At 45.5% G+C, this 265,351-nt stretch overlaps 6 protein-coding genes and 1 long non-coding RNA gene across 16 annotated transcripts; 2 read left to right on the top strand and 5 right to left on the bottom strand.

The window, feature by feature from the left end:
• The first annotated feature begins 2,346 nt into the window (after positions 1-2,346).
• Positions 2,347-4,481, top strand: LOC147194000 (uncharacterized). Its single transcript, XR_015102986.1, has 3 exons — positions 2,347-2,436; positions 3,311-3,685; positions 4,390-4,481. It is a non-coding gene; the product is annotated as an uncharacterized LOC147194000 (long non-coding RNA).
• Positions 4,482-6,449: 1,968 nt separating this feature from the next.
• On the bottom strand, positions 6,450-11,253 carry LOC147193999 (ubiquitin carboxyl-terminal hydrolase 2-like). Its single transcript, XM_086131931.1, has 12 exons — positions 10,926-11,253; positions 10,001-10,048; positions 9,780-9,906; positions 9,166-9,277; positions 8,952-9,062; positions 8,077-8,141; positions 7,901-8,004; positions 7,731-7,811; positions 7,563-7,641; positions 7,283-7,390; positions 7,092-7,212; positions 6,450-6,928 (listed from the first exon to the last, which is right to left on the bottom strand). The coding sequence occupies exons 1-12, from the start codon at positions 11,079-11,081 to the stop codon at positions 6,838-6,840; spliced, it is 1,203 nt and encodes a 400-aa protein (XP_085988057.1). The 5' UTR covers positions 11,082-11,253; the 3' UTR covers positions 6,450-6,837.
• Positions 11,254-13,346: 2,093 nt separating this feature from the next.
• Positions 13,347-30,963, bottom strand: tecta (tectorin alpha). 2 transcript variants are annotated; one of them, XM_086131157.1, is made up of 24 exons: positions 28,697-30,963; positions 26,671-26,735; positions 26,444-26,583; positions 26,056-26,343; positions 25,420-25,557; positions 25,071-25,236; positions 24,507-24,919; positions 23,629-24,199; positions 22,843-23,453; positions 21,573-22,143; positions 20,464-21,092; positions 19,660-20,296; positions 19,331-19,530; positions 18,654-19,034; positions 18,297-18,583; positions 17,866-18,146; positions 17,667-17,777; positions 17,183-17,388; positions 16,850-17,013; positions 16,528-16,776; positions 16,121-16,283; positions 15,953-16,037; positions 15,758-15,877; positions 13,347-14,976 (listed from the first exon to the last, which is right to left on the bottom strand). In XM_086131157.1, the coding sequence occupies exons 1-24, from the start codon at positions 28,726-28,728 to the stop codon at positions 14,894-14,896; spliced, it is 6,591 nt and encodes a 2,196-aa protein (XP_085987283.1). In that variant the 5' UTR covers positions 28,729-30,963; the 3' UTR covers positions 13,347-14,893. The 2 variants fall into 2 exon arrangements, 1 of the variants encoding a protein (XP_085987283.1); XR_015103077.1 differs by lacking the exons at positions 13,347-14,976; positions 15,758-15,877; positions 15,953-16,037; ... (1 more) ...; positions 16,528-16,776; positions 16,850-17,013 and having other exon boundaries at positions 17,347-17,388; positions 17,667-17,774.
• Positions 30,964-31,238: 275 nt separating this feature from the next.
• Positions 31,239-38,958, bottom strand: LOC147193997 (tubulin-specific chaperone cofactor E-like protein). 5 transcript variants are annotated; one of them, XM_086131720.1, is made up of 10 exons: positions 38,882-38,958; positions 37,447-37,499; positions 36,627-36,775; positions 36,419-36,558; positions 35,998-36,179; positions 35,659-35,915; positions 35,443-35,569; positions 34,678-34,794; positions 32,805-33,151; positions 31,239-32,155 (listed from the first exon to the last, which is right to left on the bottom strand). In XM_086131720.1, exons 3-9 carry the CDS (start codon positions 36,763-36,765, stop codon positions 32,806-32,808), a joined length of 1,308 nt encoding a protein of 435 aa, XP_085987846.1. In that variant the 5' UTR covers positions 36,766-36,775; positions 37,447-37,499; positions 38,882-38,958; the 3' UTR covers positions 31,239-32,155; position 32,805. The 5 variants fall into 5 exon arrangements, with proteins under 5 accessions (XP_085987846.1, XP_085987844.1, XP_085987845.1 ...); XM_086131718.1 differs by having other exon boundaries at positions 31,239-32,335; positions 32,839-33,151; XM_086131719.1 differs by having other exon boundaries at positions 32,839-33,151.
• A 1,232-nt stretch (positions 38,959-40,190) lies between these two features.
• plekhb1 (pleckstrin homology domain containing B1) lies at positions 40,191-41,993 on the top strand. 2 transcript variants are annotated; one of them, XM_086131855.1, is made up of 6 exons: positions 40,191-40,364; positions 40,445-40,597; positions 40,675-40,777; positions 41,068-41,107; positions 41,187-41,277; positions 41,362-41,993. In XM_086131855.1, the coding sequence occupies exons 1-6, from the start codon at positions 40,328-40,330 to the stop codon at positions 41,493-41,495; spliced, it is 558 nt and encodes a 185-aa protein (XP_085987981.1). In that variant the 5' UTR covers positions 40,191-40,327; the 3' UTR covers positions 41,496-41,993. The 2 variants fall into 2 exon arrangements, with proteins under 2 accessions (XP_085987981.1, XP_085987980.1); XM_086131854.1 differs by lacking the exon at positions 40,191-40,364 and having other exon boundaries at positions 40,384-40,597.
• On the bottom strand, positions 41,627-44,684 carry sc5d (sterol-C5-desaturase). The gene is made up of 5 exons (XM_086131853.1): positions 44,622-44,684; positions 44,203-44,420; positions 43,579-43,711; positions 43,404-43,504; positions 41,627-42,940 (listed from the first exon to the last, which is right to left on the bottom strand). Exons 2-5 carry the CDS (start codon positions 44,410-44,412, stop codon positions 42,500-42,502), a joined length of 885 nt encoding a protein of 294 aa, XP_085987979.1. The 5' UTR covers positions 44,413-44,420; positions 44,622-44,684; the 3' UTR covers positions 41,627-42,499.
• Positions 44,685-65,187: 20,503 nt separating this feature from the next.
• Positions 65,188-264,914, bottom strand: cadm1a (cell adhesion molecule 1a). 4 transcript variants are annotated; one of them, XM_086131790.1, is made up of 12 exons: positions 264,806-264,914; positions 117,117-117,134; positions 106,679-106,825; positions 99,842-99,994; positions 99,062-99,199; positions 95,365-95,523; positions 92,469-92,565; positions 89,926-90,098; positions 84,819-84,917; positions 78,171-78,203; positions 66,854-66,982; positions 65,188-65,355 (listed from the first exon to the last, which is right to left on the bottom strand). In XM_086131790.1, the coding sequence occupies exons 1-12, from the start codon at positions 264,876-264,878 to the stop codon at positions 65,237-65,239; spliced, it is 1,338 nt and encodes a 445-aa protein (XP_085987916.1). In that variant the 5' UTR covers positions 264,879-264,914; the 3' UTR covers positions 65,188-65,236. The 4 variants fall into 4 exon arrangements, with proteins under 4 accessions (XP_085987916.1, XP_085987912.1, XP_085987914.1 ...); XM_086131786.1 differs by lacking the exon at positions 78,171-78,203; XM_086131788.1 differs by lacking the exon at positions 84,819-84,917.
• Positions 264,915-265,351: the final 437 nt, after the last annotated feature.

Raw genomic sequence — 265,351 nt, 5'->3', positions numbered from 1 at the left:
ATACATAAAAGAAAAATAATTAAATGGATGGATGGGCGTAGAAAGAGATCACCTTTACATTTGCATTTTTGCATACAGAGGTTGCAGAGTTTTATTCACTCCTGTCACGCTGACTCCAAGGTCAGTGTGAAGCTGTTAGAAGATTTCTGAAGTTTCCAACGACCAGTATAGGGATCTGGAAAGATCTGGGCCCTCGTAATGAATCATGAGGGTCCCCCTGAATTGGGGGGCTTAGGGTGTAAAAATATCACTCATGTTTGCTCGAGCTAAGTTTGATTGTAAACAAACAATGTCAGTTTTCTAAAAGCCAATAGTTGATTTGTTGGCGAGTAACACACATCAATATGCCCGTACGATTTAGTCGCCTTTCTCACTTCACTTTACTTGATTTTAGTGCTGGCTCTCATCCCTTTCCACATTTCCTCTGAGATGCATTCTTTGGTGGATGGACGTCTGTCTACCAGCTCCACATTGGGACGAAGTTGCTCCTGAAAAAAACAAAACAATGGATAAGCAAAGATGTCTTTTTATTAAATGATGGACACCCAAAAAATAATGGCTACAATCAACACTGAAAGCAGGTTTCAAATGCATGCTTTAAATAACCAAAACAAAATAAACCCGAAATGTGAAAAATGTTCAGAATGATCGAAACACAACCAAGTGAGAACCAACAAGTCAAGGAAATCGCGCACTTTCATGGCTATATGATAACAATTTGGACAGCTTGGTTAAAAATTGATCAAAGTTGGCAGCATAGTGCATCGTTTTAACTCCCACCATTGCTATTATTGCCGTCCCTCAGTTGCAACTTCCTCCTCAACAGAGATACCTGAATAAATTGCATTTCCTTATTGCCGTTGTTGTTATTGCATCATCGATGCTTGTGTTCGAATACCACCTCAAAATGAACGTTGTCATTTTTAAGTGTGACAGTTTTCGATTTTCACTGGATCGATGAGCTTGTGAAGGGGTACCTAATGAAGTGTCCACCAAGTGCACAGTCAGTTTCATTTCATCCGAAAAGAATTTTACGACATTTTTATAGCTGATGGGGCAGGAAGTCAATCCTATATAATAAAGTTCAACTTATATGTACGTTTATCAGCATTACTTGAAAGGAAAACTCCGATCTATCTTTGATGACTTTACATGGGTCTCAAAGTTGTGGCCCGGGGGCCATTTTGTGGACCAAAGGATGATATTTGGTCTATCATTGCAAAAGATAGTCATTGTGAAATTTTGCATTGTAAACTCTTAGCAAATTGTATCCAGATCCTCACATCAGAACAATGTCAGCTTTACAGATGTCATGTCACACCAAATGAGCCCATGGCATAGTCGTGAGTATTACAAAATATCAACATTGCAATACTTCACATGAACTCTTACGATGTGGTGTCTATACACCAGGATCAGGTCGCTATAAAATGTCAGCTTTACACATACCCCGTCCTCACAACTGGGGGCATTTCACGGTATTGGATGGCACCGAATATCAACCGCACAATATTTTGCAATGTTAAGATAATATAGCACTGTGTTGGGAGATTATCATGAAAGGTGGCTAAATATCGTTACATCAGCGATTCCCATTGGCATCGCGAACATGAGTTCATGTTTTCTTGTTTGGAGGTGAAAAAAGTTTACTGACGTGCTGAAATGATAACATTGATTTCATTGACTTCATTTTTTTTTTTAATAATGAATCACCAAAACTACAGGCAATAAATGACGTTTACAAGCCATGTTGCGCACTCGCTCTGATGAGGAAGCCATAAAAAATCCAGATATAGCACTTGTAGTGGACAATGTATTTGCAATGTGTGTGTGTTCGTGTGTGTGTGTGGGTGGGTGTGCGTGTGTGTACGAGAGACGTAACAGCGAATGAAGAAGGGAGGATCCTGGATGGTGGCAGTGGATAAAAAGAGCCTCGCAACCACGGACATCCTGGTGTCAACTCCAAGAGTCCTAGGTGAGTTAAGCTTCCATTGGGGATGTTTTTTTTTTGGGGGGTGGGGGCTGCAATTTGCTATAACTTGGGTTCTACATCAGAAGGGTTAGGGGTTTATAATTTTGTAAAATCCGCAAATGAAAATACTGTATCAAAGAGCGTGAGAATAGATATGAACGATCATTTTAAGGTTTTGGGTGTCTACATTAGATCGATACATTTCCAGGGTTACCTGGATAGTGGTTGTTTTGGTATTATTATATTATCGAGCATGCTGAGGAGTAATTCCGAGATTTTTCAAACACCAAGGTCAGAAATCCCGCCTAGAACATGCTTGTTTTTGCCCAGATTAAACATGTACTTTGTTGTTGGTGAACACTCTTTTTTTCAGACTTCTCCTTGGTTTACTTTTCCTGAAACATTAACTGTGAACAAGATGAAATTGGATCTTCTTGCCCTGACCCTATGCCTCCTTGGTACAGGTACGACGTTACGAAATTTTTATAGATCTCAAGAAAACTGCCGGATCTTCAGATCCCAGAAATTTCCTATAGTTGTTTGATACTGTTACCAAAAAAAAAAGGGAAAGGTTGGTAGCGGTTTCCTCAAGCCGCGTCATAAAAAGCCAAAGGTTATCATGCTGTAAATATTAAGAGTGTTTGTCAAAACGGGATCGTCCTTGTTAAGAGCACAGTACTAGTCAAAGATTAAACCGATTATCATTACCTGCAGTGAGTGTGGTCCAGGGCGTGTGTGAGATTAATTCCTCCCTCATTCAAATCCCACCTGACAATTGGGTATTTTCATTATCGTAGAAGGTTGCAGACATGCAAAAAAAAAATAAACACTGCATACAGCGTGTATGGGGCCCATACTCCTTTTGTCTGCAGGTGCTTTGCAAGCACACGGTACTCATAAGAGTGGGGTGCCACAGGAGTTATACACAAGTACTCCACACTTGTATTTATCCAAGCCCGAAGAGAGAAGTACCTCTCACTTTGGTCTACTGCGTGTGGTGTTGATGGAAATCAGTCATTTCGCCCTTAACATTGAACTTAATTTAATCAACAAATAGACTCAGTGTGGGACACAGGCACACTTCCATTGATAGATGCATCATGATCTATGTTCCTCGCGCAAAATAAAAACATCATAATTCACACTTACACCACACTCACTGGATATGCACTGATCTCCCGTGTGTTATACATACACTCCACCCATACTTTGCTCCAGGTTCACTGTGACCTTGCGTTTTGGCTGTGAGCTACCAAACCGAGTATCAAAATCTTATGGCGAGTTGTGAGTGACGCTTAAGGGCCGTGTGTACGCTTAACCTTCTTTTTGCATTAACAGCCATGCTGTGCAGAGGGCAGACAAGCGCAATTTCCCCACATTCAACCACGGTGACACCCACTCCTGCCCCGGGTACACCTGTTCCTTCCTCAACTTCAGCAACTACACCTCATCCAGGCTCGACCACGCCGAATCCAGGTTCAACTACACCCGGTCCAGGAACCGTCACACCTGATCCAGGCATGACAACCAGTACCGCGGCATCCACCACAGTAGCAACTGGCTCATCTCCATCACCGAATCCAACTACCCCAGCAAAAGAGACCACTCCCATCACTGGGGGTCAAGGTGGTGGTGGAGGTGGGTCTGAGGGGCTTTCAGACGGCGCCATTGCAGGCATCACAATTGGTTCTATTGCCGGCGTGGCCGCTATCGGTGAGTCTAGTTTGAACCACACCTCTTTCTTTGTTTCCTCAAGGACACAGGAGTCATTAACATTTGTGACGTTGTCGGTTCACCCAAGGTAAATCCTGAACGTCCCCAGGTTTATTGTGTACGATACCTACAGACCAGCAGGGGACACTCTGAAGCCATCTTGCACTTCAACCTCCTACTTTAGTAATATGTACTGTACCTTTTGGAGTAAATACACATAATATCCCAGTGCCTGTATTTTGGTCTTTTGAGGATGTACTGGTAGCGTAGAATTTCACGTTACGGTATGTCCACTTGACATCCATGAACTAGTCTGAGATTCCGTTTTATGGTCCCGATTTCCACATTTTTTTTAACCAAACCAAGTCTTAATTACGCATCCGTATTGTAGTGATTCATACTGTGGCCTTTTACATGATAATCCTGGCTCAATGCTCCATCGCCTAATCCAATGATATCTCCAGAGCTGGTCTGAAGGCACAAAATTCACGTCCATTTGGCAGGGGACACTCCGGATCGACCTCCTATCTTGACCACTTAGTTTAGTCGCCAGCATTTAACCAGTTTCAAAATCCATTTCTCGGATCAGATTTGCAGGCTAAATAGGTAGAACATGTTCCTGATTCCTTGTTAAAATTTACCAAACTGATAAAAATTATGGTTGTAACAATACCACAATGTCATAAAAGATGTTCTCCTTTTAGGTGGCGGTATCTTTGGAGTACTCAAGTACACTGGGAGAGTGTGAGAAGCAAGACGGCTTCTATGAGGAATCAGCATAACATATTTTTAAAATAAATTATTTCAGTTTTGGCGGGATATGTTCGAGACATTTCTGTGCACTTGGATTTAAATTGAAAGGGCTAATTATACATGAACATGTTTTGGGTAAATAAATATTCCTGAAAATCGTGTTTGCCTCATATTATTAAGCATGACATTTTGTCTGCTATTCTTAAACACGAACCCGGGCTAGCAGGTTAAAGTCCAGGTGTACGTTCTGTTACAACTTCCCTGTGTACACAAAGAACTGCTTCATTTCATGATGTGACCACACTATGGTTATGCTGTACTGTAGTCAAATACAGTACAGTATAAACACGCATATCGAAAGCATATTAGACTCACTGTTTGCAATAACTAAATGGAGGTCCGTTTACCTTTGGGACAGTTGTTGGCAAAAGTGCTAGACTCACTGTATCAAAAATAAAAAGCAAAATTGTACCTTAAGATGAAGCTGTACAATGTTCAACAAATATGCTAGTTTGATGCAACGTGTCTGTGCTATTATGTTAGCTTTGACTGATTTAGGGCAATTTTGTTACACCCCCCTCCCCCCAAAAAAAGAACATTGAAAAAAAAATTTTTTTACCAACGAACAGAAAGAATTATCGACAGATTCATGATTACCGGTATTAAAATTATCGTTAGTTGCACCCCGGGCGCATTTTTCTTAAAGAGCCATCTTTTGATGATTTTTCCTCAGCTAACTAGCTCACCTTGTGAGTTATTCAAATATTATTATTTTTATAATACGGTATATGGCTCTGTTTTTGAACTGATTAGCCTTTATCAAACATTTAAAAAAATTAAAAACAAGTTCATAAATTGACATTAAGATCGATATAATTTAGCTTCCATCAAATTCACTTAAAGAACCCCTTTTTCCTCAGTTAACTGGCTAATCGCTAACCAGCTACTATCTACCTAGCTCACTGGCCTCAGTGACTGGAGTAGTTATTCACTAAAGTGGCATTATTAGTCGTACTACCCTGATCATCATTTATGGCTGTGTGTTGGTAAAACCATCAATACATATTTTAAAAAATAGCTGTAAGATAAACCCGGTAGTCTTGGGAGAATAAACTAATAATTTAGTCAACAATTTCAGTATTCCCTGTTCGTCAAACTACCTTCCGAGAGACCTCGAGGTGTCAGTGCTCCAGGCCTTAGCCACCTGTGTCAGGGTCTAGAATGGACTTTACTCCACATCGAGTCCTTGTAGATTTTATGGTCACGAAGGCCATTAGCCCGTGTGTAAACACAACTGCACTTACGTCGCTATGTGATAAAACGACTGTTCGCAACGCCTAAGCCCATTTGGTGTGGATATGGAAGAAGAATACATAAAAGTTCGTACCAGAGAGGGTCGACTTGCTCCCACTTCCTCGGTCTCGGTGCGTTTTCCTATTGGGATAGAAATACATAAATTAGTTCATGCCTAAGTGCGTTGACAACACTCCCGTTTCCTTGTTGTAGGCGCACTCGAGCCGAAAACGTGGCCAATTACAAGATCAGTTGATTCCTGTTGTCTTGTTCTCGGCGCACTCAGTCATTCACAACTCTGACTTTAGTCACGACTATATATAAATATAAATATAGATATATATATACACACACACACGCCGACACAATACAATGGTTATATTGTGCCAGTATTCTTACAACGACGATTTGATTTCAAAAACAACAAAAGAAGAAAGCAACCTCCTAAAACAACTTTTCGCTGGCTTATTTTTTCATTGTTTTTCTATTTAATCATTGGCAATCTTTTTTAATGACAAAACATTCAGTAGATATGAAAAAAATGGACAAAATATTTTCAATATTATTATTCAATATTATATCAAATCAATTTCTTGCAATATTACCTTAAAAAAGCCCACAAAATTGTGTGATGATTTGGATGTTTTTTTCAAAAATGAAGATGATGTATTCTTTAAGCAACTATCGGTACTTCTCAGCAATGAAAAGCAAAGCCATGTAAGTTTGCAATGAAGTTTAATGGTTAATACAAACAAACACGCACACAAATTCAACACCTGTTTTTTTTTCTTTTCCTGTTGAGCCGCTTATGGCTTTACAAAAAACTGGTACCTCACCTCGTACATAAATTACAACACGGTAGCCAAGTTTGACACCTTTTTTTTTTTGTCTCTCCAAATGGTGATGTCGTCCATGTTTATAAAGTGCATAGAAAAAAAAAGTGCTCCAAAAAAAAACTAAACAAACCCCACCCCCAGTCATTGTTCATGGATTTCAGTTCATCCCATGACCTGTTTGTCACAGCCTGAGCCACAAGATGGCGCCAACATCCAGTGGTTAACCCTCACGTCTCACTGGGTTACTTTTTTACTGTAACCTGAGGGCGCCTAAAGGTGAAACGTCTGATTTTTGCAGAGCTCGTAGAAGAGGATGTAGGCGTTGCTGCTGCGCACCTGGCTACAGGACATGTGGCTCACCCTACACACACGCACACACACAAATATAAATAAAATGTATTATTATTATTATTAAATACAACGATAACAAAAACAGACCACTGTGGTTACAACGCCACAATTCTGATGAGATTGCGTGAACAAGCCACAAAAAAAAACAAAAAAAAAAAAACCCCAGGACCAACCTGGAGTCATTGAAGCTGTACCACTCGCCGACGGTTGCGTTCTTGCAATAGGCCGTGTAATGGCCGCCCAGCGTGTTGCCCCAGTGGTTGGAGACAGCGTAAAGGTTGTACGTGGCGCGCTCTGCAGGGGGACACGTACAATCAAACACAAGGAGTAGCCGGAAAGTTCTGCGGGAGGCCGTGGGACGCACCGCTGCCCTCGGAGGCGAATTCCCGGAGGTCCAGGTCTTTGAGGGGGAAATTGACGTACGTGGACAGCTTGCTGGCTCGAATGTTGGACTCGGAGAAACGCTTCAGGTCTGGAAGGGGGGTTGCGAGTCAAGGAGGTCGTGCCGGGGTATAGCGTGTAACACACGGTCCTCATTGGGACGAAGCGCAACCTTTGTTGAAATGAAGCTACTCAACTCACTCTCACATAGCACTTCCTTAGCGCCAAGATGCAAGGCGGGTTTTAGTTTCTTTTAAGGATACGAAGCACAAGTATCTGAGGGAACTTCTGAATGCTGAATCGTTTGGTGCATTTCTGTCTGGTTTTGCATCTGTTGCAAGTCTGCGCGGGAGAAACACAACAATACAGTGAGGCCAGCCATTCGTCAGAAAAAAAAATACTAATAATAATATGAGACGCTGAGGTCTTACCGGCCTCTCGTCTCCGTCCAACACGTCCTCCTCGGTGAAGACCCTCAGGCAATCTTTCAGAGTCACCTCGCCGGAGATGATCTGCGGACGCAACGCAGGTGAGACAACACGACCGCAGGCGAGCTTATCCGTGCGTGACCATTTGAACATTTTTTTTTTGCAGTTCTGACCGGTGCGATTGGGATGGACAGGTCCCAGAAGGGCTCGAAGACGTTGGAGCGGAAACCGCATACGGTGCAGGTCAGGGAGCTTTTCAGCTGGCCGGCAAAGAGATCTACAACGGACAATGTTTTCCCCGCGTCAAGGATAAGCTAATTGCAAAAGCTGCCGCCAAACAAACACTCACCGACGACTTTGCTGTCTTCCCGCTGCAGATACGTACTCCACATCCGTTTGGCTTTGTCGTCATCACTGGGAAGAAGAAATTGAAATGTCAACTTGGAGTCTCGGGTGTCGATCAAGCACAGGAGGAGTTTTGTTTTGAAAATTGACAACAAGATTGCTTTTCCCCAATGAGTGTTCTAATAATTTTGGAATGTTCATTAGTCATCAGTCAGTTTTTATTTCGTTTTGCCCGTTTTCTTTTTTTTAACTCAGTTTTCAGTGCACCTATGTTGGTGCTTTTATTACAACTTATTTTTTGAAAGATAATTTTATAAATGTAAGGTACACTTTGAGTTACTTTTCATTTCTTTAATAGCACTCTTGCGCTTATTTGTTTTGAAAGAAATTTTTATTTTGTTTCATTTTGATTACCATGTGAACAAACGTGTTGATAACCTCGATAATACCGACGAGGTCATGTTTTTATTGCAGAAACTGGTTTCATCGGTATCTGGCCTGAGCAGAAGGCACAGAAATGGTCTTGAAGACCTCAAATAGAAATACAAAACGACACCCTGTGAAGTAAAAATTGCAATTACCGACGATTCACGCACTCAACCGATGGACCCACACATTTCACACGAGCAATCCTAAACTGAGATTTCAACCGGGAACCACAGACCGGTACGGCAGACAAAACAATTTCTAGGTCAGCATGCTGTCCTGGATAGTCTATTTTTATGTGAGTGCATAAAAAAAAAAATGCTGGAGAAGCAGGTCATTTTTAAGAAGGTTGACATTCAAGAAAGCGGTTGTAAAAATTCTGTTCTGGCTTTACGGTCATTGAGTGACTTATTGGGAGCAGAGGTGACCCAAGTCCATGACGCGCAGACTTACGAGAGGTGGTCAAAGTCCTCGACGGACGCCCTGGGGCACGCCATCGCTCGGTTCACCTCGTTGTGGAGCGCATCCAGCAGGAAACGCAGAAACTCCTGCGCGTCTTGCTGACTGCACAAGACAAAGAACAGCCAGGCCGGGGGTCAGCCGGTTGACTGCAGGATGCGAAACGTGGGGGGAAAAAAAAAAAAGTTGCGGCGAGGACGTGACTTACTTGCAACCGGCGAATTTGGGAGCGCAAATCTGCACCTGGCTGCGGAAATCGGAGGGGACGAATGTCTCGTTGTTGACCGATGTCCACAAGCTCTGAGTCAGCTTGGCAAACTCTAAGGGGGGAAAAAATGGGAGCAAAGCTTGACAAAAGACATTATTTGCCTTCAATGACTAACCAAAAACACTTTCAATAGCTTCTATCAAAGGCCGTCTAATCTCCTGTATCTCAAAGACAGGAACAAAAACTAGATCTGACCTACTATACTTGGACGCCCTAAAAATGACTCAAAGGCCTTATGCAACAAACATCATATATGCTTGCTCGACATAATGGCATGCTGCTTATAGATAAGACCGAGGTATCACAGAGAATCTTATCTTCCTAGCTGTACAGGAAACAAGGGCCTACTTAGCTAACGTTCAATGATAACATTGGGATGTTTTCTTACGATAGGCGAGGGTGAATGACATTTGACCTCGCTCTCGGAAAATGCAGTGAAACAATGCAATGTGCTCCCATGATAGGGTTGAGTGAATGACATGGGGCCTCGCTGTAATCCCTGTGGGTCTCCCAAAGAGCTCACAAAATGCCCGAAACTAACTTCAACATGTTACCTTCAACAAGGGCCGAATTGGTCCTGTTGCTGTTGTTGTTCAGGTCTGTTCGATGGACCTCTCTCAGGCAATAGTCCCTCAACTCGGGAGTGTTACTCAAACATTGGAGGATGGAGTTCATGAAACACTACAAACATACATATAGAAAAACAAACACGAGAAAAATGACACTCTTTCTGGAGGGTAGGGTGTACTGTGGAGGTGCATGCCGGGACACTTACAGTGTTTCCCAGGTTCTTCAGTCCCACCAGGCCTTGTGGACTCTGCTTCTGCTCCAACGGAAAGAGAGGGCATGAAGGTCATGGCTATTTGGCAGGGACTGGGTTAAAAACAAATCTGTTAAAGTTGAACAGTCATGGCAAGTATCTGCATAAATCGGGAATTTACAACATTCAATATTGGCTTTTAAATTACCCTTACTTCTCAGTTAATTTCCACTAATCCCCGTAAATCACGTGGAAATGTTCAAATATTACTTTTACATTGAAATAAACGGAAAGAAATTCAAACTTAAAGCTTTCCACAGTCGATTCTAAAAAATAATTACCAATAATATTTGATAATCAATTACTTGTCGTTTAATTATGAATTATTGCAACTCTCTTTAGCGGGTTAGCAAGAGCTAAATTAAGAGAGCTACGGCTCACTTCATTTATCATTTGAAAACCTGCCAACAAAGTAGTTTTTTTAGTAAGTAGTCCGCCTGCATGTCTGTCTGCGTGCTTAGGATGTAAACTCTACCTCTTTGAGATCGCTCCATATGCAAATCAAATTAAATGGAAACCCATAGTGTCCTATAAAAAGAAAATCTGCACGTGAAACAGTTTAGTGTACAAATGTGTCATTCTGAATCTACAGCTCCAGCATATGAGCAAGTGCTAAGATATGGGAGCTAAGGCGCAATTCATCTTGTTTCGAATTTAACTTTCTAAGATCAGAAGTTTGGACTTTTATCAAGGTACGGTCAAAGAAAATGTATAAGTTACATAACCACTTCGCTCCACAGACGTGACAAAATTAACAACGTCTTCGTGTATCGACATTGTTTATGTAGATAATAGTATTGGAAAAAAACAATAATGCAGAAAAAGATTCAAACCTTCGATAGAAGTGCTAACAAAATAAACGTTAACAACAAGCGCTCACCTTCGCCTGGTTGATGATGAGTCCCATGAAGGTGGACACCAGCTTGGAACGGGACAAGGACGGGGCCAAACTCCGCACGTTGGACTTGGACGCCGGCAAAGCGGCGGCCGGCTCCTCCGGTGCCGTCACCGTGTACGAGTATCGAGGGGACGGCATGGTGGATGCAGCTGCAACAGTCCCAAACAAAAAGCAAGGGGGAAACCGAAAAGCAAAAGTCCAGGGAATTTAGGGGTGCGTAAACGACGAAGAGTCCAGTGAAGTGAGGAGGGAGCCTTGTAAGAGTTGTCGTGCAAAGAGCCCACCCGCCGAATTGAGAGTAAACCGCCGACAAACTAGCGTGTAATTCGTTTTTACTGTGAACACGAACGCCTCTTGCTCCTCCCCTTCTTCTTCTTCTGAACTGAGGGACGGCGCAGTGCTGCCTTCGGAAGTCATAGGAAACCCGAGACATCTAATCATTATTTTTTCGTCCTATTTTTTTCATTGGTATAATTTATTCCAAAATAATCGCAACAAAAAGTGTGCACTGTAGTGCGTCTCCAAATGTTGTGTTGGGGGGGAAAAAACGTTTACTTTTACACCTGGAGCCACGCGGACCAAACACCGCGACATCAAAGCCGTCTTTCTCTTTCATTCTTTCATCAATATCAAACACATCACAACACAGCAACAAACCAATGAAAAGAGAAGGCAAACCATTCGAACAAGAACAAAGAGAGCATGCAAAAATACCCAATATTCATGCAGATTATTTAATGTTGTGATTTTTTTTTAGTAACAGTATTATTATTATTTTTAATCTGGAAAAAAAATCATTTTGGCGCTCCAGTTTAATAAAGTTGGAGATGCAGTACAAATTTATTGTTGGACAGCAACGTTTGTATATCAGAACTGCTTTGGAAGACAAATTAGTGGGTCATAAAATTAACTACCATAAATGTCAGTGGGTACTCTTACATAACAATGTGCAGTATGTGATGGATGTCATAACAGCCCAGATTGCATTTCTTGTCTTTTCGTTTGGCAGGTGAATGTAACTTTTGTTTGTTTGCCAGCAATATTTTATCTGACTGTTACACCCGCGCTGCAAGAAGGAGAGATACCGACGCTTGTTCCTACCGACTGCTGTCAGGCTGCTGAATAAAAATAATAACAATAATAATAATAATAATTAAATGATGTGAAAAACAATTGTAAATAGCACTGCGATTTATCCATTTTGTATTTATATTGCACTTAATTGAACGGTGTTTGTTTGTTTTTTCTTCTTTCTACCCACATTCTTGCTGCTGGAGGCTGTAAATTTCCCCAGTGTGGGACAAATAAAGGATATCTTAATCTTAATCTCTGAAAGATATTTCAGATTTAATTTTATCTTGACTTCTTTTTTTGTCTTCTGCAATCCTTGATGTAATTGAGTATTTCAGATTTTTGGTACAGTATACGTTTCCCACAAAAATTATTTGACAAAAGTCAAATAAATTATGAAAAGTTGTAATAACATGAGAAAACAAGTGGTCACACACAGTCACACAGCGAAAATGCATGAAGCGAAAGCCATTCCTTAACACCCACCCACCAATGTTATGTAACCACAGATACATAATCAGCTCAAGAATGACCAACAAAGGTCACTCCTTGAGTGCGGTGTTGGCAGGAGAATGTTTTGTTCTTCAAGGCAAATCCAGTAACTGTGTATAATTGGCACCTATTAGAAATGCATCGAGGGGTGGTTGGGAATTTAAAAAAATGAACCCAAAAGAATTCGTGAATAAGTGGAGATAGATTTCCAAAAAAAAAAAGTAACTTTACAAGGGGGAAGAAAATGCGACGTTAGGAGAAGAAAGTCAAAAATTTGTCAGAAAAAGGTTTTATCAGAATCAGAACAACGAGAAAATCACATCATTTCGAGCGGGGAAAAAAATTGTAACGTTATAGGAAAAAAATTGCAGTATTGAGTTGAAGTAATCGGAGTCTAATGACAAAAAAAAAGTAATTTTGAAGAACAAAATAACGTTACGATACTTTGCGAGGTGCACTGTAAATATTAGAAGATCTGGAAATAAATGGCAAAATATGACATTTTTCTGGGGTTTCATTTTGACATGTCCAAAACTTTTTTCGATGTTTCAAAAAAAACTTTCAAGATTCGGGATTTCTGGGAACCAAGTAACCCTTAAAAAAATTAAGAATCACAGCATGTGGCGGCTTGTTCCACTTACCCAGCCAACTGGGTAAGTGGAAATCCTCTCGACTTATGTAAGAGGCTTTGGTGAGATGATGACGCGACTCAATGGGTATGTTTGTTTTCTTACCGTTTATATCCAGACAAAAGAATTGGGGAAAGACATTTCACTTCAGGGCTTGTCTACATATTCAATGCCGGATGAGTTTGGTGGGGCATGACCAACAAGGCAACAATGTCGGTCGCACGGACGACGAGAACTTTTTATTCAAAAGTCACATAAAACATTTCTTTCATTGCTTCGTCACAAATGTACAGAACAAGTGAGAGATTTATTAGAAAGAAAAAAACACGTCATCATGAGAACACACAAAAAGTCGGAATATTACCAAAAAAATCAATATATATTAGATAACAAAATCATTAGCGTTGCTATGAGATTAAAGTCGGAATATTCTAAGGGCAAACATTTTACTAAAAATTTGATGAAAAATACTAAGAGAATTGAAACGACCCTTCAATGTTAAATTTTTAACCCCCACATCCCAAATATACAATCAACCGTCACGAAATATCGTGGGCGGTAACGAGACCAAAAAAAGCTAAAGATTTTGGGGAACAACGTCAAAATGTCAAATTAAAATCGTACTATCACGTTGTTATTGTTAAAATGAATAAAAGCTTGAGAAAGACTTTTTGCGTGAAAAGTTGTCATGAGAATAGTCAAAACATCTTAAAATAACGTGCACAATTTTGAGAAACAAAGTCACAATGTCATGAGAAGAGTCGGAATATTGCAAGAATAAAAATTTCGCGAATCGAGCAGCAATAGTCACGTGTCAACATTTTGAGAATTTTTTTTCGATGTTAGAATAAAGTTGTACAGTTATGATGAAAAAAAATGTTAAAACAATGAATTTGTATTCTACACTTACGTCTAGGACTTCGTGGGTCCTTAAAACAGTTTGGAATCAACGGACCAATCACGATTTTAAGATCACATTGAGGTGGTCATCATTTCTCAGTAAAAGCATGTCACCTTTCAAAATGAAAACACACCACCTCGTCCCGGTCGCTGAAAAGAACAAATGAAAAAAAAAGAAAAAAGCAGACCAGACGTCGTCACGTGTCGTGTTTAGACAACACGGCCAAAGTCACGCATGAGGGAATTTCCTGAGGTACAGCGCCGCGTTACTCGATTGACGTCTGTACAATCCCTCGACAAATCGGGGCTGGGGAACCTTTTTGCAATCGGGGGCTGAATGCGAGCTTGGAATATTACGACTTTTTGGTCACAGAAATGTAATTCTTTGTCGTATAACGACGGCTTTTCCCCATTCATAAATTGACAATATGTCTTCCTGTTCGAAATATTATTATGATAATTTTTTACGATTAGAACGTAATTCTTAGGGGGGAAAAAAACATTTTGTTACCTTTGTCAATTGCTGAAACATTTTCATATTTTTTCTCTTATTTTTTTCATATATTTTCTGCGTAACATTGAACATGTCTAGATGTTAACTCTGAAGGCTTTTCCCTGAAAATGAGAACTTGCAAAGCGTACCTTGCCACCAGAGGTTACCCCCGCCCGTGTTGGAAGGACATTTGAAGACTAAAATGTTCGTTCTTCACCACCACCTAGTGATGATGACAGAAAACACACCTTGGGACATCAAGTGCGACGACCCTTAGAAAGAGCGAAGGACAGAATAAGGTGGAAGTGACGAATCGAACCGACGGCCTTTTGCATGTTCAAGTCTCTTCTGTGCACGATTGTCCGTCAGCGAAAGAGAAGTAGGTACGCGGAAACGACGGCACTCAGCAGAGGTGGAGCGGGTGCGAGTGTGCAGCTGGAACTCAGAGCTAAAACACCAAAAAAAACAACAAAACATGAAGAAATGATGCTGCAGTTTTTCTTTCATTCATACTTTTTTGTTTGTGCAGTCATAAGACTGCCCCAACTTACAAGTTAAGAACCATCGCTTGGTGTATTTTTTGCTGAGTTGTGAGCAAAATCTGACAAGCGAGTTTCACAACATCCTGTCCCCATTAGTTCAAGAGTCAGAAAATCTTACAGTAGTACGACTACAGAAAACGCAGGCGAGCATTCTGTATGTACAAATAAGCTCTTTGGCGGCTGTCTCTTCAACATACTAGCACGTTAGCAAGTGCGAAGACCTGACCTAAGAGTCTTTGGGGATCTAGACAGACAACACAAAATAGTCACTGGCATAGATTCTTTATCCTCTGCGTGGTTGTGAAACTCTTGTTCGTGAAAAATGAAAAGTCCATGATACTGCCTCACCCACCAGAAGGAGCGGCACAATGTCAATGGACACTGAAGCATGAAATCATGATGCACAAACCGTTGAATTATTTACCTTTGTCGTTAAGGAAACAGAAAGCCGTATGGAAAATGAATGAATAAATGATTAAAAAACAAACAAACGTGTGCTATTATTCTTATTAAAAACATACAAGCATTTTTGCTCGTGTTTTCAGGAGGGGCTGGAACAAATTACTGACATTTCCATTCATTTCAATGGTGAAAATTGATTTGAGTTGACTGACATGATTTGAGTTCCAAGCATGGTCACGGATGGAATTATGCACTTAGGTCAAGGTGGCCCTGAAATTGACTTACTTCGACAGGTCTTCCCGTTAGCTTGCAACATCCCGGTGACGCAGCTGCACACGGGACCAATCGCCTTACTGGTGCACATCTGCTCACAGCCGCCGTTGTCCTCCTCGCACCAGTCCGACACTGAGACGATTTCGCCAACACGACACATTGTAAGCAGAAAGTGCACCGAAAATATGTACAAATAACGTGGCTTACCTTGTCTTCGAATGGGTCCGACACTGAGAATGTGATCTTTTAGTAACCCATCCTTGGACGACATCCTCCTCTTGGGCGGACAATTCTGCACATCCACACGTTCTTTTTAAACATGAGACAACTGGCGGTACGAGTGCTCGGGGGTCAAGGCGAAGGTGGTCCCCTCACCACTTTGCAGGCGTGCCTCTCAGCATCGCACAGCGAAACGTCGCAGTGCAGGTGCACCTGGTCATAGTCGCCGATGAACTTGAAGACGGTGACGTGGAAGCGGCAGGCGAGCGACACGCCGTTTTCCGCCATGCCGATGGTGTTGTCCTTGGCGTTGGGGCATCTGAGGAGGAAGGCAAAAAGGTTCAAACAAGCGGACGATGGCTTCATTTTAAGACTTAAAAATGACAATTCATCATGACAGTGACATCAGGTTAAAATTAAAATTGGGGGTGCTTTGCTACCCCTGGCGCTTAGTTGCGAAAAAGACAGTTGTTGATTGTATTTTGCCCTGATCGTTTTTTTCTTGTAGAATCATGATTTATTATGACTATTCTTTTAAATCCGACGAAACTTATTCTTCCTACCCTCGCTCGATGATGACGTAGCGGAGTCGGTCACTGCTGTTGCGCGACGGCGTGGCCCAGCACGTGCTGACCACCAGGATGAGCTGGTTTTCGTCCGCGCCCTCCACGAAGACGCCCACGTAGAGGACGTCCCTCGTGCTGAGGACCACCTCGCCCTCCCTGTAGGGCTGGCGGTATGAGGCACTCTTGTACAACGCCATCTTGGTGATGAAGTTGCCTGCTTGGGTGGCCAGGGTGAGGTTGATCACGCTGCGGAGTAGAGAGGGAACGTCATCCAAACCGTCCGCGTACGGCATCTGTGACTGCGAGCTAACTGGCTAACCTGAGGATGGGTTTGAGGACCGTCTCCAGCGAGATTTTCAGGTCCAGCTCGTAGGCGCAGGAGAACTCCACATTGACGGTTTTGTCCCGAGTGATGACGTTGCCCGTGTTGTTGACGCTCTCGATCCACACGGTGTTTTTGTACGTGATGTGAGTGCCGTTCGACTGTCGAAACAGATCCGAGTCAACTCATGACAATTGTCAACGCGTTGCCGTACAGAACAGAGCGACAAACGAACTGGCGGCAGTCAATGTTGTTGCTCTGGTCTGTTGGCTTGTCCCATTTTCGTCATTCAAGAATATTTGCTCCGAATCGGTGCGAACGCTGACTGACGTGCACAATGGAGCCGCAGTGTCCTTTGGTGTTGTTGATGCGGAACGAGATGTAGTCCTCTCCCTCCACGCCGGCGCATTGTCGGTCGTTGACGCGCACGTCGCCGCGCCGGAAGCCCAACTGGAAGAGCTTGCACTTGGAGATGGACACCTCCATCACGGCGGGCTTGCACGTCACCTCCGCCTCCATCACGTCGTCGTCGTCGCCTGACATACACGTGCGAGGCACAACGATCAGGCTATGGGACACTGCGCTGCATGAGACTCTTTGGTAAAAGCCCCACGGGTAGAGTTCTTTAAATGGTCAACTAAAAGCGAACGTGGATTCTGGGTTCGTACAAATATATATTTTTCAAAATCCCATCAAAATTGTGTATGTATATCAAGAAGAAAAAATCGGAATCCATTTTCTTTCTGCTTGCGCTCTTCAGGGTGACAGGCGAACCGGATGCTAGCTTAGCTGATTTCTAACAAGAGGTGACAACCTTCGGGGCTGGGGGGCAACTCAGGACATCCGCACAGGTCGCCACCATTCTCCAGCTCGCATGTGAAGTTTGTGCAGGTCTCTGTTGCGCAGGGGTCGTAGATCCATTCTGCTAAAAAACATGGTCCAACATGCAATGTTAGCCGCCACGCGTATCCAAACGTACGCACACACACACAGGCGCAGGCGAGGCTACTTACAGCAATTCTCTTGAGCGATCCACTCGGTGGTGAGGGCGCCCATGGAGCGGCAGGCCTCGGCGTAAGCGGCCAGCGAGCCGCACACTTGGGCGCCGCGCCGGTTGTAGCAGCCGTCCAGGTAGCAGGACCGGTAGAAGGGCCGCGGGTCCAGCAGGCCGTGGCACGGCTGGAAGAACCCCTTGGGCTCGGTCAGCTTCAGGCACGTGTCCTCACGCTGCAGCGCCAGCACGGCCGCGTTGTCGCACGACTGGGCCAGGGCCACGTACTGGGTCTCGTCGCACCTGATCCAAGACCATCCAACGACATATCTTTTATCACCAAATCTATTTTTACTTTCCACGAGTATCTGAACTTCTATCCAGGGACACAGCGTTGAGTACTTTTGCTACCTGTGGCTCCCACCAATGCTGCGAGTGCGCCTCCTCACCCACCTGTCCTGAATGCCATTAGTTTTCCAGCTCTGGGCGAGCTCCAGAGCGCTGCCGGCCGCCCTCCCCGTGGAGGTGATATAGTCGTCCGCGGGGTCACCGTTGAAATTGCCGCACAGGCCGCACAGCTTGTCCCGCAACCGCGCCCCCATGCTGACGCCCAGCGTGTTGAAGCGGTTGTAGCGCACCCGGATGTCCTGCGGCGAGTCGATGTCGATGAAGCCCTCCGACGCCGACAGCCGCGTCATCAGACCGGTCACGAAAGGCATCGACACCGGGGTGCCGTTCACCTGCGCCGGGATCAATGATTGTAAAGTCGTGCATCCGCATGAGGAAACCCGGCGCTCGGCTACCCCACACCTTGACCATGTTGCCCGAGACGAGGATCTTCTCCTCGTTGATGTAGAGGTAGACGTGGGAAATGGTGGTGAGGTTGGGCACGCTCCACTTGTCGAAGTTGGCGATGAGCTGGAACGAGAGGTCGGGCAGCTTGTGGCAGTTGGTGGACAGCACGAAGGAGCAAGAGGCGGGCAGGCGCAGCGAGGCGCCGTCAAAGGTCTTGAACACGCCCCCGCCCGACGCCACGCACTGCTGGGAGCGTCGCGCGAAGCAGCCGCGTACGCCGTGGCGCAGGCCGCACTCCTCGTCCGCCTTGCAGCGCCGCGGGTTGCACTGGACCAGGTTGCGGCCGATGCACTGGCAACGTTTGGAGCAATCGCCATTCCAGAACAGCTGTTTGGACTACAAAAGAAGACACAAACACATATTTTAAAAAATATTGTTCCAAATCAGAAAAAAAAAAATCTGTTTGGTTTCTGTACTTTCCTCTGCAAGTATCGTGAGATACGTTTTCGACAAGTCAGCAAGTGATGGCTTTTGCTTTTTGTGGCTATTCTATGCTAAACGCAAGCAGGTTAAATCATCCGTTCCTGTCACCATCAACTTGAGACTCAAGGTAATGCCGATCCAAATTCACTCCTGACTGCTGGGACGTCAACTACACATGCGATCGTACAACGGCGGGGTGCGACACTGACCTCGTAGTACTTCCCGTCAGTGTAGCAGCCGCAGTCTTGAGGCAGGATGCAACTTTTGCCGTTGAGAACAAAGCCCTGGTCACATTGGCAGCCCTCAACGCAATCCTGGCTGCAGTCCCTCTGGCTGCGGGCGGGAGCGCACTGGGGCGGGCAGACCGGCACGCAGCTGGAGTAATGGCTGTTCGGCGGACACCTCTGGACTGGGATCAGGCGAGTTGGACATTTAGTAACGTACACACCGATTTAAAGGTGAAATATTTGTCATATTTTTCACAATTTATCCTGCGGGTGAGAATATAAGCAAGAGGATTTTTGTTGGTAGTACTCACCACATGGCGCACCGCGCCTCCAGCCGGTAGTAGGTACCCCTTGCATTTGACAGGTGGTGGCGTAGGCCTGCAGCCAACCGCAGACGGTTTCCTGAGCGCCCCCATCCAAGCAGACGTCCCGCAGGCAGCTTTGGTAAAAGAACTCCGGCGCCACCTTGCCGTGACAACGTGCAAACGCACCCTGTCGATCCGCCGTCAGGGCGCACAGCCTCGCCGCCTCAGGCTCCGCAAAGACGTAGAGACCGTCTCGCAGACGGAGGCGGAGTTCCGTAGTGTGGTCGTCGTCGTCGTCGTCATCGGCCGAAGCAATCGCACCGTCGTCCGGCGGGGTTTTATCCGCGGGGCCGCACCTTGGGCATGAGTCGCCGCAGCCCACCTGGCAGAAAGCGTCCCTGTCGGCCCAGGTTGCGCCCCAATCGTCGACGCCGTGGGCGGCCGGCGCTGAAGGAAAGCCCCCGCAGAGGCCGCAGGATGCGTTGTAGAGGTGACGGGGTAAAGTCAACACAAGCAGGGTGTTCCAGTCGAAGGCCACCTTGAGACCAAAGTCCGTCTCCAGGACGAGCAGCGTGCCCAAAGTAAAGATGGTGACCTTTCCCGGGCCGAGCCTCACGGGAAGGGACAGGCGTTCCTCATTGACCTGAATAAACAAAGAACAAAGTGTCACTGTTGGGTTTAAAGTATTGACGATTGCTTGAGCAGTAATCAACTAATAATTGACTAGTCGACTAAGGATTCCACTCCCCAGCCTCTGCCGTTCAATATAAATAAAACTCAATTTCGCGTGATCTTTCACCATTGACTCACCATGGCGGTGTTCTTGTAACTTCGGGACACCTCGATCTCAAAGCCAAAGACCTCCAGCACGAAGCCTCTCACCCAAACCGCTTGGCCTGTTTCCCTGTCCTCATTAAGAGCTAATAATTTAAACGGAGGCAAGCTTCCATTCAAGCTTGCGCCGTCTCTGCCCCCGCAACGCGTGGTGGCCAAGCTCAGTCTACAAGAGCTCTGTAGCTCAAACGGGACGCCGCCGAATGGCAGGAAGTGCCCGTAACCGCCCGCCACGCAAAGGGCCTCGGTGCGAGGCCTGCAGTAGTACAATCCGTTGTCCTCCTGGCAGTACTCCTCGGGGAGGCAAGGTGCCGCAAGGCAGTACACGTCGTTGTCCGACCCATTGCAGTAGCAGCGCTCCAGGCAGTCCCGGTCCGTCCAGAAAGTGTGGTTGGCGGGCAGCCGGCGGTCGAGACCGGGGCCGGCACAGCCGCAGTCGCTGTGTGACACGCACAGGCCGTCCCGCAGGGCGAAGCCGTCCATGCAACGGCAGCCCTCGCCGCACGGCAACGGGCAGGGCACCTCCGGCTGGTCCAGCCCGGCGCACGTTAGGGGGCAAGCGCTGGCGCACTCGTCGAAATGGCTGTTGGCCGGGCAGGGAAGCGCTGGGAAGTGGTAGAAAGAAACCAATCATGCCATATGAGAATGCTGAGAGATGAGCCTTCACATTCCTAATTTTAGGCATGAAAACCGCAGATTCACAAGCGGTACATTTATACTCGATTTGCTGTGCCAGGGCAGCCCTGTTTGCCAAAAACCAAGTGTGCCATGGGATTTTAAGCCATTTCCTAAGAGAGGCTCAAAGGCACATTATGTTGTGGCGCGCAATTCACCACAGATGCATACATTCTCCTTTCTTTCATTTGTTTCCAAATCTTGATCGCATACGCTCTAACCACAAAATCACTGTGATGTCGCGGCATAGACTCAAAGCACTTTTCGTCTCGGTACCCCGTTCCAAAGAGTGCTTATCATTCAGTACCAGCCAATTCTAGACCAAGTCTGAAAAGACGTTTAAAAACGTCTTTGGGAATTAACAAGAACGTTCACGCTTAGCTTAGCTTAGCTGAAGCTTTTCTACTTACGGCAGTCGGTGGCCGTCCTCCAAGAAGTGAGGACCACCTGAGAATCCTGGCAGGCGGCGGCGTAAGCTTGCAGCGAGGAGCACAGCGCCGAGCGGTTGCCGTCCTTCACGCACATGTTGTACAAGCAGTTCCGGAAAAACGGCGACGGGTTGACGGCACCGTGACACGCCACGAAAGAGCTGTTCCCGGGGTCGTTGATGTTGCCGCACATCCTCGGACTCTGGTAGAGGCGCAGGTCCGTGCACGTACGGTACAAGTCGTCGCAGTCTCCGTTGCAGCTGATGTCATCAGCGATGGAACGCCAGCCATCCGAGAACTGCAAGGCTGACTCGGCCAGGCGTCCGTTGGGGAGGCGGAAGTCGTCGGCAGGATCGCCGTTGAAGACTCCGCACAGGCCGCAGGTGACGTTGTAAAATGCGATGGAGAGGGAGATGTTGATGGATCCGCTTTGTGTGTAGTGAAGGCGAAGATGAGGGCGGGATTCCACCACTGTGGCGTTGCCTGATGCTCTGTAGACCTTTATAGTTTGCGTCGGATGGACGTAGGGGAGGGCGATTGGTTCGCCGTTGACCTAGGACACCAAAATCAGATCATCAGGCAGAGAAGTACAGTTGAGAGCAGGGGTTCTCAAACTTTTTGGTCCAGGAAAGAACATTTTCCGCAGAATGCCAAATAACCCTTAAAAATGAACTGCCGCAGAAACCAAAATTGAAACACACTTAAAATGATCAAAACATACATTGCAAATGAATGCAGTGAAGCTCCTCAACTCACTTCAATATTGTTCATTTTGTAATCAAGATGCCATAGGATGGCACCTAATCTACTTTTTTAGAATATATTATTCTTGACTGCCCTGAGCACAGAAACAGCTTCGAATTCACTCCGTTTCCAACAAAATAAACATCAAGAAGTCTATTAAATTATAATTCAAGCTGTTGATGATGCACAGCTAGGAATTGAAAGCTATTGTAGGGCCTAAACTAAGCATCCTCCAAATCATAAAGAATCTAAATTAAAAAACATTCCATTGTGATTCACAATTTTTTGTTCACCGATTCGATTCGATCAATATTTCTTCCTAATGACTGAATATCGAATACAATAATCTACAATTCAGGAAACTTTCAAAAAAATGAAGAAAAAAAAAACATTTCAAGGGTGCCTCCAAATTTTGTACTGGCACTGTAGCTTCCCCCGCAAAATCTGCTGAAAGGCAAATTTGCCACGGCCAACGCGCGTCTATACACGGGGAAACGCTGCAACTCACCTTGACCGTTTCTAAATCCAGCCCTCCCAGATGAACCTCCAGGCTAGCAACCGTAACTACCACAGGTCTTTTCCAAGCAGGGCCTTTGTTCACCAGCCGTCTGCCTATCTTCACCTCCACCATTGAGCCATTAGCTGGCACAGCGCCACAGAGCCTCAGCAGGTAGTAGGAGCTGTCATCTGGGAACAGCAGGAAGGCGCCGTCAAAGGATGATGTCACAGCGTTCTGAGCGATTGAACACAGCCCCTCCCGCCGAGGGTAGCAACCCAGCGTGCCCACCTCCGCCGTGCACACCTCGCCCTCCTTGCAAGACTCGTTGAAGCAAGAGATTTGGCCCGCGGCCGCGCAGGTGCAGCGGAGGCTACATTCGCCTCCGTGACCGTCTGGGCCGGCCCAAAAAGTGTCATTGAGTGGGTAATAGAGGCCGTTGTGCTCACAGCCACAGTCGTCCAGCTGTACGCAATGGCTGCCGCTGAGGACGTAGTCTTGGTTGCACTGGCAGCCCTCGGTGCAAGGGTGGGCGCAGTACAAGGGTGCGGTGACATCCGAGCAGGAGGCTGGACAGGCGCTGGTGCACACTTGGTAGTGGCTAAACGGCGGGCATGTCAGCGCTGAGATCCGACACGGCACAGAAACAAAAGAATACATTAGCTGGAGAATGGAGCTTGTGTCGAGATTGCATGTCATCACTGAATCCCAAATGTTGTGGCGTTCAAAATCTTTGAAATGTGTCAAAGTGGTTTGAATTGACTAAGAAACGTGGACGGATGTCAATGTGGAACTCACCACAGAAAGTGCGAGACCTCCAGCGACGGACGGTGACGCCGAGTGCCTGACAGGCCAGAGCGTAGGCCTGGATGGCCTGGCAGAGTGTCGTGATGTTGTCCTTGTTGCTACACATATCGTAGACACAACTGAACACGAAGGCGGTGGGATCCACCACAGCTCTGCAGTCCCTGAACGGGCCGTCCGTTTTGTTTATGAGTCCGCAGTAGTCCGGGCCAAAGAAGAAGGCCTCCGTTTGCGCGTCGCACACGCTGCAGTTGTCCACGCAACCGTCAGTGCAATGCCAGTCAGCGCCCTCGGCTCGCCAGCCGCCGCCCAGCTCGGCCACGGTTTCCGCAAGGGTGCCGTCGGGAAGGACGGGATCATCGGCGGGGTCGTCGTTGTAGTTCCCGCAGAGGCCACACGTGTTGTTGAAGTAAGAGCTCGGCAGGGAGATGGAGGCGTAGTGCTGCCCATCGTACGTCACCAAGAGTCCAAAGTCTGTTTCTAAAGCGACAGCCAACCCGGACTGGTAGATTCTAACGGCACCGAGCTGAAGCTGAACCGGTAAAGTCTTCAACAAGTCATCCACCTAGAGAGACCAGATCAGAAGATTCTCAGTCACGGGATACGGTCAGCCTCAAACATGAGAAGAACAAATGACATCCAATTGCTTGTTGACTCGGAGGAGAAGTCAAGTTGGATTCATTTTTGGAGGAACATCTAATCAGCAGAAATTTGAAAGGCAATTTGAAAGCTTGGTTGTTGACCCCAAGAGGAAATCTGATTGCCTTCGATTCATTGTCAGAAGTTGGAACCAATAATCCAACTGCCCCAAATCGGAGGGCATATAGAGAAAAAAAACTAAAACAATTCCCACTCGATTATCATTTGCTCACCTCAACAGTTCCCAAAGTTCCTTTCAGCAACGTGACTCGGTGACCGTACACCTCCACGGTTACATCTCTCAGCCAGGAGACGGCAGACACGCCACGGTCCTCGTTTTTGGCCTGCACGCTGAAGAAGGGCAGCCCCGCCGCTTCCCAGCACGGCCGAGCCAGCAGGTAGGTACAGGTTCCTTGAAAGTGGTAGAGCAGACCGTCGAAGGTGTGGTAGTGCGGGTCGCCGAACACCACGCAGGTACTGGTGCGGGTGGGCTGGCAGTAGAAAGCTCCTTCCTGCTGCTCGCAGGTCTCCAGTTGGCCACACTGAGCGTCTTGGCAGAGCACCTCGTTGTCCACGTCCAGGCAGCGGCATCGCCGCGAGCAGCGATCCGACAGCCAGAAAACCTCCCCTCGTCTGTAAAAACGACCTAGAGAATTTGCGGGACGTAGATTTGGAGAGACTTAACAAACAAGACCACTCGATGTGCCTGTTAGCATCGCAGTCTTTGTTGGTATGTCTTGCCGCGCTGTCTGTTAACGTAGCAGACAATTCCATGCAACAACGAAGGCCGAACTTGCCATTGTAACTGCAGCCATTGGCGGGATCGATCAGCTCCGGGTCGACGCGGAAGACCCAGCGTCCGGGAATGTTCACATTGGTCGTCTGTTCAATGTTCACCACGTCGTTGCTCCGCGATACCGGCAGGTTCAAGAAGTGTCCAACTTCCCCGCCATTAAAACCTGACTGGAAAGGGGCGGACGACTGTGAGGCAGCCTTCGTCATCGGGTTGCGTACGGCGGATCCCCCGTTGATGACAAAGTTCAGATAGTACCGAGGTTCTGTCACTGTGATAGGAACAGAACTCTATCACGGTGACAGAACCTCGATGTCCGGACTGTCATAAAGCAAGGGCCCTCTGTACGGTACCTGAGCTGTGGTGCCACCTAGTCCGGTTAGCGGATCTCCGCCACTGGCCGTGCCTGTGCTCCAAGTGATTTCCTCATAGATGAACAAGGCGAAGGACACGGCACCATCTGAGATTAGCACAGTTTGGAATGTGTTCACCTTTTAATCAAACAAGAGGAGTGAAACAGTTTTACAAAAGAGAGAAACAGACCAAGCCACGTGCATCAACGAAAACCAACAAAATGGCATACGTGTCTAGAAATGATACAATTAGCAATCCGATCAGCAGTTTACCCCGAAACTTCCTGGACCTTTGAGAGTACTACACCTCAGTTAGGTCTTCTTTTGATATCGGTAAATCAGTCTAGAACATCACTTTGACATCAGTTTCTGCAGTCCTCGAAAGGTTTCTGGTTTCAGAGTCAAGTTCTTACAATTGTACCTCACGCATTACCCCTTCCAGTAGGGTCTTCCCTGATAAGTAACCGTCCCTTCCCGGATAAAGAACTCGGATCTAAATTTGGACCAACTTCTAACGGTCATACAAACATTCCTAGTTCTAGGCTGAAGTTCCTGTCGTCAAAATGAAGCTGATGGCAGCATTCAAGCATAACGTTCCACAAAAACAATTGTACAATGTCGGTTTTTGGCCATTACCGGGGTGGTCTGGCTCCCGCCGTAGAAGGTGACCTGATGCCACGTGGCGACGAAGGCCCAGGTGGCCGTGAAGTCGGGGATGTTCTTGAAATGCCGGCGGACGTCATGCGTTGCCCTCTCCAGTATCTGCGGCAGGGTGGTTTCCCTGTAGTAGATGTCTCCACGGATTCCGTTGTGCACATCCGCCCAGAGGGGGGCGATGAAGGACCGGCTGTCGCTCAGGGGGAACGCCTCTGGCGTGAACTGGCTCACATGCTCGCTGAATGATATCACGCCATTGTTGTTGACCTGAGTAGACAATTTGCGTGTCATTTTTTTTTAAGGTTAAAATCAACTTCCTTCAACCAGCTTTATATCAAACGGGAAACGGTCCGCGGTCGTGTCTTACGTAGATGGTGCGGTAGGCGGTCCTGAAGAAAATGAAGGGCACAAGCAGAGGAATCTCAGGGGAGCTCCCGTCATCCATCTTGGGGGTCTCCAGATCCATGTGGGCGGGTCCAAACGGATACAAGACATTCCGAGTAGCAACTAAAACGCAGCACAAAACAAAAAGTGATGGATGGATCTCAAGAGAGTGTGCCGATGTGCGGGACGTCGTGGTGTGAGATCTCGTACTTCTCGTGCAGGCGGCGACGCTGACGATCAAGAGCAGAAGGACCGCAATGTCTGGTGTCACCATCCTACAAAAACATGAAGAATGAAGATGGAATCCAGAATCAGAGACATTGGACAGAAGCACTGCCTTGATGGAACCAAAGAGATCTTCTTGGACCCCACCCTCGTCCCATCATAGACCGTCTTCGGTGTTGACCTCTGGCACCAGGCAAGTCGCACCACATTGTGGCCTGACCACCGGGACCATTAGTGCTCACACGCAATATTATGGAGCGAACACAAGTCGCATTCTTTATCATCATAAACCATGTTTTGGCCATTTGAGATCATGTCCTGGCTACTACTTCTTAAAGCGCAGGCTCCCAGGTCTCCCCCGAGGAGCACCTGAAAAGAAGCCATTATGCGTGCCGGGACAATGTGTCAGGATCACATTAGCCTTACGGTCCCCATGCGAGGAGGCACCGGTGGATTACAGGCTTGTTCGCCAACTCGACTGCCACAAGGCCGCCTTACAGCGTATTACCATTGAGGGGGCTGCGGTGTGAGGGGAGGGGGGGGGGGGGGCTAATAGCTTGGAGGGATGTGTTTGGCTTGCCAAGGTCATAGCAGTGTGGCAGCAGCTTGGCAAACTCCGCCTCCCATCGGCGCAGATACACTCTGACATTTTCCCACTATATTTGACTTTTGTGCAAGTGTGCAGCCCAAACTGAGGCTTACCGATGAGTATTTGGATGATTCAGAGGTGGCATGTGAAAAGGCCTGGAGGTCAGATGAGGTCAACTTTTTTTTTTTTTAAATCAATTCCACTCTCAGTGCTTATCAGACTAAGAGTGCAATGCCTGAAATATAATGTAAACTTTGAAGCATGGGGATGTAAACGTCATGCTTTGGGGGGCTGAGCTCATTGGAGATGGGTTGCATTTGGGTGTCCCTGCATGACAATCATGGGGGTGAAACACTGCCTTGCCCAAGGACAACCCCGAAGCATGAAAGATCTGGAGAATATTTGGAATGAGGTGGGGAGTGGGCAAAATTCCCTGTTGCAATGTATGCAAACCTGTCCAACTACAAAAAATGTTTCATCTCTGTCATCTGTATCTTCTATGAAAAGGTGAAACATACATTGAACAATTCATTAGGTACTCCGACACAGTTGTACAACCATCATGTTAGATGTTCCAACAATTGTGCATTCAAGAAGTTAATATTTCGAAACTGTTTCCATATGAGCTTGAAAGGCGTGATTGTGTGATATGGGCAAAATGTCATCTCGATATTTTTGCCAGGTATCTTTAACAGTACAATAATGTTATTACTTGTGACCTGTTGTAACTGTCATATGCTTGTGCAGGAGTTTTTTGCCTCACTCAAATTATCCTCAAATGAGGGTAGTTCGAGCGTGGTTTTTTTTTTCTCCCCCTCTCCCTCCCTTGTTTCTTTCTGACTTTCGGGTTGAGTGAACGCTGGCGCGTTTTGGCTGCCGCTGCTCAACCCGTATTGTTTTGTGTTTTTTGTTATTGTAAAGTGTCCTTGGGTGTCTTGAAAGGCGCTTATAAATAAAATCTATTATTATTATTATTATTATTATCATTGTTCGATTGACAATTGAAGGTCAATTATGAAAAACAATATACAGTGATCTTCTGGAATTTGTATTTCATCAGCAAAACAGTAATAATGCTGGCATATCAGTAAACCTATTATTTATTATAACATTTTTTCTCCCTTTTTGCTCTATTTGTTTATTTTTTATTTTTTACTTTAGTAACTTAATTTCAGTTGTTGAATTTTATTCATACTATATTCATTTTTCACTTCAAAAAATGTGTACAAATGATACGGAGTACTCGTCTAAAATACACTTAACATGTACAGTATACTGTCCCTATTTATGTGACTATTTTTTGCGTTGCTGGGCTACGGTTAATAATTGCGAATGAATGTGATAAGGGATTAAATGAATGAACGAATATGCAATCTGAAGTTTTGCAGATTTTAACGTTGTCGTCGCGTGAAGGGCACTCACCTGCCTTGACGAGATGGACGCGGAGCACTCATCTAATCCAACCTGGCAACCTCCACGCGGCGCAGTCCCATCCAGCGGACGAGCATCCGCGGGTCAAACAGGTGGACGGCGTCCGATTTCCAGCTTCCGCAAATCAAACACGAATCCTCTGAAAGCGGTTGGTCATATGTCGAAAGTGCGCAAGAGGCGACTTTCGCAGGACCGACTTCAATTTAAGTGGGGATCAGAGGGGAGGAGATGTGGGCTCGGGTGGGCGAGGGGAGGGACGGACGGGGCAGGAATGTCAGGAAGTGAAGGAGTGGAGGGAGGTGGAGATGTCGAATAATGATGGAGAGATGTTAACGTTTAAGAACGGAAAAGTCCAGTTTAGAGAAAACCATGATTGCAGTTTTAATTTTTATTTATTTTTTGGTCTGAAAAGAGAATTATTCGGGGACGTGTTTTAGGAAAACCGTTTGTTTTGGGTGATTTAGTGGGGAAAATTTAGTGAGCGTAAAACTGACTCGTTGCAGTTTTTTTTTTTCCGCATTAGTATCAAAAAGCCTTCGAGAAATACTTTTCACTGGACATTTCTGCAAACATCGCTGAAATCAATTATGATGAAGATGTTCTTTTTATCTCAGCCGCTAACGGAAGATCGCTTGAATTTGGACTTTTTACTTTGTTTCTTTTTTTAAACGGTAGCACCGTACGAAGAAACCGTCAATCAATCAAGCTCAAGTTACGGAATTCACACGAGTCACTCAGGGTACTACATCTCGCTTCCTTTTTAATTAGGAAAAGCGTCATGCGCGAGAATCCGCAAGACAGGCCGTCTCCGGAGATGCTCGCCCGATAGCAAGTGGATGAAATCTCAGGTGGGTATGCGTTGATGGGGTGTGGGAAAGGGGGTTCGCAGGGTGCTGAGTCGGGGCTTTGTTGCGGGAGGACAGTGGGGAGTAACTGGAGAGCAGGATTGGGCGGGGAGCAAGACGTGTGAAAGCCTCCAGGAGTGAGGCCAGGACCTGCGCTACCATTAAGACACACCGATGCTCCCTTAGCTGAGGCTTCTTTTATGAACCCCACTCAAGACGGGGCATAAATGGACGCATACTCATCGGTGAAAGGCGGAAGCACACAAAGGCAGAGGATATCAAGAGTTACCGATGACCGGGTGTCCGAGGAGAGGTTCCTGACTTGGATTGGTGTTTTCGGAAAGGCGTTGTGTGTGTGCGTGTGAATACAGTAGAAAAGATGCAAGTGTCGTGATAGGACCTCACGGTGAAGTTACTATTCATTGATGCAACAATTGGTTTAAAAAAAAACAGGCAGGGAGAAAGTGCTGTTTGTTTTGGGGGGGGGGGCACTGACGCAGAACTGGCAATTTCAAGACTTTGGCGGTAGGATCAGAGCCGTAACGGAGGTGGACGGCCATCTTTGGTCACTTTTCCACTTTGTCTGGTTTTACTCCATGCTGGTTGCCATGTTTGGTCTCAAATTTTGCGTCAGCTTTCCCTTAAATTCCTTCCCCAGCCTTTGCCTCACAACATGCTGGTCTTCTGGTGATGTGGAGAGATAAAAAGAAATCGGGAGGTTGGACAGCATTGTCTATATTGGCTCGAATACTCTGGAATGCTTCGCCAGCAGAAATTTGACCTGCCACTTGCAGAAACATTGAACATTATCTTTACTTAACACTCACACACACACACACACTTCAGCACTCTTGCTATGCCTCAACTCCTGAAATGTGGATTTTGGCCTGTTTTATTGCCACTTCTTCTTGCAAGTCAAATTCAAACTGTGAGGAGAGCCACGCCGGCACGACACTAAAGAAAAGAATGAAAAATTATCAGTACACTATACATCCACTTAAAAAATATGTTATAAGCTATTTAATTAAGTGCAACCACTTAAAGTCAAATTGAGCAAATTCAACAACAACTTGGGACAGATGGAAAGATACCACCAGGTTTCCAGCTGAAGTCGAAACAGTTTCTATTTATAGTTGACAACCAACAGAGGGTCGAGGGCTTGCTTTCAACTGGTTACCCGATGCAGTCCCGGTCAAGGTATACGCAGCATCACATCTTCTGGGGAACCCATCAAGCCTGACCTTCACAAAGCAGGTCCAGGACTGGATTACCCCCCCTCTGGTGTCACCCAATCCACGGATTGAGGAATGGGGCCACCCTGATCCCCGGTCGTTCCCCTTAGCCTTGGCCTTTTAGCGCTCTCATTCAAGATGCACTGAGTTTTCTTCCAGAAACTCAAACCTTCCTGCCCCCCCCACCCCCCATGTTTCCTTTCTTTGAAGCGCACAATATGCTCAGTTGAATCTCTCCCCACACCACCGCATTCCCTCCCACTTCATAGAGCACCTTAGCAGCCAACATATTTGCCACAAGTCTTCGACCAGATTCGAAGAAAATAAAAATGGCCAAAATCCAAAAACCTGAGCGATTTCTTAATGGGGCGAGCACCTGAAATATCTCCAGGACTCTACATCAGTTTGTCCCAAAGATGAGAAAAAAACAACAACAAAACAAAAAAACCACAGGTCTAGGATCGGTTCAGAATTTATTTCTTCAAGAGAAGCCAAAGCTAAATTATACATCGAGCTGTGAAAATGGCATCATGTTCATGATTGAGAAATGGAACACACAAAAATGAAGTCACCACTGACAACAAGATCCCAAAAATATAAATTAATACAACGGCATAGCACACGTGAAACCATTAGACATCGGCGGCTTACGATATTTGAAATCTTGCTTAAGTGAGGGTGTAACTTGTTCTTGTGAAAATTTACCGTAGTAAAAATTTCTTTTTGTTAACATTTCAGAACGGATCGGAAAGTAATTCAGTGAAAAGGCCCAATGTGGCAAATATATTTCAAATGCACGTGTGTGTGCGTGCGTGTGTCTGTATGTTTCTGGGCGATAATTCAAGCATGAGTACAAATTAAGATTTGTACAAAGTTGTAATAAATTCTCATGTGCACAGTGTTGAGCGACACATTTTATAAACAATTAAAAGCAATTCTCAGCATATAAAAAAAACAACAACACCGTATGGCAAACAATTCACGTTTCATCCCACAGTAGTGTTCATCAAATGCCAGCCAATAATGTCCACCAAACCTCACCGAAATTTTCAGTTTACTGCCACCTCGGAACATCTTCAAAAGTCGAGGTAACGTGAACTTTGTGTGTGAAATGAGTGTGTTGTCCGTACAAATACACCAAAATACCAAGAAGCTCCTCGCTGAAATAGAACGCAAAGTTTGCCAGAAAGTTTCTGGTCTTAACTCATTCACTCCCAAAGACGTTTTTAAACGTCTTTTCAGACTTGGTCCAGAATTGGCTGGGACTGAATGAGTTAAGAATTGAATTTCCCGCACGTTGGTGGGGATTCATTTTCTGTCTTTTGATTTGGAAGGCCAACGTGAGCCAGTGGGAGAGGTCGGGACCCCGCATCCTGTGAAAGAGCGGACAGTGGAGGTGTCAGGTTTGTTCGGGGTGATGGAAGAACGGTGGCATTCAGTCGGACGGGTGGTCGACGCCCCTCCCGCCAACCCGCTGGCGAGCCAGCCCGGTAGATACAGAGGAAGTGACCTGACACTACGACGGGTGTTTGGTTACCATCAAGTCTGGGACTCTGCAGGAAGGCAAGGATGCTCAATCGAGGGCCCAAATTTTTTTTTGTCGTAATTGTTTGATCAAGTGGCTGCCGTCACTTCAGCATAAACAAGGCGGACTCTTTTGCAATCAGTAGCTTTTAAGAATGACATATCGAAATTGTACGCACCTGAGCAAAAAACACGTTTGCAGTAAACAAGTAGAACAGCCATCTGAGCCAAAATTACAAGCAACTTTCTGGTAGCCCTGCCTGCCTCCATCTTTTATCCCGGTTAGTGCGCAAGTCTCGATGATCGAAACCGCTTCATTGAGGCAAAGCAACCAAAACTCTGTTTTTGGTAAACACGGTGCAACCCAGCCCTAACATTTTGTTGCATAAAATGACAAATTCAAGTCAAAGCTAATCCAGTTAAGTGTTCAGCGAGTTCTGTGAACCCCCACCCAAAAAAAAAAAAAAACCCCAAAAACAAAATACCCAAGAGTCCTACCTCAAAGATGTGAGGAGCTACAGCGGCTTTTCACCTTGGGGACTATGAGGATCTCGTCTCCATCACGAATGCTGTACGAGTGGAGGGCCCGGAAGCCGCACTTCAATTCCTCCGGTCCGAAGACCGCAGACATTTCCCGGTTGATGTAGAAGAGCCGGACCCCGTTGCTGGGCAGCTGAAGCAGCGCCCTCAGCTGCTTCTTGAGTTCGCCCACCGTCTGCTCCAGGCGGAGGCTGACCGCCTCCACCCTGTCGCCCCAGCGCACGTCCACCATTGTGCAGCGGGGGCTCAGGTCCACGTCGGCCAACGGCGCCAGTTGGCCGTACTTGGATACCAGCTCGTTATACCTGTGGAAATCAGACATGGCTTGACATTTTCCAAGTAGAAAAAAGCAACATCCTGGCGACTAATTAGTTTGGTTGGCTGCCGGCTTTATACATTCATGATAATTGATTTATGTGAACATGTTCGTCATATTAACCCTTTCATGCACCAATAATGATAACCCGTAACCTGATAACATGATAAGCTGTCCACTGCGGTGACCGCTGTCCCTGAAAGGGTTCATGAATCCTCACGTCAATTAGGGAAAGGTTAACTCTCTACACGCAACACTGTTTCTATTCATCTGCGCCTCCATCAGAGCAGCACCCACCCAGATCAGACTAATTCCTGATCCCTTTTGACTCAAGTGACGCAAGCATTAAGACACGTGGGAACAATTTTGATTTGTGAATTGACTGCAGATTTTGTCTCCTCGAAGGGTGAAGACAGAATCCATTGGTTTTTCCTGCGATGGATCAATTAGCTTGTTTGTTTGGTGTGAAAGGTTAAAAATGTCAACCTCGCGGCCCCTTCTTATCACTCACTGGAACACTCCAAAGTATTCTGTCTTTGCTGGTAGGTACCGTCTCCTTTCAGTCCCCTTTTCAGTCCCTCGACTTACTCCGGTGGAGACTCGCATTTCACTTTCAGTCTGGTCACTCCTCTTGCAACTAATCCTTCCTGTACGGCTCGCCGGGCTCTTTTCAAGCTACGCCTGTTTCTCAATGCCTTGCAATGTCACACAAGACATTCAAGCACTGCTGAACCCCCGATGGACAGATAAAGTCAACTTCTAAAAAAACAAAAAAACAATAATCAACAAATTTGGGGGTGTTTGGCTGAACCCACAGCCTAATGGAAATATTTCTGGCAAGTTTTTCAGTTAAAAACAAAACCGCGACACACTTTGGAGAGACTCTTGCTTTGCATTCGGCGATGACAGCGTGGTGGTTAAATTTGACTTCAGTTTCCTGAGAAATAAGCAAATGTTTTGCGTTATCTGGGCAACATGGTTGCTAAGTGGTCTAATTCATTGGCTGTGTCCCTCGCGATGGTACTGTGCTCCAGATTTAATTCCATAATTGATCCAACGGCACGAGACCGTCTGCCCGCAAATCCCACTGTCATGATCTACTGTGACAAAAAAATAAAAAATAAAAATCACCTCCATGGAGGTTTTCAAACTGACAAAGAAGTAGCGTGTATTTAAAATTCATATACTGAAGAAAAAAAAAATCTACTTGTGTATATCCGTTTTCCAATAAGAGAATTCCCAGGACAAAGAAGTCATTGAGCAGAGAGAGAGTGGAGGCATTGTCCCCTCCCCAAACCAAAGGTTAGTCCCAGCCACCCTCCTGTTCCCACTCCTAGTAAGGGACTACCCATTTGCTCACTAAATTAACCTTATTTTTTAGCGTTTTTTTTTTTTAAACTTCACATATGTAATCGCAGAGCACATCGGGCATGGGTTGCTCATTATGTTTCAACTTTCCGAGGTTGTTACGTTGCCTTCTCTGAAGCGCTAACACTTATGATGTGCTTTCCACACCTGTGCGGGCGCTCCTGCTCCGGACAGTCCTGGTAGTACCGGATGAAGACCCTCTCAGCAGCTTCCCTGTCGTTTTCGGACACCGCACCCCCATTCAGAACCAAGACATTTGGCAACCTGGGGGGGCGAAGGCAGTAATATGAAGATACGACAGTTTACAACACTGCGCGTAACGGCCCCTTTCCCGTACAGAAACTCAAGAACAAACAACTTAGAAATCCACCAAAACTTTCAATGTATCCCCAAAGACAACCCAACTTTAGAAAGAGGCATCAAGATCATCTGATCTCCCTTGAAGTCCACATTGACATGAAATATTATCAACGAGAGTCCCATCTATGGCCAGCAGATGGCAGGCTTTTAGTTTTCTTTTGGATGACATCACCGTGTACCAATGGAATGTGGAAATCGCAGACTTCTGACACAGCAAATCTACTACAAAGAGTGTCACAGAGAGAGAAAAGATGATGGCAATTATTTAAATTTAGAAGTCGAAGCCATGACATAATGTACACACATAATTTGCACGCGCACACGCTACTAAATACGACGACTACTACTAATAATAACTAATAATTTATTATCCTTGGAGTAATTTGACAAATGCGTGCAACAGACATGTCATTCACACACATGAAGAAGTGCTTGAAATTGGAAAAAAAAAATGGGTATGTCTCCTTCAGCGCAGAACCTCTGCATAAATCCAAAGGCTGGAACACACAGTGAACGAGTTCCCGGGGGTGCACCGCGTGTTTTCGGCCTTACTGTGCTAAAAGGAGGCTGCGGCGCTCTTGTGTGCTGTATGGCTGCAACAGCGGAATCCCCATCACTTTCAGTTCTTGGAGCTTGGGGAGGGAATTCAGCCTCTCGATGTCCTCCCACTTGCTCAATCCTGCGGGACAGAACAACGCGGTGATTTCGACTGACTTGTATCGGAAGAGGACCGTGAAAAATAATCCCACATAAAAATCGCAATCTGACCCGAGTTGTTGAGGTTGATGCAGCGCAAGTTGGGGAAGAGGCGCAGCAGCGCTTCCCGGGTGTCGCCCACGCACTCCACGTTGTTGTTGGCCAGCACCAGTTCGCTGAGGCTGGGGTAGATCTGTCCGAACTTGCGCACTTCCGCCCAGTCGCGCAAGTGGTTGTCGGTGATCTGCAGCAGCCGCAGGGAGGGGCAGGACGTGCGGGACCGGGACACCACGTGGTAGTCGTTCAGGCAAAGGAAGAGCTCCACCAGCCTGAGGACAAATCGGGAGCACGAATGGCAAACAGGTATTGCTTTCGGTGAATCTATGATGCGGTCACGGTCGTTGGCCTTACTCGGGCGTGTTTTGCGTGAGCGCGTGCACGGTTTCCCAGCTGACGTGCGTGTTGATGAGGACGAGCCGCCGCACCCGGGCGAACACCTCGGCCATGCGCGGCTCCAGCGTGGCGCCGCTCAGCGGGTTCATGCTCAGGTTGAGGAAGTCTAGGCGAGGGACGTTGGAAACGATGGCACAGATCTGGCAAACCCGTCATGTTATAAAAAAGAAGCATATTAAAAAAATAAAATAAGGCACTTAAAGTGAGACTGAATTGGCGAGATTAAATACAGAAATAGATTTTCAAATTTATGTTCTATTATAAATCAGGATGTATTGTATTGTATGTCACATGTTGTGATTTAAAATTTTACGTGTGTGGAAGAAAAACTAGATTAGGAAGTGTCGCTCAAAATAAGCGAAGTAGTAGCTTTGCCCACCTCGGCCCAGTCGTGGATCTCATTATAGGACAGGTCCAGCTCGACCACATGGGCACAGAAAGCGGCGATGTCGGATTTGTCGCCTGCCTTTTTGATGCCGCATTCGTTCAAAACTAGCACGCTGGGTAAGAACAGGCGACCTGCGGACAAGGAATGCCGGCAATAGGGTAAATACAACCGGCGAATCATATCGGCAAGCGCCGCTGACCTTTGGTGGGCGACCCAGGAGGCGAGGGCAACACCACGACGCCCACGCCTTGGCCGTACGGGAAGTTCTCCGTGTTGTACTTGTCGCTGATGACCTGCACAAAGGTGCGAGCCTCCTCTTCATCGTAGGACTGATCCATTGTCTTTGCCCTAAAAAAAAAAGGGTGACTCTCATTATCCATGATACCTCATTTAAGAGCGTTGTTAATGGTTCAACTTCTTTTTTTACAATTGCATGACAGCTGAGGAACAAAAGTGATGATTTTGATTTCCATTTATTTCCTCTGGGGAAAATTTCCTTTGAACATCCATTCGATCGGTGATGTAGCTCATATTACTTGAGGGGGCTTTGCGAGGGCCACCTTGTAGCAAGCAGAAGCGAGCTCACGTGGGCTCTAAAAATAGCTCATAGGCGTAATGGCGTAAGTGACAAGCAAACCGTAACATGAAGCGACACGAGCGGGCTGCGCTGATTCCGCCAGATGACCCTCCACGGCCCACTTGTCCATTTGCAGCCTCCAAGTAGGCAAAGACATTTTACGCACTTTTCCAGGAGTTTCAGGACTACTGCATAACAACTCCACAATCTTTGTTTGTGATGTAGTTTGTTTTAATTTTGGCATTAATCATCAGACAATCAGTGACAGTGCGATGACATCACTCAAACTAATTCTTTGTGTCTGTCCGGATGTGGACAGTCCCTCTCTCTAATCCACCCTGATCAGGACTATCGGTTTCAGACAAATTATCTCCTCTCGCCAGAATAGTTCTAGTTTGATGTTCCTGTTGGAAGAGTTTCTCACAGATCCACCAAACATTACCTTTGATGTGGGCAGAGCCGCTTTTCAACAGCGCGTCCGATCACATGCCCCTGCTGAGAAGAGACACGCAAAAATGAAGAAAAACAGCAGAGAATGAGAGCTGAGAATGGGAAAATACGTACAAGAGATGATCTTCAAGTTCAACTATAATATGACTCGGGGGGTTGTAATTGCATCTAAAGGCCACAAGACGGCGACCTTGCACTGAAACCACTTGCTTTAGAAGACATCTTTACATGGCATAAGAAGGCACGCTCAGTGACGGGAGTGCTTAAGTGTAAGTGTTTACATTGGTGTCCGGCGATTGGCTTGCAACCGGTTCAGGGTGTACCCCGCCTGCAGCCCGAAGACATGCCCCGCGACCCTTGTGTGTATACTGGACGACAGTTCGGTTTATGATGGACGACAGTGTAATCGCTGCGCAGCACAAGACGCACTCACCTACTCCCGTTTTTCATTTTATTTGCATACTTGAGAATGTTTTTTCATACAAATATTTACGGTAATTATGCCATCTTGGAGTTAAAAAAAGGAATTCAAACTAGTTTGCACAGCAGCCTAAGAATATATTGACAGACGGCACAAGAAGGCACGCTCAGTTACCACCGTTACTGTTACAGTATTCCTTTGTTTTATTACTGCGGCCGAGAATTGTTTTTTTACCCAAGTAATGAGTGGGAATCTGACATTTCAAAGCTAAGGAAGCGCCACATTAGAACATGTCACGGCAGATAAGGTATGCTTCAGTTACGTCTGTGGTCCCCCCCCCCCTTTATTGTTTCGTTTGTTATCCAGAAGAGCTTTTCAGACAAATATTAATTTTAAATATTCCCCATTAATACAAATAATCATTTTAATTATGACGTATCACTGGGATGTTGTAGGTTAATGAACGACGAACGCAGGCTCGACACACGTACACACCTGGGGTACGTCGACGCTGTCGTAAACCGAGGACCGCCTGTGTTTTTAACAACAAAGACAATTATTTTACAATTACATGTCTTTTCAAAGTCGCTGTTTATGCCGAAATGTAGAACGAGTTATGGCGTTTGAGAAAAAAGCCGAAATTCTTGCTCCCGTCGTCGAATACACTCGAGAAAGATCAAGGTCACGTTGAAAATGATAAATTCTGAACGGGGTTCGGACGAACTCCAATTTGAAGGGGTGATAATCCAACCCCAAGGTCTGTGCTGTGTTGATAAACATAGCAAAGAGATAGTACTCGTGGCTCATGTAATTTCTCAGGCAGTCAAACGACGGAAAGAAAATGTCTAGAGCTGTGTTACAAGTGCAGCGCTTGAAAATAACATCCCGTAGTGACATGTAGTGAAATAACTTCATCCTCAGCGTCCGACTCAACGAGGTCAATTTCTTAGCCTCGTACTATGAAAGCGACATGATTATTTTTACTGGACATTATTACTGCACTCACCGTGAACCTATCCGGAAGCCACTCGCTATGTTATGTTTGTGTTTTCTTTTCGCTGGTGGACTGTCAGTAGATGCCGGAAGTGACGTAGTTTAAATGGCTTTCAATTTGAAGGGGCTCCTCCTCGCGCAATTTTGGGAAAAAACGTAGTTATCGCATTGAAAGGGAAGTTTAGAAGCTTAAATGAGAATATATGAGAATATATACACTTGAATATGAAAACATTCAATACGTTGTTATTTTCACTGATTGCGTCTCATCCTAAAGACGCGCTCACCAGATATGTCGACGTTTGATCGGCTTCAAACTTCGCGTAATTTCGAAACAAAACAAAAAGTATGATGTTTACAGGCGATTATATAGATACATATATGAAATAAAAAAAACAATTTTAAATAATCGAAGACGGTGTTTTATTTTTATTGGCTGAGTTTCACTGTAAACCTACGTTGAAAATTATGTCATTTAATGGCGAATCACCTTCTCGCGTAAAATCGAAATAAAACAAAAAAATTGTACTTTGCAAACACTGCCGATAATAATAATTTGAAAACATTGTTTTCATGAAATGCAAATAGAGTTTTTATTTATTTATAGGCGGCGCGTCAGGGTAAACCGCGCCTACTTTGTCTGACGGAAATGACGAAATTTAAACAGTTTTAATCTCGCATGGCTCTTGCACAACTTCATAACAAAACAGAGGTCGTTCTTGCGCAAATACAATACAATGTACATAATATATATTTCAATCAAAATTTTGTCAAATTATTATTTAAGATATATTTAATAAACTGCATTTACCCTCACAGTTTTCTCAGCCCTGAAAGGGTGATATGAAAGACACGTTTTTTTTCCAGACATTGTACATATATTTTTCTTCTCTTTTGTTATGTTCATTCTCTATTGTGCTTGTATGTTGCTTTGCTGTTGTTTATCTCTCTGGCAGTGTCAATCAAAATTAAATATTTCCCCATAATCTTTTACCAAATGTTGTGGGCAGGGAAATCTTGAGTTAAAGGGCCTGCATGCATACTTGGTAAGGCTCATTTAACTGACGTGCACAGGGACGGTTCGCAATGGGCTAATCCTTATGCTGTTATGTCACGGTATATTGATTGTATTTAGTGACAACGATACACAATCAATAACATTTAAGAATCAACCTGACCAGTTGTCTAACCCAAATTGTCTCAATCCAAATTTGTGTGTGGGTCCAGAGAGAAAATTAATCCAGGTGAAATTGGAAGAAAAGAGGGCTGGGGAGGGTGGGTGTCCAAGCAAGTGCTCGCCTAATCCAGAATTATCTTGTGAGTCAGTCGTGACAGGACACAGAATAATCTGTCGCAAACTAAACAAGCAGAGGAACACGGCCTGTTACATCGTAGGAGACCAACTAAAAAACTTTTTGTTCCCGTTCCTCAACCTGTATTTGGACCAGAGGTGGCAAACATGGCACTTATGAGGTCAGGCTGGCTTTGGAGACAGAGTGAGTACAGTGGGTGTCGATGTCAACCGAACAAGCGTTACTTATTACTGGAGTGATCGAGCGCGTTTCCTTCTGTCTAGCGTCTGTGCTGAAGCGCTGGAAGTTGAACTGGTGTGACCTCTGGGTGGACGGCAGTCTTTGCTTCTACAAAAGCGACAGCCGGCGAGAGCTGGAGCACCGCGTCAACCTCAAACTCACATGCATAGATGTTCGCTGCGGCGTGGAATGCCGAGGTAGAGCATTATCATATCCTCATCCTTCATGGCAGCATGATGCTAAAAATGTTTTGGGGCGGGTTGTTTACTCACAGGGGTGACGCCTCCTGAGACGAACCCCAAGGAGAACGTCATTGTCGTGCAATTCAAGAACAGCTCGGCGTTGAACCTGTGCGCCAACAGCGAGGACGAGTCCATGTAGGTGTCGCAGAGTTCTCCGCAGAGCCCGTTTCACCTCTGTTGAACCAAAGCAGCAGCACCTACCAAAACACAAGCAAACTCACTCTTCCTGTTCCTGCCACAGTGGAGTACAACGATTAGTGTCCCATTAGACTGACGGATGTGGTGGCTCTGCAATGTTAGATCAACAAAATTGTCATTGAACAGGACAGCAAGAAGCTCCAAATATGAGGAAGAATGAAAACAGTCCAATTCGAAGTCGCCATCGGGGTCCATTATGTGTTCCTGTTTCTGTTCCTTTCTTTCAGTGCATGGAAACTGACCATGCTGGAGACCAGGAGGAACCCGGTAAGATCCATGTCCTATGGTTCTTTTTTTTTGGTGGGGCACATAAAAAAATCCTGAGACTGCATTTTCCCACCCGCAGGCGTTTATTTACGATCCCAACGACGATTCCTATCAGGCCATACCACTCAACCACTATCACACAATCTATGTGACGTCTGGAGCAGGATCAGGTACAGTCTCCTCTGTTGAATGAGTTCAGTCAGAATTTAAGAGATTGCCAATTAACACGATTATCATCGCCGTTTCCTCCTCAGGCACCCACCAGGTGATTGTTCAGAGGGATCCTTTCGACGGGGTGTTTGATCACCTGGCCATGGGACTACTGGCAGGGATGGCGGCGGGAGCGGCCATGCGATCTTTCCTTTGGGCACCCGTGTTTTTCTGCTGAGATTTAATGCTGCACCATCACCTGCTCTTTTGGTTGTTGTGCACTTAGGCTTGATCACACGTAGTCGCTGCCGCTGTGTGACTTTGTTTTTCTGGCTTGCGTTTAAAGTACAAAACATGAACCGCATGGACTAAAGTGCCAGTTTTTTATTTATTTATTAATTATGTTCAAAGTCCCAGCCCACCATCAGTTGTTTTTGCAATGTTATAAGGACCACAAAGAGCAGTGACCTCCGCCAAGGCTAACCTGATGAAAAAAAAAATACAGTAGTCTTTTTAACTCATTCCGCTGATAATAGTTTCATCGAATGACATAACATTGTGTGGAGATATCTGTCATACGAGGCTAAATGCAGTGTTTTAAAATGTGTTTTGGGTGTCATCCTGGCATAACTGAAGCCTTCGTACAGTGGTCATGTGAACAGCGGAGCTTGTGGTGGGCTAAAACTTTTGCATAGTACATCTTCATAACATAAGGATTAAAACTGTCGTCTGCTCACTTCTGTTTCCTATGCCAAAATCCACTTCAAAAAGGTAACAATAAGAATGGGAGAGGACACTAGGTATCAGTGTTGGCCCGGTGCCGACCTGATATCAAGGCATAAGGTATCGCTGGAGGCTGTCGATACTAGCCACCGATACTTCAGGCATAAAAAAAAAAAAAAATCTGACATTCAACAAGTCTTCCTTGGTAGTAGTTAGTGCGGTAATTCGCCACATTGGTGAATCAGGTGTCAGAAAGGTCTTTGTTCATATTTGTTTTTGTGATTCTGCTAAATGAAATTTTACATATCAAAAGAACTAAAAGTATCGGAACTCTGTATCATTGAGTGAATACTTGTACTTTTATCGGCCTGAAAAAAGGCTGTGGTATTGAACATCCCAAGTCACAACGAGTCACATCGCGCTCAGCAATTCCCTATTTAGCAAGTGCAAACTTAATGATTGTATGGTTTCCAGAGGATTACTGATTGTCTCTTGTGATTGTCTTCAGAAAAGCAATTGCTACTCCTCTTTGCGCGAGATGCCATTCTGTCCATTGACTTTGCCGCCGTCTAACTTTCCCTCTGCTCGAAGCCTGCGGATCAGGTCGTGGGGACCCTTTCCCATGAGGGCTGACGGATGTCGGTAGGAGCCCCCCAGGCGGTCCCACAGCGTGAAGTACTGGCCGTAGTTGTAGTCGAAGAACAGGTGGTGGTCGGTGTGATGCGCCGAGCCATTGATGAGACCCGTCATGGCACTGGGGACGCGGTAGTCGCCGTCGTGGATGGAGATGGTCCAGATGTTGACAAAAACATAGAGGACCAAGTACAGCACCTTGTGGAGCGGGAAGAGGAACGGGTAGATGTGGTAGGGGAGCCCCTGCATGAAGCCGTCAACTGGGTGGAAGGCGTGGCTGGCGAATGGCGTGGGGATCTTCCACACGTGATGTGGCTTGTGAAAGAGCTGTGCTCAAGGCAAGGCAGCAAAACGGTTGTGTGTCAGGATTTCCAAAGTTCCGTGAAAAGTGGCGGATTCACACAAAATATCTGACACGTTTCGCTAATTTATGGCTGGCCTGGTTTAAAACACAAACAGCTCACATGGGTGCGAACTAATTCATACATCGTCGCAAACATTAGCATTACCCCCCTCAATTTTGGCATTCGTTAAAATATTTAATCACTTAAGATGAACAGTTGAAGACACGTTCTTGATCGGGTGCACATTTGCTAACGGCTGCCTATCTATGGAGCTTCCACTTTGAGGAAAATGAACTGCGCCCCCAGCTGGTGAAATACATACATTATGCTTCCATTACAAACACTGTGATGCCAATCCCTTGCAACACTGCAACATTTCCGAGCATCAAACTTGGCACTATTATTAATCAAAACTGGTAAGTGGGAGCGGCTGAAATTATCCTCACCTTATAAATCAGCTTATGATGTAAGAAGCGATGAATCCAGTAAATGCACATGTCAGTGAAAAGCAGGAAAGAGATCATACTCAGGAAGACCCCAGTCCACCCTGCACGGGCACAAGAGCTGTCAGTGCCGATGGACATAAAGAGATTGAACCCGGAGGGCAAAATATGAACGTACCCAAAGGAGAGTCGTGGACATTGTCGTACACTTTGCTGTATCCTCGAACTTCGGCGAAGAACAAGGCGACGGTGGGGATGCTGATCCATGGCAGAGAGGTCAGTGCGTATTTGATCTCCCTGCGAACCTGATTCTGGGGGAGGAAATTGTTCATTTCCGTTTTAAGTTAAATGTGAAACGTCTATAAAGCGAGCAGCACTTCATCATCACCGTAGACAGTGCAGAATCAGAAATGGACCTCCGTGGGTGTCCATTTCTGTCCATAAAAGTCAATCATTTGACACCAGCAACTACGGAGGGTACAAAAGCAGAACCTGAGCGCTACTCACTGAACTGTTTGTGCCTGAATAAGGAAGGTTTGGGCATGTTCCCAAGCGCTATATTATCCCACTGACAAACCATTATATTCAGAGAATTCCAGTCTAGAATTACCTAAGCCTAATATTTTACTCCAAGGTAACTGGCTGTACAAAAAATGTCAACTACCATCTTCGTGACAAACTGTTCCAAAAGGGTTTGAACCTTATCCAGGGTCTTCAAGTATAGCTACCAGCCAATCACATAATAATAATAATAATAATGATAATATCAAATCAGATAAAAAACAAGTTAGGATGTAAATACCTCCAAGAAGTGGGGATGTTTCATGAGGTTATGGTCAAAGATGAAGTAGTAGCTGAGGGCCCCCAGGCCCAAATAGAGGACCACCGCCCCGAGGTTGGTCACCACCAGCAGGCTCAGGATCTGCCGCAGGGCGCCGTCCTCTGCCCACGAGGCTGGGTACACGTACGGCGTGAAGAAGTAGTGGTCGGCTACGTTTAACACGAGATCCATGGCTGAGCCTGTATTTACAAATGTTTATGAACGGTAAAAGTACAGTGCATGTTTAAATGCAGTGGTGGGTATCTAGTATTAACTCCAACTATTAAACTGGTGTTCTATATAACTGACAGTAAACACGTTACACGTGCACAAGTATGAGAAGCGCTCGAATTAATAATTTAGTGACATTAAATATTAGTTATTCCATGAATACACTGTACCTGGCGTGTGTTTCCCAACTCAGGACAGGAATAACATTCAAGGTACAGCGCTGTGCTTTAACCAGATAGTAACCAATCACTGAGGAGTGTTTCATGACGTCTTCGACGGGTTATCCAATGAACGCGCAGCATTTGGTCACATCAGCTCTGTTGTCTTCCGCCATTGGACAATTGAGCGATCTGCTCATTGCACAAGGCTTCCGCAATGCCTTCGATGGAATATGAGTTTAAACGCCCCACAAAATGTTATGGCATAAAGTCACCATAATCGCTTCACTTCGACACTGCTTTAGAGAGTACAAGAACAAGATCCTGGTGTTCATTTCACTGTCAAAAGCGCGGTTAAAAACGGGATATCGTCCACAAACAAGGCTCTAAACACGGAGCGCCGTCCACAAACAGCAGTTTGAGCTTGACCTCGTTTAAAATCTGAACATCTCCCACGGTAAATCATTAATTCCTCCATGGGGACATGTGTTTACGTCTTCTACTCAATTCGGCGTTATTGCACGTCTCGGAGTGGTTTCATTGTGAATTTATGGCATTTGCTCAATAGTATTCTCTCACACTATTTAAAAAAAACTATATCAAACAAGGATCCAGTAGATGTCGCCATTGCTCCATGTAGAAACATTGCTCAAGCAATAAAACAAATACAGTACAGTACAGGAGTCAGGTGACCATTGGGTCAAGCCATTAAACCCGGATGTCATCAGGATGATGTCATCACAAAGCCTATTAGCCATATGACTATGATTTAGAGCAATATCCCCTTTTCTGGGTGTCATCATGGCTAAACATGACTGTGGGCTAGAGTCATTTTGCCCTGCCGATATCATTGCCACAAATCATCGTAGTCATACGACCATGTACTAGAGCCGCAACTGCCAGGATCTTAACCAAAACTTAAATTAAGTGGGGACTATTAGCAGTGTGCCAGCGAACCAACCAAATGGAGAGGAAAATGGATTCCACGGACAATTACTCCCTAAAGCAAAATGTGCAACTCCTACAGTATCAGACTGAGAAGTTTCGACAGCTGTGGACTAAGGGGACTGAGTGTTTTGAAGAGCTCAAGCATTTCTACAACCAGCTCAATGAAGAGTGGCAAACCCAGTGGCTGAATAGGGAGGAGACCGTAGCATCCTACCTGAGGCACCTGGAGTTGGACTACATCAAATTGTTAGAAGAATATGCCAAACTATACAACACGCGCGAGGCCAACGAGAGGATTTTACTGAAAACCAACGCCGACTTACACAAGTGCAATTTAGATCTGAAGCAATACCAAGTGCAACTCAACGAAGTGTGGCAAACTCGCTGGGTTAAACGGGAGAAAAGCATCGCCTCCCAAGTCAGATATCTGGAGGCGGACAATCGAATACTGGTGATGGAAAAAGCCGAGCTGTCTCACCGGATGCAGGCCAATGAAAGGATGTTTTTGAAAACCAAGGCCGAACTGTACAAAACCAGCTTAGAGCTCGAGAAATTAAAAGCATCCAAAGACTCTCTCTCATTGGAAATGTCCCAAAAGGAGGTGAGCTGGAAACGAGAGAAAGATAAACTGCTGAAAGAACGACAAGAGTTTCTTGACCATATCAAGCAGTTTGAGCACCTGATCCTACGCGTGGTATGTGTACTTTTAGTACAGCATTCTTATTTAATGTACTTAAGAGTACAGGTCCCATGCCATCAAAATCCAAAATTGGTCTATGCAGTTTGTTGTTGGTATGCACTCGCTGTTGAAAATGCAAATGCAAAATGGTCCAATCCGATTGAGGTATTCAAGTACCGGCCCACCTCATGGAAACACCCAGTCAAGTAAAAAAAAAAAAGTGCAAAGCTAATAAAACAATGAACGCTTGATGCAGCGTTCTATCAATCAGAGCAAAGCTGTTTTCCATATTCAAATTAAGGAGAACAGGAATCCAATCAGAGTTAGGCTTATTTACATATTGATTATTAATGAGAAAGCCATCCATCTCACCTGCCAAGCATTTTGGAAAAACTGCATCCTGAGTATTTCCAAGACAAATTATCTTGCAAACATGATAAAAGGACATCAAACATTGTTAAAAACAAAAAAGGTGTGGGGCGGGATCTTTAAAATAAAAATAGATTAGCCCAAGATGAATAATTTCCAAACGTTTTCCACACTTAAGTAACCTATACGACTCATAGCGACAAAAACAAAGAAGAAAAAAAAAAGACTAGAGCAAGAATTAACCCCTCATTCAAACTCATATTAAATGGGATTCAGCACACGCCTGCCGGCATTTTAAGTGCCTCCAATTAACCCCAAATAATGTTCACATTTTCGACTGGGCTTTTACTGACACTTTTTGGAGTCACATTTTACGGCATAAGCCTTGAGGTGTGCACAGCAATTCCACAGCATGATCGGGATTGTTCAAAAAATATCAGCTAGGAGCTGGGTACAAAATAATTTCCATTAAATATAGCATGGAGCACAGTAAAGACACAGAGTAGGGACGAGATGGCACAACAGTTAGATGACCGAGAACTGAATGTCCCAACAAAACTGAAGACGAGACAAAAATCTGACCAGTGAGGCTGCAAAAAAGGTCGACAGCATCGTTGAAGGAACTGAAGGAATTTGTGGCAGGTACTGGCTGCTCAGTAGAAGTCATGGTGGAAGTTCCAAATACCAATTAGCGTGAGCACAAATTCTTCAGGCTTCTGCCAAAATAATAATAGTACTAAGAGATGTACCTCATTTTGGGGTTAGTCAGAGGCACTTAAAATGGTGGCCGGTCTGTTGACTATCAATTAACATGAATTTGAATGTGAATGGTGAATCGGAACACAGCCGCATCCCAATTACGAGAGTGCAAACATGTGCAACCACATCTTAGTTATTTTCCCTTCCCTCTTGAAAATATCTTCCAAAAAAGAAATGAGTTCTGCAGGTCATAGGCCCGCTTAATGATTTACCGAACAGGTGGTTGTAAACATTTTCTATCCACTGTAAGTATGAGATTCTCTGTCAACCACGACAGGTAAAGTGCCTGACTCTCTACTGTCCCTTCAGGAAATTGCCGTCGGAGCGATGGAGGAGTGGGCGAAGCTAAAACATGGGGACAACAGAGCCAACGTTGAGGAAAATGAGCGGATCGAGCAGCAGGAGAAAGCGAGGGAAGGAGGTGATGACAAGCTCGAAGCGAGTGACAACGGCAAGTGCGAGGCCGGTTCTGAAGAGGACAAGCGAGAGGGGAATGTTGAGGAGGAAGAAGAGAAAGATGAAGGAGGCGTGGAGGTAGCCGCGGGAACGGAGGGAGTGCAAGAGAGTGGCGAGGAGTTAGAGGAGAGTTGCACGGACGAAGAAACCGATGAGGAAGAAGAGAGCGAGGAGGAAGAGAGCGATGATGACGAGGAGGGCGATGATGAGGCGGCGAATGAAGGGGAGCAGGACTACGAAGAAGGCGAGGATGGAGAGTGGGAAGACTGCGACGACGACGACGAGTGGGAAGACTGCGACGACGACGAGGTGGAGGATTGTCGGGAGGGGGAGGGAGAGGACGAGCGGGAGCAGGAGGGAGACGAAGAGGGTGACCGGGAGGAACGGGATCAGGACGAAGACGGGGAAGAAGAAGATGACAGAGAGGAAGCGGAGGAGGAAGATCAAGAGGACGAAGGAGATGAGGGGGACCCAGATGAAAAGGCGGCAGAGGAAGTGGAGGAGTCCAAAGGTCAAGTGGAAAATAGTGACCAAAAGGAAAGGCAAGAAGATGATCAAGACAATAATGACGGCAAACCGTCTGAAGAGGAGGCGGGGGAAGCGGGTGCCATGGAAGAAAATGAAAGCCAGAGTCAGGAGAGAAACCAGGAGGGTGAAGAACTTGCCAAGGTGGAGGAGGGAACGCAGGGTGACAAGATGGAGGAAAGCCTCGGTGAGGGGCAGGAGAGGGAAGAGAGTGAAACTAAACAGGAGGGGGGTGAAGAGAGTGAGCCGAAGGAGCAGGAGGGTGAAGAGAGTGAGCCCAAGGAGCAGGGGGGTGAAGAGAGTGCTCGGGTGGAAGAGGGGGAGAAAGACGACGCAAACGTTACACAAGAGGGTGCCGCAACACAGGAGCTTCGCGAAGAGAGTGCCGAGGCGGAGGGGAGTGTCGCTGAGGAAAAAGAGAGTGACGGCAAAGCGGATGCGGAGGAAGACAGCAAAGAGAGTGAGGAGGGTGAGAGAGAGAGTGCAAAGGAAGAAGGGGGCGGGGTCACAGAGGAGACCAGAGACGGGGAGGAAGAGAGCGCCGCGGCAGGTGAGGGGAGTGTCGCCCACGAGGCTGAGGGGGAGGAAAGTGTCACGAGTGATGCGAAGGAGAGTGAGGCGGGTGAGGAAGAGAGTGTCAAAGTAGACGAGGAGAGTGTCACGGGGGGGCAAGAGAGTGTTGCCGAAGAGGGGGACGAGGAAGAAAACGGCTCCGACGTTGCCAAAGAGAGCGAGGAAGGTGCCAAGCGAGCCGAGGCGGAGAGTGATATAGCGCAGAGTGAAAAGGAAGTGGCCGAGGATGCGAGCCCCAAGGGGGAAGCTGAGGTGGGAGAGAGAGACCAAAAGGAAGAGGGTGTCAAAGAGGACGGCCAGAGTGTTGTCGAGGGCCAAGATGGCATGGCGGCCAAAGAGATTGACCAAAAGCGGGAGGCGGAGGAAAAGAGTGCCGAAGATGTTGCGCAAGAGAGTGAGAAGGTGGATGAAGGGAGTGACAAAAAGGAACAGGTGAAGGAAGAAGGTGACAAGACCCAAGAGAGTCTTGAGGGCAAAGGGAGCGACGCGAAGGACGAAGAGGAGAAAGAGAGCGCCGCGGGAGTCGGCGAAGCAAGCGCTACTCGGCACGCGGCCGAGGAAGCGAAGCAGGGCGCCTCCGCCGATGAGGAGGTGAGAGACGGCGGAGAGGAGATGAGCGGCAGGTCGGCAGAGGACGGGAAGGAAGCGGAGGGGCTGGCCGCGGAGGTGTCGGGGAAAGAGGGCGAGAGAAGGGAGAGCTACTTTGAAAAAATGATCAGCCGCCTGACCAAGAAAGACAAGGAGGAGAGGCGAGAGCGGGTGAGGCGCGAGGTGGAGCGCATCGAGCAGGAGAAGAGGGAACGGGCCAGGAAGGAGGAGGAGCGCAAAGAGGAGAAGAGGAGGAGAAAAGAAAGGAAGGAAGAGGAGGCCAGAGAGAGAGAGGAGAGGAAATCCAGGGAAAGTAAATAGAAGCGAGCGCCATGACAAGAAAAAGAATTCAGAAAAGCGCAAACCACTCAGGACCACTCAGTGTTACTGTACAAGTCGACTGAGATATATAAAGAACTTTTCGCGACTTACTTTACGCCCCTTTGAGATCGACGTTGCTGTCCCAGACCCGGATTCGACGAAACTTGGGAGCCTTCGTTTGGTGCTCTGTAATCATTTTCCAATCTGCCCGAGGGATGAAAAAGAAATCCTATTTGACAAAGAGCTAATGAACCCGTGAGGGCATTATCTTAGATAAGCAATTTCAAAGACAGATTGAGCAAGGATGGAAATTCAATTAAACAGAGCTGGCTGATTTCTCTATTTGGTGCGGTGGATTGAAGGAACCCTTTCAACTATCGACAAGTTACTTTCAACTCTCGGGGTTGCCGATGATCATTAGTCCGAGAAGCAGCAAACGGAATGATTGACAGGCAACAGCTGAAGACTTTCGGCTAATAAAGCGAGAGGCAAAGAACAATACGCGTATCCACATATCGCGTAATTCGCTCGATGTCTGAACCCAGGTGCCTTTGATTCAGTGTGGATTTTGATGACAGTGGTTTACATCACCATGGATCTAGAATTTGCTGGACTTGGTCCTCTGGGTCTTTGGGCCAAATCACAAATTCCACCACTCTGGCAGTCCACCGAAACCAGATCTGGGTATCCTAATTCCCATCTTCCATTCAATCATCGCCTACTGCTTATTAACCGAACAACAGTTTGTCATGATCCACAGCTAGAGTCAACCAAGGCATACCACCAGGCTCTGAACCTGGACCGCTCCTCTTCACAATGTACATGATATTGCTTTGCTGGAGTATCACCCAACACAGATTGACTCTTCACTTGTATGGCGATCATCAACAAGACCTTAAAACCCAAATAACCTTTCCAGACCTTGCCCGTCACTCGCTGACTTTAGCGCAGAAACATTGGAGAGGCTCAAATTAGTCCAGAACTCTTCTATCGGCATACCTTGTCCTCCCTCACCTGACCTAACACCTCCATTCCTATACTCGTGCAATGATCTAATGCCTGTCAGCCTCGCAACTTTGGAACTCTCTCATGAAATCTGCAATGAAGCTTCCCTGAACATAACAAAAATCTTGTTAGGCATCACAGAGCTGTCAACTGTTACAGATTGTCCACAGAAATCACAGAACGCTACCTCGTTATGCTCATAAAACGGCAAACCGGCTACCAATGTTAGCCGCTAACTACTAGAGGCTAACCCTGATCGCCGCTAGCTTTTAATAGATCCATATCAGCGCTGAGGAACAATGGCATTGATGGAAAGTAAAGCTTCATCACCAGATTAACAACTTTATTCATCATCGAATAACAAACACGTCTTCACCGTCATTACTGTCATAATACTTGTTGGAATATGCCAAACGGCCACGGCTCACTGACGCGTTGCTAATGTGAAGGGATATTCTGAATTATTATTTGGTTTTATTTTGATCCTTGACAACTTTTCTACATGAAAATGGCCAGTGGCACTAAAACATTGGGGGACAGCTGCCTTTATTTAAAAAAAAACCCCAAAACAAAACCAATATGTGCATTGTTGGAATGTCACTGCTAAGTAAATATTTTAATAAGTTTGTGATTGATTTATTTTTTCAAACAATATAGATTTAATTTGGTGACGTTAGCATAGCCATTAAATATGCAAGTTACACACACGCCATTTGAAATTCTTTTAGCCAATCAAGACTCCTGAATGCCTTTCAAGGTGGTAGGGTTAGCATACTCAGACGGGCAGCAGCCTCGTAGCATCTCTGGTGAGCACGATGGGATTTATTTGAAGTTTTTACACAGATAAAAATTGAACTATATTGTAGTGTCTTTGTTGGTGTTAAGATGATATATTGGAAGATCAAGGTAACTTGCTTTAGTAATGCTATTCATCCTCATACGTGAATGAGTGAGGAAGGCTACATTCTGTTCGGGCACCGCCATGGAAAGATACAGAAAGACAATGTCCAAAGAACTACAAAGAACCCGCTCAATTTATTTAACCAGAATTTGTATGCTGTATAAATGGACCCATATTAAAAGTTGTGTTTTGTTTTTAGGGAACTGAATAAACAATGCGTGCACATGAATCATACCATTATACAGGACGAGGGAGAACGCGGCAGCAAATCTCATGTTTGCCAAAGAACCTTGGGTTTCATCATGTGGCCACTCGAGCTGTTTGAACCCAAAATTAACCATCATCGCCTGGGGCGAGAACACATCGATCTTGAAATGTTGAAATCCAAAGCCCCGCGTGCGTCCGTGTGATATTTTGTTGCTTCCTGGATGCGCCTTGGCCTTTTATTTGTCCCGTGCCTCTTTGTCTATTCATGACATGAATAATGCTGCAGATGCTAATCAGACGGCAGACCCAAGAGCGGTCCCCAAAGCATCCCCCTGGAAAACCAATCATCCGCATGGCCTTGTTTGCAGCAACCAACCGTCCACTAGACAAGATTGCACTTGAGTGCACCCTCTCCGTTTTGCACAGTGGCGGACTAACCGCAGGCACTGATTAGAAGCATCCTCCCCGCTGATAGAAGCTTTGTGTCTTGATTTTAATGAACTGCTTCACATTAGTGAGGAACCTCTCTGGACCGTGTACACTTGCCTCTACTTGCCCTCTTGCAAGGTGAAAACCCCCCCCGCCAAGCTCCTGCGGGGGATAAAAATAAATAAATGAATCAGTCAACACTTACATCTGTAAACACCTGGCCAGGCACACTCTTGAGCCAAGACAAAAATATTGACAACATGTCTGCTAGCAGTCTTATTATCTTGCCCGAGGTTGCTGTGGGCAAACTAGCCAATGCTGGAGGCAAGCAACGGCGGCGGCGGAGGGGTTGCAAAAAACAAAAAACGCCGATGCTTGCATCGCTTGCAACCCTGACATGACTGCAATTCTGTGCCGTCATCCGCTGCAATAACTTCAGGGGTAAAAAAGTGCCACAGTGTTATCGACTGATTCCCCTCGCGTCGCCAGTGCGGCTACAATGGCCACACACCAGTTGCTCTGCGGAGGAAATGCACCAAAACATCGTAGGAAGCGGGTTAAAATGTCGCCATAAGAAGGAAGGCATCCATCCAAAAATTTGAAGTGATGCGGAGGATATCGCCGGCGCTTGCGAGGCAACGGATCTTGATGAAATGTTAGCTTCCTACATTTTGTTGTAACGGAGTTTTCACTATTTTTGTGGGGGGAGAAATCTCGGTCGCTATAATGAAGTTATAAAGGGGTTCGTTGTAAGCTAAATTGGCAAATGGAAAATGAATTACGTGAAATCGGGACTTTGAAACCTCACAGGGGTGAAAACGTAAATGGGGTACGTTGAAACAAGGCTCGGGATAAAATGTCAGAAAGTTAAACCCTCACCCCAAGAAAAAAAGAAAAGAAAAAGCAATTTGTGTTGCCGTTTATGGATCCAACAACACAGCAACAAGTGGCCTGGGAAACGTGACGTAATGAAGGAAAACAGTCCTAGCGATAGCATTTCAGTGGCGAGGTTTGATCACAAATTATTTTGTGCCACTGGAGCATCAACAGAAATGTAAAGAACGAAAAGGGAGTCGTTTTCCTGTGCGTAGCCTGGAAAAAGTAGTCATCGCGGTTGTATTTTGTCCTCGCGTAACAACACCATGAAACGAGAAAGTCAAACCGGCGAGAGGTCGGCGGGCTAAGAGTAGCGCGATAAACGCTATACGGCTAACATAGCGGACAGGCCAAAGGGACAGCTTCAGTTCAGAGCTTCTCTCTGCCTTATTGCCCTTTATGTCTTTCTGCCTCCGACTGCTTGTTGCAGTCCCAGTGCTGCACCGCGGTTCTTATCGCTGCGGCACAGTTGCGGCAGGCTTGCTGTAAAAAAAACAAAACAAAAAAAAAAACTCAAGACCACAATAAACAAAGCGGCCAGGCAAATAGAATAGTCTCGAATCATGTCACAAATTGTCCATTTTTTTTTTTTTTGGTATGAGGAAAACATACTGACGCATCACTGGCAAAGGAGATATCGACTGCTTTTTTTTTTTTTTTTTTTGTCTAATACACAACATGGGCGCAAGTATTGGGACACCGGGCCACAGAAAACTGCAAGAAAATTGGCAGCCAAAATGGCTTCCCGCATTCTTGGAAGACATTCTCAAATGAAGTCCCGTTAGCTTACCAACGTTGCGCTTCTTGCTCATCCCAAAGGTGTCTGATGGGCTTCTTCTTAGCTAGACTAATCCAAGCGTGTCTTTATGGACCATTTGGAATGGAAAAGGAGCTTCGAAAACATTGGAGGAAGACCAAAATGAAGAATTCCGGGGGGTGACAAAGGCTGTCTAGTCCAATCTGAGCTGAATTAACGACAGGTGTTTCCTTTTTTCGGTTGAGCTTTACATAAGCAAATACGCTGAGTAAAATAACTAACTCTTTGAACGCCCTCAACAGCAACTGTAAGGAGGAAAGCCATTGACATCAACTATTTTTTATTGATTTATTTACCGGTATTTAATGATAACGGGTGGAAAAAAAGTCTTGCCCAAGTCTAGTTTGATATATTAAGGTGAGAAAGTTACAAATGATTCCCAGCAGGTGGCAGCATTGGGTCTCCTTTGGATGAGATCATCGTGTATCAAAACAATGCAGAAGCTTATGAAAATTGCAATTTTGATAATTGATTAAATCTACTACGAAGAGTGCCACAAAAGAGAGATGATGGAGGGTATTTAAATTTAGAAGTAGAAGTGATCACGTAATGGATGCACGCACGCACGCACACACACACACACACACGCACGCACACACATACACGCACACACGCACACACACACACACACACACCACTAAATACTACTACTACTCAATAGCGTGCAAATAGTTTGTAAAGCTTATCACTTATATGGAAGAAAAGGACTGCTCAGGTGTCTGCGTTTTTTTTTTTTTTTGTAGGGGAGGTGGGGTCCAAAATTGGTGACTTGGGTGAATGAAACCAACCCACATTCTAGCGGTGATTACTAAAAAATGGAATAAGCTCGGAACACATTTTTTTTCTTGTGCTCTTTCATTTGGTCGGTTCTGTGTTTACACAGTCGTAAAAAAAAAATATTCTGTGAGCCTTGAAAGATCAATCAGAATGCTAAAAATTGGCTGCCATTCTTTCGGTACTCTTTTTTTTTTAATGGCCGCATATTAAAAGAGTTAATTACAAGGAAATACAGAATTTGGGAGAGGGTGCAAACACTTGGAACGCTGTATGTATGCTCAGTATGTTTCATTTATTTGGATGTTAAAGCAGGTCAAGTCTAATTTTTCTTTTGTTGCTTTTTATTCATTTATTAAGAAAGTTCAGTTTTGCTCGGGAGTTCAGGGACCGACAACATGAGAATCCACATCTTTGCGCGATAACCTTGAAGTGAAAACATCTAAATAAGCAACCCAACTGATATTTCTGAGAAAAATAAGCCCTCTCAGAAGAACCTCCATTTTTTTTTTTTTTTTTTTTTTTAAGGAACCAAAGCAGAAATGCCCCTGCGGGCAAAAAGGTGAGAGGCCAGCCTTTATCTGAAGCTGTTGGAATATTTTTTCCTCTTTGGTATCTCACACGTTGCATTCACCGCATCCCAACATCGTGAGCGTGAGGTGCACAGAGGTCCCCGCATGCAGGAAGAGAAAAAATGGCCTGATCGAAAGGTGGATCTTATTCAGCAGTGACCATGGACACTTTGCTTACAAACAATCTATCTGAGGCGCTTAAAAAAAAAAAAAAAAAAAGGTCGAAGTGCGGTTAAAGGGCTGTTTACCAATCAAAAATAAGACTGAAATTCAAATCAAAGTTTGACGAGATGACCTCGAGATAGCCGTCCATATGATGTCCTCTGATGCCATTCCTCCATTACTCTTCTCCTTGTTTTTTTTCCCTCTTTTTTTTCCTTCTGAGATTTGACTTGCACTTTAAAGCAAGACCTTCGTTTTCGCATCAGTGCACCCGTCAGTCTCCATCTGTCCAAACCGCGACGTCCGGTCATGCGGTCGTAGTTAAAGGACATCACGTTTAAGGTTGTCTTGCTTGCAGAAAATCTCCTTCTCGGATCTTAAAATTGCGCCATTTTAAAGGTGACATTTTGGATGGCGACCCTGTCTATTTACGGCTAGCTATTCACCAAATCACCTATTCACATTTTTTTTGTGGGTGGAACCTATCATCAGTTATTCGCAAAACAAACAAACAAAAAAAAAAACTATTTGTACGGTATTCTAATACCTTAGAATTCCACAAGATGCTGCTAGAGCAGTGGCTAAAAAAAAAAAAAAAAAAAAAAAAAAAAGAAAAAAAGAAAAACTGCCATTAACGCTTTCAATGCCGGCCAAAAATGACCTGCTGAATGAAAATATGTTTAGAATATGGTTTAGTTTCACCCAAATCTCTATTTTGGATCCCCCAAAATGCAGAAAACAAGCTTTTTGTGAAAAGATGCATTTTATGCTCAATCGGGATTTTTATGCTTAGAATTTTGTGACACGTCAAACTTCCGTTTGTGTGTATGTATCCATAATATTTTCATACGCGGTGATCATAGTTTTGAGTCTTTTTTTTTTTGATTTCCCATCTTAACCATCAAACCAGAGTTGGTTTCCTTCCCCCATTTCCATTAAAAAACTTCTACTAGACTGGAAGTAAAAGGTGGTGTGGTACCAAAGTGACCCGTTTTGAGGGGGCGGTCCTGTCTCATGACCACCCACCTAACTACTGCTCTATCAATGTCCAGTACAGCTTTTATTAGCATTGTGACCAGTGACGGAGCTTGGGTACTTGTTGAACTCCCCCCTCATGGACTAAAAAAAAACAAAAAAAAAACAACGCAAAGACCAATGAAATGTAAATAAAGCGATGGATGAATTGGACACGCCGCAGAATGTGATCGGGATGAATGGACTTGGATGTTCTTTCTCTGTCCCCAATCTCTTTTCATTTACCGCCGGCGGTTGGTGGATATGCTGTTCATCATTAATCAGCAAGACAAATGAATTCCCACCAGTGCGAGGCAAAAGGAAACCAGCGTCGAAGGAGAAAGGGAGGGGGCGGGGCCTATAAATCAAGCGCGCTTTGATTAATTCACCTTGCTATATAGAGGACGTGGCAAATAGGATCAATCAGCTTGAGATTTGGGATTCTCGCCACGTTGTCGCCGAGCCGCCGATGACGTGGCTCGTTCGTCGCCAAAAATGGTGATGAAAGGCCAATCTTTTTTTTTTTCCACACAAAAGCAAACAGTACATTTTCTGCGATGTTCCATGAAATGAAAGCTACGAATGGATTAAGAATATATTTTTTAAATGGCTTCCCTATTAAATGATAAAGAATAACCCGAAAAATGACCATTGTAGTTCACTACATTGCCATATGAGGGCACTCTACTTTGTAGGCAGCGAAGCAGAGTGAGTTTGATTTGTGCCTATTTACTTCCGAAACATTTTTTTTTCCATTCACAAGAAAAGCGCAAGGTGATACAGTGCACGTTGTGTCCACACAACAACGGAAAGCAATAAAGACGTTGGGAGCGAGGTGTACAGCATGTACGCTGAGGTTCACAGTGGAATGCATAATTTATATTTCCTCCGTAAGATCACGACTGTTTCATAAAAGACATATCCAACGTTCACAACCGATAGCTATGGAAGCAGTTGTGTAGTTGACAAGATGCAAATCTTTCAATCGGGGTACCAGAATCAAATGTAAATGTAAATCAGTAAAATGTAAGTCAGCTGTGGTCAAACGGGGTGAACGCAGCAGCTACGTTTAACGCTAGGTCATGGGGCGGAAGAAAACTCAAGAGGGCTGTCTGTAGTCAGACGGCCAGTTCACCATCATAAGAGATGAACAAGGTGAACCAAAAGCAGAAAGCAAAAAAAAGTGACAAAACTTCCCGACAGAGAAAGTTGGGACATGACATCAGCATGATCCTAATTTCACCGAGCGCCTTGCATTGTGCAGCACGTGAACCAACCAACCAAACAAACAAATGAATGTGAGCTTTGCATAAATGTAAATCACAGCTCGAGGAGTTAATAAGAAACTATGAGAATGAATATCAAAAGGCTGCATCTACATAATGGAACAACATCAAATATGGATTTGCGCATTAAGCATCCTTGTGTGGTTCAACTAAAGGCCACTCATTAATCTTGCGCTGGCCTGACAGGTTAGATTTGGCCTTTTAAATATAAATGAGCTGTTAAAGAAGTATTTCGCAGCCACGGGGAGATGGGTTTTTATTTATTTTTTTTCATTAGACCACTTTGTCTATGCAGGAGAGAAATGGCATTGTTTTCATTACGTCAAACGACTGTGGAGGGATGGTGCTTGGGGGCCCGGGAAGAAGCCTTGAAATTTTGGTCCTGGTGCGGATAAATGTAAGGATCCAGGAATGTTTTCATTCAAATTGCAATCTGTGTGTAGGAAATACTTTCACAGTGCATACAGAGCCCTCCCCCGCCCCCATCTTGGAATCCCCGATGCCGGTCCGAGCAAATAAACCAATGGGGGGGGAAACCCCAGGGCGGTGTACTGAGCCCCTTCCTGTTCACAAAATGTCGCCAAATTTGCAGACCGCACAGCGGTAGTGGGACACAAAACGATAAGACAAGAGGACAGAGACAAGTTACAACATCTGGTGCTATGTTGGTTTTGCATTCATGTAAAGAAGACTAAAAAGATGGTGGCGGACTGCAGGAGGAAAATAAATCCCTTGCCCACCTTGCATATTGGAGGAGCAGCAGTCGCTGGTCATTTTCTTGTCCTAAATCCTGAGTCAAAAATTTAAAAATCACTTTAGTTTTGGTACAAGTAGTTAAACCTGCACTTCTATTTCCATTTTCAACTTTTGTTGGGATTTTTTTTGCCGCTCAGACCTGAACAGAGGCGAGTGGTAGCACTTCAGTCGAGCCGGCCGGAGAGCAGCCCTGTCTTGAAACTCAGCGGCCCTACAGCAGACTGACCCGCTTTCAGAATGAGGATACATTTGACCCCAAGACGAAACGAGGCCAACGTGTGAAATTTGGCCTTGAGGCTTCCTCTCCCTGTTAAAGTTCCGCTCACCGACCACATCAGAAGGTCTTCCCGGAGGTTCCGTGCGCCGGATTCCCGGTGGCTAGTCGGGGTCAATGTATAGCCGGGCGCATAAATACACAATTTAGAGGCTTACGGGGGTTATAAAACATGTGGAGGCCTCGAATGTCGCAGAGACAAAGACGCCTGACGATTAATGACACCCTTCACTAACCACTGACCTTTCAGTTTTATTTAGACTACACAGCCGCTCTCAGTTATGAGTGACATCAAGTGACGATCGAAAAGAAATGAAATTTTTCCCTTTTTTCTGTCAGACACAAAAAACTTTTTTTTTTTTTTTGCTTTCTATCTGAAAATAGAAAATTCAGTATTTCCATATTTTCCCGGGGGCACACAGGCAGGAGGGAAAATAGCGCAAAAGCGGCTCGAGGAAAAGCACTAAGGATGAGTTCCGAGGCGATCTCCCCAATCACCGACTCTCCAAACGCTTGATTGCAGAGCAAAGACGAGTGTCATAATTGTGGCTGCAATCCTCATTGAAATATTGAGGCATTATGCAGCAGGTCTGCCCTTTCCCAATCAATAAATCATGCCCGGCGCTCGGGGGGGGGCACGTCCCAGAACCTTTTCGTTGACCCCCCCCCCTCATCCCGACGACCTCTGGCGGTGGTCCTAAATTGCTCAGACTTAAGCAGAATGTCAGGGACAATATTGTATTTATCTCATAGATGCGCTCATACACACACACTTGTCTGAAATGCTCTCATACACGCAGAAACACTCACTCAATGCTGAAACGTTCTCAGACACTACTAAAACAATCTCATACACATTACGAAAACCAAAAGACAAACACACAGAAATGCTCTTACACACAAGTGGAAAGCTCTCAGGTGGATGACAAAAATGCTCTCATATTACTAAATCACTCTCACACACACACTACAGAAATATATTTTTCTTATTACGTGTGTGCACGCACACACACACACACACACACACATAACTAATAATACTAATAGAATTTCATTCACGTGTATGACAAGTAATCGAAAATCACGTCCCAGATGAGCCCCCTCATTGACGACGACTTCACCAAGGACACGTGGACGTCACCGACGATCACATTGTGGCCCAACAAGTGCGATTTTTTTTTTTTTTTTAATGCCCGTTACACCAGCAATCAAATTGTACTGAATGGGATTTCTATCAGAGTTGTTGGAAGATATTGAGTAATGGCTCTTTAAGAGACCAACTGGCACGCGCTTTCAACCTGCAACCTGCAAGTTCATTTTCAATGACTGATAGCCGGCCCACCGGCTCTCCCGTTCTAATCAATAGCAGTATCACCTTTACTTATTTAAGATGTTGGCTCATTACGCGGCGGCACGGGCGCCACGAGGAGAGCCCGAGGTGAAAATGTAATTAAAAAGATAATATCTTCCTTCGCGCCACACGTCAGCGGAATACTTAATAGAACCGCGACGGACATTAAATAAGAATGGAGGAATACATTTTTATAAGGTCTAAAACTCACTTCTCGTCATCATTGACTGAGATGCGATCCATAATCGGTCTGCGGCATTTTATTTGATTTATTTATATTTTTTGGGGGAGTGAACCGTTCACAATCTTCACCACAAAATCGATTTGCAGAGTTTTGTGAGACTTTTGCAAAGCTTATTATTTTTTTAATATTAAAACATGGTAGTCATGACTGAATGCAGTTTTTCTTTTCCAAAAAAATTCAAACCATCGGTCTTGAAATTTGGTGCTTCTTTTCTCATCGTTTCATTAACACTCAAAGATGGAAGAACAATCAAAAACAACTCTAGTTGTTTCAGACATTGATATTTCTTTTTTTATTAAGACAAGAACTCTATTTTTTTTTTTTTTGTAAAAATGTCTATTTATGAACCAATACAAAATGTGAATGGGAATGTGGATCTCCTCTCCTACGTTAACACACATGAACATTTCCCAGGAACAGCAGAGAGACCAAAAATATCCAAAGAACCAAACAAAAACTAACAATGACCGATGACACGAATCCAAAGAACTTTCTTCTTTTTTTTTTGGAGCTTCCAAAGGCGGCGGTGTGTTCGTGGTGGACAGTTAATACGACAACTTTTCGGATCCCTGTACACTTTATGTCAACACAAAGGAGTACTTGCACAACTTTTACAGTGCACCAAATATTAATTAAGAAAAATACAGAAAGCATGTACAACACAGAGGCTAAATAGCGCACCAATTTGCCGTCAATTTCCATGTTGGACCTTTTTGTTTTGATGTCACTGAAAGTGAAGTCACACATGAACCTGAGGGCATTATTAAGAACAAACCCAAAAAAACCTGTCCTAGAAAAAAACCCTGACCTTTTCAACACAAATTTTTTTTTTTTTTGTAACTTGAATGGACATTTAGTAGAAAATACACTTCACATATTTATTCCGCTATTTTACCTACCACCGAATCCTTGAATTTAAATCCCATTTAATTTCACAGAGATGGAATGGAATACATTATTTCACATTAAAAAAAAAAAGTTCTAAAATTTGTGTTCATCTTGTCCTGATCCGAAAAAAAGCATGTCCTGGATTGTCCAAATTTTGGGGGTGTTTCCCTTTTAATCCAAAATGTACACAGCAAATCTTTGTCCATTTTGTCAGTTTTTTGTTTGTATCTGCAATATTTTAAATATCCACTATTTCAAAATTTAAATGATTTTTTTTTCTTTCTCAATTTCACCGCTTGTGGTAATTTTGATTTATTTCTTTTTCTTATCCAATGCCCTGCGTATGTTCACTTTTTTTCAGGAAAAAACAAAAACTCAATTAGGATGACCTCTTATGATTCGTCTTTTTTCGCAGTTGGCTTTTCAAATTTGATATTAGATGCGACAAGTTCTACTGCTTCTATAACATCAAGCTTTCCTAAATTTAGGATGACATACATTTTGGTCAGTTAGTCCCCCAAATTTATACTTACTGACCAATTTACCAATATCGTGGGCAGCCAGGTAACTCAACGTATGTACTTTGGATTCATTGTAAAAAATAATTAGCAGTATATATTTCATGGCAAAAAAGAAAAACCCAAAACGGAAAACAATTTGAATTTGTGCAAATCACATAATAACTCATCAACCTTGGTTTGGTGAAAAGTGTCGCGTAGGACAATTTTGGCCATTTATTGGGAAGTATATCTTGAAGTCTTGTTCCAAAAAGGCAAATCTGCTGCTCTGTGATTCTCAAAAAGCAACATTAAAAACGCTCATAATAATAATAATAATAATAATTGACCATGAAACATCACAATTTGAACCCTTTCCCGTTCCCGACCACGTAACGAACAACAGTGTCATCGACATATACAGTGTTAACGCAAAACTCCTTTGTGAGTGCAGAACTGAATCAATCAATCAAAAAATCGGATGGGTCTTGGATCTTATCTGCAACGCCCGTTCGGTTGCCCCCATTTATGGTTAACCCTTTCAGGGACAACCGTTACTACAGCGTGTTATCATCTTACAGGGTGCATGAAAGGATTCATCTATCTAGCGGAAAAACAAAAAAAAAAAAATGCCCCATAACTCTCGCTCAGGTTTGAAAGCTGTTGTAATTCAAGTGAATTATTTTTTTTTCTTTTATTCTTTTCACGCTGATGATATTAAAGCTGTTGGATGTAATGCGGATGGTTCACAATTTTGCGTTGCCAAACATGCCAGTAAAGTGTTGAATGTGTCCACACAGTGAGCAAGTACACTTTTACGAAGAGACGCGGACAACAACGCAAATTTTCGGGAATATTTTAGATTAAAAAAAAAAAAGTGTCTTTGTTAAATGAGTAAGATTACCCATTGTTTGATATACATGGCCAAAATTATGAATTTTATATATATTTTTTTAGGTGAGAGCCACTTCAAGGACTCCCGAAATAAGTAAAATTTTGTCAAAGGGTTCATCAAAAAAGTGAAAGTTGCCACGTGATTTATTCTTATTTTTTTTTTAATTCAATTGCTGTCCAAAGAAAGGAAAGTCTGTTGAAATTTCGTACTTTTTTTGCGGGAAATCTGAAATTCAAAGTTGTTTACGCTTTTATCGTGCTTTTCAGCCTGAAGGTAACAGATATGCTTAGACGACTGTATTAACATTGTCACATTGAAATGTGTCTTAAAAAAAAAAAAATGTCGACAAGATGTGATTGTGAAAATTGTGGCCAAATGACTCAACGATGAGAACAAATTGGTTGAATTGTAACGAAATGTTCAGAAATGGAACGGGAGCCATTCAGTTAAACTTGTTCGGCATGCTGCTTCCTGTGTGAACACATCAACATCGACAAACAAATGACGCTGTCCAAATGGGACCTACTGTACTACGCCGCAACCCCAAGACGTGAGCGCCTTCATGCAAAATTCCGACGCCGCCGACCGACCTCAGTCGTAAACGTCGGGTGACTTTTGGCGTTCCTCCGCGCCCCGCCTGCCGCCACTGAAAAAAAAAAAAAAATCTAACTCATTTTTGCTTTGGCCGGTGATACAAAAAAAAAAAATATTTTTTTAAAAAGTGAGAAGAAACACAGCACGTACATTCATGCAAGTTGAAAGTTAGAAAAAGAAATAAGAAAAAAAGCACACTAGGAATGGGTAATGTCCAAAAAATGATACATATATATACTTTTGTACGAACTGCCCTGTCACTAAGCCACACCCCCCGAATGCAGACTGGCCAATAAGAGCGCGGCACGTCAAAGCACAGCGGTCCAAGGTTTGCCTGGCCGTTGATTTTTCTTGAAATGAGACGTTTTGGAGTTATATGAACAGTCTTTTAAAGATTGAAGTTACCCAGAAAATTTTTTTGAAGGGCAAATGTTATGGCTATTCAATGTCTCAATCCAAAAATCATGTTCAGTCCTTAAAAAGACCTTGTCCATTGGTCCAGTAGTTGTTTCTCGATCGACGCTTCTGGCAGTTTCCTCGGACCCTTCAGAGACCGACGTTTTACTCGAGATATTTTTGCGACCACATTTCTACCGCGCATACGCGACAAACGGATGACGCTCGCGTCTTCGTCTTGGCGTGCGTTTGAAAACCACCTCGGAATTTTGGACTGAATCGAAACCATTTAGACCGGACAGATTGTTGATGCTAAGCTGCGTTTTCATCAGGGATGAGTTGCGACTTACCCTCAGTCCTAATGAAAACGACACACAATGGATGTCGGGGCGTTTGCCAAATCTTTCACATTTTCTTGCGGCGCCGGCGGGGAATTCAATTGTGGCCCGCCATCGTGACTCAATGAGAGCTTGCGAGGAAACGGCGGGTAAGCAAAAGGGAGATAATACAGCGCAGAGTGTGAAATCCAAATCATGACATGGCGGGCATTGTGCGGCGCTTAAAAACGGAGGTGACCAAATATGAAATTCTTAAAAAAATGTTTTCTGTTGTTGTTGTTGTTTTTTTTTTTTTGCTGCCTTCCTTTTGATTATACACTGAAGGTGGTCAGTTGTATTTGAGGAGTGAGGAGTTTGGGGGAGCGTTGGGGGGTGGGGGCATCTAAAGTCCACAATTGTTTCTTATAATTATGTACAATGATATGGTAAAGCATTCCATGCATTTTTTCCCCCCCCCAAAGGATGGGACATAATGGTCGGAGATATATCGGAGATATACACTGGATTGTTGCGATGAAGTGTCTCGACATGAAAGAGGAAGTGGCGGTGAGAGTTGTTTTGGGGGACTAGCGGGAGGGGCGGCTTTGTTGTTGTTGTTGGGGTTTTTTTTTTCCGTCCCCTCCGCGGCTATAAAAGCCGACGAAGAAGGGGAGGTTGTGAACTCGACGGGAAAAAAAATAAAATAAAATAAAAAAAATCCGAGCAAGGCACAGAATCTTCTGCAAACGGTCGGGACTCAACGACAACAACAAGAAAATAAACATGTTGTTAGGTAGGTGCTGAATGGTGAAGCTCTCTACGGTGATTTTCGGACCCACCCCCCATCCGCAACCCCCCCACCCCCCACCCCCTTGTCCGTGTCCTAAAAACCATTCTTCTTTTTGATTATACTTTTTTTTTTTTAAACACATAAAACATTCCAACCTACATCTGCGGACTAGACTAGACAAACGGCTTTTCTTCGCATCTCCCGCCCGCTAAAGGTGACCTTGAACCATTTCAGATCCCCTTCTAAAACCTGCAACCCCCACTCAACCCCCCCCCCCCCCCCCCCCGTTCCCTCCCCCACTCCCCGCCCCAGAAACAGCTGCGTCCCAAAGAGGACACAAAAGGTGTCGGGGGTCCTGCTTTGATTAGATGTAGTACTCCTTCTTTTCGTCGGAGTTGGTGTGGCCGCCCTCGGCGTTGATGATGGCCGTGTCGGCGTCGGCCGCGTCGTCCGCCCCTTTGGCTTCGTGCGTGAAGTAGGTACCTGAGGAAGACCAAGGAGGATATCACCGCTAGATAGAGAGCAGTATCAGTGTCATTGCTACTGAGCCATGTCTTCCATCTAGTGGTGAAATGTGATATTACAACTTAATACTACCGTAGAGATTGAATACTCAGGGTTCGGCATTCACATCAGAATCAGAATCACAATCGCCTTTATTGTCTTTGTATAGCATACAACAACATTTGGGTGCCACTCTTTAGTGCATTTCGAAAAAAATTAAATAAAATAGAATAAAATAAAAACAAAATAAAAACAAACACATGTTTGAAGATTTCCATTTTTTTTCTTTTTCCACACATTTTTCCCCAATTTTTTATAGAAACCTTATTCATTTCAGTGTTTTTTTTAAAAGAAATGTTTGTTAACAACAAACACGCTTACTTGTCATTAGATTATATGAGAGTCCTTGATGGATGGGGGGCGGGGGTGGTATCATTGTCAGGGGTTTCTGAACTGGAAACTTTGAGAACCTCTTGCCTAAGCGGTTTCTCGCACCTGGGCGAATCTAGGTCACCAAGATGTATGGCTGGTGTGAAGACTGCGCTAGCTAGCCGCTAGTCGCTAATGGGTTCAAAAGGTGGAGGGTCAGGTTAACATGACAATGGAAAAAAAAACAAAAAAAAAACCGAGTCAGTGGCGTTATAAAGCAGACCCTCTTACCACTCCCCATCAACACGAATGGTCAAAGGGTAGAATCAGCAACTTGAATTGGCATCGCTCCTCATTTTTACCGTTGTCGCAAAGCTGACAGGAGGAGAGTAAATCTCATCAATGAGCTTGCAAGTGGCCCGCCAGTTCATTTCCCGCTGACCTCCGCAAGGTCAATTTGGAGGCCCCCGGACGGGCTGTCGTGCGCCGATCTCGAAGAGGAGACGCGGTTCGAGGCGCAGGCTCGCCGGCGGGCCACGTGGCGGGAGATTAGCGTGATTAAGTGCCGCAGGATGTTGCGGCTCGCTTTAATCTTTGGTGTCATCCGAGCAGCAGGCTGTTATCCGGTTGGTGACGAGGAGGGCAAAGGGTTGGAAAATTTCCAGGAGGATCCCAGTAAATTTGAGAGAATTTTGGCTTTGTCGCAGTTCGGAATTCTTGAATTCACTTTTGTGGAGTTTTTTGTTTGTTTGTTTTGTTTTGTCAGCTTTTCTGTTGAAAGAAGAGCAGCAACTCCAGGATTGGAAAACTGGCAGCTCGACACTCTGAGTGGCAAACTTGATTAATTAAAAAAATAATAATTATATAAAAATAAAACATTTCAACGTGTTTTTTGTTTGGTGTTAACCAACCCAAACATTTCTTAAAAAAACAAACAAAACAAAACAAAAAAAACCCCCACTGATAATATGAATAAGGTTTCTCTGAAAAATTGGGGAAAAAAATGTGCGGGAAAAAAATAAAATAAAAAATGGAAATCTTCTGTATTCCCGTTCAAGACGGCGGAAGCAATCGCGTTTCTGCCACATGACGGCCCGCTATCCGTTACCTTTGTGTCTGGCAAAGTAGCGTCCCAAGACGATGAGTAGACAGAGCATGGCGAAGACCACCACGGCCACCACTCCCCCGATCACCGCGTGGTCCACCGTTCTGGGGGCTCCCTCGCCGGCTCGAGAATCTACAAGAAGAAAATGAGATTGCGTACGTTGCTTTGGACCGTGTCTATTTTTCAGGCGGGACAGTCGTCCAGACGATATGTGATGGTCAAGCAGACGAGAGTTGACGTCACGGAGAGGAGAGTTCTCATTTGTTACTAGCAGACACGCGCGACTGAAAGGCCGTCGCGACTCGCGGCCGAGCCCAGTCGACTTTTGGACGCCAGCCGGTCAATCACAGGACACATTTCGCCAATCATTCTGGTCGATTTTTTTCATGGCAAAATACACCACAGCGCTTTCATGGGTTATTAGGAAGCGCTTCCGTATAAGTGCCGTTTTTTTTTTTTCTTCTAGAGGTTTACTTTGCAGGCAAAGTCAGAAGCCAAAGGAGGAAAAAAAAAAAAAAAAAAAGAAAAGCGCATCAGGGATGCTTGCCATCGGTTCTTAGCAATCTGTTCACGTGGAGTGGCCCATCATCCATTAGCTGCAGTCGCTGGCGAAAACCTCCCCGCGCTCTTCGCCAGCCTCACACTAAGGGATTTGTCGGCTTCCAGGGAGCACACAAGGATCAGGCCACATTTTGACTAATGAATGCCAGAAGCGGAAGAGAGGAAAAAATAATAAATTGATGGACAACGTCGGCCAATATAGAGGAACAACGCAGGAGCGGGAGTGCCAGGCACACTTGACAAAATTCAACCCCCCCCACCCCCCGATTAATCCGACGACTTTAGATTTTGCTTCCAGTGCCGGTGCGGCAGCGTCAATTAAACCCCCCCTCCGGCAGAAATTCATCTGACATCCGATTGCTTTGGGGCCGCCAGCGACCTCTTGACGCTAACTTTGTTTTCCCCATTGCGATGTGAACGAGGTCCCAAAGGGAAGGAAACGGAAAGACGCAAAAGAAAGAGCACCATTGCGCTTTCTCGTCCTCGTCTTCCCAACTTGACCCGCCTCGTGTCTTAAATTTGCCGCAATCGAACGGTGGAACACCGTCGCTATAAATGTCGGATGGAATACGTCATCGCCTCTGTCTGCAAAATCATTTCATCTTAAAATCAAATGGCGAATCGATGATTTGAAGCTCACCCTGGAGGAAATGAAATCCATTTCCAGCACTTCCTATAGGGGGAGGGGGTGTCTTCCTATTCTCAACAAAGCAAATCCCGTCCAGCGTCGCTTCCGTCTCTGACGTACGCGAGCGCGTCGACGAGCGTGCCATTTGATCGTTCTCGGGACGTCAAAATAACGTTTGCCTGAATGTCACATTTCAAGATCTCTGTTTAATCTCCATGTTGGAAAACATCCGCTGTCATTTCCTGAAAGCGCTCGGACCCCTCACGCCCCCTCCCCGAAATCATACAACGCAATTTGCATGTCATATCAGTGAGCGTCACTTAGGAGCAATTACTGTCACTCGGCGGAAGACGGGACATCTCACACGGCGGAGTATGGGGGGGGGGGGGGGTCGTTTCCACATTGCCCAACCGATGACGGCGTTCGGGGATATGTACTTTTTGCTGTTCCTTAAATGTCTTTCTTTGGGGGGGGGGGCGCAGGATGACAAGAGTTTACCGTCCCAAATGAACCGTTTCTTTGAACAGCAGAGGAGGAAGAAAAGAAAATATGACATCACGTCCCCCTGCCGTGCCATTTGGACAATATAGGTGAACAGGACAGATGATCATTAAGATATTGATTTTCGACTTAAGGGATAATTGCAGTCAAGATACATCACTCCCATGTCCATTTTTTTTCCTCTTTGCTCAGTGTTAGGTGAGTGTTAAGCTCGGGTGGCAGCGTACTTTGCAGTTTGACGGATTGTGAAAAAAAAAAGTGCTTTCTTTGAGTCGGCGATCGGCACGACGCCTCCTACTTGAAGTTTACTTTTCAAACTAAACATGAAACAAAGACAGGTCAACGTTTCGTGTTCACATCTACGCAAGTCTTGAAGTATTTGACTTTTTTTTTCCACTTAGTACTCTAAAGAAGGGTCTGTAAATGCCCGGCACTGGATTAACTTCGTTTTATGAACGTCGGCTAGCTTAATGCTAGCGCATTATGCAAAGCGCCTTCGACCGGCTAAAGAAACTAGCATCGGTGTATTCATTACGTCACCTTTAAACACATGCTGACACAGGATACAGCCCTACTCGCTTGCATATATTTATCCCCTGCTAAAACAAATATTTTAACTCAGCTGGATGTTTTTTTTTTTCATGTTTAGTCACCAAATCTCTTTCTGTATTATGCTAGCTAGCTCCTAGTGGCCATCCCACGTACACCAGAATGATCAGTACAAAGTCCAGTGAAGAGTCTTGATGAGCAAACAGTTAATTCTTTACGTTTTATTCACCTGATGTCATGACAAACTCCTTCTGTTTCGATTTAATACGTGCCCGAAAGACAAAAGGATTACGGCAGGGATGTCCTCCAAACAAGGTGTCCACGGGGATAAACAGACGGAGCGGCAGGACCGCAGATCGCGAGTGCCAAGGTGGAGTATCTCATTTTTTCCCGCCGACGTGCTGACAGGAGCCTTGATTTGAGACGAAGGAGATCTCCTAATTGGATCTGCTAATCTGCTAATTAAGCACTGGCGATTTGGCTAGCGCGCCGTCGCCAGATAGAGGAGCAATCAGCGGCGAGTGGGCGGGGTGTCATAAGCGCACGTCGGCTTGTCAAGATCCACTCGCGCTCGCCCGCGACGCCTCTCGCCTAAAGAGAAAATGTAATTAAAGTCGCCACCAACCTATTCATTGAACCTATTTGAAAATGTCACCGCGAGCGTCTCCTTGTCAGGTGGCGCGCAACGCCGCTCTCGTATAGATTGACTTTTTTCCACGACGTTCGAGAGCGCTTTAATGATGAAAGAAAGACGATAGTCCTATCGAAACACTGACAAGAGTCGGGGGGAGGGGGGGGGCAAATTGAAGTAGAAAGTGAGACGATGAAGAACAATTGTTGAAGATTTTGGCGGAATCGGTCAAGTGCGGAATAAGGACAAACAGCGATTTTTTTTTGTGTGCGTGTGTGTTTTGGACATGGGAAAAAAAAGCCAACAACATGCATTTTGTTGGATGGCGACACAGAGTAGATGTGACCGTAAATTTGTCGTGTGCCCTCCACCTTTTTGTGATGAGAAGCTAAGCAAACATTCAAAGTCATTCCAGGAATAAACCAAACAGTCCATTAGCTCTCGAGGAACCGTGTATCTTTTCCCTAATGGACTCATTTATCATTTATCTAATCAGGGCCAGTCTTCATCCAAAATGTAATATAATTACGGGCTATAAGCGTTCTCGGGATATTGCGCTGTATCTAGGCCACGGCCAGCTCGATAAACACCTTCTAATAATGGCTTTTAGTGGTCTCGGGAGTGACTTATTCCGACGCGTGGAGGACTCACGGTGGCTCCCGAGGCCAAATGAGTTTGTGGCTCATTGCGGTGATGTGCATCAGTCCCGCTAATGGTAGTCGGGGGCGGGCTGCGCGGGGAGGGGCTTCTCTCGGGTATGATTATCAACCCCCGCAAAAGTGCAACCTAGCCTTTCATCCCGCTGTCACTGAGCTGGCTATAAGTCGGCTGCGACGATAATATCCATTACAGAGGCCCCCCTTGTGAGCGCAAAGTTACAGAAGCTAAATGTCACGTCGGAGTTTTGCGTCAGGAAGGGCATCCTGGGGGGGGGGGGGGGAACAAACAAAAACAACTGCGTCAAACATGTCGCACGGGGAAAATCTCATTGCGTGAGTGCAGTAGCAACTTTCCACCAACAGGGGGTGTTATACACCGTGAGTAAGGTACACATCGTCCAATGGAATGTGAACCGGAAATTTCTTTCGGGATGTCCTAGTTTCGGAGCAAATATTTTGTGATACTTTTGCTGGCAAGGCACTACGTAGACGTTGACTGAGGAGCTTCAATTCGATGAACCGAGTGCTTTGCCACCCTCTTGTGACATCCTGGTGCCAAGTATAAAGGTTGGACATTTTTATATAGGAGTAAACTGACAAATTGAACTTGTAGCTCGAGGTGCCGCTGTGTATTAAAAAAGACGAGTGAGTAAGGAAGTGATTCAGAGGTGGCTAAAAAAAAAACCCCACACAAAATAGGACATCCACAATGCAATTCTCCGCTTCCACACTCTGTAGAGTGACAAAACAAAGAGGCTGTGTTTTTTTGTGGCGTCCAGCGAAATGACATGAGGGGCTTTGCGTTAACATGCGTGCCCGGCAGACACTTGCTTTGCCCGAGTGCAGGAAGTGTGCCAACCCCACTAAATGAAAGCCCCCCCCCCATCCCTTCCCCCCCAAAAAAAGAGTGGCTGCATTCGAATGTTGCGACAAACAGCCCGTGGCAAGAGTCTGTGCTCGATCTCTCAGATGAGCTTTTTCATTAACTTTTCATGTCTTTTTCTTTCCCCCCCCCGCCCTGCCCATTTGAATGAATTAACAACTGCCCCAACCCGACTGCCAAACAACTTTTCATTTTACATCTCCCCACAAACCTAAACAGCCTTTTAAAACACGAGGCCTCCCGCGACACGCCCCCTTTTTAAGACCCACAACGCTGGCTTTGTCAAGCATCACCACGAATGAAAACATCTGGCCGCCGAGCACGAGGCGCTCAAAGCGTTTCACGTCGCCGCCTGGCAACCGCGGGCGCGGATCCGATGATAAATGAGCTCCTTTTGATTCGTGCGCCGGACAGCGGCTCCAAGTAATTTCCGAGGTAATGCGGCCTACTGGAGCGTTACGCGCCACCTGAGAGGACGGACGGAGGCGCGTAATGCCTCCGAAATTAGGCTTTCGGGAAGTCGGCGTAAACAAGCGGGAATCAAGAGGGGAGCTCTATCGTTAGCATCCTCGTGCGCGATTGCGTACGCAGGTAACATTTTGTTTCGTGACGCGTCACGAGACAAATGCGTTCGGGTAGTACATTGAGACATATTGTGTACGTACTCAGAGAGTGGCTGCGGCTTATTTGTTTACTCAACTGAAAAGTGGAGCAGCCATTTATTATTTATAGCTTAATAGGGAGTGGTTTAAGCTAATAGCGTGTCGAAAAAGAATTGGGGGTGGGGGGGGTGAGCGTCAGGAAGACACCATTGAACGGCATCGGTGAGATGATTGTTTTGCACCTCGTCGGGGGGAGAAACCAAAGCACCTTCGATGTCGCGCAAACAGTTGGCGAGAGCGCCCGCAGGTGTCTCATTTGCAGCAGGTAGCAGAAGCGGGGCGACAGATGGGCAGCATCGACAGCGGATGGCAAATTCGTAAGCGTCTGCTCGCTGAAAAGATAAAAAGTGACGATTGGCACCAAAATGATTCGTATGCAGTGCTTTAAAAAAAAAAAAAAAAAAGACTCTCAGCTACTGATGTGATTTTTAAAATTTATTTTCCCTTTCCAGTGGCGCCTTTATCAGTTTTTTTTATTCCATGACCATCCTCAAAACCCACACAAAAAAGTTATTCAATTATTGGAACATAGATAATAGAGTAAAATAGATATTTAAAAAAATATATATATATATACAAACTAAAACTATTAATTACCTTCACATTACGCTTTTGTCATTTGCTGTTAAGTTTGTTTGTTTGTTTGTTTGTTTGTTTGTTTATTGAACATAAAACATATATACAGTAATAATTTGACAGAAAATAAGGTAGATAAAAAAAGTAAAAAGAAAGAAATCAATCTTCATTCAACACAGTTATTATGTTCAAGGGAGTAGGAAGAAGTAAAAAACTTATCTAGTCCTACCCCGTTATGTGATTGTATCTAATAAATCATTTTTATATCAATCAGAAAAGTAAGAAGAAAGAAGTCTCCATTAAGGCTCATACTTTACCCTTAACCGTGATATTTTTACAACTTTTGGTTTGTATCGGGATTATATACTTCCACACCCTGACACTCTTGTGTCAATTTTCTCTTAAATTCATAATGGATATTTATATACCTTTCTCTATTTATCAACTTAGTTCTGATTTATCATTATATTTAATGTTTTGAATTTATCATTTTAACTCTGATTGATGTAGGTTGTTTGTACTATTTTTTTGAATTTGTTTTTTAACTCAGCAAGCGATTTACTCATTTTCAGGTCCGTTTCGAGATTATTCCACAGATTAACACCTTTGATAGATACACTTCTTTGCTTGATGTTTGTTCTTGTTTTGAGTTTTTTGAATAAGTTGGTACCTCTTAAATCATAGCTGCTTTCTCGAATTTCGAAAAACTTCTGAATGTTTTGGCAGAGCAGGTTATTGTGTGCTTTGTACATTAATTGGGCGATTTTAAAGTCAACCAGGTCATAAAATTTCATCGTATTTAATTTGATAAATAGTGGATTTGTGGGTTCCGTATATTTTGATCTATTAATAATTCGAATTGCTTTTTTTTGTAGGTTGAGAATAGGGAGTGTGTTTGTTTTGCAGGCATTTCCCCATATTTCCACACAGTAGGTCATATATGGTAATAATAATGAAGTGTACAATGTGTACAAAGATCTCTTATTTAGCACTTCCTTGGTTTTGTAGAGGATCCCTACGGTTTTGGCTATTTTTCTTTTTACGTTATCGATATGTGGCTTCCAACATAGTTTTGAGTCTATTACTAATCCGAGAAACTTGGTTTCATACGCTCTTTCTATCTCAATTGAGTTTACCATAATTTTAGCTTGGTGTTTGATTGGTCTTGTGCCAAAAACAATTAACTTCGATTTTTTCAGGTTAAGTGACAATTTATTTCTGTCGAACCAGTTTTTTAATTTGTTTAATTCGTTTTCTACGGTTGTCAGGAGCTGTTTCAGATTTATTCCAGAACAGTAGAAAGTTGTATCATCAGCAAATAGGACACATTTAAATTGTTTTGAGACCTTGCAGATATCATTTATATATAAGATGAATAGTTTTGGACCAAGCACTGACCCCTGAGGAACTCCGTGAGTGATTTTTAGTTGATTAGTTTTTTTATTGTTGAGTTGCACGTACTGATATCTGTTTTCTAAATAACTTTTTATCCATTTATAAGCTACACCTCTAATGCCATATCTTTCTAGTTTTTTCAATAATATACTGTGATCTATTGTGTCAAAAGCTTTTTTTAGATCTAGGAAAACCCCAACAGTAAATTCTTTGTTGTCTATATTAGTGGCTATTGCTTCCACAAACTCCATAACTGCCATTGAGGTGGTCCGCTTTTCCCTGAAGCCATATTGATTCTCACTTAACAGCGCATGCTTTTGTATAAAGCTATCAAGTCTGCGAGAAAATAGTTTTTCTAATATTTTTGAAAATTGTGGTAGTAGTGATATTGGTCTATAATTTGTAAACCGATGTCTTTCTCCACTTTTATAGATTGGAATAACTTTAGCAATTTTCATTTTTGATGGAAAGATACCAGCTTTGAATGACAGGTTGCATATGTGCGTGAAAGGTCGCACTACATATTCTATAATCTGCTTTATTATTGTCATGTCAATATTAAAGCAATCAGTTGACTTTTTATTTTTAAAAGTTTTTATAATATTTGATACTTCTTCTTGTTTTACAGCAGTAAGGAACATCGTGGAGGAGTTTTTTTCTACATATCTATCTATTTCAAACACGTTTGTTGGATCAGGAATTTGTTTTGCTAGGTTACTGCCGATGTTGACAAAATACTCATTAAATTCAGTTGCTATTTCTGCAGTTTTTTCCAAAATACTATTTTTGCCTTTGATAAAATACTCTGGATAATCCATTTTTTTAGGACTATTTCTGATTACTTGGTTAAGTATCTTCCATATTTCTTGTGTGTTACTTTTATTCTGCTCTAATAGTGCATGATAATGATCTCTTTTACTGGTTCTTATAATATTTACTAGTTTATTTTTATAGGTCTTATATTTTTTTTCTGCTTCTTCAGTTCTCAATTTTAAAAACAATTTATATAAATTGTTTTTTTTTTGTTTAAAAGTCTTTTTTTGTTGTCATTTCGGCCTCTTTTTTTTTTATTTAAAAGGACAGCATCTAACTGCTTTTTAAACAGTCAGGGAAATGAATAATAACCGTCAAATCTAAGGATTAAAAACAAAAATGAAACTTATGAAAAAACCCCCAAATCATCTTCACATGAGGCTTTCCTCACCCATCGCTCACGTTCTGATGTTTGAATATTCCTCAGAAGTGAACTTCTCGAGCGGGTGAACTTATATTTCCACTTGCATGCCAATTTCGCCTGTTTAAGTCAAGAGATGGAAACGCAAGCGCTTTGTCACCTGTCATCCTCATGCGGCTGCAAAACTCATTCATGCGCCTTCCATCTCTTCTGATGGGAGGGCCCCCGAAGGCGAGAGCGGCTTTCGCATGGGGGAAAAAGCACCCTCCACTCATCTTAAAGAGGGAACACGAGAGGAGTGGAAACTGAGGATTGGGGGGACTCCCCCCCCCCCCCCCCACCCAAAAAAAAAAACTTGCCCAAGTGATAAAGTGCTATCACTTGATCTTTTCTTTATAAGGCTGCAAACTTATCTTGTGTCGCCGGAGTTTCGCTGGAATTCCACTGCGAACATTCTTTATACGAATGAAACTCATGACGTTGTTATGTTTTACTTATTTCTTTTTAATTAAAAATGATAAGCGGTTCAGGTAATGGGTGGAATAAGTTCAATAATTAAAAAGAATGTAAAGAATTGAACAGTTTGTGCGTCCCAATTTAATGCTGCAATTCAATATTAGGATAAAGACTATTTACCTGTGAGCAATTTTGTTATATTATCTGTCTACATGCCTTGCTTCACCATTTGTGTTCAAACACGCGCTTCTTAAAACATGGCGATCGATGCTAGCCATTAGCACGCCAATGGTGCTTCGGACTGTTTGTCAGCGTGAAGCTAAACAGACTTTGCTTGGGCTCACGTGAATGTTATAAATGGTGCAATTCTCTTTGTTTTATGTTTACTTTTACAGCGTGACGCCGCTGGATGTCGTTTCTACCCGGAAACATAAACTGGGTGGATGGGGAGTGCACATCCCTTTAAGTGACAGAGACTCACCACGCTTCACTTATTCATGCACAGGTGAAAGAAAGGTCAGATGAGTGCACCCCGCAGCAATTAAGAGACAGTGTAGAGGCGAGAGGAAACTACTAGGAAAGCATGTTTGCTCATCGCCCATGTTGCCTCGCTGTTGTTGGTCATGGCGTCCGAATGTTCTAAACGTCTTCCTGCGAGTCTCACTGAGCTGGGCGGCCAATACGGCACAGTCTCTCCTGAGTCTAGTGTCGTCAGATCTCGTGGCGCTCCTCAATTATCCCGACTACTTTCTCCCGCTTGCTGACAGCCACGTTGACAGGTGCGCACTACCCACCCCCCACACACCCCCCTGCACACGCACAACCCCTGCAGATGTGCTCACCTCTCCAAACAGGAAATTAATCGGCTTGGAGCTTGCCGTCAACTAGCCGACATGTTCTGCTAACGTGCCCTTTTGTTTAAGAGTGAGCAGATCGAAGCCAAAGAAATCGAGAGCCTTGAACGTGAGGACACACGGCGAGAGACGACGAAAAACACCCAAACACTAATACTTACGTTGGCATGTAAGTGTCAACGTTGACCTTTGAAATGACCAAAATAAACACAGACGCTAGCATTAGCATGTCTAGTTCTGCAGCAGCATGATACGCCGTATCCTCCTCTTTTCTGCAGTACTCTGTTTTTTTCGGCCTGTGGATAAAAACATTCTACTCCACAGTCTCCATTTTTGATGAGACGCCAATAGCGACGACCAAAACAAAGACGCACGCTAACGTTAGCATAGCTGGTTCGGCAGCAGTACAGTATTAGACTCCACCATCTCAACTTTGCTGTACCATTTTAACATTTGAGAAAAGACAGCTGGAAATGATCAAAACAAACGTGAACGCTAACGTCAGAAAAAATAAATGTTGCATTCAGTGTGGCTTGGGCGTTGCTGCTAGCAGGGCTATTTTATGGTGGGCCGCTCGAACCTTCTGTCCCTTTCATGAAATGGACAAGGCGGCCGTTCCGTGTCAGCCCCCTTCCTTCCTCAAACCACAACATGCTGGGCATCGCCATGGCAACAAGATTCCCCGAGTCTCATGCGGTCAGCGCCGCTCCGATGCAGTGTCACTCATGAGTGCAAATGAGTGACATGCGCAGCCTCCGCTCAACACGCCGAGGTGATTCATTGGCTTAATGGAAGCCGAGCCTTGAGCTCAATATAACATACAGAGTGAAAAGGAGACCAGAGCCGGGATTCAATCTGTTGGTAAAACCGCTTCGGCATTCAATGTGCATATTCAATCTGAATCGGGTAGACGCTAGATATATTATTCCAGGTTTCGTTACGGAGCAGAGTAAATAAATCAATGCAAATTACTGAGCAAACTCTTTTTAACAATCCTCCAAGTAATTTGCCGCCATCTCATGGTAGGCAAATATAACCAATGACACAACCCTTTAGGGCGGGGCGGAAATTACCTACGCATTTTCGCCATCCACGAACCGCCGTTTCACAGCACAGTCGGTCGATTTTCAACATGGATCAGTCTATTAACTCATTCAATCCCAGCCATTTTCACTGGAGCAACCCCCTCAATCCCAGCGTTTTACTGGATTTTGACTGATCTTGCAAGGCCCACAGAATATTTGGTTCTAATGCGATATAAACATGGAGCCTACCAAAAATCGGCATTACAAAATGGCAAAGTTTCATGAAAATGGCGATTCCTGGGCAAAAAAATGGAGAAAAAAAGCTTTTTGTAAAAGCATGCATTTCAAGCATGTGAGGCACCACTGCCACCTACTGGGCGTTTTTTTAAACGTGATTTACAATGCAAACGGCTTATTCTCATTCACAGATTGCATCAGACCCTCCTCCTCTCTGACGCAAAAAAAAAAAAAGACGTGGACATACAAGTACGTCCCTGGTAGGCGGGGCCTAATTTTAAAAAGACGTACAAGTACGTCTTGCCTCCTCAAAACAGGGGAGCCATAAATACTTTGCAGTAACTCTTGGGTTACTTTGACCAAAGCATATCACAGACTTGTTAAGAGGACAAAAAAAAATAAAAAAATTTGCGTCACAGAAATTAACTGGCACTGACACACTAATAAACATGCTGCAGATGCAGGAGAAGCCCCCCCCCCCCAAAAAAAAATAAAAAATAAAAAAGAAGAAGAAAGTAGAGATACCAACCATGAGCTGCAGGTTCAGTGCTGGGCGCAGTGTCTGAGCGAGCACACAAGGAGACGACATGGTGGAGCAAGAGGAGGAGGAGGAGGAGGAGGAGTGAGGAGGTGCAGAACAGGAGAGACGGCATGCAAATAAAGGAGAAGGAGGGAAGGGACGGGGAGAAAACAAATAACAAACATAAGCAAGCGTTTGGAACACTAGAACATACGACAAAAAGACAACAGGCCAAAGGGAAAGCGACGACAACCAAAAGGCTGTGCAGCGAGAAACACACACACACATACACTCGTCGCTGTGTGTTACCACTTTTGATTTATTTTTTTTTTTGGAAATGGACCTGCCTAATCAATAACCTGACCAACTGATGACGCCGCCCGTATTTGAATACCCGCCCAAAAATCTCCACAAACCAATGGCCAAATGTAAACGAAAGCATCTGCTACCAGGAAACAGAATGGCAGTAGGAGTGGACCATGTGGGACTCAACAATATGCTCGCGAGCTCTCAAGTATGTCAAAGCGTTCGAGTGCTTTCCACGCACCGCGCGAGACCTTTGCCGACATGACACATGCCGATAAAGTGCGGGCCAATCGTAATTATGTATGCACGAAGGCGTCAGGTGGCGCCCCGCGCTTGCCAGATTGCCAAACAGCCGCCGGGGCGTCCCCGCTGGCAGGCCGAGATTACTTCTTTACGTCTGATGGCTTTTCCAAAAGACCTTCCTCCTCCTCCTCCTCCACTTGGCTTTGGCCTTGTGATTTGCCTTCCATCTCCTCGAGTGTTTTACGCATCCCGCGGAGCTCTGCTGATGGAGAAGAGAATGTCTGGCATTACCTCCAGGGTTTTGTTTCGATACCGTTTACAAGTTTGGAGGCTCGGCGGGCGTTAAGTCGTTGACTATATCGTGGCGGTTCGGCTGTGAACTCCCACGACGGAATACGTTTCGAACTGCTTAGTCGCTCGGAAGAAATATTGACGTCCGAAAATCAGGTTGCGAGCGGTCTGAAAAGAACGTGCCACCACAAATTAACATACAGGGACCAAATTGTCCCCTTTTGTCTGGAAAAAACAAAACAAAACCCCCCCCCCTCCCCGATAAAATGAATAAATACATACATACAAGTGGAGGTGGACAATGTCTATTTTGGGCAAACCCTGAAATTCACCTGTCATGGCCGCTTCTCACCAAAATGGCTGACTTCCTGTTTAATTTTGGTCTGACTAACGTCATGGGGGCTTTATTTTTTCAAAAATTTTCAGCAGTACTATTGAGTGATTTTTGCCGAGGGTGGTGGCGGTTGCGTTCAGGAATCATGACATCCCAAGTTTTTCAGCAGCGCCATGGCGATGCCAAAGTTTGTGAGTTTTGTCAAATTTGTTCAAGCCGTCTGGAAAAGCCATTTAACATCGCGGTGAAATTTTATTTCGGAGCTGATTGGGATGTTCCGTTTTTGGTGGGGTCATTTTCAGGAATTTTGGGGTACCTTGAAGTCTCCAAGAAAGCGACTCCGTTACGTTGGGATCTTTCTCGTGTCCTGTCACGATAGACACATCCACCCAAATTCGTCAATGTATTGGTTAAAAAAAAAAAAAAAAAAAAAAAAAAAAAAAAAAAAAAAGCAGTGCGCGGCTAATTTCCGTAAATAAATAATACTAAAACATTGAATGAATTATAAAACTGTAACTATATTTCTTTTTCGGGGACAGCTTTCAGATACAATCACAAGCGAGTTAATTGTGTTGAGGTATGGATATATCATATGAATGTCAAGTGGGCTTTGCTGTTGGTATTTTCTCGATATTGATCAGCTGGAAGCTGCGGGCTTGGCTTTAACCTTTCAGCTCACCGTGGAAAACATCAATAACTGAAGAAGACGTTAGCATTCCACACCAACGTTTTCCATTGCGCCGCTATAGCGTAAAGCCACGCTGGCCGCTTGCAATTTATCCTCATCAAATCAGTTGGAGTTGACTGACTCCAATCTGAAAATGGATTTGGGATGGGGGCGGGGGGGGGGGGGTGTTGGAAGTGGGAGACGAGGGCGTAATCCTTCACAGGAAGTTCGCCTTTGATACGGGAAAAGCGTGCGAAGCGCCCCCGTCCCCCCTTTGTCGCCAGATGGTGTTTATGTGATTGGAGACCCTGACAAAGGCAATAGATATTTATTTGTAACTTCCTGACTGCGGCGAATTGCTTCATCAGCCTCGTTTAGGCTCTTCCATCAATTAAGACGCGACGCCGGCTCACCTCCAGATTGTCTGATTTGCATCGGACGCACATTCATAATCTATTTCCTTCACTCGGCAATTAAAGCGCATTGTTTGCCGCGGCGGGCTGCTAAATAAGGCGATGATTTGTCATATTGTGTCGACGGCGCGGGCTGGCGGGGAGAGGGCGGGGAGGTCACGACAGATCGCACGAGGGATGAATCCCGATGAAGGCAACTCCGCCGGGGGTGGTTGCGCTGTGCCAAAAATATGTTCCGTGTCTGCAAGGTAGGAAGGGCAAGAAATGACGTTTTTTACACATTTTGCTTTCATTCAATGGGCATTGTGCCGCTCCTTCTCGTGTGCATGTCGTGGCCACCGGGGGGAGGTATAGTCATACAGCCAGAAACATATACGGCGCATGAAGACGTCCGAGCTGCGAAATGAGCCACGGTAATTTGTGGCCGCTCTTCACAGAAGACAAAGAATATATGCCGGGGAGAATTGCAGTATTGTCTGTCGTCATGTGTTGCTCCACAGTGTGTGTTCAAGTGTGTTACTTACAGGGTTATGTATCATTATTATTAGCATTATTACTCCAACACCAACGCTATTTGTTAGCTGCTCTATGGCGTTTTCCATGATTGGTTCGCATTAAGCTAGCAAAAAGCAAAGTTACGTGGTCGTTTTAAATACACGTTTAATTTTCTGTTTTATGTTTAGGGTGACAGCAAACTTATTTTAAGAATTCTACCCAGAAATCGGACAGACTGCTGCTTGTCGTGAAGTTGAGTTGAGTTTCCCGCCACCAGTTAGCACTCATAGCCAGAAAACAGGCGGACTGGCGTCACTCATGTGTAACGTTCTAAGAGTCGACGAGAAGGCTAATTACAGCCCCCGTCCCGCTCAGGAGAACATTTCTTTGACGCAAATGAACGTAAAGGCAAAAACGGATAGCAAGTGGACATCGGAGTGTGAGGCCACGCGTCCGGTCCGGGGAGGGGGCGTAAATGGAAATCCCTGTCATGACCTAATTGCTGGAGGTACGGCCACGGCGATAAAAGATGTGTGAAGGCAATAATTTTGACATTTCCCAATGTTTTTACCTCCACCCCCAGCCACCTGCACACGGAGACGCACTTAGGGGCCAAGTGTTGGGGTTGTATAGATTTTTAAAGTGCTCCATTTTGTCTGTCTAATGGGAAAGTGATGGAAAAAACCCCCCTCAATAGCACTCTGATAGATTCATTTGGCAGTCTGTGATCTGTGAAGCCCCCGCTGTGGCTAAATGAAATCAACTGGCAGAGTGTATTATGGCCATATGAGCCCGCTGCTGCCTTCAATCCATACACACAGTCAGAATAATAGAATGCCCCTGGTAGCAGCGCGTAAGGACAGGACATCTGGCAGAAAGTGTAAATGGTTTTGGCTTCCCACGGAAAACATCGGACGGGAAGCTTGCTTTCCATTGGGCCGGCGCGGATTGCTAATTTGCCTTTTTTTTTTAGCTTGGGACACAAAATCACACGGCTGCTGTGTCTTGAGCATTTACAGTGGTGCCTTGAGATACCAGCTGTAATCTGGTCGATTGTTTTTTTTTGTTTTTTGCTGTGACTTGCAGCCCCAAATTTCTGATCCGATGCAGTTGCAGTGAACTCAACTCATTTCACAAGCGGCGAGCAATCCTTCAAAAAGGCTTCATGCCAGTCCTAGATAAAGTTTGTCAACACGCATGCATAGCTGAGCCTTTAGTCCGCTAGCTTAATGCTAATGTGACCGCACGATGGGAAAGGCAACTGCTCCTCGAACACAAACGATGCAGAAACACAGACTGAGAAATTCAATAATGAACATTTTCTTTATCCTCTGTGAGGAGCTGAGGCGTCGATCGCGTACAAGCGTCTGGTGGCCAAAGGGGAAAAGGCAGCAGAGCGGCTTTTCAATTGATGCAAAGTGTGATTTGCATTCCGTCACTTGCCTGAAAGTTTTTAACTCATTCAGTACCAGCCAATTCTCGACCAAGTCTGAAAAGACGTTTAAAAAATGTCTTTGGGAGTGAATGAGTTAAGAGAGGTCAGGATGAGTCGGGGTAGGATGAGCACTGCTTGACCAGCGCGGCTATAATGGCATACGTTACACACTCAATTAGATACAGTGATTAATTGCGCCTACAAAGAAAAAAACAACAACAAAAAAAAACGCTTTCTGGAGAAACTGCTGCCCCATGCTGAGATATCGTTGATACTGATGAGAGTGGTCAGTAATACAGCGCGTCCCCGGGAGGAACTCAAATTGGATGTGACGAGAAAGCATGAGAGGGGGAAAAAAAAAAAATCAATAAATACAAGCAGATTACGATCAACGGGTCGAAAGAGTCAATAGAAAAGCCGTCTCAGCCAATGCATGTCCTCGAGGATGGGTTTGGTTACCACGACGACCACTGCACTGGAGGCGAGCGGGGACGACTCGCCCACAGTGCGGATAAAAACGCACCCATAAAGACGAACGCAAAACCGCCGGATTGTGTTTTCAATCGCGGGAGCAGCGCTTCATCATCACGGCCGTGGAATTGCACTCAACGATGAGTGAAGCGGACCTGTCGTCTTACGGCGTCGACTTATTGAACTAAAACGCTTGAAAGTGGCTCTGGAACTTCCCCTCGTGTAGTTCGTGGGCATGGGCAGGGAAATTTGGATTTTTCATTCCAGCTCGTTTTGATATCATTTAGATTTTTTTAAAAAATTATTATTACTTCAGTGAGTTTTAATTTGTTTTTAAAGCAAGTTTGTTAGCTTTTATTCGTGTCTACTTTTTCAAAGATGTTTCATTTGAGTTTAATTTTTATTTAGTTGTAGGATTAGTTTTCTTTTTTTTTTTTAATCGACGTAATTGTTGAGTGTGTATTTTGTACGTTTTTGTGAACTACAATAACCTTTTTATTAGTTTCTACTCATTCAAAAAGGTGTAGTTTTAGTTAAATGTTTTTACTAGTTGTAGAATCAGTTTTAGTTTTCTTTTAAATATATGTAATTGTCGCGTCTGTATACGTGAGTTTTTGTGAACTATAATAACCTTGTTGTGGGGGGAGGCATAATGCAAATGAGCCCGACTGTCACATCTCAATCTGAGCGGAAACCAAAAATTCAAAAAGACAACAGTGCTTTCTATTTGCTATTTATTAATTTTTTTCAAAGTCATTATTAAAGCCCCTCCCCCACCCCACCCTCGCCAGCCGAGCAAATAACCTCCCCCAAAATTGTTGTTTTTTTCCAAATATGGCTTTCTATTTTGTGGCTCTGCTATTCCCAAGGGACTTATTAGGCACACGAGTGCAATCATTCGGGAATCTCACAGTCAATCAGGCCGTCGGTAGCGACGAGGGAGTCGGTGCGACTGCCTCGACGCCCGGCGCCCAGGTGCAATCAATGCCCCCGGCGCAGAGAGGCATTGCTTTTAATCCAATCGAACAGCATAATCAAGCACAATGGCCGTGATTCGCGCCGGCCTCGTCAGATTTGTTCCAATCGAGCGAGCTGTCAGCGAGGCTTTTGATTGCGCACACAGCTCGGGCTGATGAAGAAAGTGGCGAGATTTTTAAAAATATTTTTTTTGCACTCATAACAGCCTGGAGTTTGATTTCTAATGGAATTGTTCAGATTTGGAGTCTTTTTGGGTTTTTTTCCCTCTTCCGGTAGGAAATAACAGCAATAGAAAAAGTGTGCTGCAACACTCTCGATTTTAGTTTGTGATTTAAGGCACAAGTTTTTTTTTTTGTGATCTGGATTGTATTCATTCAAGTGTTTAAAAAAAAAAAATCAAGCTTCATTGTCATGCTAGAGTAAAATATCTTAAATCAGTTTTGACAATGAAAGTGAATGGAAATGCCACTAATCCGTTCTAAAAAACAAGCAAACAAACAAAAAAAAACAACTAATATTGCACTCTCCCCAAATCATACGTCGACCATAGAATGCAAAGAAATGACGTGGTTTTTTTTTTCTTTTTGCCACATTTTTTTAAAGCCACCGCAGCAATATTAGGTGTACCTCGCAGAGGATAAAGAATGTATGCATGGAAATGTATTTTTTATTTTATTTTTGCCTGAATGCTTTTCATGTTTTATTTGACTTTGCTACGAAGGTATTTACTGGTGGTTCTTTCAAGTTTTATTTTAAGTCGAGTTTTGCTGAATCCTAAATGTCGAAATCAGTGAGTAATCATCATGATTATTAAGCATGATTTCAATATCAATCAAAATGATTGATGATTGGGATTCACTTTTTATGCGTGCGCTATTCAACTGCTTATACTTGACAACTAAATGCGACGCTGCCCGTTCGAAAAGGTTTTACTATGCCGGCATAGTTGCAGCAACATCCCCCTCCGACCAAACGGCGCGCGCGGCATCATCCGCAAGCGAGCAGCATGAGGGCGATACTGTACCTTGACTGGCTTTGGGGTGGAGGGAGGAGGAGGAGGAGGTGGTGATGAAGGTGGAGGTGGTGGCAGTGGTGGGTGTGAGGGTGGTGGTGGTGGGAGCATCTGAATGAGGAGACAAATACATGACAAACTCACAGGGGGGCGGATACAAAATGAGGGCACCAAAATAAAAAAATATGGAATGCCATGTTTCGGCCGGCGCGTGCGAGGCCGCCTCGCAGCGTGGTGTTTTTTGTTTTTCTTTTCCCCCGCGCAGCACGACGACGCTAGTTAGGAGGGATCAAAGGCCTTAATGAGCAACGTGCGCTGCTGCGTCGACAGGCAAACGCGTCTGCGCGCGTTCGAGGTGATCGGCAGGTGAAAAAGAAGGAGAAGAGTCAAAGTTGGGGGTGAAGAGGAGAGGGCGAGGAGAGCGTTTGATGACATGAGCGCCTCTGCATTAATCGGCGAGGAAAGCCGCTGACAAATATCACAAGGCAGTCGCCATAACAACAACAACAACAAAAAACACGAGCAGCTTTTTTTTTCCAACGATTTTTCTCTTTGTTGTTAAGTACAAAAGCGCAAAGTCATGTTTTTGTTTTTATTTGGTTTTTAAAATTCGTAGGCTTATCGTTGGAAGCAATAAAGGACCAAAGAACAATTGGGTCCTTTATTCAGCTGGCGGACTACGTTGATAGCAAATATTAGCATTAGCATTGGCCTCTAAAAAAGTAGTAACGCGGACCACAGTGGATTGAAGAAAGCAAATAATCAGTATGAGTCAAAAGTATGAAAATGGGCATGTTATGGATCTTGCTCACCAGTATCCGATGACAAAGTCAACAATTTCCACTGCACTTTTAGTTTCAAGACAGGGTGTGTATCTTTTTACATTCAAAGCTTAAAAGCTTGGAAACGGATTAAACATGATTTCCTATGGGAAAAACTGCTTTCGGAGGTCGCAATAATTGTACTTCACAAGAACGAATTATGTTCGAGGGGCACTTTGTGAACAAAACAACCTGGAATTTGAATTCACGCCACCGATGTCCGTCACTCAAGTTGCTTTTTGTCAACAAAAAACTTTGGTGACAGCATTCAAGCAGCTTTTGTCAACTCCCCATTTTGTTTTGTGCATTTTGTGGCCGGCTTCAGGCTTTCGGTCAGCTTTTTGTGACTAGTGTCCGTCATTAAGTAGCTTTTTGTGAACAAATGACTGCTATGCTGTCTCATGATTTTTAAGATACGTTTGTAATTTATTAGAAACTTATTTTCCAGGTTCGCCAAAATACAATTTATTTATTTTTTTGCTCCAGCATCAGCAGCAACCCTCCACGGTTTCCAACCTGATTATTTCGACTGCCAGTTTGAGGCAAATTGAAAATAATTACCTCCCAAAGTTGCATGAAGGAGGTAATAAAGTTAATAAAGGTTACAGCGCCGTGGGTAAATGTCTCCGACGAGTGGTAGCGAGCTTGTTTTTCATATGAAAGTGGCTTGTTTGCCTCGGGCTGGATACGGATGACGCAGACCGCGCAAATCTGCACACTTGTTAGTCTTTAACAACGAGCACTCCAGCCACAAGCCAAGCGAGTCATTCAAACAGACGGCGCCCAAGTGCGCCCGGAGCCAAGGTGCGAGCGCAGATGAAGACCTTCAGCCGTTCGGAACCCCCGCCGGGGTACCACATGATTTTAATTCATCGTCAGGCCGCATCTTTTCAAGACAACCTTGACGAAGCAACAAGGCGTCGGAGGGGAGGGGGGGGGGGGGAGGGGGAAGAGAATTGGTCCGCCGGGCCGCGTGCCGGCAGACAACGTGTCGAGCGGACTCCGGCTCGGGGGCGTCGGCGCTGTCTAATTTGTTTCATCCCACCGCCAGCAGATGTTTGAGATCAACGGTAGCCCCTTTCACGCAGACTTCACGGGAAGCAGGCGGAGAAAAAAGACGGCCGGGCGCTTTCCGACAGAACGGGTACAAATTGGGAGTCAAATTGCTTTTGACACAAAGGCAAGAAATGACACGGCAACAATGCATTGAAAACGGCCCGTTTGAACCAGGGCGGTGTTACTATTCAATTTGTCATTTTCGTGGCATCGGATTCAAGGACGGCTTGATTTTAAAGCGGAATGATTTGGGTTGGTCGAGAGGGATGCCGATTGGAGTGGATGTGGTGCGGCTCAGTGTGGGAGAGCGTCTTGCAATGAGTTTCTTGTCACTTTGCTAACGTACGAATGAACATGTCAGCAGTGTAAGTTAAATCGAAGATGGATCTCCAAAGATAAGCTTGTAGGAGTTTTTATTTTGGGGGGAAATGCTTCATTTGAAACGTTTTATTTATTTTTTTATTAGCTCGAGGATTAGTTTTAGGTTTTTTTGAAACAGAGAGAACTTCTGTCGAGTGAAAGAAAAAAAGAAAGAGCCAAACGACTGTTCAGCCTCTTCTGTGGGGCCGTATTGTAATAAAGACATAAATACGTTTATAAAATGAATCCCGAAAGCTCATATAGGAAATGAAAGACAAAATCGAAGGACATTTTCACGAGTTAGTTTCATAAATGTGAAATACATTTTTAAAATTATTTTTGTGATTTTGATAGTTTTTGTGAACTCCAATGAACTTGGCGTGAACTAGGCCTTGACATGCCGAGAGTCGAACCCAGAACCTAAGAAATGCAAGGCGCCACCGCACCGTGCCAAATTCATTCAGACGGTAATCACATAGCCGATGATGATTTCCAACTGGCAGTTCAAATCCTCCGGGACACACTTAAGGGCCCGCCGAGACGTTGGGGCGGGACTCCCAAGCGTTGTTGTTGTTTTTATTTTTATTTTTTTTAAACAGAGGTGAAATGTAAAGCAGTCGAATAAGTAAGACTCGGGAGACGAAGGAGCGGGGAGGCGACGGCGGTGTGGGAAAAGCCAGTTATTGGCGGCCAAATAACAAGCCGCTCGCACCCGGCGGCGAGAGGGAAAAGCCTAATGGTTGTGTTTTCTCACCCCTGCGCAGTTGGGGCCATTCGGCGAGACCCCCCCCCCCCCCCCCCACCTTCCCTCCCAAGCAATACTCAACGCATTCTTTTTGCCCGTTAACGTTGTTAGTGTCAGCCGGTCTTACGGTGCTCTCCATCACGCGGGGGGTCACAATAGGCTGCAATCTGACGTATTAGAAGGGCGAAGCTGGGGGGGGGGGCATTTGTTCTGTCTGAGATGCCGACGGCGGTGGCGGCGGCCGGCGCACTTTATCATTGAGTTACACGGCCACAATCCACAGCGTTGCGTCGATATTGTGTCTCCCATGCAACAAATGGTGAGCGATTGTGGCGCTACGGAGGAGAGCAAACAAACAGCAGGTCGTGCCAGCGTGTGCCCCGCTGGAAATGCCCATTGAGGTACTTCGGGGGGGTTTCACGATGGCTACTTTTTATTTGGCTTGAGCTTTTGTTTTTCAAGTTCGGTGAGTTCAAATTTGTTTTGTTAGGGCTTTACTAAGGCCCAGTCTATGGTCGATTTGAGCTCTATTGAAAATCGGCTAATTCGTTGTTTTTTTTCCCTCCAACATAGTAAGACAATACAAATTATTCAGTTCTAATTTTTTGAACACTCATTTTTATTTCTATGCCATTCACAACAATTATGCATTTTTTAAAAACTCATTCACTCCCAAAGACGTTTTTAAATGTCTCTTCAGACTTGGTCTAGAATTGGCTGGTACTGAATGAAAATTTAAATATGGGTTTTATTTATTTTTTTAATTTTACTTTGTTCTTTTGTTGATTTTCAATAACGATTCAATAACCTTTTGAATGGATACAAAAACTTTCCATTGAAAAGCATGAGCGGTGGTGCCCGGTCAAACGATTGGTCATCTGGTTGTTGTCTTCAAGCAATTCAAAGTCCCATTCAAAGGCTTCGGGCATCTTTGTGTGTTTTGTTTGTTTGGAAACAATGTGAATTTGAGGTGGCTTTATGTGTCCCTCAACATATTTTCGGCGCCGATTTCTAAAACGTCTTTTGATTTTCTCGAGCGCATCAGGAACTATTTGGATCTTCTATCTAAACCAATGTGATGTCATTTAGAGCTACATAACGTTTCAGACAAAAAAAAACAAAAAAAACAATCCACCTGTAGGTGAACCCAACCCATAATTCATTCATATTACTGAATATATGGATATATGACATATTGCAATGTGATTATTATTATTTTTTAATAAAAACCTGATGTGCTTGAAAAAAAAAAAAAAGGCCAGATTTGGAATCAGCCGTCGACAACCAAGCTAGCTGTAGACAATGTTTCATATTTCTTTCACATGGACTATTTTCTGTCTACGCCAATCTGGAAAAAAAAAAAAGGCACATATTGGGGCGCAATGCGATACAGGCCACACAGTTCTCATTAGCTGTCTCATTAGCACGACTCGTCGCGCTGTAAACAAAAGCCATTCAAGTCGACGTCCATCAGGCGCCGAGCGTCTCTTGACTCCCTTTTGCGACCAGGAAAAAAAGAAAAAGAAAGAAAAAAAAACCCTTTTCACTCTTCCAATTCCCTAGGACAATAGATGGCAAATTATTTATCTACGGAAGGTGAGATTGAAGTCATTTAGCTCGGAAGAGTGAGCACATTAGAGCGTAATGCCATGCTTGAGTGAGGGGGGGGGCGGAGGCGGCGGCGGCGGCGGCACGCCGAGGGGTCTTGACGTTATTGGTTGGAACAGTGCGAAAATGTGCTGTGATAATGTGGCGATGAGGATGAGAGAAGTGCACGGGGGAGAACAACAGGAAGAAATCAAGAAATGGAAGATTATTAAGGGCCTGACCTAGTTTGGACTTCAGATTGATGCGCAGGCGGATCCCACTCGGACGTGGGAATACTGAGAGATGAACTGGGGCTGGACTACGTGTTTGATGAATAGGCCTGCAAAATTCTGCGGTCGGGAGTGCAGGGGAATTAATGGGAATTGAACCGAGTCTCGCTCTTACGCTGAGAACTGGACTTGACTAGAAATGTCCCGCCCCCTTTGCAATCCAAACGCGATAGCAATCCACAGAAACAACGCTCGCATCTTGGCATTCACTCAGAAAGAATGAAATGAATTTTTTTTGGGGGGGGGGGGGGGGGTCATACCGTAGACGTAGAGGATGTAGTCGTCGTAAGACTCCCCCAAAGAGTTGGCCGCCACGCAGCGGTACGTTCCGTTGTAGGACTTGTTGAGGTTTTCGATGTAAAGGTCGGCGCCGGTGATGACGGCGTGGGACGGCACGTCGTCGTCCACCTTCACCCAGTTGACCCGCTGTGGGCTTAATAAAAAAAAAAAAAAAGGGAACATGTCAAACGATATCCTTCTCCCCAAACAGGTTTTGTGTCTGTAAAATGACCGAAGAAAAACTTTTTCTTGCCGGGTATCTTTTATGTTAAAAGCAAAATCTTCCCTCCGCGGCGCAGCTCTACCGAGTGTCTGTGGTGACACTTGCAAATGTTACTTGAAAATGACCACTTCAGCCAAGATTTAATAGAATGGACTGCGATGCGACTCCGGAATGGATTTACGCATTTTACATAATTTCCTGTGGGGGGGCAAAATATTCTAAATGCAAATGTGGTGGTTACAATTTTCTATATGGCCGTAATTAAGCCGGGGAAACACCAAGAGTGTTCCTGTTGTCATTGAGTTTCAGACATGGAAGAGAAGAAATTGCAGAGCGGAAGTGTGGGGACGCTCGTGACGGCGAAATCCAATTTGTTGTTTGTACGGTTTACAGAGACGATCGTGGACAGCAAGCGCCCGCTTGTGTATGAAGACAAAATCAGTATTCGGTTTGTCAAATTTTTGGGGGGGCCGCAGCTAAGTCGGGTCCCCCCCCTGCGCATTACAGAGCAGAACTACAACGATAGCGTTGAGTCTTTTTTGATGTGCAGATGGCTAGCTAGCTCATAAAACGTAACTTTGCGGAGCTTTAGAGTGCCTCGTCGTCATCCAGGGGCGCACACAGTCTCGAGCGGAACAGAAAGAGGGCGGAAAAATAACCAAACACTCCAATTTGACAGTCTGCGTGCGGAGCAGACCTCAGGGCTGGTGCAGATGTTTTATATCGCCGCGTTGTTCGCTGCGAGTGCCCGTATGTCACAGTGACAAGGCAGAAGAGAGTGGAAACATTTTTTTAGAAACTCCGACACGACAGGCCGAATGAGCCTTTTGCCACCATTTTGCTTCTTCAAAAACCCCTCGCAGGCGTTCGGAAAAACAAAGGAGGGTAATCAAAGGCTGCTTACGCATAAACAGGATATATTATAATGACATTGCTCCTTTTGTGCACTGTCAAAAAACTGGGGAAAAAAAATAAAAAATTCACAGAAGTGCCGTGGCGGGCTTTTGTTTGCAAATTGCCATGCTTGCCACGCGTGTGTACTTGCGTGGAGGTGGTTCTGTCTTTATTTCTCTACCTTGACTGAGGTTTACGGCGGCATGACAGATTCCATTTTTATGACAATGAGCACAGAGCCACCGAGGGCGCAGGGGAGCGAGCGAGCGGGCGCGGGGGGGGGAAGACAAAATGTCGCTCCCCCAACACAGCCGCCGCTACTGTTATTTCCCCCGAGCGAGCGCTGATGGACTCTCTCCTCTAATGTTGCATTTAGAAAAAAACCCCAAACTTGTTTGAAGACATATGGCGTGCAAGGAGCGGGGTTGGGAGAAGCAGATGAGGTGCAGACTCCGGGAAGACGAGATACGTGGGCGGGAAAGAACAAATAAACAAACCACAAGTGTGCTTAACGGTGACGGGAGAGCGCCGCCGCTCTTGTAAATGTTTTCCGGATGAAACGCGGGAAAAACAAATAGCGCGAGATACCGTTCCGTTCATGAGGTGGCATGACGAGGGGATGGGGTGAGATATCGATGGAGCCAAAGCACTACCTTTCCATTGAAGAGGGCTTTGGCCTGTGGAACAGAAGCTCTAAGCTCTCACTTTAACATAGTTCATTGGCATCGCGATGCTTAAGTCCATCCGGACAGGCAAAGTTGTTTGTCAACACTCGCGCCCCCTCTCTTGAGTATTTTCAAAGTCGTGTCCCCTTGAGTGAGCGTCGCTGGAAGGTCCAACCGGGAGGCGGCCTTGAGGTGGACTTTTGGGTTACGGGGACATCCGGGCTTTCTTTTTTTTGGGCTACTGTTCCACGAGAACTGGACCATGATCGTGACAGACGGATACATGGAGAGATGTCTGAAGATGCTTCTCATTATTATAGCAGAGGGGGTAGGGGGGGATTTGTAATCTGACAGCAGCTGTGTTTCATAACTACTGAGTAAAACCCCGCCCCCTCACGTTCCCTTTCCCTCGCTGTTGGGCTCCATAGCATTCCGTTTGCTTTTTATGCACGGCGGGGACTGTTCAGGTAGAAAGCGTTTGACCTCAGGATCAGTTGCTCTATCGCCGAACGACAAGATGGCTTGCGTGAGCCGGCACAGAGTAAAATGGCCCATTCGGTCTGTTGCAGGTGTCCAAGTCATGATCCTATCCCGCCGGTCTTGCAGATGCTTTGCTTGTATAATTCACTTTTTTTATTTTTTTTATTTTAAGAATCCAACCATTCAATGGCAGGTACGTCTTTGTTTTTTTTGTTTTTTTAGGTAGAGCAAATCTGCATGTGTTCATGTGTGTGTGTCGTACTGAGGTTTGCCTTTGGCCTGACACGACAGCTCCAGGTTCTCTCCTTCCCTCGTCAGACCCTGAGGAAACTCCACCATGATCTTAACTTCGGGCTTGTCTGAAAGGGGGAAAAAAAAATAACAAATAAAAAGATAGCGGGAGAGAGAGAGACACACACACACACACAGATAAGCAAAAGTGGGCCAACATCACAAGTGGAGAAATTATCTTTCTTCTCCATCTTCCTGTAGTCCCTCAGAATCATTTCACAAGAGTGGGGCGGGGGTGGGGGGGGGGGATCACAGAGCTTTATCAAACACTCGGCAGCGTGTTTGCCGTTGTACTCGTATGATGCGGCGCGTTGTTAAATGCATACCTTTCTGACAGGCACTTGTTCTGTGCCGTCCACGTGTGACGAGCCTTTTCTTCTACCGTTCTATTCTATTCACTCTTTCATCGGGGCGAGGCATTGAGTCGCTGACATCAACTGAGTGAGTGCCGAGTACACAAAACGCATCATCAGCTTCGACTCGACTCGGAATAAGAATGGGTGGTGGTGTGGGGGGGAGAAAAAAAATCCTTTGTGTGGGTTGACAATTACACACCATTGAGAATGCCCTTAGAAGTGATGGTTTCAATATCAGGGCCTCGGCATCGAGGACTCTTTTTAACGAGCGGCACAAAAGCGAAGGCTCATCGAGACCGAACAACATCGCGGAAATCACCGCAGAAATTGAACTGTCGGGCGGCCCAGTGGTTAGCGAGTCGACCTCACAGTGCAGAGGCACCGGGTTCGATACCGGTGTGGACTTTGCATGTTCTTCCCGGGTCTGTGTGGGTTTTCTCCGGGTACTCCGGTTTCCTCCCACATTCCAAAAACATGCACGGCAGGCTGATTGAACACTCAAAATTGTCCCTCGGTGTGAGTGTGAGCGCGGATGGTTGTTCATCGCTGTGTGCCCTGCGATTGGCTGGCAACCGGTTCAGGGTGTCCTCCGCCTATTGGCCGGAAGACGGCCCGGAGAGGCTTCGGCACGACCCTTGTGAGGATAAAGCGGAACAGGAAATGGATGGATGGATAAAGGTTGCGTCACGAAGCTCGTCGATGCAAATCCGACTTCAACCGGAGCGCGTAAGCGAGTATTTAATCTGGCATGGCGCGATCAGTTTGGTCAAGCTGAGCCGTGATTGGTCGCGACCTGAGCCCCTGTGATGGCGTTTTCAGTAGGTATAAAATAAACAAAATAAATAATTGTGAGTTATAAGCACTGCCAAAGCGAGACTCACATCTCGAGGCGCTACTGTGTGTCTCCAGTCAAAATGGCCACTAAACGGCTTCTTGAATTTGCCTGTAGACGCCAGGCCTGAATGGGCTTGGCAAAGGCGAGTTAAGGCGGGTTAAGTTCAACACCGCTGTTCCGACCTTGTTGGCAACAAACAACGTCTGGCCAGCCATCTGTCTGAATCACATCCTGTCAGTCGCGGTGATGGACAGTCGACGGGGCGGAAAGCTCGAGCCTTGTGCTCAGCGGGCACGTGCGAGCAGAGACAACAGACCGCCGGGTTCTGTTTCCACAATGAAGAAGGCCACGTGACCTTCTTTTTCTTTTCTTCCCCTCCATCCTCGAGGTTACTTTGATAGCCCCGAGTATTTATGGAGGCACTCAGCGTCTGCGCTTGATGGCGAAATATGCACTGCACAGCACCGAGAGAGCCGCACACTGCCACTTCGGGGAGAAATGAAATGGCGCGTATTGTATGCAAGGGGGCCGTTATCATTATGCTAACTGAATTATTTGCTTTATTGCGTGCAGGCACTCGAGACGGGCGCTATCCATCTCGGGACGGCCGGCTGACCTTAAGGGGGGAAAACAAGCAGGCAGCCGAGCCAAACGGCTTTGATTTGCTTACACGTAAGAAGAACCATTACGGGCTTGATGCCGTCCGCCCCCCGACAACGAGCTTTCTTAGCTCTGCTCCTGCTACACAACACACAAACACACAGCGTTCGCTCACGCGGTTAGCCAATTCAAATGCAAATCACCTTGTCTGGCAATCAGTAATCAGTGCGTAAAACCTGCGCTGTGCGCTAACAGGGTTGCGAGTTCATACGGCTCACACAATCAACAATGCCCCCCACCCCACTCCTACTTGTTTTTTCCCCTCAGCCTGTCACTATGTGTTCCTGCACGTCGAGAACACAACAAGTCATGATTGCCGCTATCCATTGAAAATCTCCAAAAAACAAGTCATTTCTACATTTTATTTTCTTTGATAGCAAAAGCGCAGTAGTGGAGACGTCTGACTCACAGTTTTAAGGTTCCAGAGTTCGCAGCTCCGGCATTCTATGACCGTAATCAGGACAAGTAGAGAAAATGGATGGGTGGATGGGCCTGGTGAAGTGTCAAATGTGATGTTTGCAAAGCGAATATAGTATATGAAAACCGTCAGTACTCAGAAGGCCCCATGGAGGATTCTAGTCCAGGATGTAGACTCCTCTGAGCCAAAGCTTGTCACTCCTGTGACCCTGCACCAAAACTGGATAAATGGAAAGAAACTGAGAAACCTCAGAGTACAACAGGGGCTCTAGAAGTCTTCCCTGTGGGACGCCTTACAACCTATCATGGTCATTGAAGATTCTAAATTTACTAGAATGAGAATGTGAGTGTGAATAGTTACTTGTCTTATTGGCGCCTTGCAATTGACCGGTGACCCGCCCCGCTAGGAGAGGCCCCAGTTTACCTGTGATCCTAAAGACGAGAAGCACTATAGAAAATCGATAATTTAATTCAGAGTGCAGGTCAAACAGCTCCCAGAGACAAATTGTGTTGGATCTTATCGAGTTGTCCCTTAAAAAGCACAAGCTCAGTCAACATAGCCAACATCCACTAAAAAAAGGTAGCAGCGGAGTACTTACACTGCACTTCCAGGTATTTCTGGGCTTGGAAGTCTTTGACCGCGGGGTGATCCACGATGCAAACCACTGGCACGCCGTCGTCCTCTTTGTTGACGGTGAACGTGAGGCGGCTGGTTACCGTGTACATCCTGTCGTAAGTGAGCTCGACTTTGGGCTTTCCTGTACGGGAGACAGAAAGGACTTTGTTTTTAAAAATGGTAAAATAGCGACGGAATACTGTCAAGAGACGACGGCTGGGAGTACTTGTTTAAAACGGCGGAAGTGAAGAGTTTGCCGAAATAAGCGCTGCCAGATCTTAATATGAACAGCTGCAGCCATCATTTGATTTCGTGTGAAGAGTGCACTGACACTGTACACACTTGCACCTTCCCTCCTGCAGCTCGACTACTGTCAACGAGGTGACAGCTGCCTCTTTGGATGCCGGGAAAGCAAACCTGTGTGATGTGCCGGGTGTAAAGGGAGGAGGTTATAATGAATACGCCGCCTCTGGAGGCTTCACAGTCGTGCAGCCACCTGACACGGGGACCTGAAGGTGACTGCCGGAAAATCGGAATGTCTTTGAGACGCATCAAAGTGGGTTGGCGAGGAGCCAGCGGCCTTGTTTATCAAGTTCCGTGTTCATTGGAAAGAGTTGATTAAAGAAGCCAAAATAAACCTGGCGAGGTTTATCACTGCTAGATTTGTTTGTGTTGCGATTGTTTTAAATGTCTGACTGATGGAAGGTGTTCCGCAGGGAAGAGTTATAGACCTCTTAAAGTAATCAACACTTCGTGTCATTGTTGCATTCCGTACAGATGGCAGGCATTCTCTTTCGATGCCAAGCTCGTTCAAGGTGGTATCACATACAGTAAACACCTCATATTGTACCGTATATCCAATTTTATTGCAGGGTAACATTACTTTGGTTTGGACGTGTCTCTAAAAAGCCATATTGCACATTCTTCTATTTAAAGTAACATTTTTACCCCCTACAAATAGGCTTCTACGCTTGCATCACATTGGAAGCATGACAGATTTATCTCAAGTCACTAATGGGTTGGATCTTGACAAAAGTAGCCGTGAAGTTTTGATTTAGAAATTGGGAGTAGCTCACTGTGACTCTTTTGTAGAACAAATTACTGCAGATTGGCATTGGCGGAACGCGCTTCCTGATCTTTTTGGACTCTCTCTTCCCTTTAAAGGTCAGCTCATGTCAAGGCCGCCAGCGGCGCAAATGTGACACGAGCAGTTCGTGCGACCTTATGGAACAGGAGCGTCGCTCTTTAAGAACACGAAGGATCTGCACCGGTAGGCGACTCTCACCGAGGAGAAGCCGTGGGTCAAATTAAACCTTTAAAGTCCTTTTTAGACCGGAAATTCTGAAGTAAGGTGTCGTCTTTTGCGCCTCCTCCATAGTTCACTTTGATCCATTAAGGCGCAGTCTTGCAAATGGAAAAAGGCTTGAATAAAATATCTCTCTATCTTTTTTTTTTTCTTACCTAAATGTACTTTCATCCCCGTGCCGCTTTAGAGGCAACTAATGAAAACCAGCTAGGGGTTGTCTCCCAAGACTCAAAACTAATGGTTGCCCTGGTCCCTGTCACTCACTGAGACGTTCCTTCAGGTGGTTTGGTCCCTCTTTTGCTCTCTGTCTGCCTTTTGTGCGAGAAGAAAAAAAAATAATGACCCGCCTTGTTTGATCCCGTGCTGCTGCACTGTCAGCTTAAGAGAGACGGCGATATCAGTGGCGAGCACATGTTAATAAATCACTAAACAAGCCAGATAAGAGGAATAGGAAAGATGAGGTGGGGGAGATAACGAGGCATATTCAGAGAGATGCTTGGATTTGCAGTGGCGGCCTTTGTAATGGCAACCTTTATATCGGCAGAGCCAATTTCTTTCGATGCCTCGCAATACTGGGGATGGGGGAGAGGGGAATACATTCTCACACGATCTGCGAAAAGGATGAACTCATACTAAATTTGAGAAAAAAATATAACGACTTCCACGTGGGACATCATTGGGAAAATGTACTTTTTAATTGCTTCTATACAAATAGTTGGGCCACTGAAGCACCTGCCCCCTCATCAAGTGGGAAATTCTACAACTAAGAAAACCGTGTGGGTTTTCCTCTGTCACAGGGGAGGCAGGTGAGGCTGTGCCTCCCCGGTCATCATGAGAGGAAAAAGAAACCAAATCATAAAATCACAAGGCTTGTGAGTGTTTTCAATGTCGGGAGCTAGCATCGATTAATCAGGTAACCCGGTTCAGCGGGTTTGTATTTGAACGGAAAAAAAGAAACACCCCTAACAACATGAACATGATTTCCCTCATTTGGTTTTGGAAAGTTCCCGGCGCGTCACGCGTCCTTTCGACCCGCGGCAACAATAGATCCACTGGAAGAGAACGCACGGGTTTCAGAGGTAGTGTGTTGAAGTACTGTTAAGCATTGTGCTGCGGTGCGAAATTGCAATTACGCCAATTGTGCAATCACCTGACGAGTGCCGAGTGCTGCCTCACTTCACGTCCAGGACAATTCATTCCTAACAAGAGCGAGCCCACCCAAAGTGCGGATGGGGTCAATGAGCATTGAGCGTTATCCGCTTTGGAAATGGCTATTGTTTGAAAAGGCTGATTATAGTTGGAAGCGGCGGGATATAAAATTGAAGAAAAAGCATTCCAGATAAATAAATAAATTTGTCTTTGGTACATTTTTTTTTTCTATGAGATCATTTCCCTCATTGTTGTACTTGTACTGATACACAGTGCAGTGCTTAACAAACCTTCTTGCTCCAAATTTACTAGTACTGTTTGGAACTCACACAATGTTCCACCATCTGGAGCTCCATGACAATAATAAACACAAAAAACATGGAACGTTTTAGTTGGAGGCTCTAAGTGACCGTTTGCAACGTCACAAATACGACAAGATGTGCGCCGACCAAGGCGGGGTTGAACGCGGAAGCCTGATGAGGATCTTTTTTTTTAGTTTCAAAGTCCTGACAAAGCTGCTTGGCTGCTCCGAGGCGGGCAAGTGCCTGGCGCCGAGCCCGCTCGCACCCCCTCGAGGTCTTTACGGTCCGACGTCTCAGGCTCCCGCTCTGTTTTGAAAGACGCTCGGGCTGGGCTCGCTGTCACCGAGCCAACGGGCCCCGCGGGGGGGGGGGGGGGGGGGGGGGGCATCCAACACAAGGAAGCGGCGCACAGATGAAAGATCTGAGGCGGTACTTTTAGAATTTGAGTACATTTCCAACTGTACAGGGTGTACAATTAGGGGGGAGGGCCAAACAATTAATTACCTTGAAAATAAAAAGTACTCGTATTGTTAATCGCAATATTACAGGAAAAGAAATTGCAATTACATCACTATTTTCACCAACACCGATATCGACGGATTTGTGCACAACACTGAGGAGAAAAGAGGCCTTTTCGTGTCGATATTTTTGTTCAGCGTATGCGAGCGGAGACCACCATGCGCTGAAATTGTCACGAACTGACAGCGACATCTAAACGGAGCTCAAAAGTGACCCACGCGCTGTTTGAACCACTTTGATCCCTCGAGTCCGTTTACTGCTTTGACATTTACAACCAAAAAAAAAAAACCTTTGAAATGTCAGCCAAACACATAAATTGCGATCTAGAATGCAATTTGAAAAAGCATTCTTGCTACGAGCGAGCAATACGAGAGGCCGTCACACACGCACACACGCACACTAACCTGGAAGCTCCTTATCGCCCTTCATCCATCTGATGGTGGCGGCGGGCTTACTGCTCATGGCGGTGCAGGTCATCTCCGTTTCGTTGCCCTCGCTCAGGACCTCGTCACGGGCGTCGATGAGGGGGCTACCTGGAGGCACTAACATCACGGCAAAAAAGACAAAAAAAGTGGGGGGGGGTTTATTTCGAGCACTGGAAAAGATGGCGTCTTGACGTAAGCTCCTATTTAACTCATTCACTCCCAAAGACGTTTTTAAACGTCTTTTCAGACTTGGTCCAGAATTGTCTGGTACTGAATGAGTTAATGGATGGATCTAATTTACATACATGCAGCCAGTCTCGAAGTTTGATTGTTTCTCCTCTGTGCTGCTGTTTTGGTTAGCAACAGCGTGCGAATGAAAGCGACTTTTATATCACTAAGGGAGCCCATTTGAATATTGTTGCTCACCAACGGCTGGAAAAAGTTTCAAAAGTTCCAATTTTCCAGATCCTCTGTCAAATACACGCTTTGATGCAGCGTAGCTTTACCTCAACTAAAATAATGAACAAATTGCAAAGTTCTGACCTCTCTGACACTGTCAATCAAACGACTACTACTGCATCCTGGCAAAGGGAGACTTTTTTTCCTTTTTTTCTGGTTCTAAGCTCTTGTATCAGTGATGTTCTTACCTTAACGCTGCCAGCGAAAACAAGTCTCCAGATGCTCCCCATGCCGCCAAATGTGGCTGTCAATCAACCAGTATGCAAAAGAGCGTGCGGCGCGCGGCGTGGGCGATCTTACCCAGCACGGTGATGTCGGCGTAGGCCTCCTGCGGCGGGTCCGTGTACAGCTGGCATACGTAGCGGCCCTCGTCCGACAGCGACACGTTGGACAGCGACACCCGCAGCTCGTTGTCGGAGAAGTTGACCAGCTGGAAGCGAGCGTCTTTTAGCGCTGGGGAGGAGGAGGAGGACAGAGAGCACATTGGGAGAGTTGCATCACTGTGAGGAATAAAAGGAATACAGTGGCGCTTTGACATTTGGGTTTTTGGCGCTACGGGCCGTTTGCGTGGTTCTCAACTGGAACACGTAAGAGGGAGCACATAACTCAGATTCTGGCTGCTTGTGGAAGTTTTTTGTTTTGGCAAATAACGTTGAGGACAACAGTGCATATGTTAGACCTTTGGCTTATTTACACTTTATAAAACTTAGTTTTTCGGACATTTCCATAGATTGTGGTTATACATTTAGAAATCACAATAGAGCGCTTGTTTTTGGGTGGGACTGGAAGGGACTAATGGCATTTCACCTCAAATCATTTTTCTTGCATGCAATAGCCATTAATCAGTTCCTAAACAACAAAAATGTTATGTTTATTTAAATGAGGGAAAACTAGCACTCCATAATATTTTCACTTTGTAAAAATATGCCGTAATGATATACGGCGACTGCTGCTCCTTCTGGTGTGCCCGCCTTGGCCACCTGGGGGCAGCATGATGTAGACAGCAGGATGGAACGTTCATTAATCTCCATTCTTCTCCTCTAGCTCATCAGTACGGCACTAAAACGAGTGGTTCTTTGCAGAGATCAGTACTCTCATGTCACTCGTATGTCAAGGCACCACTGGACAAGTAAACTAAAACACGAACTTGGCCATGGAACAAATTAAACTCGTAAGTCTAAGTCCCATTGTAAAAAAAAAAAAAAGTATTTAATAGGAACTTTTTTTTTGGTTACAAATGTTCATTAATCCCCGCGTATCGGAAGATTGGTCGTTATTTAATATATATATTTTTTGTAATGGGATCTCTCACTTTGACTTAATTGCACTGATAAGCCCGACTACAGTCACCGTTTTAATACGCTGGTGTCGCACGCTTTTCACTTAATGACTTCAGCAGACTCCGCTGTGCCTACGGCTCTGTGAAATAACTTTTATTCCTTTTTTTTTCTAATTTAATATAAATTCAAATATTTTGATATCCTTAACTGACCCAGAGATAATAACTTCCTTTTAGGGTGGCTGCTAATGGCAAGTGAGTAAAATTTCGACAGGAGCCCCAATGATATATATTTTTGTCTTCATAAAGTACGTGAGAGAGTGCTATTTTGTTTACAAGGTTAAAAAATAAATAAAATAAAATAACAAAAAAACATCACCTCCAGAACGCCAAGCATTCTTGGACTGATGAACTGGGAGTCAAAATATTTCCAAAATAATTCATTTGTAGTCCAGTGGGCACTCACCAAGAAAATGTATGGATGAAAGAAATGATAAAAATTCTCTGGCTGAAGGAAAAATATTTTTAAACATAAATAAATACATAAATAAATAAATAACACGGGATGATATCAAAAACCGTTGCTGTTCATGTGCCCTAAAAAAAAAAAAAAAAAGAAGACTGGAGGCAAACAAGGGGATGCTGGAATATTAATCACCAAAATTGATTTGGTGCATCATTAAGGGAGAACAGCGCACGCATTTTGAGTGGAGACTGGAGAGAGATGAGGCGCTTCGTCGAAACATTCGCGAGTTTCAAAACGATGCGAATTCAAGCGGCAGCAAGCTTGAGTGGAGCGGAGTCGGTTGAGTTCAATATTTTTCAGGCTGGGCATTCAACCTAAAATGGGAGACTTTGTGTGTCTTTTCCAGTTTAGCATTTTGAGAATTTTCGTGGCTCTCGTCATGATCGACGTGACCACCAAATTTCATGTTGTTGAGAGGAACTAACTTTTTTTTCCCAAAACCCCAGTTGTGATTTAAAATTTTACCCTAAAATGTGCGCTTCATTTAAAAAAATGTTAACGTTTTTTTGAGATTTGTTTTTATTTTTTGTGGCACTACTCATGATTGACATTTCAATGGTGATGTGAAATTAGCTTCAGAGACTACATTTTCAAATACATAAATAAAGTCTATCGAGCTAATTTTTGGGGTTCACAAATCGTGGGTCACATACACAATAAATAAATCAATAAAACGAACATTTCAGAATTAAAATGCAACGTATCCAATTTGGCCGTCGTCAAAATGACTTCCCAAGTCCTGACTTTTTCGCAGCCTTGACAAGCTCTTCTCATTCAAAGGCCTTGTTAGCATTCATTAGCCTCTAATCTGCATGCTTTAATTCAATTAAACGTGTTGCCAGATTCACTAGTATTGCCGATTGCAGTTTATACAAGCAACTGATTGAATGTTTACAAGAGCTTCACTGGAGATGCGGGAATGGGGGGGGGGGGAGGGTGGGGGAGACACTTTCATCAGCAAAAGATTGAAGGTTATAGATGATGATTTTTGGAGGTTTGAAAACTATTTTTTAGGAGAGAGCACAATTGAAATCCAAAGTTATATGTGAAAACACTTTTCGGTTGGTTTATTGCTAAACACTGACATTCCTTTTTTCATCCACCGAATGTTCCTCTAGTCGGTGCAACTTGACTTTAATAAATCAATAATTTTTTTTTCATAAGTTTGTTGGTGGTGCTACTGAGTGAGTTCCAGACCTCGAAAGTTTGATAAACAGGTGAATTTGATGATAAAACGCAGTAGTGTAGCAATACTAGCTCATCATATTCCTTTCTCCTTTTTTTTTTTTTGCAAAGGATAAAGAATATATGCCATTGGGTATTTTTGTATGCTCTCTCTCTGTCTCGCTCTCTTGCTTCTGATTGTACTCAAATATTTGTTTAAAGGTTTATAATTGCAATGCTAGTTTTGTTAGCCTGTCTAATGGGTTCTTCATTAGCATCAAGCGAACGGACAGTTATGTGCTTTACACAATGCTCAATTCTAGGTTTTATATTTACTTTTACAGTCCATTTCAACTGCGACTCACAATTTAAGACAAAAGCTCGGCTGAGCCATCCAATCACATTGCATCCATTTCCCCAAGCCCCCCCCCCCCCGCGCTAATCCTCTTATGTGTCACTTCTAAATGAGACATTGTGCTACGATACATAAAAGCTGTCTTATTCGGACAACGTTGACACTTGAAGCCAGCAAGTGTGAGGATTAGGAGGACAAGCCAAAGCCATCCAAGGACACGGCGACGTGGGCCGCAACGGGGTTCGCGGGGACGCCGCGCTTTGACACGGAAGGTGAGAGCGCCGGGCGGCGCGGCGGACATTTCTATTACGGATGTGTCAGTGCACACTGCGTCACACATCACTCCTCTTTTGCGGATTTGGGACCGGGAAAAACAAAAAACAAAACTAGGGCGACCTTTAGTCCTGTGCTATTTTTTGCCCTCCTCCTTTTAAAATAAGAAGGACAAAATAGACAGCGGTTGTTGTGTTTTGATAAGAGACATCTGTCCAAACTCTTGAAGGCTCCAATTTGTTTCATCGGTTTTGCTTTCATGACTATGAAGGACGGCGTACACAAAAACAACCCCTCCCCCCCCCAAAAAAGTCGGTCAGTCGGCGATTAGATGCATTTCAAAACAAAAACGAATATCAACGGACAATGTGAGCGCCACGTCGTCCGTCACGATTCATCCGGCGCTCAATCGACACCGACACGGTTCCCGTTTTACAGCATCCAAATCCCAAGAACCACGCCGCAAACACGTGACCGCGGCGTACCTGTGAACAGAAACGAGCCCGCTTCCCGGCATCCGGCTCCATCTCACATTGCACGTCAGCGCAATTGTAAATAGGAAATTGATTGCCCATATAGCGGCGGGTGACAGAGTGCTCTCATTTCCCGCAAACGCACTTCATCACGGCAAAAGGTGGCGGAGCTGTCATGCCGGTTCCCAAAATAGGTCAGTTATCACACCGCGCACTGAAATGTGGCTGACAGTAACGGTCAAATCATAGACGACTGGAGGTGAAAATAACCGGTATGAAAATATATCGGGACAGTGGGATCGATACGCCTCTTTTTTTTCTTTTTGTGTGTGTCGAGGGCCGACATTAAACTCGTTCAGTGGGCGAGCGAGCGTTCGCTCGGGTTTGCCGCCGAGAGGAGTCGAAGTGGCTTCAATCGATTGTGATTAGCGGCTGCCACTACTTTTGAGAGGAGCGCATCAGAGTTTTATTGTGGGCTGTCAAGAGAGGGTGTGGGCGGGGCTAATTACCTTCTTACCGCCGAGCTCCCAGCAACTTCTCCCGCCGGCCATTAAATGCTCTTTTCTGTCTTTTTAGCGGGGCTCTTGCCATCCTTTATGGTCAAGAAAAGATGATTTGTAAAATTTAAAAAAAAAATGTTTACTTGTTTTTGATGCAAAGGAGGAAAGTCATTCTGTTCTCATGTGGATAGTAGTGAAATTCAATCAGGGCTTGGAAAAAAATAAAGCTTCAGGCTACGGTCGGCAAATTCAATCAAGGAAACAAGTCAATTTACAGATTTGTATAAGAAAAAGTAATCAATTTTCCAGGAACTTGCAACATAATTATCTTATTACGATTCTCAGGCTGGTCTTGGATTGTAATGTCTTGGTTATTGTGGATACATTTTAGTTGGCCAGTGATTTTACGTCTATGGACTGTTGCTTTGAACTGTACTCGTTTTGTGTGCTGAGTGCTCTTACAGGCGGTTACTATGTTATTAGTGTGTTACTACTACACTTTATTTCTTTGACTATTACGGTTTCAAACTCATTGCGGAAAATAAACTCACTAAATTAGGGCTGACGAAAATATGCATGCAGATTTCTGGTGACAACAGTGAACCATCAATACTTGGTCTTGAAATGAAGGATGAAGCAGTAACGGCTGGAGCAGTCTGGATTACTGTGCTATAAAAACACAGCCAGAGGCATTTGTTATTGCTTTGGCTCCTTCTGAAGGGCCTGGACGGCTGCTGCAAGTTTCCTTTTTATCCCACGGTGCGCTGCGATTCACATTTATGTGATGGCGTTTCAAGTTTGATGTTCTGCCAAAGGCGTATGGCGAGCCATGATGCTCGCGAGCCAGAGTTTGAGCCACACTGTTTTGTAAATTTTATTTTTTGTAGCTTGAGAGTGAAGCAGTTACCGTTCCTGTCACTTCCTAAATATGATCGGTGTGTGGTAACTTAATAATTACATTGTTAAAAAAAAAAAAAAGTCCCAAATTATCAGAATACCTTGAATGTTGCACCTTTATATTTGTATGTCCTCGCAACAGTTGGCCATATTTTTTACAGTACTACGATTAATTCTATGACAGCTTCTAAAGCCATGTATAAGATAAGCTCACCAGCTCAACCTATTTAGCTTAATTTAATTATTGCACTGCTATTACTATGTAATTACTAATAGTTTCACGAGCTTGCCTTAAATTGGCACTGTGGTGTTTTTAAACACACTTCCCGACTCATAGCCTTTCAAAATATACAAAATGAGTAGAAATCTGATTATTTTGATTAAAAAGGAAGGTTGTCTGTCCGTGCATGACTTCATCGTCATATCACTGCTTGCGTTAAATGCGCAGTGAAAAAAAAACTAAAAACAACAACCCCCCCAATCAATTAAAGCAAAGCAAAGGCGAGCAAGCCCCGCGTGTCGAGCTGATCAGCGCTAATAAGAGCGTCGACACCATAATTGGGCAGGATAAGAATAAACAGAACAGGTCGTTAAATGTTCAGGGATATGAGCCGCCCCTATTACAACTGACACCGCTGCCCGCCGCAGAAAACTTGTTTGGTGGATTGTATTAACCTCATTCTGCCGTTAATGCTGCTGCAGACATGTGGGTCAAACTTAATGCAGCTCCCTGGAAGTGAAAGTAAGATGAGAGCATTTTAATTAAAGCGACCGCGACGATGTAACGGTTGCCTCTGCAGTGCTTCCGGCTCGCATTATGCGTTTGTATTCATTTGTTTGCCCTATTCTGTCACCCCTGGCTCATCTCTTTGAACGTCGACATTCTAAAACGTGCAACTACTCGGGGGCTGTATGAAGAAACACCTTGAGAAACACCTTTTATATATGAGGTTTCATTTCACACAATGCTCAGAAATTTGTGAGCAAAGACTTTTCTTTCTGGCACAAATGATGACTCACATACAGTATGTGCCAAACTGCCGTAATACAGCGGCAACTATTGCAGAGGAGGACTTAGTCGATGCATGTTTTTTTTTTTGGCCTTTAAGTATCGCTGGCTGATATCGGCAGTCTCCATGTTTACCCGATACTTGAAATAAGGCCACCTGCTCACTGCTACCTGGCACCAGGATTCATCCATCCCCGATCTCAAGTACTGCTATGAAAATACGACATTTGAAAATGATACGGATAAAACTGTGACACCACCTAACTGGTCCAACTTAATTGACGCAGAGAGAGACTTCCCAGAAGAATGGAAGGCGTTTAAAACTCCTTCCCGTCAGTGTAATGGTCGCATGTCCTAGTCCTTCTCCGTCCATAATGTTAATGAGAGCAAACAAGCGACTCTTAATCAGAAACCCAAATGTGGAAGCAAACACAAGGGTCCAATCAGATGCTTGAAGTTTGTTTAGCCTCACACTGAACTCACTCAGCAAATTGTGTTTTTGCAGTGCAATTAAAAAAAAAAATCCAAATTGGCCACTGCGGTGACAGTTTAAAATGAGAAAAGTTCTGAAACGTTTGTCAGCGGTGTGCCTGCCGACAAAGTAACCCCCTCCCCTCCAAAAAAACAAACAAGAGATGAGGAAAGTCAAAGTGTCACTTACGCCTCATGTCTCTGAAGTAAATGGTCTGTCGGTTGGGGTTAAGCAGCTGGATGACCGAGTCGTCGTTGTCCTTCACCCGACAACTGATGATGGCCGTCTCGCCCTCCACCACCGACACGTTGTCCGTCACCAGGTTTTGACTCACCACTGGACATGAGACGGAAGGCAGATTTAAATTAATTTTTTTTCACGTTGTGGTACAATTTAGGACAAGGTTGATAGCGACCCAATATTTATGCAGAATCGGCACAATCTTTTTTTTTTTTTTTTTCCCTCTGCAAGACTTTGAATTTTTTTTCTCGTTGGTTATGACTGTCTTACATTCTGTTCGGGTCATTACAAAAAAAAAACAAAAAAAAAAAACGGATTCTGACGCAGCGTGAATTACCGACATTGTGCAAGAATGGCTGAACACAATTGCCGCGGTTCAATTTCAGGCATCAGAGGCCCAAAAGAAAATAGATACATGAAGGGGGTAGTCATTTTTTTTTGCAGGGTCATTTGAGTCTTGCTATTCAAACAGTGAGCATGCATTTTACCTGCTAACTCAACTGGTCAACACGTTTTTATGATTTTTTTAAAAACCTTTTGAGGGTTATGGGGTGCATGAAAGGGTTACATGACAGATGCAAGTACATTTTTCTAAATTAATTTTGGTCGTGCTAATGCCCTCACATTTCACCCCCCGCTCTGTAAAATAAGCAAGTGCATTTAAAAAAAATGTTTTTTTTTTTTATATCAGCGTCAAGGGCTCATTTACTTGAAATTTCACTGAGCCTTTCCGACGACAGTCGCTTGCAAATACATCTTGGAAAGCAAACAAAGCCTCGGTCAGCGGAAATGCAAAGCAAACACAAAGCCGTGATTGGAAAGAAGACATCAACAGATTGATGCCATATGAAAAATGAATGAACGGGCAAGGTTGGACGCGCATTATCGTAAACAAAGCCGCGACACGGCCGCCTTTAAATTCTCCCCCATTAAACATTACGCCGCGTGTTGTTATTCAGCGTTGTTTGCCCGGCGCTCATTAGGCGCTGCGGCGGCACGAAGACCTTGTGCGCATCATCCTCGTGCGGTTGCATCATTTGTCGGCCACGAGCGCACCGTTGCAGAAGCGCGTCTCGGGGAATGCGATCAAATATGTTTCATTTCTAGTCCATGACCAACGAAGTAAAGGGAGCCAGATCATTTTTATTCCACTTAGCATCTTTATCCCGGCCTTTGTGAGATCAATTTTGCTTCTTAAAAAAAAAAAAAAAGGAGAGACAATTACGCTAATTTACTTAACATGCCAAAGTAGAACATTGCAGTAAAAGCGTCATGCGTGAACAAAAATTTCGGCTAGTCAGGACAACAATTTTTTAGACGAATGAGACGTGATTGTTTTGTGGGCTGAATGTACGATCGCAACTTTTCCTTTGGTTTAAAAAAAAAGAAAAAAAAAAAAGGTCCCCTTGATTCCTGTTGTATTGGAAGACTAAAATCCCCCCACTGCGCAGTTTAGCGTCCCGGTAGTATACATTGCGGGTAATTATGTTCAGCTCTTAAATTTGCATGAAATATTTCCACTCTCATTGATTGATGGAGGCACGGGAACACTGTTGGGACCGAGCGTTGCGGCTTTCATCTGCTCGTGGAATTAAGCCACAAGAGAAACGGGCTCCAGTGTTGAGGGATGAAAATGACTGATCTTGGAATGCGAGCGGTGGCAAACGACTCTGATTTCTACCATTTTTTTTTTTAATCGACAAAGTGAGGAAAAAAAAAAATTGTGCCTTCTTTTTGATTGTGTGATGAGGAAGCCCCCCCCCCCCCCACCGAAACCAATGTGATAACTGCTTTCGTCACCATGGCGATCGAGTGAGGAGAATTGAATCGATGCTCGTGATTTCTATTGGCGAAAGATGAGCTCAGAGCGTGCGTGTGTGGGGGAGGTCTGCCTCCATTTTCACTCATGGAGGCAGCACTTCATTCTGCAACCCATCCATTTTCCACCTAACCCATTGACTTCCTCACTGAGGTCTTGGGGAAGCTGGCGTCTTTTCCGTCTGATTTACCCGATGCACAGATCTACACACAAAATGGCAAGTGCGGTTTGGGGGGATGAAGTGCTGCCGCCACAAATGAAAATGAAACCCATGCTTTTATTGTCTATATGGAGGCACAATCGCACTGCGCAGTTCTTTATTTGTTTTTTTTGTTTTTTTCGACTTGGGGTGGCCAACAATTAGCCACCATCTAGCTGCAATCCTCATCACCATGGTCACGATAACCATTCTCACATGGGCGCCCCCCGCAGTCGAGGACCCCCGAGGGTGTTTGCTGCAATAATCCTACTAGGCCTCTAAACACCCTGCCTTTTAAACAAGCATAATGCTGTGTTTTACAAGATATCACCTCGAGTGTTTTCTTTCGGTTTTTTTTCCATTCCTTTGTTTGTTTGTGCGGGATGTTGGTTATTGGATTTGGAGCAAAGCACAGAAGGAGCGTATTGATAAAGGTGAGCAATTTGGTGCTGATCCCAATTAGGATTGCACGACCAGGGGCTGGGGAGGGGCGGGGGGGGGGGGGGGGTGTCTACGCTCTACTTATTTTTGCAAAGACAGAATTTTTGATAGGCTTCTCATTACCGTGTGCCCGGGTGAGGGTACAGAGATAATTGGCCGAGATACAAAATGGATGGATGAACACAGGAATCCACCAGGACACCTGCGAACAGGTCATTCCAAATACATGTGAAGCATTGAAGGTCTGCAGTGTTCCAATCGGGGGTGGGCTGGGGGGAGCCTGCCATCCCACATTAAAAAAAAAAACACAAAAAAAACCAAAAACAAACACAAAGCCAGCAGAGAACATGCCCTCGGCCCGAGTGGCCGGCTGTGCTGACTGACAGCTTGAGGCGGCCGAGGAAAAGGTCAAGATCGTCGTCGAGGCCGAGCTCTTCAAAGGGCCTCTTGGTGAGAACCGGCGGAGGAGCCGCATCGGTTAATCTGTATGTAACCTATTACAGTCGGCAGGCTCAAAGAGAAACACCAGTCGCCGGGGACTCTCTAAGCCCAGTTTTCGGTAGTTGTTCTGTTCGAATGGAGACGCGGCATTTGTGCTGCAAAGTGCAACGGTTGCTAGGCTACATCACCAATCAGAACATCCGGGGAGCCCGTAGGCCACACCTAAGCATTTGTTCTATTTATTTTCCGCAGGAAAAGGAAAATCACAAATTAAAGTGACTGCTTATTTGGCTTTTTTTTTTTAAATATTTGAAATTTAGGCGAATCAAAAATAGAAAAAGAGAACAGTGATTCTCAACCGGTGGTTTGGGACAGAGGCTTACAAAGCAGCAGGAAATGTTACTTGTGCGCTAGTCACTAGCTTACTGTGAAGAAAGAAAAATACAGTGTATCACAACCTTTTGCTAGCGGGCGTGATCGCTAACATAGCATGATGCTTTTGGCGGTTTGAAAGGGCGTTTAAATATCTAAGGTAGCGTACATGTATTTTCGAAAGCTATTGTTCAAAAACAAATGCTTTATTTCTTCGCAGAAAGCATTTTTGCTAAACTTTTCACCTTTAATCCAATCCAGACGAGTGAGTGAGGCAGACGCGCTAATCGCTAGCCCGCTGCGCTGCCACGGCCCGAGTTCCAATTTTCCAAACTAATATTGGCAGGTGTGACATAACCTCCCCAAGGTAAATTGCATCACTTTGTATCGCACAATAGCCCGTCATCACGCGACTGCACAATGCGACCACGAGGCTCGACAGCGAGAGGCACAAGGGCGCAGATTGGTCACGGCACTGGCAACGACACAAACAAATACCGGACTATTTTTCCATGCGTTCCCTTTAAACCGTCACGCAGTATTTAATAGCTTGTAAACACGCTTAACAATACGTCCAATTAGAACGAAGCGCGAACGGATGCTTGATGACAGAATAAACATAAATGTAAAGTGGAAATAAAAAGAAAAATGACAAACTGACAGGAGGATTAGCGTGTTTTTTTCCCCTGACCCCCCCCCCCCCCCGCTATTTTCGGCAGCCCTTTTATGCTTCAATTCTTCACGCGCGCCATTAATGTCCAAAGCAAACGCGCTGCCCACCTCGTCAAAAAAAAAAAAAACAAGGAGCCAAGATGTTGACGTGCCAAAAACAGTTTGAGGCCACTAATACAGTGGCGTTAATTTCCTAACGAGTACCTTCCTCGCTGTCATGGCGACCATCTGTGTAGCCTAATTGAATAAGCGCGCGAGAGACACCGCGACGTACAGCTGTGATGGAACACGGGCGTCGCGAAATCTTATTAAGTCGAAGCCACGGGCGAGTCTCCCCTCCGGCCAGCTTCGCTTGACAACTTTCATTTTGTTTGGCACACTGTGACTTTTTGACACGGGCGGCCAGAGCAGCAGACGTCTTTGACCCTTTTCAGCGCCACGGGTCAAATATTTACTGGCCTTTTTTTTGCGGGGAGGGGGGCGGGGGACACTTATATGTCAGCGGAGAAGTAACACGGGATGAACTCTTAAAAGGGCACGCGGTTTGAACTGCATCTTATTGTATAAGTCAGGGTAGGGCATGGCGGAAAAAGAACAACGCTATTATGTAACCCCACCGCAAAAGCTGTAAAAGAAAACGCTTTCAAAGGCCGAGTCAAGTCCAAATTTTTGAGTAGAATATGTCTTGCGTTTGTGGAATATGAATTCAGCAGAACAATCCAGCTCTTTTGAACCATTCCGGGGCGGCCATTTTGTCACTTGTTGTCGCGTGGAAATGACATCACGGTTGCCCAGGTAGCGATCGGTCACGGCGCAGCGGTTTTCTGTTTCTTCTTGACTGAAGGATGGCCGTGATTAATTAGCCGCGATCTAACGGCATCGTGCGGCCGAATCGACCTCAAGCGGTTATTTACAGTATGGCGGGCTATTAAATATTCAGTCTGTGGTAATCGTATTTAGAAATATGCAATTCCTCAGCGGACGGCGGTGTTCCGTCGTTATAATATTGTTTTAATTGAGTTAGCGGGAGATGATAAATGATGACGGTCTTTCAAAATTAACAATATCGCATGGCGGCGCTTTTCATTTAGCCCCGCTGTGTAAGCCTTACTTGTGATGCTGCCGGGCGAGCGCTTAAATAATCTCATAATACCTACGGAGACGACAGAATCCACCTCAGCCTGATACTTTGTCGCCACGTTAAAATATGAGAGGAAGTCGGACACGAATCAATAAAAGGAGGATTTGCCGCGGCGCCGCCATTGTATGCTAGCTTAATGTCGAGAGGGGGCTTCCTGAATCGAATACTTTCTATTAGTTATTGCTGGACTCGAAATAGCACAGCGCAGGGGCGCTCATTTGAGGAAATTCAGTGTCCAGCTGTCTTTTTCTGCATGGTTAAGGCCGTGTTGCCACTAATTAAAGCCAGCAAGTGACTTCAATCGGTTGCCGATGCGAGACCGCTTACATTCTCTTGACTTGACAAAGTCCATTTAGCATGCAGTTTTCCTTTCTGTTTAGCGTCCGCGTGTGTGTGTGTGTGTGTGTGTGTGTGTGTGTGTGTGTGTGTGTGTGTGTGTGTGTGTGTGTGTGTGTGTGTGTGTGTGTGTGTATAACAGGCACCGTGCCGTGCAGAACAGCGCATCAACCCACACAACTCAAAAGATTTATTCATGAAACTAAACAACCAAACACAAAAATAGACTTTTTAGTGTCTGGATGTCTCCCCAGCTTTCTTCTTGTCAAATATTATCTTTTTTTTATTTTTAATTTCCATCCATCACGAATCCACTTGCAATTATATTTACCGGCACATCTGAACTGATATGTCTGAAATGAAATGACGCTCTGCCACAATATTTTTACTCCCCCCCTTAAAATAACCCAAACGACATCCGTTCATTTTTAAACGGCGCGCAACAAAAGTGAGTCAACCTCCCTCTACTTTCACGCACTTTTTTCCCCGTCATTTTTTTTAATTTATTTTTTTGCCAGCAAGTTAATATATGCTAAGTGCCGAGATTTGTAAACCCAAGCCCGATACAATTTCACATCATCCACAAAGGGAGGAATGAATTCCGAACAATCAATCGCGGCCCTGCATCATGTATCTAATCTCCTAATACAAAAGTTTGAAAATGATCAGTCTCCGAGGTATTTCCGCAAGGTTCCGTGCCTGACGGAAACACCGCCCGACACCTGCAAACTCGTCACATTCATATTCCACTCAAACGCGTGTTGCTTTATTCATCAGGCCCGTGCTCCGCAATAGTGAAGACGCGCTTCAAGGAGAGACGCCCCGTGGCGCTCGGATATGATAAGAGGGGACGGGGCGAGATGCTGCAGTGTCCTCCAGCTGCCCCCCCCCCCCCCACACACACCCTTGTTCTTCCGCCGCAGTCGCCGCCGCCATACTTTTGTTTATCCGGGCCCCGCCCCCGTCTCCTCCGCTCCCCCGCCCCCCCGCCCATTTTCCTTCCGTGAACGTCGCCTTCCCTGACGCATTAAAACACTCGGGGTGGCTTAGCTTGGATGCGTTCGCAGCTGACTCGGAGGAGTGCGGTATCAACACGTGTCAACACTTAACAGGACTCGAGCATGGCGACAGAAAATGAAAACACACACACAAACACACACACACACACACACGCGCGCGCTCACACACACGTCCGCCCACCACTCAGGCGATGTTGACTCTTCGTGCCGCTCCCGCTTGACCCTCCATTTTGCTCATCATTAGCAACACGCATTCAAGCATCCATCTTGCCTCTGTAAAATGCCCCCGTTTGGAATGTACTTGGGATATGATCAAATTGAATTTTCTACGATGGCTCAGTCCTAATGTCCATGGAGTGAATGATTTTATTTATTTATTTATTTTCATTTTTATTTTAAATGATCAAGCGGTGGCTTTTAGATCATTAAAAGTAAGGCTAGCAGGATTAGCGGACTAGTTGTGATTATGTTGGAGATTAAAACGGTTTCAATAAATTGAACCAACCAACAGTATTTTGAAGCTTCGTTTTGCTTCTCCAAACCGGGTCGGTGTTGACCTTTCTCTACTTGACGAGGGGAAGCTATCGTGGCTAACTAGCATTTTTTAAATTACAGTTCCTTTTGGTGTCTTCTAGTTATAATCAGCCACAAAAGAAAATATTCAAAATATCACGATCATAAAATGTAATGAATATATATTATAATTTATAAATTATAATTTGTTCCTTTGAGAGATTCAGTTTTATAATATGGTTCATGACACAAAAATGTAGCATGGCTGGACTCATTTTTGCAACATTAAACGTGCCAGAAAAATATATTTTTTTGTGTGTCGACACAAACGGCCCGCGTCCGAGAGGCGAACCCAAAAACCGAAACGCTTGAAACGCCGATTGCTAATTTGCTCGCGCCTCGAAATGTCTCTTCCGTTTCCGAGACGGGGGAGGATGACGAAGGAAGGGCTGAAATTGCATCCTGTGATGCTGACAGATCAGGATGGACAGCCTAACAAACGAGAATCAAATCAGCGCCCCCCGTCGGCCCTCTATAAACCAGCCGGACCGTCTTTAATATTCCGAACTGGATGTCACTTTTCACGGGAGGCGGGCCGGCGGAGGCGGGCATCCGGTTATGATAATACATTAATAAACTCAAAAATGCTTTTCAAGGCGTCCAATCGAAGGTTACAGGCGGAGGCGGGTTGCTGCGGGGGCGTCGGCTATTTTGTGTTTTGGAACACGTCGAGGCGGTTGCGATGAGTCGAATAAACATCGGTGACAGGTCGGAGGTTGTATGTGAACAGCGGGGCCTTGCCGCTAATTAACGGTCAACAGTGCCGCTGGACACCGTCAACGCTCCTGCGGGAGATGACACCTGGGGAAAATGCAGCAAGTGTATTCTTGGCAAATTGGGAGGAGTTGAAGGCACCCGCTGGGGGAATAACAAACACACACGCCAAAAAAAAAAAAAAAAAAAAAAAAGGTTTTGCTGTTCGTGTAACTGTATTGGACAAGCTGTCAATGCGAGCTAAAGTGATTTAGCATAGTGGGAGCTTTTTTTTTTTTTTTTGGGTTGTTGTTGTTTGCTCCAGTGGAGCTCCCCCCTTCACCCCCCTACTGGAGCTTTGGGAAGTCGCTTTAGTCATGGCGTGTTAGTGAAACTGCCATTTGACTTCCTCCTTCACACACCTCCATCGATTAGCACCGGGGAATCCTTTGCCACACTCAAACACAGTGGGGAAAATACAACACCGCAACAGCGCTTGAGTGTTTACTTCTCGTAATGCTTCGTAATCTGAAAAAGGGGGGCACAAACATGTGCATCGACCATTTGATAAATCGGGAGTTTGGGGATTTAACCAAAAGTTGCAAAGACCTGTAAAGTGGAATACGGTTGATTTGATTCTAAATACATTCGAGATGCTTTGAGCCTGCACTGGGGTGCATGGATGTTTGCTTATTCATCCATACAACCCTGACACCGCGCCAGTCCTCCGCCATCCTTCCGGCATTCTGACTTCTATTGATCAGCACGCGTGGCGAACACGGCCGCACTTGTCGGGAGTGACAGGTAAACTCGTGGAGTGTCGAGTAAATGCCTTGCTGCCTTGTTTTTGCAAAATAAATAAATAAACGAATAACTAAAATAGTGGTATCCTAATCCATCTGAACGGCGACAAGCGCTTGGCGTGCTAGCCTCGCTGCGCTCGCTTTTCATTTGTATGCCACACGGCTGAATGAAATTCATGAATATTCCTTCCCCCCCCCCCCCCGCCCCCCCACAGGTTTTTTGTTGTTGTTATTGTCGTTATTGTATTTCACCAAAAGTGCCATTGAGAAGACCTTGAAAATATCTCAGTGAAAAAGACGACGGCCCTGAATGAAATACGTTTCATTTGAATGAGTTTGGACAATGAGCATTCAGTCGTTTGCAAGAAGTAGCCTGCGGGTCACGGTGATTTTCGAGGGCCTTTGTCTGAGCCATTTGAAAATGTAAACACTGCCTGAGATTTGTTGAAATAAAGCGATTGGTTTTCCTCGTTATTGTGAGAAATCCTCGACAAACACCATCCATTATTAAAAATAACATGGCGGTCTGCAACTACCGATTATGTTAATAATCAATGAATGAACTCATTCAATGCCAAGGATGCTTGTTTACTTTTTTTTTATTTTTAAAGAATACAGTTTTCAATCCCAGGCACGCCTTTAAGTGTTTTTACATTTTTTTCCTCAGGTTCAAAAAAATGGTCTGAAAATGGCTGCCATGGAATTAGTTAATCTGTCGCTTATATTGCTGATGAATCGATGATTGGATGAATGCAGATTTAAATTTCCATCCCTTTGTTCAAAAATGTATTTCAAAATGCAGAAAATATACAACAATCAATTATGACTCAGTTACTGGGTTGGTCTGTAACGTGTAGATTGTGGTTTTTCAAAGTAAAAGTAGTTGTGTTATTTGGATTCCACCCAAAGACAATCGGCTAATATTGCGAGCATTTGAACAATTAAAAAAAAAAAAGTGACAGCCCATTAAGGTATCGAAACGATTCATCGAAAAAAAAAAGTCATTTGATGATCGATTAGTTGTCGATTAATCTTTCCACCTCTGATAATCTAAAAATAAGATTCTTAAGGTAATTTGGGGAAATTTCGAAAGTGCGTATCAAACGGGGAGCCCTTTCGCATGAATCACGAACTAAAAAGTAGCTCTCACTTTGGTGACAGTTTGAGTTAGCGTATCGGAAAAAGTTTCATTTGTTCTCAATCGGTGACTTCACGAAAACTTCAACTGTGTTTCCTGCCAATGTTGACGCGCACGTCGCCGTTTCAGCACTTCGGGAAACGTCGACACGGAGTGCTGGATCGGACTCGCTCGAAAATACATGTCGAGAGCGTCGAAATAAAGAGCGGTCGGAATCCAGCCTCAGCCGACGATTTAGTTGTCACAGCCGACCACCCACCCGGCATTTGGCTGACCGAGAGCGGGACCGTTCTCTTTCTAATCAACTCAAGGGGTTTTGGGGAGTGCGGTTGCGGGAGGGGTCACGTGGGAAATGGCTGGCTGTTCAAGTCTAATTCATGCACATATAAATAACTGTCACCGGCGCCGCTAATTAGATTAAAAAGCTCGGCGGAGAGGAGGGAGGGGGGGTGGGCCGAGCTGGAGAGGCCGCACGACTTGATTTGCTGCCTGAGGAAATACAGATTCCTATTTATTTTCATCAGTCATTGGCCGTACTGCAGGTGGAAAACACGCGCCGAGCTTTCGAGTACCAGCAGGGGTGAATGGCGACATGCACGTTTTGTACCTGTTAACGCCGAGAAACGCATTTTATGCCAAGCAAATATGGAGAGGCTAAAAATTGGCGGTGACTGCATTAAAAAAATAAAAATAAAAACTTCAATGAGAGGATGCAAGGAAAAGTAATGGACTGGACATACCTGGAATCTGTGCGGCTCCTGCAGTGGTGGGCAGGGAAGGGTTGAGGAAGAGGGGGGTGGAGGGGGGGGGCAAAAACAGAAAGGGAACGTTAGCATTCAGAGATTTATGATCACTTGCACGGAGGCTCATGCTGCTCACATATAAATAAAAGCAAATGCAGGAGGGAGGGACCCGCTTTCATGCTGTTTCGCCACTGAAAACGCAAATGGTTCATCATTAAAAGCTTATTAGAGAGACGGGCGGTCATTGACCTTTGAATGTAAGCGTAGTAAAAAAAAAAAAAAAAGCGTATCAATCCAAAGCGTAAATTGACATTACTGCGGCATTTCTGGCCTAACGGCATGAATCGAGGCAGACGAAAAAAAAAATAAAATTGGCATAACTCCCTGCAGCTCTTTGAATGTACGTGAATATCTCATCTCCCTCGAACGCAGTTTCAATACTGCACAGGGAAGTCGCCTGGGACAAGATTCCACACAGAGACCGTTTTATATGCTGCTGTTTTGGTTAGCAACAAAGCCCAAACAAGCCCAAGATTTGACTTCTGAACTCCAGGAAGATAACCCCGCCCATCCAAAACCACTCATTGATGCAAACCACCACAATTACCCAACACTGTAGATTGGCAGCATTGCATCACTATGGATTTGAGAGAGTTGAGATCAGCACAGCTTTTGAGTAGAAGATCAGATAAGGGGTGGGGGGGGGGGGCGGAATCTTGGCTTGTCACGTCCAATATGACCGAGAGAAAGACCAACACATTGGAAGTTTAGGCAGGGAGTGTGGATGTGTGGCATAAAAAGGCCACGTATCACCATAAGAAGAAGAAATTTGATCAATTGTGAGGAAAAGATCACAGAGGTTTGGACTCAAGCCATGAGTTGAGAAAGTATTCTCAAGTACGGATACCGCAAAACTAACTCGATAAAAGAATAAATAAATAAAAAAGTACCTCCTCTGACTTCAAAACTCACGAGTTTGGGTTGTCAGCCATGGAGCAAAACGACCGCAGCGGCCTGTGCGTTGCCAACCAGCATCGCGCCGCCAAGCGGGCATCGGGACGCCGACTAAGCAGTGGCTCTTGATTAGAGCACTCATTTCCTCTTCAACTTCAGTTCAATCACGGCGATATTGTAATTAGCACAGCGAGCGAGACTGAGAGGCGAGACTTGAGCGGAGGTATTCGAAAATGAGGGGCGGTGTAGGGGGGGGGCACTCGTTAGGATGCTCTATATAAGAGGTGGCACATTAGGAGAGCGGTGAAAATTAAACGGGTGGGAACGTCACGATTTGATCCTTCCACCTCCCGTAGAGCAGCGTTATGGCACATCTGTAGAGAAGCGAGAGAGTGTGCGCTCTCAAACTCTCCTGGCAGAGAAGAATCCGACAGTGTCCGAATTGTTGCCATTCAATCCTCAACCACAGCTCCAGAAATCCACAACCCCCCCGCCCCCCCTCGCCCCGCCCCTTGACCCCCAACCACCCTTCCCTAAGTTTAAGTACAGCAAGCAATAACGTGTTGATTAAATCTGCGATCAGCTGCCTAAGGGGCATGAAATTGGACATGATGAGTGTGGCGCATTAAAAACTAATTGTCAATAGCGCCCGATCCAATTGTCTTTCCCTTAAAGCGGCCGCGGCGGTAAATCAAGTGTGGCGAATGGAACACGGCGTATCACAATGAGCGGCGGGGTTAACAAGCTCACCTGTATTCCGGCGGCTCCGACGCATTATCATGTCGTTTCATTACCCGACGGCGGGGTCACACTTCCTGCTCTGAACAAAACAAGCGACGGGTACGTTCTTTGGGCTGAGCAAACAGAACTGGGGGGGGGGGAGACGTCTGGCGGCCAACAATCGCGCCAGACAGCCCGAAGATCGATATCGTCCACATGGCCGTGACCAAAACTGGCATGAGACCCAACTTTGGAAGGGCTTCAATTAGCAGCCAGTTTCCATCAGGTGCTAGCACAGCCGCAAATCACATGTGATGGTGTTCTATTCAGGTTGGGCTGCTTTGCGCTAAAAACTCTCACAAAGCGTACGGACGCATATTTTCATTTGCTTTCAAATGGCCTCTTAAGAGTCACAGAACTGCTGCAAACGACGATTGTTTGGCCTTGGCGGACAGAGACCCGGAATCGATTCAGTTCTCAACTCGTTCATCAAGTGTCTCGTGAAGAATAACTTTCCGCAACGATGGAGGCAAAAGGTCATCGACGGTGTGATTCGTTTAGGCATTCATTCAATGCCCTAAAAATGAGACGGAGGCTCCATTTTCCCATTTCCTGTTCCAGCCACTTCAGAAGGACGCTTCCAACCGCATGGTTGCTAAGAGACTTGCTGGCAGGACTGTTTATGAACTCACGTCTCTCTCTTTCGACCAAACGATTTTTGCTCTGCTATGCACCGACATGTCATGCGGCTGTCACTTGATGTAACGCAAGACAGATATAAACATATCCTCACCCCCACCTCCACTCTCGCCTCCCTTCCAATTGCAGCCCCAACCTCCTTTCCAATGTGCCTCTCGTTTATTTCCCCTCCTCTTTCTGGATGCTGCGCACCCATCCGCGCTCAGTTTTACCTCCGGCTGTCTCTGGAGCAGGGCGATTAGCGCGATGGGGTCTGTCCTGCCGATAACGCAGAGAAACGCGCTTTGTAGCCTCCCTCGACCGACAGCCGCTTCAAACAACCGCGCCTGCCTTGACCGCGACGGAGAGAACCGGCCTGAGAAACGAGGCGACGCAACAAAGCGTCTCTCCTGACAGTTACACTTAACGCGTCAAGCTGCTTCGGACCGCTAACGTTTTATTTATTTATTTTTGCACGCTGGAGCCCGTTTACAGTCCCATCTGGCGGATCGTGTACACCCAAAGTGCTCCACAAGCGCTTGCGCTCCATAAGATGCAGTTCGTTAAAAACCATCAGTCCGAATGTCCTGAAACATCCTTCACGGAGAGATTCGAACCAAAGCGGCAGAACGACAGCTCCTCATCGTGTGCTTCAGTTGTGGTGACGCTTGAGTCGCAGATAGTCGAAATGCTAGTGGTACCTCTAGTTAGGAACGCCTCTTTCATACGAAATGTTCAAGTTACGAAACGTCTCAACAGGAAAATATTGCCTCTTGTTACAAAAGAAATGTCAACATACAAAAGGTAAAAATACAGTTTGGGCCGCTAGTCGCAGCTCCGAGTTTCCAACCGCGTGCGAAAAACTAGCGTGCGCGTCGACGTTAGCATATGTCGCCACGCAGTACAAGAGGTGCGATCAGCTACCGCAGTGCTCGTTTCGCGTCGTTTGTTTTATTTATATCCGTATCCTGAAAGTGGTTTTCATACGGACGTGTTGTAGTTAGGACGACTGCGCTAGCATAGGTTAGCGTCAGTTATACGTTACCACGGTATTTATAATTTTGCGGTGGAATTATTTATATTCGTGGGCCGAAAGGTGTCATTTCAGACAAACGTTTTATGTAGTTTACAACTGCGCTAGCTTAGGTCAGTGAAGGACTATGACGCGGTTAACGAATATGTGGTCATGTTTCCTTCGTACCTCCAGTTTTCCCCATCGGATTGTTTTATATTTTGTATTTTTCAGACAAATATTGACTGAAAATGAAGTACCGCGTAACTGTGAACCTACGGCAGGTTCCGACTTCAATTTCAGCTTGTTGCCGTTGCCTTCAACTGATGAACCTCCATCAAATAAAGTGGAACGTCGCCGTCCAACCGATAAAAGCGACTCATCCCCTCACCAGAAAAATCATCAATCAAGAGTAAGATCTTCTCAAATATTGCCGCACAAAGACCGCAAAGCGGTGAGGGCGGGCGGGGCGGCTCTGCGTCTAATCCTTGAGGTGTTTTAAAAGGGAAAAGACTTGGGGCGCCCTTATCTCAGGAGGTCATGCGAAGGTCCACAACCATCAATTTTAAATGAGCGGAATGGATTTGCGGGTAATGGAAACCCAATGGCTCCAGACTGCGTTGGGACCTGGCGGTGCGAAGAGACACCAAAGAGGCGGCGCGATAGGCGGCCCACTCGACTGTGCCGGAGTGGAGAGGAAGTGCAGAAACTGATTTGGGGCTCACCCTATGAAAGTCCGGAATGCGTGAGAAATCTAGCGAAGGGGAGGGAGTGGTGGGTGGGTGGGGTGGGGGGGGCATTCAAGTGAAGCGGTCTCTCTTTCGGCTTCGAATATCTTGAATTGCCTCCAATTTAACAAACGACACGAGTGCCGCGCCGCCGCCTCATCTGTAGGGCGAGTGACCTTGGAGCTTGGGGAAGAGATGCTTCAGTTGGGAAGGTCGTGGGGGCGGGGGGGGAGAACATAAACACGTCAGATTGTCCCGTGGAGGTGGCGGAAACCTATTTGAGGTGTTAAAGCGCTCTTGACAACGGCGCAACCAAACATAGATCGACTCGAAATACGACCGCCGCTTTCTCTTACGCTGCCGCTGGTTCACACTTTGCAAACTGTCAGCGCTGAAAAAAAAAAAAAAAAATCCACAAGCTAAAAGCGTTTCCGGAACCAAAAGGTTTGCTATTATCACCTTAGCTAAGGCAGTTACATTAACGCGCCGGGACTGAGTCACTACAAGTAAAAGTGTGAAACAAAAACCCAACAAGCGTTTGGAGTTCGTTTTCAGCAATGTGATAAAGCGCCTGTCCAAAGCGTTTGATGTTGTCCTAAAGCCGAGACGAGGCAAAGACCGAGATGACTTTCCGTTTCTGCCTTTACAGCAGCTCCTATATTTTGCTTTTCTACTTCTTCCTTTCATAACTTTCCCGCTCTGAATTGGGAATTTCTCCATTGTGACACTAATAAAGGTTTCATCTTATCTTATCTTAGTTTGCGGATGGGGAAAATCATTCAGTGTAAGCCCCGAGCTGATCCCAGAGGGGGGGGGGCCAGAGGGTCACCGAACCAAACTAAGCGCTGTCCGTCTCCACCATGTTTTGACAAATATCCGCCCTAAGTTTATTCAGCCTCGGTCGATCCCGTAAGAGTCTTGCGCTAACGAGAGTATAACGTGTGCGCGTGTTTTTTGTTTGTCTGCCTTTTACCGATACAAACGCTTGACTCTGGAGGCTATTACGCAATGTACTCATTCCCTTCCAGCCTTGCTCTTTACTTAATTGAATCAGCCGGTGCCCGCATCAGATGTTCCTGAACAGAACCCCTGAAACCGATCCGCCCTTTTTTCCTAATACCATTAGCGGGGGAGAAGCGGGCGAGCAAGACGGATGCTTTAATCCCGTCGCACAAAAAAAAAAAAAAAAGGAGCGCGTGCCCTCCAGTCGAGACATAAGACGCAGCGTCCGCAATATTCCTCGCTCGGAGCGGTCGTCTTGACCTATCACCGCTTGATCAAGAGCTACAATAACAAGAGGCCATTTTCGCTGCACGCGCCCGTTCCCGAGTAACAGGCTCGATATAAGCAGGAGGAAATAAATGACGGCGACACGTTACAGTCGACGGCACTTCATTTTCCACGCTATCGCCCCGCCCCCCCCCCCCCCCCCTCCCCACCCTCTCTTGCTCGTGTATTCCCGACGTCCGCACGGGTGCGGCGTGAACTGTCGCGGATACGCCGTACCAATTTGACACAATGGCGGCGCGGGCGAATGAGGTTACGTTCTGATTCCGCGGCCCATTTTCTGCCGTGTCAAACTGCAGCCCCCGCCGGCTGCGGTGGAGGAAGGTACGAAGCTAATCTTCTTATTTGGGAGGCGAGATCAATCAGAGGAGAGGGGACGAGGGGGCAGCATAATACAGCCGTAGTAATATTAGTTGCTCTTCGCAGAGGATAAAGAATACATGCATGTGAGTATTATGATGTCTTTCTATGTGTACAATCCGTTCCTTAAAACAACACGATATCAATGCTATTTGCTAGCTCTTCGAGGGCGTTTTGCATTGTTTGTAAGCATGAAGCCAAACAGACTTGCTGCACGCTTGTTTTGAATACACAATTGTGTATGATTTGATCGCAAACTTCAACTTTGAGTGACAGTAGAAAGCTTGAAGCCGTTTTTTTGTCGAGTTTGTCACCGTCTGCCAATTTGCACTTAGTTGAAAGCCAAAAAAAAAAAGAAGAAAAATGAAGATTTGCATCTGAAACAGAAGTTTCACAAATTAAGGCAGCTAAGGTGGCTCCAAAAAAAGAAGTCCAGTGGACACAAATGGCCATTAAAGAGCCCAGACATTTAAAGTGCACACTCCAGTGGTCTTATTTCCCCTCCCCATCCATAAATATGACTCAAGGGACTGCTCTTATTCCCCTCTTGAATGCCCCCCCCCACCCCGCCTTTTAGTTAGCCGTCTACCTTTTCATTCTTCTTCCATTCTCCCACACGTAGAGGGACCCCAGTTTCCCACCCTCGTTTTTTTTTTTTCCCATGCTGTCCAGAGTGGCGTGTAATTGAATCGGCGGAGAAATGCATGAGCGGCAACAATTAGCTCCGTCGCTCACAATGTGGACGGAGAGCCGTGCGGTAGGATAAGCACAGCGCGAGAGAGATAAAGCCCGAACGGGCGGAGAACCGCAACGGCAAGAACAACATTGAGCACGTGTTATTCTGTTCCCACAATAACGTTGACAATGGCGTTTGTGTTACGAATGCACTGACCGGATTAGGATTTTTGATTGAGATTTTGGAATTCACTGTGGAATGTTGGAGATAAATAAAGTCTCGGACGGCAGCGACATGGAGTCATGTGAACCAGGGAAGTAGGGATTGGCGAGTAGTGATAACAGGTATCAGTAATGGGCCGGTCATCCATCCATCCATTTTCCGAACCGCTTGATCCTCACTAGGGTCGCGGGGGGTGCCGGAGCCTATCCCAGCCGTCTTCGGGCAGTAGGCGGGGACACCCTGAATCAGTTGCCAGCCAATCGCAGGGCACACAGAGACGAACAACCATTCACACACACACTCACACCCAGGGACAATTTAGAGCATCCAATCAGCCTGCCATGCATGTTTTTGGAATGTGGGAGGAAACCGGAGCTGGGCCGGTCATGACCATATTTTAAGGTATCGGGTACTCGTGCCACGATATACACACACACACGCACAAAAAAAAATCAGTATTGATACTTGGTATCGGTGAGCCTCAAAAAGTGAATACTCATCCTAGGATCAGCGTTCTGTATCGAGTGCGAGTACTTTTGCTACCTTGGTCAACCACATGAAAGATAGCGGGACTTTGAAGTTCAAACACCACAAAGGTGGCAACATTTGGAGTTCAATGACCTCATTTACCAAAAAACCAACAATCATAACAATTGCCTAAACTCACCCTAAACAAAGCTAATTTCAGACAATGCCAGAGGGATGAACTGCGCGTGCGTTTAGAACCTCGGTAGGGTTTTTCCTTCATCTGCAAAACCTCCGACATCATTCCAACCGAACTGACGTGAGCCGTACTTAGCAAAGTTGATGAGTCGCCATCCAACACGGGACCCTCAACTGCACAAGGACAGAGCGTGACCAAAATAACCTTCTGGATGAAACGTAGCCGTTGACAGAGAGCAATATTACAGTGAAACAAATGACTTTCAAATGGCTTGCAACTCGTCATACATGTCGAGTATCGAGGACGCGAAAACGAACAGGAGGCCTCGAAGGACTGCCGGCATTTCCTTCTTCTGAGAAGTAAGGACTTTGATATCTGCGACCGGCGTTGCGCTTTTGAGTCTCTCTTGAGAAAAAAAGCAAAAAAAAAAAAAAAAATCTTCCTAGAGCTCGAAGAACGCAAACGCACCCAATGGCAAAGCACCACCGTCCACGCCTTGTTCAAGTAATCAATAAACACCATCCAATTTACTTTTATTGACCAGATGCTTTCGCGGCATTCTACCATTTCTCAATTAGCGACGGCGGCGTCAGCATCGCTTCAATTTACATCAAAGACGTCAGGGGCACTGACGCCAGTCGCTGAAACTGCACAATAATAAAAGACCCCCCCCCCCAAAAAAACAGGCCCTGTTTATGCTGTAATTTAAGTGCACCGAAGCAGGACATTGGAATTCATGAATATCTCAACCCGACACAACAAGAGATACACTTTGCGCATGCGAAAGGGATTTTTTTTCTTCTTCTTCTTCTTCTATCCGGCACATACATTCGGCAGCGCAGAGCTGACACCGGCAGATGATGGACCATAAATACTTCATAAATAGCAATTACCTCAAAAAAGCAGGCAGGAAGAAAAGAGCAGCCATTTCAGTCAATTACTGGATGAGGCTTCGCTCTCAAAGGGGGGGGGGGGGGGGGGGAGAAAGATGACTCTTGCCTTTCAAGCGGAGAGAGAAGGGGGGGGGACCTCTATCATGTTGTGGAGCCTCAATAATGTTTCCCGCCACCTTCATGTCAAGGATGAAAGACCCCAAATGTCCTTTGAGCGGAACCCCACCCTCCCGCAACCCCCCCACCCCCCGAGGACTTGACGCGCATCAATAAGACTTCCATTCCTGAAGCTGTTTGAGGGCTAACGACGCATCGTCTTTTCCGACTCGCTCAGGCTCATTTAAAACTTGCGCTTGATGGTTCTTCGGAGGAGAAGATGGAAAACAAAGATATAATGAAGGTTAGGAAAGCGGTTCTGGCTATAAAGGAAGGAAACTACACCTCGGGTGAATTGGCCAGATTGGACTGAGCAGCCAGGGCAGAGATTCACTTTCGCATTTTTATTGCTGCTTTTGGTTTTGTAGTTGTCAATTTAAAAAGAAAAACAATTTTAAATACGATTTGGAACAAGAATGCCCCTTCAAGTCGTGCGATTGAAACATTTTCTGAAAACCCCCCCAAAAACACCTCTGATCAGAAATATAAATAACGTGATCACTTGGACAGGAATGAAGCTGCAACGATGACGTGAATAACTCCAATCAATCAATTACAAAAACAATAATTGAAATTGAAAATTCAAAATCGGCAAAGTCTTGTTTTTTGGTTTTCCCTAAAAGAGAAGACGAAAGTACACAAACGTGAACACGGGGACACCAAGTGGACAAAAATAATAACCGCACCTCACACGCATGGTCGAAGAGTCAATTCTAAAAATAGCCCCAATTCCAAAGATAAAAAGCCCGATTTTGTTTTACGAGAAAAGCAGTCAAAGTTGTGTTCAGAAAATTGTCAGGTGGCATCTGATAGACATTGGGGCTAAAAATTTGGGATTTCACAAAAAAAGAACTCAGATGTTTAGCAAGGCAAAATGCAACCAGTTGCCATGTCGTCGAATCACAAGCAAACGGCGGTTCCGTTCTTCTTCAAAACCGACATCAGTGTGGGGATTTTTTTTCCCTCTTTAATTCCAAAAGATCATTGAGCCGATTGCTTGTAAATAAATCCTCAGCGATTGAAGGGAAAAACAAATGCTGCAAAAACCCTTGGTTGAGTTTTGAGTAGTCCCTGTAAAAAAAGAGCAACGGTAGGCACAAAACCAGCACCCACTTAGAAGAAAAGCTGTGGGCTGTCCCCCCACCCCCTCCACACCCCCTCCACTCTTCAGCCTCAATAAATAATGAGGCAATTTGAGCATATTTTGGGATCTGCCTCTCGTCTGTTTTTTTTTTTTTTTTTTTAAAAACGCCACCCATGCAGCAAAGTCACAACCCAGGGGTCTAAGTGCATCGCCTGTGCTTGAGGGGCGGGAGGTCTTCCTTGTCAATCACCACGAGGATTGTTCAAACCTAGTGTGTGCCAACAAAAAAATTAATTAAAAAAAAGAAAAAAAAGAAGAGACGTCCATGACTGAAGAAACGGTGACAGGTGTTGCTGGGTGGGCCGCGCAGCGCATCGGCCCTTCAATCGAGTAATGATTAAATGACACCAGTCTGCATCAAGTTCACCCAATGAATCATCCATTATTCATCCGGAGTTGTGCGGGGGGGGGGGGGGGGGGGGGCTTTATCTGACATCTGCTATCCCGAGACGAGGCGGTTGGAGGCTCCCCAGGTCGAATCTTTACCAGTTCATTTGCTACCAAGCCAGCGGTGGGCAACGTGTGGGCCTCGGGGATCTCGGGCCACCTGGGGCTCGCCGTTAGACTGCCAGGCAGTCAACTTCCAAAGCTGGGGGACACACGGCCAGATTTCTTTTTTGCCGGGGGCGGGGTCTGAGTCGATCGCACTTGGACATTTGGCGCACCAGCATTTGGCACCCACGACTCAAACTGGCGAGTGTACGGCCCAAGCGAACCTCACCGGAACGCCGCCGACGCAGGCCCGAATATTTCGATCAGGCCGAACCCGAGGTCAACGAGTCACCCGATTCCTTTCCAACAAACTATCCAACCGACGAACCAACTAAGTGACCGAAAAGACTGATCAATCAACCGACAGATCAGCCTCAGTGACCAACTGAATAAGCGATGAAGCAACGAACAAAAGCAACTAACACGCCTGACCAACCTACACACGAAGCCAACGACTAACTGACACCAACCGACTTACCCACTCGCACGCCGAACCGTAACTACCACATGAAGAAACATTTTTATTATTATTTTTTTTAGATTTGACGATCAAACGGCAAAAAAAAAAAAAAAAAAGCGCCCGGCTAACAAAGGGAATGTCAACCGAGTATCCGAATAACGCACACGTCCTTGATCTTCCGAACCCTTGGAAGACCAGATTGCGAGGCAAATTACTGTCAGGAAGACTCTGCTGCCAGATGTGGCTGTCACGCTGCATCACAGAAAAAAAAAAGGGGGAAAAAAAAGAATTGGGGGGAAAAAAAAAAATCAAGCATATGCTCTGCGCCGAGGATAAACACTACACGCTTCTGGTAAGCGGATTGAGAGAATTTCCCAGACGTCTCGAGCCCGACTTGGCGCAATATGGCCGAGGAGTTGCTCGGACGGCGGCGATGAGCCAGTCACGTGACGGTGTCAAGAATTAGCCCCGGCGCGGTATCGTGCAAAAAAAAAAAAAAAAAAAGAAATTGGCAGATTTTAGGAGTACACGCGCTCAGTTCTGCTTAATAGGATATGCTTCATCCTTCCGCATGCTTCTCAAGATGTGCCATTTGTCTCGGGTGGTCTAAAGTGATGATGTTTAAAAAAGAAGAAAAAAAAAACCAACTGCTTGGTTGCAATGTTGCTCGTTTAGCTTTTTTTTTTTTTTTGGCCTGTTTTCTAAAGTGCTGAGAGAGCACACGTCGTTCTGTGAAGTGTTCAGAGGTAAGTCCAGGCTTTTATCCAATAACCTAAAAAGGCTCATCATGATACCCCCCCCCCCCCGCCCCCCCGCAAAAAGAAATATGCGCCGTATTTCTTTTTCAGGGTCCCTACATTGTCCTCGGCCTTTTTCCCCGCCGAGCATCTGTCTTTCCTTCACAAAGACTCTCACGCATTGTTTCTCACTTTCTTTAGTCATTCAAGAGATTATATAGCGTTATGCAAATGTGCAAATGGCCTCGGACCAAATATATATATTAAAAAAAAGACGTGTCGTAATATCTTTATTTTTTCCAACTAATTTTGTGTTTCACAAACTCCTGCAAGGGGATTCGGCCAAACGGAAAGAGTCAACTCGACAGATGGCTGAGCCTTGGCTGTGAATCTTTTTACGGCGATGCCATCTAAACGTCGTCAAAAAGGTTCATCTTTTCGAGGATTCGCCGTAGGAGGGTAACGATTCGTTCGTAGCCGGCTGCGGCTTTGATTGCGTTCGCTCCGGCTTGCGCGAGCGTGCGGCCAACAGTGCTGACAGCGCGGCCCGCTTGATCCGATCGTTCCTTCATTTCCCCGTCACGAGCTGCCATTCCCGGCGAGCCCGAGCGAGATGCGTCCGTCAGAGAACGCAGCCCGTCAAGTCGACGGCGAGCGCTGCTGTACACCTGCCGCACTCAGCATCCCGCACTAATTCAATTTGTCACTCAAAAGCCCCCCCCCCCCCCGCAAATCCTAAACCGCTACGCAACTGCGCAGAGAATGTATTATTACATTTATTATTGGCAGATAATCAACAGCGGTGCCTTGACATAAGACTCCCAACTGCCAAGTTTTTCAAGTTATGACGCCACTTGGCCTGATTTTTTTTCTCTGCTTTGAGCTGAGAGCAAAAACCGTTTGTTGCGAGCGAGCTTCACAACATCCGGACATCATGAGTTCACGTGGTTTCCTTTCCAGTCAGTCTGCTTTGTGCAACGATTAATCGACAACTGACGATGAGTCAACATTCTCAGGATTCTGTAGCTCTCGATGACAGTGGACCACATAAGATGATGCGGCGGGCGACAACTGGCCCCGGGGGCCTTGAGTTTGACACCAGTGCCATAACAGAATCAACATTTACATATGAGCATTTGCTGCATGGCCATTTTGAAATAAAGTTTTTGAATCCACGTGTGGAAAGTAAAGCATGCTGGAATCCGGCGCCTCGATTAATCGACAAAATGATCGGCAGATTAATCGATGAATGGCTTTTCCATTCATTTCGAAGGAGCAACTTGATTTAAAATACAAGCGCTTTGAGTTGCAAGCACGGTCATGGTCCGAATTCAACTATTTCAGGTTCATCCATTAAAGCGCGTGGGGGCGGGGGGTGTCCCTCTTTAATGGGGAAAAAGGAAGCGAATATCAAGCCGCTCTGGCGCTTAAAGCCACACTTACAATTCCAAGCGATAAAAGCCCAAAGGATTCTTTTGTCTCTGGTAAGTCCGAAGCCAGAAATCCCCATTTGAATTTAAAAAAAAATGTTTATTTTGTGCTTTACAGTGTCTCGACTGAACTTTATTTGATGGCGTGCGTTCCGCCATGCACAAACAGGAAATAAAAAAGCGGCAACGCGACGGCTCTACATCACCGCGGTCCTGCGCGATAACGAGGACGCGCCTATTAAACGTGGAATAATTACACGGTATAACACGCAACTCAGGGGACAGGGCCATTTGTTACCGTAGCAATTACTTAAGTCTTTCTCCCCCCCGTTGTCCCGTTTGTTTTTATCAGATGATAAAAGCTATTTATTGAGGCTGCTATCAACAAAAATGAATATTTCAATGAAATATAGTCGCATCTGTTTCAAAGGTACCGCTCGCATTTAATACCTCCCGTCGCAGTATCATCTGCATAAGTGGGGATCGCATGCAATAATCGTCGATTGTATCCTCCACACAAATAAACACCACACGGCAATAAATCGGCAGGAATGGAGACCACTTGACAAGGACATCTGAAGTGTTATGTCGTGGGTACACCCCTCATATTTTTGTAAATGTCCTTCTTTGAGGGGATGATGCGGAAATGACACTTGGCTTTGAAAAGGAGACAACAAAAGCTTGTAAACTCCTCAGGGAAACTTGTCCAAAAATGTCCAAAGTGTCAGTTAGGTGCTACGATAACATTCATCCGTGTTGCATACGATTTATCTTCATGAGGGCGTGCCGGCGTGGTCACGGAATAAATTAAACTCGTCATTCAAGGTAATTATGGACCGGTAAATACATTTGACAAAGTCGGGCTTCGGTCCTACTAAACCTCTTTTTGATGGACGATGATATTAGAAACAGCTTCCCACGTGAAGCAGTGCCGAATGTACCCGAAAAAAAAAAAAAAGAAATGCCGTCAAGATGAAGACGTATAACTTCATCTCGCATACTTGGTGCGCATCAGTCTAATAGAACAATCTGAATCCAACACAGAACACGGCGTGACGAACGCCCGCTCCCTTCACTCCGACAATCGCGACGAGTGAGCGCTGCCATGTTGAGTAAGTTATCTGTGACTGATTAATTACATTTATCATGCATGCCACACAGCAGCATCACCGGCGCTAAATCTCGACTGCAAAACTAGATTAAAAACACACACACACACACAAACACACATCAAAGCCAATGATATTGGGAGGCGCAAAATGCTTATTAAAGCCCTCTTTTTAAGTCCGCGTCGACGCTGAGCCGCCGTGCGCGTCGTCGACAGTGCTCGCATGCGCGCGATCACAAATCCCTATGAATCTAACAGTGACAGTGGGGAAACTGGGGCCAGTCAATAATGGCTAATTGATTGTTGTTCAACTTGCAATGCCAGGGAGACTGAAGTTGCTAGCATGACTTTCTGCTAATTGAAAAATAAAATGCTGCCGGCCAGTGAATGAATGGTCATTTTAAAGCATCTATCAGGATATTTTCGATATATATATATTTTTTAATCTACTATCTGTTCATCGCTTTTTGATGCTCAGGCCATGGCCCTGTCTAATATAAAAATATTGCCTTGGTGTCATCTTGGTGCCAGTGAACGACGAAGTCCTGGATGGACGTCAATCGATAAACGGGCTAATGCTAACAATCATTTTTGGGCGGGTGTAATGTTAGCACCTATGCTAATTTTGTTACATTTAAGTACACGGATTTCCTCGAGTGGTATGTGAAAGAACCACTGAATAAGATGGCTTGTATATATGAAGTGTAGCTTACCTTATTTATTTATGTCTTCACTACAGGCTAATTTAGCATTCAGGTGGTTTCAAAGCCTTCAGTGTATGTTACATATTGTTGCTTTAGCAAGAACACGTACGCCAGCTTCAAAAGCTTTTGCCAATTGTCGATTTCCCTGCCCCTTGATGTGTTCAAAGCCCCGACAGGTAAACCACGCGGCGGGGTGGAACACACACACATGACAGCCTACAGTTTACTTAGCTTGGCGCCGACAACGGGCGGCCCTCTTTGACCCGACGCCTGTCAACGTCAGCATCGCAATCGTCAATGTATAATGTTCAGCGCCCCCTTCCGATTTGTATCTCTTTCATGTAAGGTGCGCCAGGCTCGAAACGTGCTCTTGAACGCAGCTTGAGAAGCGTTCTATCAAAGTTATCAATCAGCCATGACTCCGGGGCTACAATAGAAGCGCCGTTCTGACGGCGACATTCGCGACATCAGCCGCTCGCTTCAACGTGCTCGGCAGCTCCGCCGAGTCTTTGCCGTCGCCCTTCAAGCGGCGAGGCGGGGCGGTGACAGGCGAAGCTGTTAGGGGAGCCTTCTGTCTGCAGGTGCCACAAGGTACTGACAGGTGGTAATCGCAGACAAATGCCAAAGTTTTAACCAGACACGCCGGGCAGGTTTGGATCTTTACAGCTAATCGGTGTCTCGAAGAAGCTCCTAGAAAGACCCAAAACTGGAACAAATGAAATAAAATAAAATGACCGAAATCACGTGCTGGAACAAGACATGCTAACCGACATGCTAACCGACATGCTACGATGGATGTGATTGTTAGCAATGACCCTCCCACATTTCAAGCATGAAACAAGATGGTGATTTAAATTTGGCCCTTCGATCTTTTGGATTGGCGGCCCGGTAGTCCAGTGGTTAGCACGTCGGCTTCACAGTGCAGAGGTACCGGGTTCGATTCCAGCTCCGGCCTCCCTGTGTGGAGTTTGCATGTTCTCCCCGGGCCTGCGTGGGTTTTCTCCGGGTGCTCCGGTTTCCTCCCACATTCCAAAAACATGCATGGCAGGCTGATTGGACGCTCTAAATTGTCCCTAGGTGTGAGTGTGGGCGCGGATGGCTGTTCGTCTCTGTGTGCCCTGCGATTGGCTGGCAACTGATTCAGGGTGTCCCCGCCTACTGCCCGGAGACGGCTGGGATAGGCTCCAGCACCCCCCGCGACCCTAGTGAGGATCAAGCGGTTCGGAAAATGGATGGATGGATGGATCTTTTGGATTCATCCACGGGTTTTTTTGACCCCGAAATTGTACACATGCAGCAAAACGTACACATCAAGGGGAAGGCGTACGCCCTTTGTAAAAGTCGTCCGTTTTTTTTTTTTTTTTGGCCGACAGCTACTTTTGATTGGCAGATGAGCACATCGGGGGTTTTATTGAATGCCGTATAAAAACGAACTTTGGGCCATACTGGAAGGCTTTGCACTCTCCGAAAGGACTAAGCTATCAAAAGGGGTGTGAATAAGTCATCGGCTATTCTTCCCGTAGCCGTGCGCGGATTTCAAACAACCTTTGAGATAATGAGGCCTGTCGGTTAATTCACAAGTCATCTTACACCAAGCGTCAATGGCGAGAAGAGCTTGCATCAACCGGAGAGCACATTTTTTATCGGAGAGGAGAATTGGCCACACTATCCCAATTTGGGCATATTTCTTTCAGAATCGCCTTTATTGTCATTGTATTACATAATCTTTGTCGCTTTGCCCGAAAAATGACAATGAAGACTTTCTCTTCGCTTCTGTTCTTTTGGAAAGGGGGGACCGTATGCGTCTTGCGACGCACCAGATCTTATCATGCTGAAAAACAAAGACGGGGGGAGGACAAGCAGATATGGGAAGCAAAAGCCCCTCGGGGCAGATGTTGGAGATCTGTCCTTTTGTCCAAATCAAAGATCAGTCGCCCCAGGGCTTGCCTCAATCTGAGTAGAATTTCAAGAGAAGCGCCGCACGCGCATAGCAAGCCTTGACGGTTTTGCTACGTGCTTTTTTTTTTTCTGGTTTCATCAAAAAAGCAAGGTAACCAAAACCCTTGTATGGATTAACACGCCATCAATTCAGGTTTCCCATAGCAAATGATCATAAAACCGTTTTATTGGCTGCACAGGTTTTTTTATTTTTATTTTACATTTTTATAATGGCCTCACAAAAATAAGTGCGTCTCCGCTAATCGTAAACACGTACTTCACGGTGTGGCCCAAATGCAGGAATTGGAAAGTTTAGTGTGATTTTCATGGCAGCATTTTCCCTGAATTTCAACTTTGGGATTCCTCCGCGTAAGACTCTCCTAGACGCCAAGGCTGCTCAGTTTTAAAGACGGCCTGAAGGAACGTGAAGGAACCTCTCGGGCGTTCCTTCGTAGTACTAATGCGGACACTCCGACCACGGCGTAGCCCACCAGAGCCATCATTAAAAGAAAGCAGCCTCTGAATATATAGCGCTGCCAAAATTGGACACAAAACCAAATGAGGGCGAGAAGAAACAAGACTTGAATGTTCATCAAATGACTTTTCCCAAACTGCCGGAGAAATCTCAGCACGCAATCAGACGCGCAGTACCGGCATTACCGTCACCCTCCGCCCGCCGTCGTGGGGTCTAATTAAAGCGACGACCCCCAAGGTTTTCTTTCTTGCTTCTGCTGCGGAGGACTGCTGTGGGGAGCCAACCTTGCGAGTGCAAAGACAAACAGACTTATTAAGCCAAACAGGCCTATGGTGCTGCCTGATAAATGACGAGGGGAGACCAGGAGGGGAGGGGACTATTGTCGGTGGAACGGAAACAAGGAAACAACCGGGGAACGTCACGTTCAAATGAAAATCTTCATTTGAGTCGGTTCCCGAACGGGGAAAAAAGGGTTTCCAAACAACATTGGAATGGACCTTTTCCTTACACCCCTTTAAAAAAAGGACATTAAGCTCTTGAAAACAACATGACGCTAAATGGGAGTTTGCCGGAGAAATACGATCCAATTTTCGTTGGGGGGGGGGGGGGGGGCTTTCGAAAAGTTTGCCTTTAAAAAGGTCCAACCGCAAGCAACTCAAAGTACACACAGACATCATCAAGCCCGGCATTGCGTCACCATCATGAGATGCAACTGTGTTCTTGTCAATCGGGCTAACTCTCCGTGTACGACGCCATTCTTTTCATTTCAAGGAAAAATTTTTTTCTTTAAAAAGCAACAGGACGCGAACGGAACGTAGTGACCGGGAGCTAGCCACGTTCGCTTAGACTGCGAGTTGCATCGCCCAAACTACAAGGCCTAGGTTGGAATCGCAGAACAAACAACACAACCGGTTGTGGAAAAAGGGGAAAAAAAAATGTCGTGGCTTAATGAACGGCGACTTAACCTTTTCATGCACAAATAATGAGCACCTGTAACCTGATAAGCTGTTCACTGAGGTAACCGCAGTCCCTGAAAGGGTTAAAGACAAACGTTCCTGTTCCAATATCAAATTTTCCGAAAACAGGAAGACAGACGGGTAAGGCCTCATTTACGTTCCGCTTTGGTCCCCGTCAGCCTTAAAACTCGCTATCCCGCCACGGCCGGGATTTCTCTTCCGCCCCGTCCGGGCGGGAACATTCGCCTCGCAAAGTTCAATCCGTCATCGCGGCAGCTTCCTGGTGACGGGGCCAGAGAGAACAACATGGCCACAAATCAAAGGTGAGCGCAGAGAACCGCCGACACTATGGGGACGAATGGCGGTTGTTTGAGGGGGGGGGGGGGCGGGGAGGGGTGTTTGCATCGCCAGGGGCTTTGAAATGCAAAGCCAAGGAGAGAGGGATGTGTTTACACGCCGGCTTTTGTGTCCATCCATCAAAAAAAAAAAAAAAAAAAAAAGATTGCGGAGCGCCGTGAATGACAGCCGGTGCCGCCAGGCGGGTCCTCGCCGGCAGGTGTCACCTCGGACGGCGAAGGCTAACAATCAAATTCGCGTGTCTTTTTGCGGCTCCTCGTCCTCAAAGTCATGAGGCGACAACATCGCAGACACAAAGACAAGAGGCGGGACCGGCTCGCTCGCTTTTCTTTTGCGCTGCCTTTCTCGGCATGCTAATGATAGGCCTCTTCAAAAGAAAATAGTCTTTCCAGACGCTTTGAATACATTCGGCGGCGAACGTTCCCGGCGGTCCCGCCTAATCTCAGAAGATTCCGATTTACTCGACGATAACATGTTTATTACATCGCCATACGGAAAGTGTGTGTGTGGGGGGGGGGGGGGGTGTAAGGTCTTTAGGCTCCGGATCTCAAAATTAGTCATGACACTTTGGCGGCAAAGTCCCCAACAGAAGGACGGACGGACTGCACGGCCAAATCATGAATCGTTCGAAGGCGGTCGCAGCGTTACCGTTGCTGAGCGACTCATACCGAACTTCGTCTCGGGAACAGAAAACAAGACAGCAAATTGAAGTCGACAAAAGGAAAACGTATTCATTCACGCGTCGGGTTAGCCTCGAAGTCGGACGCCGACCACTAAATTGTTACTTTTGAAGACTGGAAAAATCAGCGGATGGTCTGAAGTTGTGTCAGAGTGTCGACGTAGCTCCACTTCCTATCGCCAAAAGTGACACGACGGCGCCTCTTCCACCGAATGCGAGCCAAGTTGATTAATCAATGGCGGTTCCCAACGTCTCGACCGTCTGACGTTTTAGTCTTTCAAAAGGTCGCGTTGACGCTACGATTTTTGAGCGGTGCCCTTCGCTAACGACGGTTCAATGTTAACGTCAAGGAAACCAAAATGGGCCAAATCTTTGTGGCACTTCAAAGGTCGAACGCACTCAACTTCAGGATGCCGGCGAATGACTGTTCAGATTTTCACAGAATCGCCGTAATATTTGCCGTACAAAACACACCGCGGTCAATCGAATGATTTGAAAGTGACAAGTCGTTTTCGTCATTTTTGTGGACCAACTGAAAGAAAAACAACACAAGAAAACTGCCATTGACAACAATGATTGCTACGCTTGACTCAATTGCGCAGCCTTTTGAAGAAAGGACTTAAAAAAATTTTTGGTGGAACTTTCAATGAGAGAAATTTTGGCTTCCGAACCTGCGCCAGCTGTCTCAGATTTGAAAGATGGCTTGTCCGGGCTACGCACACGTTCGAGAGTTAGCCACCTCAAAAATGTTTTAGTTCACGTTTTCGTTTTGAAGCCGTTTTTGGGTGCCATTAGCTGCGTGTTTTGGGTCTGAATCCAGTTGGAGGAACAATTTTCTGCCGTTTTCTAACACGGGGCTCCTGTCAACGCAAAGCTGACGTGCCTTGCCACAAAGCTCCGGTTTCTCGCCAATACGAACCCTTTGAGGGGGCAGCGGTCACTACAGTGGACAGCGTACCATGTTAGTGGGTTACAAAAAAAAAAGCAAGACAGTGAGTGTGAGTGTTCTGAATGTTGGTCGACGGATTTGACGACAAAAAGAGAAGTGCTGCCGTCTTGGCAAAAAACAAATAAATAAATAAATAAAAAATCAGGAGCCTCTTTGTTACGGTTTGGGTGCTAAAGCAATCCCAGATGGGCCGTCTTGGGATCCAGCGCGTGGACGACGCCATCTCACATGTGCAATTTCGTAACGTTTTGGGCGCTTTCATTCCAACCGCTTGGCCGCCATCTGGGCCCCACGGCCCCCGCGGCATCTGCAGGTGGCATCAACTAACTGCTGGATTGTTCGAGACGCCGTGCTAAGCTAAAGCGCCGTACGCAACCCTCGTCACGTGACATACGGCTGGCTAAATATAGACGGCGGTGACGTCTCTGTCGCGGCAGGGCCGCGCGCTTTGTCGCGGATAAGGCGTGACATCGCCGGCGCAAAACACACGGCGCCGCGTGCTTTTACGCAAGGAGAGCGGGCTAATATGCAATGCCACGCCTGTTAAGCAGACTCTTACCCCCACCCCCCCTCCCCCCAGATGGATTATGCGCACGCATGTAAATAGGCTGAAATCCTTCCAACTGCACGCTGAGGGAAAAAGTGGGATGACTCTCATTCTCCTCCACCATATGGACTATTTTGCGAACGCTATACGTTCTTGGCTGCTAAGTCAATTTGGTGCCGTCTATATTTGCCGGGTTAGGAAAGCAGTAAACAAAGACCACAGTTGCTTCGGAGGCATTTCAGAGAATGGTTCACAAAGCTTATTGTTTTTTGTTTTTTAATGTCATCATTTAGCCGCCAACGATTGATTTGAATCGATTCATCTTAATCACACAGGCACGGGGAGAACATGCGAACTCCGCACAACCGGAATCGAACCCGGCACCTCTGCACCGTGACGTCGACACGCTAACCACTGGCCGGGCGGCCCACACCTCCCCCAACCACATCAAATCGTAACACCGCCGAACCGAACAATCGTTCTATTTTAACAACGAACCACCCCTTGATATCTTCCGTTCGCCTCGCGTATCGAGAGATGTATCGAATCGACGAGTCATCCATCACAAAGCGAAATTGATAGCGGTGCACTTAGGTAGCTCTCGGCACATACGATTCGGTACGTAACATCTGCGTTCTAATTTCCTGTCCGCGCGCGGACGCGGACGGAGCACATTAAACCGAGCGCGAGATGAGATGTTCGAGATGAGCGACCGTGTATATACCCCTTTCATGCCGTCGACGCCATGACTAATTACATTTGTAAGGCTGACTTAATGAGCTCATACGTTCATATTTCAATGCCGTCGGGGGGGATCTCATCGAAAACGGCACGGATCGAGCCGCCCTTCCTTTTAGTTCGGCCTCCGTTGACGCTAATCAAAACGTCGCCCCCGCGCGCACCCCCCCCCCCCTCCCCCCGAGCGCAGCGCGTCGACCGCGGCCCGCTTTTGACAGATGAGCCGTGATGGATTTGGCATTTGTTGACCGGGCGACCAACCCGCGGCGTGCGCGCCATCTGGGCAATCAGCGGTCAGCGTGACCTCCTCGCACTCACACATCTGACCATCATCATCATCATCATCGTCATCATCATCGCGCTTTACGCGTGTGCCAACGCACACGTGAAGCGGGACCGCCCTGCGATTGGGTGCAAACAAACAAACAAACAAAAAAAAATTAGAGGACAAAAGATTGATTGGGACACACCAGTCAAAAGAAACAAAGTGTCCCCATCAGTCTCAAGGTTGAGGAGGCTTTCATATGAATCGAGACGGGCCCCAATAATCAACATGACATCGACGACGTGTGTTGGTGGACAACAGCTTGAATGACTTTGGCCTTATCTCGCCCCAACAGTCAGCCATCGCTAGATCCAATATTGGCGGCTTTTATAGAAGGGCCAGATAGCATTGATTGGCGCGTGAAAAAGAGCGGCTCGGTATCGGCACCGCCGTGATTTCATGTCCGCTTCCCGCGCGTTCCCGTCAGGGGCCGCACAATGAAAATGATGTCGTATTTTATCTGCACTATTGTACAGTGGTTACAAAAAAAAAAAAAAAAAAATGTTCGATGGGGGCGGGGGGTGAAAATGACTACAAAAAAAATAATAATAATCTAACCGCTTTTGTGACCGTTTTTAATCTTCAATTTGCGTGGCTTTCAAGACATTTGCATTAAGAAGAACTATATTTCAATTCGAGTCACCGTTTGGCTGATAAGTACGCAAAGAGAGGGAGTCAACATGCTCGATACCGGTCACATAATATCAGAATCAGTCTTTTGTTTGAAAAATAATAATAATAATAATAATGAAATCAGGAATAATCTGGCAACATAAAATTGCTAACACCAACAGCACCAAACATGGCTACTCGTGATCATTCCCAGAAGTTCTTGGACACTGCCAGAAAATGTGTTACAGCTAAAACACTGTGGATATTATTCTTCGCCCCCCCCCCCACCCCCCAAATAAAAACAATGCTTGAATGTTGTCTAAAATGTGGTCGACAGAAGTGCGCTTTCCAGCCCGCGTGACATCGTGACATCACGTACGGCAACGCTTCGATTTCCAATAATTGTTTCGGTTCCAAATTGTACAACTTCGGAGCGCCCAAACTCTTCAGGTCCCACAATAGCTGCCGGCGTAATTGAGAGTGAAGTCGTATTGATCGGAAACCTGAAGGCTTGTCAGGACAGTCCGACGCGGGACTCAAAATAATGACCGCAGCGCTCGCGGGGGCCGGCGTTGCAGGAGGCGCTCGGGCGAAAAAAAAAAAAGAGGACTCCTCAACTTGCTGGCCGCAGGCCAAATTGCCGGAGATGAATGATCGCGAGGCCCCCGTGACCTACATCCCGACGATCAATTTATCAGAAACAACAAGATTTGTACCACCTCCCAGACATCAGGATGGACTTTGGTTTAAAACAAACCAAAGCTCCTTGGAATGTGAGCGCCTTTAATCAAGCGGGCTCAATCAATGCAGACTTTTTTTCCCCCAAGACATCCGGGGGTTGGTTTTGGGATGAGGTCGACCCTAAAAATAAAACTGCCGGGCAGGAAGCGAATCGCGGTAGGTGACAGGAAGAGAGACGGCCGCCAAGGAAGGAGAGAAGGTGGCGCGCATGACCCACTTCGGCATCTCCGGGGCAATTTATGAACACGACGGCCGTTGTGTCCTTCACCTGACAAGCCGGCAGTACGGAATCATCTCCACGATCAATCAGCAAAACAAACTTGAGCTTTGGTGATCCAAATTGGAATAAAATAATTGAATACAATCTAGGAGGCTCAAATTGCCGCTAAAATTAAAACTGTTTTTCAATATACGTCCGTTTTTTAAATTTTTTTTTTTAAACCTTAACAGTCATACAAGCGATACACAAACAAATAGAATAGTGTTCACTGTTGATGTGCTTCAATGGGCACTGCTATTTTGGCAAGCAACTCAGCCCAAATGGCCTCGACATCTGTGAGTGTAAACAAATTTTGCTTGACCCGAGAAGAACAAAAAAAAAAAAGTAGACAGTATAAGAGGACACGGGCATATATTCTTTATCCTCTGTGAGGAATGACTAATATTACTGCAACTCACTGAGACATTTTGTCCAGCTCAATGCATGTCCATATGTTTGTTTAGCGCTGCTTCGGAGACCAGAAGGAGCAGCACTGAACAGAAGCGAAAATATGGCAAAAGCTGTTTAATGATGTTATTTTTGCATGATACTCGAGAGCAATTTTTCTTTTCGAAAAACAAATTCCAAAACTTCTGATACTTTTGAGGGAATGGGTGTATAAAGGACAACACATCAATACCAAAGGCACAACTCTGTGTCGGAATGTTGCACCGCTTGAGAACTCGCATGAAAGAAACGTACTACTTAAGTCATTCTTGTATTATATATTCAGTGACAGCAATTAAATATCGCCTATTTGGGTCAAATCTGTACTTTCATTGCAACAGAGCCTCTGCGCTGACCTCTCATATTGACACAGACGGGCTTTAACGGTCACGGAGTTCATTAACGTCCCACTACGGCGGACACGGGGGGGTGCACAAGTTTCTTTCCACAATCGGGGTCAGAACAGAGTGTCAACGTTTGATGACCCGGAATGAGAACGAGCTGCTCAGGCGTAATTAACTTTGCGGGACGGTTAAAATGTCGACACACACACACGCACACACACACACACACACACACACACACACACACACACACACACACACACACACACACACACACACACACACACACACACGTGCAAACACGCACGCGCGAGCCTTTAAGTCTTTACTCATCACGTCCTTGTGATTAGTTTCACTGGGCATTGATTTTGTGCCTGTGGTGGGCCCATTCCGGTGCACCTTCTTCTCTTCTGAGCCCCCCCCCCCCCCCCATCCCCTTTCAACCAGTCAGTCTTTTTTTTCTGCATTGTAAGCAAAAAGAGACGACACGCTGACATGTCACACCGACCATGACCGCTCATTATCTTGCGGGTTTCAGCGTCCCCCAAGTCACTAATGAGAGAAGTAACTGACACAGTGGACAGTGTTTCTAGAGCAATCAGGAAACAGGAACAGGAACATGTGGCTGATATACCTACGAAAGGATGCCAAAAGGTGTCATGGTACCAATTATTTTGCAACCATAGCTGTTTACTGACAAACTGCGATAAAACATCAGACGGTCAGTATGAAGGCATTGAGTCTAAATTTGCATTTCTACAAGGTTTAGCATCACTGATATGCACCATTCAGATGAAATGATGCCATTGGGAATACACTAACAAAGCGCGCAAATCATGAAAATTGCCACCAACTATGTTTTTTTTTTTTCATGAGAACGGGCGGGGAAAAGTCTGGTTGCATCGTCAAGCTTGGAAAGTTAAAAAAAACATGGCAAGCATATGACAGCATGAGATCTTGTGATTGTTCTAAGTGTAAATCAACTAGAAAAAGTGAATGTGATTATTTCAATGGACACAGGCATGGGGTGCGTGCACGCACGCACGCACGCACACTACTAAATACTACTATTACTACTACGAGTGATACAAAATAACGTGCAAATAGTTGGTCAAATGTAAAACGGGTCCACTAGTGATTCATTGTAAATAAATATTTTGCCATCAAAAGCACATTTTCATTGTTGATATATTATAGAAGAAGAAAAAAGGCCTTTGAGATGTTTAATTAAAATTATGAGCATTAAAGTCACTGAAAACGGAATGAGTTAACTGTTCTGAATTTTCAATTGATCAACAATCTATTTATTCATTTGTGTTACTTCCTGTTTCCACTCATTGTTATTGTACGATTGATTTTCGCGCGAGGGGCGAATGGATATAAATGGACAAGGATGAAAGTCGAGAGGGGAGGGGGCGAGGTCGGGACAAAGCCAGGGAGAATGGACAGACGGCGACTTGAATGAACGGCGGCCGCGGGGCGGTCGGCTACATATTGGCATCGATCCACAGGAAGGGCCCATCAAAGTCTGAGTGACATTTATGGCGCCGCCGACTGTGCCGGGCGCCGTCCTCGGCGACGGGCGCAGGAAGCCGTGACATTGTTGGCCATGCTGGGAAAGTGTCACCGCTCTTGACTACCGCTGAGCCGCAGATATTTTCTCCATAGGGCCGCGAGCGGAGGGCTAAAAGAGAGACGGGGTGGGGGGGGGGGGCTGGGGAATTATCAGCCAAGTGCGATATACTTTATGGCTATTAAACATGGATTCTGAGCAAAATGAAAACGCTACGGGAGGGGGACGTTTATTGCTCCCGGGGGGAGAATTTGCCTCAAGTGTAATGAGTGCGCGCCATACATCAAATAAAGGATAAATAACAAGGTGTCTTCTTGTTAATGCGAGGGCTGCTCTTAAAACGACACTGCTCTTTATGCGAGACAGCTCCTGGTGGATTCGATTTTTTTTTAAAATCCGCAACTTTCCACATTTTTGCCGACTTTCATTTTTGTGCATTCCCCGTGATAGTAGAAAGCAGGGGCGGGAGAATTTTGCTGCTCCAGAGCTACAATTGATTTTATCAATGAAAAGATGGGCCAGATTATTCGTATAAACTCCATTCGAAAGAGTTGACGCGATATGTGATGAAAGGTGACAAGGTCTGAAAGTGTGAAAAGGTCGATTGTACCGTGCTGGCAAAAAAAACAAAACAAAACAAAAAAACCATGAATGACATCATCAATTTCATCGCATTATAGTCGACCACAAAAACAAAATCTGAAGTCGTTCAACCCCCCGTAGGCCTTCCCCCCCCCCCCCCCACTTCTGTCACCAGCCATCACCAAATACAGTTCCTTGCCCGAAGCTGTGATGTTTTTCAGGTAATGCTCTTGGCGCTTTTTACCTTCCCGGCGAATGAACAACGGCAATCTAATCGGGGGAGCGGCTCGGCCCTAAAGTGAACCGTCGTCGTGTTTTAGGAGGCAACAGCAGACTTTTCCTCGCAGATTATCACAGACAGACCCGAGCAGCATCAATATTTAATTTGATGCCGCCGTTGCCGCAGACTGGAAACAAACACTATTTGAGGATTAATGTCAATAAAGGTAGGACGGACGGCTCTGACCTTAATCACCAAGAGCACGACGACGACGACGGCGAAATGCGATAAAAGCGGCTCCCCGGATACGCGGCAGGAGTCAAAATGGAATATTTGAGCCGGGGAACGGCTTCGGGAAGTATTGAAAACAAATGAAAAAAACCCCCCGAGATGAAACGCGGCGCCTGCAGCGTGCCGTTGATTTGAATTCGCAAACATACCCAACCTTACACCGAAAAAGTATCCGCCAAAAATCACGTCTTCGCCATTTGACACTGCCCGCGGTCGTCGTATCACGCAAGCGACGCCTGAGGACGGTTGCCATGGCGATAATAGCGACGACAACAAACGGGAAAAACAGTAACGAAGAGACGCTATTGCTCACTGAATGATGTTGAATCTTTCAATCCAAGTTCAAATTTATGAACGTTCATGGCAGTGAGTAACTTCCAGGAAAGATGACCTCACGCTAAGCGGCACCCTTAACGATGATTGTAGTTCCAGTAGATGGACCGTACGTGCTCACATATACGTTGGGGGTCCTTTCCTACCGGTTGTACATGACGGACGGCCATTTTGAAATCCCCTCTACGCCGCTGCGAACTGACAACGGATTAAGCGTCAGACGGAAAGTTCAGCGGGCTCATCAGCATGCAGCTCAGTCTCCTAAATATCACGACCTGGGTACAACAAAACCGGCGCGGTGAATCTTATTAGCCGCGAAAGGTGTTTTTGGAGCCGGTGCAAATGAGGGAATCAGATGGCCAACAGCGGAGAATGTCAACCTGCAAGAGAGGAGAACAACTCCTTGATCCGACTGTACGTTCGTTAGCCAAGTAAGAGGAGAGGGAACTGCATTTCATTTTCATCAGGATACAAATACTTGACGCCAAAATTGTCCTTGGACAAAACCTCAACCTGTTCTGATGCAACACAATATACATTCATGGATAAATGTTCCCCGGGGCAATTCATGAAATGATTAGCAACGCTCGTTATTGAGCGGGGCGAGATTTAGTCGAGCCAATGAGTGCTTGACTTGGCATCTTAGCCCCCGGGGGAAGGGAGGGGGGGGGACCACAACAGTGTCCAGATTGCAAATCCCTCAACCTCGATGCCCAAACGGTCTTGCACACGAGACCTAATGCTCCCCCCCACACTCCGACGCCGCGCCGGAAACGAGCCATCCGTCTGCAATTAAACATCGGCGGAAGGCCCGCGATTGAACAGAACCGCATTTTGTCACAGCGACACCGGAGGGGACAGCTGAAAAGGGATGATCCCTCATGAATATCAAATGGCAGCGCCCCCTTTTTAAAACTGTCACACACTTCACGCCGCGGCGGAATGAATCATCGGTGGCCATCGAGGCGACTTCTCAAGGATGTTCCGATGGAAAAAAACAAACATCGGGACATGTTTTGAATTCCGTAATTAAGAGGAGCTAAATTTGTTGACTCGGATTGTTGGAGGAGTCGATTGATTAAAGGGAGCTGGGGGGGGGGGGGGTTGAGTAGAATGGAGTGCTCGTTGAAACTGGAGTTCAATACAAGATTATGAAAAAATGTAAGGTGAAGGGAAAATGCCAGCAAAAAAGGTTGGTAGAGAACATGAGCATGAATCCGGACGACAACTGGAGTCAAATGTTGAATCCTCTTCGATCCTGCTTTTTACGCATGCACAAAGCGACGGCTGGAGGCTCAGTTTGTAACGTACAGCTTTGGGCATGATTATTGATGACTATTGTGATTTACATTTGTTCGTTCAAAATTAATTCATTAATTGATTTGACGGTAAACACTGTTTGTATAATAATTGTGTTCTCCGCTATTCTCATTATGTGTTTCAATATCTTTGTACTATTTGAAAACGGACGGATTTCCCTTTTTGGTCTCGTTCGCCTCAACAATCAATTCCACACCATCGAACTGATCGATTCTTCATCGATGATCGTGACCATCCCTAGATGGAATAATTCGTCAAATCGGAATTTTCCAGCGTTCTCCGGTGGCGCCCGCCAGAGACAAGAGACTTCCTCTGGCATGACAATGCCTTGATAAATTTTTAAGAATGTATCCAGTTCCACAGTCGCCATACTGGCAACGAGGCACCCTGGACCCCGTTCCGTGACCCATGATGCCGACGCGTAGTAGCCAACTTCATTAAAATGAAAAGGCGTGAGACGGGAGCAAAGGAAGAGGTGGAGAGTGAAGCTGCTTTGTGTGTGTGTGTGTTTCGATGCGCATCCCAGCTTGCTTCAAAGGCACTTTTTTTTGGACACGAGCAAACGCTGTGACCCGCTTCCAAGTCTATCAACAGGCTGGAGGCTGGCAGATTTTACAGCAGCGGAGACTTTAATCTGGGGCGGCGGAGAGGGAACAAACAGCCGAGAGAAAGGTGCTGAGAGGCGAGGGTTTGACGGTATGATGATGTGGGCGAAACATTCAGGGCTAAAACTGTCTTGAAATTAGGGCCTGATTATTCCTCCGGGTGTTTAATATGCAAATATTAAAATTCTTCTTTTACAATTTGGCAAAAGTGAGCCGATTTTTTTTTATCCAGCCTGCCTCCCAAAAAAGAAAATATTTTATATATTTTTCTGATCCCTCTCTGTTATGTTGTAAAAAATACTTTCAACATGAAATAGAAGGCAAAATAATGAAACAATTTGGAGTGTCCGCCTTGACCACCAGGAGGCAGTATAGTACAGTCAAACAGACAAGCGAAGAAGAGTGGCAATTCATATTCACCATTCTCATTTATTGCATAAAATGCAATGGCATTACATCTTTTTTTTCAAGAGATAAAGAATATATGCCTGAGAGTATTGTGCCATTTTTTTTGTCTACAGCACACGTGTCACTGTTTTAAATATCTGCAGGAGTTGTAAAACCGCCACAGAGATGTTTGTTAGCATGCAAGGCCTTTTTACGTTATACCTTAGCATGAAGCTTGATCGGGACTTGTTTTAGGCACAATATACACAACATATCATTCTCTTGGTTTTATTGAAAATATATTCAACTAATATTAAAAACAAATGCAACCATTAATAAAATTACGATGTGGGGGATGTCAGATCTAGGCTACGCCACAATCGCATCGGAGCTTTTAACTCATTCAGTACCAGCCAATTCTAGACCAAGTCTGAAAAGACGTTTAAAAACGTCTTTGGGAGTGAATGAGTTAATTGGACCAAAGCTAGCGGAGAGAAGAGTCATTGTTTCCTTCATGTGTTTATTTTCTTGGCACGTCCATAATATTGCGTAACTGGAAACCCTAGTTTGGGTAGCGCTGCCTTACAAATGGCAAAGGTGGCTCACTCCCACCACATCCCCGCATAAAATAGTCTTTTAGCGACTATGTAAAGTCAAACATAAAACGTCTTTCCCTTTGACACAATTTGGAGCGCACGCCTTGATAACTAAGAGAATGTCTCCGTCGGAGGAGTCAGAGGAAATAGGGGCAAGAATGAAAGGATGGCAAGAGACCTTAGGAAGGAGTTGAAATGAGGAGGAGGAGGAAGGAAATCAAGTCAACGGCAAAAGCAAGGCTCTCGCCGTATGTGTGTGGGTTCAAGTGTTTTATGACAAAACCAAAATAGAGCTAAAGCTACGAGCCTGCTCTGCCTCGGCAGTCGTGACTCAGCGTGCGCGTCGATCCACGTGTGCACGCGCAATCGGCTCAAAAACGACCTTTGAGGAAAGATCTCATATCCAACCCACACCTCCCGTTTGCAGGCGCCAAATAAGGAAGACGCCGGCGTCCATTTTCCCAAGGTCGCGCGTCTGATGACTCAACCGTTACGTTTAAGCTAACCGTTTAGCGTCACAAGGATGATCGCTGTACTTTTACTCCAGGACAAGGCACATCCAAGACAAGGCTCGCCAAAGTGAAGCAAAGAGCAAAGGCGCCGTTCAGTCACTCATTCAAAGCAGCAAGTCACCAAACTCTTCTTTTTCTTGAGCATTAACTAGCATTCCGGTTGAAAATAGCTTTACCCCACTTAGCCCGCCTGTCCCAACCATACCCCGACTACTCATCAAAAAGTGCCATTGTGGAATCTTTCTCCCAGCTCGGGAACAAATTGAAAATCCTAGCAAGGTAACAGTCACTGAAAAGGAAGGCGGCGGGAAGACAGACAGCGATGTGGGGGCGACCTCCCACTCATCATCCGAGGGTCAGCGAGCCTGATTCAAGTTATTTGATCCATCTTTAATGTATACAGTGTGTGTGTCTGTGTGTGTGTGTGCGGGCACGCGTGTGTGTGTGTGTACGAAGCCCACCTCAGGGCATGTCCGCAGGGTCCGAGGATGTGTCATGTCAACCACAGGCCACTGAGCAAGCCTCGGTAACTTCGGCTCTTCGACACTGCGAAGCCATTTGATTCATGGCATCACGATCGAAATAAATCACACAATATCTACAGCGAGCGTCTTTTTTTTTTTTAAATTATAAGAAATCTATAAAATACAAGTAGAAAAAGGAAAAATGCCCCTACACCTACATCCAGCCAAACTGTCAAGTCACGGGTGGAGAAATTAGTTTTTTGGGCATTTTTTATTTTATTTGTATTTTTTTTTTCTTGTAAATGAGCCCAATTATGAAATCACAAGCACACTGTGAACTGCTTCTATGTTACCCTTCACATGAACCTGTCACGTCGTCGCCAAAATCGCAGGTGTTCAAAAGTCCAAATTCTGTCAAACATTTTGACTGAAGGGGGGGGGGGGGGGACATAATTGAATGCTTTGCCACATCATGACGAATCAGATTTTCGGATGGTAATTTATCAGACTTGAATATATTTCCTCATCTCTCATTCAGTCCTGCCACAGATCCAATCTAATCCCGGCTAATCTTTCCTAAAGCCATGTTAACGCAATGTTGAACATGCACACAGCTATTTGTGTGCGTGTATGTGTGTGTGTGTATAATAGAGACGACATCAACGCCAGACTGGGGCTGCTGTTGCTGCACTGTGTGCCCACACACACAGTGGTAGATGCACGCGCGTATAAATAATAAATATCCATGCAGAAGGCACATGGCAGCTGGCGACGGATAAATAGAAAATAACTTCATCAATGACACAATAAAAATTAATCATGCTGAAACATTCTTTTGTGAAAAATATTGCTTCATGGAGACAACGTGGAAGATCAGATTTTTCTATTGTGTCCAATCTGTCAATTTGTCTTGGGGGGGATAGTAGAATAGTTGCGAGGCCAACGGTTGGCTAATTTCCGTTTTTGCTAAATGCGGTCGTCGAGCGAGAGCCTTAGCTCGAGCGTTGGTCCTCGCTCGTGCATTATACTGTCGCTGTCGGAGCGGGCAGGCGGAACGAGATTTGCGTACATTTCACAAAAAGAGTCATAAGGAGCCTTTCAAACCTGGAAACGACTCGATAAAGGCGGCGGCGGGAAGCGCCGGAAAATGAAACCCAGTGGCGCGTGTCATTTGGCAAAAGAACAGCTCCTTAGTAAAAGGGAACTGCTCTCGTCAGTTCGGCGGGATCCTCGTCAAGTGCCTTTCGCCGTTATCTGCGACGTTTCCGCAAACCTGCTCAGCCCCCCCCCCCCCTGCAGAGAAATCCCAGACGGATTCTTTTTTGCAAACGGCTAACGACTGCCTGCCTTGTGTAAAAAAAAACAAAAAAAAAACAAGGCCTAAGTGGAACCACCGTGGAGAAAGTCACACTTGGCGCTCCCAATTCTGACAGGCTCTTTAGATTAAAATTAATCAAGATTTGAAGTGGTGCTTGAGCACTTTGTGGAATGCAAAAAAAAAAAAGTTCCTATAAGTAGGCGGGAATCTCCACAGAGCACCATCATCATAAAAACATCTTGGAGATTGACATACTGTACGACATTTTCGTTTTCAGGTGAGCCAGGCCCTATTCCGAGCTGACAGGCGGGGTCTTCAGGATATTTTGGTAGGCTTTGTGATTTCGCTTTGCACTTTGAAAACAGTTGGCAAAATTATCCATCGTAGAAAAGGCAAATTGGACTCGTTACGATTTGCAAAAACAAGTCAACCCGAAGCCTCCCAGCTCTTAGAACCCTTGCATTTATATGAGCATTGGATTTCTTGTTTTAAGCTAAAGCTGCTCATAATCAGCCAAAGCATCTCAATAACAAGCTAGAAAACCGAATGCTGAAAAATGCTTGAAGCGAGTGAAACGCTCTTTCACAAAAACCGCCTGGCGAGCAGAAATATTATGGAAGAAAAAAAACAACAACATATTTTTCCTTTGATTTCTCGTGGTGAGGAGTGGAGTTTTCTCAGTGTCGTTTTGACGACTGGTTCTAATTCAGAGTAAATTGTTGCTTGGGAGATGGATCATTCCCGAGGCCCAAGGCTCTGCTCTAGTCTGCATCTGCGACATGATTGCAGCTGAGCACGCCGGCAGAAAAAAAAAAAAAAAAAAAAGCTCCGTAATGCTTCTAAAGGTCGGACAATAATGCGCGGCGCTACATCTGCTTGGGCGGCCGGAACGCGTGTCGCGGCCAGGAACAAAAGCGAGCTTCGTCGGCGCTCCCGTTGTCCCCGTTTCCATTTTGTGGCTCATTTGCTGGCATCTTGCGGCGTTTCAGAACGAACCTAATCTAGTTTGGGGTGAGCGGGACCCCTGGCCCGATCCCACGCGCTTCGGAGGATGCGAGCTTTGTTTTTTTTGTTTTTTTACAAAAGCCATAAATCACAATGTCATACATAATATATACAGGTGGTGGAGGTGAGGGCGGAGGGGGGAAAAATACAATCTCATTGCCCGTTGCTGAAATATGAGCTCTAAACAAGGCGAACGCAGTCACCGACGCAAAACCGCTGACCTCGGCGGAAACACGCCGGTTGTATTTTATTATGGCGTTGGGTCGAAGAACGGTGACGAATGCTCGCAATTAACAGTGGCGGGAATTAAAGTTGACGGGCGCGTGGCGAGGTTAAGATGAAGGGATTGACCTTGGGGGCGCCATTTAAAAAAAATAAAAGTTTTTTTTTTTGAAAAGCCAAGCAGAATCCGCGCTGCGCCGATATGCATTGATGAACGATATCTTTAAGCGGACGCGCCACATTTCAGATGCGGCTCAAGAAGCCATCCAGGATATCATGTTGGGCTTTTCCACAAAAAAACTGGGTGCAGCCAAGCAACGCCCTCATGTATGTCTTCTGTTCTATACAAGATGGCGCCATGGCACCACTTTTATCGGAAACAGAAATTTAGCCCAAACACAAAAACACAAGACAAGTTTTTCCTAAAATCAAATCATTCAGATACCATCAAGTAATAACCCTAATTTTGATTGACTGAAGATAGCTCCTCACAGGAAACACACGGACAGGTAAATTAAATGAGATACATGCACTCTTTCACTTAATATATAGAAGATGCTAACAAATAAGCATGTAGCTATTAGCATCATGGCTGATGGCTAACTGGCCTGTCAATGCTCATTACTCTAAAGTAGTTTTAGGTTTGACAGAAAAAAAAATTTAAGGTAAATTAAGAAATAGCAAACCACAAATTGGGCGTATCCCATTTCAAAAGGTTACAAGTGACTGTAAGCCAAATGCTAGTGACCTGTTTTCATGTTTTCAAGTACAATTTGTACATCGGACTGTGCTGCTGTCAATCACTAACCTATTCAGGAATAAAACCATCATTCCTCCAGTCAATAAAAAAAGTCTAAACCACGAATATAAAACCAATCCAATGAAACGCAGTCAGCAAATGAGGGTGCCTTCTTTTGCCGCGTGAGGGTTGCGCAAGCTAGTTGATGGCGCGCCGTTCGTAACCTCGAGACGTTGTAAACCGAGGTCCGAACTGGCGGACCGATGACGGCCGACACTTTCTTTTGTGATTCGAACCGGAGAAGCTCATTTCCTGCCTTATCAACGTCCGTGTCCGCAGCAGCCGCTCGCGCAAGTCAATTATTAAAATCGGCCGACCTGCGATGGAAAATAAAAAGTGAAAAGCGCAGGCCTTTATGATTTATCCCAGTATTGGAGCCCGGCGCGGGTCATTTATCAGCAAAATGGCTTTTTGAATCCAATACTCTAAAGTTCATTACAGCGATTAAAGATTTACGCCGTCACAGTTTGGTGATGATTCATCGGAGGGCAGCTTTTTTTTTTTTTTCTTTTTTTGAGGGGGACGGCGGACGCAAAACAAAAGCGAAACGGGTGAGCGTTTCTACGGCGAAGGCTCCCAATTTTGCAAACTCGAAGATGAAAGGCTCGTCATTTCTTGAACTCGAACTTTGCTGGAGTGCTTTTGGATGAAGTGGCTCTTCATCAGCGATGTTCTCGTCGGTACAGAGGGAGGAAAAAAAAAGCTAATGAAGGAGTGCGAGTCGTGTGTGTCTGAAAATTTCAACGAAAGTGAACGTCAATGAAGAAGCCCTTTTTTTTAAGCCTTCAGAAATTGCTTTTCAACGATAACAAGGGTTGATTTTCAAAAGCCCCCCCTGCTAGTTTCCCGCCTCAACGATTTTGTCCAAAACAAATTGACAAATGACAGAATCTCAGATTTCGCGATTAATCCGTTCCAGAACCGAATTGTATGAAAACCAATGCAATAGGTCCCATCGGAAATTATGTCCATCCAATAAATCCGTTCTAGACTCCGAAAAATATTCACCAAAAATAGATTTTACGCATAATAACTGTAGTTTTACATATAAAAACAGTGTGAACTAAATCCAAATCACACTAGTCATGTTGTGAACAAAACTTTTCTTTCCGATGCAGATGATGATTCGCAGTATAGCGCCAACTACTGCAGAAGAGATTTGCCTTGCTTTAAGTATTAGTGGCTGGTATCAACAGTCCCCATGAGTACATGATGCCTAACAATAAGGCTGTTATCAGCCACATAGCTGGTATCAGTACTTTCCCATCCCTACTTTCTAGAAATAAAATAATGAACTGGATTCTGTGAGCTGAATGGCCAAGTCATGTACTTTTCTATGAAAAGAAGAGACAAAATTGAGCCGAATTTTTCCAGTCCAATTTAAAAGGTGAAACTTATCATTTATCGATTCATGACACACAGTAAAATTTTTAAACGATTTTCGTGATGGAGAAGGGAGAGTCCACATGTGCCTCGCCGTGTGCCATTTTCCATTAAAGCCGCTCCGGTTCCAGCAGGCGCGATTTTCCGCTCTGCCGAATCCGGAGGACGAGCTAACACAACACAAGTCATCGGCTCACACCGAGGCACGACACGTCAATCTCCTTTTTACAATATTACTTTGCCACCCACGGCCGAATTGCACGTGCACTTCGAATGAAAGGTGCCATTGACGGGAATTGGACGCCAACACCTTTTGGTCATCGTCGTCGTCACTCCCGCCCAGCTTTGAGAGAGTCATTAGTCATCTCCACAAAGGCGAAGGGACGTTGCCAATAATGCGTCTTAATTGCTCAGTTGGATGCCAAAGAGAGACGGTCGAGAACAGGGCGCCGCACGACGCTTCTGGCAGGTGCTGCTCGGATCGGGCCCACACCGGGGAGAGCTTTTACTGCTAAATATGTGCATCCTCAATGTCCAGCGCATACCAATGCTGTCAAGTCATCCATCTATTTTCCGTTTCGTTTTTCCACCGGAAAGTACCGGCACCATGCAGTGAATGGCACATTTGGAGCCTGATCACACGATTAACTGTCCACTGTAGTGACCGCTGTGCCTGAGAGGGTTAAAAAGGTCTTTTAAGTAAAGTCCACGCACGACCCCTGATCTGGATCAAGACCCCCCCCTCCCCCCCCCTCCCCCCTGACCTCCCAAGCACCAAAACCTGCTCTGGAACCAATTGAGCAGAGATTCGCTTCCATTTTCAGTGTGCGGCAATCTGCACACTGAAAATGGAGAGGTGATCGCTGAACTGAATAACAAGCTCCCACTGAAAAACAAAGACAGAGTAGTGGCAATTACAGCCGTCAGCCGGGTCCCTCGAACGTCGTCGGCGATCAAGTCGCAATGAACCCCGCCGGCCGCGTGACAAAGACCAAAGCCCCCCGTCAACCCGTTGACATTTAACTTTTATCTCCACGTGGCTTGGAGCCGACGGGAAGCAGAACCCGTCAGGCGGCGAGACCAACGGGCGACAAAGCCGAAGCTGCGGCCCGCTTTACCTTTGATCGGGATCACAGCCTCACCCCCCCCCCCCCCCCCCAAAAAGTGAGAGAGTATATTTTTTTTTCCCCTCCAACCTGATCGCAGAATCACAACCACGCGCAAGCAGCTGACTGGAATAATCCACAGGTCGTTGACCGACACTCACCTAGAGGAGAGAAGAGAAAAGAGAAACGTTAAATAATAGATTCGAGCTGCAAAATTGACGAGAGGGAGAGCCACAAAAGCCTCCCAAAATAAATAAATTCACTGGAAGGTAATTACTGTGAACATTTGAGAGGACTGCGTTGGTAGCGGGGAGGCTGCCGGTTGACGGCTCGATTAAAAATGCGCATTTGTTTTAGTTTGGCAGCCAAATGGAGAAGTTTGACTGAAAAATAACAAATAAAAAAACAACACCGCATAACGTCAGCGGCAACAATTTACTCACGGCATCCGGCGCTTCTAATGCAAGCCATGCATCACTTTGGAAGCCGTTCCTGACGAGGTCCTCGTGTACCTCGAGTTCGAAAAACAAAAGCCAGACTCCCAAACACTGATCTGGAAATGAAGATGACTAATCGAGCGGCCGGGTCGGAATATTATTTTTCCGTGGCACTCATTAGGCTGACAGGTTAAGTTGACGCGACGGGAAAGGATGGCGTCGGCGCACCAAACCGTTTGTCAGCGAGACGGATGACTCGCCGCGATGTTTATCATTTAGCGGCCTCGCGGCAAATGTTGACAAAGTGCTTACAGGCGCCGTCATCCATCTCGCGCCGCTCTGCCTATCAGCTTTCTTTCGCCACGCTAGCATTCATCTCCGACGCTCCGTCCCCATTTTTACAACCCCACAACGTCTGTACTCCAGCCGTTATTTCCTTACAAGTCAATATTTGCGTCGCGGGTCTCGCTTTCGACTGGCGCTCGTTTGACAACGCGCGGCGTTTGTTTCAAGAGGATGGGGGGGGGGGTGTAATCGTTCATTTAGCTTAGCGGCACCAAAGTACAGTGAAACTCCTCTACAACGAAATCATGTTTGCAGCAAGAAATTTTTCACAACAGGGGGTTTTTATAACAAATACATCCTGGACTACTGCGCATGTGTAAACCAGTGTGGTGGTTGCTGTTGCTGTTTCCGAACAAAGCAGTAGAGGTCGCTGTTGGATGAGACGTCGTTGTAGTGAATCTCGTCGCGAGGCAACAGCAGAGAAAAAGATTTCGTATAACGCAACAGGGCTTTTTTTTCGTTGTATGGGGGTCAAGAGAGTGGGAATGGTGTTAATGCATGAAGATTTTTTCACACTAGGGGGTATTTTCGCCCATGTAGGTTTCGTTGTGGTGGAGTTTCACTGTAGCTCACCTGAAGTGACAAAATTACACAGCGGATGACGACAGAATGGCCGAGTTTCAGATTTGAAAACAAAACAGACTAAGCCTACTTCAAGTGGACCAAACAGTGACCAACAAAGCAAATCACTTTTCGAGGTGATCTTGCCTTGCTTCATTTTCTTTGGAGTCTTCACATACGGCTGAAAAAGTGCTGAGTCATGCCCACGAGTTCGGCGCGAGGGCTGAAAAGAACAAACGGCCTCCAACGTTTTTTTTTCTTTGATGAACCGGGTGGACCAACTACATCAAAACACATGGAAGAGAAATCGGGTGGAAAGGGAGGCTCAACGTGACGAACCAACAGCGAGATCAAACGACGTGAAGGAGCTGCCCGCCGACCGCGTTACTACGCAGTTGAATATTTCAGCGCTGCTTTAATTGAATGGGAAGGCGTGTCTCCGGTGGCCTGATTGCCTTTTTTTTTTTTTTTTCCCTTTGACAGCTCAAGGCTGTCCTGGAAACCGCTTGTGATTCACATCCTTTGTCAGGCGGACGAATTGCCTTTGCCACTTGCCAGGTTGCTCTCGTGTCTTTATTTTCAGGGCGAGTGTGGGCTGAGGGAAGGGCGGCGAGAGGGCGAGGGGGCTCGAGAGACAGTTAAGAGAGCGAGAGAGCTGTATCTTGAGGGAAAGTTGCGCGCACACACTCATACAAAAGTAAAAAAAAACAAACAAACAAGAAGATGAAGCAGCATGTGTCTCCGTTCGTCGACTTCCTGAATGCAAGCGTTCTCCGAGAAGACCGAGCCGAAAATAGGATTACGGCATTGTCTTGGCAAGACTTGCAAGACTATGCAGGGGAGGACACGGGAGTTCAAAGTTATTGCCGGGAAATAGTCACAGCATGTGTTAGAGTTGCAGTAGTCTAGCTGTGTGCAAGGGAGGGAAGACAACAAAAGGGAATTATATTGAGGCATCTGTTTGCTAACGATTCGTTCGTATATTAAAAAGGTATATTATCCAAAATGGGAATTTATTGCACTTTACAACCAGTTTTTTTTTTACTCTATGGGGTCTAAGCTGGCATCATTCACCATGATGAGCTCGTAGGTAGACTTTTCACTTACGGGAGCAGCACTTCATTACCAGGCAGTCCCCACACCCATATAATATTATTTAATAATCAGAATAACATCCCTCAAGAATCACCGTCTCATAATGGGGTGTTAGGCACGTCCAACTATTGGTGAACAAGCCAATAAAAAGTCCATTTTCCAAAAGATGGCCGCTTCAAATAAAAAATGGAAACGTGGAATCATTCTCCCAAGACGCGCCAAATTTTGTCATCCTCCAATCTGAAACCAAGAGGAAAGTCGACTCGCAGCTCCAAAACAACCAGCGACTAAAACGGCTTTCATCACCAGGGCAGCGCCGCGCGGTTCCTTTTTTTTTTAATATCGTGCGGGCTTTCATTTCCAGGCACGGTAAGAAGCACGGGACTTCATTCTCTTTAATGCGGCGTGACCCCCTGCCGCCTTGGCGTGTTCGCTGTCTTGTACGCATGCTAATGTAGGTATTAATTAGCTGCCTTGAGATTAGCCTTGACATACTGGATGTATGCAGCAGCGGCGGCTGCGGGCTCGCCAAACGCGATTTGTCTGATCTCAATGGCGGAGCAGAATAAAACAGATTTCATGTCAATGATATCTATTGTGTAAAAAAAAAAATAATAATAATAATAACCTTAAGAGTAAAAAGTTTGAGATGTACAATATTGAAGTTATGCAAATTTTTAATTCACTAATGCTAATTTTGATTTTACTCTTGGAATATTATACATTTTTTTAATTGTGACATTTTTGATTAAAGCCATTCTGGAAAAAAATTAATCGGAAATAATTAAAATTGAAAAAAAGTTATCCAGAAAACACGAAGCTTGATAGCACGTGGCTATGACCTGAAGTTTATGTGTTAGCGACAAAACACAAGACTTCCTCCCCGTGGGCACCTTCTTCCTCTTCCTGCCTCAGGCATCTCCTTGATGCGACCTTAAACGCGGGCCCGTCACGTCACGTTTGCGATGACCTCCTTTACGACTCCGAAAGGGCGATGATGAGGAGGAGGAGGATATGATGTGGAGGTGTAAAAATCATTAAAAGCTTACATTTACGCACCGCGACAAAAAGGCTCTCTGGTGCAGTCCAAAAAATAAATAAAATCACATCTTCATGCAACCGCTTCGGAATAGACGCGGTGTTCATATTTTACGTGAATACGAGTGTAAATATTATGAGCCTTGAATGTGCTGTGCACAAGTGGGACCTTGAACAGCGGTGAGACGGGTGAGTTTATGCGGCGCTGACATTTTTCAACGAGAAACGTGGTGGCGGAGGGTGGGTGGTTGGGGGTGGGGGCGCATTAAATTTTATGTGCGGATGCAGAGAAGTTATCTGTACACGGCCTTATAATCACACGAGAAGCACTGCAGGAGAGTTATTGCGAAGTGAAGCCGATGCAAAGCAAATGTGGCCTCTGCGGACGACAGCTTCCAATGTAAAGTCGAAGTGTGAACATTTCTTATTATAATTGAAATAAAAATCCTTTCAACATATCTCCTTTCATTTGTACTTTTATCACCTCCACCAAGTAAAGACGTTTCGATAAATGATACGCTTGGAAGGAGCCAACGCTAAGGTCTCACGTTTTAAGCATGGAACATCTGACACCCCTCAGATTGTGGTCAAAATCTTTAAGCTTGCGACAATGTGGGTGCATTGGTTTGTGAGCCTGCTTTTGGGCAACCCCCCCTCAAATTTTCTCAAATGATCAGATCACGTCATAGTTCTTCTTTTGTTGTACAAAAAGTCATAAAAAAGTGAAAAGCAACAATCACTGCAGTACACAGGTCATTATGGCATACCTCAGGGAGCTCCTCTCCACCCCCTTGTTTTTTTGGGTTGAATGAGTGGTTATTAGATCGTTTCAAAATAAACAAATAAATAAACACAAAGTGGAACCAAGTGACAAATTTACACGATTAAATACATTTGTTGTGAGCTACCTATTTCAGAGGAAGCTGTTTTGCTCTTGTGATGTCACTAGCCTGCTAATTTGAATCATATTGCTCTTTACACCAAGTTTGAAGCATAGTGGGAATTAATGAACAGTGTAAGTTTCTGATAACTGAATCATACACTCGATGTTTTGATCAGGTTGTCGTCGTGTGTGTGGAATCGGTCTTGCAGTTGAGCGGCAGGCTCATTTCAGCAGGGTGGTTAAAAAAAAAATCGTGATCTATCCATCTGTGATTCCTCTGGAAAATCTCACGTCGAGACATCGGAGGTCATCGTCGCCGCACTGTCAAATACTGTTTGCTTGCTTTGATTGAGTTTACATTGAATACTTCGGTCCCACCGACTGTGTTGACCTTGATCTTTTGAAAACACTTGGCCCCCCCACCTCCGCCTTCCTCGCCTCTTATCAACCTGGAATCCCCGAGCCGGATAGCGGCCGCTAATTTACATGAGCACACAGACGATTCCGAGCGGGCCCGCTGTCGACCGTCCTTCCTGTCCTCCCCCGCGTAACAACGTGTCACGTCGCGTGACTACATCCCTCCCACCTCGCCCGTCGCTCGGCAACACCATCTAAAATCCCAAATCACTGCCCCCCCCCCCTTCCACGCTTGTGACCCGCCGACAGCTTTTGTGTTCGGGATCAAGTATGAGGCTGACGAGCACGTCTGCGAGGCTAACTATGATGTCTAGCCGCGCTGTCAAAACGGATCGTCGGGCGGGCGAGTGCGCACCTGGCCCGGCGTGAGTAATTGTCTGTCGCCTTGGTAAGGGTGTGGCGCTTAAGTGCAGCGGGCTTCATTTCTCAAACGCTTCGCAGGCACGTTTCCACGCGGCGGGCAAAGTCTTCAACCGGGAACGGGATCCAGATGGCCGATCCTATGTCGATGCGGGATGGATTTGCCGACGGTTGCCAAGATTAAGAACAGAAAGTCGACGATAAAGTTTAGAGAATTGGCGAACCGATCGCTTTCAAAAGGACGACCGATGAGAACACATGATGTATCATGTTGTCTTTTAACATTTGGCCGCGCCATGAAAAAAAAATAAAATTGTGATCATCAATCCTTGAAAACTATATGTCAACAAAAGCATCCATTTGGCGCCGACGCTGATATCGTGACGCCCAATGGATGGTATTTGTGTGTGATGTGTCATTTATTGCACATCGACTGTATCGCTATGTCATTGTTTTATCCGCCCGTCCGTATTCTCTCGCGCTTTTCCTCACGAGGCATGTGAGTGAGCTGGAGCCGAACCCAGCTGACTTGAGGCGACCACCATTCACACGTGGGGACAATTTACTTTATCAACAAAAATAACGTTTTGGGGGCATGTGGGAGTCAAGTGGAGAGAATAGACCAACTCCATTCGGAAGGTCGCAAGAGAGACCTGGACCTGGATCTCCTGATTGTGAGGCAGACTTGAGAAGCGCGGCGGCAAGAAGCGACTTGCCGGGGTATATCAAGTGAGCGCCTTTACGGCTATCACACTTGACAACCATAAAACGATAATGTTTATGCATTGGATGGATTTTCTGACATTTCCACATTGAGGACTGAAGGTTCTAGGCCATTGATGCATAATATGACACCTCAACAAATAATGGGCCTGGCTCATGTTTACCAGGCACAGCATTCCATCATTCCAACGCATTCCAGGAGGAGAAATAAATGATTTCAGCCTTGTCTCATTTCACAGGCCCGTTTCCACGGCACGCTGAGCCGTACATCTGCATGCCAATGGCCCGGCGGGGGCCCGACGGTGGCTTTCCAGGCATCGCGCGCCCGACCGAGCCCGCTGACCCATCCTGGCACGGCCGGCCGGCTCGGCCTTCCCATCCAATCTACCCGTCACTCCTGCCAATGACGAGATGCGCAGAAATGGATCCCCCGATGCACGGCGGCGCGCTCACACCGGCGGCTGGAATTCACAAGCGAGGAGAGGCTTATCTCTGCCCGGCAGATTCCATTTCCTTTAACGGAAGCGCAGACGCAAACCTGTATTCTGTTTTCATGTGCTCAATCTCAATAAACGTATATTTGCTGACTATTAACGGACTCTCATGGAAAGCGGCGTGCCCGCATAAGCTGAAAAGTCTCTGCCAACGTGTATAGCCTGACACGGAAGCAATCGGCAAAAATCTAAAAAGACCCTTTTTCCTGGCGCTCGAGCACGCGAGAAAATATGAAACAAATAAATCTCCGGCTTGACACGTTTATCGGAACCGGCCGCCTTTGCCATCCGAGTTAAATGTCAGCAGAAATTAAATGGCATATTTTCCTATCCGAGATTGCCACTGACAATTCCTTTTGTGAAAGGCCGATGCGGTTTCACTGTCACTGAACGAGAGCAATGAAATACGCATTCAATTATGGCATACCTCAGGGAGCGCATCTTGAGTATTTTTTTTTTTTGCGTTTGTTGGTTTTTGGCCGAGTAACATAATCAGAGCACAAATAGCGAACCGAGATTTGACATCCATTTCACTGCCTATCGAAGATTGGGGAAATTAACAATCAATCAAACCGAATATTCAGAACTCAGTCGCCAAAGTGGAGGTTGTGGTGGATGCGGCTGAACTTTGCCGCATCTATTTTGGAGGAAGTGTTGCCACAGTTAACTTGGAAAATATATAATAGTTAGCTGACTGATTACTCGATTTGAAAAGTAACTACTGTAAATTGGATTGCAAGTTACTTTGTGGCTTACATTCAACAGATGCTGACCACCTCGCTTAACGTAAAATCGACAACCAGTTTAGCCATAAACTAATAGGAAGTACATTTTTAACATTTAAGAAAAGTTTATATTTTTTTAATGATTTTTTTTTGATGATACCGCCACCGTAAAGTCGTGATTACACTCAAAACAACACATTTAAAAAGTAGGTACAGCTGTCACGGAGTCCTTATGCGAGCCACTTGTCACGTCGCAACCGTCACCAAACCTAAACACAAGTACCGCATGCTATTTAATTAGCACAAACGCACGCCTGTTGACCCACAGTCAAAACGGGCCCATTAAAGGATCCCAGAAGAGTTAAAATCTCATTACGCTCCTCAAACCTGGGCTAAAATAAATAAATTCCGGTAATACAGTCGGTGGCTGAAAAACTAATCACAGATCATCAGCGGATTCTTTTGAGCTGCGGTGACAAAAGACGAATGGGGAAAAAACACCCAAAACAAAACAAATAGCTCCATTGCATTAATTTGTCCCCCCCCCCCCCGCCTGCTCCTCACAGGGGGAGGCTAATCCTCGCCGTTCAATATCTCCATGTTGAAATGGCAACCTTGATCGATACGCCGGCACCTCCATATTTTATCCCCCCCCCTCCCCCCCAATCCCACCGACATCCCTCCTGCCTCTGACAAATAGTGCACAATTCCAGTACATTAGCCGGCCTTGTGTCATCTCCGCAATACTCCCTTACCAACCGCGTATTAGCTTGTGATTTATTAATTACTTTTTTTTTTCCTCCCCCCATCGGCCGGTGAGGGAGAAATATGCATGGCACGCATATCGAAATAAATAAATATCGAAATTCAAGCTGAGAGCGTACAAGCTCCTCGGATGTTCAGTTGCATAATGCAGCGAGGTGGGGTTATTTTGTTTTCTCTCTGGCTCTCCCAAGATAATCATATTATCTGCGGCAGGTTGCGCGCACTTGCCAAGGTTGTGCTCTCAGCTAAATTCCACAAATTGATCTTTCCTCTCTTCTGCCCCTGCCTTTCTTCATTTTGGTCTGTCTCTGTGAGCGCCCCCTTCCTGAGCAATCACTCAGTCCTGCAGAGAGGCAAAAGGGCGGAGGGGGAAGATGGGATGGGGGAGGAGGAGGAGGAGGAGGACGCGTAATCAACTAAGTTGCCTTCCATTGCTAACAAGTTTGATCCGGAGCGGAATTCAGCGGGCGTTTGGTGCACGTTGTGGGGGGGGGGGGGGATAGGCTATTGATCATGCGTCACCCACCGCCGGGCTGGGCTCCTCTAATGAGGCCAATCTGCAGATTTTGAAACTTTAAGGTGAGGGATGGATATGTGGGCATGAGCTAATTAAAAGAGGGGTGAAGAGAAAATGTCCTCTTTTTTTTTTTTTATCCTACTTTGTGTCACAGAGGCTAGCTTCGGGGTACCAAATAACTTCAGACAAATAAATGAGCTCCACTTTGGACCAATTTAGCTACGTCGTATCAGCCAGTTGCAAGGTTAATTGTACTGCTGGGAGGGCCGAAGAGCGCCGATTTCGACGGGCCAAGTGACGGGCGTTCCGGAATTCACATCAAGTGGTTGAACGAGCCATGTTTGGTTGCCAACAATACTTTGAATCCATGTCGACTCATGGATGACGCTGTTTGTATTTTTGTGGTTGCCAACTCGCCGTCCCTGAGCGCGGTCGCCCCGCCCACCAACTAGCTCATCCAATCGTAGCGAGACACTCGTTCACAGTCGGGAATTGTCAACTATAAGTCTCACAACTGCTGGGCTGCTAGTTGCTGCCGTAAAATATTTACAATTAAAAAATAATTTTTAAATCAGGAAGATGGAATGCATTGCAATAATCAATTAAATAGATTCTTGAGCTTCATGAATTACGACTGTGTGAGGTCGTGAAGGTGCCCGAGTGTGATTTTTGCTTTTTTTGTGTTTGTATCTATTTATCTATGAAAACCAGATACCTCACGAAACACTTTGAGGGTTGGAGTCAACTACTCGTGTTTGTCTGTATATGGTCCCAATCCCCCCGGTCGGGGTTTACTGTCCAGCCATCTACGTGAAGTGTAAAAGGGGCACAGACGGCGCGTGATATCTTGATCAGCATTGCTCCCTCGTCAATGCTATCTGATCTCTATACTTTAAAAATTTTTTAAAAAATGTCGGGACACTGCGGTGACACGAAAGAGAAGACGCAAAGGCAACGGCAATTGGCTCCCATGTTAATTGCGTAGACAAAGACCAACTGCACACATTCTAACGCGGCGTCAAACAGCAATTTTTAGCCAATCGGGCCTCAGATGTCGACGCATGCGTCTGTCGAGATCAAATGACGTAGCATCACTTTGAGACGAGAACACAGGCGCAACCCCAGCCTCTATATCAAACATGGAAGTGGGATAAAAAAATAAAAATACACCCTGGCTGGCTTTCATCTTGAAAGAAACTTGTTGAAGGGAAGACGCCACGGTTAGCAGAAACGTCTGCGGCTGTCAGACAGCGACGCTCGTCATTCCCGCCTTCCCGCGCTACCAAATGACAAAAGCCACAGACCCTAAGCAGAGGCAAATCGCTTTGCTGCAGCGCCGCGAAAAGTGACACGGCACAAGTACGCGATGTCTGTATCTGTCGAAGAGATGAAGAAGACGACGAGGGAGGGCGGAGGGGTTCCTGGGTTTCGTCGAGCTCATCAGTCGCGAACGCGACCGACGCGTCTTTATCGACCACGTTTCCATTGCCGAGAACATCCGATGTTGGGGAAATTCCGCTGAGGAAAACGGCGAACGTCATATTATTCTCCGCGCCGCGGCTTTCTAAATTCCATATTGGATAATAAAACGGCTTTTTTCACAGTTTCCTACTGTAACTTTTCATATCAAAGGTACTTTTTCATGAACGCATCAAAGCGTTGCGGGGATGGGTGGGCGGGCGGGTAGGAGGGCGTCAGAAGCGGCGCGGCGCTGCGCAGAGCAGACATGATTATTTAACCATATGCAAAAAAAAAAAAAAAAAAAAGTTAAAGCATCAGGGATGACTCGGGTTTTCCGAGAGCGGTAAGACCTCCGGGGGATTACCCCATCCACATGATTTCGGCAACCCTCAAACCTCACGCTCTCCTGATCACATAGAGGATTACGTGGCTTTGCGAGAACACATTTAAGCATTAACTCCCCACAAAGCGCAAAACTCTGCGGGCCAAATTAAACATCTGCCTCTTCACCTTTGAAGTAACAAAGTCACAAGCCGCCGCCATCTATACGCCATCTATATTTGGAATGTGATAAATCTGCGCTTACTCTTGCCGTGCTCCACTTATTTTTTTTTTTTTTTTTTTGGGAGGGGGGGGCAGGTTTTTGGATCAGCTCGAGGTGCTGCTTCACTGCAGTGACGGAAAGTCGGAGCGAGACTCTTAAAAAGGCGAGATAAATGTCCTACACTTGTTTTTGCCAAGCTGCAGTAGCGGTTAGTTTTTCATAATATTGCCACTGACAACTGTTATGCCACTTTTTTGACTTTTTTTTTTCTAGGAGCAAGGAAGGGGGGAAAAAAGGCTCTTTGATGGGATCAAAACACAAATAAAGCACTTTTTGGGAAGACGGCTTTTCACAGGCATCCACCTTTGTGCTGGTTAGGCGCTCTTAGTTGGGATGCGGCTGGAAAACGGCTAAAAGTCTGGCTTGGTTTAATTATACAACCCATTTTTTTGATTCGAGACTTTATCGAGGGTACTTCTCGGCAGTCTCTATTGGCTTTGTTTACCAATCGGTCGCGATTCCCTCCCGCGTTGCCCGGATGATTTTTATTTTTATTTTTTTTTCCGCAGCCTTCCCCGCCGACTGCGCCGAACATGAAAGCGAAGGCTCCCGCCGAGTTGACGAGGTTGCAGCATCGACGCCAAACTGTCTGTGCAAATACTCGCGGGGATGCCTTCCACTTGAATTGCGCGCCACCGACCGAAATAACATGAAACGCGCCTTGATGGCGCCTTTGATAATTCAGCGGCGACGTGCGCTCCATTCTGCGATGCGCTACATACCCGAGCGGATGTTGAGCTGTCCTGAGATGCCTTCATTCGAGGTGCAAAAGCGGAACCCGCCCAAGTGGTACGACCGACGCGGTGCTCGGGCCTCAATCCGGCCCGTCCAACGATGAAACAATTAAAAGACCTTTGCCGTTCTCCATTCGCCACTCTGTGCTTTTCGTCTGAGAATCAATAATAAGGTCATGCTAATTACACCGCCGGGGGAGCGGAGGTGCGAGATGGGCCCAGAGAGGTGTCGAGAATAAAAGACGGATGAGGTTTGGGGAACACGGCGAGCCGACCAGCGGCGGGATGTTGGAACAGCTGGTGCCGCCTTTATGCCGAAGCCCAGGAGAGCCGTTCCGCCGGGTCGGACTCGGTCGCGGTGGCACAGTGCGTCGCAGGAAGACAATGGGGCCTGACCTTGGGGGCTTGCGACTTGGGCAGCGTGGCGACGAAATGGGGAAGTGTGGAGACCTTAGCTCAGAAAACGGAAGGAATGACAAGCGAGTGGACACAAGTAATAAGGTCCCACACGAGAGATTCACCTAAAAAAAAACTTTACCGGAAGGGCATGTTCGTCATCCTGCCTGAACGACCTTTGTGGTCGAATGACAAAAGTTTGATTTGATTTGAAATTTTTGATTTGGACTGACGCTGATTAGTTGAAAAACGGTTACGCTGATTAACATTGTGTTTGTGGAATTTTTAAACATCTCAGGAGGCGGCCATTTTGCCTCTTGCCGTCGACTGAAAATGACATCACAGTTGCTCAGGGCTCCGTTTACGAATGTTGCTTGACCATATCCGGAGAACAGGTGAACTGTGATTGCTGTTACGAGAGCCCTTCGGGACCGTGATGTCATTTTCCGTCGACGGCAAGTGGCAGAGAAAGGCAAAATGGCAGCACGCTGAAACAGGTGGATTTTTCTGCTTTATTCATATTCCATAAATGCAATACTAATCAGTTTTAATACTAGTGGGGGAACATAGAATATCTTATTATGAATATTTAACTTGATATCCCTTTTAGGCCATTTATGAAACATATAACAGTAGTCACAGTCATACCGTTTGTATCCTCTGCGTAGTGGACTAATATGAGTGCCGTACTGATGAGATTATGAATCTGATTTGAGTTGTCGGGAGGACGTGCCCTGCTGCAAAGAGACGAGCACTGTCTAGAACGCCAGCGGGATTCAAATCATCAGTGAACAGTCTGCTTTATGGCTTAAAAGAACCCCAGGTCACATAATTGTATTAAATGAAGTCATTACTGTCTGTTATTCAAAAGTGCAATATTATGGAGTACTATTTTTCCTCCCTCCATTACGCAACAGCAACTTTTGTTGGTTTTTGGGGGAAGGCTGGAATGGATTAATGGCATTTCTATACATTTTCAAAGGGGAAAGGATGATTTCAGAACGGAATAAATTTTAATCCCATGGCATGGCTGTAGTTGTGTACACGACCTTTTCATCATTTAATACCCCTTAAATAAGGCAATCATATTTCGGCCTCGAACGCCACACTCGTCTGTGCAACCCTTAGACATCGCGTGGCCTTCATACAACAGAACGATCGAGTTGAACAGAAGGTAAATCAGTGGCGAGAACAAGCAGCAGCTTCACACTTCCTACACGGCTACGTGTTAGAATGAAACAGTGTTAAGTGACTCATGGCAACGCCGTGCCTGGTCAGTTCATCAGCGTGTCCGTCGAAAAGATTGAACATATTTTCTCTTGCCAGTTTTCATTTCCTCTTTTGGAAATCTTTTTTTTGTTTTTTTTTGGCATCCGAAAACGACTCACTCCCTCGTAGGCACGAGGGAATTGTTCCGAATCCTCTCAAATGCAAAGTTTGCTTCCTTTTTCCAGGGTGCCTTGCTTCCTCAACGCCCACTGAGCTAGCTCACACAAGCGCATCAATACACCTACAGGCAAAGGCGCTGAATGAAATGTTTTCCAGGATCTCCAAAATGTCTTCCGCACGGGCTGCCAACTTCTCGCAAAGAGCGCTAAATGAATCTCGTGTTTCCTTTTTATCGTACATAACCAGATTTGGCAATCGCGCAGGCCTCGCTGATCCGCGATACAGATGCCGCTCCAGCTAACTTCAGGGAACAGGGAGTTGTCGCATGAAATAAAGATGCACGTGAATAAAAATAGAATTCAAATGTGTGATGAAAACCTATTCCGTTCCGGAGGGGCCGCTTTGAAAAGTCGCTAAACTCCTGGATTTACACCTGATAATTGCCAATTACTGGACTTGTGTGTGTATGATTCTGCTTGAGTTTATTTGTGGCGAGTTGATCGGAAAGTCCGGAGAGTGGAGCCAACTGCTAGCATGAGCTGCTAGCTAGCGCCGATCATTTTAATATTTTTGATTACGTCAAAAAGGTTGACTGAATGGCCATTTGTGTGTGACAAAACTAAACTAATTAACATTTGTAAGACAGCAAAGAATGTTAAAATCTTACTGAAAACATTTGCAGCACTTTTGACAATTAAAGTTGACTTTAGAAATAATAGGTTCCATAGATTTGAAATTTGGTGCTCGACCACTTGTATTTGGGTCTCTATAAAACTACAAAGAATACAAAAAAAAACAAAATAAAAAGGTCTGAATGTTATTTGCCAACCTCGACTTGTTTCGACTTCCTTGACACGAGATTCGCCGCTGAGCTATTCTTGTTTCCTTAGCTGCACCTGACACGGGCGAGCAGTCAAGCCAGAGTGGTAATAAAGGCGGCGTAGGCAGCGGCGGTGTTGGCGGAGCCGGTGTGGGAAGAGGAAGAGGAAGAGGAGGTGCGCGGCGGCCAGAGGGTTCGGTCGGGAGGAAAAACAGCTGGGAATTGAAAGTTCAGCGAAGTGCGAACGTGGTCTCGGCATCATCTGAGGATTTCCATTATACTCCGCTACTTTAAGCCGAGCCAACCAAGCATGGAGAAACGTCTGGCTGGGGAACAGATGACAGGGGGGCGGGGGCGGGGGGTATTCGCGGGTGGTTCAGGCTCAGCTGGGTTTTCCGAGCGCCTCTCACGTCCGTGCATTTTTGTATTCGGATACCGACTTCCCTGGGCCGCCTCGACTGCAGCTACGATCGGACTTACTGTACGGCCTGCATCTTTACACGCGGCACCGTAACAGTGGGTGGACTAAGTCGTACTGCCAGGTAACAAATCCATGTGATGTTTTATTGTTTGAGTGTCATTATGATGCCGATGCAAAGACAATAGCCGAATACGTGAAGAAATGGCCGTCCAACTCAACCTTGTTATTGAAATCAACATTGAAGTCCATGTGTGTTGGGCTTCATTAGACCTAATGAGGCAATGAAGTGCCAGTAGCCCAAAAGTTGCAACAATTTTCAGATATTCTCGAGTCGCGTGATGTCGCGACGCCTCACGGCATCATTTCATCCGTCCATTTTGTAATCCGGTGAGCTTCACAAGGGTCGCGGGCATGCTGAGCCGATCTCAACCGGTTGCCAGCCAATCGCTGGGCACAAAAAGACGAACAGCCAACCGCGCTCACACTCACACCTCAGGACAATTTTGACTGCTCCATTAACCTGCCACGCATGTTTATGAAAGGTGGGAGGAAACCGGAGTACCCGGAGAAAACCCCCACAGGAAGGTCGGCGCCGGATTCGAACGCCACACCTCTGCACTGCGAGCCCGACATGCTAACCAGTTGGCCACCGTGCTTGTCTGCACCATTTCATTTGACAGCAAAGAATGAGGCACACAAGGTGCATCATCGACCCATTAAGTCAAGAGAGAGATTTGGGGGGAGTCCTGGTTCAAAGATCCTAAAGGCTTCATTATAAAGCCATTAGTATCCACAGTTGCTTCCAGGAAGGTGGGTGGGGGCAGGGTGGGGGTTTGTTTATGCCTGGTTTTGCTCATTAAAATAGATCTAGGTGGCCCTTGTGTTTGTCTGGACCATGATGGACAGCATCCCCTTATCCTCCTTAACGATAACATGACGACAAACCTCGGGGGGGGGGGGGGGGTTGCGCACGAGGGGATTAAACGCGTGCGATCTCCCGGGCGCGGAGAGGCCGCGCTTCCCTAATTACCGTCTGTGTTCGGCCATCTCTCATTTCGCGACAGTGGGGAGAGGTGACAACAACTATTTGTCGAGCCCAGCCCGGGGGGCAAAGAGGCTAAAGACAAGGTATGGACGGGAGAAAGCGGGAGCAGATGGGGCGGTGTCAGGGAGCGCCGAGTCGGAGCGCGCCGTCATCCATCACGGGCGCCATGACGAAAACACGCCGAGCAAATTATAGCAACGGCGAGCGGCCGACGGAGCCCTGCCACTCGGGATAAACGTCCGCAAAAGACATACTAATAACGTGTGCGATGGACGAGTGATCGTATCGATCCCTTTACGTACGTCATCCATCATCCCGCGAGAGTTATTTGTACATTCCGATTCTCGGTGAACGAGTTCATCGCTAGCGACGGAAAGTCAAGGCTTGCACTGTAAGTTTGTCTTCAAGAAGTCGGTCGTAAACGTCGTCGAATGTCAAAAGTCGCTCTCTGCTCACCCACGCATACCACCACCCGCACAATTGACAGTCTTCGATCAACCGGATATGTTTTGGAGATGCTGAGGTTTTTTTTTTTTTTTACGTCACACAGACGTAGCGACAGAAAAGTCTCATCAAGTTATGAAAATCAAATGGCTTGAAATGACTGTCAAGGTAAATTTCTGACACCCTTAGACGCTGATGGGGCCACTTTAGAGCGCCTCGTGGTGCGCTACGAGTGTGTTCACATCACGCGCAGAGAGCCAGGAGGGTAAGGAGGATAAGAGTAAGCAAACAGTTTTTTGGCAGATATATTTTTATGGCTCAAACGTGTAAGCATAAGAAAGACGCTGGATGAAGTAGGATCCATTTTTCCAACTTGTCAAAGTGGTATGCGATTGACAGTTGATTGCGACATTTCCAAATTTTGAAGCCTTATATGCTGACCTGTTATTTGGTGTTGTTTGTTTTTAATCATTCAAATTTGTCAGGGATGTTAAAAAAACACCCTTATGTGTGGTGTGTCAAATTTAGAAGACATTTATTTTGACTTTATAGGACCCTTAGGGAGAAAAGATGCCTTTTAGAAATAGTTTGTCACGCAATTAGCGTGCCACAGAAAAATCTGAACCCAAAGGGCGAAGGGGGTTTCAGTCTTGCCATGTTTTCACTTGGGGCTCCGAAACACTTTTAGACCACAATTTCTCAGGAAGAAAATATTTTGAATGTCAAGCAGTTGCCGAGTCTTCAATTCATGGGCGAGCCGCGTGTTTGGGGCACGTTGGTGCGCGTGACGCTCCGGAGCAGAGTAAACTTTGGTGTACTCAACGTTGAGGATAAACCTGTTTACAAAAATCTCATCTCATTCAACTCGTCCGATTATGCGTTTGATGACTCCTTCCAGGACACAAATAAGGTATTAAGAGATTGAAAAAAAAAAAACACCTCGGAATTTGCTTCTTTTGAATGCCAGGCTGTGGGAAGTTGGGCTTTTGTTTTTGGAGACTGCGAGCTGGAGAACAATACAATCACGCATCGGAAGCGCAGACGCAAACATCAAGGGAGTCCCACTAGTGAACCTCCAGCTTTTGCTTTTGCTGCCTTTTCGAGTGGGCCCCTCGAATCCCTGCCGGGGATAATGGGGATTAGGCGGTAAAACTGTCTGAGAATAACAAAATAATCGGTGAAAGCAATGACAAAAGTCGAAACGAGGGCGCCGAGACAACTCGATATTGTTCATCAAGGTGAGAAGCAGAAACTCCAAAAGGACCTTGGCGGAAGGCGGAAAGCTCCGACGGCCGCGCAGCCATTCAAAAAAAAAAGTTTACGACTTCAGAAACTTAACTTGTGCGCTGTTTTCTTCTCGCCGACACAACCGTAATATCATTTCCATACAATCCGCTCGGCGAGTGTCGCGAAAAAAAAAGAGGGCCAGGAGCCTCAAAGAAAATTAGGTGCATAATGCGGCAATTCGCTTCTCATTTCTTCCTCCAAATATATCGGACAAGGCCAACGGAATGGTAATAGACTTGATGTCTCCATCCAGCCATTCGCATTCATTTGTTATTTATTCATGAGAAAGTAAGCGGGCTCCGCCGCCTAATGTCGTTGAGATCGGCGCTTCTCGCGCCGCTATTCAGATTCCGCCGTCATTTCGGTTGGGAAAAATTCCCTGCCCTTGTTTTGTTTTTTTCGCCCAAACCACCGATAACCCCCCCCCCCCCCCCACCCCTTCCAAATATGACTTCACTCAAATGTACAAGTCAGGAAACAGAGAAAACAATGCGGGGCGGCAGAAAATACAGCTCGGGTCTGGGAAATGATGACTGCCTTTGCATATTTTCTTTGAAACTAACTTTCATTTCACTTTGCAACTCCCCCCCCCCCCCCCCCCCCCCGCTCCGACATTAACGGGAACATAATCCATAATGTCAATTTCTCACACTTGGAAGCAAGGCTGGGTGAAGATCCTGAGCCACTTCCAAGTCAGAAGAAATAGAAAATGCTACGAGGAGGCAAGGAACACACCAAAGCTTGAATTCAATTTTAAGGTACGAACATCAACTTTTTTCACATGAGCCCTTTGAGCAGGGGTGCCAAACTTATTTTTGTCGTGGGCCACATTGTAGTTGCGGTTTCCCTTGGAGGGCCGTTATGAATTTTGGGAAACCATATAAATGTTTAATCACCTCCACAGATTACATACACAACGCACAACAAATGGATGCACAACTAGTTTTAAAATCAGAAGTCAAGAATAATGACCGTTATTGCGGATTACATATGACAATTTGAAATTTTGGTTCAGACTTTAGCAAGCATCATGGGACATGACATGCTTGATTTGCTTTCGCGGGCCACATGAAATGATGTGGCGGGCCAGATCTGGCCCCCGGGCCTTGACTTTGACACCTGTGCCTTTGAGGGACAGCGGTTACTCCGGTGGACAGCCGCTCATGTTATCGGATTACAGGCTGCATGAAAGGACGAAAAGGGAACTTGTTATGGCAGATTGACTTTTTTCCAATTGTCACAGACATGTGACGGAGACACGTGGGACCGGGCGACGGAAGAAGGTGAAAAACGCAATTCGTCTTCATCGAGGGCGCTCGTCTCGGAGGCCATGATGAAGCGCTCGGATCAAAGATCAGGCCCGCGGCTCACTCTCAACAGAACTGTATCATTGTGTCATCTCGCAACCCCCCCCCCCCCTCCCCACCGCCCCCCATCCCCTCTACCAAACCCTCTGTGTTTACTTAACCTTTAGGAAGTCCTCATTAGCCAGCTCACTCCGGAGAGCCTATTGGCTTGTCAGGAGGGAGATAAATTAACAGATGGCGCATTGATTTGACTTTGCCTTGAGTCGGGATCACGCCGGCCGACCGGGTGGATGCGGGAGTTTTCAAGTGCTCCCCAACTCCGACGGAAAAGTGGGCGACCGGCCCTCGAGGAAAATAGATGACCATAGATGGCGCTAGCTTACTACAAGCAAAGATGGCCGATCAAGAGCTGTGCCATCCATCCGTTTTTTTTTGTTTTTTTTTACAGAGACTGTCCTCATTCGGGTGCCGCGTTAGCTTTAGCTTATGCAAGCTGACTAGAAAAGAAACACAAAGCCCATCGGCAGACCAAAACGAAGAAGTTGAACAACAGACTTTCCTATTTGAGACAGACCATTTGAGATATTTTTGACTTTGACTGTCAGTCATCCAGCAAGGACTGCAGCACCCGGGTGCCGAGTCTCAGCCGGCGGACCCTCACTGCCACACGTTTGCTCCGATAATGGAATCTGATGATCAGAATTTCAGGTCTCCGGGGCAGACCTGACAAAAGGCCCACAGCGGAGAAAGCCGGCCGGCCCTTTACGCCGAGACAAGGCAAGTGAGGAAAATGGCCGACCGGGGCCTGACTGAGGGCAAGACGTCAAATCTATACGAGGAGGAGATGTGTCAGAGCGCAAGCGAATGAGGGAAAACAAGGCAAAGAGTTGATGGGGAAATGGGAGCACTGAGGGGCTGAAAGGAAAAATAGAAAAATCAATGGAAAGATAAATGATTCAGCCACTCCCGACGGGAAGCGGGGAGGAGAGGCCGGACGTTAACGTCCGGTGCTAATCAACGCTACGGTCGTTTCCCGCGCTGCCGTATCTCACGGTCCATTTTAATTGTCGGCTTTTAATTGGCTCGCAAAATTCCAATGTCAACGCTGACGCAGGTGGCTATTTTTCCCGCCTGCATGGGAGCTGCCAAAGAAAGACGACAGTCATAGATCCCCCCCCCCCCCAGAGGGAAACACCGTCTCAGTCAACGCGAATAAAAATACCCGACGCCTAGTTAAAAAAAGGGAACATGAAGCTCTCCGGTGATGTAACGGTCAGAAAACGATTCCATGACTTGCAGGTGTCCATGTTGGACTTGGAAGCACTACGATGGTCTTGGAAGTCACGTACACGCGGGCCCCACCCGCAACGTCGCGGCGGTGGGCCGAGTTGTACACAGGCTGAATGCTGCGCACGGTGTTCACGCTGAGGATTTTATTTTTATTTTTTTTGGAATGAGCAGCACCTGCCGCCGCAACAAACAAACTCACAGTAGGCGAACTTTTGAACAACACCGGACGCCAGGAGGTCTCCAGCACTACTTATCTACCCCCCGCCCCCGCCGCCAAGCTCCTTTTAGTCTTTTCAATTCTTTTTTTTTTTTGTTCCCCCCCCAACCTCTTGCCATGAAACTCCAACCACTATCAGGAAGCCTCACTTCGAACAATAACAGCAACTTTGGCAGACAGTCTCGGGCAGTTCACTCCTGATCTTTTGGAAGGTGGCAAAATTGTGATCAAAAAGCTCAATTTTAAGGACGAGAGAGGCACCTGTCATCAGAAGACTTGTGAAATAAGTGAACTTGCTGATCATTTCCGGGTATCCAGCAGCCGAAAAGACGGGGCTGGGAGGAGCATCCTGAAATGTTGAGCGTTTGTCACCACTCAGGCCGATTTCCAGGGTAACACGTCCCCCCCCCCCCCCCCCCCAGTTAGCTTGGCTGCCGCCTAAACGGCGGTTTGTAAAATTGATTCTCAAAGAAATTCACCACTGAGACAATTGCAAAGTGAATGAAGTGATTTCTCTTTTCTTTTTTTTTTTTTTTTAAACTGGTTGATGTGTGACGCCGCTTCCAAATCAAATATCTTCTCTCTCAAGGTAACATCCGCGGCATTTCGAGGATGCCGACCAGTACAAGACTAACGCTTAGACCTCAATATGGAACATTTCTAATCAATGTCCCCATCAATAGACGGGTTAATAAACATCGGGTAGTAGCTGGTGCTAAATCCATCTTCAGACACACCGAGATGGAAATCGACCGTAAATGGTGCATCGCGCTACAATATTCAAAAAATTACTTTCCGGAAAGTCCATCTCATCTTGTACTTTTTCATTTTGCGTTTCAATATCGCATCCGCGCGGACATCGTTTTTGCACCGTCTTGCGCGAAATCATACATGCTAAAAAATGTCCTACGCAATCGCCTGATTCAACAACAGATGATGGGCCGGACCTCTCAATTTGACTTTTCCAACGATTATGTTTTTCCTGCTCCAATCAACTAATTATTAAAAAAAAAAAAGGGGGGGCATAATTATTTCATATCATGTCAATGGACACTTGTCTCCTTTGAGAAGCCCAACGCTCATCCTATTTCATCTGACACTTTGACAGTTTGAGGATGTGCACACCCTGAATACACCAGCAAAAAAAAAAATAAAGAAAAAAAATGAAAAGCAAAGCCCGGGGGCTAATGCTTCACCCTGTCAATCAGTGTGAAGTATTCACGCCATGAGGGACTGTTATGGAAATGCTATTTTATTTTCCAGAGAAGGAAAACACTTTTCATCATTTCTGCTTGTTTGATGAGGCCAAGGAATTAACGCCGCTGGAAAATGAACTCCTTTCCCTCACCGCGTCACACGTCGTGTAGCTTGTTGGGTGGAACGACTTCACCTGTTGTCAGCACTCGGACGGTTAAAAAGTACCACCGAAGTTCAATTTCCACGGCGATTTCAATCTGCAGCCGCCTTGTTGATTTCATTCCAAATAATCGTCCCTAAACAAGCGAGAGCAGCGGCGCTTTAATGAAGCCACGTTGCATTTATGAAGGAGGACGTCTTTGAGGCGCACCTCAAATTGGGCTGTCACGACCACGTCACTCCCCCCGCCGCCTCACCCCCCACTCCTAAAACCATGCAGGCAATTTCCTAAGGTACACCAGTGCAATCCAATGACTTAAAGCGGAAAAGAAATTCTACATTCACCAAAAGTAATAATACAGACTTTTGAGTGGCACTAAAAAAAAATAATAATAAAATCTCATTTCAAACACTTTACATTTGCGGTGAAAGATTTCCACTCGGAAGGACTTTCAATTTGATTGCACTCAAAACAATGCTTGACCATAGTCACACACACACACACACACACACACACACACACGACTTGCCGGGAAGAATAAAGGCAGATTTTTAAACGAGCCTGACTAAAACCATTAGGTAAATATAAAAAAGTCTCGGCTACAAAAATCAATAAATATTGACTATTTGAACGATTTGCAATTCCCAAACGATGAATTACAGCGAATGTCAACTAAATAGTAAGCATCCTGTAGTTCCAATTTAACGTCAATTTTAAAAACAATTTGGAAAAGAACTGACCAAAAATATTTTTTGCCTGCACCCCGTAAACAAACCAGATGTTTTTCATTATTGCCTTCATATCACATTTGTTCTTGTGTTTTCTCCTCAACCATAATGTATTTTATTCATTTATTTTTGGTCACAAGTTGACACACTGAAAAAAAATAAAAATAAAAATCTGGTTGATACATTTTTGTCGCACTGCAATCGCTTCTCGAGCAAGCGGCGATCAAATCTGAGCAACCACCAAAAGTGAACACTATCGTGTTCGAATCGTGAGACCGCGTAAAAAAAGGGGGAAGCCGTCGATACATAATAGATGTCGAAACCAGACGCAACTGGAGCCAACGTCGCGCGTTTCCACCACCTGATCGGTGACATTTATAAAGGCAATGGAAAGAGCAATGAATCCGGCGAGGATTTCTAGGCGCCTCTCGTTAATTGCGCCGCGGAGGGTACACTTTATAGATTCGTTCAAGGGGACACGAATAAAGTCTTGCGTTCGGCCGTCAAAGACGAGAAGAACAAAAGTATCATCGTGTGAGGGGGGTGGGGAGGGGTGGGATTTAAAAAAAAAAAAAAGTGGCGCTACGTAGCTTTAATAGGACTTTATTATCATCTCCGTGCAGTCAATCTGGGCCTAATTGTTCAGGACACCTGTGAGATAATTATGATCAGGAGATGATTATGCGATGATTTCAAATCTGTTTTGGTTAGGATAATGACCGCAGTGGATTGCCTCGCCTCTGCTGAAAGATTCGATTTAAAGACGAGGAAAAAGGGGGGCAAACGCTACAATGGCGAGATACTCCTCCGTCTGTCTTTCGACAATTTCAGGCGGAAATACTTCACCGTGTGCCGTGATGTGGGGCGGGGGGGGGGGGGGGGGATGAAGAAACCGACATATATTGAAAGCGAGACATGAAAAGGAAAACAAACCCAAGCCGACGTGACTCCACGATGGGGACGGCGAAACCTGACGGGAATTACAAGGCCTCATTATATCCACCATAAAGCAGTAAGTAAACAGTGGAAGGGAAACTAATTGCCATTCTACGGGGCGGAGGGAGCCGCGCCAAATTCCTATTGAGCACAATTAATGAAACCACTTAGGACGAAGTCAGATTCGGAGGAAGCGTTGCGGGCGACGGATCAATCGATAGTCCGGATAACGCCGCGACGCTCTCCGCCGCGCGTCCGTTGAGCTTGGAACAGCTGGAGAATTTGAAACGTGTTTGCGGAGAACAGGAAGCGTTCGACTGACGCGCAAAGTTGCAGCCGTCCACTCTGAGGGACGTTAAGGTGGAAACAGACTCAAATTAGCTTCTGGCAAAGACGTGGAAGTAAAAGGGAGGTTGCACATCTCGCGATTTCCGTTCAGGCAGCATCCCAACCAGCAAAATAACATTTTCAAAGTGGTGCCAAAACACATTTTTAGTCGCGGCCAAAACATTGAGCCGCACTTACTCTCTTATAAAAGCTTTCCAGGCAGGGGGTCCCGATGACTGGTCTGTACGCCAAGTGGTACCGGACCACAAAGAGAGACGAGCATTATTTTATTTTATTTTTGAAAGCAAAGATTATATGTACGCGAATCAACCCACCACACCCCCGGCATCAGTAAAAAGCACACATAAAGAAAATGGTGAATTTTTCCATTGGACAACTCGGGATTGGTTCCACTGAAAAAATATGCGTAAAGTTAAATCTGCGAAGAGTAAACTGCAACGGAATTGTTTGTTTTTATCTGGGAAACTTTTCTAAATCGATGTCATGACTTTGAAAAGCAAAATGACGCGAAGCGCTCGCCCACAAACAGCGCGGCTAGCATACCTCCAACACAGAACCTCTTATTTGTGATCCAGGCATGCCATCCGCTACTCCACTGCGTTGCCGTGGGGCCAGAGAGCCAAACGTGCTCTCGAACCGGACTGCGTTGAATGCAATCATCTGGTTCATCGCTCGTATCTCGGGCGAGCGCCGCTATTTGCTAATATCGCTCGGTCGAGTCCGTTGATCACGCACATTTTTTTAGAAGACAAATTAATTACAGGCACGCTTGTCACCAGTAGCCCGCCTCTAAAAGCAATCTGGTGAAAAATAAAAATAAATAAATCAACGGCTGGCTGGAGAAGGCGAGCGACTGTGTCAGCGGGAACGCGAAGCGCTAAAGCCGCTAGCCCAGATGAAGACTATCGCCCGAGAGCGACGGACACATTAAAGGGAATCTGCAAATGAAGTCGAACATGACTGAAGACACGAATTCTCAAGACAGGCGACATTAAAAGTACACAGTGCCGGTTCTTACTAAGAAAAGCTGAGATCATTACGTTCCCTGCAGGTGGAACCTTAAACGACGGGGAAACCTCTCCAGAGAGCAAAAGGATTGCAAATACTATATATGGATTACCGTTTCTTTTTTTTTTTTTAAATCATTCTTTTTTTTACTTTGAAATCTCACGATGATACTCAAGCCTTTGTGTAGTCCTCGAGCAGGGCTGCAACAGTGCCACAATCATTTCGTGCATTTCAAGGGCTTTCAAACGAAGATCAAGATCTCTCAAGAGTAATAAATATAAGCTTGGATCAGGAAATAAGCGAGATTAAAAAAAAAAGATTTGATTGATATTTGTTCTACCGGCAGTGGTGGTGCTATCGTTCAACATTTATTTAGCGTTGCATAGATGACAATTGGAAACCACAGTTTTTGCAAAAAGTCCCTTTTCAAGAGCTCTCGATCATCTGCATGAGACGATGTCCCCGCCGCCTCAAAACAAATGATGGATTTTGACAGAAGCCAGTTACAGTGCAAAAAATATATATTACAAGGTCAGTCGTCCATTAATTATCCATCACACTTTTGCGGCGATCAACAAGGTGCTTCACGCATCCCTGAGCAGCAAACATTGGTTCGGGATTTTCGAAATTGAGGATGGGATCCAAACACGCTTGCAATCTGGCAACATTTCCTGCAAGACTTGGCAAACCGTAATCGCCGCTCTATCAAACCTCTCGCTAGATCACAAATGCACCTTAATGTTGACATGCGACATGTTTGTCACGAAATCCCCCCCCCCCCCTGGGGAAATTCAGCTCGGAGGTCCTCAACTCCGGCAGCGCATTACGGGTCCGTGAGAAACAAGGCGAAAGGAAGGCTGCGAGAGGCACTCCTGTTTGATGGTTTCTCGGCAGACGAGATGAGCCAAATTGGACGGAATCACAAGAGTCTCACTCCCCGCTCGAGACGCGTCTCTTATCTGTTTCTGCCACAGGCGCTTAAAAAGGACACATTAACTTTCACCCGCTAGACTGTCACGGCGGCGGGTAAAAACAGCGAATTCATGAATTCAGATGTTCACCTTTTTACCCCATCGGGAAGGAAATGTTTGCCGCTGCTGGAATGCTTCTGCACCCCCACCCCCCCTGCCCCCTCCCATTACTGGGAATCAGCGCTGCACATCATTTGACATAACAGAGTCGGTGAAGTTAGCGGTCTTCAGTCTTGACAGCTTCTTCCCTGAGTCATTCCCTCGCCTCGCTTCCTTGTTAAAGACACCTACGCAAGCATTCAGCTCAAAACGTGACAACCCAATCTGGAGAGGGTTTGGGAATATCGAAAATTTTTTTTTTTTTGAGGGGGAGACTAATTCCCGTCCAAATTCCCAACGGTTGAATGGTTCGATGAAACAGTGACGTGATCAGCAGTTGGTTTATTACAAGAGAGTCATGACAGCCAGCTCCATTCTTGACGCTTGCTTGCACGCAAACGTGCTTCAACGTCACATTAACGCTCAACGGTCGTCTGCACTCGGTTAATTAAAACAAAGTAACGCCGCTCGGTTCCATTACCGATGCTCTTGCATGATCAATGTTCGAAGCGTGAAGGCCCTTTGTTCTTTCCGACAAAGTCACAACACTTGGCTCCATTCTCGGCGTGAAATTATACGTTGGACTTTTCGCCGGCCGTCATTACGCCGCTGAAATAAACCGGAATAAAAATAACCAATGTTGTTGTGAGTCTTGCAATTTGGTTACTTAGTACAACGTACAGAGCTCCGTTCTTAACTCATTCATCCATCCATCCATCCATCATCTACCGCATCTACGGCCGGGTCGCGGGGGCAACAGCTTTAGCAGGGAAAGCCCAGACTTCCCTCTCCCTAGCTACTTCTTCCAGCTCTCCCTGGGGGATCCCGAGACGTTCCCAGGCCAGCTGGGTGACATAGTCTCTCCAGCGTGTCCTGGGTCTTCCTCGGGGTCTCCTCCCGGTGGGACATGCCCGGAACACCTCACCAGGGAGGCGCTCAGGGGGCAACCGAATCAGATGCCCAAGCCACCTCATCTGGCTCCTCTCGATGTGGAGGAGAAGCGGCTCGACTCTGAGCCCCTCCCGGATGACCGAGCTTCTCACCTTATCTCTAAGGGAGAGCCCGGACACCCTGCGGAGAAAACTCATTCAGTACCAGCAAATTCTGGACCAAGTCTGAAAAGACGTTTAAAAACGTCTTTGGGAGTGAATGAGTTAATGGCGCGAAAATAGACTTCGTCACGGCTTCATTTGAAGGTTCATTACAGCAAAGACAAAGTTTTTCTATCCCCAGTGGGAGAAAAGCACCAGTTTAAAAAGCTTTATGGCCATCACACTGCTCAAACATGTAATATAGTGTCCACTCTGTATGGCAAGTTTGCCAAAACAAGATGATTTCTTTCCAAACGACGCGGCAGAAGGACGGAATAACGGCCTTTGAATTCATTTCAATAGGAACAGATGATTTCAGTTCCAAGTTACAACCGCACATGCATATTTTGCATTGGTATTATTGACAATTTCTGAGGATTGTGCGCACTTGAACAAACACGGTGAGTGCTTTGCCGTTGCTCAGCGGCAACAACAACAGCAACAACAACAACAAAAAAAACAATGCGGAGGTCCAGGTAATGAGCTGGCTTCATTATAGAAGCTTCCCCTCGTTTCCTTTCAAGCGCTCACATGGGCTCCCGCGAGCTCAAGCCAAGGGGCTAAATTAATCGCATTCCGAGGCAATTTCACGTGATTTGAAAGCTTGGGAAAGGAAGCCTTGACAGACAAGTACAAAGAGTACCTGCCGTGCATCCGTAATTAGATCTTCATTTGTGCCGTCTCGGAGGAAGCCAGCCAGAAACCTCGGCATGGAGGCACAAAACATCGCGGACCACCTTGTGATCACTTTTCTGAAACATGGCTGAGGATCAACGACTGAGAAATATTGTGAGACTCGGGCTGTACTTGCTGGGAAAATAATCAGTGATATCCTCAATTTAGCGGGAGGCAGATGTTATAGAGGCACTAATCATATCTGGGAAGACTATTTCCGTGACAAAAGTAACCCCGCGACGGACAGACGGCAGCACAGATGCCCGTCGCCTGTCGCTAATAGCGTTCACATTCTGAGTTCACGACAAAGCAAATGTTGGGTCGTTCTGGAATCGGACGGTAATTGACGCCTTTGTTTTGGGATAACAGGCTTTAAAAATGAGGACTTGATGAGATAATTAAGCAGCGACAAGATAACTAAAGATAAAGATAGACCCCCCCTCGTCGACAACAAGTAAATGAGATGAGGTTCTCAAGATAACACACGCCGGCCTTATGGATACACGGTACAGCACGTGTAGACAGTAGTCATCTAGTACAATAAATGTAAATTAACTTGCAGAAAGAAATTAGGGAGAGAAAGTTGTAAAATTTTGAAATCTTGGTGACAAAAATGCCCCAAAGATTGAGCAATTTTTGGTGTTCAAACTTTCACCATCAGACATGTCAGAAGTGAACCTAATTTCGGCTACTATTAAATAATTAACTTGTGTTTGGGTTTTTTTTGGTAGACTGCTACTTCCATTACTTGATTTGAAAGGACTGTGAAAGAAGACTGATCTGGATATTTTGGTGTGTCTATCTTTGGGATGAGCGTGAAGAATCAGAGAGTAAAAATGGAGACTGCTAGCTAGCAAGCTAGCTCCTCCACACGTCTACATAATGCAACCGTAAATATTATAACATGAGGGTTAACCCTCATGCCTTATTGACGATAGCGTTTTCGAAAGTGAGACCTGCTTTTCGGCTACAGAATTATGCGAAGGGCTCCCACTTTCATAGTACGCACTTCTGAAATAAATTTGATCAATTTGTCTTCATATATGATTATTAAGGATTCATGATATTCATTTATAAGCAGACGCTGTTCATGTTCATGATTTCTGACAGTAATTAAGAAAGATAAATGTCAATAGGCAACACTTTACTATCTGTCAGTTTCACATTTTGAAATCATTCTACAATAGTCCTAAAAAGTCACAGTGTTCCACCACGGGTGAGCTATTTTTAGAGTAGGCCTGCGGGCGACTCATGTCGTCCTTGCAGGCTACCTGGTTCCCCCCCAGGCACCACGTTGGCGACCCCAGAATCTTCAATGAGCCTAAAATGCAAGGAAATTGAAGCAGAAAAGCTTCCTTTCTCATTAAAAGTCATAAAAGTTTAGTGGCAACATCCCTAAAATTCCTCTCTTAGATCTTTAAGCAATACACATGGCAGCTGTGTTTAATCTTTGTTAAGTGTATGAGTCGCGAAATTTGAAACCCCCCTGGTCCCAGGGACACACGCCAATCAATCAATGAATCCTGCGCCTGACTCAAGCCCGCAAAACACACTCCAAATTTGAGCAGTATGTCTTCCCAAAAGAGCAACAAAATGGAGGGCCCACGTCCAGCATGTCCCACCACTTTTATTAATCCTCAGTAGTGTCGCAGCGAGGCAGGTCTTTTATTGCCGCTGATGCGCACTTTCAATGGCGCAGCCACTTTCAGGCCGACGGGAGCGACCAGGCGTTCTCCGTCCATTTGTCCGCAACCCGGTCAATGGCGGGGAATGCAAAACACGGGCTCACGTGTCCCCGTGGAGTCAGCGAGCGGCCAGCTTTCCTGGCAAGTTTCCTTGGTAACAAAGCTGTTGAGCCTTGAAGCTCCGGCGAGCGAATTCCCATTTGCACTTTGTAAAAAGGGGAGGCGACAGGATTTGGCTTGACAGTGCATAGTCACCGGGGGCCGGTTGGCAACATGAAGCAATTTTGACAGATCAGCGGTTGAGCCATAAAAGGTGGAGTGCTTGTCGATCTCACTTTGTCAGAAAACGGTCTGAAAACGTCATCGTCTTCCCCTCGGCGAAACGCCCGGCTCCCGGATGCGTTTTTATTGTGACGCTCAAGCAGCTGTTGTTCGACTCAAGTATGGAACACACGAACTTGACACAAACAGAGTCAAGAACAACATTCCAGCTGGGTCGCAGATTGCACGATTTTATGTCGTATGCTCGTTTTCGACGTTGCGAAGCAAGCTTGTTTCAATATTACTGATAACGTGTCACTATAATCGTGATGTGAACATTTGTAGTGTGTCTCGATGTGCCTGGAGGTTCAAATAACACAAATCTCAGTTCACACTCAACAAATTAGCGCTGTCCAGCTCCGCCCATGGACTCTCCGTTGAAGTAAAGCCAACGGCGGCCATCTTACATGACCACTCGTTTAGCTCGCCTCACGGAAAAACATTGATATATTTTTTCGTGGCGTTTATAGAAATATAGAAGTACTGTACTTCTCCTTTAAAGGAGACTAAGCTATTGGGATTTGCTGCCACATAGCGCCGAAGAGCACAATGCATCTGCAAGCATTCAATAAGCTGCAGATAAGGTCCACTACTGGCAACTTAAACAAAAAAAGGGGTTGTGCTGACAGAGCACTAAGAGGTGCCTATAGAGGCTAGTAACTAAACACACTCAAGCAACTGTTGGCCTCATTCAATTTCTGAGAGCGAGCTGCTCTGTGCTCTTAAGTGACTTTGCGGCGGCGTCGTCTTTTCTTTTTTGTTGGCTTCCGAGAGCAAGAGGACCAACATGGCCTCACACTTCAGGAGGTTGGCCCGTCCCGCGAGGCGGCTAATGTTGTCTTTGCTAATCAAGACGTTGGCGAAAGAGTGGGGCGAAAGGGAAACAGTGGAAAAATGAAGCCGTCTTGTGTCGCTCCCCCGGGGCTGCGCAACGCAAGCCAAGCGTGGAGGAAATCACCAGCCCGAGCGTTAATGAAAGAGGCAGGCCTAACGACACGACATTGAGGCGAGGGCTGTAATAACGCGGGGTGGTTGACAGGGTTCTAGGTAAAGGCTGACAAGAGGCTTTGTTGGGCTTTCGTGTACATTGACGGAGCCTTTTATCCCGGTCTCACGAGAATCATAATGACAACGATTCAACGCGACCGTAAACACCAGCAGAAGTCTGACTGCCATTTTACCGAGAAGTCAAATAAACAATTTTTGCAATGTCGTGTGCTCTACCAGCATTACTTCCTCTTGAGTTTTTGCTTTTCTCTTTGGCTCTTGTTGTGAAGAAGGAGAACTGCTACCTTAGCGTTACGTTAGCCACCAACTAGCTAGCTGCCATATGCTTGGCACTTGTGATCATAAGATGTCACGTGTGCGGTACGTTTTATGTTACATTAGTGGTTCATTTGCTTTTAGCCCTCTTCCAACTTTAATTTTGAGAGTGTTTTTTCTACGGTATTCAAATCTGATTGGTCAACTTCTGTATGGACTGGTAGGACAATTGATCATGTAAACATACGAGTAAAATCTACTGGGTCCTCCATTGACAATAAAGCTTCATATTCCAAATCGCAATTGGTATTCAAGTCGAAACGCGCCGTAGTCTGTCACAAACCTATGCTAGCATAGTCGTAAAGTCATCATTATTTGCACGAAAATAACTTTTAGGGCTTGAGTAAACAATCCAATGAAGGCTATTTTTAGGGGCAATAGTGTAAAATGATTCTGATCATCGTCTGTGCTATGTCGATAGTTTCAACTTTTAATAAAGGCAATTATAAATATTTATATAACCGCCATTTGATTCCACAAAAATTGAGCGGGGAACTATTGACACCGTAACAGGGCAACATCAAGGAAAACGAACGCAATTTGCTTATCACGCATCATGTCTCCATACCACGCAGGTAGAATGTGGCTTATTAACTTGTTTGCCTTATGCGAGCAGGCGTTCCCCGCGCCGGAGTGGCATTTTAATAGGACCGGCACGTGCAGAGCAATAATTTAAAGAACATGGCAGGCACACAGCGAGGTGCTATTTTGACACTGTGTACGCCACGTCAATGTGGACCGATGTGTAGGAGGACGCCTGGCATCTTAATTCCCCTGATCTTGACGTTGGCGAGGTAACCAAAACCAGGAGCGCTCGGAAGTCGGCCGCAAAAAAATATAGAGGAGGCTTGGAAGTGAAGACCTTTTCAAATCGTGTCGTTGTTACTTGAAACGTAATCCGCCTCGCATTGGGGTTGGCAGGACTTCTGTCAATCCAAAGCAGATAGTGGGAAGCAACTCTACATTCTCTCTGAAGCTGGCGTAGGCTAATCTGTATCGGGGAAATGAATCATTAAACCTCGAACGCTAAGTCTTAAATGTATGTAGAGCATCCAGTTCAAAGACCAAATGGAACCTCGCCGCTAAAGCTGAATGACCCAATTTGAGTGTGATCCAAATTTCCAAACATCAAAGACCATCAATTTCTCCCTTTGCTTTTTCGGGGGGGCTTTTGTGTCATTTTAAATATACAAATATAGATTGTTTCATGTTTTTTTTTCCCCAAACAGTAGCGCCAGGGTACTCTGGGTGGCAGAACGCCATGAGTGACTACGGAACATGATGACAAAGTTGTGGTAGAAATGTAAAGGTTTTCTCAGAAGAACATCATGGCTAGCATGCTTCTAGCTATCAAATTATTGCTAGCATGCGTCTAGCTATCCATTATACCATCCAAAGAGCTCGTATGTGCCATTACTTCGAGGAACAGAATCCCAAAATGATCATATGTGTTATGTCATACTTTCCACCCCATTTGTTTTTTTGATCACCCTGTCGACTGATACGGCACACGTTTAAACCACGGTGGCTAAAAGTGGTTGGTATTTCTATATCTACATCAAGACTATACATAAAGGGAGTTAAAAAGAGTAGTTTCCAAAAAAAGTTCAAGATTCACCCTTTGAGGGGCTCCATTGAACATTCGATGAGACAGTTTTTCAACGGTTGAGAATTCCATCCCATTCCACTGGACTGCTCATTTACATTCTGATAAGAGTACGAACCAGCGAGCACTGCCGAGAATCTACAATCGATGGAGACCTTGTTCAGCTCCCGCGATGGTCTCATTAGAATTTGCATGAACCCGTCTTGCCGTTTCTCTGAGGTACGCATCGGGATTATAAAGCATTATTCATGTACTGTACGTGTTGGACAAGTTGGGAGAGCCCACCATGAGAACTCCAAGATGGAAGTCGCCAGTTCCAGGGTGAATTGGCACCAGGAAACGTAGCAGAGGAAGAATCGGATGACCACTACAGTGTGTATTTCACACTGTCCGCTCATTTTTATTTTTATTTTTTTCTCGCCAACCGTGCCTTGATTGCACAGCCAAAATTTCTCGTTCTTCTTTTTTGAGAAGCCACTGAAAGGTCGGCGGAAATTGTCCGCGGAATGCCTACTCGCGGGCCGGGGTGTTTTTATTCGGAGAAAACCTGACAGGAATCGCAATAGCTTGGGGGTCAAGTGTCCAACTTGAATCCACAGCCATTGTTTTGGAAATGGACCAATTGTGATGGCAAACTGACGTTTCTCAAAGGAACAATGCTTTACGCCAATGCCATGGAGAGACGAACCCAGTTCACTAAAACCATGGATTGTAAAACAAAGTCATGACAAATGGAACATAAACAAAGGCTCCTTCGTCTGCGGGCATCTCGGCCACTCGGAAGCGAAATAACACAGACGTACGGATAGGTGCTGTACGTTAGCTCCTCAATAATAAGTCTGCACCCTATTAGTCGTTCTTCGCAGAGGATGAAGAATATATGCATGTGAATGTCGTGACATTGAATGAATTCATTTACAATCTGTGTTAAGACTTTAATTCAACTGAGGCATCGTTTGTCAGAACTACTGTTTCGGTTAGCAAAAGGGATGAAACGGTCTTAGCAGTTCATTATCGCATGCTAAGATGCAAAAAATGCTGTTTGTGAAGTGAAATAATTACAGTTACAACTGCTTTGTTTTTGGTTTTTTTGCTTTCATGACGGACTGAATGTGTTCCACATGTTCCCTCAAATTTGTCACCTACATCACAGATGAATCTTAACCTGACGGGGGCGGGAAAAAGGGCCGAGTTCTGCCCGGAGCAATTTCACCAGCCTGTCAAAGACCCGCAGAGGTTAATTATTTGGCGGATGATCTGTTTATTTTTCCGACTGGTTCCCACCGCTCTTATCTATTCCTTCACAGCAAGCTGGAAAGCGGAATGAATCCTAATAAACGCCGTCCCTTGTGCCCCTCTCAGCGGTGCATCAGGATGGTGGTTACGAGATATCAACAGATATCTTCTGTCACCGAGTGCAAGTTGACTTGGAAGATCCGTTTGCCAGCTTGCCGAGAATATTTCAAAGGATCTTAACGGATGGCAATTTAGCCGCCTTTGAAAAGGCAAATTTGCACCTCATCGTCAGCCAATGAACATTATAATTTATGTTGTGCAATGGCGGAAAAGAAGGCAGCTTAGCTCGACATTGCTTGCTGACGAAGTGCTGCCCCGATGAGTGAAAATTTGTCTTTATGGTCATTGGCTTTTTTCTTCACATTTACGGGTTACTTCCGAGTGCCAGATTGTCATAGTAACAAAAGTAGTATTTAAATAGTAATATTTAAATAGACATTTTTACCATCACAGTGGTTCAATGCAACCATCTTTAAGGGATAGTAAATAAAGTCGTTGAGATTTTGACTGATTATTTGCACCCTCAAATCTTATCAAGTCATATTGGAAATGTGTTGAATTAGAACAAATTGCGAGCAATGTTTTGGAATGGATCGTCTTCAAACAAAGAGGTAATAAATCACAGGATTGTCAAAGGCCTCCAAGTCCCAACTCCTGTTCATCTGCATGACGAGCGACCACTCGCCGCTTTCTCTCCCCCCCCTCAGCTGCTGCCTCACAAATCAATTATTCAGAGCTGTGGAACCAGTCCCTCTAATATTTCCACCACCCTCTGCAATATCAATTGAAATCATAAAGATGAGCGAGCACATTTGATCTCCGCCGGAGCGGAACCAAACGCTCCCAAGTCACCGCGCCGGCTTACCAGAAGCTCCGGTTTCTCCCAAGTTTTGTCGAGAAACTTCATCCGTCTCAACTTTCAATAAATGGCGGCTATTGAGGCTTACTTTTTGCCGTATTTTCAGTCGATCAAACGCAGCGTGTGAGGGCGCGGATGGAAACGCGAGGAGCTCACTCTTTGAGTCCTCACCGATAAGGCATACCGACACCTTTCGTACTTTTGACACATAAAATTTCACGTAACACAATCGCAACAAATTGTGAATCAATGATGCAAATGATGGACTGACAATGTGTCTAACTGCCGCAAATACTGCTAAAAAAACTTCACTCAATGTCAGAATTTGCCAAATGAAATCGGTGACTGGTATCGGCGGCCTGCGAACATATCCGATACCTTAAAATAAGGGCCTGGTATCGGTACCCGCCCGTCGCTCATGTTAACTATGCAATTTGTTATGGTATTTTAATTGATCGAATGGAAATTATATTTGATTTGAGTTGGTGTTTTTGTCATTTTGAATGAAAAGGACACTTTATTTTGAATATTAAAGTGGTATCGCCCACGGCCTGACCAACCTCAATAAATGGACCATTGACTCACGGAAACAAGATTTGGCTTTGAGTACCTCCTAACCTACACGTAATATCTGGATTTGGTGTAATAGGCACAGGCGAATAAAGGTTAGAGCGCCAATTACTGATTGGGCGGTTTTGCAGCATCTCTGCTGTTCTTTTCTTAACGGTGATTTGGAGAAACTGGCCACGAACCAGAATTAGTTACACAGAAGGGGAAAAAAAAACCAGTAAAGAAGGCTTTTTAACTGTCATTAATGACTGTAAAATCCCCCTTTTTTTTTTGAATAAATAATGTGAAATATGAGCCTCTCCTTTCACAGTTTAAAGTGCTCTCCAGCGGAACGTGACTCATTTTTATCGTCGGGCGCAAAGCGGATGAATGCGTCTTGCACTCGACCCGCGACGCGCTTAAGAGAGATGTAGTTAGCGGCGTCATTTGTAAAAAAAAGACGAGCGCGGGGGAGCCGTTTTAGGCCCGTCTCGTATTTGACTTTTTGTGAGGTGCGGGATGTTCGACAATCGCCGCGCAGGTAAGCGGCGGAGTGATTACTCCGCCGCCCTTGTAACCGGGCGTCACATTTGTCATGTTAACACACACACACACTGTCTGGGAGGCGCATTCGGGGGAAAAAAAACAAAAACAAAGGACGCACCCACCCACATTCAGGCAACACGGTAACACATTACGCATGACAGCTGCGCGCACAGGGAATTTGAAGAAAAAAAAAAAAAAGAAGAAAAATGTCAAGGGAATGACTAAATCTATTCTGCAAAGGCATAGAACACACATCCTATTGGCTTTAAAAGACAACATCGTGTCTCCCTTCCAAACCTCTCGCCTCCGACGACGTCGGTTCAAATTTTGGGACGGACTCGGCAGCGCAGACCGCAGGCGCTTTGGACTCCTCCAAGGAAGCGGTCGAAACATCACAAGAGTACGTTTTGGTGCTCTCAAAAGAGAGACTGACGTCAGCTGACGTATTGGATTCCACCGCTGTGTCACACTTTTGAAGTGCGCCTGACATATTGCATAAATTGAGTTGATGCCGACAAGGCGAAAGCGTAGATGGCCGAAACGGTTCGTAGGGTTTCCGCATCTACGGCCGCGCCGTGACCGGTGGTACAGCACGCTCCATAATATTTTTTTTTTTGAAAAGGTTCAACGCAACGCATGCTTCGATTCAATCCGCAAACTATGGTTTGATCCAAGGGTTGCAAAATTACAGAAAATAATTCTGAATTGGGGCGGCCCGGTAGTCCAGTGGTTAGCACGTCGACTTCACAGTGCAGAGGTACCGGGTTCAATTCCAGCTCCGGCCTCCCTGTGTGGAGTTTGCATGTTCTCCCCGGGCCTGCGTGGGTTTTCTCCGGGTACTCCGGTTTCCTCCCACATTCCAAAAACATGCATGGCAGGCTGATTGAATGCTCTAAATTGTCCCTAGGTGTGAATGTGAGCGTGGATGGTTGTTCGTCTCTGTGTGCCCTGCGATTGGCTGGCAACCGATTCAGGGTGTCCCCCGCCTACTGCCCGAAGACAGCTGGGATAGGCTCCAGCACCCCCCGCGACCCTAGTGAGGATCAAGCGGTTCGGAAAATGGATGGATGGATGGAATTCTGAATTGTCAACTTTCTATGGAAATGTATGGGAATCAACCATTTCCAAGTAAAATGGCCAACAAATGCCCAAATTCAGGATCACCCCACCACCCCCGAATCAGTGCTTGGTCAATTTTTCGCTTTCTGAAACAAGTCCTATGAAATGACTCAATTTCCAGTTCATTCTAATAAATTTCCCGTCGTTCGCCGTGGCCTCGCTCACGCCGAATTTAACGGCTTTGCCAATTCACGTCTCGCAGCATTCTCAATCGCTGACACCCACGTCACTCACCTGGTCCAGCCTTTTTGAGCCGTTTGCACTCGACGTCGCAGACACGACAGTGCAATGTGAGGATTGCAACCCCAAATGGACATACAGTATGTGCACGTTATTTTTAACGCAAAATCATTTGTTCTCAATTAACCGGTTGAGATCATTGCAAAAAATAAATAAATTAAACAACAACGGCCCAGTGTTTGACACACTCCACGAAATTCGTACGTTAGGCACCGACATGGCAGACATTGCACGGCACTCTCTAAAAAACATGGCTTCCCTTTCATTCTAATTTCATACTGCGTTAGAATGGAACAATAACATAAGACTTTAATACTTTTTTGGGGTGTCTTCTACTCTTGTCTTGAGGGTTCAAAGCATTAAAAAAAAAAAAAGAACTTCACATACTTTCCAGGAGCCGTCATTTCTTGACTTAAAATACAGTTGGGGGGGGGGGCTTCCTAAAATATTAAAGTGTTTCTTAAAATCAAGAAGAAAGCACTGAAACTCATATGGTGCTCTTGTGAATAAAAGATGATTTTTCCACTAAACCTTTTCAAAATGCAGCCGTACAGAAGCGATGAGCTCGGGGGGGGGGGGGGGGGGGGGGGGAAACACAAAAAAACTTCAAAAGATATTGTTTCTTTTTTTTCTTTACAGCATTACACAATATTCTGAAGTCATGCTGGGAGATCCCGCTCTTCCGTTCTTTGTTTTTATTCCACATTTCCATAGTCAACAAATCCCGAACTTCAATTAGAAAGGGCAAATCAGGCTTTGAAATTAACATCAGAATGTTTTTGGTCTCCCTGTCGGTCGAGTCCAAAGCGCGTCCGAATTTGAGACACAAAGTCAGACTTTCGTCACCTCCTCGTCGGGGGACATCACTTCAACCAATGCGAGTGACGCAACAGTCAGACACGGTTGCTGCTCCCGAGCTTTTTGAAGCTGATCAGAAGCGTCTTGGGCCCAAAGTCATCTGGGCGTTCGTGCATTCATCGCGCATTGGTGCGTAATCAGCATCTGACAAGGCGGCTCACAATTACAAATGTTATGCTAATCGCCGAGTTTGATTGCCTTTAAGACTGCCTGAATATGAGTGTGGCGGTTCATTCGGAGTTCATGTTTTATCTCCTGCTTTTTTTTCTTTTTTTTTAAACATCCATCTGAGAGCAGGGTGGTGAATTTGGAGGCTGGCTGACAGCAAAATGATAATGTCGCTTTTCAATCTTGCGCAAAACGTGAAGGAATGGACTCCAGAGGACAGATAAATACAACAAAAATAGGCAACAGGCCTTTTCTGTTTCTTTGCAGCTTTCAAGAGACGTCGTTGTGTTTTTAATGATTCGATTCCATGGAGCACCAACTTTGCTCCATGGGAATATAGTCAAATAGCCAAAAAGTTCAGAAACATGGGCTCATATATGCAATACAGGCAAATGAGTAGGAGGGTTTTTCATCGATTAAAAATACATTGAGACTCAAAAAGTCGACCATATTCTAAGTCTGTACTGTGTATGTTACAGTAGAGAGATTTTTTTGGATTTTTTTTTTTAATCAGCACAAAACATTTGAGTACAGTTCAGTTATATTTAATGTTTTAATTCAATATGCATACATTTCATTTATTGGGATTTTTTCTGCCCCAAAATGTTTATTTAGTTACAATTTATATCTATTATAAATTCATCCGTTCTCAGAATTTTATTCTGCCAAATATCAGAGTCAGCATTTTATTTTTTTTAATAAAAAAAAATAAATACATATTGACCTGGCCCCAATTACAAGTTTGATCAGGGAACCAACTTCACTTGTCTAGGTACCACTACTCTCCACAAATATTACGCATTCTCTTGGACACAGACTACAAACATGGCCGACATGTTTCCATTGCAGAGAAATGGCCAACGAGTCACACCACAATCCACAAATAAGTCTGACGTGATTCGCAATGCCAAATAGGCCCTTGCTTCCTTCCGGGCAAGTGTCTGTTTTTGTTTGTTTGTTTGTTTGTTTGTTTTTTTCATTTTTACTTCCTGCAGCTTTAACGATTATCCACTATAAAACTTCAAGCGACCGTAAACTTTCAAATAGACTGGGTGAAGAGAGTTGCTTCAGGAAAAAACAGGTCCACACACATCCAAAACATCCTCGCAAGAAGCGCCGCAATCCAGGATGACCTTTAGACAGAATCTGACCGGCAAAGTGAAGCGTAGTCGAGGAAGGATTCTGGCCTGTGTGTCTGATTGTTCCTTCTGACAATCTTTCCCAAGGTCCGCTGGAGTTTGAAGAGTAAAAAAAAAAACTGTTCTATGGAGAAAGGTCAGAAAAGGGTCTTGTTTTTTTTTTGTTGCACTGCACTTCAGAACAACTCACGGTTTCGCGCGGAGTGGAAGATAAGGGGTTGCCTTGACATTTTAATTTTATTTAGTCCCCCCCCCCCCTCCCTGCATATGGTATCGCCAAAGAGCCCTCAGTCAGTCTGAACTATCGGACGGTATCGTTTTTGGGTTGCTGTTTTTTTTTTTTTTTTTTTTACTTCACACAATGAGCAGAATGTATTTTTATTTTAACAGATGGCCACGACAATGGAAACTTATGGTCAATTTTCAAAGGAGGAAGTACTTTTTAGTACTGTAAATTGAAACAAACTGCCCCAATCTATCCAAATGTTTCCGCTCATGCTTGCAGGATGCTAACTGTTGCTAACTGTTGCTAACTTTCACTTTGCTGCTAAAAACCACGCGTCATACTTATTCAGCACATTTTTCTTTGTGACGAAAAACTTTTGAGACGGTGAGCAGCGGCTGATTTGGGACCTTTTTTCATAAAGTCCAGCCCAGTCGACGGCTCATCAACCTTTACTAGGCGTCTCCATGTTGTTTACATCTGCACTTTACACAGCGGCGCTTGAATGGACTCTCCCGGGAGATTTCAAGGCTAACTACATGGCTCGCTAAGTGCTAAATAAAATGATTATGGGCTTGTATTTTATGGGAGGGGTTGCTTGGCTTATGGCTCCTTGGCACAGGCAGATTAGCCCCCACTGACAGTATTTTCTTTATGCGTTTACACACACACAAAAAAAAAAAATGTCTACTCTGCAGTTTTTGACCTCGCGGCAGCTTCAAGGGCAGCGGGTGATTTAGCGTTATTACAATGAACTTCCGCGTCGTATTCGCTCGAGTAATGAAAACAACCCAAGATGCAGTTCTCAGCGTCCCGCTACTGGATAACAAATGTCCAGAGTTGCAGAAATGCTCAACTGGATGCTTCCAACGTCCCTGCTTATGCAAAGTCGCCCGCGACGCCTTCCGAAAAGACGTCAAAGCAACGGGGCGCCCTTGAAATGCAAAGATGTCCTGTACTGCGGTGTACTTCCGCTAATTAGCTTTTCCCTGACAACCCGCCATGCCCTCCTCCCACCCTGCCATGGATGCATCAAATATGACGGTGCATATTTCTTCATGTGCACACAGGCAGCTGTGAGACGAAGAAATCAGCATCCCCCCGCCTTTTGTATCACTAACAAGGTACGCGTAAAATTCTCATCAGTTGTGGGGGATGCTGATTTGCAGTAGTCCACCAAAACAAACAGACAGACAATACATAAGGCGGACATTTTTTTTCCCCCCCAGTTTTGTGGTACTCTCTGGAAGCCGCGGTACCCTGAGCATTTTTCCACAATGTCTAATGGGCGAGCCGGCTCTGTGTAGATACCCGGACAAACGTAAACGATCATAAATATTTAGCATTTATGTGACTTTGACAGACTTCTACCCCGAGTGGTTTGAATGCCGCCAGCCTGTAATGTATATGCAGGCTCCCTCTTGTGGTCTGCGAAATAATCACTGCCTACTAAGTACTGTTCAGTGATAGTTCAGATTAGAGTGCAATACATTTTAGCTTTAGGAATGGTTTGTTGACAGTGCATTTCCTGTAGTTAAGCATAATGTTCATCTTCAAACAGCTCAAAGTAATACATTGGACTACAATAGGAAAAAAGACTTTTTTTTTTTAAAGGAAAAGAGCATCTCAAAAAACATGAACATTATACGACTACTGCTATACGTATACTGGTCATTGTGGTAGTACTTGGGGAGCCGAATATTTTTTGAGGTGAAAAAAGTTGCAGCTTTGTTTAAATTATGCTAACATGATAAAAAATAAATACATAAACAGATTCCTTATCATTGTAAAAAACAGGAAAATATTTAAGACCGTATGAATAGAAAATGTACATACGAATTTATCTAAAATATTTTTTTCTAAAATGCTTGTATTTTATGTATTTTTTTTTTTTTACCAAAAAAGAAAAAAAACACGCTTAGGAAAGCCCAACGTGTAGTTATCATAACAGATCTATACCTACACTCCCCCCCCCCCCCACACACACACAGTTGAAATATTTAAAAGTAAAATTTGATCCTTAAAAGTGTACTTGACCTTTAGGTGTAGCTAATACATCACCATATTATTCTGGTGAAACACAAGTACGACCGAGCACCCCTTTGCTCAAATCTATGCACCACCACACCTTCTACATTTGCATTTACATTCAATGCCTACACAAAAAAGTCCAAAACAGAATTTATGGGGTTACGGGATGCGCTCTATTGTGTCCGGGGTTCGGACTTGCTGACGTTTGCCCATTTCTGCTATGTGGCACAGCGGCTCAGCGCTTCACCTTAATCACTCGCCTCGCATTTTAGCCGCGTGAAACTTCCGCCGGGGCTGACGGCGGCGGGCGAGACGTACGCTTGACCAGGCCTCCTCCATCACCACCGCTACCAACAGAGAGCAAGGAAAAGTGCTTACCTAGGAGAAAACGCAGAAAGAAAGAAGCAGAGGTTTAGTATGATATCACTGTTGCAGGGGTATTACTTTGTACACTCTGAATTGCGATTGGGGGGGGGGGGGGGGTTCGAGTGACAACAGGTAAAAAAAAAATTTAAAAAAACGTTCGCACGAAGAGCAACAAACATTACATGATTTGTCCGGAATAAACGTTAACTGCCTCTGACATCAGGGTAGCATTTCAACACCGAGATCTTAGATGGCGTACTCGACGGAATTCAACTCGGGAGTCTGATATTTGTGGAAAAAGTGATTTCCCCGAGGCAGAGGTGATCAAAGTCAGAAGCCGACTTCAAAGCCGGAGCAAAGAGCAGTGGCCCCTCCGAAAATCCGCGAACAAACTTTTTTTTTTGGGGGGGGGGGGGGGGGGTTTGGAGAGCTCGCAAACGCTGCAGAAAAGTTTGACGACATACGGCGGAGATACAAGACGAAAAGCTATCACTTAAGATCAGTAAGTGATCTGTTTGTCAATTAGCGATGAGTCATCCTGGAAATTTATTTTTTCTGGGTTGCTGATTGTCTGAATAAAACAGAAATCTATTTTATTGATTGTCAACCAGGCACGTAATATCTTGGCAAATCCATCTTCTCTGCTTTTCTGGAATGTGATGAGTTCATGCATCACGTATGTCAATACCATACCATAAACCCTGAATTTATTTTTTAATCTCTTTCTATTGGAGAAAAAAAAAGGTAGAGGACATTGTAAAAAGGTTGACAAATTCAATGGAAAGTCGTAAGACGTACCGCTAACTTTCAAAGACTGTGACACGGTCATAAAACAAAAGCGAGGTACATTTTGACGTAAGAGGACATATTTGAGTGAATTCGGGTGATGGGGGAGGAAGCGTTTTCAAAACTGGGTCTTGAGTTTCTCGACTGAAAACTTGGGGAAATATGGAAAGGTGACGACTTGTATTTAGTCATGCATGCCGTCGTCATGCGATGGATCTTGCCTGGAGTTAGTCAGGTTGAAATCACGCTGAAGGTTGGGGTGGGGCTAGGGGGGGGGGGGGGTCTGATATTGGCTGTCAAGAGGGGTGGCGGGAGGGCGAATATGAAAATGTCAGGACTGAACGCTCTCACAGAAACAATCTTCCCGGGATTAGGTTGACGGAACACCGGCGCTGATGAGACCCGAAGGGAAGCCAGCCAATTAAATATCACTCTCATCCCAGATTGTGCCTGTTTCTCGCTTCTATTCGACAAGAATTAAAAAGTCGAGCGGAGAGTGTTTGTGCGAGCGCGGAGGGAGGAATAGCGCTTTGCATGCCTCCCTGACGCAGGTCCAGGGTTCCAATATCTGCTTTGCACGGGTTTTTCTCCTGGTAGGTGTGTTCCCCCCCCCCAAATACAGGTGAAAATGACGGGCGATTGATTGAGTTGCCGCTTTCACACGGCAGCCGCACGCAAAATCAAACACGCCCACGTCGACTGCGCGACGAACCACGAAGGCCGGAACGAGACGTCCAGACAAGATCGGCCAAAGGAGCTGAAAAGCAGGACTTCATTTCAAAAAAATACAAAATAAAATAAAAACCTGACAGCCACGCTGTTAATTTGCGATGATTAATCAGCGAGCGCAGCAGGTTATGCGGCGTACGTGCGAGACAAAAAAAAAAAAAGGGATTGTTGGTGCATTAAAGCGTCAGTCCCAGCAGGGACATTAAATATACATTTGTGTGCGCCGCTCCGTCTGACCCACTTTGCAAGCGCGAGCGGCTCTTTCGGGCTCGCACCCAAAGACCGCCACCACAAAGCCTCCCTTTGAGGAACCTGACCAAAAGTCCGACGCCATCGTCGTGTGACTCCCTCCTTCGCTTCTGCATCCTTCTCCAAGTTATGAGCGCGCCACGTCGTAAAAATCGAGTGTCGAATGACGGCAAAAGTGGCGATTGTGACACTTTGGATTAGGAACAAAATAGCAACTAATAAGCGCAGGTTTTGGAGTCAAGACGGGAAAGAATCGCTTGATAGCGGCGTACTAAATCCAAATTATGGGAAGTCGTGACAAATTCGTGGCAAATTGCATGATTGAAAGCTTTGCAACAGTGCAGGAGCAGGCGCGCACTCACACACACACATGCACATGCACCCACAAAAACAAGGTTAATTAGCGACTCTAAACTGTCCCTTGGTATTATTGTGAACATGAACGGTTTGTTGTCCTGGCGGGCCGGCGGATGGCTTTGGCTTGCCCACCAACAGTTAAAATTGGATCTCTTCGAATGCAATTTGGTGGCATCCATATGTATGGGCGATAAAAGCCAACTGGTCAATGTGGTCCTATTTCCCTCATGGAGGTAAGCCGCCATTTAAATTCACACATTTAAGAGCAAAGAAAACGCAATCGCGCCCAATGGAGCCTTGGGTAAAACAATCGGATTGGCGGTGGCGCAGCCAAATATATTAGAATGATCCAATAAGGGGCATCGGAGAACCAAGAGAGGCCCTTAGGTGGCATTTCAGGCAGTCCATTTTCTAAGCACCATATTGAAGAAAAGTGTCAATCTATTCATGAGTCATCCAGAGGTTTTGGAATGAGCACACAAGATTCGGCCGTCATATCTGTTGCAAGCTCGGCTCTGACGGCCGGCAGCTGCGTTCATCCGAGGCGCCATGGCGACGAGAGCGCATGCGGTGAGCGTGACATTAGCCGCATCAAACGACTCCTGCCACTCGGCTCTCTGCTTCAATTGTTTTTCATCAAACCGCATCGATTGGCTCCTCGCCACCGCGTACGGTTGCGCGTTTGCCGCGGGGGGGATTTGTCTTTGGCCGTCTTCCTCGCTCCATCCTCGTCCCTCTACACCGCCCCCCCCCCCCCGCCCCACAGCCTCTCCCGAGGGCCTGAGGTTGAGAGTGACAGTGAGTGTGGGTGTGCTAATCCGCCCCCCCCGCCACCCCCGCATCTCATACCTACCCTCTGGAAGTGGACCTCCATCAGCTCACCCTGGCATTTGACATGATGGATGGAGGAGAAGACGACGGCGGACGAATTTCCTCGATTGCAGCCGCGGAGGAGGGTCGTAAGTGTCAGAAACCCGCAGAGAAAAGCGGTTATCGCATCCAACCCCGGTGACGCCGATGACCCACCCCCCCTTGTCACATCGAAAGGAATCGTCCACTTCGCTTTGATTTCGCCCAGCGTGACACTCGAGAAAATCTCGAAAACCCCCTCAACATCTCTCTGTAATTCAACTTTGGCTTGGTTGGGATGAAAGCGGGGCAAGGAGCGCCAAGTGTGGGCATGGTTTGATAGGGCTGGAATTAAACGGCAGGTTTAAACGGCAATACCGTATTTGGCATATTAGTAAACATGACGTGAGACCAATGGTAAAAGTCCAAAGCTACTTTGCCTTTCTGTCGCGGAAATTTGTTGCTGTTAGCCACGCAAGTTAGCCATAGCAAGTCTATCGTATTTATCAGCAAGTATAGACACGCTAACTCTCGTAGCTGGTTGCTAATCTCTATTTCAAGAACAATCGTAAAAGCACAGATTTATCTGAAAATGAGTCGCTGATTTTCCGTTTCTACGCTTTCTGAAGTACCGTCAAGGCGGAAACGAACTGCTGTTAGCCATGCTCCCTGCCTCGATAGTGAGTCAAAAGTATTTGATTTTCACTAATTGCGGACATGGCAACGCTCGTGGCTGCTTGCAAATTTTCATTTCAAGGCAACTCTCCGTTCAAATGTTGACATCTTAAATTTGTCAGAGTGAATGTGATTGTATTGTAAGTATTGCAGTCTTTGGAATAGGACTCGCGGAGCTTCAAGCTACCGAGTGTTCAACACACGACGGAAGTGCTAACAGATTAGCGGCTCGAGGTGTTCTAATGGCAACTCACCAAGAATAATAGCAAGGCGGGCAATCATCTCTTCAGAACCAACCGGCGTTTGACCCGTCACGACGGAACAATGGCGTCCTCGCAGGTGAAACGATTCCCTCCGCGGAGGCTAACGGCGGTCGATGACGCAAATAACTGAGAGACTGCGATGCCGAGAACAAAGCGGCTCATTTGCAAACTGCAAAAAGCAGGCAGGAGAGAGGAAGTGGGGCCCCAGATGAATGCTCGCGGGAGGGAAAGCAAAGAAGAGGGGAGCACAATCGGTGTCAGGAAGGGGCGGCTGATGTGTCACCTGACACATAAAAGTGAATATGCGAGCGGCCATGCTGGGTGGCGACACTGAACGGACATATGGCAGCCTCAAAATGGGCTATATGATTCAGTGCCGATGTTATGGAAGGGAGAAATGTTGCAGGGCAGTTTTTTTTATTTTTTTTTTTAAATGTGTTCTGCTGTCAGTGACTGTTAGCATTACCCGGGCTAATGCTAATATACTTTTGGCTCATTATTTTAAGATGAAATGACAACTTAACAATTTTTTTAAAACTAACCTAACCAACTGACAGGATATATTGATATGTATTGATATTGTTCCGATTCAGTTTTGATGTTTGGTGTATCAAATCTGTCTCCATATCTGCTGATATGCGTATCAATTTACGATCATGACTGATTCGAATCCAGATTGACATGTTCCTATCAGGATAAATAAAGTCTCTCAGATACTCTCGGAAAATGATTCCTATTCAACTGAACGGAACGCATATTCAATGCCATTAGACAGCTGTGTGAAAGTTTGCCGTTATTAGCTTGCGTCACAAGAGTTTAAAGCTGAAAATGATCTTGGCAGTGACCCTGACCTATAATCCCGAAAAAATTTTAATTCAGTTGATGAGTTGGTCCTAAAGCGTAACGGAAAATATCTCTTTAGAAATTCCCCCAAGGTTTTGCGGCGACATCGCGTCTGCCATGTCGAGTTCTGCCAAAAACAGTCTTAGAGAAATTGAAGCGAACGAACTTAAAGTGCAATTTTTTTTTTGTCTTGAGGTCATGGCTGTAGAAAGTAAATACAGACTTCCTCGGATGTCTTGACAAAATATTCGACTGTAATATGAACACAACGCATTTGATTTGCTCTGATCTTCACGGGAAGAACTTTAGCGCTTTTTCTGTTCACACAAAAGGCCAATTTCAATCAAATGGTCACCAATCTGTGTTAATGAGCACTTTTTCTTTGCCATATCAAGACGATAGACACACTGATGTTTTTTTTTGTTGTTTTTCTAGAGCATATTGGTGCGAATATCGCTAATCGGAAAATCTGAGGAAAACAATAATAAATAAATAATGCCGATATTCATTTGCAGTAAAAAAAAAAAAAAAAGAAAACGTGGAATAACACAAACATTTTTAAACAGCTTTCCGGCTTGTTAAATGATTTTTTCCCCACTTTTTATCTTCGACATAAGACATCTTTGTTTTAAAATTCTCACCAAAAGTGCAAGAAGCTCAAGGCCCGGCAGCATATCTTAGAAAGTTCACTGAAAAGTTAAAATAGTTCCCTGAAGTTTCTGCAGTCAGTCTAACTTGGCATTGATTTGAGTTCAGACATAAACAAGAAGTGCAGGGACTTCCCGTGCTCAATAGAAATTTTTATTTTATTTTATTTTTTAACAGGTCGATGCTGACGTGTGTCAAAATGTCAAATATCAGCGCTATGAAGCCCGGCTGGTAATCGATCGATCCCGAATCAACGTGTGGGCCTTAGTTCAGTTTTAAGGCACGAGACGCATATTGACGGTGCCCAACTCTGCTTCGCGTGAAAAGCATTTGAAAGTAGATGATCAACGCGATTGTTTAGCTTGTCTAAAACAGACACACGGTGGTACGTCTTTCTGCTTCGGTGTTTGTGTGCCGTCAACTTTGCAAACTGAAATTGGAAGAAATGTCATTCGACATTTCCAGGGGGGGGGGGGGGGGGGGGGGATGCGGATTTACAAAATGGACCTGGCCGGCCGATGCAGCCTTTTGCCTAATGTGCGGCGCACGCAGGATGGAGCGACTTGGCAATCTCGATGCCTTGGAGCGTTCCCTGTCGGTTCCCGAACACAGCGAGGGTCCCGAAGAAGCCCCATTTGCTCACAGCGGGATGACGGAGGAGAAAGCGAGTTCCACCAGACGCGAGCGGCAAATCTGTGAGCGCTTCAAAATGAAGGTCGGAGCCTCAATTTCGTCTCTTCTTTTTCTCCGTTTGTGTCCTCGAACTACAAGAATCGGCCCTGTGATGTTTCACTACCGGAGGTGTTTTGTTTTTGTGTCCATGCCAACTTTATTAGAAAGGAAACGTTGGCAGGGGAAGGGGGGTGGGAGGTGGGGAGGGGGTGTTGGGGGGGTTGGCCAACCGAAACGCAGTCCTTTCATCTGCAGTGCCACTTATCTTTTTCAATATAATCACCGGGTTAATTAATTATCTCAAAGTGCGCGGTAATGGCGCGCGCCAATGAATGCAACTTCGCCCATGAAATCTTGAAATATAAGAAATAAAAATTAAAAAAAAGGAACAATCTCGCAGCCGCGGGGTCATTTCAGTCTGCTCAGATAACAGACTGGAATCATTCTTCCGCATTATTCCCAACGGAACACGTTCCTGTGTCCAGCTTGAGAGGATGCTTGCAAAAATGAATGTTTTCTAGATCAGTGGTCCCCAACCTCAGGGCCGCGGACCGATACTGGTCCGTGGGTCATTTGGTACCGGGCCGCACAGAAAGAATGAATAACTTGCATTAATTCCGATTTATTCATTTCAGACTCTGAAAGGTGTTTTATTTTGAAAAATGACCGGATTCTCTGTTACATCCGTCTACAATACGTGATAGGTTGCCGCTAAAATGAAACCCAGGAGGTAGCAACGTGAGTAAAAAAAAACAAACTTCTTTGGAAAGTTTATTTGGGAAGAGGAGCCTACGGCTTCCAAGAAAAAGAAGGCGACATTTAATAGAGTCCTACGAAAAAAATACGGATTTATCTAACCGTGAGATTCCCACGCACCAAGCCCACTCTGCCTAATATGCGGCGATGATGAGTCGTATTTTTCATGCACTTTGTATTTGCGGTGTATCTTATTTTGAAGGCACGTTTACCATAGCGACCAGGGATTGTTGTGGCCAGAGAGGACGTTCCTTGTGTCATGATTCGGGTTTATTATTATGAAAATATCACAGTTTTCATGCGGGTCATAACATATTATTTTATTGTAATTATCCGGTCCCTGAAAATATTGTCTGACATTATGCCGATCCGTGAGGCGAAAAAGGTTGGGCGACCGCTGGTCTAGATGGTATTCCACTGATGGAAATCTTAGACAAGACATGAACAGGAACACTGAAGTGACTGAAGAGCCATTGGGTGGCCAGTGTAATTAAGGCCGGCGTTTTAAAACTAAAACCGCAGCCGTCCCGCATATCCACAAGTCAGATTTAAGACATTGAAAACCGCACGTACTCATCCAACAATAAGCTGTTCAGTCTAGACGTTGCGGAGAAATTAAAATAATTATTCACACGCCACACAGCAGGATCCCTAAAGCTGTACTTCCGCGGAGCAAATGAGATCTTTTGGGCCGCGGTCAGAGGGTTCCATCTTGTCTAAAGTGTGCAGTTTACTGCGGTGGCGTTACTGGAATCATAAAACACGTTGAATGTGTTCGGTCACGCCTATGCGTATGGTTTTCGGTTTGATCAAACTGAGAATCTCAATAGCGGCTCTGCCAAGAGCCATTGGCAGGGGTTAAGCTAATGCGGCATATTGGCTGCAGGTAGGCTAGCCAGCACGTCCCATTTGGCTCCGCGAGCGAAGCTCACGCTGCTAATCCGGAAACCCTCTGATCAAATTAAAACGTGAGAAGTCGAGGGGGGTAAGGAGGGGGGAGTTCGCGATGGGAGAAAAATCTGCAAATCTATGGATCTTTTCCAGTCCTGGCAAATGGTAAGATATCACGGCGGAAAGGTAAATCTATGCTTTCATTTGAAGGAAATCCCCGCGTTTGTGCAAAGGTTTTAATTTAATTGAATTAGACCCAAAGCCGGCAGGATGTCGGGATTGTCTGAGGAAAGATAAAATATTCATAAAATAATGTATTCAATGATGGGGATATCGGCGGAATTTTAAGTATTTCGCTGTGAGTATTGTGCGGAAGACCGGAAGATGTACTTGTTTCCCGTGCGCACGCGAGAAAAATCGCAAAATGGGGTCAAACCTGCCGTTATGCATATTGATTGGTTTGGATTTACACGGGCAAACGCGGCTTTACATCTGCGCCTCGTGACTGCAAATGAGCGGAACAGCATTTGCGATATTGCCAATAACCTCCGGCGGTATGTATTTCTTGCCCCTTTCGCCTGACCTTTAAAGGAAGGCTCGGCAAATTAGCTGGCTGGCAGTTATTCCACATTGGCATTAAAGAGTAATGCCGCCTTCCCGGCGTTCCCCGCTGGGTCATCGACAGGCCACGTCGGCTCTCTCGGGTTGGCGCTCTTATAAAACCAGGCGGCGGCGACTCCCCGCACATCTCAACCCCCTGCTCGTCTTGTAAAAAGGAGATTGAAAGAAAGATCAGGATGCGGGAAGTCGCTCAGGTACGGAGGCGGCCGAGTTCAAGCTGATAGCAAAAACAGCTTTTGAAACGCCGATAAAATGAGAAGACGACTCTGCGCCCAAAGGCGGGAGTCAAGATCTGTGCGTTTTTCCATCGTGCCGCGGAAACCGATCAATCTTGTGGATGAGCGGAGTGACAAGAGGGCAAGTCATCAATTCGTGTTCATGTTTTAATTGTAATTGTTTAGATTCTTTCATAGAAATCAGCAGTTTATGAAATAAAAGAGGTGTCACAATTTTAAGGGGCGTAACATTAATCACTAAATCGATAAAACAAATTAATCGTTTCGAGACCTTGCTCAATTTAAAATTGTTCAAATCTCGAAATTTCCGCCTCTCGACAACCCAAGATTTCTATGGACCTCCCAGAAAAGCAGACCGGATTATCTTTGGGTTACGATTTATTTATTTTTTTTTTAGCGCATGGCTATTTTCAAATCTTCCCACGACAACTCAAGAACGTTCTTGGGTTTCGTGATCCGTCCTTCACGTCCGCTGCAACTGGAACAACCGCGGCGCAACATACAGTGCGGACGGTTGACATTTCTTTTGTAGCTCCGAATTAAACGACGAGTGCGGGAAACAATTTCACCAATCAATCGTCAAATGCAGTTGAATGCCACTCGCCCGCCCGCTAGAACGTCGCTGATAAATATTGATGCGCGACGATGCACCGATGTGTCACAAGCGGCTTTAGGCTACAAGCTTCCTGGGTGTTAACTTAGCTCCTCCCACACACACTAGCTCAACATTTTCCGTGGCTTCGATGAGGTTGACTCGTTTACTTTGTTGAAAGTGGCAACGACATAACGGTAGTAGAAGAAAACAAAACGACCTTCAGCAGCAAGCAACAGGAACTATTAAATGAACACTTCCTAATATAATGTAAACAGCCATGTTAATCCATCCGACATCATCTGAGACCCCCCGCCGCCTCGCGCGGCGCGACTTCTCTCCCCCATCGCTGTAATTAGTTCATTTCGGAAACGCCATTACTGCGGGACCCAAATATAAAATAACGCAATTATGAAAACTGACAAAGAACTAAAGTTCAGCGGGTTTCCATGGAAACCGTCCATCTATTAGTATTCATGTGGAGCTGCCGCACGTTCGAGTCAAGTTTGAACAGCTCCTGGTGAGGCCAGAGCTTGGTGGCTAAAACCGAGTGATGAGGCGGTCACGTACAAAAATACCAGACGAAAACATTCCCAGTCGTCACGGAAGAAATTAAAAGTCACGCATGGAGCTGTGGCAAACTACATATCGTGACACGCTGTGAAATGAAGTTCATGAGACGAACAGGCATCGACAAGATCACAATCGACCTTGCAGAAGATCATTATTCCGTCGTTTAAAAAATAAAACACACCGGCGTTGGTCTCGAGCAGTCACCGAGGCATCGATTTTATTCCCCCCGTTAAGATCTCATTTCACAAGCCGCTGTTCGCCGCTTTTAATCTTTACGGTTGGGCTTATCGTGTCAGATTAAACACTCGGCGGCGCCCCGTATTGACACATAAGCCTGCCGAAATGGGGGACGAGACCATCCGCCATGATGGAATATCGTTCCGCGCGGCAGCCGCACGCTTGTTTGTCTTTCATCACGCTCGATTCATATGCGAGAATGCTTATGTAAATCGCCGCAAGGCTCGGCCTCTCCTTGGCCCCTCCCACGGGACTCCCAAACCCACCGAGGGACATTTAATCGGCGGTGCTCGCGCCGCGCTTCGGCCCCGCCGTTTATTAGCGCTCGTAATGACTTTTAAATGATACCAAGTATCACGGCGCCCGCGTCCGAGCTCGCCGTGATTAATCTTTCATGCGGCGACCAAAGCGCACGAGTCAACCCGGGGACCGCAGTCGCAAGGCTCGATCGCCTCGCTTTTGTTTACCCGAAGCGAAGGTGGACGGGATATCTGATGCGTGCCAAATGAGACGATGAAGGAAGCAGTAGATTTCTTTTCGCGGCGTCGCCCCGTGACAAACACAAGCGAGCAATGGTTTGGCTCGGGTAAGCTGCCCGCTGTTTGTTCGGTGATTATAAGGTGGATTCAGAAGACGCTGTAGCTGTCACACGACCCGCCGTCTTATCTGCTCCCTTGTCCGCTGACTACAAATGGCTTTGACGGATCACCCCCCCCCCCCCCCACCACCCCGTAATAGGATTTGTTGTATTCTTAACTCGACAAATCGAACATTGCAAAAGAGTGGACAATTGGAAGTAAGTTGCGGTAGTCGAAATTCTTCCAATTAAAAACTGTTGCACGAATTGCAAAGGCAACTTTACTTTTGATGGCAACAGTTTGACCAGGTTACAGACAAACAAGTGACGTGACCCCTCGTTGGACAGATTTTTTATTTTTTTTTGGCTTTGATGTGCGAGCACAGACTTGCGATATGAGCGCTTTGAGGGGCGATGAATGCACATTATGATAAGCAGCTGTTTGGGAAATGTTAAAAAGTAAATCAATAATAGTCTAATAAGAGGCTTCAAGCTCTGGAATGCCACCGTCAGGTGAAGTTTACAAACTAAACATAAAACAAACAGAATCACGCCATGTATTTAATGCTGCCCAACAACTGCCCCGCTAGCTTGATGCTAATGCTAATTGTGCTCAAAGCGTCGAAGCAACGGATTGGATACAAATTGTTCAGTCACACCGAGATTGCAGATGCTAAATTTTTTTTAAAAAAAGATACTCGTAGTTGTATCATCTGTGTAAAATGAATAATATAAGCGCTGTGCCGATGAGCTCAGAGAACAGTTGAGAGATTGACATGAATTCCACATGAGATGACGACTCTCTGGAGTTGAAGTGGATCGCTCGTCTGTCTTATACTGCCCCCAGTGGGGGTAAGAATGCAGACTGAATTATTTTCTTTTTTTCTGATTATGCCATTACCGTTCAATGAGAGCGCCATCTTTTCCACATTAAAATAATCATATTTATTTATTTTTTTTGTGGGGAAGGCTGGAACAGATTTCCATTCATTTCCGTGGGAACCAATGACTCCAGACACGAGTGTTTTGGCGTGGTCACCTTGCATTATTTATTTTTTTGTTCATGACATCCTATGAGACAAACGAGACCAGAAAATGTCTGACTCTTGCAGACTGTGTGAAAGCAGCTTCAAGGTTCGTTCACTCTGCATTAATTCAGTACATGTTGCTTTAAACACAGTACCAGCTGCCCCACTCTGGTAATTTAATTTCGGTTGTCAGATTACTTCGGATTGATTACTCCAAACGTTGGTTTGTCGAGGAGTGCGGGTGTTGCGTCCCGCTGTCGTTGGCGCGCGTGCGTCCGTTTGTATTGACGCCATGTCAAGCCGGCGGAAAAGAGGCTGGATTCAAGGCACTAAATGGCCGCGGCGAAGCCAGACTGAGGTGGTGACTAAACTCCCCCACTTAAGCTAGTTTACGCACCCGCCCCAATAGAGAGATTCCGTCCGGCGAGCGCTCATTCATCACAAGCCCGGCCGGGCTTCCAGACGCCACTGAAGTGGACTGTTGAAAAACAATGGCGGCTTAGCTTGGGGGTTTCTGCAAAGATTATGCAACAGAAGGCCCACCATGATGTTGTTGAGCTTGTATGCGCCGGCCCGAACACGACAATACCAAACAAGGTGTGACGTGTTGCACAGCAGCAGCGTTTTGCCACAGAACACAACTGCGAGGCTACGCTATTTGGTTTTAAATTAGCCTCTCTCAACCAAAACTGCTTTTTCACCTCTCAGGCATGTTTTGTTTTTTTGTTTGTTTCTGCTCACCCCACACACAGTGTACAGCTTCTTTTTTTTTCAGCCCGAGAGGTGGCGCTAGGTCATCGCAACCAAGTGACCTGCTACTTACGTTCTCAAACAGCGTTGGAATCGGAAAGGAGGCTCTCAACAAAGAACTGAATGCATCATTTTCACTCACGGACGCAGCACTTCATGACCAAGCTGCCGAATTTGGACGAGTGGGCAGATTTGTGCATTCAGAGAACACATTTACGATGACTTCGCCGTACGATGCCAACAGTCGCGTACGTGACGCTTGTCAGAAGCTAATGACGATACCGCTAATGCTAATTTGCGCGAACGTTGCAGTTCCGGTTCGCTTTTGGCTTTGACGCCGTCTTTTGAAACTGGCAGATCTTTGCCTGGCCTAGCTTCGAAATCAGGTGACGAGAAACGGGGGGGGGGGGGGGGATTATGTAAATTAGGCCCACTGATTGTTCAGGGTTCAGGGGACACGGATGACTCAGGCTGATGGTGTCATCACACCAGTCTTTTGATCCCTGTTCCGCCGTCACTGGAGACGAAAAAAAAAAAAAAAGGGCGGCGCTCATGCCGTCTCTTCGCCCGACGGCTTGATTGATCTTTTTGCACCCGTACAGCGGCGGCGGCGAGCGAGCGCGACATTATATTGCCGAGCCCGGTGGCGCATTTCAAAGCATCTCACTCAACACTCCCGACGAGCGCTCCGCCACCGTTGGCAGGCGGGAGAAGAAAAGGTGATCGGCGGCGACGTAAAACCTACACAAATCTGATTCGTGTTCAAAAGGGAGGATAAGCCGCGGTGACATTAATGCAAATCCCGACGGATACGCCTCTGTTGATTCCCGCTTTCTGTTCGTACTGAGGCTTGCGCGAAAGTTGCCCTTCTTTCTCGTCATACTCCAGCAGTCGCTTTCACTCATTGAGACTGAAAACAGTCAATCAAGGCAGCACAAAAGAGCTCCACCGGGGTGGGGTAGAAATAAAGAAAAATGGGTGATTCCTGTCGGGAAACGATGGGGAAAGCAACGGAATCCCAGAGGAGAGAACATATCAAACGGGGTGTGAAAAGGGTCACGGGTGGAAGGCCAAACATCAAAAAGCTCTCATCCCAAAGTGGAGTGTTCGCAAAGATGTCAAGGCTGATCCATTATTGATGGGATTATGGCTCAGTAAATAGGTCTGAGGCCCACTTCCCCTTCAAGCGGCCCGGGGGAGGCAGCTGCCAGTTTGGGGAGACGTGAAAATGAGGCTTAGACTCAGTGGCAAGGCTTTGGGAAGGGAAGGGAAGGGAAGGGAACCCCCCCCCCCCCAACAATTGCATCCTACAATAAAACAAATGTCTTTCTCTGGAGTCTACGAATCAGAAGCGATTGTCATCTAGCAGCAGCCGATACAAAAGCGTCACCGGATGATGTCGCTCCGAGGCGACAGCCGTGCAGGTGAGCGGATTTCCCTGTTCTTACTCACCCAACTCAGCCTGAAACGTGACGCTAGGTAGCAACTCTCCCTTTTTGGTACACAAAACGTCCGTCCGTTCATGCATCCATCCATCGATCCATTTTCTGGTCCGCTTTATCCTCAAACAACCATTCGCACTCACAATCACATCTAGGGACAATTTAGAGTGTACCGTTAACCTGCCAAGCATGTTTTGGGAATGTGGGAGGAACCCGGAGTACCCGGAAAAAACCCACGCAGGCAGGGGGAGAACAGGCAAAGTCCCTGCACCTCTGCACTGTTAGGCCAACACGCTAACCAGTCGACCACCAGGCCGCCATACCTAAGATATCCATCCATCCATCCATTTTCCGAACCGCTTGATCCTCACTAGGGTCGCGGGGGGTGCTGGAGCCTATCCCAGCCATCTCCGGGCAGTAGGCGGGGGACACCCTGAATCAGTTGCCAGCCAATCGCAGGGCACACAGAGACGAACAACCATCCACGCCCACACTCACACCTAGGGACAATTTAGAGCGTCCAATCAGCCTGACATGCATGTTTTTGGAATGTGGGAGGAAACCGGAGCACCCGGAGAAAACCCACGCAGGCCCGGGGAGAACATGCAAACTCCACACAGGGAGGCCGGAGCTGGAATCGAACCCGGTACCTCTGCACTGTGAAGCCGACGTGCTAACCACTGGACTACCGGGCTGTACCTAAGATATAATGATTAAAAATAAAAATAAAAATTGTAAACAGACCAACCGGATTGAATCTAACAGCATTTCAAGCCACAAATCCACTTCAGAAGGTGGCAACCTGGCAGACAAGGAACGGAAAGCGACCGCGTCTTGCCTTTAGTTAAGTTACACTCACTTTCGGTCGCTCGCCCTAACACAAATTTCCCTTCCTTTTCGTCCAAGAATCCATTGATCACATTCGCTGAAAGCCACGACAGTGTTTCCGAGACATTAAGCTCTTAAGTACAAGGGTGCAACGCTTAGGTCATCATCAAGCCTCGGTCGGTGTTCCCGAGTGGAGATTTTCTACCGCCGCTTGACACTTCATTTGCCATTATGGCTTCAAAAACGACTTCATGGCCTCGCACCAAGCGACCGGTATGCAACCGCTGCATTTTTCTCGCTCGACGCAGACCGCCGGAAGTTCTCGAGCAACTAAAAAGCTTCGGCGCTCTTCACGGATGAAATTAAAACAAACAAAGAAAAAAGGGGTCGATGTGCCGGTTTTATTTGTTGGGTTAGAAACACCAAGTGCATATTGATTGACAGACAAAAATATTGTCATATCTAAAAATACATTTAAAATGGGTAAATGAATGTGTACAAGCCTAAAAACAATGCCGTAATTCTCAGATGATCAAACTGCTCAAGCGTGGTCGAAATAGATTTTTTTTTAAATTGCATTACTGAGATTTTTTTTTTAAGGTAAGCAAGTTTACAACAAAATTATTTTTTCCCATTGATTTTATTTATTATTTTTTAGCTACCACCGAAAACATGTAAACAGATTTACCCCCAAATTTCCCCGTTTGGTTTCAGACCTCCTCGGATTTTTCAAATTTGAGTCAATTGTTAGCAGAATTCCATTTTTTTTTTCGACTGAGAAAACGAGCGCTCCCCATTAAGTCGTTACTGTTGTTCCTACTCATCATTTGGCATTTTTTTCCTTTTTGTCTTGCTTTCTCTTGTTCCAGCTTGGCATGAAAACATGATGAATCGATAATACGCCGGGCAGACGTGGGAAATCTGTTTGTGAATTAGTGAAACATTGCACGCCGACCCTCGCTCTCACGTGTTCTCTCTCTTGTTCGAGCGTAATACATTTCACTGCCATCTCCAAAAAGCGTCCGCCTGCTTATCGCTCGGTGCTGAGCGAGGATTTAAAGCAAGAAGCTTTGTTGGACATGTTGGGCTTTCCATGTTTCACAAAGAAATCTTACTTTTTTTTTTTTTTTTTTTAATAAGAGTGCAGCCGGGAGCCATTTTTCAGCACAACGCTGCTCGCTCTCTCTTTTTTTTTTCCACGTTTAAAGTTGGCTGTCTGAGAGCTCATTTGAGGAGGTCTTTTGTAAATTGCCGGCCCTCTAAATGTTTCACGCGCTTTTCAGATAGTGCCTGGCCACACGTCGTCTGCGCACGCATACACACACACGCAAAAATCAATGCAAATTGAATTTTGCCCCATTTTGCATGAATAGTGTCACCAGCAGAGCACTCTTGTCTCAGGACTAGAGAATGGCATTTGGGCAATTTTGTTGTGGGGGGGGGTTGGGGAGGGGCAGGTGGAATTTAAAAAAAAAATCAATCAACTTATTTTTTTTCTAACTGGAAATGGCAAAAATTAATCATGGAAGATATTAAACCCACAAAAAACTGTCCTCTTAGGGACCTTACAAAACTACGAAGGTTTTCTCTTTGCTTGACAGCTGCTCATTGGACGGATTTTGGGTATATTTACGGTTGCGTATTAACTGTTAACATAGAAAAATTAGAGTCGCAATGGCTTTGGGTGAGATCCCTCATCCCAGCGAAAAGCAGCCATTTACGGCATTTCTGCTTCATTTCGAGGCGGCGCATTTGACGACGGGCCACGTGTACGCACACGTCGGTGTTTGAAAAGAGCGTGTTGGCAAACTGAGGCTGAAGTTGCGCGTCTTTGTTTCTGGGATCAACTTATTTCCCCGGCGTAATCAAACTCTGCCAGGGGGGGAACCGGCAGCGGGTAAGTCAACACGGCACTGATTTTGTCCGTCTCAAATCCCAGCTGACATTTTGAATCGGCTATAAATAAGGTATTTTACTATTTGACCCCAAAAATATGTCTGGATTGCCCCCCCCCCAAAAAAAAGGCCATTTATATAATGTCGCTTGCTGCAAATGATTAAATGGGGCATAATGACCGGCCGCCTCGTAATTAGAGCATGCTAATTACCTGTCATACATGGACAGCCGCTAGCTCCACACCGAACTGCGTCACCGCCGCGATGTGAGGGACATGTTTTTTGAAGAGTGAGGCGGTTCAAGCACTCAAAGCGGCGGGGAGTCCCCACGCCGATCTGCATCGGCGCTAATCACCGCAGCGGGTGACTTTTGAAAAGAGTCGGAAACAGAGGGTGTACCGCGCGCGCCCAAGTCGACGGCTGAAGTGGCTGCACCCCACGTTGAGGTGCACCTGCTAATGAGATCTCATACAAGAGCCCTGTCGAGAAATTTGACAAAAGAAAGACAGACTGTCCCGTTGCCAAAAACAAAAATCAACGAGTCATTGACACCCCCCTCCAAAACGTTGCTAAATGCCGAAAGCCGTTGTTCCCTTGACGCGACGTCCACGGCTTTCCGGCATCAGACTGAATATCTGAAAAAAGGATTTCACAATGGCGTCCAAGTCAACCGTGGCCACAACAGTCCTCCAAAACGTGCACCCCCGTTAAACTTCAATTTATGATGACTCATTGTGAATAATTGCCACAGAGACGCTTCACACAGAATTCAGTCAGTCACATGATCTTTGATAGTTGCCAAGCTAAATGTCACCTATCTGCCCCCCCCCAAAAAAATTAAACAGCTTAAAGGGCCACGAGAAATGGCATCAACAAAGGGTTCGTTCATAATCTGCAATTTAAAAGGAAACAACAAAGGGAATCTGGGAATGACTGACACTGAAAGACGACTGCAACGCATCGTTCCCCCCCCAAAAAAATGACGAGGAGCCAGCCGCGGTTTGAAGGGAGGACAATGGGGAGAGGACAGAAAGAGACATCACTTGAAGGAGATTCTATCGCCGGCCTTGCTCAAATCCAGCAGGAGTGTTTGCGTCGCGAAAATTAATCCGCCGAATAGGGACTGGGCCAACTTTTTTTAATTTTTTATTTAAACGCCGTTGAAAAGCTTTGCAAACCTAGCGGCCAGCAAAGCATCGGTTCCAAAGTCCTGAAGGGTATTCAAACTGCATGAGTGAACTGTGTCGCTGCTTTAAAAAAGTGTTACTGACATCTGATCGTTATGTTGGCGTTTCCTTGTGCGTAGCTCCATCTAGTGGATGCATTGTAGATTGCGTCTTATAATGCGGTGCGCCCAATGTATGAAAAAAATTACAAAATAGGCCATTCATTGAAGATGCGCCTCATAATCCAGTGTGCCTTTTAGTGTGGAAAATACGGTAATTGGATTATAATTGTATCGCAATACATTTTCAAAGTGTCTCTCCCAACCCTTCAGTAGTTGCTTTGTGTAGTGACTTTTCAGCCTTTATGTCACGGCTGAGAAAGATCATAGAATGGCAACTGACTGAGAAAGTGCGCCGAGTGTGTTGAAAACCTCAAACGTAACACGACACTACCTTTCGCAAAAAATAAAAGGATGAGGCGCTGAGCATGACGTGATGGATGATGCAATGGTGAACTGACCTCATTAGCTAAATAGTCTCTGATCGCTCATGTGTTATTTAACTACCGCGCAATTTGGGCAAAAATCGTCACGGCCATTTTCAGCTAAGTGCGAGCTTTAAAGGCAATGAGTGTGTGTCCTCATCACCATCACAGCCTGAAGGACGACATCAAATTAGAAAAGAAGAGGAAATTAAAAAAAAAAAAGTGGCGCAATTAGTTTGTCAAAATATTCCGCTCAAAGGCCTCTCGTTTGGATAATTCTCATATAATCACACGATTTACATAATCTGAATCATTATTGTGGGGGGGGCATAAACAAAATTCCCCACAGAGACTTTGTATATAAAGTTAACGATATGCTCCATATAGCCGGCGTTCTGCGTACAATTACCCGCAATGTCATTAGCTGATAGCAAATTAAAGGCGATGCTAACTCAAGGTGACGCTAACTAAAGGTGATGCTAATTGAGGGGAGAAGTAAGCAAGAAGCAAGGACAGAAGACTCGGGTGCTTTTAAAAGCCATCAAGAATTACGGTCGTGCTAATTTTGGAATCCTTTTTCTTTTGTTTCTCCCCGACTTCATAACGACGTACAGTATAACGCTAAAATAGCTCTCTGTTGTAAAAAGGGAGATTAATCCGTGTACTCGCGTCCCTGCTTCGGTTCCGTCTGTGATGAATTTGACAAGGGGCGTCGAAGGGCTGTGTTTGCAATTGAACTGCGGAGGCATTCAGGGGGGAGGGGGGGGGGGCAACAACGTGTAAAACCAAAGCAGGGCGCGCGTCAAACCGCCGACGCCTTTGCGCGGATTGAATGCGACGTGACGTCTGTCATGTCAACACGAGCAGCGAGGTCTCACCGTGATTAATAAAAGCGATGTTAAAAAGCCCCCCCCTGACATGCTGGACAAAAAAAGAAAAGCCAACATGATTTTATTTTGGGGGGGGGGGCGGATGGGAAGCGAGTGAAAAGCTTTTGTGAGGCCGAGGTCGAGTCATCAATCTCCGATGAAAAGCATCGGCGAATTGACGCCAGAGTCGTTTTGGTAAACACTTCACAAGGACGTACTGTAAGCTCTGCACTTGTCCTTGGACGTTGCATCATCGACAAGGCAGTTAGTTACCTGAAATCTTCGAGTAGTATTGCGGCCGAATGCTAAGTCAAATTCAAAATCGACATGACAATGCAGACGGAAATGCTTTATTTTGGTCAGTACGATCCTTGTACCTCCAAATTTAGCACTTTTCGGGAAGCTGCCCTAACATTGCTCAACAATGCAAAACAAAAATAACCCCCCCCCCCCCCCACACACACACACGTATGGATTGATCAATAGTATGAATTTGTGAGAAAAAAAAAACAATTGTACATTTACCAAATTGTGACATCTGAGGTTTTGGCCCAACGCCATCAAATATTTATTTACTTTATACAGTGTCTCGAAATGCAACGTGTCACATATCAACGTTCCATAAACAGTCGACGTGATACTTTTACCAGGCAATATTGTTGAAACAGTAGCCCCTTGTGTATAAAACAAAATAGTTTCAAATTTAACGCCTCACCCCCCACACTTCCCTGACATCCAATCCACTTAGCCGTCAAGTTCACTCTCATGCCTCCGTCCCCCTTCCGGAGCGCCAACTTGCTGAGGAGAGCTTGGAGATGATAACACAGGTGGCCCGAACAGCATGGGAGGCCCAAATCTCGATTAGGGGCCCGAGGGGAGAAGCGAGCGAGGAGGAGGCGGCGGCGGCGAGCGCAATATGGTGAGTTTAGTTTCACCTGGCCTCACAGTTTGACCTCTGGACCGGGTGTCAACTCCTCCGGAAGAGATGGAAAATAATTAAGGGGCAAAAAGTCTTCCCTGAATAGGGACGGCGATAAGTGGCTGCGACTTGGATTCAAACGCACTGAACGCAGAAGTGAAAAGAAGAGAAGCTATCGGCTTGAAATACTGCTACCACGCAAAGCGAACCGTCCTGAGTGGTAATTGGCTTCTCTCGGCAAGAAACTCGGGGCCGCTTCACGATGTGGATTTTCATTGGGAACCGCTTTCCCATCCGAGGCCGGAAATTCTAAAAACGTTTCGGAAAAAAGTAAGTCCATGCAACCTTGCACCCAACCTTTAGTTTAAGTTGGCCCTTGACCCACCCGAACGAAAAGACGTTATGGCGGCAGCGATACTTTACCCTTTCGGGTACGGCGGTCACTACAGCGGACGGCTTATCGTGTTATCAAGTTACAGGGTGCAGGAGAGGGTTAAACTAACCAACGAGCTTGAGGCAACCTTGCCAAGCCCGTTTCGTGGTCGCCGCATATGCTACTGGAACATTCTCATCCCGTGTGCCAGGTGTTCACGGAGGGGAACCGCAGGTAACGCTCGGCGGCTTCCTCTCCTGGCAAGTCGCGTCCGCAAAGGAGCAGACGGGACGCGAGGGTGCGGCAGCGGGACTGGAAAGAGCAGCGCGGGGACGGCAAAGCGCTTAGCTACTGGAGTTTGACTGACCGTCTGTCGGAGAAAAGTCTTTTTTTTTAACAATGCCGAGAATTTCATGAAAACAAGAGAAGATTTTTATGTCCGGTTGTGAAAATGGTTAGCTTCGAGAACGGCCACCTCGGCTAAAATCTTCCACTGCCTGAGTTCAACGAACCATTCGATTTGAGCTAGCCCGGATTGAAATGGCGAGAAAAAAAAAGTGTTTGGTGCAGTTTTCTGAAAAACATATACATAATTAGACAAGTCCCAACACGCAAATTTTGAAGTTTTTATGTTCTTCATCTATCTTCATTGCCGGCACGGGTGTCAAACCCAAGGCCTGGGAGCCAGAAGTGGCCCGCTACGCCATTTTAAGTGGCCCGCGAAAGCAAATCCAAGATGACAGCTTCCATGAGGTTGCTAGCATTTAAAAATTTCATATGTCATAAATCAGTGACATATTGGAAGCATTTCACCCCTCATTGCAGTTACTTCAACAATAATTGAGTATTAGGTTATTCTTGACTCCTTTATATAGTTTCAGTCAGAACACCCCTCCAAGGAAAACGGTAATTATAACGTGGCCCGCCACAAAAATGAGCTTGACAGCCCTAATTTATGGCTGGTTCAGCATGCAATATTTACTGCCATGATGAGTTCACTCAACTCCCGTCCGTGTAAACCGAGCACAAGCGAAAGATTCAAAACAAATCAAACGGTGAGGTTCTCAACGATGCGCTTTCCCACTTTTCAAGACTAAACGGAAGGCCACGAGGAAAAAAGTAGCGATGGATAGCGGCGGAGGAGGAGGAACGTCTCCTTTCCCCGCTGACCTGCTTCCTCCGCGCGCTCGCCCTCCACGCCCGCTACCCCTCTGGGCAGCCAGGTGGCCGAGCTGGGCACAGACGGGGCCCGCCTTCCCTCCTCCATGTCGGCCCTGCTGGCCCTCCAAAATATGAAGCAGAAGCGCTGGTGGGAGGACGCCGGCCAGACGCGTGACAAAGGGTAAGATGGCCACGCCGCGCTTGAAAACCTTTGGCACGCCGCATCAGAGGACGGCAGGCGTGGGGATTTTTCGGAAATCTTCAGGAGGATTTTAAACGTGCGAGACGCCGCAAAGGCCGAGGCCGCCGGGCATCGACAGACGTGCCGAGTGAAATGGTGACTGGCAACGGATATGGAACGGACTCTTCAGACTCCGAAGCGTGAACAAAACGCTCGCTCGGACCCGCCACTCAGCCCGATTAAGCGGCTCGGTGTTTGGCCTGTCGTGCTCGGTGCTGGGAGGATAACACCAAAGTAGCGCAATTAAACATTAAACTTCAGATTGTGTGTGCTCAACATCCGATCTTGTTGATCTTTTTTAGTTTCACGTTTTGCGGCGAATCAAACTTTTCCGCCGTGAGCCGCCCAAACAAAACAAGGTCAAATTTAGCATTCACCCAACTGTCTATTCTATGTGGATGAAATTCGCTAGCCGTCGGACGAAATTTCCAGGATGACTATCTTTTCAGGACATCTGGAAATAACACATTCGCACACGTGGACCAAAAAACATGATCGATTTGTGGAAAAAGTATTAAACCCGACGCTAGCAAGATTTTCCTCAGGTTCATGCGCGTTTCATGTCCTCGTTTAACAAGTGATCCATATGCTAGCAAGCGCTTTGGTGTGAAGGAAAGCTCACGGCCATAATTCAAAATATCAAGAATTAAAATTGGATTCGGACTGGTCAAAATATGCAGTGTGCTAACGCGCTTTGTTTCTCGCGGCGGTTGACATCACGGGGGTTACCGCCTGCCATAATAGCAACAACGGCGTGTTTGGATTCGCTAAAAATGAAAATGCGCAATCGCCGTGGCGGAGCATCACATGACGGTGACAATCTCTGATTATGTACGACATTTCCAGGGTAAGGCTACCTTCCGCGAAAACAAGAGGCCGGATAAAACCTGAGGAGGGGAGCCGCCGTCTCTGCCGACGCGGATCAACTTAAATCAACCCCCCCCCCAAATTTCAATCAAGCGGACACACAGCTGGCACTGCTGTCTCGGCCGCTGCTTCAACTGGGAGCGCTTTTGAGGCTCTGTCGCCGTCCAAAGTGAATACAGCAGGCCCATTGATCCGCAATCCTGAGCGCCAAACTGCGAGGTCATCTGAATTGCTTGCCAACAAAAAAAAAGGGCGCAAGGAAATATGAAGAGCGAGACAAAAATGAATGGCGGACCGTTCTGACGGTCAACAGTGAGTAACGCCTGCGGTCGAGTGTTTCGCACGAGGACACGAATGGGAATGAATGGGACAGCGAGAAGGAACAAGCTGGGCCGAGGGCCGGCGGCATCGTTTAACCTTTGCGGGCATCGGCCAATTTTCCAGTTGAAGCCTCCCGCCTCGAAGAATGCGTCTGCAGTCGAGGCAGACAATGGGTGAATCTCATGGATCTCATTCAAAGTGTAACCACCCGCCCCCGCAACCTCACACGCATGTTGCTCTTCTCGATCACGTGAGGGGGTCTCGAAATGTTGGGACACGGCTCCAGGAAATGATCACAATCAAGGATATGGGACAAACATGTCACAATCCTCGCTCCTCTGAGGGATTTCCTCGGCTCTTCCGCGGGAACTCGGAGCTAAAGAAGCGGATATGGAGGAGCTAGCAAACGGCGAATGGCGATGCATCCAAAAGTGCGGGCGACTCGAGCGAAAAAGCTGGGGGGCGGGTCGTGGGGGGGGGGGGGGGGGTCCAAAACAATTGCAGTCTCGTTGCGTCAGTTTGATGCCAGGGGCCGCGAGTGCATTACTGGAAGATTCGTCATCCCCGAAGCCAACAAGGTCTTGAAATGTTAAAAGTCAAAACAGTGCTGTGAAGTGACTGATCTTTGAGCAAACACACCGTTCCGCCATTTGGATCCCCATCTCCCCCCCCCCCCACCCCCACTCTCTCTCCTCTCTTCCTTCTCTCCTCCACATTGCGACTTAGCTAGAAGACATTTGACTGGATTAATCTGGGCCGCCTGGAAGGTGAAGATAAAACATACGTCGAGGGGCCCAATAGGCGAAGGACAAGGAGGATGGGGGCGGTGGGGGATAATCGCGCCGAGCAAAACGAGGATCTGAGACATTGTGATGATAATTATTTATCGTCCCCCCCGCGCCAAGGTCGGGATCCTCAAGGAGCTGGGGGGAAACTTCAACGGGGCCCCGTCACATATCCGCCGAATAAGGGCGGGCGACAAGGTCAACGCGGAACTTTTGTCAAGGACCCGGATGAAGAAAAGGTCCAGATAAAGGACAATGATTAATTGCTCGCACGCTTCGATTCTGAGCAAGGACAAAGCCACAAGCTGCTAATCGGACAGCTACTTTCACCGGCGCCGCCCTCGGGACACCCCGGTGTTGTCCTTTCCCGGCATCTGTCCACCCACCCCTCTCGTCCCCCTGTTGCACCCCTCAAGCCTATTTGTCACATTTCGAGCAACCTGAGCGCATATTTTATGCCTAGTAGGAGGTCAGGGGATATTAAAATGACATTCCCACAGATCCTGCGAACCCCCCCCCCCCCAAGCTCCTTTTCCAGTTGTTGTTTTTTTTAAATATTTCGCTTCATTCCCTCCGACAGGCAGAGGGAGGCGTCGCGGACGGAAGGGGGGAATGTTTTTAACCGGAACCGATGCTGATGTATCATCTAGGCCGGACCACTACCTCCCTTGGGGGGCCACGAGAGGGTTTTGAGAGGTGTCTCTTTTCAGTATGGAGGAAGATGAGATGGATCAAGCCAAGTCGAGCCTCACTTACCTGCAGAAAGACACAAAAAAGGAGAGTGGTTAGCGACAAAACAAAAAAAGAAAATGAAACATTACAACAAGGGTGAATGTAATGACTGTAATGGAACGCGATGTCACGTTCTTATTGAGGTCGGCCAGACGTGCTTAGACTCCACTATTGTACACTTAGTGGCTGAAAATGCCTCATGTGTCTATTTCTAGTATTAGACCTAATTCTAGTATTAATTTTGAAAACATCTATAAGGAAGGGGGGGGGGGCAGCTTATTCAGTTGCTTCCCCTTTTGGATTTTCCACGTCCGCGGCGGCAAGCATTACACGCTGAGAATATGTGTTGTAACAGGCGTGCGCTTGTCACGCGGTTCTGAGCTACCACTAAAGGAGGGGAGTGTGTGTGTGTGTGTGTGTGTGAGTGTGTGTCAGTGAACGGGGGAGGCAAAATAAGAACAGACAAGAAGAGGTGATGCGGGAGTAGCGGTGAAAAAGAAGGCACATTCCAATCCGAGAGAATCATTGTTGACTGCGAGGGACGTCTAAATTATTTGTTATATTGTTTGTGTTGGCCACGCAAGGTGTTGGCAAGGTAGAAACGGTAGCGATATGTAACCCCCGCGAAAAAGGTTCACATTGTGCGGCACTTGGTAGAATTTAGCAATAATGAATAGAAATGCGCCGTTCCAGCACTGCCCTAAAAAAAATACAAAATGGAATCTGTTTGGTCTTAAGAAATAAAGAAATGTAGCGGCACATAATATTGTAATATCATACTAAATATGTCCTTGCCGCTCCACCAGTGCCCTACTAGACTTAACAGTCAAAGTTTGTGCCTCATAGGCATATGCACATATGTAATAAAAGAACAATCTGGCCCACGAAAAAAACAAAAAAAAACAGGTGAGGGCACAATTTAAACAAAGCAGATTGGACAAAGGATGGACGGACGGAATCTTTAAGCAGCTCGGCCCCCTGCAGGTACGCAGCTGCTCTTTTCGCCAAGCTCCGCCCACCCACAAACATACTGCCCAAGTCAATTGGGTGGCAAATCGCTTCACAGCTCTTATTTTCTAAACAGATGGGAGGAAGGATGTACCCTTGCCAAAGTTGGAGAGTGATACACACTGTGAACTCCCCGAGTGCGGGACAGTGCTATCTTCAGGGTCATGTTGGGTTTTATTTTGCAGTGCCTCATGAAGTATGACTAAAGAATTAAATTAACATTCACTTTAGAATTTAAAAAAAATAACACACACACACACACATTAACCGATTCCAATAGCAAAAATCCCTGAATATAAAGTTAATAAATATTCAGTGAATAAAATTAAAATATCATGCAGAATTTGTGCATCATGATAATTCAACGGGCATTGTGTTGCTCCTTCTTGTGTGCCCGCCTTAAGCACAAGGGGGCAGTTAGATACATAGTCACTCACACGGAGATTTGATGAAGAAAGAGAAGTTGTTTCAAGGTTTAGAATTAGCGCAACATCAATGCTAGTATTGTTAGCCTGCCTATGGTGTTTTGCATTGTGTGTTAGCATAAAGCTAGTGGAGGCTGGAAGTCAAAGTTTACATGGCGTGGTTAAACACCACAAGGTGACGCCTTTTTTATCATTTATATGGACTGTAATGTGGGCTAATGTAACAAAGCTTCTAAAACAAATGTTATTTATCGTTACCATTATTCCATTCGGCAATATGTTGCAAAACATGAACAGATTGAAGATCCTGGAACAGATTGCCAGTGATGAAAACATTAAGGTCATCTGAAACACTCGCTGCCTGAAAGCTCATCGCGTTTTGTCCTAAGTTTATTTTAATTAGAGGAGTTAATCCTTTACGAAAAAAAATGAAATGCCTAATTGGAATCCTTACATTGTACTCAAACTTTGTCCCCGCTGAACAGTAATACACTTGGAGAGGGGGAAGCTAATCAAATTAAAACCGAATGAAAGGACGGCTCTGTGCTGACACGACAGAGACGCAACGACCCGCCTCCTGGCTACTGTCGACAGCGCGTTGCCAGATTCTTCCAAGTTTTATTGATTGGATCTTCTCCTGAAAAGTTCCCACGGTGCCATGAAACATCTGCTGCCTTGTGATGGGGAGGACGAAAAAAAAACCCCTACAGTATATATATGCGGAGGTTGAGGGATGGGGGTGGGGGGAGGGGGGGGGGGGCGACAGTTCCAGCGACCCCGTGTCTCATAAACCCCAGGGCTCGTCATAAAAGTGCTGATTAATAGCTCATCCGCATTAAAAAGCACAATCGGGTTGAGGAGAGCCAACTGTGTTTTTGGCTCCGACGTCTACTATTGGAGTGCACGGCAATACAGGCTTTAAAAAAAAAAAGAATAAATTAAAAAACAGGAGAGGCAGACGAAAGATGCCTCCCTCGTATGGAGGGCGCGGCACGTCCTGTGCGGAATGTGGAGGGGGGGGGGGGGGGGAAGGGTCACTTGCAAATATATACATAGAATGACAGATAAGGAAGCCTATAAAACAAGTGCAGTGGTGGAGAAGGGGCTGTCTACTGGGGGAAATTATTTAGGCATGAACAGTAATACCCTCCATTAAATTTTATGAACTCAATTACCTGGAGAAGGCCGACATGGCTCCAACCTCTCCAGATCTACGGGATTTCATTATCGCAACCACTAGGAATGGGCGGATATGATGCCAGGTGTGAGCTTTATTTTCCATGGATTTTTTTTTGTGTGTGTGTTTTTGTTTTTCTTTCGCTCTTAAGTCCCATTGAAAATGAGAGCTGATATTATACATGTCAATGCTGCAAATTGACAGCAAAGTTGCAGTTCCGATGACCCAGAAATGTTGCACATCTTGGGGTTCAAAGAGCAACTTTTGGTGATTTTTTTTTTTTTTTTTGTCAGTAGACCTCATTTTAGGCAGCACCGGACTAACTTTTTTGTGAACAAAAGAATGATTCGGATCCAATGTGACCGGTGCTGTTCATTGCCGCCAACAGGGTGCACTGAATATACGCTGCAGCGTCAAAAACACCCAAATTTGAATATGTGTGGTAACAAACCCTGCGGTAACCTATAGTAAATACACTCACGCAGTAGTTGTCATTTATTTCCGGGCAAAAAATATAAAACAAGGAATTGAACACTAAGTACCGCAGGGAACTGACACGGCAAAAACTCATTCATTGCAAGCCGTTCGCAAAAACTAATATCCTGTAATCGTCCTCTGTAGGAAATTATGTTTTGAAAGTCAATCCAAGTAGGACCCGGTGTCACAGAGCAGATTATGGTTTTAAAAATAAAGAAAATGGTGGTAATGGTGCATTCCTGTAAATGTCTCGCTCCTGTCAGCCAAGTGAAAAACAATGTACGGCCAGATGAAAGGGGGGAGGAATTCCGCTGAGACTCGGAGTAGCCTTCACCACAAGAAGAAGATGCTTTGAATCTACGTTGAAGCAAAGGGGCCATTCGGCATCAAAACACATCACCATTTTTTTTTTTCATCCCAAGCAGCTGCGGTTCAGGAAGCTTCAACGAAACAAACACGGCCTGCCCGAGGCATAGATCGAGGGCTGAGGAAAAATCCCACTCTGAGAGACAGAAAGCAGAACCTCCTTCGGGGAGAATCCACTCGAGGCCCTTGGCAAAGGCGGGGTCAGGAAAAGGTCCCGGTATTGAACAGAAAGTGCCAGCGATGATAAAGCACTCTGCCAAATGGGGGAAGCGTTTCCTGACATGTGCCATCCGCGGGGAGTAAATGAAAACAAGCTTAATTCGTCGAGGCCATCAGCCGTGATGCGAGGCGGGAAGTCAAAATAGCATTACCCGGGAAAAGATCAGTCCCGCCAAAATAATCGTCTTTGCCCTTTCGGGGATGGCCACTCGACTACATTTCCTTCAACGATTAGTTGTTGTGATTGTGAATTCAAATGTAAATCATATTGATAGATATTGATCAGAAAAATGAGGCCCGGGGGGGTTGTGCTACACACGGGCCTGCAATTTACTTTCATTCCACACTATTGATTGATTCTTATGTAATCAGAGATAGTAAAAATCTTTGGCTGTTTTTACACTGCAGGTTCACATGTCCGCCCCCCCCCCAAACACAAAAAAAAAATATATATATATATATATATATAGACAGTATATATATACTGTCTATATATTTTTTTTTTTTTGGTGTGTGATGCAGTGGAAAGAAGGCAAGAAAAGTGACACAAAATCCAACGCTGAGCGTAAATGCAACAGAAATCCCGTCCAGCAGTTCCTTAAATTAAGAGCCAACAGTCTCAATACCAGCTAACCTCCTGCAGGGATGAAGACTTACTCGAACACAGGTTGGACACCCTCCTAAAACGATGTTGGGGAGGATAAAAAAAATAAAATAAAAATAATAATAAATTAGAGCCGAAATCTGGTTTTCTACTGCTTAGCTCTTATCAGCATGGGTGACTGTTGCCTGATTGGAAAGGGTGCCGAGAAGCCCCCCTGTGACCGGCAGTATAATGGGATGGGCCTTTAATCTCCCGGTTAGTTCCCCGGATAGTGTTGTCTTAATAAGTGGTTTGTCTGCGTTTGGATGTAATACCCTCTCTAATAGGACTTAAGCCCCCTTCCTTCTCTTCAGATGCCAGCTTGGGGGGGTTTGGGGTTGCATTCCCAGTGTGACGTTGGACTGTTTCTTAGACACACACACACACACACACACACACACACACACACACACGTACACACACACACAAAAAAGCAGATGGACCACTCGGACCAATTGGTCTTGCGTCAGTCAAGTTGACCCGTCAACATCGAGATTAAACAGCAGGACACTGGGGATGTCCACCGAGTCACAATGGAACATAATCTCCCATTGCTGACGCTAGTGTGCCTTTAAATCAGTCAGATGGAGGCCAAACAATCGAGTGTTACTGCACAACACTCGGCGCTCCATCGAACGGAGCGTCGGTGGTCATCAGTTTTGGAAATGTCGTTTTCGGCCATCTTCTATACTAATTTAGAATGGCGAATTCGTTTGAAAATGTGGCACAGAACACTTCAGGTATCTCAACCTATGAACGGCGTAACTCATCAACAAATCTGCATCAAAATTGGATTTTGCAGCACCGCATGAAAATGTACTGTACATGCGAGGTGTAGGTGCGATTGTGATCGGGGCCGACCTCAAATTGCCTATGATGGCCGCGGTCGACTCTCCTAATGCACCTGAAACTGAATTAACCTCCATGGACTGATTGTCTCAAAAAGGACTTGGTAATCTCTTGCTGAGTGAAAGAGCATCAACAAACAAACAAACAAACGGCTTCCGTTGGTGCCAGCAATGTAGATCGGCTTCCACTGCCAGCAATTATAACCTGGTCCATTCAGTGCGCCGATCAATTATTGTGAATTCCTTCCCCGAAGGTGTTTGTCCTTTAAAAAAATAAAATAAAATAACGAAGAAAAACACTCCTGCTGAACCTCGAAGCCCCGGAGAAACACCGAGCCCATTATTGCACCTTGGAGTGCAAACGCAGCGACAGGTAAACGTCGTCTCTGAAGAAAAAGGTCCCGAGATGACAACATTCATCGCGGGGATGACTATTATCCCTGATTCATCATTCTCAAATACCGCCGTGCTTAGCGAAATTCTTGCCTGCAGCTTATCAGCAGCAAACGTTCTCTCTCTCTCTCTCTCTCTCTCTTCCCCACCCCAGCCCCCCACACTGTCCTTCCTCAGCAAATCCCACGAGCCAAATGTTTGAATCCCGAAATCCAACGGAAGCGATCGCACTTCCGATTAGCGGGGAGCCCAACAAAGTGCTGATGCTTATTATGCTAAACGCAGGAGGGCCAGAGAAAGAACGAGAGAGCATGCGGTGACCAAACAAGCACAACAAATCACATTTCAATATTTCACAGCAAATTACCAGTCGGACACTTTCAATTAAAAAGAAAGCTTTGGCGCAATGGAAAAAGCAGGATATTGCTTTCCTGTGCGGCGGGGTGAGGGGTGGTGGGGCGGTGGGGGGGGGGGGGGGCTGCTGCAGTGCCATGACTGCATCGCAGCACCTGCTGCACGATGGGAACATCGGCTGGCAACATCCTCTTGAGGAACCGCCGCGGGGCTGCGTGAAATCATGATCAATTTATATTGTTTTGAAAAAGAGTGAATGTGAAATCTGAAGACGCCCGACGGCAGCGACGGCAGCGACGGCCGCGGCTCGCTCCAGACCGAGCCGCAATCGCTGAAAATTGCCAATAGAGTTACAGTTGACAAAAAAAAATTGCTATAACTGCAACTCTATCCACCCCGCCCCCCTCCCCACAAGAAAGAAACCAAACAACTACGTGATTGTCATCCAATCCCACTCCACATCGCTGCCATCACTTTTATCAGCTGTTCCTAGCAGTACATTTGGCTGATCTATATGAATATTCTATTGTGTTTTCCCCAAGAATCGGGACATGGTTGCCTGGAGGGACGTTCTATAAATACAGCCTTGACATGCTACATGGCTCTTGCGGTCCTCCGCGAATTCACTCGACTTGCTCGGCGTGAAAAAGAAACTCTATTTCTCGAGGCGCTGCAAGGATGATCCGCGTGCACCGCCGTCACTGTGATCTGGTCCCAGCCTTGCGGGCGAAGCATCCGGCGACAAACAAGCTCGACAGGGTTTGTGCTCTAACAATACGGATGTGTAATTTCAACAGGAAAAAAAAAAACCAACAACAACATCGGGGTCGAGTAACTGTTTCGTGAAACAATGTCAATAAACAGTCATTATGATAAATATATTCCATTCCATGGATACTCTCGATTTTGTACAGTATTGAGGCACCCTTCCTGTTGTTCTACGTTAGTTGGTTACTTTAGCCGAGTGTGCAAAAGTATCTTTTTCCGCCACGAGCCAAGTAAAAGCCTGCGCAAAGTATATGCCGACCAGCCCCAAAAAAGTAACGAAAAAAATAAATTCCTAAAATAAGCATGTGGTAACGACATATGGTCGCCAGAATGCTTCTCATGCTCGTCAGTGTGTCCATCATCTTGTGCCTCGACGCTGGCAGATGTCGCTGATGGCTCTTTGGAAATGGCAGTTTCCTTGACAAGCCGGGATGCAAGCGAAGCGCTTTAAACGAGTAAGAAGGCATGAGTGATGGTGCAATAGAAGCTGGGAATGAGGGTGGGGTTGGAGGGTCGGGGGCGGGGGCCGGTGTTACTGCCAGGCTCCCTGCCCGAGGTTGTTTCAGCGACGGTGCTAGTTGCCTGGGTGACAACCAAGACTCCCACAGCGATGCATCACCTAGCCTAAAAGGCCCAGCGACGGAGGGGAGGGCCGGCATTGTACCGACTGTATGGCGGCGGCCCTTTTATTCATTTTTCATTCAAAAGGTAACAGCGACTCGGCCTACGGTTGTCACTATGGTGCTCTATGGTCATATAGTCGAACACTTTAAATGGTTATATGATGGAAAAGTGGCTTTTTAATTGCCTGCATACAAATAGTTTGGTTTCGGATTGTGATGTAACAGTGGGGATCATTTAGATAATGTCTGCCTATGAAGTAAGCAGAGCAGCCATGTTTGAGCAAATTAGCATTAGCGAACAGCCACAACAGATCTGCGACACAACTTTGACACATAGGGCCCGACCAATAATTTTTTTTTTTTTGAGGCCGATTGCCAATTCCAATATTTGGCAGAGTAACTGATAGCTGATTAATAAGTTTAGCGAATAACCAAATATTTGGTGGCTAGCGGGGAGCCCTCAAATCTTGCTAACAGCCCCTATAAACGGAGGCATTTATCTTTTTTTTTTTTTTTTTTGGGTTAAAGAATGGCAACCAGGAGTGCTGGTATCCGTGCTTGCGGAACTGTTATAAAGCCATGATGCAGCAGCAGCCGCAGCGACGGCGGTAGCCGCCGCACGTCGACAGCCCAAAAAGCTACATACATAATGCATTGCATCAGGGAGTGCTGCGCGCGGCTGCTCATACCCCCCTACCCCCGCCCCACCCCCACTCCCGCAGATTTTGATGCATCAGCAACGCTGACTCGTGCGCACGCTCGCCGCGGCTCGAGTCCATCATCTCCGCTATTCATGGAGGCCATTAATGATTTATTGAATAACAAATGGTGAGTAATGGGACCCTAATCCGTCATACCACTGCCGTAATGCTTTGTGGCTTTAAAAGATGCTTTGCCCATTTCAAGTTCCAAGATTACCAAATTGGATTTCGCGATTGCCAATGCATTCCATCAATTTCATTTTCCGAGGGGTTGCTTTCGCGTCGCAATTCCCGTTACCGTATTTCCTCAAATAGTGGCAATTGCTCAAATATGCACCAAATAATTAGCAGGTAAACATTTCCATTTTCTAATCAGTATAAGTCACCTTACTGAAGACACGCCCAACACTGTGTGTTTTCTTTCCAAACGTACATGTGATGTAAACATACGTAAGGAAACATCTCAGCATTTAGTAGCAGCTTTTTCCCGTCGATTTTTACCAAGCATGTGGCCACCCACCCCCTCCAGAAAAGACCAAAAGAGGTATGAACAAGCAACCTGTTGCCGGCGTTAAGAGACACTTACACCAACTGTCCAAGTTATTCTGTGAGCCAAAAACAAGACAAACGTGTTAGCGCAAAGAAACCGTACCGCGGCGCAGAGGTACTTGTGGTACGTAGGCTCCCTCTAGTGGTAACATGACTCAATGAAATGCTTTTAATGCCAGTTATTATGTTGGTGCTTGAAGAGCAAAGTCTGTTTGGTAGTTGGAGTGAAAAGTTTGAGAACCACCACTGTCATGGATCGTGATCGCGGTTTAGGCAAAATTGAATCAACGAATTGCGCTGGCGCCTCCCGGAACACGATTCAACTGCCATCGTAGCTGCTTTTATGGTTTCCCGTGAGCGAAACAAGGTACCATTTGCAATCTGTTGCGATGCCGTTCTGGAGTACAAAAACGACTGGCTGGAATTGCAGTCAAGCAGTAGAAAAGTGGCACACGCTATTTAAAAAAAAAAAAAAAAAAGCGACATAAAAAGAGCAGCTGACTTTCATCCAATATTACAAATTGGACTGTCCCAAATGAACGCTATGAAATGATCAAACAAAGTTGATCTTTTTTTTTTGGCAGCCCAGATTTGATGACTTTACTTCCACTCCCGGGCCATAAGTTTAAGACTGGTGCAGATGGCTACGAGAGCCATTACCGTCCAATCCCCAGGTTGTCGAATGTTAATGTGATTAATTTGTAAACGCTGGCAGGGACGGAGATATTCGGCGGGACGCACTCCGGAAATCGCTACTCCCCTGGCCCATGTGCCAAAGGGGCCGGGAACCACCGTGCAAAATGATAGCAGTTGTTGCTAAGGAGTCCCCTTTGAAGCATTACAGATATGATAAATGAGTGGAATGTGTTCAGAAATGTCCAACCTTGCAGTAAAACGATCCTCACTTCTAATTAAGCTAGCACACATTAGCGTGACAAATGTTGGCTTTCACATTTCAACTCTCTGGTACTTTGGAAGCGCTGATCTACTTTTAATTAAATCCACGGCACCTCTTTTCGGTTGCAGTTTCAACCATATAAACAAGCTGCTCCCTGAGCAATTGGGGTCGCCGTCCTCAGAAATTGCGCCGATATCTCACGTGACGCTCAGGACACAGCTGTACAATTAGCCAACGAGACGAACGCGTAACTCCCCCAAAATGGTCTCGCCATCCGCTCCTGACCTTGATCATACGACGAATATGTCTTTCATTCGAGTGAAAGTTATCTCGGAAAGTACCAACGGCCCGACGTAAGGCGGGAGACTGAGTCGATTTCGGTCGACTCAGCGCAATTTCTCCACTGGCGTGAGAAAATAAGGGGTTAAGAATTACGAAGAGCTCGGAGAGAGTCTGCCTTTGCGGTTTCTGGCACGCAAGGAGCACAGCGCTGCTATTTGCAGAACACCGTACGGGTGCCAAGGAGCATCAAAAATTCATCATCTCATTTTCTGTCCACCGAGGACTCTTTCATCCCTGGCGTTGAAACCGCCCAGCGCCTCACATACAGTTCAGTTGACCACAACAGAGCTCTATATATATATAAAAAAAATTTGCATTGCTTGTTGTGAATGCGGTCTTGCGCAATGGCCGCTCTAAGTGCGTGCGGGAACAATTGCACACACATTTCGATACTCATTCCTTCATTTCCACCCCCTTGAATCGCCAAACAGGACACCACACTCTTCCCACCTCCATTAGAGTTTCAGCAGTGTGACCGAGGGTGCGCTCTCCGTTGTTCTACGATAGTCTGGCGCATGCATTGATGAAACATTCGCTCACACTCACCACAAACGAGAGGCTGCAGGCGACGCTCTATTCACTCTACGGGGGACACCCTGAACCAGCTGCCAGCCAATCGCGGGGCACACAGAGATGATCAACCATTTGCGTTCACATTCACACCTAGGGACAATTTTGAGTGTTCAATCAGCCTGCCATGCATGTTTTTGGAATGTGGAAGGAAAGCGGAGTACCCGGAGAAAAGCCACACAGGGAGCCGGATCGAACATTGCACCCCTGCACTGTGAGATAGACGCGCTAACCACTGGACCACTGGGTCGCCCATAGTTACCGTATTTTCACGACTATAAGGCGCCATTAAAAGTCTAAAATTTTCTCCAAAATGGACAGGACGCCTTATGATGCGGAGCATCTTGTCTATGCGCCGAGTTCCAAAACCTGACTGACAGCCGACACGCTGTTTATATAGAGAAAAGGCGGAAGTGACTGTGGACAGGCATGCGGCAAAGAAGTCGGCCAATCAGTGAAGGGTGGGCGTGTATATATACATATATGGAGAGAAAGACAGCGAAAAGGCAGACGTGAGTGACAGGCATGCCGGGAAGAAGTCCGCCAATGAGTGAAGGGTGGGCGTGTAAGTGGACGCTAAAGGGACGCTACAAGCAGGTACCAACACCTGTATAGAGTGTGGCTATGTGCATTGTTGCAAAACAACTTCGGTTTTGGTTTCTAAGAACCCCCGAAAATAAATTCTACAAAGAGACACGCCTACGAAGCTCAGTTCAAACTTCAAGCCATCGGTTATGCTTTTGGCATGCGTGCCCATCTCACAGCAGCGGTGAAAAACCAAGTCAAGCAAATGAACTCTGAGCTTGCCGTTATTCCCGGAGGCTTGACTAAAGAACTCCAACCGCTGGACATCGGCATCAACCGGGCGTTCAAAGTAAAGTTGCGAGCGGCATGGGAACAATGAATGATCGATGGCAAACACAACTTTACAAAGAGTGAGAGGCAGCGCCGGGCGAGTTACGCCACAATTTGCGAATGGATTGTGGCTGCTTGGACGAACGCGTCTGCTTGCACTGTTGTTCGAGTTTTTGGCAAAGCCGGCATCATTTCTGTGGAGCCACATGGCAATGAGAGTGACCGACAACGAGAGGGAACACGGCGTTTTTGATGGATTACCGGTACTTGCACAATTGTTCAATTCTGATACAGAGGATGAGGACTTTGATGGATTTCTGGGTGATGATTGATCGAAAAACGTGAGTACATTGTACGATGGCTAAATAAAATACAACGGAACTCCGTTTTCCGTTGCCTTTTTAAAAAACTTGTTTTTAGCTTGTATCTGTATGTCTTGGCATGCTACCGTATGCTACAAGCTAACGTGTTTTTAGCGTGCGCGCATGCATGCCGTATGTTTAAACTGGCGTATGTTTTACCACTTTAAAATTGCGCCCAATAATACAGTGCGTTTTGTCTATGTGTAAAATACAGAAATAGCACCCATTAATGAGACTGTGCCCAACCATACGGTGCGTCGAATGGTCGTGAAAATACGGTATATAGACTGGCTTAAATAACTATCATGAAAATAACCTCAAATGAAAGTAAAAGACTTGGTGGTTTGGAGACGGCTGCAATTTGTAAAATGGCTCCAAAAGATACTTTGGGGGAAGCCATCTCCTGGTCGCATCACTCAACGAAAACAGGCCAACATTCTGCTGCGCCCTCGACACATAGCTGCTATAAACCATCACATTTCACCTCGTAAACGACGTCTTCCAGAATATCCGCGGTGGTGGCGTTGACAGCATTTCAGCGATGGACCCGAGAACCGCCGGCTACAAATACAAATAACGAGACATTCTGGGGAGATACCGGCACGGTCTGCTTTGGCTACTCAGCAACAATGCTGCCAGACTGTCAATGCTACCTGGAACCACTGTGGGCCCTCGACACACACTACTTCCATCTGCTTTATCACCGGCTATTAAAGTCCTGCAATATGCATGAGGATCCTTTTGAGGAACGAGATTAAAGACAACACAGAGCTAAAACCAGGATTTCAATTTCCTCCTTTATTAATCCAATCCTGAAACGGAGATCATTTCTGCTGATGTTATTCGTGTCACTTATTCCTGGGGCATTAGGATGCTTTGGGAATCCGTTGACAATGTAGAGGAGATTTGAGGACAGTGAGAGAGAGTTGGCCATCTTTGATTCTATGCTGGCGTCAGATTGCACCTTCAGACATGCTCACTCTTCCGAAGCCTTTGTATGAAAATGCATTTGCTGCAGCACGAGCAACTCGCTCCTTCCCTTTCTCCCTGCCTGCCTCCCCCATCCTTTTTTCCCCCTGCAGCCTTCCAGACAGATAAATGGGAAGGAGTCGGACTGAATGAGGTTTTCTCGAATGATCCTACTTCCACACCAGCAAAACCAATTACCATGACTAAGATAAACCCCCGCAAGCCCCCCCCCCCACACACACACACACCCTCGAGCACACACACCTTGGACTGCCATTGTGTCGCTGACGGAGTGCATCTCCGGAAGACCCCTACATGTCATGTCGAGTCAAAAGTCGGGCCCCGTAGCCACTTTTCTGCTTTGCATGATGAGGACAGAGCGCCGGGCGTTTAAAAAAAAAAAAAAAAAAAAAGCAAAACGTCCTCGGAGAAAAATGACATTTCCTCATGCTGGCCCTTCATTAGCATTTCCACGGCGTATCCTATAATGGAGAAATGTCACAAGCGTGACTACGGGCTATAAGTTGAAGCGGGATGTGATGAGTGGCTCTTGTTTTGGTGCCAAATTTGGAGGGGGGAGCGACCCAACCGGTCGGTCTCTGATCTGCACCTCAAGCTGCACTTTCACTCACGGCATGATTAATGCCGCGGCAGGGGGAATAAAAAAATAAAATGCATTTTCCGGCAGGGCTGCAAACTGCTCGGTGTTAGCGGCAGCGCGCGCACACTGCGTTTAATCCTGTTGACAAATGTGCCTGCTGTATCCACATCAAAGGAGAAGATTGAGGAAATGCGCTGGCCCGACTTTAAATGTTGAGCGCCATCTCTAGGCTTGTTAAAACAAACAAGGTTGTAAACCAAAAATGAAGTGGACGCTCTTCCTCGTGAAAATTTGAAGCGAATCTGCGCTCCCACTCGATTTCATCTTTAGGTTGAAGCTCTTCATCTAAAATTGGACAAAATGGATTTTTCCTGCTCTTTCCGTTTTGATTGAGGACAAAACGGATTCTTTTTCACATTCATGCGCTCCAAAATTCCCCAGTTTGACTTGCCGAGGAATTTCATCGGAGACTTATGGTCAATCCCACTATGAAAAAACATGAACCCTGGTAAATGAACTCATCCGTCTTTGTTGAACTCCCGAGGAGCTTGTAAAATTTTGCGAATGAAGGACGATGACGACGCGAGGAGGACATCGGGGGGGGGGGGGGGTGCGACGCCCTCAATAGTTCCGTCTTCAAATCTTCAACCCACAAGAAAACGGCCGAGTCGCCCGGAAATGAAGGCGTCAGCAAGATGACACGAATTTCTCCCGTTCTTTCGTATTCACGCGTGACTTTGCTCGACGGTTCAAATGACAGACCTGCTGTGAAATGTACTCCAGACACCGTGACAATGCTTATTTCTTTGCGCCTGTGATCCACCGGAGGCTTTGCTCTTTTTTTTTTTTTTTTTTTTCTGAGGGTAACAAAAGTTCAGCACTTGTGCGGGTCCTCCAGGAGGAGGAGAGGAGGAAAGTGCGTAGCCGCTCATGTGCTAATCCGCAAACCTGAAGCCACCTGCGAGCGTGTGAAAAAAAACGCCGCCCTGTTTGGAAACTTTCAATGGAGGATGTCAAAGACCGAAAGCAGCGGATTTACGAATCCATTTTAAAAGCATTCTGATATCCACATTTATGCCACTTATGTTTTGTTTTTTAAAGTAAACTAGTCTTTTTTGCGGGGGCAAAAATAAAGATGCATTTTCTAAATTCACATTGACCTTTGCCCTTTTTTGAGGAACTTTTTTTATTGACAGAGGTGCCTATGGGAACACATGCTTATGTTCGTTCCCATTAGAATTGCAAAGGGATGATTGGGGGGGGGGGGGGGGGCATATCCCCCATAAGGAGTCCAGGGAGCCCAAAAATTGAAGACCCCCAGCAATAAATAACCAAGAAAAACGTCTTCAGCTTCCGTAGTCCAGACAATATAAAAGCGTCATTTTAGTTAGCAACACATCAGTGCATGAACAGTTCGTTAGTATCATGTGGCCATCATTTACAAATGCTGTCGTTGGAACACCGGCGTACTAAAAAATTATATATAATTTGCAAAACTGGCTTTTTAAAAAAAAACTAAAAAACGAGCGTTCCTTACAACAAGTCGAGCACAAAAAAGTTGAGTCGTTTGTAAGCAGGAGCTTCAGGTCCCTTTGAAAGCAGATCCTTTTCAACAGTCCTCCTGCTGTTTGCGGTCAAGTGTTTCACATTAAATCAAAAATAATTACACGTCAGCACGCTCGGTCAAAATATTTGCCTTGGAGAGCTTCGCCAAAAAAAAAAAAAAATGAAGGCGCCAAGTGCGCCGCTGTCCGTCAGGAGCGGAGGGAATATTTAATCCTGAGATCTGGTGAATGAATGGGCTAGCCTCCCTGTAATAAAATATCTGCATTCATTCATGGACTATCTGAGCCGAGGACACACACACACGCGCGCACACACACACACGCGCGCATCACCGACGACAACGCAGTCTAGCCAACAGGGCCCAAGGTAAAAGCCATTTTCAACGGCGCGACTTCGTCATTGCTGGCATCAGTGGGCAGCCGGGGCGCGACTACTCTTCACCCCGTGACTCCGTGTGGATTTATTTAATTGGCAGCAGCAGCAACGCCTTCCGGTGACAAGCTTTAAAGCGTGCGGGAATCTATAACGTCCTTGTCCAAAAGTGCCAGTCACTCCTCTGGAAAGCTAAGTGAGGAAAATACGCCTCCCTTCTCTTCGGCAGTCGATGACATCAATGAGCGAGGAGTAGCGAGATCACCTTCTCACCAGATATCGTCGATCCATTAACAGGCGTTTTAAACACACGCCTCACCTCGAATAGTCGTCTGTGTGTTTCCACCAAGCGGTATAGTTGGGTTTGGAACGCCGTTTTTCGGATAGTCGTGAGTCGTGATTAACCCGAGTTAACAACAGGCATCTCCATTCTGACATGCTGCCTCCCACGTCACTCACCAGACGAGGCCCCGCCTTTTAAAGCCATACACACACACAAAGTCACCACTACTGCGGTCTCGAATGTCAGTTCCGACTTGCCTACAAATTTAGGTAAGCCAGCGCCGCAGCAACATAACTCCGGCGATAAGAACTATATACAGTATTTTGGCTTTCGCAGCGTTTCGGACTGCGTCGTGCAGCCGTTTGCTTGAAACTGCCGAATCTTGTCAAGTCGCAGGCGGAGAATCTGGTGTGGGGGTTATTTAAATAGCTCACACAACAAATTGACTTGGCTGTGTCATTTCACTATTGATGGCAGTGCAGGCACTCCAGAGATTTGTCAACAGCCCTTTAATAAGTCAATTTTCCCAAATATGCCACATTTCAAGGCTTCCATTTTGAGTGTGGAAACGTAAAGAGCACAAATGACGGCCATTTCGCGTGCAAATCGGCTGAACGCCTCCAATCTGTCGTGAAAGCAGGGCCGCGCTGGAAAATTCTCCAGCACTTTGCCACCCCCCGCCGCCTTGTTCGCCAGCCGTCCCACCCCAATTTCTCACGAGTAATGTATCCCATCAATCCCTGTCAGGCGCAAATGCGGCGTAATATATTTTGGATTGGACGTGGTCACTCGATTAGCCCCTTCAGCTTTACATAACCCGACCGCGCAAGTCGGCATGTCGGGGCAGCCGTGCGTGGGCGACCCGCTTCGGCGTCACTTCGAGACATAATGGTGGGTGTTCGGAATAACATCGAAGAGGGCCAAGGGATCTTTCGATTGGCACACGTCACCCTCGTGTTGCCATGACGATGCCCTTTGGTCCGCTGTCCTGTGTGGCACGTGTTACCGCTTGCACTGACTGCCTTCTATTCCCACCTATGTCTTGATGAGACTATTTTCTTGTTTCGCCTGAATGGACAATCCAAGGTCTGCACAAAAATAACCACAGAAAGGGCCTGCTAGAAGATTCAGAATTTTTTTTTTTTTTAAACACACTTTAAACGATCCATTCAAGCAGATTTAAAGGTGACACCTATTTAGTTATTTTATAGCCTCTAAATTCATCGTCCAATTAAGGCACATTTGTTGTGAGTGACAGCCTAGCAAAAAATAAAATAAATTTAGGAAACGGACAATTTAATCGACCAAATTTTAAATAATTGATAACACCAGGGAAGAATTTCAAAAAAATATCTATAGATTGAATTCGATTTTTATGCTGATTAAAACTAAAATGGGTACGCTGAAGCTTATAACTATTCTTTCTCTGTTTTTTTTTTACATTTGTTTCATATTTTTTAACAAAGCGGGGATCAGATAGGTCAAAGAAATACGTAACCCAAAAATGAGTGGAAAAAAAAACAGCTGTCCGACATAACGCAACAAAAATGGTGTTCCCCAGGGTTATTTGACGACACATCCAAAATTCTGACGCTGATCTAATTTGTATGTGTTGACAATAATCTTTGCATTGCTTCACAATGCAATTCTGCATCTCGAGTGGGGAAAGCAGACAGTCGATACAACGATTCACATCCAGCAAAGTTGCTGAATATATATGCTAAAAATGTTATAAAAGCGTCCCTTTTCTCGCTTCCATTCGCTCTGTGCTCTTGGATGCCTTTTTGCATTAAAAAAAAGAAGAAAATAAAAAAAATACATCGCCCCATTATCTCGCTGCTCTTTCTGCAATTTCGCAGTCTCCATTACCTTTTCCTCGACCGGCTCATTGTTTGCCAAAGTGCTGACGCCTGAATTTGAACACTCCATCTATTGTTGCCGTGCTGCTTCGCTGATAACACATACAGCCCATTATGCATTTTTTTGCACAGCATCTCTTGAATTTAGGATGGACTCTGCCACTCCCATGTTCGCACTTTGACACAAGGATACGTTTTGACTCGTCATAAAACGCCAAATCTCTCAGGTCATCGATCATTGAAGACAATCTCCAAATGATTTTCTTCCTTACGATGGCTTCTTGGCCCAGTTTGACATCTCACTGTCATGAACAAAATTTGAGCGTGACCAAAATGAAAGTGATTTGCGCTGAAATCTATGGGAGGAAAATTTTGAACACACGATAACTGTAATTTTCCGAACGACTGGAAAAGGTTTTCCAGTCGCTTTGTGTACTGAGCTCTAAAGGTTGTTTTACGTCATCAAAACAAACATTCATTTTTGTCTCTAAAAACCCGCTTGACCGGTCTCATAAAATTTGAATCCGACTCCGAAAGGACACATTTTCTGTCTGTGAAAATTTGTTCCTCTTCATTCCCCAAGCCCAGTCCACCTGAGTAATTCTCAATGTTCCCAACATTGCACTTCATTCCGCAGTATTGCGCTATTAGACAGCAGTTACGGTGGAGCGGCATTAGAGTGTAATGGCAGAGAAGTGCTCAGAGGAGCTTGACTCACAATGTGGTGGGGGCAAAAGATGGAAAAATGAGGAAGAAGAAGAAAAAAAAAAGGCCAGCCTTGCTTGCTCATTTGGTATTGCCCCCTCGAGATGCTCATCTTCATAATATGCTGACTTTAAACAAACGCGTGGGGGGGGGGGGGGGGGGGAGGCATTTAAATGTGTCTGTGCGCGAAAAAGGATTGCACATTCTTTTTAGAAGGTTATTAAGCTCGCACAGGGGAACTGCGCATTGAAAGTCTACAATGGCGCCAAGACGACGGCGTGTCAAGCCAACAGGTGTTTACACGCACGCCTAAACTGCGGCTTACGGGAAATATTGGGATGTCGGTGCGGTGACTTCATCAGACAACGCGTGACTGCTCAGGCGCCGTCGAGAAACGCTCATTTCACGTAAGGCTTCGCAAAGCCTCGACCTATCCTCGGTCGTACGTGATGCGAGGTCAATCGGCCGAGTCCGGCGGAAACGAGGTGGGACTGAAAGAACGACGAAGATGCAACTGACAAAACGTTTTCAATTGGAAACGCTGAAGAGCAACGCTACTTCACTTTGACTTTATTGTCGCATATTTGTTGGCAACGTACGGCCATCGCGGTGGCAATAATCAAGACGGCAGTGTCAACAAAAGGCGGCAACTAATCCGCGGGCGGCATGACCGGACCTCTTATTTATGCTGATGAGCTTATAAATTGCAGCCGTTGCCCTTTTTAACGCATTGACATTACAGGGGCAATTTGGACTATGCGACAGGAACCCGTTGCTTGCCTTTGCCCTCATCGCTACGGAAACTCATCAAATTTGCCGCATTGAAATGAAGTGAAAAGCCGCAAACCCGTTCCGGGGAGGCGTATTTGGGTGAACAATTTTAATTTTTTTTTTTTAAGACGACAACAGTCCAAGCATAGCGCATGAGGTATGACTTGGGGCAATCATCCATCAAGGTAGCGCTATGTTCCTGAAATGGCGCTTAAATTGTTGACCGGTCAGTTTGGTGAAAGAACTGATTTTGGTCACCTTCTCTTGGTTGAAGATAATAAATTCAGTTTGGGGGGGGGCTGGAGGCTGTCAGGGTAATTAAGTCATTTAAAGTAAGGCCAAGCCACGATCCCCATGCTAAACAGGCCAGCCAAGCGACCTGAAATTACCCTCACACTGGCGGCTTTGTCCGCTAAACGCCGGGGCTAGCCGCGGCTCAGGAAGTCGTCCCCTCGCATAACGTTCAGCCCGCGGGGGTTACGCTAATGACAACACGCCGCAGCAACCTTGAACTCGGCCAAGAGTGAAGTGCTGATTCCAGTAGCTTGATTAGCCACCAGTCACGTCACCAACGTTTAGCGCAGAGCGTGAGCAGACACAAATTCCTAATGAGAAAATGCAGTTCTTGTTCCGAGATGCGAGCCGTGTTCCTAATTTCCAAATGCTAAATACAGACACAGACAAAAAAGGAAAAAAAAAAAAAACAGGCAGAAGAACGTATGAATTTAATTGGAATAAGTACAGACCTACGCCAAAGCCAAACAATCAACAACTGCAGCAGCATATATCCATTGGTACAAACCAACCTTTAGCATTTGCATTAATTCCAAATAGTTTTGATTTTAATATAGGATAAAAAGCACAAAAAAAATTCTTACACAAAATATTTGCTCATATTTCTACATTATTTTGGCATAAAAAAGTGGGTGTGTGTGTGTGGGAGGGAAGCTATATGAGCTAACATATTGTTACTGAATTATTTCTTTTGAAAATGGGAGGGTGGGGGGAATTCCTCTATACTTTTTTTTTATTTAAATGAGAAAAATGAAATACAATGATTTCATTTGACTGAGTTTTTCATTAAAAATAACAAACCAGTATTCCAGAGAATTAAGTCTTCTCTGTCATCCTCCACAATTATCTTTGTGTATATAAAAGCATTTGCAAACACCTGCTTTCAATTTGGAAAACATTTTTGCCTCGTTTGTGACAGGTTACCGAGTAAACCAATCACTGAATCCTACTTTCATTGGTCCGAATTTTTGTCTTCGCAAACTTTGTGACTCGAGTAAATGCGCTGTCCCGATGCTTACGAGAGTTTGTATTTTGTCATCTATTGTTGTGTTAAAAGCACAAAGGGAAAACGCCGAACAATTACAGGGGCAAATTTTAATGAACGGCGTAACGGAGAGCTTAAACGACTTCGACGTCAGGCGGCAGATGTTCACTGCGGCACCGTACACGCTTGTCACTATTTGTTGAGCTTCGTTTGCCGTCTTTTGTGTGACACCAGGGAAGGTTTTCATTATCCATTCAAGAGGAGTAAGATGCATGGGCAAATCTGAGTACCGTCGTCGCCCCCCCCCCCTCCCGTGTCGTGTCATGAAATAATTTTAACGGTAATTTTATGGTGCACTGCTTGAAAATAATTGCTGTCATGAAAAAAAAGGGGGAAAAAAAGCTACAATAATTTAGGAAATGGAGCTTTTGCAACACACTGTCCTATATAAATAAACAATAAACACCTGGCAAATGAAATTCGCCATGCTTTGAAGGGTGGCCACAATTATGCATAGGATTTTAATTCAGAGTTGTGAAAAGCTCCATGATTGCATGACCGGAAAAAAAAAATTGAAATTAAACACTAGATGACAATCCATTCGGTCTGGCTCTGACCTTGTGGAGCGGAGTTAAGAGTTTCGTGTTTCCAACTGTGTGCTTTGTCTGAAAATCTGTTGTTTGAGTATATAATTATTTCTCTTTTGTTGTATGTGCTGCTGGTCCATCTTTTCATTAAAAAATATATATGTTAGGTTTACAATTACCATCACCTCTATGCTAATCACACTAAGCCCCTCTATGATGTTTCACATTATGTGTTAGCATCAAGCTAGCTGACTGTCATTGATGTGCGGCTCGGGTGAACATTCTGGTGTTTAAATAACGTTGTTTGTTTTTTTTGGTGGGTCGGTTTGCCAATCGATTTCAACTAAGAGTGACACGTAAACCACTTGAAACAAACAGGCGTTCCAATTTAATTTCGAAAACTGTGTGAGTGAGAACAAAGGGATAGTACAAAATACTCCTCACATTATTTACTCATCTCCAATTTCATGTCTACCTACCCCACAATGCAATGTGAGGACAGCATCGTGGTTGCGCCACAAAATCAGGCCGAGGTAGCCCAAAACAACCCATTATGTCATGATTTAAATATTTCATGGTGCTAAATGGCTTCGATTAAATCTTAGGGGGAAAATGTGGCATACTAAATATTCAACTATCCATATTAAAAAAAATAAAATAAAAAGCATCAACTTTCTTGTATTTGTATTCCATCTACAGGCAATAAACAGTGGGAAGCAAATTCCCGAGGGCTGAACATTATGGTCATAGCGCAACTTCCACTGCCTGGGAACTTCCTACTTGGTCTCTAACAGGGTCATGTTTAGAGCTCAAAATAGCAATGCCGTGCCGCTTCTCTTGCATTTATTTGAGAGAGAGAGAGAAAGAGAATGAGAGAGAGAACGAGAGAGAGCCTGACTCCAAGCATGTTGCTGATGGCTACAAATGAAATATTAATTCCCTGAATACTAACGTCTGCTGCTTTACGGCGACGCCAATTTGAGTTTCCTTTCGCCCGAAAAGCGGCAAAAGACCGCTGCGAGGGCGGGCGCTAACAGCTTTAGCAACACAAACTAGCAGTTCGTTTTGAAAAATAGACTGCAGGTATTCATTTTCCTCATACTTGATCAGAGTTTTGATATTGGCTCTCCTTAAACCTTCTCTATAGACAACAATGTTGCCAAAATGTAGCCATGGACCATTATCCACAATTATATAGAAGAAGAGAAAAAAAATCAGTGTCAAAACAAGAGTACAGAAAGTGCCTCAAAAAGTCCATCCCATTCCAAATAGTTTCCAAAAAAAACAGCCATTCATATTTTCCACATAGTGAACAATAACTATCTGAGAAAATGAGTTCTTTGACCAAAAAAAAACCCCCAATATTAGATGAATATTAATCATTTTGACTCATGTGAATTAGAATGTGAGTGGCCCAAACTAAAGTTGTTTGAGAGCAGGTCATCAGCAATTTCATTGTTAGCCAATGTGAAAACGGCATTTTTCAAAGTGCCCGTTAATGGTCGTCATTTTGTGGGAAGTTATCAAACAGTTGCAAGTGGTCACGGTGGCCTTGAAATTCCAATTGCAAAGTGTCATTTCTCTTGCCGCCTTGTGCGTGACTTCATATCAAGCTACTTGCACATAAAGAAATACATAATTACAAGTACGGGTAATTTTCCTCCCGGTCACGGTCTATTAATATCGTCAAACTCTTAAAGAAGAAAAAAAATATATATATATGAATGATAAATGAGCCAAACCATTTAAAAATATAACTGCAAAGTATAAAACCAAACTAATCATCCACCGCAAATCGGCTATTCATCATGGTGTTGGGGGGGGGGGAGTGACAAAATGTCATCGAAGTGCAGTCAATGCTTCTGTGGGTACACACGAGCGCTCAATGTCAGTTATCAGCGCCGACCTTTCTCCTGTAATGGCAGCAGAGCAAACAATTCCATTACGGCCGCGATATCAAACCGGATATTTATTGCCGCTCGCGTATTGTGAACGATAGCGCCGTTTTCTATGAACGCAAAGGTCAACGATGGAACTCTGAATCTTTTTGGGGGGGGGGGGGGGGGGGGTCCCCTCCTGTTTCATTAAAGCCATACACACATACAAAAGTCATTGTAGAAGAAAGGGATGGTGACCCCATAACGTCACGTGGGCAAAATAAGACGTGCGCCTCAATATGCAGAATCAACTCATTATTCACTGCGGAAATGAGGAAAAACGGGACAAAAACGAACGAAAATAAAAATGTCACTTTCTACAGAAGTTGTTGATATTGAGGTTTATAAAAATAAAAAGAACAAACCGAAGCGAGTCAAGAAAAGCCGCAGCTCTTCATCAGAGCTTCTGCACTGTGCCGCCCCAGGGAAGCCATTTGAAAGTTGCTAACAGCGCTCGCCGGCGTCCTGGGAGCGCTCGGGCCGTTGCAACTGCTCTCCCACTGCAACACGCCTCGAGCCGGCGTTGAGAGAATGCGCCGCACCGGTGGCTCCCTCGCAAAGCATAAACAAGAGTGGAAGGTGCAATTTAGAAGGTGAGGCTTTGTGACGGGGGACTGGAGACAAATCCGAATTGCATAAATTTCCGAGGTCACCGAAATGTTGGGGATGAGTCAGGAGCAGTATCTATAATATCAAGGATGGGAATTTCTGCTTAGGTAAAAACAGTTCATTTTTTAAAGACTCATGATTCAATTAAGACATTAGCATGTATGAAAAAAAATGGTCATGAATATTACATTTGCTTTCACGGACAGATTTGTATTCTACACTGGTTAAAACACACTAACACACAACTAGTCTCTCGCAGCCCTGATATCTAGATTTTAGCCTGTTTTACTGCCCCTTCTCCACCACCCCTCTCTCCTGGACAATTCTCCCTTAACATGAGAGAGCAAATCTCTGTAATGAGCCTGTATTTTTTTTTATTCATCCCCATATGTAGGGTCGACACACAGACAAGTTATTGCAAATTATTATCAATCTACATCGCGTGGAAGAATTGTTCGAATAACTGTCTGTCCACCAATGGATGCAATGCATGAGAAGGCCTCAGGAATCTTTGGACTGGCGCCCCGGAGAGTGACGGCTCAAACTGGGCTTGACGCCTGTTGCACAAGTACAGTAGAGCAATTTTTCAACTGTAAAGGCAGCGGTCCAGAAAAAGTGCTGACCATAGAGTTCCCAGCCCGGAGCAGCGGGTGCCGTGACCTAAGGCCTTGCCCCCCCCCCCCCCCCCCACTCCTCGCTCCCCCACACCCCATGTGCTCAAGGCCTGTAACAAAGAGATGATGGCTAGAATTGGAGCACGCTGAGGGGAACAATGCACAAACTCTGCTCTCCCTCAACTCTGACCTCTTCATTCCTTTCAACCCCCCACCACACCCCGCAAGTGTCCTTTCCCGCCATGCAACCCACCCTCCCTTATGTCGTGACTGCACTGCAAGCATGAATGAACTGCATTATTCCTCATTTAAGGGAAGCGGGAAAGGGGGGGGAGGGCTCCATTATCAACACGCTGCAGTACGTTTCACAGAATTGTTTGTGTTCATGTCAACATGAACGGCATAAAATACACTGTCCTCAATCTGCATCGCCCATCCAACCCCCCCTTTTTTTTCTAATATGAAGTGCATACCAAGATTAGCTGTTAAAGCACAGGTGATAAAAACTAATGGGGTTCTTTCCATTAGGTGCTAATTTGGTTTTAATTGCTTCAAAAGACTGAAGGTGTGAAGTGTGAAGTGGAAGGTCATGTAAATGTCAGTCATTTCATCCCGACCTTTGGAGCCGATCTGTACATTCTGACGGGGAATCCAGTGATTCATATAAAGCCTCGGAAAGGTCAAATCAAGTCGTGAATATGCCCTTCACTTACAACCGCAACGGCGGTGATTCCCAACCACCGGCCCAGCCGCGAGAGATTATCTGCGGTGGCCGAAAATTCTCTTATGAACCACAGATACATTCTTGTTGACCTATTTATGCGAGCGACATCGATAGCAACTCGTGGAACAATGAAATACTGTATCGCCATTGCTTATCATACAACAAATATGGTTGTGATTCAGTTGCAGCCCGAAACAAACTGAAAGCAAATTGACAAGTCAGAAATCATAGAGCAGTTCACTCGCTAGCCAGCTAGCTAGCTGCTTAGCTTCCACAATAATTTAACAGTGTGATCTTGAATGTTATTTTCATTAGCCCCTCCGGTTTTTAACATTTTGAAACACACCTACAAGATCAACGCTGAGTGCCGTTTTACATTTCCACACAATGGCCCTGGGTCGAGTTCTTTGTTTTTGATCCTTGCTCGAGAAAGATTCAATGAAAAACTTGCCATACATCCAGCCGAAATCAGCCAGTTAACATTGACAGCGGTTATTTACAGTGTTTTGCCTTCATCAACACAATCGACAAATCAAGGGCATCTACCCTTCCTAATCTTATAGTAACAAATAAAACACAAGAATCATGGTTTCCTGAACAATGGAATGACAGTGTTAAGTAGCTAGCTAGTCTACACTGGAAGTTGTCCACTTCAACAGAAAAGCTTGACCAAAACGGTCGGTCATTTTTCACTCCGAGTTCTAAGGAGATGAAACGTGGGGATCAGCTTTTCATTTCGGACACAAAAGTGTGAATGACATTCCGTTAAAAATCGTTTCGCGTCACCCGTGCAATAATATTAGATGCTAACCACCCTGGGCCAAATATGCAGGTGATGTGTAAAGTTAGAAGTCGGAGTGTTGGCAACATCGCTCGGGGAATGACTCTTGGCGAATCAGATTGCTTGTTCGGAACAAACGGCTGTTCGATATGATATACAGAGAGTAAGGCTCCATTCTCACCCGTGATAGGTGATTTACAGAGAGAGCATAAAGGTCTCCTTTTAGTTTCATTTCGTCTATATCTGGATCTATTGCTCGCTCGTAAATCTAATTTTGGTTCACAACAAGTTGGTAGCATTCCTAAGTCAAGGTACTACTGCATATCCGAATTGTACGACCTTCGAGCTCTCAACGCAAATGAAGGCTGATCTGCTCTGCTCGTCGGATTTAGGTTATCAGTTCATTTGGGGTAAAATAGTTCCATCTTTTCAAAGGAAAATAAGAAGCATCCACGAGCATCCATCAGGCTCCAACAGAATAGAAATAAATCCAAAAATCCTAAAAGCAGAGCTGTTTGCTACTGTTGACCTGCTAATGGATTTTAGCCACCCTTGGGCATCATAGGAAGGTGCCAAATTTAAAAAAAAAAAATGCAAAATGCAAAATGAGAAGGTGAAGATCTTGCAGGAAAAAGAACACTGTGCACCTGCCAGTTTGATAGACTCAAAATGGTATTCACAAACCCCAAAAAGATGTGCAAAGCCTTTATTCCTACATCGACTTCTTGTGTGTGCGCGCATGTGTGAGTGTGTGTGAGGCTAGCTGTTTCAGCTGCTAGCAATTACATAATTATGATGTTTAAAAGCACGTCATGTTGCAAATTAATATTACAAAAAACTACGTTGTCAAAGAAGGATCAAAATTTCCCCCATGAGCCTAAACACGACCGACTGACAGCCACTAAAATGCGTTCATTGCGTATTTTATCGGCTAAAAACCAACCGGACAAACCCCAAGAAAGAAGCGACTTCAGTCGTTAGCATAGCTTCACACGATCAGATCAACAGTGCACTTCCTTTAGCAGTACTGTGTTCTGGAAAAAAAAAATTCTATCCTCTTTTGTTAGCTTAATAGCATAGCTGCTAAAGTAATGTTCGGCATAATGTTCCCCATAATATAATATTCCTAAAAATATCCCTGGAGCAACTGTGCCAACGTTGCACTGTATTTGTTAGCGTTTCTCGCGAGGATATAAAGCATTTCTGCCATTTTCAATATTTCCCCACCACCACAAAATTGTAACATCTTTGCAAAAGGTTAAGCACGCTCATAAACACAATTAGGAAAACGGAAGCGGGTTATGCAGGCTGTGTGACGGTACGTCATAAATCACCCTCGTAATACCCCGTTGGTGCAACGAGAAGTAAATTGTTTGTAATTGGTGTTTTTATGGCCTGGTTGTAGGCTGCCAAAAGTAAGGAGAAGATTGCTTTTTTTTTTTTAACCCCCCCCTCTTGAGAGCGTCGTTTTGAAACAATAAACCATAATTAGAGGAGCGTCGTTCGGCATTAGCGTGCGTTCACGGAGCAAATGAGAGCCAAACATGACATTTCTGCTTGAGGAGCACGGTGAAAAGGGGAAAACACAACATGAATGACATATTAAGACACAAATTATCTCCAAAGAGTGAAAGATTTTGAGTTCGTAACATTCAGAGGGAGATCGTTCCAGTCAGTGTTTCGATTAGAACGATTGAGTTTCAATTTTAGGAAATATATTGTGGCACGCTGTAGTTTGCTGAGGCGCAAACTTTCAAGTCTGTATGTTTTCAACCAACAATTCATCGCCGAAGATGGATTGTCCGCCCCTCCCCCACCGGCTCCTCACCAAATCCACACCAGACGTGCAAACAAGATAAATCTCGCCCGCCATCAAACGTACTTAAATGCAAAAACATTTCACGACAAAGTGCAAGCTCTGCACTTTGCTTATTGATACAATTTACAGGCCCCGCTTTCAAAGACGCGTTACAAAAAAAAAACAGGGGCTCCCCCCGAGTCGGTTTAGGAATAAATTTGTTTTCTCTGTTGCGATGAATGCATCACTTCAAAGTGGTTTTAAAAGTGCACTCATCTTAATGACGAGATTGGTTGGGTGGATATCATTAAGGATGTGGCAACATCTCGACGGGATTGTTTGTCGCTCACCTGGGATGACTTTGTTAAGGAGGCAAAACACTGAACATGAGAAGCGATAAATACTTGACACAAGAAATTTCCTCTCGTTGGCTAAATACAGTGGGCTTGTTGAACCGTACCGGTAGTTCTAACCAGCATGCGAAAATTAACCAAAACAAGATTCAATTTAAAAAATCTTGGGTTGAAAAAAAAAAAAAGATTGAATTAGGAGCCTATCAAAAAAACCTTTTGAACTTCATTGAAAAATTTTTAAAATGACCGTTTGCTGACAAATCTTAGATCCCCCCCCCCGATAAATTTCGGCGTTATTTCTTAAGATAAGATAAGAAAACCTTTATTAGTCTCGCAATGGAGAAATTCCAGATTCACAGCAGCAAAGTTATGAAAGTAAGAATGACAAGCATGTTTGAAATCTTTGAATATTCAAAGAGGTTTACCGTTATAATGTTAAATGGAGGCCATTAGGTTAAACTGCTTTCCAAATCTGTTTGTGTGCCATAAAGTACCCAAAAGCCGGGGCTTTTTCTCCTAACACCCCCCTCACCATCACCACCCTCGTTCCACTTCAGCGAGTCGAGTCTCGAATGTGTTGCGTAACAATACGAGTGGACAAATTAATCTGTTCCTGTTTTGGAAGCCCACATCTGAGACATTAATCCTGGCGCATGCTGTTGCTCTCCGCTTTAATAACGACCCCGACAGTCACCGTGCTGTTTTGCCGTTTGCCTTATTCGCTTGAAACTAGCTCTCACCGGCGCGGCCTTAGTCATGGGCACATTTCTCTCGCTGCTCTTGCGCTGCCTTGTTTTGCTTTTCGGGTGCTGTGCTGGGTTTTGCGTTCACCCATTGGTTAGTCAAACTAAGTTATCCCAAAAAGCAGCCATAGAGCGCATAAAATGCAGAATAATACTCTTTGCGTTCTCAAGTACATCCACAGTGACGTTACTCTGTTGCCAGGGGCGACCGGCAACATTTTATCTGAAGATGGCCAGGTGGGTTTTCCACCTTGACCCGTGCGGCCCCCTTTCTTTCCTTGCTTAACACTTGTTGTTGAATGTAGCCTCTCGAGTGGATGTGGAGGGAAGAAGCGTCCAAATTTGACAGCCGCGCTGATCGAGTTCCTCTTCCTCGGGCAGGCGACACAGCGGCGCACAATTGCGCCTTTTTAAACAAGCAAGGTCATCTTGAAGAAGTCGCTTCTCTGACCCTGAGCTTTTCAGCGGCAGCGCGATAACAAGGCCAGGGCCGAATCCATTTGTTGCCGCTCACAAAACCAATCATACGCAGGCGGTGAAAAACATCAAGTTTTAAATGTCCATCACCGGGTATTTAAAAAAAGAAAACACCCACACACATGCATTCCTATGCACTCACAAAAGCGCTGTTGAACTTACAATCATTCCCAGTGGAATAATGACAGCCTTGAATCAACTGTGACATGCTAACCTAGCGACGTTTTTTTGTTGTTTTTGTTTTTTTAATGTAAACAATTTGATTTCCTCCCTCTCCAAAAACTACATACTGGTTCAAGAATGGAATATGACGTAGAGCATAGACAAAAAATAAATAAAAGCATTTTGACTCCATTGTTCATTTCGCCACAGTAATGCCAAGCTCATCACTCCACTTCGTTTCTAGACTTCTGAATACACAGCATCATAACTTGTTGTGACAGGTATCGGCAAGTCCTTACCCAGCTAACGAGACGAGCTTGAATCCATAGTTCTCTCTATATTCCTGACAGAAATTTCTCGAGCGAAAGACGCATTTTTTGCAAAAATAATAAATGTTCACATTACAAAACAAATGTGTACAATAATGTGACACGCATACGCATTCCATGAAGAGGCGGGCTGATAGCAGGGCAAGTACCGAGCTAGGTGCGCCAGATATGGTTCCAGTGTTCAGCCAGCAAACGAGTTCAGCAGCAGTCTAAACTGCTCTCTTTTACTTATGTTTTGCGCTATATAACTGACCAGACTGAGTGATAGCAGCATAATTGGCAAGCTGGCCGTGACAGATATCATTCCCAACTTGTCCAGCCAGCAAACTAGTTGAGCTTGAATCGATGGCACTCCAATTTAGTGCTTCAAGCCAGAGCTGACTAGAGACTGATAGCAGCGCAACTTGCTCACATGTTGTGACTGGTATGGTTCCAATTACTTCCTTTGCCAGCAAACTTAGTGAGGTTGACTCATTCGCACGCCATTTTGTATTTTTGGAAGACCCAACTGATACCAGCTGAACTGGCTAGCTCGTTGTGATGGGTTTATTTAAATCGCTCCGTTAGCTAGCAAACTAGTCCAGCGGCAATTAACAGTACAGTAATCCGTTGCTTATCGCACCGGTTACGTTTCCGATACAACTTCTTTTTCCGACAGACAAGATGGAGTCAAAACTGTGTCCAAATAAGGAGCATAAATGGCTAGCTTGCTGCAACGGGAATGGCTCCAATTCCTACTTTAGCCGGCAAACTCGCCGTTCTTGGATCAACAGCACGACCGTTTGGCCGCCATCACTTTAAGACGCCACTGACTACACAAACGCTAGATCGATCCCAACAATCAATCGACTGATCAATTTTCACACCCATCCCGAATCAGGACGCTCACGCCGATTTGTTTAACACGCATCTTTTATAGACCCTAGGAGGACAGTTTGTCAACAAAAATGGCATGGATGCTACGCTACAGAAGAAGAATGAAGCGGTAGGAGTCGGAAGCTCAAGAGGTAGCAAATATGAAATATGGCACATTCCCTTCCCACCCCTGGGAACAACACACAACCACCATAAACCAAGCGACAAAAATATTAGACCTAATATTATCGCATCCATTTTAATAGACACATTTGGGGCCCACTGGCTGCAGAAGATGAAATATGGCATTTTCTCCGCTTTCCTGCCTGCGAGCAGGCTAAATGCAGAAGGAACCGTTACGTAACAGCAGCTGTTTGCAGCCCTGGCGGAGCGCGCCATCAAAAGAAGTGCGCGGCGCATTCGGGAGGGCCTTCGGCGACTGTCACCACATCGCGCCGCAGCCTTCTTTCAATTGGCTGACATGTCGATTTCATGAATATTCCAGCGGCGGATGAGAGGCGTAAATTATGACTGCGGCGGGTTGCCATTCACGTCGGTTGCACAAGAAGAGCATGCGTGTCTTGATTGTGAAGAGAAAACAGCACGCCGAATGACGTCGGATCTCGCCGTGTGTCCAATTTTGACTGGATTAAAATTTGCACCGAATAAAAAAAAAGAAACATTCATTGCACTTGACTTGATCAAGCGTACCTCAACACCACTGCAATGACAGTGTGAAAAATGTTACTGATAGCATTAGACGTACATGGAGATGAAACCGGCAGAATGGAAAGCATCGCCGATTTGAAAGTGTTTTTTAAAGTGAAATAACAGTCATTGCGATAAATGCAATGACTGTATTGGTCGCTGTATTGAAACCGTTGGACCGTTCTGCTTGTCTTAGTTGACGTTTCACCTCTCATCCAAGCCGGCTGCGTCGGTTTATGAAACTAGGTTTCATTTGCCAGAGTTGGTCTGGGTTGAAAAAAAAAATGTATGCTCCAAATTAGTCATCACGCACAAACAAAAACGCGACAGTCATTCAGATGATCATGAAATGAGCTAGACGAACGAGAACAGTCATCCAGATATGTTCAGTCGGTTACTTTCGTGCTCAGCAGACAAAGTGCTCAGCCTATCCACACTTTGAGAAACCCCAAAGGAGGTACCATTTTTTTTTTTGGCCCATAATGAAATCAAACTATGGACTGGAATAACCTATTAAAAGATGGATTCTGGTCTTGGTTGTTGACGGTGTCCAAAACCCTGCTCGAATCAAGGGCTGGTCAAAAAAATTGTTTTCAAAAGCAGATTGCAGATACTCAAGATAAAAATGGCGGGTGATTAATGCAGGAAAGTGCTATTACACTTATGATGACGCAGTATGATTCATTTCGACGCCAGCCCGGCAGGGAGACGCCCCTCAAGACTCTCCCGAGACTCCCCTTGCACTTTCATCTGGCAAAACAAGCAAGGCACTCTCCTGTGCTTTTAATTGAGCCTATATAGCAAAGTAAAGTGGATGATTAGCTGGCATCGATCCGCCTCCTCCCGCGACTCCCGGTGACATTTCCTCCCGTATTTCATGCTTTACGCTGCCTTGTTTTCTTGTTTTGTTCGTCCCCCCCCCCCCCCTAACCTCCTTTCCTGCCGAGCTCAGGCTCACAGCTGAGCGAGCACGCCGCAGAAGGCTAATGCCGCCGCTATAATGCAACCCCTTCATCTTTCCTGCGCCAGCGTGACACAGCAGCGAGTTATGGATTTTCTTGCAAATGAAATGTGGAAGAATGAGGCAAAGGACGAAATAGACAAGGTCCCTTAGACGACTTAAGAGACCGGCGCCCCGCGGAAGTTGGGTCTTGGTTCTTTATAGATTAGAAGATCAGTCTGACCGGCGCTCCCCTTCAGGCCCGAGTCAAAAGAAAATGGGGGCGGAAAGACTTTTATTTTGATACTGTTCTGCCGTATTTTTGTCTCCATCCCCATAGCAGCGTATGCTCTGAACTCACCCCCCCCCCCCCCCCAAAAAAGCTTTTTCTGCTGTAATGCAGGCTAAATCTCTAATTACAATTTTGGGCTTGAGTAGCAGAAGTCATAATTATGGTACCTCTCATTATGCAAATTAATTGACAGATTCCAAAGAATTAATTACCTCTCGTCCTGAGTTTGATTAGCAAATGAGAGTTTGCGGCTCCTGTTTAGATTTGGCGTTTGGTTTTGCCTTTTCCTCTGGTGGAAAGAGGATTAGAGAGGAGGGGAAACAAAAGGTGATGCAGATTCAACACGCCAGATGAATGGCAAATTGGACGGGATATTTAGTCAGAACAACAACAGACAAAACCTGTTGGAACAGACAGCGCCTGCAGATAACGCCGAATTAAATGCATTACGTCGCGAGAGCAGATTTTTTACAATGCGGGATTACATGCCGATTTTACGCTTGGCAATTGGCACAGGTTGAAGTCGGCGCTGCTGGGCTGGAAAAAGAAAAAAAAAAAAAAAGATTGTATGTCCCAAAGTGGCACTTTTGAGGAAACGGATTAAATATGCTTGTAATCTAAGGACTATCCGTATATTACTGAAATCCTTTGGATACAAGAGCTGGCAGTCAGTTTTCAACAAATTGCCGTCGACGGTAGCAATGAGCTTCCTTCCCACTGACGTAAAATTTGAAATTGAAAACAACCACATAGCTTTGCGTTGGTGAAGTTTGCTTAGCTTTAATGCAAAACCCCGTTGACATGCTCATGGTGAGCAACGGCAATCGGGGTTTGAGAGGCAATGGAAATTTGAGCACAAATGATGGAGCAGCACGTCTAGACAGGTAACAAAGCATTTTACTGAGTCACATACTGCAGAAGTACAAGTACTATTCTTCATTTGTGGCGAGGTGGAGCATCACATTCAATTGGATTGTTGCATTAAATTATGATGCACAAGCTAATTCTAAATTCTGTTGCGTATGTAGAGTATACAGTGCAATTTTTCCTTATGTAAGAAAAACGTTTTGGGAGTTGGAACGGATTGATGTCATTTCCATTCATTTCAATGGTGATAAATGATCTGAGAAATGTCACGCAACAAATTAAAGTCATATTGGAGGGCATCATTGTACTTGTAAAAAGGGGAGCTGTTTTTGCAGGAGATTTGGCTCTGACTAAAATGTCACGAAGTGGGAAAAAAGGGTTAGCATGGAGCAGTTTAGCGGGCTTTGTACAGAAATAAGAAATACTGTGCCGACCACTTTGAAAATACAATTTCCCATTTTGACACGATGCCCACAACGGCCAAAGCAGGTCGATAAAGGAACGGTATTCACAGTTTGATGAAAACAAAATTGACGAGGACGACATGGCCTGACCTTAATCCCATCAGAAGGGATGAATGTGCACTGAAAGTCAGCCGACATCATACCGTTCAACCAGACTAATAGATGGCCCCGCTAGCTGCGCTCCTTTGCCGTCAACTTTATTCAAATAGTCGCATCACCTCCCCGCCATTCTGGACATTGTCCAAAGGGCAACCCACCGACCAGTAGTCCAAATCCGTGTCTGCAATTCTTCATCAAAGACGAATTTAACAGAAAAAAATAATAAATAAAAGCAGAGTATATAGAAAGTGCCGGGTAAGATCGTGTACCAGAAGTCACAAAAATAAATTGGGGTTCTGAATAAGTGGGAGGCAGGGAAAAAAAAAGAATCGAGTGCAACTCTTGACCTTTACAGGGGGCCTCCAGAACAACAGTCATGTTAATGAGACTGCAGCAATTCATCGAATAACTTCATAATTTCATTACAATAAAGTTGAAGCAAACAATCTGCATCGCACATTTGAAGGATTTTTTTTTTCCTACACCGACGATCGTGACTACAGGTGCAAACACCACTCTGATAAAAATACACCAACTATACAGACTCATTCACCGACACCCATGTCACTCACCAGGCCGGGCTCCACCTTTTAAAGCCGTACACACTCACAAAGTAGAAATTGAGGATGGCAACCGAAAATGGGTAGATGTCGGCTGACGTACGAGCTGCACGCAAACTATTTCGGAGCGCGCTATTCATAACACCTCGACGCAACATGCGTCACTAAAATTTGCCCCCCAAGCCTATATAGACTGCCCCAACAGCTTTAACGGCAAAAAAATTCGATGAACCGCCACTTTGTTTGTCAAGGTCGGGCTGTTAATAATACAGCCCGCACCAAGTATTAGTACGTGTCTGAAGCAAAACAACCTAATCCATATCGTGCGTCAGCGCACGGGTCTTTGGGTTTGTTTTGGAACAAGCCTGCAGTTGTCAGTGGCGAGCCTAATTACCGGCGCAGCTCCCCTACTGGCTAGATTTCTACACACCGGGAGCCTAATTTGTCTGACGGCCATTTTCATTCTTCCTTCCTATGGAAGATAACAAGAGCGTACGAGTAGCAATTAAATGCCGCCCAAGCTCAGAGCAGATTACGTTGTCGAGAATGACAGCCATGTTTATTTCCCACCCAAGCGAACAACAAATATAATACTGCAAATGTTTACAAGACAGGTTACCCTTTTTTCCCTGCTCGGAGGCGCCAAATTACAGCCAGGGAGGTTGTCTTCACATCATGCGTAAGAGATGAGTTTCCCAACGACGGTATAGCACAAATGCGGTCAAAGTAATAGGGCATTGCACAGAATCGGCCTTGTCAGTGACTGTCATTTTCAAGGACAATTATAAATTCAAGGGAAAGACATCATACAAATTAAGGCTTACAATGTTTAACTGTTGACTTTCTGCAGGGATGAGTACTCCGAATGTCGAATATTATGACGTCCATGACGTTTGCTTTTTGTTTTTAACCGTTATTGGGGTCTCACGCCGGCTCCTCCTGCGTCCCTCGAGTTCTAATTTTGCACCCAAGTCCACCTTTGACCTTCTCTTGAAGAATCTGCCGGCCGAGAGCCGCAAAAGCAAAAACAGTCGGCGTTGTGTTCGTCTGACAGATGAGAACTCCGGCGTCTCTTGGACAATGTTTATCTTCCTTCTTGTTCCCTTGGAGACTTAGGTGTGTTCTCTCACATCCTACACACTTTTGACTCTTTAAAAACTTCTCACACCGCCTACCCGACTCCAGATGCAAGAATCTGAGAATGGATTTGCAGTACACGGTGACCCAATTGTGATTTTTTTTTTCCCCCCCTCATCCGTGCTGCATCGTGTGGTGGTGATGACTCATGGTAGTCATTAGAATATTCTCAGTTCCGAATCGGGCCTCGACCAGAGAGCAGCCATTTTGAGGATAGTTTTAAGTGGACAGATCAGCTAACCCTGTCAATGGCGATGATATAAAACGACGCACGTCGTTTCCCTGTGTTTTCAGACAAGTGCCCATTGCCGCTTGTTTCTCATGTTCGGCAAATGTTCAAACAGCGATATAATGACGGTCACTATTTGCACCATTTGTGGTCCCTAGTGCCACTGTACACTTACGATTTCAGGTTTATTTTGGGTCGGGGGGGGCAATAGGTGTTTTTAGGGTTTTTTTTTATTCTGGTTTCACACTAGCATTAGCATCGGTTAAATTTGGATTACGTTGCCACTGTCGGATTGGAAGTCAAGAACCGAGGACTCGTTTCGATTAAATCTAATGTGGACAAGCTGTCAAATCTACGCATAAATATCAAGTTAGAACTTTATATGCCAGGAATATCTCGTTATTAAGCATAACCAGACGGTTTTGAGAGATAGCAGAAGAACTGTGCGTCAAGGTGGGGTTTTTTTGTGAAGATCCAACTATTTTCAGTGGTCCGGTGAATCCCTCGCTCCGGTTAGGTGTGGATCAATGCATGTGTCAATCCTTTCTTGAAGAGGACGTATCGATTTGGTTACTCTGGCTGGCCAGCGTCTAATCTCTTGAAATGGAGTGCTGCTCGGCCCGTTGGAGTCAGCGGTAACCCGGCAGGATGATACATGCTCCATATCAAACCTCGCCTCCGGAAGACCACAGATTGGAGAGGTTAATTGCATCACCCAGTCCAATAATTCTCTAACGTTTGTGTGTGTGTGTGTGTGTGTGTTGTTAAACCTAATATTTCCTTGATTCCTGACACTTTTTACACAAAACGTTACTTTTTTTTTTTTTTGTCATCTCGTGGTCAAACATGTACACAAGGCATCTAACCCCACAAACGTTTAGGGAAAAAAAAAGGCCACAGAGTCGATGGCCGCCCAGTAATCATAAATCCCATTTTCTAACGCGTGCCAGCATTCACGATGATTATTGCACAGATAGCATTGCACTCCATTCACTCGGAGAGTAGGGCTAAAGAAAAAAAAATTAATTAGCTAAGCACCACTGCTCGGGTAGGATACGTTTACCGTAGTGTGAACAGAGCCACGTCTTGCTGGAAAAGATGAATATTTGATGAAGACTAAGTGCGCAGAAGAAAGCGCGAGTTCGGGGATGTTATTGGGGAGATAAAGGTCAGCTTTCTTTGGTCCCACTCGTACGTCAACACATACTTTCATGAAGGAGGCTGTTCGATCTTAACATAAAGCGATTGTAAACAGACAAAAAATATATATATTGTGTTTTCATTTTGAACCCGGAAGGCGGACTTAGTGGGAAAACCCTTTCCAGCAGTGTTACGGCACCACATACTAACGCTTATAGTCCATAATTAGAGGCATAAACATAAGGCGCAGCATCATAAGCCATCAAAAATCCACATTTTCCATTTGAAGACTCATCGCATTTAGCTGTGATGGGTTTATTTTTTATTTTTTATTTTTTTTTTGTTCCTATTGGCTGGCTGCAGAAAAACAGTATTGACATTCTCCGCTATCTAAAGTATGCACTTTAGCCTCAAGCATGACATACTTTTTGCATAGCAAACCGTACAAGCCGCTTAATACAGCTATGAATACTGAAAAGGTTATTGCTGCCAGGTAAGGACCCGTATCCTAAAATGTATATGCCCTGTCTTCCACTTTAAGATTAACGACATGAAATAACCTCTCGGAGTCGAAACCAGCCGGTCAGTCTTGAAGGGAGTTGGACTATCAGAAAGGAATACTGTGAAAAAAAAACAAAAAAATAATTTTAAAAGTTAAAAAGTTGACTGAGCTCAAAATTTTAAGGCACAACATTTCACTTGGGGCAATTCGACAAAATGTTTTTTGCTAAGGTGAAAATGAGCTTTCCCGCATTTTTAACCCAGTTTCCAGAACTAATTATTATAATTCATGTTAAATGTAAGAAGCGTTCAAAACAAAATGTAAGCAAAAATAATTACTGTTCACTACCGTGCCCGTTTATAGTCATCAAGTGGACAAGGACATTCCACTGTGTGAAGAAAAAGTGTCATCAAGTCATTTTCATTTCACGTGACTGAATTTCTTGAACAATCAATCGGGGGAAATCGTGCAGTGACGGGATCTGCTCCCTCGAAAGTCCAGATGGTTGAGCGTCATTTCAATAATAAATGCCAGCCCGCCAATGAAGCATTGGCAATATGGCACAGCCTGACATGAAACGCACGGGCCACCCTTCCAAGATAAAATTTTCAAAGGTAGCCGTACTGCAATCAAACTATAACGTCGCCATTTTCCCCTCAGCCATGACCCATAGTGTTTTCCATTTTTCGACCCCCCCCCCCCCCCCCCCGCCACCTCACAGTGTGTGCGACGAATTAGAAGGCAGGCTGACATTGGCTGTCACAGTCAGCCCGTGCTATTTTTTATTTTTTTTTGCTCCGCACCGAGATGACCCACCCTTGTCATCTTTCGGCGCATTAGTGTGACAAAATAGAGAGCAGATTGAAGTGGCAGCATCTGGACTAGGCAGGGAATGACAATGAATGGATTTTTTTTTTCCTTTTCTTGTCTCCTATAGTCGGGTGCACACTTTTGCTCGTGCACAGTTTGTGACACAGTGCCGACGTCCGAAAGTTTGAAAATGTGGAAATGGTTGAAACGTCAGATGACTGATGCTGAAGATTTTTAGGATTTCCAGGGAGTGGAATTGATGGTCGGGAAATGCGCACTGTGATGCAATAAGATAAGATAAGATAAGAAGATAAGAAATCCTTTATTTGTCTCACAATGGAGAAATTCCCAATTTACAATTATTTTTTGAATTTACAATTGACTAAATGAGGAGAATTACACAAGGAGAAGAGTTAGCATGTTGTTGTCATGAAATAAGCTAATGGTTAGCCTAGCTTATTCTATTTCTTCTTCTACTACCATTGATTTGTATTTTCCAAAAGTCTGGATACCCTGTGACAGACATTTAATGTCATCACAAACCATCCCCACCCAAAAAAAAAAAAAAAAAAAAATTGTGGGTTTGAGATGATTGATAGTCAGTCAAGGACATTTTGTCAAATGCTAAAGCCTCTTCTCAGTCTTTGGCTATTACACAGCTATTTGTTTTAACAAATGAAGCCTGACTGTGGTATCACCCCCCCCCCCCACCCAAAAAGAAAAAATCTGTCCTATTTCAACAATACTAACTTTGCCGTGTCGCCGTGACAGGGCGTATTTTGCTGTGTGATCGATGTGGAGAGGAGTCGGGGAAATTACCACGTACAGTAGGATGGTGTTATGATGCTTTTAAGAAGCACAATGTGAGCATCCTAAGCTGCAATTACTGGCAAAGCATTCGGGTGTGGGAGGTAATAAAAATGTGGCGTTGAAGCGCCCATCCCACGCTAGCTTTGTTCCGACAGGTCAGAGATGAAACGGAGGCTGTACGGCGACCGGGAAAAGAGAGAGGGGCCAACGTGTAGGCGGCGGGAAAGGGGTAACGTACGGTCACCGGTTTTGAATACGACTCTCGAGCTTGAATTGGAAAAAGAAAAGGCGATTTGTGTGTGACGTCAATTTTGCTCCAGGTTCGAGTCATGAGGAGATGATTCATCGGTGGATAGTTTTGGTAAAGAATTTTGACGATCACAATTTATGTTCATACGAACGCCCCGATGTTTGGATTGAATCTTGAAGCGACTGGATTGCCCAACTTTCCTGATGAGGAATTCTAAACAGGAAGTAAATGCTGAAAAATCGACAGAAAATTTGATTATCCAACACACTGAGTGGTATGTGCAACACAATTAAACAAAACAAGATTTTTCTCTTAAAAGATACAAAAATAATGTACATGGCCACTTAATCGACAGGATTTCCAGAAAATTAAAAACTGGATGAGTTGTGTCAGGAAATGCTCCTGGCGTAACTACGTCCCCCCCACCCCCCCAAAAAAAAATCATGCACTCAGTTCTCTCAGAAGTTCCTGGTTATGTCATAATTGGAATAAAATATAACGCAAACAAACAAGATGAGATTCTGTCCCGCCATCAGCGCCGCAGCGGAAATTAGAAAGACCTTGTCGGGCGAGGGCAAATCAATACACAGACAGATTTGCGGCTTCTTATCCAATGAGGGGGGGAAAAAAAAAGGAACCAAAAACTCTATTGCGGATTAACTGCTCCTTCAACCATTTTCCATTTTCAGAAAAGAAGGTATTAATCTGACAGCCAAGTGAAGCCCAACAAACACTGTACACTTCAAAGCAGCGGGAATCGCTTTCTGGAAAAAGGGTCCGGTTCAAACGTCTTTTTAATTCTTACTTCCAGCGGACGACAGAAAGACCCGGCTAATGTTTTAAACAATCCGCCCGAAATGCGCCGTTGCTTCGTAATGCTCCGAGCTCAACATTTACGCTTTGATACGCTGCTTAAGTTGTGATTTGGGAGGGCAAGGGAACCTGGTAGAGCGTTATTATTCTTCAAAAACAGGTGCGCACTTAAAGGCACGTCTTTGTTGCTGTCATTGAAACAGAAGAAAATGAAAGCAGATTGAGAAAGTATTTCACATTTTGTTCCGCCGTCTTTCACCTCCCACGCAATGCAAACTGAGCTCGGGCTGCGCTGTGCGATTGCTTGTTAAAAAAAAAAAAAACAATAAAAACAAAAAGTCTACTATTAGTCGATAATTAGAAGAAAAGCCTGACCGCTACTTATGCGAGACTCGGGCAAAACTGACAGCAAAAGCGGTGCCCACACACACCTCGCTCCTACTGGCCGCCTGGATGGACGTACCCACCAGGATCAGCATTAAAAGGCCGCTGACCCGCCAAAAGGCCCCTCGGTTGTTTGTCCATTAAAGTTTTTTGCAGCTGCTTGGAGTGCAGGCACTTTACTTTCTGCTACCTTTGCCGGGGGGTGGCGGGGTGGGGGGAGTGCTGACTTTATCTTTACCTCCCTTCGGGATTGCATTCCCGGGACGCTTATCGAATCGCGAGTGCCCAAGGTCTACAAAACTTAAGCCAGTGTCGAGCAGTTTAAACAAGGGAAGAAAACGCAACACGGTTGTGCAATAAAGACGTTGAGCTGCTCCAGTCCAATTTTGACCGCAAAGAGGTAAGAGTAAAAAAAAAGAAATCTCTCTTCTCTCAGAATCCAACACGGGGCGCTTGAGGGCAATGGATGGCTACAACCCCCCCCCCCCCAACCCCCCCTAGAGGCTGGATGCCCACACCTCAGGCACTTTTTTTTTTTCTTTTGGAACTGCGTTGGAAGAACGAAGACACAGACTACAGCCGGGCGATAAATGTATCCGTGTCGGGGATAGCGATGGTCTAACAGAGGGGCCTCAATTCTGTTCACGTTACAAAACCTTCCACCCTGACGACAACTCAGAAGCACGCCGCCGACAAAACTCATTCGACAACTTTGAGAAGTGTTAGTTGGTGACAGTTAGACAATGAGAAGATTCCGGACAACCTTTGAGCACGTTGAATCATAAGTGACCACAATTTTTTTATAGAGGTTGAAAGTCGATGTTTGATGAGTCGGTTCAAATGTTACTTTAGCGTCACACAATACGGCAAAATGAGCAAGCTTGACGTAAACTGCGGCCTCACACGCCTTCTATCACAAATGAGAGGACATCTGAGGTCCACTGCTACAGTTGTGCAATTTCTAGCCAACATTAGACTAAACTTCCCCGGACGGAAACTAGCAATCAATTTGTGTTTGCTATTTTTGCTTTCAGGGCCAGCGGTTACTGCAGCGGACAGCTTATCATGTTATCAGGTTACAGGGTGCATGAAAGGGTTCATTTCGATGTTGGATTGACTTGGCTGCGTTTAAATCCCGGGCCGACTATTATTCTCAATTAACTCGAATGAGTCAGACTGCAAAGGTTCGGAGGCTACGACTAAACCCGTCGCTCTGCCGCAGTATCACAATCTAGCATTTCTAGCTCAAGTGAGGTTAGCACTTCACATCGGGTGACAACCAACTTGGAAATAGCAACAATTTAAAAAAAAAACATTGAGCGGCAGCTGTCACCCACTGGTGAAGAAACTCTCAAGAACAGAGTCACAATAGCTGAGATGAAAAAGACAAGAAGTGAGCATGGAAGCGGGAACGATGAGTGTGTGTGTGTGTGTGTGTGTGTGTGAGGGGCGGCAGCTCCATTTATATTGGAGACAGTCAAGAGCCTGAAGGGTCTCATCAGCAGCAAATTTCCTGCAATGTATCGCAAGCTGGAGTGTAGCGTAGCTCACTCGAGCCTACTGTGCGGCGTAAAGACATTCATTTCCTCTCTGATAACTACGGCCGATGCTTTGTTTATGTGGTGCACAGCGAAAATGACGGCCATTGATTCCTTATTCGTTCATTGTCCGGCTCACAATTGTATCTGCGAAAAAACGGAAACGAGAGTCATATATTCTTTATCTTCTGCGTAGAACCGCGGATCGTGATGATCTGGTGAGCCTTAGGGAGGAGTTGAGGCATTTTTGTGAATCCCAATTGAGCGTTCTCTGTTGCACTTGCTGGTTTATGTTTGTCACATCAATTTTAACTTCATATCTGAATTTATGTATTCATGTCACAAGCCCCTCTCAATTAGTTTTGACTCCTTTGCAACGGTCTCAAATGCAACAACGTCAAACTGTTCACTGTAATTAGACGCCCAAGGCAAGTAGCCTGTTTTCCGAGCGACAGATTGGCATCCACGCCATCCAGTCCCGCCCCCCCCCCCCGACCCCCACCGGCCCCCTCGAGAGATTCGGAAGCGGAAGGTGCGTACTTGACATCCCATCAGCAGACGGCTCACTGACAAGTAGGCCGTAAAGGCTTTTTGCTCGCTTTGATTACACTAAGTGCACAGAGGCCAGATGCGACCCGAGCCAGTCATCTGTTGGCTTGCCAACAACGGTCGCCGGCGACGGGAGGGAGGCGGGGCGGGAGTGAGCCGGGTCACTTGGGGTTCCTTCTCCCCTGAGGAATGAAGCCATTGTTCTTCATTACACTTGAAGTGATTGTTGAGGGCTACAGACAGCGGAAAAGTCCATTCCCGCACCTGTTTTCCATCGCCGGGACTCCGACTGGTTGAGCTGAAACCCGAATGGCACTTAATACCCAGGGTGCCACTTTGTGACTGCCAGACAAGACAATTTGCATGTCGATTTTGCGCAAAGGCGTAAAAATCTCGCTTTCACAAAGGAGGCACATCTATATGCCAAATAATTCCTTGTTTGAAGATTTTTTTTTCTTTTGAAATGTCAATTTGCTTCAAACGAAAACGAATCAACAAGTAAAATCAATTGTTGTTCAACTAGGGCTGTAATAATTCATCGAGTAACTCGAACAATTGGACTTCAAGAAAAGGTTGAATCGGAATTTCTGCCTTGATGATGCGCCGCAATCCCTTTGGCGGAAACTACAGACCACTCTGCAAAGAAATAAGTTGGCGCAATGGCAGCAAGCCAGGAGGAAAGAGTCCATAAAAGAAAGTATGGGATCAATTCACGCTTAACAAGAACGATTAAGTGCAACGTGTACCTCAGCAGCACGTCACCAAATGGCAACATACCCAAGTCAACCATTGCTAGTTCGAATCCGTTCTAATGTCTCCCCAAGTGACACAGACGCCAATGCACTCTTTTTTGAACATATGGTAAGAAAACAAATACGTGCTAGACACACACACACAAGCCAAATCACTCAAAACGCAGACTGGCCAAAAACAACAAGGCAACTCTACACTTTCATTTTCTGACACCCACGTCACTCACCAGGTCAGGCCATTCACACTCACATGTCACGCTGCACTTTTTTCAACAGCAAACAAGTTGAAATGGACTCAACGGCACCGTCGAGGCCAAGTAGTGCTCTCAATTTTCCTTTCACTGCTTCAAGACGATGAATCAATTCAACACAACCCACCAAATTCTTGACAATCAATTAATCGACTATGCCTATCCCGAGTACGACTCGACAAACTTTGAACCTCCACTGATCACTTCCCACAAGACTCCAAAATTAAAATTTGCCAAGACTTCTCCAAGGAGTGTTTTTAGCTGCTGAAGTCAACCTTCAACTCAAGACTCAGCCATCCATATAACTACATCAAATATTACTCCCACTGGGCATTTTGCACAGCTCTTTAAATTTTAAACAGCCAAATATTTAATTAATCAGTTCTTTCATCTTGAGTCGAGGGTGTTTTGTTTTTTTTCAAATATATTTTCACCCTGATATGTCCCCATTAGGTATCGCAAGCAAGCATCCCACTTAGAATAGACTAATTGATTAGATTAATTAATTGCATACAAGAGTCGATGAGAACAAAAACGACAGTTTCTGTGGGAGCATTTTAAGGACACAATGTCACTGAGACAGCAATATAATGAAGTGAAATATGTACCGCAACAGCACATCTTCGAACCGCAACACAACATATCGATATTTGCCTATTTAAACAAAGTTTAGCTTTCTTGGCTGAGGTAACAAAAGATACCAGCGATTGAATCAGATTCAGCAGGAGGTTATCTCCTGACCAAGTTTATATTGGCTCGGGTGCCCGAATTTAACATACAATTAAAAACGTTTCAATGTGTATTTGAGGTGAAAAAAAGAAAGAAAGAAAGAAAGAATGAAAAACATCCTGCAATGCTAACAACACAAAGCGAGTCAGCGCTGTTCGGGCTAAATAATTAATATGCTTTGTGCAAATGCCGCCCGTGCTTTGTCTCAACCTTTTCAATGAAGCTAGAGTCAGAAGTTGCGGCAGTACAAAAACAACACAGACTTGTTTAGTTTTGTGCTCACTCGGCATAAACGCCACAACCGGGCCTCCGAGCTTTCATGGATAAAAGCGATGCTCTGGATTAAGCCGCCCGTATAATCCACAACGCGACAAACATCTGCCATCCTCCAACATTATGAGGCACCAACTCAGCATAAAAAAAGGTTTAAACAAAGAGGGGTGTCAAGTTTCTAGAGACTCACATGACGTTTACACGCCCCCCCCCCCCCCCAAAAAAAAATAGAAAATAAGCATTTGCTGGCAATTCTTCGACAAATTGCATGACCGGGCCCTTATGGCCCATGTGCCGCAAGTTGCCCACCCCTGTCTTAAACCATGAAACAACTGCCTTTCAGAAGTCATCCTAACAAAACCAATTTACGAGTTGCACATAATTGTATAACTGATGTGAATAGATTGCCAGTGCGATGGTGTGGAGTGGTGGTGATGGGGCGTGGGTGCGTCGCCTGCTGTTATTCCTTCACATCTCCATGGCAATGCATGAGATGGAAGACCCTGAAACCAAGCAGTGCAATACTGCAATCACACACACACACACACGCACACACACTGCAGTCAACAAAATACTGTCCATATAAAGTTCATTCCAAACCATCCCAGAGCACATTCAACTCATTGGCGTGGCAGTACAAGGGAACACTGACGCCCCCCGTAGCCTGCTGCATGCCCAGAAGATGACCGTCCTGAACCCCGTTAACAATCCACGCATATCCGCATTCAAACCTTCTTGGCGGGGTACATAGACACATTTCACACCACTAAAAGACACGATTCCGTATATCAACACGTCGTTGCCACTTCGGCGTATGCGCACAACACCAAAGCACGGCAGTTTTTTGTTTTTCTTTCTTTAACTTTGAAATGCGGAACAAAAACCGTGAAAGCAGCGAGATGGAATGAGCTTCTCGTTGTTGCGCGAGTTGTGAAACACGTACAAATACAACAACATTAACGGAATAAGCAACACTTTGGACGCTATTTGGACTCGAAAGCTTTAACTCTGCGTTTTGGTTGAGGCGTTGCATTGAGGAAGCGTTTGCAAGCACCGGCGTTTGTTTTATTGCCGTGATTTACAACTGAGTCAAGTGGATGGACCACAACTCCCAATACGTGAGCATGTTTTTTTTAAACGACAGAATGCGACACACCAGAGTTCCCGGTTGCGTGTCTGACCAGCTGTCCAAAGTGATGCGAAAAAATCTCCATTTCAGCACTAAGTCCAACTTTACGAACAGTCGGGTACCATACATCCCACCGGCTTGGTGACGAGCCTCACCAAAAAACAGGCAAAAAAAAAGAGGATAAATACGCTTGGAAAGCCACACGTATAAAGATGGAGGGAAAGTACATAGTCCACAAAAGGCAGCTCGGGGGAGGAAGACAACCTACCTTGAAGAAGAGCCGCCTGAAAGCTGAATAAAAAGAGAATAGTCGCAAGAGAGCCGCAGCGTAGATTTGCCATGTTGGACACCTGCTTCGGTTATGGTGGTGACGAGCGAGCGGCTTCACCTACTGTGGAGCCGCCCCCGCCCCCCAGCACTCGCTCACTGCTTTCCACGCCTTCCCGTTGCTCGATCGCGCTATTACGATCCGAACAGAGGCATATTGCTTATTTTGGACACCTTCAGTGTCGTGTTTCTTTCCAATTTATCGCCATTTTGGGGTTGATTCTCTCCCGCACACACAAATGGAGCAGGGCCGGTGCTAAGATGGCCAAGGGGCGAAGTTGCAACCTCACCACCCTTGCAACCCGAACGGGTGTCTGTGATACAAGTTTGCCTTTTCCTGACCAAGGACGTCAAATGCCCGACTATCTTGTGTCTTGTAACCAAGGGTGCACATAAAAATTTTGCCTTGCTCATCAAATGGGCACCAGAGGATTTTTGCCAAAGAATGTCAACTATGTGCCCTGGATACTGGACTTCCTCAGCAACA

The sequence above is a fragment of the Hippocampus guttulatus genome, chromosome 15 (genome assembly GCF_054856545.1).
Source record: "Hippocampus guttulatus isolate MCC_2025c chromosome 15, RoL_Hgut_1.0, whole genome shotgun sequence".
Classification (NCBI taxonomy): domain Eukaryota; kingdom Metazoa; phylum Chordata; class Actinopteri; order Syngnathiformes; family Syngnathidae; genus Hippocampus; species Hippocampus guttulatus.
Note: the sequence above shows the minus strand (reverse complement) of the source record. Positions and strands in the feature narration are given on the sequence as shown.

Excerpts from the sequence above, each read along its gene's own strand:
- tecta (XM_086131157.1), bottom strand. The coding sequence starts at position 28,728 with ATGAGTGCTCCGCGTCCATCTCGTCAAGGCAG. Across the intron at positions 19,035-19,330 it reads CTGACGGGAAGTACTACGAG|TCCAAACAGCTGTTCTGGAA; the intron begins GTCAGTGTCGCA and ends CTTCTTTTGTAG. Across the intron at positions 14,977-15,757 it reads TAACGGGAAGACCTGTCGAA|CTCTGAGTTCCAGCTGCACA; the intron begins GTAAGTCAATTT and ends TTGGTGTTTTAG.
- plekhb1 (XM_086131854.1), top strand. The coding sequence starts at position 40,384 with ATGTCAACCGAACAAGCGTTACTTATTACTGGAGTGATCGAGCGCGTT. Across the intron at positions 41,108-41,186 it reads TGGAGACCAGGAGGAACCCG|GCGTTTATTTACGATCCCAA; the intron begins GTAAGATCCATG and ends TCCCACCCGCAG. Across the intron at positions 41,278-41,361 it reads GACGTCTGGAGCAGGATCAG|GCACCCACCAGGTGATTGTT; the intron begins GTACAGTCTCCT and ends TTTCCTCCTCAG.
- LOC147193999 (XM_086131931.1), bottom strand. The coding sequence starts at position 11,081 with ATGCCGTCCCCTCGATACTCGTACACGGTGACGGCACCGGAGGAGCCG. Across the intron at positions 8,142-8,951 it reads GAGGACTTTGACCACCTCTC|TGATGACGACAAAGCCAAAC; the intron begins GTAAGTCTGCGC and ends TCTTCTTCCCAG. Across the intron at positions 6,929-7,091 it reads TACAGCTTCAATGACTCCAG|GGTGAGCCACATGTCCTGTA; the intron begins GTTGGTCCTGGG and ends GCGTGTGTGTAG.
- sc5d (XM_086131853.1), bottom strand. The coding sequence starts at position 44,412 with ATGGATCTCGTGTTAAACGTAGCCGACCACTACTTCTTCACGCCGTAC. Across the intron at positions 43,712-44,202 it reads AACATCCCCACTTCTTGGAG|AATCAGGTTCGCAGGGAGAT; the intron begins GTATTTACATCC and ends TTCCTCCCCCAG. Across the intron at positions 42,941-43,403 it reads ATCATAAGCTGATTTATAAG|CTCTTTCACAAGCCACATCA; the intron begins GTGAGGATAATT and ends CCTTGAGCACAG.
- cadm1a (XM_086131790.1), bottom strand. The coding sequence starts at position 264,878 with ATGGCAAATCTACGCTGCGGCTCTCTTGCGACTATTCTCTTTTTATTC. Across the intron at positions 99,995-106,678 it reads TTACTTCAGAGACATGAGGC|CGCTAAAAGACGCTCGCTTC; the intron begins GTAAGTGACACT and ends CCTCCTCCCCAG. Across the intron at positions 95,524-99,061 it reads GGGCGATAAGGAGCTTCCAG|GAAAGCCCAAAGTCGAGCTC; the intron begins GTTAGTGTGCGT and ends TCTCCCGTACAG.
- LOC147193997 (XM_086131718.1), bottom strand. The coding sequence starts at position 36,765 with ATGGATCAGTCCTACGATGAAGAGGAGGCTCGCACCTTTGTGCAGGTC. Across the intron at positions 36,180-36,418 it reads AGATCCACGACTGGGCCGAG|ATCTGTGCCATCGTTTCCAA; the intron begins GTGGGCAAAGCT and ends CGGGTTTGCCAG. Across the intron at positions 32,336-32,838 it reads AGATCCTCATAGTCCCCAAG|AGTCCCAGACTTGATGGTAA; the intron begins GTGAAAAGCCGC and ends GCCTTCCTGCAG.